Source organism: Hevea brasiliensis, chromosome 3, assembly GCF_030052815.1.
Source record: "Hevea brasiliensis isolate MT/VB/25A 57/8 chromosome 3, ASM3005281v1, whole genome shotgun sequence".
Taxonomy (NCBI): Eukaryota; Viridiplantae; Streptophyta; class Magnoliopsida; order Malpighiales; family Euphorbiaceae; genus Hevea; species Hevea brasiliensis.
In genome coordinates, this window is record NC_079495.1 from 111305012 (window position 1) to 111553916 (window position 248905).

The window sequence follows — 248905 nt, forward strand, 5'->3', positions numbered from 1 at the left end:
GACCGGCACTAGGACCTGGGCCAGCCTAAAGCCCCCGAGGCCCGTAGTAAGCCTTAACTATTCATTAACCCAACTCTAAGGCCCATTTGGGCCCAATATCAAGAAAACAAACGGACAGAGTCCGGCCATAAAATGGACTTTCCAACGGGGAGTTTTAGACTCACCCGACCTGTAAACTCAATAAACAATACATTGGGGAGCTCAGCTCACCCTCCTCATACTCATCAACATAAGAATAAATTGGATCTCATCTCCCTCATCCAATCCATCAAACAGACTTAAAATATTAAGTTCACAGGTCCAACATGAATATAATATTACAGACCAATTTCAAATAATTACTGCTAACACATGCGGAAATTCTAGGAGTAATTAAAATTACACAATATTGATAAACAACCTGCGAGGTAAAAAGGCAGGTTAACCCAGAACAAAATATCCTCCTGTGGCCTGTAAAAATTTTTGAACAGGAGTGAGCGTTCGACTCAGAGAGTAAAATATCAATCTTAACTATAATCTCTATAACTATCTGAAACTAATGCAACCTGTAGAGTGAAATGCAACATACACAACATTTTCACATCATAACATCAAAAAGGTAATTTGGAGCACTCACACACCCTGTAGTATCAATCATAACATATGGGAGCTGATCCCCTATACAGCTCTCTTAAATCCAACCTGGTGCCAGCGAATTACTCAAGCTCGGACTTCCACTTAATAACCAAATCGAGGGTCCCAGCGAATTACTCAAGCCGTGACTACCCCGTCCTATCCATAGTCCACACCACATCACACGCACGCCAACGCACGCACACTGCTCCAAATTACCACAACAACATCCATGGTACATCAACAGTTATGAATGCAACATAAATCGTGCCTAGAGTTTAACTACATAAATATATGCATATAAGTGATGCATGGGCATGCTGAACATATAATAATATCGAAATTATAATTAAAATTAATATTTTACTCACAGACTTGACGACAAATTACTGTGGCGGCTGGGCGGAGGAAGAAGGCTGTCCCGGCTCACCTGACAATCATATTACATTTATTTAATACAATCTGACTCAATACAAATAAAGAAAAAGACCAATTACGTCATAAGTCATGCCGAAAATTCGGCAGAGTCTCCCCTATACCTAGGACCTACCCAACCTGTAAAATGGCTCAAAACACACTTCTATATCCACAATCCATATATCCACAACTCAATCACATCACACAGCCCTCCCGCCCATCAAATCAATCATCCATCACAATATGTAAAATTTCAATTTAGTCCTTATAATTGATCATTTTTGCAAAAACTGCTCAAATAAGCTCTAAAAATTATAAAACTTTGCCCCGCGGTCCTTAGAAATATTACTAAGCTATTGCAAAAAGAATCGTAATTTTCTAAGCTACCACGAATATTTTATGGATTTTCAATCCTATTTAAGCACTAGAAAATTACGAAAAAGCAAGGTTCGGGTTTACCTTTGCCGATTCCGACTTCGGGAACGCGCTCGGGATGCCTGACAATGGTGGGGTAGCCAAAACCTCGATCCAATTCGGAGACTTTTCGGAAATTCACAGATCCGGACAACTGTCGAATTTCCGCGAATTGAGATACCTACACGAAGCCCAATAATAATATATAAAAAATCAGGGGTGTTACAATTTCTCTCTTTTTTTATTATCAAGTTAAAGAAAACAAACAGAGGGTTAAACAATGAGCTGAATTTGGGTTAGGCAATGACTAGGTCCAGTACTTTTTATTATTCTTACCATATATTTGTAGGGTTTATTTGGATCGAAGTTTTAAACTCAACGCCTCAAAGTTTCAATTCTTCCTATAAGCAGATAATACGTACTCATAACTTTTTAATATATGTTATATTAACTATAAATTTTTTAATATATTTCTATTTAATATAAATTATAAATTAAAAAATTTTCAAACCCATAAAAAATTGATCTTTCCAATAATTTATCTTTCTTAAAATTATTTTACCACTACATCCAATAATTAGTGATATAAAATTTATTATTTTAATTATATTAATTATTTTTTTTTTAAATTATGTGATAATAAAAGCATGCTTATTTTAGACATTGAGTCTTTTTTTAATCTTTATTCAACTTATTTTTTTATTAGGCAATTGAGCAATCCAATTCAAACATTTTATTTTTCATATTTTCGTTTATTATTAGAAGGACGAGGAAAAAAAAAAAAAAAAAGAGAAAGAAAATCTGCACGTGCTTTCTCTAAACGCACCGTCTAGGCAGCCAGAAAGATTCGGGAAAAAATTCAGAATGCACGCTCCTTAAACCCTAAAAATGAAAAATTGAGAATTTATCCATGATAGAAGAAAGGAAGTTCCAAAGAGGATTTTGATCGTTCCAAACTGTATATAAACTACCAACCCATCCGCATCCGGCTTCGACGAATAGAAGAGACCAGAAACAGAGGTTTTGAAACTGATTAGTGATAACCAACAAAATGCAGATTCTTTTCCGGAAGTTACTGCAGACCACAGCGTCATTCAAACAAGTAATTTGCTTTCTATCGAACACACTTCTCATCTCTCTCTCTCTCTCCCCCTCGCTTTTTCTTTTTTTGTGTTTCTATTTGTTCTTTTGGATCGAATTATCAGGTGTGTAGTTTTCAATTAAGTTTGTTCAGGCATCAGTTGTAAGCTGTAATGCTCACTTCTTTTTTGGTGAATTTTGTTTTCAGGGTATTGGTCGTTGCACTTATTCTACCCATAAAGTCCTCGATATTGGGCAGCCAACACCCTTAACTCATCCTCAGGTGATACTGCTTAACACACACACTGCACAAACATGATCTAGCAAGCTGTTTACATTATCTATGCCACCATATGAAGTCATTTTTGTTTACCTCTGCAGTTACTTAAGGATGGGCAGATCACGCCAGGTATTTATAGTGAGGAGTACATCTCAAGAAGAAAAAGGTTGTTGGAGCTTCTTCCAGAGAAGAGTTTGGCCATCATTGCAGCTGCCCCTATAAAGATGATGACCAGTGTTGTTCCTTACACATATCGACCAGATGCAGATTATTTATATATCACTGGTTGCCAACAACCGGGTGGTGTGGCAGTCTTGGGTCATGAGTGTGGCTTATGCATGTTCATGCCAGAAGCAACAAAGCATGTATGCCCTTTCTTGTATGATAGAATATTTGACATAGCCAACCGGTTGTAAATTTTGGCCCTTTACAGGCTTGTGATCCGTCAATAATTCTTTATTATTATTATTTTTTTCTGCTTAAATAAAATGGTTTCTAACTTCATGAAAAAAGTTTGCTATGTCAGTTTATGCATTATAAGCTCTAACTGTGGTGGTTACATATTGTGGACATATAATACAGTTACTTGAATGGTTACTTTTCAATTTATGTATTCAGGATGTTATGTGGCAAGGGCAAGTTGCAGGAGTTGATGCAGCACTAGAAAATTTCAAGGCTGAGAAAGCATATCCAATTAGCAAACTGTGTGATGTGAGTTTTAATAAATGTTGAAATCTAGATAAATGCATCAATATGACCGTTCTCATAAGTTTGCTGCAGTTTCAGTTTTGCTTTTAGAAGTTTGTAGGATATCATATAATTTTTGTTGTTCCTAAGGTAGTCTTTTGTGGGGGAGAAAGGATATGCAGGGATATTGAATCAACTTGTTATCTTTTGGATGTTGGATAATGTTATCCCACACGGTGTCAACTGGTTACATGACAGAAAAGCTATATTTGAATTGATGTTTAAAAAATGGCAATTCATAAATGCTAGGCTGCCAGCTAGATATTATTATAAGACATATTGGAAAGCCTATGTACTGTATATGTAATTGAAATTGTCTGTCACAGGAATTGTCTAATAGCTATGCAGAAACCCCCTTTTTTGGTTGCTTACTTTTGATTAATGGCTGCAGGTTCTGCCAGATATGATAAGGAGAAGCTCCAAGTTGTTTCACAACATGCAGACAGCCACACAAACATATACAGAATTGGAGGCATTTCAAAAGGCATCTCTTGTTGGCAAAGTGGAAGACATCTCCAGTTTCACCAATGAGTTAAGATGGATAAAATCATCAGCAGAACTTAAGTTGATGAGAGAATCTGCATCAATTGCTTGCCAGGTACTTCCAACCATAAATTATCTCTAGTTCCATTGAATTTAGTCAATGAACTGTTATGGGATTGTTGTCCTTTTGCAATTAAATGACTTATTATAATCCTTTAAGTCATTTTTTATTTGTAATAACTAAAAAGATATTTATTGTGGATGAAAAGAAATGAATGGACATACATGAATGGTGACTTCTCTACTCTTGTGCAATGGTTATATTTATTTGTTGGACCTGAATCATTTTTTGTGGTCTGGGCCCTTTCTTTTAGTTCTGCTTAAGTCGGTTTTCTTCCTGAAATGGTTGATTGGATACGTTATTTTGCAATTTTTACACATACCTGTTATATACAAAATGGATTCATGGAATCTTTGACACATTCTGAATCTTCTATTCTTGGAATTAGGAAGGCTTACCCTTATAGGGATATGCCCTTACTGATTGGAATTTCATCTTGTATGGGTGGCGTTTTGTTGACATCAATGGGGAAATTGCTCACATGGTACTAATAGTTAACTTTTTTGGTTATCGCATAGGCTCTTTTGCAGACAATGTTATATTCCAAGACATATCCCTATGAGAGTATGCTAGCAGCAAAGGTTGAATATGAGTGCAGAATGAGAGGTGCTCAGAGGATGGCGTGAGATTCTTCATATCTTATGATCTGATCCAATGAAATGAATTTTTGTTTGGGTGAATTCTATATTTATATTTGTTTTAATTATTGAGACATGTAGCATGGAATCAAGAACAATTATAACTTCATTCTTCTTTTAGTGTGCCTGTACCTCTATTAGTGATGATTTCTTTGTTATTGTATGCTTCACCAGATTCAATCCTGTGGTTGGTGGTGGGTCTAATGGGAGTGTCATACATTATTCCCGAAATGATCAAAAGGCAAGCTTTTCTATGGAAAGCTGATATGTAGCATTATGAAAAAATCTAATTAGTATTGTTTGATTCTGATCCTGAACTTCTATTTTGCAGATTAGAGATGGTGATCTTGTTTTGATGGATGTTGGATGTGAGTTGAATGGTTATGTTAGCGATCTTACTCGTACCTGGCCACCATGTGGTAGCTTTTCTTCAGCACAAGTATGCACTATTGATATCTGTTGGGAAAAAAAAAAAAGAATACTTATTTTATATTTGAATTTTGGAACTATTAGGAACTTTGTTTTGTTTGAATTTTTTTTAAAAAATAATTTCTGTAATGTTATATATTTATTTATTTTTGCATCTCAATCTAGAACAAATCAGATCATCCTGCAACATTGCAAGTGTACTTCTTTTACAGCCAAACCTCACTTTTCTCATCCCTGACCCCATTGTTTACGTTTCTTTGATCAATTGTTATTTTTCTTTTTCAAGCTGCAAGATTTTGAAAACTGTGGGTTGTCAAAACCATCATCCCAACTGCAAATTGATTTTCTTGAACTTGTTTAGTAATATTCTTTTTATGTTCACGGATGGAAAATATAATTGGTTTCAAACTTGTAAATTGTGGGTTTATTTAAGATGTGGTTAAAACTGATGCACATGTGTGCATGCAAATAAAGAGCAATAAAAATGTAAACATTTTGAGGGGTTTAGTGGTGGTTCAAAAGCTTGTCCTTTTAATGGGACACTATTTTGCAGCATGTGTATGACTGTATGTATTTACTTTCCAGTGTGTCCTTGTATAGTACACTTATTAATTGCAGTCACTAACATTTTCTTATAATAGGTGCATACTTTTGTTTATGTGCTTACATAGTAGCCAAATATTGTCTAGGATGATGACCAACAACTTCTGACCCTCTTATTTTTATGTTAAGTGTGTAGAGCTTTCGTCATATTCACTTGAAGTCTTACTTCAGCAGTTGTAATTTATGAGCTGTTAATTTTGTCTTTGTCATTCAAGTGACTTCAAACTTTTATTTTCCAGTACGAGCTCTATGATCTTATACTTCAAACAAACAAGTTATGCATAAATCTTTGCAAACCTGGTGCTAGCATTCGGCAAATACACAACTACTCGGTATGATTTCAGAATCTATATTTCTTTTGCATCAGCACTTTTATAGGAATGTTCTGGATGGCACCGCACCAGAAATATAATTTTTATTTTTGCATTGTATTGGTTAGGTATCTGAATGGAGTTGTAAGCTTAAATTTACTGTTTGGTTATAAATCCTCTTCAAGTTTATGATGTTCTGATCTAATTATGTGCTAAGGAATATCTTTAGTCTCTAATCCCATGATTTTGTTGTGCCATTAATTATTGCTTTTGCTGTTCTTATTGTTCTATGTTAACTTTTTTGCATTATTCTGGCACTAGCATGGTAATAGAAATGCTGACCATAAATTCAAGGGCTTTGAATTTTTCAAGATAAAAATTATATGAGTTTCTGAATAATTATTCTACATTTTTCAGCCTATAGCCTTGATTATGAATTATGATGGTAAAGGTTGAGATGGTCAGGTGGTTTCACCTCAAGGCATTCCCAAAATCATTGGAGTGCTTCATAGAAAATTACCTAAATTGGTCATTGTCTACCCTTGTGGGAGTATACGTGTGTCTGTTATCATTACATTATTGTTTTTCATTTTTCTTTCCTGGTGTGTATGCCCGTTGTGTTTTATTTTGTTTTCTTTGGTTGGGAAATCCTTTTATAGTTATATTTTCCACTCAAAGAAGCTCATAAGACAAACAATGTATCTATAAAGAAATATTTTAATTCTAATACAGTCATGTCACCATATGCTGGATAGGTTGAAATGTTGCGTAAGGGGCTTAAGGAGATTGGAATTTTGAGAGACAGTGGAAGCAGTTCCTATCATCTATTGAATCCAACTTCTATAGGTTTGTGCAACTTATCTTGTTTACATTTATTGTTGGCATTTTCCCAATTTTGCTGTTTCCTAAGATTATCACCAAAGCATGTTAACGTTTTAAGTTAGGATAATAGAGCTGATATCTAGCTTCAAATTGGTTTTGGGTAATTGCCCTTATTCTTTTACATTTGTTCTATAGGTCACTATCTAGGAATGGATGTCCATGATAGTTTTGCTGTGAGCTGTGATCGTCTTTTGAAGCCAGGTGTTGTAAGTTCTCCTAGATTGAACAATGATTTGACCTTTTCAACACTCTGTGATTTCGTCTTTAATATCTGTTTTTTTTCCTGTCTTTTGGTTAAAATTTTCTTTGCTTGATAACTTAAATGTGATTTATAAATGCATGCATGAATATTAACTTGTTATCTTTACAATCGAATTATTGAAGATGTTTGAGGAATTTTACATGTTAAAAGGTTTTTTCCTTTCCAATAAAAGATTTGTGAAATTGAAGCACTAATGTAGATTATTTAGATTTTTAATAGATGTTTACTGTATATGAGCAGGTGATAACAATTGAGCCTGGAGTGTACATTCCATCTATTTTTGATGGTCCAGAAAGGTAATTATCCTTCTCATGACAAAGTATTTCTTTGATATGATAGCCACTTGGACACCTTAAGGCACTTGTAAGCTACTTGCTTCATGCTACTTGTAGAGTACATGTATGACTCAGTTAAGCTTCCTGCTAGAAATTGCTTCTGTTGAAGGTATAAAAGCTGAGTAACGTTAAAAATACTCGCACAGACAACTCTGCAATGGGCAATAAAGTGCTTAAGCTGAACTTGATTAAGAACTTAAGATTAGAAAGTTGGAGCTGGCCCTAATACATCATAATTTTGTAGCTTACAAAAAGAGGACTCCTATAATGGAAGTCCTCTGCCAAGTATGCCTTCATGCAAGGACAAGCAGGATAACCTTATTGGGCTGATATTTGCACTATTTAGCTGCAGGATGCTAAGAATGATATGGGTTGCTTTTTGGCACAGCACTTGTTTGTATTTTGTTATGTCTGATTCACCACTCTTGAATTTTAAAAAAATTAGTCTCTCACATATGTTTCTTTAATTGTGATTCATAATTGGTTAATATCCCTCGAGTATTTAGAGCTCATTTTCTGATTATTTACTTTTTATCCTTTTTAATCCTTGGATCTCTATGTTACTCTATGCTATATTCCCCTAATGTAGATTTGAACACATCAAATTATATATACATCCATCTTAGCATCCATTGGACTCCTGTCATAAGTCCTAATTCAAGGATACCTATTGCAGATTCCAAGGCATTGGGATAAGAATCGAGGATGAGGTCCTAATTACAGAAACTGGTTATGAGGTAGAAACCAAAATTCATTTTCAAATGTTACTGCATTCTGACTGATATAATAGATGTGATTATTCTACAATGAACCTTTCTGCTTTAGTTTTAGTTATCATGGTCGTGCTTCAACTTGTAATAGTACAGATAGCTTATGTAATGATTGTTGTTATTTACAAGTTATAGAATCAGCTATTTTTCATCCCTTCGTTAGTCCCAAGTTTTTTTTTCTTCAGAAAGTCAATATCATTTATTGGAACTTTAAAATGTATGAACGACTAAATCAGAGACCATCTCTTTCACTCATCATTGTCCTTTACATACTTGTAGTAGCATTATCAGTGTTTTAAACAGTTGCATATTTTGAACATCCTTCACTGAGCTTTCTGGTGCTGGAATTAGGTACTTACTGGCTCAATGCCAAAAGAAGTAAAACACATCGAGTCCTTGCTAAACAATTACAGTCACGGAAGGGGAATGGAGACCCAGCATAATATGCAAGCTGCTTCCAGTTGACAATCCACCTAATACGTCAAAGAGCTAGACAGAGTCCTATTGGCCTGGGGTTTCACTGCGAAGGTACTTTGCGGTACACCACTTGTGTTGGAATTATAGAGCTTCATTGACATTTCATTCTTGGTATTTCTTTTTGCCTGCCCAATTCATGTTAAAAATGTTTGATCATGCGTGGTTACCATTTTGTTCTTGTTTCATTCAGTTGATCTTATAATTTCCAAGAAATGGCTTCAATACTTTTTTCTTGGGTTGCTGTCTTCCTATTGAGGTAGGTGGCACTCCTCCTCCTCCTCCTCCTCCTCCCTGGGACATGAGTGGAGCTGGCTTGTAATTATGATATTTATTATTTATTGTCATTGTTAAGCAAGGAAAGTTGAGATGGGGATTTATGTCTACCCATAAAGCTGGCAATGTAAATGGCTTCAAGAGTGTTCAATCTCAGCCTTTACGACGCTCTTTTATCTTTCCAACGACCCACCCGCTCTGAGTGCCAGTGTGAACTGTGAAGACGGATGGATGGTTAACAAGCAACAGATGGCTTTAGATCCAGTGATCCACAAAATATATATTGGAAATTCGTACGGATCCTATGTGTATTAAATAACGAAACTCACATGCGGGCAATCTTTCTTTCTTTCTTTCTTTCTTTAGGCTCTTTGGGTGTGTCGGTCATTGACCTCTTTACACTTGAGGCCTGCGGTTAGCAAATGACTTCTTCGATTTAATCTAACCCTATTTAATGATTGATCGTCGAACTTGAGATAGGTCTCAAGATATCGAGACGTGAACAATCTGCAGACAATCAACCGTTTACTCTTAAATTCTAATATGAAAGATTGATCTAGGGTTGGATACATTTAACACCAAAGGCCTATCACTAGGTCATCACACTTCAGTGTGATTAAAGGCATTAGTCATGCCGCCCCCAATATAATATTTTGAAAATTCTCATGCTTAGTTTTTATTCTAAAAAAAAAAGAAAAAATCAACCGTTGGTTTTTGCATATTTTTCCCCTTAAAAGAACAATCTATCTTATTATGTAAAGAAGGAAAGTGATATTTCTGAACTTAAAAAATTTTTTGGGTTTTCTTTATTATGTTACTGTTCTTTCTCTGTATGTTATAGAGTTCATGAACTTCGAAGCTTACAACTACAATGATATAACTATAAAGATGTTAACAATGATTCGAAAAAATATTTAATGATCATATTGACTTCTAACGCTAAAAATGGTTGAGGTTGGATCCAGTTTGAGCAAGTTGGGTTGGGGTATGTCAGTTGGGAGTTAATACTCATGCCAAACAGCTGCATTGATAAGTTGTGGTGATGAGCAAATCATAAATTGTTCTACAGATGATAAGATGCCATTATGGAAGGTGGTAATCTCATTCATGCCCTTCCCGTATTCCTATGGCCCAATCTTGAAGGGTCATTTCTTTATCTTTGAAGCCACTAAACCTTAATCTATAATACATAAAGAAAAAGTGTCTTATTTTGAATAATAAAATATTGTTTCAAATTCCTAAATAAAAAAAATAAAAATAAAAAATTAACTTAAATGTGCTAATATCATCACCATGCGCACTCAAGTCATGATGTAAATGAGACCGTTGGTTTGTCCGCATCAAAGAATTACTTTGAGACCACATGTCACCTTTTGCAATTAATCCATGCGCCATTGTCAAGCTCCCCACCCTCTGGTTCTGTGCTTCTCTGTACTCTTTGAACAATTATTTTAGGTGAGCTCTCAGATCTGCCATGCTACATGAATAGCATACAACCATTCTTGGGGTTCCGCAAATAAATTGGTTGCCTCTCCCAACCTCCCTGATTAGCAATTGTCTCCAACTTCCTCTTTCCCTTTAATTTTGCCATAAATTTCCAACTGTCTCATAAATACAGGTATAGGGTCCCTCAACCACCCTTCATTGTTCACCTAAATTACAATCTTTTCGCGAACCAATTTTTTAGCATAGCTGTTAAAATTATTATCGAGAAAATTATATTTTTAAATATATTAATTAAAAAATAATTAAAAATTAATTTTAATAAATTTTAATTATAAAAATATTAAAATATAAAATAATTTTTTTAAGATTATTTTTTTTAACATTTAAAATAATATTTTTATTTAAAAAAATAATTTTAATTTTTAGAACTCAATACTAAACAAACTGAAAAAAAAAGTTAGACTTAACCCATATCACCTTTGATTTTCTAGATGATCCATAAATCAAAATTTGACCATGGGTTTTCTGGCATTTTGGAGAATGTACCATGGCAAATGCACAGCTATACTGCTATATAAATGCTAGATCTTTCCCCGCAAGGTCACGACGTCCTTGCTTCTCTAGCAAGTTAAGGTCATTTAGAAGCAGCAACCAGAATCAAGTTCAAGAAAATGTCTCTTGTCACGGAAGAGATCAAGGCCAAAGCTGAGGTCTATTATGGAGATGAAATCTGCCAAGAGAAAACAAAGCTCTTGCTCAAGGAAATAGGGCTGCCAAATGGGCTCTTGCCCTTGCGTGACATTATAGAATGTGGGATCGTGATGGAGACAGGATTTGTGTGGCTGAAGCAGAAGAAGAGCATAACCCACAAGTTTGAGAAGATTGGAAAACTTGTGACCTATGCACCTGAGGTCACAGCTTTTGTGGACCGCGGCGGCAAGATCAAGAAGCTAACTGGGGTCAAGACCAAGGAGCTCTTGATTTGGGTCTCACTAAGTGACATCTATTTGAATGACCCACCAACTGGAAAGATCACTTTCCAGATACCTTCTGGGCTCAACAGATCTTTCCCTTGTTCAGCTTTTGAGGTTGAAGAAACTAAGAATGTTAAGCAAGAAAACAAGGAAGACGAGGAAGTGAAAGGAGCTGTGGGAGTAAAGGGAGTGTGAGCAGTTTAGTTCACTAGTTTGACTACTGATAAATCTTTTCATCTGCTGTGCTTTGCTACCCCTAATCCCTCTCCATTGTGATGTTTTAAGTTGTTTACTTGTTTATGTTGGTAATGAAATGCCTTTAGAATTCATAAAATAGTTTCATCATTTCATTGATTTTACAGAAAATATCATAGAGATCAACATAATTATAAGATAATCTTATGCTTAAAGTGATGATTTTGCATAAGTTAAATCATTTAGAAGAAATTTGTTCTCTTTATACACGAGAGCAAAATAAGACCTAAGCAAACTGTTTTAACTATTTTAAACAACAAAATATTAGAATTCAAATAATATCCAGGAATTCACATGAATAATTATACATTTAAAATGAAAATATATTTATATGATAGTAATGTCAATTTTAAATCCTAAAGTGGTACTAGCGTTCTTCAACTCTGGAGTTCAAATTTTAGTCGAAAACAAATAAACAATAAAAAAGTCTCGTGAGTCTGACCCATAAACTTCTGTAAGTAGATGAAATGTGTGAATGAGGTGAACTTAAAGAGGGAAGTTAGAAATTTTAATGGAGGTGATATAGCTTCCTTGTCAGTTGTCACCATCTAAAGTTTCCTTTATACTCTTGATATACATGCACTGGAAACATAAATAAATAAACAAGTTATAACCATCCTTAACATTCAAGGGATCGAAAATTTATGAAGATTAATCCATTCTCATGAGCTAAATCCATCATTAAAAAACTACCACTAACCTTCTTGATAAAGGGCATGTATAGAATGATAAAGATTCATCCTTGGTTGAGAAATCATTCAAAAAGTATTTAAGAAAACAAGGGAGACATATTTGATGCAGCTAAAGATGCATAATTAATCAATGGCATGCACTTAAGACTTCCAAGGAGCTAGTACATTTCGAAAACGACACAATAAGAACAAAGTGACAGATAATTCGCCTCCATGAGCAAAGAAACTTGAAATTTCATTCCGGTGACAATTTTACAATTTAACTAGAAGCACCGGACTAACAATTTTTTTTTTGTTTTTGGATTCAATGAAGCAGTTTGAGGCTGCACTAGAAGGCCCCCAGTCTAAAAGGAATCAACACAAGTCTAATACTAGATTAGCAGGCAATCAGACAAGGATGTGCAACTTGTCAGGCAACAAAGCTGGGAAAATTTGGTATCCACAACTACCAAAGAATGCAATGTGGAATTGGATGCTAATATCTGCACAGTCATGCTGCAGATTTTCATAGCAAATCCCTTGAAGTTTCTCCAGAAATCACAGCTTCACAGCCTGAGACAAATTCACATTACAAGCACATATTTACAATCAGAGAGAACTATAAGTTTTTACTCACTGTTAGTGTCCAGAATAAAAACTAAACTTCAGAAAGAATGGTGTGGTGTTAAAACTAAGTTACATCATGAAATTACATCACCAACCTGCCAATCACTAAGACATGTATGAACAAAAGTTATTATCATAGGTAGGGCTACAGAACAAAGAAGCATTATGTTAATAACCTAACCCACTAAACACTCACTGAGGCATACATTAATCTAGTTATTCTCATAGATTAAGGCTGTCAACCAAGTATGCAGTTTGGTATCTACCATGTATCAAACAGCAGTAATTTCATCTCCATAGACATGCATGGTTTTTTGAATACTTTTGAAACACCACCAGCAACCAACTGAAGAAGATAGCTTTCAGTGAACTCCAAATAGTTACCACTTATGTTGCATCATTTTAAATTCTTATGTTTGCACTATACCCCAGTTTTCAACTAGTCTGAATTGCAATTTGCGGCAAAACCTACAAGTTTAATAAAATAATCTGAGCCCTAGAATTTGTCATTATCTATAAAATTATTAAGTTCCAAAAATTCTCTGCTAACACCAGTCTAAACAATCGTCATCAACAACAAAATTTGTTAAAATATCCATGTCATACCAATGAAGGCAAGATCCATTCACCACCGATCCAATCCTGATGCAGCCTTAATTCAGAGTGTCGAAACATCATTTCCTCCTCGCTGTCCCTAAAGTAGACTATGTACTTTGAGTCAGCAAGAACCTTAGCAATAACACCCACCCACCAACCGTCATTGTATGAAGCATCAACTTCATCCAGCAATTTAAAACGATCAACAACTATGGTTTCTGGGGGACGGGGCCTTATGTGCAGAATGTCAACCTCCTCTCTTAGAAAATCACTATCATCTTCTGTTCTCAAGCTCTGGTACTCGATAAGGTACTTATCCTTTCCGACCACTTCAACAATAGTTGCAGCAAACCAAGCACCTTCAAAACCTTCTTCATCACTACTAACCTCAACTGGCATTCCCTTGCTAAACTTCTCGTCTGACATTGCTTCGATAGGCTTCACTTCTTTTAAAATCAGTGTTTCCTGCACAATTTAAGATTCAAGAAACTGACAATATAAGGATATAGTTTTCACATGCATTTGCATGCGTGCACAAGAGAGAGAGATAGAGAGAGAGGGACAAAGAGATTAACTAACACAGAATAGCAGAGAATAGAAAAATCATGTAGATAGATGTTACTAGAATCTGTTTATTTCAATAGTTGCAGCAAACCAAGCCCCTTCAAAACCTTCTTCGTGACTACTAACCTCAACCAGCATTCCCTTGCTAACCTTCTCCTCTGTCATTGCTTCAATAGGCTTCACTTCTTTGGTAATCATTGGTTCCTGCACAAACAGATTTCACAAAATAAACAGGCTTCACTTCTTTTGTAATCACTTCTTTAAGATTCAAGAAGCTGATAATGTAAGAATATAGTTTTCGCATGCATGCACAAGAGAGAGAGGGAGAAAGAGATTAACTAACACAGAATAGCAGATAACAGAAAAACAATGCAGATATATCTTCCTAAAATCTGTTTATTTTAATTTGGCATCTCAGTAGTCCCAAATTGTAAAATCCATAATCAAAACAAACATTAAAATGATCAGCTGCTAGCAATTGCAATGGAAATTTAGTCGACTATAGTATCATCGTCGTCAAGCAGTGCATCGCTACTTTACTTCCGAGTCCGGGCCATGCAAAGAATGGTGAATATTATCGGTTACCAGCATCAAAATACCAATCATCAATGGCAGATTACAAGAAATCTCACAGAATTACTTCAACAATGACAACCCTTTCAACATTTTTTTTTCTTTGTCAAGGAACACTCCCTTTGTTAAGGAACTCTCTCTCTCTCTCTCTCTCTCTCTCTCTCAGATAACAAGAAATCTCACAGAGTTACTTCAACAATAACAACCCCTTCAACATTTTCTTTTTCTTTGTCAAGGAACTCTCTCTCTGTCTCTCTCTACGAGAATTCGTAATCTAATCCGACAACAGAATCAAACGCATTAAACTATGAGCTATCATAAAAACAAGCAACAATATATTGAACAAAAGAAAACTCACCACTTCTTCCTTCAACTTGTCTTTCTTTTTTTCCTCTTTTACCTCGTCCTCTTCCTCATTCTCTTCCTGTTTCTCTTCTTGGACCCGTTCCAATGACGGTTGCCATTCCCCATTATCCCACTCCCTATGCAACCTCAAATCCTCCTCTCCAAACACAATCTGCTCTCTCGTCCCCCTAAAAAACACAGCAAACCTCCCATCCTCACACTCTTCAGTAATGGATCCTTCCCACCACCCATCATTATGGTATGCATCCACTTTCTCGCCGAACTTAAACTTCCTTTGTTTCTCCCTTGGCGCCACAGGCCTCAACTGCACTAAATCAAGAATTTCCCTTAAAGGTTTCTTGCCCGCTTTGTCATTGAATAGTTTCTCGTACTGGACAAGGTATTTATTAGGGTTCTTAGTGGAGGCACGGCGGATGATGGTGCCCACATACCAGGAGCCACGGAATCCATCGTCGTCGGAGCTGATCTCGACGATGGAGCCAGGCTTGAAGTGGAGGTCTTGCGGGGTTTTGCATTTGGAGTTGCTGGATTTGGGGGCCATTGTTAGTGTTAGGGTTTATGAGAGAAAAATGGAATCTGTGCAGCCGGTTTTAACAAGGATGGAAGAGGGAGAGTAGAGAGAGAGAAGTTGCAGAGACTGAGAAACGGAGTGAAGGAAGACAGACAATTGGCGAAAAGTGAGCCCACTCATATGGGGTGGGTAATTACAAAAAAGTCCTTAACCTTTCCCACAAAAATTCGTTTTAAATCCCTATTTCTTGGAAAAATTAGCAAGATTTTGATGTATTTGACACAAAAAGCGGTTTAGTCTCTGGTTTTTTCAAGTATTGATTCCGCTGTGTCTATGAATTTGTCCAAACGTCTAACACCCACCCTAAATCCAACCTTAACTCTCCCAATATTGGAGACTTGTTTGCTCCGATGCCGAAACCTCAAGCAATTCAGTCAAATCCTTTCTCAAATGATCCTCACTGGGTTCCTCCGAGACACGTTTGCAGCAAGCAGACTCCTCAAGTTCTCCACCGATTCACCCTTCATTTACATCAACCGCTCCCATCAAATCTTCACTTGCATTGAGAATCCAAATGGGTTCATTTATAACACCATGATGAGAGCTTATGTTCAAAGAAACGCTACACATAATTCTCTCGGTATATATAAATTGATGTTGCAAGAGACTGTTGAACCTGATAATTACACTTACCCTATTTTAGTTCAGTCTTGCTCTCTTAGACTAGCGGAGTTTGAAGGGAAACTGATTCACTGTCATGTTCTGAAAATGGGTTTTGATTCAGATGTTTATGTACAGAACACGTTGATAAACATGTATGCTGTTTGTGGGAACTTGAGCGACGCGCGTAAAGTGTTTGACCAAAGTCCTGTTGTGGACATAGTTTCTTGGAATTCAATCTTGGCTGGTTATGTTTCGATAGGGGATGTGGAGGAGGCTAAGTATATATACGATAGGATGCCGGAAAGGAACATCATTGCTTCAAATTCGATGATTGTGTTGTATGGTAAAAAAGGTAATGTTGCTGATGCGTATAGGTTATTCAGTGAAATGCATAAAAAAGATATGGTATCGTGGAGCGCTTTGATTTCTTGCTATGAGCAAAATCAAATGCATGAGCAGGCTTTAATTATGTTTCAGCAAATGAAAGCTGATGGAATTACGTTGGATGAGGTTGTGGTAATCAGTGTTCTTTCAGCATGTGCTCACTTGTTGGTAGTGAGGACAGGGAAATTGATTCACAGTTTGGCTGTCAAAATTGGAATTGAATCTTATGTTAACCTTCATAATGCTTTGATTCACATGTATGCAAGTTGTGGGGAAGTAGAGGCTGCCCAAAAGTTGTTTAACGGGGGTTGCTGCTTGGACCTGGTTTCTTGGAATTCTATGATCTCTGGGTACTTGAAATGTAGTGAGGTCGAAAAGGCCAAGGCTTTATTTGATTCAATGCCAGAGAAGGATATTGTGTCATGGAGTGCTATGATATCAGGTTATGCTCAACATGACAGATTTGCTGATACTTTGGCGTTGTTTCAGGAAATGCAGCTTGATGGAATTAAGCCTGATGAGACGACTTTGGTTAGTGTAATATCTGCTTGCACCCACTTGGCTGCACTTGACCAAGGAAAATGGATCCATGCTTATGTAAGGAAGAATGGCCTGAAGATTAATGTCATTCTGGGTACTACCCTTATAGATATGTACATGAAATTTGGGTGTGTTGAAAATGCTTTGGAAGTTTTCCATGGGATGCAGGAAAAAGGGGTTTCTACTTGGAATGCTCTCATTCTTGGTCTCGCAATGAATGGTTCAGTTGACAAGTCACTCGATGCATTTTCAGAGATGAAGGAATGTGGCGTGCTGCCTAATGAGATATCCTTTATGGCAGTTCTTGGAGCTTGTAGACACATGGGTTTAGTAGATGAGGGGCGCCAACATTTTAGTTCCATGATTCAGGAGCACAAGATAGAACCCAACGTTAAGCATTATGGATGCATGGTTGATCTTCTAGGACGGGCAGGTCTGCTAAAAGAAGCGGAGGAACTAATTGAGAATATGCCTATGGCACCAGATGTTTCCACTTGGGGAGCATTGCTTGGGGCTTGTAAGAAATATGGAGATAATGAAATGGGAGAGAGGGTTGGAAGGAAGCTTATTGAACTTCAGCCTGCCCATGAAGGGTTCCATGTACTACTATCTAATATATATGCTTCAAAAGGTAATTGGGATGGTGTTCTTGAGGTTAGGGGGATGATGGTACAACATGGGGTGGTGAAGACCCCAGGATGTAGCACAATCGAAGCAAATGGAACAGTTCATGAGTTCCTCGCAGGAGATAAGACACACCCTCAAATTAAAGATATTGAGAATATGCTGGATGAAATGGCTAAGAAATTAAAGATGGAAGGTTATGCTCCAGATACAAATGTGGTTTCTCTTGACATTGATGAGGAGGAGAAGGAAACTTCTCTGTTCAGACATAGCGAGAAACTTGCTATTGCCTTTGGGCTTATCACCATTAACTCACCAACACCAATAAGGATAATGAAGAATTTGCGAATATGTAATGATTGTCATACAGCAGCAAAGCTAATTTCTAGAGCTTTTAATCGTGAAATTGTGGTGAGGGATCGCCATCGTTTTCATCATTTCAAGCAGGGTTCATGTTCATGCCTGGATTATTGGTAGGAAAGTAGTAGAATGGGTAAATTGCATACAAATCTACATTCCTCATTGAGAGCTGTCTATTCCTACCAATTGTAGAAATGCATATGTTTCACAGCATGCTGTGTAGCTCTGTAGCCTACAAAAGCAAGCCTTGTAGCAGGAAGAAACCAATTGTTGAGTGATAATTTATATTGTCTTAAAAGGCAGTTTTTATGATTGTTTAAAGAAAAAGGCAATTATGAGGATAAGACCTAATCAATGGCGGGATTCTGTGATGGATATTACACTACAGATAGCAGTGAATTGGTTGATGAACTGCAATGGCATCATTCTCTGACTGATTCATTTTTATGCTTTTACAAGGTACTGACATCAGAATTATAGTCTCCACATATAAAGAAAATTTTAATATTGTTTTAGTTTTGCATTTCAATTTGGGTCTCTTCAGTGATATCTTATCTGCCAGCTAAAACACCTAATAATATATCACTATAACAGTCTGAAATTGCATCAGAAAATTCAAGCAGGGATTTCTATGAAACTTGAGAGGATTGAGCATGAGTTTCTGGAGAAAACTCTTTTCTTAGGGAACCTGAATATGGTATTGCAAAAAATTGCTGCAAAATGGAGGCCTTGACAGGATAACTTCTAGTCAAGAAATGTAAGATGCTATGTGTGATTCCTCAGTTTAGCTGTACTAATTCTCTTGCACATTTGGTGTTGCTAAGTTTAATTATGCCTCTGTTCCTGTTGTATTTTTGCAGATGGATTGAATAGCATGGAAAATAAAATTCATTGGTGGTCTTCTCATCTTCTTATGAAATGGCATTCAGAGGAAAGTTCTTCCCCTAAAATAGTGTTCTTTCCGTATTCTGCAATTGCAGTGAGGGGAGTTTAGCTCCATTCCTATGATTAAAAAATTTTATATGGAAACTTGCCTTGTTGCATATTAACTTCAGAATGCAATGGATAGGCTTCATCTTTTTATTTGGACTGAATTTATGGTATGTCTCGGGGTTTCTCATTGCCTGCTGCCTAGTTCATGCCTTCTCACTTTCCATTGGGAAAAGTCAACTCAGGTGAAAAGGGAGTATACTGCAGCATTAGTTCTATGCGAGTACATAATGTTCATTTTTGCAGTCTTATGTTGGCAGTACGCAGGAACTGAGTTATATGATTTTTTAAAGGACTAAAGTGTACGAGAATTATAAAGTCAAAAAATCATTTAATACGTTTTCTTAAAAAGTAAGAATTCAAGTGTAATTTTTATCAAATATCAAGAGGCCCTTTGTTATGTACCTATTAAGAATTAATTTATTGTATTTTAATCCGCAAAGTATTTGCGGACTATGGTCAGTTCGTAATCAAAGTGACAACATAGTAAAAAAAAAAAAAATGAAATTTCTTAATTGATAAGGGAAAGGTATTTGTGATGAAGTAAGTCTACCTAAGAATTTCCAGACGAAATAAGCATATATGATGTGCATTGCTATAAGATCTTCCAAGAGGATGGTTCATTCATGCAGGGGTGGGTGAAAAAATATCAGTCAAATTCACTACCACAGCTTAAAATCTTCGTGAATATTCAAAAATTAATGTCTTGATATGGTAAGTTCTTTTTTTTATAAAAATGCATCAGAAACGTAGAGCTGCAATCATCACTCCACATGAATCCCAGCTGGTGGGATTTGATAGGTGACGCCCACTGTGACTCTCGCATCTGGTCTCTCCTGCATCCTTCCTGTTACATCCTCTTCTTCCTCATCATCTTCATCATTTTCTGTTTCCTTCCTAGCCGACCAAGATGCTTCTTCATCGGAGAAACATATTCCATGGAATTTCTACTTTTAGAAGACTATATATTCTGCAGCGAAAAGGTGGAAATAGTGGAGGCACGTTCTTGATCTCTGTCCTCGTTGCAGTTCAAATTAATATATTCCTGGAAAAGAATGTGCTAAATTCACAAACAGTGCCCATTGCTGAAGTTCCCTTGCCAAACATCTTATTTATACCTGTAGAGGGGTAAACCATTTGTTCTTCTTGCTAGTATAACAATATAAGCTTCCCGAGAAAAAATTTCCCTTTATGAAAGTATCAAATTTGCATTCTTTTCACGTCATTCACAGATCTTGATCTTCCTGAAGATATATTTCTAAACCGCGTAGGATAGATAAAACAGATCCATATAGCCTATTCCAACCATTTTGGAATTAAGGCTTAGTTGAGTTGAGTTTACATTAATTTAATGGCACATACCGCAATCAGAAAATAAACTGGGAAGCTTCAAATACATTTTTGCTGTTCTCAACTTCAATTCATGTCCCATCTTCCAGGTCATGAGTTAAACAATCTAAAGGTGCATAACCTGCTTCATTCATATGCTGAATCAACCACTCCAAAACACCATATACCCACCCTATATGAGGACCCGCCTTATCTCTCACAGCAAAACTATAAACCTCGTTTCTTACCTCAATCCAACTCCTTCCAACCTCTTTTTTTATTTCCGTTCCCTTCATCAACTTTCTTACCCTTGCAAATTCCCCCCACTTCCCTTCAGCTGCATACAGATTTGATAGCATCACATAAGTCCCAACCAACTGTGGCCTCAAATCCAATACTTTCTGAGCTGCCAACTTGCCCAAATTTGGAAGGCAATGTGCTTTACAAGCACCAAGGAGTGCACCCCAAACAGATTCATTAGGTGTGAATGGCATACTCTGTATCAGTCGATAGGCCTCCTCAACTCTCCCAGCTCTGCCCAGCATATCCACAACACACCCATAAATCTCATGATCTGGTTTGATGTTATAATCATCCATCATAGAATTGAAATACCTCAAGCCTTGGTCTACTAGTCCAGCGTGACTACATGCACTCAAAACTGCCATAAACACTATCTGATCAGGTTTGATACCTGATTCAACCATATCATCAAACAACTCAATAACCTCTCTTCCATATCCATGAGCCCCATATCCAATCATCATAGAGGTCCAAGAAACCAAATTTTTACAAGACAATTCAGTAAAAACTTTGCACGAGTCTGCTATGCTACCACACTTGGCATACATATCAATCAAAGCATTAGCCAATGCCAAGTCCCCCTCAAGGCCTCTGCAAATAATGCCTCCATGAATCAGTTGTCCACAACTCAAAACTGCTAGATTAGCACAGGCTGCTATTACACTAGTAAAAGTGATGCAGTCTGGTCTAAAACCATTAGACTCCATTTGTGAAAATATAAAAAAAGACTCACTAGAATCAGATTTTTCATATCCTGCTATTAATGTATTCCACGTGATCAAATCCTTTTGAGTCATCTCATGGAAATACTGATTTGCCTCAGATAAACAACCACACCTACAATACATGTCTACTATAGAATTCATGACAGGAAGACTGGATTCACAACCGTGTTTAATTACTGCCGTATGAATTTGTTTGCCATAATTCTGACAACCAATTGAAGCACAAGCTCTAATGGCAATTGAAAAGCTATATGGATTGCTTTCTGCTTCCTCCTGCTTGCCACAAAATGTATCAAAATCATTAATTAATCTATTGATAATAATCAGTTCTTGAAAAATGAAACCCTGTTTCCCCCTTTCTCTTCCTAAAACCACCAAAAAAAGACATTCACATGAATCCTTTAGTTCTTTTATGCACCTACCAGTAACATTTGCCGGAAGACTTGAAGTCCATGATGGCCATTACCTCCATGAGTGTAACCAGCGATCAAGGTAGTCCACGACACAGGATTCTTCAACTCAATACCGCGAAAAACCATGCATGCGTCCCTCATGCTAGCGCAGCAAGTAGCATACATATCCATTAGTGCATTATCCACATAAATAAACCCTTGTATGCCGTGCTTAATAGCAAACCCATGAACCAAAACCCCACAAGAAAGACTTTTCATGCCTTTACAAGCCTTTAACACACTTGATACCGTAAATTCATCTGGGTTCATCTCACTCCTTACCATATTACAGAACATACCCCATGCATAGGCGTGCTCGTTGCAAGATGCGTACCCTGCAATCATGGTAGTCCACGCAACCACGTCTCTGTCAGGCATTTCGTCGAACAGGGAGCGTGCTTCTCTGATTAAGCCCTTTTCAAAGTAGGATTTTATGAGATCAGTGGCCAAAAAGGAAGATGCTTTTGGTGCGTAAGCTGTGTTTAACTGAATGGGAGTGTTTTGGGAACAGTCTAGATAGTTTTTGATCATGGGAGGGAATGGGCGGAAACGAGCGGTACTAGATAGTAACCTTTTTGAACTCATTTCTAGCGCGTAACGTGATCATGGCACCTTCCAGTGTTTCCGTACCTTGTTTCAAGTTTTAACCCTTAAAAAATAGGAAAAATTACCATTTTCCCCAATATTAACGAAATTAATGACATCATCATCGCATTTGGAGATCACATTAATTACTCCTCGAGTTTTAATTTCGACCATACATTTCTATTTCTCTATTTATCTTTTTTAACTTTTTTTTTTTCTAACTTTTGCCAACTTTTAGGGTTGCTGATATAATCATTTTCGTCATTATATTTTTTCTATTATTAGCACTTTTGTTACTCATTGTCACCTTTTGATTTCTTGATTAACAGTAAAATTAACAAAAATAATAAACTAACTAGCTGACAAAATTAATTGTGAGAAATTAAATTATATATTTTTAAAAATATATAATTTAAATTATTAATTTTAATATAATTGAAAAACTTAATAGTATAAGAAATTACTTAAGTGTGATAATAATGAGACATATAAACGGTACAAAATAGTAAAGAAAGAGGTAAAAAAGACAGTTAATCAAATAAGAGCGTAGGCTTTTGAAAAGTTATATGAGAAATTTGGAACTGAAGAAGGGGATAGAGATATTTATAGATTAGCAAGGAGAATAGGAAAGAAATGTCAAGATCTCAATCAAGTTAGGTGTATTAAGGATAAAGAAAGAAAAAATGTTAGTGAAATATGAGGATATTAAAGAAAGATGGAGAAATTATTTTGAGAATCTCTTTAATAATAGTCAAAATGATAATAGCATAAATATAAACTATAAAGTAATAGAAAAGAATATAAATTATACTAGAAGGATCAGATCTTTAGAAGTAAATGAAAAGTAGGTAAAACCTGTGGACCCGATTGAATACCAATTAAAGTGTGAAAGTGTTTGAGAGATATGGGAGTGGCATAGTTAATTAAATTATTTAATAAGATTCTAAACTCAAAGAAAATGCCTAATGAATAGAAGATGAGTATTTTAGCACCTATTTTTAAAATTAAGAGAGACATACAGAGTTGCTCAAACTATAGGAGAATTAAACTCATGAGCCATACTATGAAGTTGTGAGAGAGAGTTGTGAAACATCGACTGCATCATGATACTTGTATCTCTCACAATCAATTTAACTTCATGCCCTATCGTTCAACCATGGAAGCGATCTTTCTCATTAGAAGATTGATAGAGAAATATAGAGATATGAAGTAAGATCTACATATGATTTTTATCGATCTGGAGAAGGCTTATGATAGTATTCCAAGAGATGTCTTGTGAAGAGTGTTATAACAAAAGATGATATCTATTAGGTACATACAAGCGTTGAAAGATATGTATGAAGGAGTAACTACTATTATGCGCACAGTGAGAGAGACACAAGAGATTTCCCTATCTCAATTGGATTACACCAAGGTTCAGCTATAAGCCCTTACCTTTTTACATTTGTTTTAGATGAACTGACGAAACATATACAAGAAAGTATCCCTTGGTGCATGATGTTTGCGAATGATATAGTTCTGATAGATGAGACGCGAAAAGGAGTCAATAGAAAGCTAGATTTTTGGAAAAGTACTCTAGAGTCAAAGGTTTTTAAGTTAAGTAGAACGAAGACAGAATACATGAATTGCCAGTTCAGTGAATGCCGAATTGGTGATAGGGAATGAGTTAGTTTGGATGGAATGATACTATCCCAAAATAATCACTTTAAATATTTTGGCTCAGTCTTTCAAGTAAATAAGGGATGTGAGGAAGATGTTAGTCATAGGATTAAAGCCGAATGGTTGAAGTGAAGACATGCTATAGAAGTTTTATGTGATCGCAAGATTCTCAAAAAGTTGAAAGGAAAATTTTACCGTTGAAGTGGAGACATGCTATAGGAGTTTTATGTGATCGCAAGATTCTCAAAAAGTTGAAAGGAAAATTTTACCGTACAGCCATACGGTCAGCCATGTTATATGGTTGTGAGTGTTGGGCACTGAATAAGAAATATGTGTCTAAGATAAGAGTTGCGGAGATGAGAATGTTAAGGTGGATGAGCGGCCATACTATACTAGATAAAGTCCGTAATGAGAGCATTAGAGAAAAGGTAAAAGTAGTACGGAAGCTCTAGTTAGACAAGTAGAGCAGAATAGAAAGAAAAGAAGAGGTAGACTTAAACTGACTTGGAGGAGAGTACTACAACATGACCTAGAAGCATTACACATTTCTAAGAATTTAACTCAAAATCGTTTAGAATAGAGAAAGAGAATTCATATAGCCGACTCTAAATTTTTGGGATAAAGACTTAGTTGAATTGAGTTAATATAATTGAGAAACTAAATAATAATTTATCATAAAAAAAGGTTAAGGTAATTCAACTTAAAATAAAATTACAAATGTTGGATATTCAAAAAAAATAAAAAAAAGACAACTTCACCACATTTACATATTTATATATATAAAAAATGACATTTAATAATAAATAATTTAGTAATGTACAAAGTGGCTATGTAAGGAACCGCAATATAAACTTGTAAAGGTCCCTCAACTAAACCCTAGTACTTCAAAATTCTATGACCAATCAACTTAGCTAATTAATCGGATCAGTAGAACAAGACTTTCATACAGTGTTGTAAGAAATTGCTAGCATACGTTACAATAGAGAGGTTCAAAATTCCTCATTTATAGGACTCTTGTAAGCCTCTCCTAAACTCCAAGCTGTACAGAACTAACAGATTCATTCTTGCATTTGACAGAATGGCTGTCACCCTCTACACAAGAATCTGCGACTTAGCAGCAACTCGAGAGCACTTCTTCCGGCCAGTCTTGCTAAGTGCACAAACACAGATTTCAAGAAGCTCATAGTCTTCCTCCCATAATAACATTGATGCCATCTGTGGATTCTCTAAGAGAACTTTTGACGTCAGGAACCCAGCAATTGTCCATGTTTGACAAAGTCGAGATTGTTTTCCGATGAACTTTCCTGTACGTGTGTCATAATACTCAGGCCAGCGGTCAACTGCAAGTCTTTTTTCAGCCAAAGCTACTGCCTTCTGGGCTAGTTCTAGTCTGCCCATCTTGATGCATGCCAATGTGAACTGAAACCAATTCATAAAAGGGAAATTCAGAAGGTAGCAGTCAATAAAGATTCATGGGTGGAGGAACCTGCCACAGCATGTAAGACCTAAACTGCCATATAAAGATCCATCTTTGAACCAGCTTCACAGATGTTAGTTCTATTTCTAAAAATTAATTACGTCTCGTGTAGTTTTTTGAACAGTCACAACACGTCTGTCATTAGTGTCAAGAAACAAAAAAATGACACCTCAATGCCCAAAACTAGCAGCAAAGTGCATTAAGTATCAACTGACATCTTTTACTCTACAGATCCCAAATCCAAAACAGTTGGGCCTTTATCAGTTATCAACACATCAATGCAATAGAAGGCGAACATGCGCAAATAGTTAATAGATTATAGGGCTACTCTATTATAGATAATTTTGGGGTTCAAGTTCAAAATAAAGCTTACCTGCCAAAGAAGTGTTGGCCACGATCCACCATTATGATATGACCAAGGGCTGCAAAGGTCCATCAATAACAGGAATATAAGAGTTTATTAAAATCATAAATTGAACCACGCACCTGCATGCAAGGATAGGGAATAAGTAAAATCCCAAGGAAAAGAAAACTCACGTATTCTTTGGGTCACTGCCAGTGATTATACGCCAATCCTCATTCTCCAGTGCAGGGTAACATATTTTAAGAGGCATACGTCCAACAATATCATCCCATTTAGCTTCAATCAAATTTAGAATAGCTTTATTTTGTTTTGGGGTACCCAAAGACGAAATAATAGACCAAAGATTTCCGAGAGTGAAAAACCTAAAATCCATGTGTGCTGGCTGTAGGTTCCCAATAAGATACCCACCTTCCTCTGGTATCCAATCCATGAGCCAAGAAGGAATTTGTTCAGGATAGATATTGAACTTGTTGGTGGCATCCATGGAATACTCTTCCGTTTTATACCGGTAAATCTCATTGATCTTTTTGATATCCACCCAATAGTATTCTCTAATATGAAACGACAGTGCACTGAGTCTGTTGTTAATGGCCCTCACCAAATTCTTGGACCCATCATTTACAGTCAGCATCTCACGAGAGCAACGCAGAGCAGAGTAGAATAAGGCCTAAAGAACAAAACTTGCGATAAGTAAGGTAAGGTGAAACACAAGTGAATAAAAATACAAAAGGTTGGATTAAGAAGTTACAAATACAACCAAGCACCCGCCTAAACTAATGAAAAAGAATCAGAAAGAGGGAAGTATGAAATATGATCAATGACCAGAATACATATCAAAAAAACAAAGGGAATAACCAGGCTTTTAGAAAGAGATCTATAAATTTCCAAAGAGAAAATATCCATGCCATTATAATTTTACAGATAATAACACAGAAAGCAACTCATGAACTTACTTGGATCTCAAGGGGGTGACCATGAATACCCATTCGTCGATCTATCATGCAAGAGCCATCAGTGACCAACAGAGAAGGAAACATATCAAACCCATCAGTTAAGCACAAGTTTAAGATCAGTTTTATGCCCGTCTGAACATCCACCCTTTCTTGCAATGTGCAGTCACCAGTAATTTTCCCATATGCCCTCAGTAAAATAATCCACCACAACCCTATCAAAGAGAATAAGAATGCAAATTCAGATGCAATCACACAATAAGATATATTGGAAGAACAATTGCTTTCTCTTTTTTCTTTTATTTCTGGTGTTTGTGCAGAAGCATCCGAGAAACATTTCACTATTGAACACATGAACCACAACAACAGCATAAAGTAAGCATCCCTATCAGAATAACTACTATTAAAACATCTCACAAATTAGCATGACTAACAGATGTGCAAAATACAGACCAGAATCCACAGGTGCGACACGGCCAATAGCTGATTCGCCAAAATCTGGATCTAGAACTTCTTCAAATTTATTGCCATCAAGAGGCACAGTTCTGACTTTAAAACTAGCAGGCATCAACCCCTGTCCCGGACTATAGCAATCAACTGTTTTCTCCCAACTCTAAGATAAAAGCAAGAGCACACTTTTCAGTTGCAGGATAACAGATATTAATGCAGAACTGCATTCATAAAGCAAGTAGGAGTCAATGACAATGACTCAACAGATGCAAGATCATGCTCAACCACTTGCACACCATCTATGGCTGTATGACATTCAACTGTAAAAGTTAAAAACAAAATATCTCCTCTAGGAGGTTCGTGAATATGAAAAATTGTACCCACAAAATTATATCATCTCCACGACAAATTGGTGCATTTAAGAAACAAATCAAATTTAAATAAAACATCAAAATTTTATGTTGATAGCATTTGAATGCAGAGTTTGAATCAGAAAAATTTACAACAGTTACTAAAACAAACCTTATTCTGGAAACCGGAATTAATTGCTCAAAACGGAATATTTGTGTATCCGATAATGTGTAGATGAGAATATAAAACCATAAATGGTGTCTTCATCAATAATTAATCACATAGAGATCAAGCTATAGCTAAATATTACCAAAGTAGAACACATATATAAAGAGAAATAGATCAAACAACAGTCTATGAGTACGGATTAAATGAAAATATAAAGAGAAACGTAAAATATCATACCTGCAATTGCAAGGTATGAAGCAGGAAATTCCTCACAATCTCTCCTTCTCCTCTAAGCAAGAATGCAAGAGCTGAAGGCACAAAATCACGAATGAACACCTGATCATAATTCAATGGCTGCTTATCCCCTGGATCGTTTGCAGCCACCGTCCCTACAGGACTCCCACAATACATAACAATCGCATCATTCAACAACTTCCACGCCTCTTTTTCAATATCCGACTCCTCCCTCTTAGGACTCGTAATCTCAACTCCTTTGACACCCTCCAAATTCTCAGTGTTCACATTTTCACCTTCATCAGGAACAGCAATTCCAATCCTAGACGCTTCCTCTCCCACAACATTCTCGTCTTTATCAATCTTCTCAACTACCAAAGGCTTAACCCCAATTCCGTTTTGCACATAAATTCTCTCAAAATTCTTATCATTTACCCTGGTCTCGACTGACGTTGAATATCCCTTCACTTCTGATGCAAAACTAGCAATAACAGAAACGCCCCTGCTTGTTCTTCTTCTTGTACAATCATCATGAGCAAATGATATAAGCCCAGATTGGCCAAAATTGGTCTTGGGTATACAAAAAATTTTCTGGGTATTATTGATCGCGCTTCGAAATCCGCAGATTCGAAAAGGGTATGCGGAAAACTGTTTGTTATAATCAAAACAGACATGATTTCTTGATAAATTGCTGGTTAACGTATGAAGGTATTTTGCAGACCCGAAAATACCCGGACTCTTTCGAGTCATAAGGAATCTACAAGAAAGTTTCATGGAATGATTGCTAAGGAAACCGAGTGCAACCATAGCATCAAAAATCAAAAACAAAATGAGCAAAGATGTATTCCTCTATCTGCTAGCAAGCTAATTGTGGGATTTTCATGAACCAAGAAGAAGATTTTTGGGTAATGATCATATGAGAGATGATAAAATCGTGAGGGGAAAATGGAGTTTGGAGAAGAAAAGGACGGTTCAAATTAGGAACGATACCTTTTATATGGAGGAGGAGGTGGTGAAAGGGGCAAGCAAGCTTCTTTCTCTTGAGCCAGACGTTAACTTTGAAGATTTGCATAATGACTTTAATGCCCCCAACTTTTTTTTTTCCAATTTGTTGAAGTTAATGGATAAAATGTAAACCACTCCAATATTGGTAATGAAGGTTAATAATATTAAAGGGAAAAAAAAGAAAACTAAAAATTTGTAGAAAATTAATTAGTCAATTATTAGATTATCAAAATAAAGATTGAATTTTTTTTCTAATATATTAATGAATACGATTTAATCATAATTAAAGTAAATAATTAAACATTTATATATAAAAATATAATAAAATAATGATAAAAAAATAAATAAAATTTAAAATTTAAAAGATTTATTATAAATAGTAGTTAAGATTTAATTATTATTGTGGTAGTATGGGATAAGTGCCGGTGACGTGTCAAGGAAATGGTATCCACTATCCACTGTTTTTGGTGTCTTCATCCATCCACAACTTTGGACCATGTCAAATCATTTAAATTAAGCCATGTGACGTACGAGGATGAATTGGATTGCACTTTTGGTGAACCTTTTTGGGTAAATTTCCAAGTGTGAATCAATCTTAATCTAGGGAAAGGGACCAACATTATGTTGATTCATACCAATTGAAAGCCAATAGTATTTGATTTCAACGCCACCATTGTTTGGCGAGGAGAAACGGAGAATGACAAAATGGGCATGAGCAACTCAACCATTGCCAAGTATTGACAAAAATGGGTCCTCCACAAGACGCTGAAAGAAAGAGATTAAACAGTATTTGACAGAGTTCATGTCCACTAGACGCCAGTTAGGCGTGAATCAAATGTACTCTTCGCTTCCTCCAGAGTAGCTGATGATGGGAAGCTTTATTACCAAGTTGAGGTAAGGCAACAATGTAACAATGTAAAAGCTTATCTTTTGATCATACTAGTTGAGCTTGGAAATGGATTCAAAACTTAAAATGGTATGTGGTTTTTAGGTTGTTATGTTATCGGGTGAACATAAAAGTCTTATGCAAATAACAATTAAATGGCTGTCATGCCGCAAGATCGAGTAGTTCGTCTGGAATGGTAGGTGGTACCTGTCAGTTCTTGGAGTTGAAAATAACAGGTTATATGAGCTGAGATTACAAACACCAGAAGACGTATTTGCGGAAGAGAAAAACGATCTTCGTCAAGTAATGGATTCCTTCAGAGCGAACAAAGTGGCTGGTTGATTTGCTGGAGGTCTATTTTATTCACTCCTCGTTGTTTTGCTTTTTTTTTTTTTTAATTCCATCAATATTTTCTTCATTTTACCAGCCTCTTGTATGTTCTTGTCAAACATTGATGAGGTAGCCTGGAATAAGAACCATTATCAAGTGTTAATGCTCTTCAAGATTTTGTTTCACTACAATACACTTGAAATGAAAGGAGAGATGAAAGTAGTAAAAGGTGCACAGGAGCATAACATAATTACAAATTGCAATCATCTTAAAAATGCGTACAAGTCCAGTTTAGAAATCTGAATTCTGAAAATATCTATGGATGAAATTTTTGGAGCACTCAACTAACATCCATGTTGTAATACAAGAAAGCGAAATATTCATTACAAGCACCACAAACCCTTCGGAAATTTAAATCGATACAAAATTTCAACTATGACCTAACTTCATATAGTCCAGCTCGGGTTGAAGCTCGGAACCCTTTATAAAGACGATTAACTACAACCTTCAGCTCTAGTTTATCTATTTGCAGGCCTGAGAGGGCAACACCTTGAATCCTAAAACCCAGTTGAAATATGGGGAATACATGAAGACGCTCTAATCCTGTCTCAAGAACCATTGTTCCAGACAACGATGGAGTTCTATCTTTTGGTATTCGATCAATTGACCAAATGCACATCTACAAATATATGTTAGCAAAAGAACATTATCAAATTCTTGCAGGGAAAAAAATTAAAATCAGACTCATCCTCCACATCAAGAGTTTAATTAGCCACTAACTGCAAATTACCCGCATAACAATTGTCAAGCAGTAGTAAATTGAGCACAAGAAACTGGATTGACAGTCATAATGTCTCAAACAAAGAGAAATGAGATGGGAGACTTCTCTATATAAAGAAAGAAAAATAAATGCAAGGAATACCTTACAAGTCAAAACCAGATACTAAGGGCCGTTACAATAATTTCTTTTGGAGTACCTTATTAGATAGGATATTCACTACTCCATGATTTGAAGTCAGGTCAGCTGATAAAATGGAAGGAGGCAAATGAAACTGCACAGTTATTGAGTCAATCATCTTTCCAGGGTCATTTTTAATTCCAACCATCAGATTGATACGGCATGTCCCAGCATCAGATGTAAGTTGTGGCTTTACATATATGGGTATGCTTTTCAACATTTTAACCCTGCATGGAGGTAAAATGTTATGCATATGCATTCATAGCAAATATGGGAACCAATTAAGAGACTAGAAGTCAGAGAACTCGAAAAAGGTTTTCTTAAGCTTTCCTCAAACATGTTTATTTCTCCTACGTAATTTTACAACAGAAATACCCCTGATTAGACAGCTAAACTAAACTACTGCAAAATCAACAAACCTGTAACTCATGAGCTTAAACTGTCCATCAGGAGGCACAAATGACAGGATCTGATGGGACTCCCAAGGTCGAAACCGAACACACGGATGGAACCTCACGTCATCCAGTATAGATGGGTTTGTAAATGAAAGAGTCAAATCGGGAACACCAGTGATATGGGAGTTTACTTGAACTTCACCATATATTTCACACTTCACCAAGACCCCATCCCTGAACAATGTTTGCAATAAGAAAGAATTGCTCAGCCTTTGCAAAACCATTAAGTGTAAAAATATGAGCAATACATACTAAAGAGGCAATTTTCTTCACTATGAAAGTCATTATGTGATACCCACTGACATTCCTACATCAAGTTCAACCACTGATGCTATCGGTTAACGTAATTCAATCCCACTGCATATAATTTTATGGCTCTGTATAGACAATTATACACTTTAATCTTATTTTTGAATATTATTTTTCAGGTTAAGAGACATCAATCACAAACAAGAAATTGTTCAATCTTTGAACTTTCCACCCCAATAGAAACAGTATGTAGCGCAATCATCCATATTACATGTAATTTAGAGTTCCTAATGATATCAAATTTCTAGTATCTTCCAACATCCCTACATTTCCCTCAGGAGAGTTCACAATATTCTATTTAAATATTTGCTGCTGTCTCAACAGGTATTTATCAGACATGCTCGTAGGATTCACATCTAGAAATCTTCAATGAGAAATTATTCCATAATTTCCCTACACAGGCTCTTGGCTTATATATTTCAGCCCCATTCAAGCACTCCTTAATCCTTATTGAAACTAAGAGGCTTCCTTTCAATAGTTTTTGTGGCTGTAGAGCGAGAATACGGAAGTGATATCAAAGTTTTTCACAAAGCATGATCCCCCTTCTACCATGAACGCCCATTATATGTTTTCAGGCTCATCCCAAAATCCCCCTCATCCATTCTCCCCAACTTTTGAATTGCCTGGTTTTATATTTTGTAGTTTGCATTTCCCTTTTTTTTAAATAATGATAGTAAAATGAGCTCGTCTATCTTTGAAACCTTCCCCATGATGAATGCCTTGAACTAAAATTCTGTTGATGCCTGCTTTCCTTGTATTATAGCATAAATGACTCACACACTAATAATTTTTAGTACAAAACATTTCTTTTGATCAATGAAACATCAAAGGAATATAAGCAACACCAAAGAAACATTCAAAAAGGAACATCAATGAAACAGTAGTTAAACAATTAATGGCTATCTTATTTATGGTCCCACCTCCTATTTATCATGGACTAGTGGATGATCTACTTTAGTACTATGTACTGGAAACTATTCCTAACGTAAAATCACAGAGAAAATAAGTCCCACTAACTAGACTCAATCCAATTGAAAGATTTGAAATTAACCAAATTGAAATATAATGATGCAGATGGAGAAATCCAAATAAACAGTTTAAATATGAAGTTTGAAGCAGCTTTAGGAATATAGATTCATACCTGTTTATAATTGCATCCATCTCTTCAACAAGATCAACATAAACTTCATTGTTAGCATATTTTATGTCAGTTGTTCTCCATGGAACACAGGAAGCTGTTGCACCTGGAAGGGTGTCGCTCACATTTGAACTGTTTCCAGTCACAACACTCAGCATTTTACTAACAATATTTGGTGGAGAGATCATCTCTCTCAGTATGTTAGGTTCTGTGGTCAGAGGAAAACCATTGTCTATCATCTCATCCAAAAGCTGCATATTTGAATTAAATTATGCCAGTTGTATTCAATCCAAGCATAAACGGAAGAAGTATTTGAATTACACATTGTGAAAGCTGCAAATTTCAAAATTCTCTGTCCCTACCCCAAATTATCTCTATACCTTAAATGAAACAAGAATGAGCACAGAAAGATGAAGCAAGGAAAGTACCTCATACACAATAACAAAGTTATCCTTTATCAAATCTTCATTCAACCCTTCAAGGTAATCAGAGAGAACATCAGCCACTCTGCAAAGGAACTAAAATCAACTAGGTAAAAGTCAAGGATTTTAGGCTGTTCAAAGAACAAATAAGCACATCGAAAATGACAAGAACATAACTCAAAACTTCTACCTCAATGGCCATCAAAGGTGGCATTTCAACTTGGGTACAAGCTAAAAAAGTGATTCCCTCACGAACAATTTGGAACAGATAATGCGTTGGTGAAGCAATAACTGGTTGTTGCTATTGAAAGAAACATTAACGAGAACGTAAAATTTCACAACACAACAAGAATATACAATGAGCAGTAAACTGGAATAAGATCCAGAATTTAAAATGCCAAAGTGAACTAAAAATATAGTGTAAAAGCCATAGAGGTACCTTAAAGGAATCACCTTGAGAAATAACTTGATTCCAAAACCAATCACAAATCGATCTGTCCACGCGGTGCCAAGTTAGCTGCTTCTCTAGAATTATCTCCCTGTCAGAATTTTGCAAATATCCAATAATTTCAATTGAAGCAGATCAAATCGAAACATTATCTTGCAGTTTGCAGAGTATTTTCAATTGAAAAGAAGGAAGAGTATCTTACCCAGAATCGGAGAGAAGAAATATACACTGTAGCATCTCTCTTTAAGCAGATAATCTGTTAGCCGAAGATGGTTCTCGTGTGGGGAAGCCTAGATGCGATGTCTCTGGCGATAAGAGACGTTTGGATCGGCCCGAGTTGGCCAGCTTGAGTCGGTCCCTAACCAAAGGAAGGAGTCTTCTTACAGTACCGCAGAGCTCATCCTTTTTTTTCTTTAAACGGTGCGTTTATGAATTGGATTTCTTTAATTTTTAATTTTTAGTAACTTAAGACGAGGGTGAGAGAGTAGTAAATAAAGATAAGGAGAAGTAATAAATTTTTTTTAAATATGTGAGTTAATAGAGGATAAAGATAAATAAAAGTAAATCTTACTTCTCTTACTCTTTAAATTTCAATTTTTTTTACATTCTAATTTAGAGTGTAAAGAGAGATAAGGAGAAAGAGAGTATAGTCGTAAATATTTTCATTTTTATATCTTTTTAAATTTACTTCTCATTCATCTCTGTCCAAATATAAAAAATATACATTATCTCTCCTTACTGTTTCATTAATTCACTTCATCCCAAATATAAGATTTTTTTATTGTAACTTTCTTTACCTTTCTTCTTTTTTACTATTTTTTACTCTTCTATTACTTACCTTTCTCTTACTTCAGCCAAGCATATCTTAGATTATTTTAAAAATTAAAACCCTAATTTGGTAAAGAAGTAAAATTTTAAAATTTAAATTATTTTAAATTAAAAAATAATTAATAATCAAGGTACATAAAAATCCTGATTTGTTAAAGAAGTAAAATTTTAAAAATTTAATTATTTTAAATTGAAAAGTAATTAATAATCAAGTTAAATGGTATGAACTAATTGGTTAATAAAATTAAAATAGGATCAAGTGGTTAATAAAAAATATATCATAGATTAATTTATTAATTTTACCATACTTCAAAGATTTAATTGTTTAATTTTTTTAAATGATTTAAAAAATTTAAATCTTACTTAATTAGAAAAAAAAAATCTTTTAACCTCGATAACTTTATTGTAATTATAATTTTACTAAGCGATGATAAAAACTAAAATTAAAACTAGAATTCTATTATTAATTTGATAAAATAATAAAAGTAAATCGTAAATTGTTTTTGTTTTTTTTATCATGCTTGTAAGCGTATACATGCACGAAAAAGATTTTATTATTTTTCTTCTCTAAATTGCCTACAATGCTCTTACCTCATAATGAAAATTTTTAGAACATTTATTGCATAAATTTTTAATATTTCATATTTATTTTATCCTTTTAAACTGACTAACAACACAAGCATACACAACTAATATGAAATCTCGAAAGATCAACTCGTAAGTAGTTAGACACTCTTATTGAATATACTTAAATTTCATAAGCATACACAGGTAAAAGCATATTTTTTATAAAATTATCAATAAAAATATATTAAATCTTATATCTCACATATGCACATTCGCTCTCCACTACCAATATACGGCATTTTCATTAATCACTTCACAAGGTATTTTTACAATTTTATAATTAATAGTTTGTTTATTAATTTCCATATTTAATTAGTATATTTTACCACACTCTTATGAAAAATAAGAAAAAATAACTTTTTAATGCTTCATAATTTTTCCAAAGTACCGTTTCTTACGCTACACGTTCTGCAATCATCCTTTTCTTCTTAAAAGTTCTATAATAATAACAATAATAAGAAGAAGAAGAAATAACAAAATCGCGATTTATGAGATTTTAAATCATAAATATTAAAGCATTCTTACAATAACTATTGCTCATATCGTGTATCCGACACCAGTTCAAAGAATAAGCCAATTGTACAGAGCCAACACCACTTCTCAACTCTCTTACAAACCTGCACATCTTCCATTCTTCGACCCTTTTCCCTAGTGAATTCAAACAACACTGAATGCTGACTGAATAGTAGAAGAGACATGCGATGCGATAGTCTGTGATGCAAACTGCTGAATCTGGTTCCTGGCATCTGCACAGAACACCAGTTTTTTTTTTTTTTTTAATTGTTACTCAACCATTTTCCAAATCCCTGAACTTCGAAAAGAATAATAAAATTAACAGGAATTAATAGGAACGTACAAAAAAAGTCAGTTAAAAATTTGCTTTGTGAAGCTTAAATGAACAAATTAATCGGAGAATGTAAGAACAGAACTAGCAAGCTCCAACAAATGCCAAAAAGTGTACAGTCATCAAGTTATGCATTGGAATAGGATTATTTACTTTATTTAGTAGCCAAGCTTATGCAACTGAATTGCGAACCCAATAAAACGCTGCATTAGAAGTCAATGAACCATATCCTATTTCATCCAAATTCTATTTAAATTCACATCCAATGTTAAGTTCAATCCTGGTTTCTTTTCTCACTGCCTCAACATGGGTTTTTTCTTTTTTACTTTATATTTTTTATTTTTTAAGGATGGGGCTGATTTACTTGATATCAACACAAGTACTGCTATCAAATAATAAATATCTTCATAAACATTAAGAAGAATGATGCTGGAGAACAAGGCTAAAGGTCATATTCAAGCAAATAATACTATTTGAGAAAACAAACAGACTGCTTTCTCACCTTTGCGGCATTTAGTGAATCCAATGATGTTCGCTACACTGAGAGTCAAACAAACTCCAATAATGAGGCAGTAGTCTGCTTGAAACCTTATGAGGGAGAAAATTCCAAGCACAACCCACGCAACAGCCTACAAGGTTAATGAACAACATTAAATACAGAAAAAATTGGGAATAAAAGATCATTTATCTTAATTCTGGACACTAAAGAGTATAACAGAGTCGCAATCAAACGGGAATGACAAGTACCAAAATAATTACATCCACAGCTCAACATTCACTAATAGTTCCCTATGCGTTTTCAGTTTCCAGATGCTATAATTAGAACCTTGAACCAAAAAAGGGAATAGTTCACTTGGCATTCAATGGTGTTCCCTCTTACATTTCTTCAACTCCTCAAACTATTACACATCCAACTTTTTTGAAGTACCATATGCTAAGCATATGGTCAAGTCAGTAACATGCTATATAAAATTCCACTGGCTTACCGTTAGGTAAAGAGTCCACCAGAATAACCATGAATCCTTCTTGTTCAGCCGGGCCAACGTCTAATGCACAAACATTAATGATATGTGTGAGATAACGTAATATGAGTTTAAGCAAAGATCCTAAAGCAATTGAGCAGACACTTCAGAATCAATCTATGATTGATGGAGGAAGAATAAACAATTTCACTAACCTCTTGATCAAGGGATTCAAATTTCCACACGCTCTCACCAAAATCATTAATTTCATTCCACCACCTAAGACCAACTAAAATACGACCACTCACATTCTTGACCACCCAAAAATCAAGAGCAGCAAGAAGAACAGTCACCACAAAAATGATGACAAAATTATCAATAAACAGTGCAGAAAGTATGTAAAATGCCAAAGCTGTAGCCTGCCAAAAACAAGAAACACAAGAATGCTAATAAATTGTTCTTATAAAGCTAAAATTACAATGACAAATGGATATGAATCTGACGTACCTTGAAGAGAACATGAAATAAGCATACCTTCGGATTGGCATAATTCTCTCCAGGAGGCTGTCAAAAATATTAAAATATATTATTTGAGAAGCATAACTTATGATTATTCCTGATCAGGTTTTAACATCAACAACACTCCTATCTCATAAAAGTGAAAATTATTAAAAGAAAACGAGAAGTGCCAGAAGAAGCTCTTTAGCCCATTTCATTGGGAGCTTCATGCTAGTGTCTCATTATCATTACATTCCAAAAGGAATCTTAGAATTCCCAATCTCATGCAATACATATTCTATCAACTTTGAACATTCTGTTAGATGCCAGCTCTTAATCATTCTACCTACAGCATATGATACAAGATATCACAACCCTCATTATAATCAATAACTTATAAAACAATTAATTTGGTTGGTTTTTAACTATATGGATCTCTTTTTTCTTAAATTTCAAAGCACAAATTCTTCGAATTGTATACTAACACTATGCAAACTATAACTCATTTATTACATATTTCAAAAAGAAATTAAAATATATTTGAAATGCACAAATTTCATTAAGCCTTCTCAACATCACAAAATTGACACCACAATTCTCATAAGAATTCTCAATACTTCCTCACTAAGCAAAACGAACTGCAAAACCAATGCAAAATTTAATGGTTCGTACATCCTTGATTTCTTGTCTTTTTTTTTTTTTTTAAATTTTCTCGATTTTCCCGCGAACCAAACAGAGTAAAAGCTAAAAAAATTCCTCCAAAGCAGAGCAAATCGATTAAAAATGAGAAATATTTATTTTCATGTATACACAATAAGAATGCAAGACAAACCCTAAAATTCAACACCATATACCAATAAATATAACTTAGAAATTGAAATTGAAGACAGAGATGGATATGAGGCCGAGTCAACTCACCTGATTGAGATCCATTTTCTGAGAGATTTAGCAAATTATCAAGATTTTGAAGGCTAATTTTATTCGATAAATATGTGAATAAGCTAAATAAAGCTTTTCTCTTCTTCTGGTAATTCTGTTATGGGCAGAGACAGGTAGAAGCAGAGAGACTCTCTCTCAGGACCTGGCTTGTATACAGACTCAGCCACGGTCTGATTCGGAACCAAATCAGTTTGGTCTTAGATTAAAATCAAATCGAAGCTTTATGGGTTAGAGTTAAAATTGATATTTTTAATTACATTAAAATTAGTTTGATTTAATTTAAATTAATATTTTTCTATAAAATTTGTAAAAAAAAATTTATTATTAAATTAACTTAAAACAAAATTAAAATAAAAATTAAATATTTAAATCTAATTTTGTGATTTTTATACTGTGATTCAACTAATATATTTAATATAAATTCATTCGATAACAATTTAATAATTATTAATTTAAATATTTATAATAAAATTTATATAAAATTAATTAAAAAATATATAATAAATATATAAATTTAATTATAAATATTTGATTTAATAATTATTAAGCTTATTATTATATAAAATCGAGTTTATAAGTATAAAAAGATTAATTTTTGAGCTTTTTATATACCATTTTTAATTTTAATTTAAATGTACTATGGGTCTTGTGAATGAATGGCTTTGAGTCACTTATTAAGAAGCATTTTATTTTCTCATACATAACTATATATTTATTAATTTTCAATAAAATCTAAATTATTTATTTTAAATTTAATAATTAAAATTATACAAACATTGTAAATCATATTTACACAAATATAAAAAAATAAATTTTAATATAAAATAAAATCACACATCCATAAAATCAACTAAACTGGACTTGCTATGGGAGGCCTAGGCATCTTGAGTTTGGGCCATATTAGGAGCAAAAGCCATATCTAAATACAGCAAATGCAATGGATTGACAATTTGGGTTCACTTTTGGGTTTGGGCAGGAAAATGGAAGTAAATGTGGCTTGTCTTATGGAAAATGTTATTTTCCCTTTTTCTTTCCAGGCAAACAAAAAGGAGAGGTGGTAGTGCAGTTGATGAATGAGAGGTTGTGGATATAACCAAAGTGAGGGTGTGGTCATTGTCTTATCCTTAATTCTTGGAATTGAGAGGGAGCCAACAAAAAAGAGAGATTGGTAGAAACCGTAATCTTTCAAATTTCTGTTTTAACAAACCCACAAGGGGAGAGAGGGGGTAGCACTGAGACTTCCTCACCAATGGCAAGTTTAGTAGCAGTCCAGCAGCAAACTCAGCCCTCTTTATCTATCCTCCCTTCCTCTTTGTCTGACTTCAATGGCACCAGACTTCACACTCAACTCCAGGTTTGTCTATGATATGTTATTGAAAAACTTACTTGCTGCCAAAGAACTGCTCTTTGCTATTGGAGTGGTCTCCAAATATGTGAGGTCTCTATTTTAAGCCCCAGTTAGAATCAAATAAAAAAAATTGCTCTTTTTTAAACAATGGCCGTAGGTTCTTTCTACTCTATTAATTATCCATGTGCAGAAATGTTACTTATCCTAGTTGAACCATTGGAATCCTCCAAAAGGAAAAATCAATTAATATCCTTTTGTCTCTCTGTCTACTTAACCTATTATTGATTAAGCTATGTGACTATATCTATATTTTTACGTTTTTTGCAGTGTAAAAGAAAGGTATGGCAAACAAGGGGAGCACTGCAGGTAACAGCATCAAGTTCCAAGAATATTCTTATAATGGGAGGCACCCGATTCATTGGTGTGTTTTTATCTAGACTTCTTGTCAAAGAAGGTCATCAGGTAAGCCCATCTCTTTTGAGTTCAACTCTTTGGCTTCATTTGGTTTACTGAATGGAATAGTTATTACATGGTAATTCTTTATTTTGCATTGCACATTTAAAATTTCAAACAAAAAAATTGAGATGTGGAGGAGCTTTTCCATGAAATAATTACCCTACATTTAAAATTTGAACTAAAGCTAGGAATCACAATTGTATTCCTATCATATTCCATTAACAAAACCATGCCTTCATATTTTGCATTTCATCTACATTCTTGTCTCCAGTAATCTTCAACTTTTGGGATATGATTCAAATCATGTGAGAAACACCCACATAAGATTAGCGGTTCATTTGTAATCTTTGCAGGTGACATTGTTTACCAGAGGTAAGGCACCAATTACCCAACAATTGCCAGGTGAATCAGACCAGGATTTTGCTGATTTTTCTTCCAAGGTATTTTAACAAATGAATGAAAGTCATTGTCCCTGAAGACATGATGTAGTGAATTTCTCTTCTATTGTAGTTTTTTAATCAGATCAGGATTTTGCTATTGAACATGATTTGCTAGATCTTACATTTGAAAGGAGATAGGAAGGACTTTGATTTTGTGAAATCCAGTCTCTCAGCTAAAGGCTTTGATGTTGTTTATGATATAAATGGTATGCAATGTCTAATTCTGTGCTCTTTGCATACTTCACCCTGTTTAACTAGGATACAATTGTTTAGTTGTCTTTTCCAAATGCTGATTTTTTTTTTCTGCTTATTTCCAGGACGCGAGGCAGATGAAGTTGCACCTATATTGGATGCTCTACCAAAACTAGAACAGTAAGCTCTGAACATTCTGTTGATGATATTGCCTACATTTCATTCAGCTATTCATGCATATAACTTTTTCACAAGCAATTCTTATATCCTCTTGTCTTATTTCAGTCGATTTGAATTTCATTATCAGCGTGATTCTTGTTGTAGTCGGCTTCAATTCCTCCAATTTGGAAAATTTTCATACTTCTCTTACAAAAATATGTTTTTTTTTCTCACGTCCAATTAGTTGACACAGTTTATCATTACGGGAAATTATGTAGAGCAATTCATAATTGTAATGTTCTTCACAGCATTTGAGTTTCTCTACATAAAATCAGAGATTAAATTCATATGGAGTTATAAAATTGTAAAGAATGCATTTCCCCCTTTCTATTTGAAACTCATGCGTATGAAACTGTTGAAACCATAATTTACTAAGTTCAGAAATGAGGAGATGCCAGATGTCTCTGTTCAACCTTTTTATAAATTGATGAGAAGGTACTAATTTGAAGATCTATAGGCTAGAAGCCTAGAATATTGACTTGGTACATGGATAAGTGTAATTGAAAATTTTCAAAATACAATCAATTTTTGTGCTAAAGACTTAGTTTTGAGACTGAACTCCTCAGACAAAGTAGTACTTTGTGAGGAAATTCGGACAGATTGATTGAAATTCCAAAGAAGGAAGAAAATACTATGCTGTCAGTTTGGAATTCATCTTCTCTTGTTACATAGGAATCATTGTTAACCATAAGCTCTCTTGCCTTTCTTTACTGCCATCTTTGAAAATCTAAATATCTTCAAATTCTCAGGTATATATATTGCTCTTCGGCTGGAGTTTACCTCAAAACTGATCTTTTACCACACAGTGAGGTTGGCTTCATATCATTCTTTTGTAATGGGAATTGGATCCTCATGCAATATAATAATCAATACAGATGATGGCATGTATAACATCTCAAAAACATTAACCTCTTGTGATCAGAGGTATAAGAGAGATTCCAACACAATCCTTGTAAGTTTTTCAAAGATTGTACAAAGATGATTAAGGTTTCATTTGGTAAACTTGCTTCTCTCTCTCTCTCTCTATTGCAACAACGAAAAACAAAAGTGAGTGAGCAAATCAAATTTACCCAGTGAACCCTAAAGGGGCCTTGTCTAAATTATTAAAAAAATTATGGAACTTCAATTTTGTAAATTAGATTGGAATATGATCTGCGTCCTCTCTTTTATTGAACTGTTCCAGGAATATCATTGTTAAACAGTATGTTTTCCTTACTATTTTATAAAAAGCTTCAAATGGATGAGAATATCCATGGTTTATGACAAGTTTTAATCATGCAATAAATTATTAAACTTAGTTTGGATTTAGTAGCTTAATTTGCATGTTCCAAGGTCAAAGTTTTCTCTACTCATCTAAAACTTGGAAAGGATAAGTTCTGTTAAAATCTATCTTAAAGAGTAATTTTTGCTAAAATACTATCTCTTCTAGTTCTAATTTGTTGTTGTCTGTTTATAGACAGATGCAGTTGATCCGAAGAGCAGGCACAAGGGAAAGCTCGAGACAGAGAGTTTACTAGAATCAAGAGCTGTTAACTGGACTTCTTTAAGGCCCGTCTATATCTATGGGCCGTTAAACTACAATCCTGTTGAAGAGTGGTTCTTTCACCGGTTGAAAGCAGGTCGCCCAATTCCAATTCCCAATTCAGGAATGCAAATTACCCAACTTGGTCATGTAAAGGTGAGTAAATTTGTCATCCCATCAAACATTTGGACTGAAATCAAGTATAAAAGAAGTGACTTTTAATCATGTATGCGTACTTAGAATTGAGATCCTTTCAATTGTTAGGTTGTTTGCTTAAAACAATTTTCATTGAGTGATTATTTTTAGCAGGCAATACTTGCTTCATATAATGGCCACTTTTTTTAAGCATTCTATTTAGGTTTTATGTTAGAACAGAAGCATTTATGTGACGTTTTCCCTTATTATCTTCTCTCTCTATCTCTCTTTCTTTCCCCAATTTATGTGGTTAAACAGATGTTTTTCCAATTTGCTTCTAACACATTAATAATTAGCTCAAAAGGAGATGCTGCATTTGAGCTGTAAATGTGAGATCTGTGATAAGCAGTTTAATGATTTTTCATGTTTTACAATATGACAAAATGTTTCTGATGCAACACGGTTCAACAATTTCAGGATTTGGCAGCAGCTTTTGTTCAAGTTCTTGGTAATGAAAAAGCAACCAAGCAAGTATTTAACATATCAGGAGAAAAGTACGTCACCTTTGATGGATTAGCAAGGGCATGTGCAAAGGTAATTGTTGGTAATGTATTGCTAAATATATGTCAGAAAATAAAATTCAATGGGGTACTAATTTTCTTGAATCTACTCTTTTCCTCTTAGGCTGCTGGTTTTCCAGAACCTGATATCATTCACTACAACCCCAAGGAATTTGACTTTGGGAAAAAGAAGGCATTTCCATTCCGTGACCAGGTAAATGTTGACGAAATTGCTACAAAAGCAGTTGTTACGGTGAAAATTTGATAACTTAAGACAGACTCCAAATGTTGGGCATTGTTTCCATGCAATATGTGAAAGTAGTGAAATTTAATCCAAGTGTAGAAAATGACAACAAATTTGGCTTTATAAGATTATCCAGGCTAATCAAATTGTTCTTTTATTAATGGAATTATCCCTGTGCAATGTAATGCAGCATTTCTTTGCATCTGTTGACAAGGCAAAACATGTGCTTGGATGGAAACCTGAATTTGACCTGGTGAAGGGCCTAGCTGATTCTTACAATCTTGACTTTGGTAGAGGAACATACAGGAAAGAGGCTGATTTCTCCACTGATGACTTGATTCTTGGTAAGAGTCTTGTTCTCCAGGCCTAGACCATAAAGAGCCTTTTCTTTAGATTTTTCCCTCTTTTTTTCATTCAAGTATGGTAGTAATTTACCAAATTCAAAGCAATCACCACTTCAATAGAAATATTTGGTATCCAGATGTTGTGCACAGGCTTTTGTAAAAAGAATTTGCATAGGTGATCAACTAAACTGGAATTGTGCTTGAACAATTTGAACCTTGCCTTGTCTCATGTAATTAATATCCCAGCAGTCACTTTTCTTGCAGAATAGCATTAGCAGAGCATATTTAGTATTTCCCATGAAAACTTGAACTATAGTTACTATCATAACAAAATTGAAGAACATGCATGCATATGCCTAGCATAAAACCATGGCAGATATATGTGGACCAATTCCTATCCATTAAGCTGAGTCCAATTTAAAAAAAAAAAAAAAGTGTGAATGCAGAAGCCAATGAAGACCATTCTTTCCCCACATCTTAGGAAATTTCACATGACAGTAGCAGGTTCCAATAGAATACGGTTGCTGATCAATCAAGAAAGGTGCTATATTCAATTCCTGCAGGGATAAAAAAGGGCTAAAAGTTGAAACATCATCACTAGTAGTCGATCAAAACTGATGGATTAGTTTGACAGATGAAATCAGGAATTCATACCAACCAAACACATATAGCACAGAAGGCAGTTGCACAGTGGAAATGAAAGCTTTAATGGATAAGTTTGAGAGATGAAAGACTGGGTCCCTGGGAGAGAAGTAAACCCAAAGTATAAACTACAAGTCCAGATCATTCTGTTTTAAAGAAATTTCCAACCTTTGATGTCACTAGTACTCTTACCTGCTTTGTTGCTTTAGGAAAAGGGATTCGGACATCACCAGGTGCGGAGCCAGGATTTAAAGTCAATTTAAAAGAAAAAATATTATATATAATAATAAATTATTTATTGAGATAAAAATTATAATGCATATAAATTTTTAATATATAAGAAAAAATGAAATAATTTCATAAAAAAAAATTATAAATTTTCATTATAATTTACCCACAAGAAGATGAAAAATTTAGAATTGATATGCAGAAGTATTTGATTTTTATTCTTAATTATGATGGATTTTTGTGGATTTCATATTTTATTTTAATTATTAATTATAACAATCTCATATAAATTTTATTATAATAATTTATTAAAATTTATTTATCATATACATAAATATGACATAAAAAATTATTTGAAAAAAACTATGGGAAGAGATTAATAGACAATTTCTCAATAAATTATTCTTGTCCACAAAACCATGAGTACTTTTAGGATTATAGCTGGATTATAGAATATGGTTGAAATTTAATTTAAAAAAATATTTTACTTTTTAAAAAATTTTAAAATTAAAATAAATTAAATTTAAAATTTAAAAATTTTAATAAATATTTTAAAGATAATTCATCGTCACAAGTAAAGGCCTAATTTAGTTAAATTGCATCTATTAATAGTAATGAAGAGATATATTTGAATGAAACTCTTTATCTTATCAATTTTAGTATTAATCCTAAACATTATCTAAATTAAACGTCGGTCCATAACTACCATTCTTAAAAATAATTAATTAATTAATTAAATTCATTCATTATCCTTTCCAATTTTAATATTAAATAACAGTTGGGTCCCATTTTAGACCAACTAACATAACCATAAATTAGAAACTGACACCTTTCACATCCATGTGCCCATGCATAGCGACGCGCATTTGATACTTATGGACCCCATCCCCTCGAGAACGAGACCCCCAAATTCGGAACAAAAATTGACGTGTGTGATCGTTCCACGTGTACACGAGCTCTGTACGTGGCCTTTTATGTCCGGTGGATCCTACGTGATATAATTTTAGTCTCGTAAGTCTACTTTTATTAAAAAATGACAGGCACCTAGGTGAACGCCACATGGCAGTTGTTGCACACGTGGCTCCAAACGGTGTGACTTTCGGGTGTAGTTGCTAGAAGGTGCAGTGTTGTTACTACGCTCCCCAATTGGGGTCCTTTGGCGGTGGCTGTTAGGCAGAAAATAAATTATTTTATTAGCACTTTTACTTTTACTTTTACGTTTTTTATTTTTTTTAAATTATCTTCTAATTTTTCAACATTACCCTCAAATTGGCAGATAATAACAACTATACCCTCTAACCTAACCGTAACTAACTCAGATCTAAAGGGTATTTACATTAGAGTTTAGGTGGGACCAAAGGGATCTTTTTGGTATATTCTGTGGAAATGTTAACTTATTACTGTAGGAAATTTCGTGCACCGTCCAATTCCAGGATTTTTTCTTAACCGTCGGATCTGAACGTTCCGCCACGCGTAGAGTGATAATAATGGACATACAACGACATCGTATTATGATGAATAAATGCTTCTAAATGAAAGTGAATAAAACGACGTCGTAATGTAATAAATTTGTTTCCTTATTGGATAATTTAATTGCCATAAAAGATTTCTTTCAAGTATCTTTTGCCAAATCGCTATGGATCCCACCATTAATTAAATTAATCCGTGCAGAAATCCTATAAATACCCCCACAACCCATTAACCCAAATCCATCAGCAAACTCAAGCAGTCGAGCAACAAAGCAAATCTTTTAAATTTTCTCTCCTTCCATACACAATCGTTTCTTTTCCTTTGTGTGGCAAGAAAACACTTCATTTTCTTTCTTGAGACTCTTTTCTTTGTATCTAAATTTTCTTTTTTTTTTAAAGAAAAAATTCAGTGATCATGGCTCCTGATCTTACCACCTCCACAAAGACTACCTCCACTCTGGTCAAGCAAGCTAGCATATCTTCTTGTGCTTATATTACGTTCTTGGCTGGAAATGGAGACTATGTGAAAGGTGTTGTTGGGTTGGCCAAGGGGTTGAGGAAGGTTAATAGTAAGTACCCACTAGTAGTGGCGATTCTGCCTGATGTTCCAGAGGAGCACCGCAAGATTCTGGTCTCTCAAGGGTGTATAGTCAAGGAGATTGAACCTTTGTACCCGCCTGAGAACCAGACCCAATTTGCCATGGCTTATTATGTGATCAACTACTCCAAGCTTCGTATATGGGAGGTATGTGTGTTTGTTAAAGTACTTGAGGAAGATTAAATTCAATTCAATTGTGAGGTTATTTATGTGGATTTTTTGCTTGCAGTTCGTGGAGTATAGCAAGATGATATATTTGGATGGTGACATCCAAGTGTTTGAGAATATAGACCACCTCTTTGACTTGCAAGATGGCTACTTTTATGGTGTTATGGACTGTTTCTGTGAACAGACATGGAGTCACTCCCTGCAGCACAAGATTGGCTACTGCCAACAGTGCCCTGATAGGGTTCAGTGGCCTACTGAGATGGGTCCTAAACCTCCCCTTTACTTCAACGCTGGCATGTTTGTTTTTGAACCCAATCTGTCCACATACCATGATCTCTTGAGTACTGTCAAAGTTACCACTCCTACTCTCTTTGCTGAGCAGGTAAATATCAAGTTTTACTTGGATGTTTTGGTCTTTTTCACATTGATTAAGCCCATTTTCCACTAAATTGTTTATTAATTGTATTATCGGCAGGATTTCCTGAACATGTTCTTCAAGGACATTTTCAGGCCACTTCCTCCAATTTACAACCTCGTTTTGGCCTTGCTCTGGCGCCATCCTGAGAATATTGAACTTGACAAGCTCAAGGTTGTTCACTACTGTGCAGCTGTAAGTATCAAATATGTGTTCAAAATTATAACACAGCTTTTTCTATCTATATAACAAGTCTATGGTTCTAATGGTGTTCGTTTAAATGTTCTTCAGGGCTCCAAGCCATGGAGGTATACTGGGAAAGAAAAGAACATGGACAGAGAAGACATCAAGATGATGATCAAGAAATGGTGGGACATTTACAATGACGAGTCCTTGGACTACAAGAACACTCTGGCTGCTGCTGCTGGTAGAACTGAAAGTGGTGTACAACCACTCTTGGCTGCACTCTCGGAGACTGGTGTTGTTCACTACATGACCGCCCCATCTGCTGCCTAAGGCTATATCAGTAGTAGCAGTAATTTGTATAGGGATGGATCCATATAAGGCTTTGTTTAGGTGAAACATTTATATTTTTTGCGAACCCCCATGTATTAAATTGGGGTAGTTTTCTTCTGTGAGGACATTTTATCCCTCCTTTGTATTGTTGGTTTCTGACTGTTTTTCAATTAATATAAGATATAAACAGAGTGTTTTACTGTAATTCTCTTTCAATATTCACTTCTATCTGACTTTATCCATTTCTAGTTTTTGGTTAAACTTGTAAGTATTCCAACTAAGGTTTATTGTTCTAAAATGATAACCAGCCAATCAAACCTCTATTTTTAATCTCTTAATCCGTTCAAAATAAGAAAAATGATTTTTTAATTTTTTTTCATTTTGTTTAAATTAATTTTGGGAAAGAGCTAATTCCATGACAATTTAAAATATTCACATGTTGATCTCTAACTATTTAATGAATCTTATCCTCAACTCAAATAGCATGCAGCTAATAGTAGTCTTTTCAGATACAAACATCTCAGGGAATCCTATTAATATTGGTATACTATAATTAAGATAATTAAAGGAAAAATGATTTTTGATTTGCTTTGATTATGGCTTTCCATTAGTAGCAGAAAATTTGAGACCCTTGCCTGCAATACTCTCTAGAATCTCAACCATAACAATTCTATATTTCTTTTAAATACCCACCAATTTCTCATTAGCAACTGGCTCTTGATTTTGGAAAGCAAAATGAGTCTAGCTCATTGTTATTTTTCTGTCTCTGTTGCTCTGCTGGTCATCTTCCTCCTGATCAACCCTGCCTTTAGTGACAAAAAAACCCAAGAAATGATCGATAAAGTCTGTCGCCAAATGGAAGAATATGGCTTTTGCAACCAGACGTTCAACGAGAACCTGAAGACCAAATCAACAAACTATGTTGATCTGACCCAGATAACAATAGACCAAGTTACAAGAAATGCAACAAATACCTATGAATTTGTTTTGCAACTCCTGCAGAACACAAGCATTGAAGCATTGAAGAATGCACTTAGGGTATGTGAAAGTAGTTACCAGGTAGTGCTTGGGGCTTTCCAGGATGCCCTGAGGTCATTTAACCAGCAAGATTATGATAGTATGATTAAGTATGAAAGGGTGACTCCTAAAGCACAAGGCGGTTGTGATGCTTGTTTTAACACCCCACCAATCCCTGCAAATCCTCTGGCTGATAGGAATAGGCAAATAAGGATTCTCATTGCCATGGCTATTGTCACTGGCCATGAACTTGTCACTTTATAGGATCCAACTATTATTTACTTCACTGGCTATTTGGAGAATCCAACTGAGATTCAAATTCGAGGTTTCTGAAGATGACTATAGCAACCAAACTCAATGGCACTGCAAGTGAAGTTTTAGTTATGCCTGTCAATTTTGTATTGATGGAGTCGTACATTTGATAGATCATGGATCCTTTATTTTCTCTTCTATTTCCATTGATGAGCATTTGGAGTCTGCATTCATTTTCTCCAATAGTTCAATTACTCTAAACGTAGTGGTTAGAAGCATTTCAGAATTATAATTGAACCCATTTTACTTTTTGATTGAACGGAACAAGCAATGATGGAATTTCATTGCTTTATATGTGTATCGCAGGACAGTAGCTTGTTACTCGACGGTGATGGGATCCTAACAAGCCCATCCCAGCCCAATAACTTAGGCATTATCTACCTCAACCCACCACTAATTAAGAATCAGACGCCATTTACTCAGCCTGATTAACATTTGCTTTTCATTTTTTTTTTCAATCTTAATTCATAAAATAAAATTAGAAACACACAAAATTGCAATATTACAAATTCGAGCCATCAGTGACCAAGAGGCGGCACCGCAAGCAAAACAATGGACGTCTTTAACTGTACCGTTAAATTATAAAGGTTAGGATTTACATCCTCGAAAGTACGAGCATTTTAATTTTAATTCATATCCATTGTACAGGGTTGGGTCACTCAAGAGCGACGATCCTTAGCACTAACAGCAACGTGTTACTACAGGAGGAAATTTAAGAAGAAAGAGCAACGACCTCAGCTGCAATGTTCATCAGTAGCTAATCTGTAGCATTCGAGAGTCGAATGCACTCGATGATAGTTATGGATAGCTATGAGTAGTTGCAACAGAAGTGGAGAGTTAATAAAGTAGTTTAGAGGTAGTTTCAGTAGCTCAATATCCCTCAAAATGAACCATCAAGCACCTAATGCTCATTGAAAGAAACATAAACTCCCGTTTCATCAAAGAGGTATATCATGTTAACATATACGAACTGTGAATAATGAATTATTTAAAATCTACAGGAACAATTTGCCCATTTCTATTATAGTAAATATCTCACACATTCTCTCAACAATTACAGGATAAGAAATCCAGAGACACCAATTAACCAAATTTGAAGCAGGCTGCAACCTGAGAAGTGGCAGGAAACTGATCGCATCCCCTACGCCTGCACAACCATCAGAAAGTAAAATAACGTCAAACAAAGAGGACTGTTCAATATTATCAGGAACACAAGGCAAATTCCAACCAACTTACTGAGGCCCTACCTTGTTAGCAATGTTGTTGGAGAGCCAGTCCAGTCCTTCATAGAGGCCTTCACCTGAAGTGGCACATGTGCTCTGGATATACCTGCAAGAAACACAAATATTATCATTGAATGGTGGCTTTCCTATCCATCGAGGTTGATTCAAGTTCGCAACTATTTATCAAAAGGTTAAAAACGGAAACTTATACCAATGGCGCTGGCGAAGCGAGTGAAGGCCGAGCTTATCAGTAATCTCAGCAGCATTCATAGCATTTGGAAGATCTTGCTTGTTTGCAAATACAAGTAACACAGCATCTCTCAACTCATCCTACATACAAAATAGAACATTATTAAATGCCCATTGTTAAAGAAACATATTTAAGCACAAACAAAACCATTGATGAATTTGCTACTAAAAACTGAGAATTTGCCTCTGGGAAAATACCTTTGTGCAGATCAGTTTGCAAAATCCATTTCCATCAAATGGGAAAAAAAAAATTAGATTCAATTAATTCTACAAACCTCATTCAACATACGATGCAATTCATCCCGAGCCTCAACTACACGGTCACGGTCATTGCTATCAACCACAAATATAAGCCCTTGAGTGTTTTGGAAGTAATGTCTCCATAAAGGTCGAATCTGTTAAAAGACACAAAAGACTGTCCATTAACAGGGATTTCAAACTGTTTAGACGTCAATAAAACAACTGCAAACCACTAACATTCTCTATTTGAACACATTAGAGCCAACATTGCATGACTGAGGAATTTCTTAGTGATACCAGGATTACTCACCAGATTGTCTATGTTAAAAATATATCTCAAGCATCACAGTCTACGCACACAAGCGCATGCGCGCACACACACGCGCGCACACACACGCGTATAAAAGGAAAACAAAAAAGAACATGAACTTACCTGTTTACATGTGATTTATTAAGTATTATACAGATAGCCTTACTCAAACACTTAAAGATATGGTTGACATCAATTACACAACACAAAGAAGACAGTAAGTCACATTGCTAATAGGATACCAATGAGCCAGTAGAAGACCATACTTAAACATGTACGTCTTAGACTAACCATATGAAAACAAAGATTGCAGAAAATGAAATGTCTGCCACAGCATGGATAGCCTAAAGACATTGGTAAAGCACATTCAGCTTAGTTTTCTGTTGTGTGCTAACAAAAGAAAGGGGGAAAAAACAATAAGCACGCCTATAGCCCATAAGCATGTGCATAACCAATCATTGCAATCATGCAAAATTTATCAGACAATGAATTGTCTGCCATAGCATGGATAGCCTTTCCTCATGCAACCCAAGGAAAAACTTGAAAGACAACATGGCAAAAATTGATTTAGCTTATGTATTTGTTGTGTGCCGATAAAAATATCTAATCAGCACAAGACCGTCCATAAGCACATATATTAGAAATGTGTAATTAAAGAAGATAACATAAAATTTCTGCCATGCAATCTACAGCTTTCCCTCAAACAGACAAAGGAAAACCGAAACATTATGTGGCATCAGATGTAGCTTGTGATTATGTTACGTGCTGATAAAGCATATCTAATCAGCACAAGACCGTCCATAAGCACTGCAGAAGAGTTGTAATAGTCAAGTAAATACATCATTAAAGGCATGCTGCACCAAGTATTGTCAATGATTATGCAATGTCAAGATCATTGTCAGGAGCAAATACGTAAAACAAATAGCAGCCCAAAAAATAGTAACAACAAAAGCACTCTTTTCCCCAATTGCGAATACATTATCCAAGCTCTAGCCGCTATATGGAATATCATCACATACCTTGTCCTGACCACCAACATCCCAGACAGTAAAGCTGATGTTCTTATATTCCACAGTCTCCACATTAAATCCTGAGTGAAAATGCAAATAAACATCACTCACCCAACCAAAGTAATCTAATTATCTACAACAGCAAAATGGAAGAGCATCCTATACACTAAACACTTGTTAACAAGTTAGACACAAAACATACCAATTGTAGGAATGGTAGTCACAATCTCTCCCAGCTTGAGCTTGTATAAAATGGTGGTCTTACCCGCAGCATCAAGACCCACCATAAGAATTCGCATCTCTTTCTTAGCAAATAGCCGGCTGAAAAGCTTGGTGAATGAAAGCCCCATCTTTTCTATCTAGGCTGGATTCAAAATGCCAAGTCATAAATATGCCAAAAAACAAAAACACCTTTTGCCATGCACACATACAATCAAAATGCAGAAGATGCAAGTGAGATCTGGTAACCCATTTTGATAAAATTGCTAGCAAAAAAATCAAGGTGTAACGTAGCCTGAATATATACACATTCCCATTGCTTACTTTAATTCCATTTTTTCAACAATAAATGACATAAAAAAAAAAAGCACACACAATGACACATACAGATCCTAGATGCATCAGATCTACGGAAAACACGAATAAATCAATATAAATCCAAAGCTGAAACTTTGAAATGAACCCAACAGATGCCTCATAATAAAACAGGAACTAATGAGATCCAGATCTAAATCAGGATCTACAACAACATCCACAGGCAAATCCGTAAGGCATGAAAAGGAAAATAACACCATGGAAGCGGGGGGAGAGAGAGAGAGAGCTTACAGAAACGGAGCTCGGGAAGAGGAACGAAGAGAGGAGAGGAAGAAAAAAACCGGACGGCGAATGAAATGGAGGTCCATATCCTCCCTATTTAACGGCTGTCTGAGATAACGGCTGTTTCTAGACGTTAATGCTTTTAACGATTTTTGTTTCGAGTCATTGGCTGCTCGTTAATTGTTAGGGTAAGTGAGTGAGAATTTAGTGCGGCAGGGCTCATGGTAATGTACAAGAAATTTTGGACCGTACAGGTGAAATCATCATCACCCTTCAACTTTTTATTATTTGTGCTATTTTTTTTTTTTTTTAAATCTACTTGTTAATATTCTCTTTTTAAAGGGTAGAAATTAAGAAACAAATACTTGAGTTTTACATAATTATGCAATGAAATAAGAAATATTTATCTTTTTTTTTTAATCTTTATTTTCCATCTAATTTGACACAATTTTATATTCATTGTGAGCATTAACTGTACTCATAAGAAATTCCACAACAATCATGGAGATTTTTGTTCAGGCAACTTGTGGGCATAGATTCCACAAACAAAACTCAGAGCTAGCTCTGTATTTATATCACACAAAGTAATGATAATTAATTAATCAACTTCTTGATTAAGCAAAAACTAGCATTTAGAGATAATAGCTTCTTAAAATCGGGTAATTAAAGAAAATCACCCACATACACCTCAAAGTTAATTATGGATTGAAACAAAACTTAATTTGCTTTTGCTTCATTGTTTCTTTATCTCATCATTTAGCTTGCGGCAGGAGCATTTCTGCCGTTGGAATTTGCAGGCAGCTGCAATTCCAGGTCACCTTTCTCTTCTTTCCCACCTTCCTTCCAGGCTTCTATTGCTTCAATAGCCTTCAATTTCATCTCCTTTTCTTTCCCCCACAGAACAGCATAGAGTCCAGCAACAATCATGACAGATCCTACGGCACTGAATCAAACACATAAATTTTAGAATCCAGGGAAAATTTCTGAGATTTAAAGCTAAAACTATTACCAGAAAGAGCCATGTTCTTACGTTCCAACGTATAATTTCTCACGCAGCAAAGCCCAACTGAGAACAGCCACAATAACCAGCAACAGGGGGCTGAACACTGAGACGTAGAGAGCTCCTTTCTTTTGGATGCTCCATGAGGTGAGGGAAAATGCTAGAGCAGAACATACAACTCCCTGGAATTACATTATGATTTGTACGTTGGCAAGTGAAAGTTTCAAAGAACTCACAAGAAAGATCAACAAGGCATAGAATTTTGGAAACATACTGCATAAAGAGCTGCAACAAGCCTGCCTGGAGCGTGCAATGACCACTCGGACGGTTTGTGATTTGCAAACAAGCCAATGACCACGCACTCAATGCTACCCATGAAGCACATCAACAATGTGCTTGTATATGGAGCCGGAAATTTGTCACTTACGTTAGCCTGCAAATATTTGAAGCTGCATTAAACTGGGTTCGGACTTGACATCTCATCTCCCTGGAGATGATTTCAGGATCTCAGCTTTGTAATTATTACCTGAAGTGTAAACCAGATAGCCCAACAAACAGAGCTAAACATTATAAGCAAAGGGCCCAAAATGAAGTTTGATTTGGAAGCAGAATTGCTGCTTCCCATTTCATCTGCATATTTCCAGTGAATGCTGGATTCGCCTACATTAATGATTGCTCCATGATAAAACGACAACAACATGGCTCCTCCTACACATATTATTGTCCCTAACAGCTTAGCTTGCCCTGATATCTTCTTAAGTCCAACAGATTCTTGTCTGAAAAAAAAAATTACAATTAGTAATCAAATGTTACAAAATTCTTAAAGAAACAGAAAAAAAAAATTGAATCTAATTCATTACCTGAGGACAACTGCTAGAATAAAAGTGACAGCAGGGAGAATATTAGTCAGTGCACAACCAATTGTTGGGGTGGAATTTTCTAGCCCAATAAAATAAAAAACCTGGTTTCCAGTTACCCTGCAAGTTTGACAAACGTTAATTATTATTTAAACATTGATAATACACTAAATTAATCTCCTGGCATGAATGTTCAAAGCAGAGAAGGTAAATAAATAATAGGATTAATTGGTTAATTACCCAGTGAGGGAACATATGAAAATCTGCAACAGCAGAGCCTTGGTAATCTTGGGTCTTGTTTTCCTGCACCAAAATAAGAACAGAAATTCTTGAAATCAGAAAGTTGTGTCAAATCTAAAATTAAAATTGAAATAGAAATAAAACCCTTTTTTAAATATCCAATATTTTTAATTACAAATTAAAATCATTGAATTTTGATCTAAATTTAAATTAGAACTGATGTGTGACCAGAAGTAGCCCCATGTGGCAGCATTTTTAGAGCACATAAGTAATTAAAGGCAGCAGCAGGTACATTAATTTAGCATAGAAAAGGATGGACAAACGGCAACCATGCATATGGCTGCTTTGTGTATTAGGTTTATAAGTACTAAATCCAAATATGAATTCTTTCAGTGACTAATTAATCAACCAGCACACAGCTGCATAAAATAGTAGAGTCCCAAACTAAGCAGCACACTGGACTCTGAAGTCATTACAAAAGCTCAAAAAATGTGCAATTAATTAATTAATTAATTTTTATCCCTTTTCTTTTTTGAAATATTAATTAATTAATAATTGTTATAGTTTTTTTTTTCTTTTTCTGTCTTAAAAAACAAACTCAACTTTTAACACAGAAAATTGAAAAAAAAAAAGAGTTGAAGTCTCATATCAGAAATGGGACAAAACTAAAATATATTCTTGAATTTATAATGGGGAAGCAAGATAGAGTTTGCATGAACCAGCTAGCCATTTCAGAAATGGATTCAAGAAATCAAAATAACTCATTCTTTCTCTGGTACATATCCAGTGATAATAATTTCTTTAACGGTATATTTATACAGTGATAGGTAGCATGCACTACTAGGCATCAACTAAATCGAATAATGTATACATGCAAAACCATTATATGAAACAAGAAAAGAAAACAAGAGCTCTAGAAAATGGGATTTCAAGAACTCATGACTAAGCTAGGAGTTTCTTTCAAGAACTTACCACTCGAAGAAATAAGCAAAAGGGACCATCGCAATGGTGGCAAAGATTTGCCGGTAAGATACAAGAACGAGTGGCTTCATGCCGGAGTCCATTGCAAGCTTTGAAGTGATGTTCATCCCTGCAAAGCCAAACTGTACAAGAACCATAGCCAAGAATGGCAAAAGATCACCCACCACATCCATTAATTATGTCTCTCTCTTTCTCTTTTGATCTAAGTTTTCTTCAAGAAAAAGACTATATTAGTGTTACGAAGAGAGAGATATGAATGATTAGTTGCAGAGAAGGGGATGACAAATCAAGAAATGGAAAGCACATATATATGCATAAGAGCAAGAGCCAGAGGATTTTTATTTTTTTCTATCTCTTTTTCTTTTTCCCTTTCTCTTTTTCTTTTTTAAATTTTTATAACAGAAAGTAAGGGAAGGAAAATCTCTGCATTAAAAAGAGAGAAACCGTTCAAGATTTCTTGTAAACGTTTGTGCTTTTGCATGGACCAAATGGTTCCCATTTTAGCTGTATATATATAAAGCTGCTTTGAGCTTTGTCTCGTCCTGTCTTGGGCTATGCCACTTCTTGCTCCGATTCATCAACCTCCATTAACGACACTGCACTTTGACATGTAAGCAAAAAGAAGACTTTGTACGATACAAGTTAACCTGTTGATAAAGATAGAAGTCTCTCAGTATTTCATAATTATTTAAAAATTTTATATACATTAAGTCGATATAAAAAAAATTATCAATAAAAAATAATTTGATTAGGAGATGATTATCTTTTTCTATATTAATTCACTAGCCATTCCTAATTTTCACATAATAATAAATATTAATAATTTGAATTAATTATTACATACATCAAAAATATTAAAAAATAGTATTTTAATATATACAATAAAATAATTTTTATTTAATTACAAGTAAGCCTCAAACGTGAAAATGATATCCTGATTAATACACCTAAAAATATTAATAAAATAATAAAACTTTAGACCCATTATTTATCCCAAGTTTATCGACTCCCCATATGGTTTTAAGGGTTAGTGCCACATAACGAGCAATATGACATTGCGTTTTCCTTTAAATGTCATCAAATTGACACATTTGAAAGGAGGTGTTTTGGTGCTCTAAGAAGCAAAATCGATATAAATAACTATACCCAATAATGATATAATTTAGTAATGATAAGTTAAAATGATAATAATTGACAAATGTTCATAGTATTTTCGTGGGGCTAAGTGTACGTTTAAGGTATAATTTTATGGGGAAATGAAATTGCAAAATAAGCAAGTGGCTTGGTAGACGTAATTGGCAAGGCTTTGGTGCTAAGTGGCTTATGAGACATGCCCCTTTTCTTTCTCCTCCTTTTGAGCCTTGTTTTAGTGGGCTACTTTTTTTTCCGTTGAATCCCTTGCACTAAAGTGAGAGTGCTTCCCACGTGTGACGTTTCCCATAATTATTAAAGTTTTTTTTTTTAATATTTCATTACTAATTTTTTAAATAAATTATTTCAATTATTAACTTATAATTATGAATATTTATCAATAATAATAATAATAATAACTAAATTTTAATTTCGATGTGTTAAAGGAAAAATCAATTTTGTCTTTAAAAAGAAAGTGGTTACCTGGGGGTTGGGCTAATGGGCAGGGGCAGAAAAGGTGATGGGCCAAGATATATATGAGTTTGAAATAGCAGCGACGACCAGTCCACTAAGTGAGTGCATGGCTTCATTAGTGGATGCTTACGTACTCTTTCCAATAACGTGAAAATGACATGCACGTGACTACGTTAAAGTTTAAGCAACTAATAACTTTACCCTTTATCTTTTAATTAATTAATAATTACGCCCCAAATCATCGAGTCGATTCAACCTGATTTTAAATCAAAATTATTAATTTTGATTCTTAAATTAAATTTAAGATTCAAAATCAAATCGAAAAATTTTAAAATTTTATTTGATTTAAATCAACACAAAAATTAATTTTTATAAGAAGATTATCGTCTTAAATTAAATTTTTGATTTAAAAGTATCGAAAGAAATTTGATTTAATAATATAAAGAATTTTTTTTTTTTTAAAGTCCTCCTTTTTGGATGAGATGTTATAAATCCACTTTCATGGTCAAAAGATAACCCATAAAATAAATTGGGCTTGGTAGTTAATGTTTCGGGTCGGCCCATATCTCACATGACGAAGTCCAACCCTTCTTTTTGACTGTCGGTGGCAACTTTTCTTTTTATAAAATAATGATAAAAATTATTTTTTAAATAAATTTAATTATCACAATTATAGAGCATCCTGTTATTTCAATAAGGAAAAACTACACGGAATTGATGTGCGCGATGTTTCCATCATTTTATTAGTAGTTTTTTTTTTTAAGTAGTAGTATATTTATAATTATTATTTTTAAATGTTTAAAAATAATTGTTATTTATAAATTTAGAAAATGCACATGATTACTTGACTCTCATATTATTTATTTTATTTTTTAGAATTTTCTTTTATTTTTATAAAAAATGATAAAGTGGTATATTAAATTAGTTTTATTAATCTCATGTGAAAATAATTAAATACTTTAAAAATTTAAAAGGGGAAGAAAAAAAAATCAAGCATTAATTTATAACTAAAATAAAAAGAATTTACTTAAAATGCATTATACTTGTTACCTACATTAAATTGTATAAGAAAAAAGCAACTATAAATTCATGTAAAATTCATAAAATGAAAATAGAGAAAATATATGATCGTTATTTTGCTAGAAAGTAAGGAAAATAAGCAAACTTGAATAAAAGTAAGATAGAGATGGCAATTGATAACAGAGAATAATATCACATCATTCAGTGAACTATCCCTTGTTAGCAAAATAGATTTTGAAAATCTAAAAACCAATTATCCTTTCCTAAGATCACGGACTGCACCCATATCTCTTTTGTCAAATCCCATTTCCATTTTTAAATATAGTTTCACTTGTAGGCAATCAAACAAATTAAAATGGATTATGACTATGAATACGTATTAAATTATATAGTGTAAAGTATGCTCACCTTATTACATTAAGGAGAAGAGAGATGGTAAGAGAATTGTTCAAAAAGGACCTTGGTTTTAAAATTGAAAATTATGAAGTTAATCTAAAATTTCAAACTCGCATGAAAATAATTAAATGCTTTAGAAATTTAAAGGGAAGAAAAAAAAGTTACAAATTTTGAATTATATGCATTTTAAATGCTCTTATATGAAAATAATTAAATACTTTGAAAGTTTAAAAGGAGAAGAAAAAAAAAAAGGTATAAATATTGAATTATGATTATGAGATTATAATAGAAGGATATCAAAAGCTAAAATGGAAATGAATGAGCAATTTAAGGAGTTTCAAGTAATAAAAAATTCAATTTAATTAAAATTTACTTATTTTTTTTAATTAAAAATTAGTATATATGAGTGAGAAAATTGATACTATAGGATTGCAATGTTTATATAAAAAAGTAAAATGGGAAAGAGGAATGAGTGAATTGAAAAGTTGTCAAGTAAATAAATAAATTAATTTTAATTAAAAATAACTTATTTCTTTTAATTAAAAGTTGCTTAATAAGAATGAAAAAATTACTCTTATTTTTTTTATTTTTTTATGAAAATTGAAAATTTTATTTAAAATTTACAGAAATTACAAAGTAGGAAAGAGAAAATTAAATTTATCATTTGTTTTTATATATTTATATAGATAGATATATATATATATATTTATATATATTTATAAAAGCTACTAAGTAGAAAAAAGGAAATTACCATTATCATATTTGCTAAAATTAGAAAATATATTAAATTGCTCTTATTTTTCACGTTTTTAATTGTATAGAAGTTGCTAAGTATGAAAATTAAAAAATATATTGAAAATTAAAAAAATAGGAATAAATTGCTCTTGCTGCAAAATAGGAAAGCCTTTATGAAAGCTGTCAAATAGGAAAGAGAAAATTATTATTGTTTTTTACTGTTATAAAATTAGAAAATATATTTAAAATTTATAAAAGTTGCTAAAATTTGAAAATATATTTAAAATTTATAGAAGGAGAAATTAAAAAAGAGAAAATCATTATTATCTTTTACTTTTATAAAATTGAAAAATAAAATTAGAAAATATATCTAAAATTTATAAAAACTGTTAAGTAGAAAAAATAAAATTACTATTTTCTATTTATTAAAATTAAAAAATATATTTAAATTTTACAGAAATTGCCGAGCAATAAAAGGAAATTAAAAAAGAGAAAAATATTATTATCCTTTACTTTTAAAAAATTAAAATTTATAGAAATTATCAAGTAGAAAAGAAAAAAATTACTTTTGTTATTTATTTTTATATATTTATATAGATATAGAGAGATAGATAGATAGAGATTTAATTTTAAATTAATTTTTAATATATTTGATAAACACTTTCTAGTTTTCCAACTGGGCTTTTCATTTGGGCTTATAGTCTTATGGGCCCAGACACTTTTTCTACCCTTAAAAAAAAAAAAAATCACAATCATAGAGTCTTATGATCCACCTGATCAAGAGTCGGTCCAAATTGGTCCGGATTTGTCCACTTCTGATTCTCACTCACCAAATCACTGACTCGGCGCTCAGACTTCAGCTATATAAAACGCAAACAACAGAACAGTAAAACGCGCTTCCCCTTCCCTTCTGAATTCTTACTTTTCACTAATGGCGTCTTACTCTTTGCTATCTCACTCTCTTACCTTCATTCTTCTCCTTTTTTTTCTTCCATTATTTTTCACTTCTTTTGCTTCTCAGTGCAAGAACCCGCCTATCATCTTCAACTTTGGGGATTCTAACTCCGACACCGGTGGACTGGCCGCTGGCCTCGGCTTCCCTATAAATCTCCCCAATGGCCGCTTATTCTTCCACCGATCAACCGGTAGATTGTCTGACGGACGCCTCCTGATCGACTTCCTCTGTAAGTATGCTCTCCCACACACTCGCATTTTTTTTACGTGGACAACCATATCTCTCTTGTTCTTTATTTATACTACCAAATTTTGAATACCCATTTGACAAGGTGATGGGCTCATGGGATCTAATGTTACAGACATAATTATAGCATTATAAAATTTCTAAGGCATAGTGTTCTGTTATTTGATCCTGTGCAGGCCAAAGTTTGAACGCTAGTTTTCTAAGCCCATATCTGGATTCATTAGGAGGGTCCAAGTTCTCAAATGGTGCAAACTTTGCAGTTGTGGGGTCTTCTACTCTTCCAAAGTTTGTTCCCTTTTCATTGAATATTCAAATAATGCAGTTCCTTCATTTCAAAGCTCGTGTCCTTGAACTTGTTAATGCTGGTAATGTCTCGTTAATTTTCTTTTAACATGTGTGTGTGTGTGCGCGTGTGTGTGTGTGTGTTTAGCTATTGGATTAGTAAACGAGTGATCAAATATCTGTCTCATAGTTTAGGTTGTTTGAAATCAAACATGGGTGCCCGTTCTCTCCCCTGAACTAAAAGACTTGGAGGGGGTGTTTGGTTTACCTGTTGGGTTCAGTTGATAGCTGATAGACACCCAAACAGCTAAATTGTGGTGTTTGGCAAGCTTAAAAATACAGTGATAGGCGATGGGCGATATGATACGTCATTTGTATCATTCTATTTTTAAATTTCTCATCGGTGATAGTGATCGATTTTATTTTTATTTTGACCATATTATCCTTTTTTATTTAACTTAAAAATTAATATTATTAATATTTTTATTTTTTTATTTATAATTTTAATATTTTAATTAATGTATTTCAACTTTGTTAAAATATTTTTTATTAATAACATAAAATATAAAATATTTATTTATATCCAAAAACTTAAAATTAATTATAAATTTTTCTATTAACAATAATAATTATTTTATTATTTTATTTATATTTTTAAAATTATTTAATTATCTTTAAAAAATAATTATTTTCTTATTTCAATAATAAAATAAATGATATAATATAAAAGATTAATAATTATATATTTATTTAAATAATATAATATATTAATTTAATAATTATATATTTAATTTAATAATAAAATAAATAATATAATGTAATAAATTTATAATTTTATATTTATTTAAATAATAAAATAAATTATATGATATATACCCTTATTAGTCATTTCACATATTAACAGCAACAGCTAAATATAATTTACCAAACACTTAATATAAAATATTATTATCATTTATCGATTATCACTATCGATAACATTTATCACCGTATTCAACAGTTAATCCAAACAGACCCGGAGTCTAATTGGATGATATGTCAGTTAACTTTTAAAAATATTTATGCAACTCTGCTGCAAATATTGTAGATATTAGACAAGTAAACTGAGTATATGCAGAGTTTTCTTTTTTAGGTTTAGGAAATATAATCAATAATGAAGGTTTCCGGAATGCACTTTACATGATTGATATTGGACAAAATGACCTTGCTGATTCATTCTCTAAAAACCTATCCTATGTTCAAGTGATCAAAAGGATTCCATCCATCATTCAAGAAATCGAAAATGCTGTAAAGGTAAGTTTAGTAATCCAAAAGAGCTGGGTAAATGGTAATTGCACTTGTGGTGTTGTCAAATGTTCCCTGCTAAGAAGAATTTTGCCTTTTCATATCAAATAGACTTTATATGATCAAGGAGGCAGGAAATTCTGGATACATAACACTGGACCATTTGGTTGTCTCCCTCAAAAACTTGCATTAGTTCAGAAGATGGATCTTGATCAACATGGATGTATTTCAAGTTACAATAGTGCTGCAAATTTGTTCAATGAAGAACTGCACCGTTCATGCCAAAGGATAAGGCCTCAGTTGACAGGTGCAGCTATAGTTTATGTAGATATGTATTCGATCAAATATGATCTCATTGCCAACTCCTCCAAATATGGTAAGTTAAAGATTGTTCTTTTTCTCATTTTCTTCTTTGCTTGGAAAGTATTTTCTGCTGTTGTTGACTGTGAAGATGAAAGATCATGCACAAGACTCGCACATTCCTGACAAGTGATAACCATTTAATACCAATTACTTGATGTTTTGCATTCTAAATCCTGTTTGTAAATGTCTAAAATTCCTTTATAAGATAGACCAACAGTTGAATCATTTTCTAATTTCTCAATCATAGTGTAGTTCTGATGCTGTGCTATAATATGCAAATTCACACGACTTCTTTTCCAGAAAATCTAAATATGAATTGGGAAGTAAAAGAGTAGGTGTTCCTATCAAATAAGCAAACCTTATTTGAGATATCTTTGCAAGAACTGTTAACAGTTTTGAGTAAATGCATCACTTCATTTTTTTATTTTTTTGACCTTGCAGGTTTTTCAAGTCCGCTAATGGCATGTTGTGGTTATGGAGGACGTCCATACAATTACAATATCAAGGTAACATGTGGTCAGCCTGGCTATCAGGTCTGTGATGAAGGATCTCGATTTTTAAGCTGGGATGGGATCCATTATACTGAAGCAGCTAATGAAATTATGGCCTCCAAAGTACTTTCAACAGCTTATTCTTCACCCCCCACATTGTTTGATTTCTTTTGTCACAATTGATTTTCATTTGCGTTATGTTCAATTTCTTTTACAGAAATCTATTGAACTTTATAGTTGTGCTTTCTAAATGTCACAAACTGAAAAACGTGTAGTAGAGAAGATTAGAATTTGATTCTTGTAGAGGTAGTAATAAACTTGCCAAATGTATTCTGGTTCATTGCAATTTACAAGGTATTAACTTGCTTCTTTTATTCTTTTAGTACTTTTCTAATAAGTATGGATGGTATTTGTGGTTGTACTTTTACCCTCCAAGCCTTAGTTTGGGACAGAGGTTTATATTTTGTTTGGAAGGAGGTAGGGTAAAGTCAAAGTAAGGTTTTTCTTAATTTTCAAATCTTCATAATTTTTAAAAATTAAGAAGCATTTGGGAGGAAATGAGTTTTTTTTTTCAAATATTTGGAAGATTTAACGAAAAAACCTTGTTAACCCAACAATTTGGTGGGTTGGAAAGTAAAGTTTTTTGGAGGTTTTCAAAAACCTTCAAAAAACAATACTTTAAAAAGCATTCTATCCTCCTAAACACAAGTTCAAGGTTTTTAAACCTTGCAAAACTTTCCATCACTTTTAAAATTCTCCTTCCAAACAAAAGTTTAATTTGGAGGTTTATTGTCTAAAACCATTGTTTATTAATGCTCTCTGGCTATTTTCCTGTGAAGGATTTGTTTGATAAAATGCCTTAGAGATATATGGTTTCTTGTGATGGATTGATTTCACAAAAAGGTCTTTCAAATCAACTAAGATTTTGGGTCATAAATCTAATGAATTATTATGGGTCTCGCATAGAATGGTTTTATTAGATGTTTTCTTCATGCATTGCATGTAACAGTCGGGCTCTAACCACTAGAGGAATTGTCCGCAGTGGGCATAAGCCTCACGATTTTGTCTCATAGATAGAATGGAGAGGTCACTTATCCTAGAATTTCTCTCAAGCAAGCACGCTTAACTCTGGAGTTCTTTTAACTCTCCAAGTCATTCCACCAAAAGGCGCATCTAGTAATTAGTTCTACCATTTTATATATCATTACTTTTTGAACCCAAGACCATTTTCGTGCTTTGCCGATGTGGGATTTGTCTAAGGGACCTTTCTCCCTCCTTGCAGGACTCAGCGTCCTCGTTGAGGTTTGCTCCACCATCGTCTGAGAGGACACGCAAGCGACTCTGATACCAATTGTAACGGCCTGACCCATTGGCTAATATTGTCCGCTTTGGCCCAGCCCATACTAGACCTCATGGATTTGTCCCTTGGGCTTTTACACCCAAAAGCGCGCTAACCAGTGTTCTAAGACTACCCAATTTAAGTCCAGATCTCTTCCGTGCTTTGCCGACGTGTGATTTGCCTAAGGGACCTAGTGGAATGGCCTAGAAAGTTGAAAGAACTCCAGGGTTAAGCGTGCTCACTTGGTTAAGCGTGCTCACTTAAGAGAAATCCTAGGATGGCTGACCTCCTAGGAAGTTCTCCATTCCAGATATGGGACAAAACCGTGAGTCTTATGTTAAAGTGGACAATTCCTCTAGTGGTTGGAGCCCAACTGTTACAATTGGTATCAGAGCATTCCGCGTGGCCTGTGAGCGATGGTGGGGCAAACCTCAGCGAGGACGCTGAGTCCCGAAAACGGGAGAAAGGTTACTTAGGCAAATCCCACGTCGACAAAGCACGGGAGAGATCTTGGGTTAAAAAAGTAGTGATATATAAAATGGGGGAACTAATCACTAGAGACGCTTTTTGGTGGAATGGCTTGGAGCGTTGGAAGAACTCCAGTTAAGCGAGCTGGCTTTAGAGAAATCTTAGGATGGGTGACTTCCTGGAAAGTTTTCCATTCTACCTATGGGACAAAACCATGATGTTTATGGCCAAAGCGGACAAATCCTCTAGTGATTGGAGCCCGACCGTTACATTGCACCAGATGAAATTACCTATATTGGACTTCTGAGTTCTGAGCATGCAGTGATATTGAAAATATTGGAAAAATTAATTGGATTATTAAATCGGATAATGCCCTGATGATAACTTTGCACTGCCTGATGGGGTTGTGGTGGCTTCCACTTTGCTATTAAATTAATAGCTGAAGTGACAAGAAGGGAGATTGTTATGAAGGATGCTAATAGATTCCATCGTTTTAAGGATGGGTTGTGTTCTTGTGGGGACTACTGGTGATTGCTAATTACTTTACTGTTGTTCTCCAAGCAAATCTGGTCCTAAGATCACAGATAGATTTTGGTGCCGAAGATGAGGCAACACAATCATGAATTCATGATATGGTCTGGTCAGTGTTTTTGAATTTTGATGGCGTAACTGCAACTTGTAGAAGCCTGTTCCTACTTGCCCATTTTTGCAGTCTGCTATGTCTGCAGAAAAGTCCTCCACTTGGCATTTAATATGGTCTAGCAATTCAGAAAGCAAATCATCATGAAAGAATTGGGATACCTAATCATGTTGGATTGGAAAGCAAAAGCTTGGCAATCAATTTGGAGGGTGTCAATGCCGTTTTCTTCGCTCCCACTGCTCACAGGGCAGGTTGAATATGCGAAAAGAAGTGGCAAAATCACTGTTTTGATGAGCTGAGGATGAGAAGAGGTAGAGGGGAAAAAATATACTAGATGGTTGTATTCATTGAGTTGTGAAATTATCTTGAGTTGTACTTGGTACTGTACCAGTTTTTATCAAGAAATTATTGAGCTAGTTGTTTGTGCTCATATACAGAACACCCCATGAAATCTATAGAAGATTTTTCTTTCTTTCTTTCTTTTAAATGGTTCTTGGAAAGTATATTTTGATCCTCTTGTAGAAATTGGTGCAATTTAAAACAGACCTAAACAATTTTCTTGTTTCCCTGTGAGATTTATGTTTCTAATGCAGATAATTTCATAAGATGGTATGCATATTGACAAGTTTCCTCTGATTTCATTCTTGAATAACATTTAAACAGCAAGAACACGAACAAGGAGATCACCACTACCAACAAATTCATTCTGATATTGGATGTGGAAATTTTCCATAACAAATTAACAATCAGCCAGCAAAGGAAGGGGGAAAAAAAGTTCTTTTTACACATTTAAAAGATTCATAGCAGAATAGTACAAGTATGCATCAATTGTCTGGTTGTAAATCCAAACTTCTACACATATGAATCAATCTGTATTCTGTACTGCTTGGTGTGCATTTCCATTCTCCATAGCATCTGCAATGCAAATTTTATTGCTGAATGCATAATTTCATTGACTTGAGGAACACATAGGAAAGCTTCTGTTTTCTGAATTCTCATCAAATAAAACCAGTAATGATAATAATAATCACATGAACGAACAACCTTATAGGTGAATTTGCAAACCTGGAATAATCAAACCATTGGAATCCTATAATTTTTACAAGGTAAGATTGAGGTCTAGTTCTTTTTTCTTCTCCTTTTCTTGTTCCTTATTATTTGAAGAAGAACTTGGTTGAGTTGCATCAGCTAACTCCAGCGCAGAAAAATCTTCCAATTGAAAAGATGGAGTCCATATAGGCACATGCACCTGTTTTGCCTTCTTCATTCTCTTCCAAGCTTCCAATTCTCTCAAGCTATTTTTTGGCAAATTACGAGCATCTCTCAGCCTTCTAATTATTGCAAAGAATTTCTCAACCTTCTCATCTTCATCAACATATTTAATTCCTTGTTCTTCTGCAAAGATTCCCTGCTTCTTTTTCATCTCTTTTTCCATGGCTGGTGTAGTTCAATTTCAACCTAATCTCTATGACTTTTTATTGGCAATTTAGCCCTGCTCTGTTGCTGCAGGATGACTTCAGTTTCACACATAAAAAAGGTATGACCATAAAGAAATATGTCATATTAGTGGGGCCCTGCATAGGGTTAAGGCCTTTTAATTTGGTCCAGTGAAGGTGATTGAAGAGAATCAGCTATATAGGATGGTCTTTCTTTTTTTCAAAGTAGCTATGAATAATTGGTAGATTATATAGGTTAATGTTATTGTATAATTCAAGATCGTCCCTCTGACATTAATGGCCACTTTTATATAGTCCTGCTGCACCCCCACCTAATAACAATCCCTTTTTCTGCTGTATTTTGTTGTTTTTTTTTTTATCAAAATTTAAAGTATTTAAATAGAAATAAATTATAAAATTAAGAATTTAATTAAAAATTGAATATTGGATTAATTTGAATTTAATTTTAAAATTAAATGAATAACTTAAAAAAAAATAACATCATAATGAATTGATGAGACCTCTATAATTTTATATTGTTGCTGCTAATCATTATCTTTTGATTTTTTTTTTTTAATTTTATCTTTGATTATCAACATTATGAAATAATTACACTACCACTTCATCATAATCCCCCTAGTGTTGATATTTTATGAAATTAAGCTTAATGAGAAGCATGAGTTAAAACAATTCAAATCAATTAAAGTTGCAAATAATAGCAGTGATGATGAGACAAGTATCCAGCAACATAGGCCAGCACCAAGGTTACCCCCTCCCCCTCTTAAAAAAAGATGCTTTATGAAATTGTCATAAATTATTTGCGGTAGATGGTGCAGTGGGCCAAGCTGCTGATCTAAGACCAAAGATATGTTTCCTGCAACTTGCAATAGTTGTTCTAATTCTTCTGCATCTTCTTCATATTTTGCCCTCAAAGGCCCTATTCTGGATTAAGATCAGTGTACCATTTAGTGAAGATAATTTACCCACCAGGTCCCTAGCTACTAGAGCCTTGTTTAGGAGTGATAATACATTGGCACTTAAGCTATAACCAGATCATATATACTTGTGTTTAACTGTCCACATTTTTGGCTTTTCTCAATTTTTCTTTCTTTTTTCTGCTACTCTTCAACAAATTGTTTACTGGAAAATGGGTATTCTATTTTCCCTTCAATCACCCACTTGTGTCATTAATCTCATGTCTTGTAAATGATCACATATTGAAACTGGGAAGGGCAAAGAGATTAGTGACAGGCTATAAATGGAAAATGACACAGACAGAATATATTTACGATCTTAATAATCCTTGCTAACTGGCAAAATGGTCAATCCATTAATAATAATACTAATATTAACATTTATTTTGGGCATTTATTTTCTACCTGCAAATTGGAAAAGAAGCCATCTAGGCATCCCTACAAAGAAAGATTAAGGTCTAATTCATTGTTTCCTCCTTCCTCTTCTTTCTTCTGTTTTTTTTTTTCATCTTCTGCAGTCTTGGAAGGACCAGCAACTCCCTTACTATCCTTAACAATATCTTGTATAAAATCTTCTGGTTGGAATGATGGATTCCAAGCAGCAGCTGCTTGAGGTTTCTTCTTTTCTTTCTCTTTGGATCCATTATTGCCTCTTCTCATAAGATCTCTTGAGCTTCTTATCAAAGCAAAGAACTTCTCCATCTTCTCTTCATCATCTTCTTCCAACTCTGTCTCTTCTTTCTCTCTCTCTTGTTCTTGAACATTCTCAATCTTCCTCTTCCTCGTTGCCTCACTCTCCATGCAAGCTTTTCCTCAAACAGGAGTAAAGAAAATTAAAGATATAAAACACAAGAACAAGTAAACTGTAGAGAGACCGAGTCTTTTCTCATTGCCTATTATATGAAGAATCACAATCCATGCATATGCTTACATGTAATATAAGTACAAAACACTTGCCTAAGCTTAATTAGCCATATAGCCAGTGACTCACCAACTGCAAAAGCTGTGATAATATTTCACTACATATATAGAGTCATCAATGGGTGCGTTGTACTTGTATCACAGGAAAAGAAAGTCTTTGAAAGAGGAAAAAATTTATAGAAATTTTTATTATTATTGAGTTGGTACATATCTCGCGAGGAAAATATTTTTGGTTTTTACAGTAAAATTTTTTTTTGACATATTAAAATTAAATTACAGGGATTTTAAAGATGCGTTTTTTCATATTGGTCTAATACATTTAGCATAAATAAATTTTAAAATTATTTTTTTAATAAAGCTCTCATTTTTATTCATAGAATAGAGTAACTCTTTCCAAAGATAAAATCAGGACATTTAAATAAATATCTTCATTAATAAAAAAAAAATTGTTTAGTAAATTTTATATATTTATAAATAAAATTCTTTAATGGGTAGATAATGATGAGTCTGTTACCAACTAAATGGTGGGCATTTGGGGAAAATATAGCTGGCGGAGTGGGTGGGAAGGATAATTGCTGGCATCACACTGGCCCTTAAACGTAATCTCCATGATCTAACAGAGGTGACGCAGCACCCATGACATGGTGTTATCCGGCGGCTTCCGGAGTATTGCTTCTCTGAGGACATCTCTATGGGCCTACTCCTAACAATAGTCTTCTCCTCTTTTGTTTTTTTATTCCTCTTCCTCTTGGTTTCACACTTGATCGTAAATTACAAATATCTTCCACAGTACATAAATTATTTTCTTTTTATATTTAAGAAATTCGACCTAAAATATTACAGTTTTGAAGTCAACTCAACTCTAATCATACCGAGTTCATTGGTTATTATTTATTTTCTTTTTTTTTTTTTATATATTGAATTTTCTTTTTCAGAAAAGTAAGATGCGAAATTACTGCTAATGCTCTAAAGAGTCTCAGACGGTGAGAAGGGTTCCATTCCTGTATGACATTTTTGTGGAAAGCAGGGAGTTGGGAGTTCAAGTTGGGCCACGTGATCATGAAAGTTGGAAGGCAACCTGTTCTTTTCTAATATCTAATTTTGGTAGTTGCACTGTCAACCAAAAACACTTTTTCTTTTTCCTTTCCCAATCCATGATCCATATATTGATGAGTAAAGTGATCAAGAACAAAAACTTGCCATTCCTTTGCAAAAAGAAAATTGTCTGATGATCGTTTTCCTTTCCTCTCACAAATAGAAAGATTCCATCCTCCATACTTCTCTTTTGCTTTTGGAGTACCACCTTCAAAACTCTTCCTTGATTATACATCTTTTATGCTTTTTAATTACCACCTTCTAAACTCTTCTTGATTCAACCTTGGTGAAACCATTCCAATCAACCAAAACTTTAGTTTTGTTATCATAAGCCAGCCCCATGTTAATGTTCATATACTACGTAACGGGTGGCAATGAGTTTTAACTAAAAGTGTGAGATGTCAAGATCAAGCAATGAACCAGACCCATCTTCTAGAATCAATCAGATCTATCCAATCCTCAATCACGTGACATTACCAATTCAAAATGAATGATTGCTTATGTGGTGTAGGGTCTAATCCACACGATTCTCGCTGCATGTTGAGTACATCATAAAATTGATAGCCTGTTCTACCTTATTTCAATTATGGGACCAGCTAGGTTGGAAAATCTATCCAGAAATAAGAAATCACTGTCATCTAAAAGTGCAAGCCTGCAAGTAAAGACTATAAGAATGGTTTTATATCTTTAATATACACTTACATGCAAGTACACAATAAGTTTTTAAAGTATGAAGAAGTACAAACTCATTTTATCTTGTATTTAAATGTTTAATTAATAAAATGAGGCAGCCAGAATTGGAGAGACTATATCATGTTGTTTGCTCTTAAAGCAGGCACACGACAGCTAAAGCATGTAATGGAAATTTGTTGTGCTACCAGTTCCTGGAACAGGGAAATGAAATGGCAGAGAGAGAGAGAGAACGCCCTAGCTGTTTTGGATAATTCTATTGCAATCACAAGATGAACTGCCCCATTCAAATTTTACAGGATTTGTGTATTCAAAACATTCATTTATTGATGTAGGCAGCAACACGGTATTATTTACCACAAGTCATGCATCGGTTTCAGATGGCAGAACTTTGGGTAAAAACCTTTTTCAGTCGTCTGCCCACCGAACCCCATGCTTGGCCCAAAGATAGTATGCTCCAATTGGACCTCTACCTCCTAATTCATACAGCTCTGGTGCAATATTGTTCTTGTCTATCTCATGGAGAATGGGAGTTAGAATACTCCATGCAGCTGCAAGCTCATCACTTCTCATAAAGAGATGGTTATCTCCATCAATGACATCAAGAAGAAGATGCTCATATGAATCAGGCACTTCCACATTATACCTACGGCATTTACATAGTAAGTTACATGAAACATTGAAGAAAAGTGAGTATTGGCATCGCCTTGGAAATTTTAGTTCCTCTACAAGGTCTAGAACATGAAAGTGCTCACCTGTCCTTGTAGAGCAAATTAAGTTCGGAAGCATCCAAATGCAAGCCTAGTCCAGGAATCTTATTGTTAATTCTGACTAGGATGGCTTCATCAGGGACATCACGCAAAATCAGCTCATTGGTGGCCATACCAATGTTATGTCCAATGCACTCCCGATAAATATTTCCAGGGACACAATGGAACTGTATACGTATCTCCACTCTGCATTATATAGCTTGTGTTGGTGAGCAAATTCATTATGGTATAATTACAGTTCATGTACAAACAATAAGCTATTTGCTCCCTGGACTATGCAAAGCAAAAGGATACATGCATGCATACATCAGTTGACATCAAACTCTTGTCCCCTATCTTCCATCAAGATAGAATTCAAGAGTTTATCCATATACACCTTCATAGAATTTCATAGTTTGGCCTCCAAAATGTTTCATTGCTGAAAAAAATCTCCCAGTGCAAAGCAGAAGGAAAAACAGGTAATCTCATTGCAGTTTCATTTTTTTTTTATCATACCTGAGTCTGACATTATGTCTTCCAAACTTATTTCAAAAAGCCTTTCATTGTTTGCCATCTAAATGAATTTTCAGAAGACAATATCATAACGTCTGAAAATTGCATATCAATCAAAGTCGAGTGGAATACATTTATGCAGTCAGGCTGAGGATGCTAAGAAGTTCAACTTATATTACTTGAGTTATCTTACAACATTCCACAATTGGTCTTCACCTGTGTTTGATGAGTCCCATGCCAGTTTTGACAATAAAAGGCACACCATCCCAGCGTGCATTGTCAATGTATAATGCAGCAGCAAAAAACGTTGGTGTCATATCGTTCAACTTTACATCAACCTTGTCCCCAGAAATAGCTTTATATTGCCCAAGGATGACATCACTAGGATCCAATCTGCAAATTGATCTTAAAACCTTGACCTGAAAAGAAGCTTCTTGTTAACATGGCATAGATGAAATTTATTTAACAAGAATGCATTTTTGCCTAAAGATCAGGTACTTTTTCATTTCGAATATCTTCACCATCAAGACTTATAGGTGGCTCCATGGCAAGTAATGCTATTGTCTGAAATATATGACTATGCACTATGTCCCGAATGATCCCATACCCATCAAAATACCTGCATAAGATAATTAAAGTCATGACAAGATGCCATATTGAAATCTATAGGCCACCTAATTCACTTAATTTGCTTGAAGAATACATGAGAGATTAACAACTATATTAACCTTCCAGTCTGCACACTAAGATCTTCTGATAAAATGATCTGCAAAAATATACACCAGACTGAAGTGACTACACTATATATCCTAGAAGGCATTTTTGAGGTTTATTACATCTTTAATCATTATAAAACAAACAAATAAGCACAAAACTGAGCTCAACAAAAAAAAAAAAAATTCACCTGTACGTTGCGTATATAAGTTCGGCTCCACAATGGCTCAAAAACAAGATTTGAAAATCTTAATACTGTGAGGTTCTCAATAAGGTTTCTTCCTAAAAGATGATCTATCCTGAAATAGGATCAATTAAAATCATTAACTGTTCAACTAAAATGAATACTTATGAATTAAAATATACTAACTAAATGGTTGTGACGAAAAGAGTGAGATGAAACACATGCAGGGGCGCGCATACACAGAAAGAGCAGGTATTATTGATGTGAAATGACACCTGTATAATTGTTTCTCCTCAAACTTAGAAAGAAGAGACTTAGTCAATTGATGAGAAGATGGTGCATCAAATCCAAAGGGTTTCTCAATTATTATACGATTCCAGCCCCTTCGGGTTTGGGCATTGTCAGCAAGAGAAGATGCAACATCAAGGAGTGCCTCTTGTGGCACAGAAAGATAGAATATCCTATTTACTTCATGTCCACCCTGCATTTGGTATGCTGTTACAGAATCAGTTATCAAAAGAATTCAGCTTATTTGCTGCAAGGTCAAATAATAGACTGTCCAACCATTTAAAAAACTCCTAAATATAAGTAAGTGACCATGTCAAGTATACCTCAATATTCTCCATTCTGGCATTTAGCTTTGACATCCCTTCTCTGTTGTCGCAACCTCCATTAAGGTAGTATGTCCTACTAAGAAAAGCCTCCATTTTGTCTCCACAGTTCTGTCTGAAACATTTTTTTTTATTATTATTATTATGATATGAGCATGTATGAAGTAAGAATGACTACATGATAAAAGCAATTGTCTGTATTCTTATTGCCAAAACTCAATTTCATTCAAAGAATTTCCCAATCAGTACTGCCTTAGCTGATTTTTAGAATTCAGATTATGGGCCTGTAGAATAATAGCATTCAACAACTTAAAACTCTCATTAAGTAAAATCCTTTTAACCTGAAGCAGTTGAGAATGGCATTATGGAAAAGAACCCACTATGAGCTTGTTAAGGTGTAAACCCATTCTTGAGATTTGATTGAATCGGCTTTTAAGTTGAAAGATGCTTTTCACAAATTATAATCATGCCAACTAATTAATTTTCAGTGGATTTTGATAAAGTCCATCAACTAAGGAATTGTAAATAAAAGAATGCTAAGAGAACCATACTGATGATCAATGCGGCAAGTCAAATTAGAAGCTATAATGGATCTCAGATCCTCATCTGTCAAATTCTTCCTTGAATAACCAAAGACAGCTACATCCTGCAACAATGGACTACTGAGACTAGAAGAAGGATAAATTTGTAACTCCAGCTTGGAAAATGTTAGTGAAATATCTTGGAAGAAAACAACATTCAGCCATTGAGGGCTTCCCCATTATTCCTTAATAAAGAGAGCATAACAGGCAGTGTAAAAAAAAAGTGCAACAGAATAATGATATTAATCTGACCTCAGGTAAAAAGCCACTATAATACAGAGCAAATAACGCTGGAAAAATTTTCCCCCTAGCCAGCTCACCAGTAGCTCCTATAACAGCAATACAGAGAGAAGTTGCTCTACCACCCTCGATGGAGAAATTATAGGAATGTGCTTGCGTCAAAGATGAAGGAGACTCCACAGAAGCAGCTGCACTCGTGAAACCACCAAGATGAAAATCAGGTTGTTTTTATCCTTCCATCTATGATCATAGCACATATAATCTTTCCTCATGAATAAAACAAAAACATAGAGAATTTAACTAAACTTGATTGACTAAAGACACACAAGAAATGGAGTTATTACTAACCACTTGGCACATTTATCTTCGGGACTTCTTCAGAAACTTGTCCAGCATGTGTTGAAGTTGTTTCCAAATGATTTGTTAAGTGATCCTTCTCTTGATTTTTAATAATCTTCAACTCCTTTGCAGGTCTACATTCTCTACTGCGCTGTCGAAGGTTAAGGCTCTTACGTATCCATAGCTTTAAGCCACACAACCTTCGGCAGAAATTGGCAGTTCCTCCATAAAGCATAAGACGGCTACCTTCCACCGAATAAATGTTCCTTGTCACGGCCTGCATACACCAATACAAACACAAAATTTAATGATTCCTCAGTTATGAAGACCCATCAAAAGAGGGTCCTTGTAAATCAAAGGGTGTTCAATATTCATCACAACACAAACGACAGATTCAGTATTTCCCCGTAAAGCAAGAGGGCAAAAATAGAACTAACCTTATCTCTGTAATGGGACCATAATAGGGTTTTGTTTATTTGCAGAGGACACTATTTATATTATTCATAGCTGAAAGCACTCTACAAAACCCGTTTATGATCATTAGTTGAAGCTAGTAAATCTTAAAGCTTTATCATTTTCCATAAGACACCATCTTGATAGAAACCCAAAAGTCTAGTTTGATTCTCACTGAACTACATAAAAACAGCAAAAGGTCACAGCTTTACTCTGTTTATGTATTCCTCACTTACCGGAAAGCCACAACTCCGAGCACAGATTTTTCCAGCACTGGGGCAAAGTGGGATCCGCCTAGTAACCGAAGAATCCGAGAAGGGCACCGATAAATATGAAATTGACATCGACATCTATTCAGCAGTTGGGTACTATCAAAGGGATTTAAGAGCTACTAGCTGAAGTTTCTATGGAGCCAACCATGTAAAAGAAGAATTTTCACAATTGTGATCTGTTTTGTTGATTTTGAGCAGCGGCAGATTGGCGTAGAAAGGGAAGAAAATTCCACTGAGTGGTTGCTCCGGCGGAGAATTTGGGTCCCACTTCACTGCATTGCTTTTGGGTTTTGTGGGTTTTGAGCGGCAGTTGATGGTTTTGGAGTAAGTAATATCAACGGCGGTAAAGGATTGACAAGTGGGTAGCGGACAAGACGTCACATCCAGATGCGTAACATTTTGCCTTTTTTCTCGCTGTCCTGTCTGCTAGCGCCGGCGGGCGAGCACTTGGTTTTCCTTTTTTACTTTTTAAACCAACAAGCACTCGGTTTAACAAATCAAATCCAACTGAAATTACAATTAATTGAATTTTTTTTATTTTTTTAAAAGATAATTAAAAATATTCAATTGGTGATAGATTATAAATTTATAATTGAATTAATTGAAATTTATAATACATTATTTATATTATTAACTAATAAAATATTAAAAATATTTATAATTATATTTATTTAAAAAAATTATGAGTTTAAGTATGATATATTTTTAAAAATAATTTTAAATAATACATTATCCATAAAATATATCATTTATATATTTATTAATAAATTTACTTATTAAATTGAGTGTAAAAGAAAATTAAAATTTTAAAAATTACTAATTAAATCAAATAAAAAATTAAATGCCATTTTATTAAAATAATTAAATTTTATTAATTCAATTTAATTATTTACTTAAAACTAAATAATATGATTTGACACTATTTTTTTAGAGGCTAAAATTGAAAGAGTAAAAATGAAAATATTAAATATTAATGTTTTAAATATTAAAATTAAAAAAATTAATCTCCTTCTTAATAAGAATGAAAATTAATAATAATATGATATAAATTATATTTAGATTGTCATCAGTTACTCCTAATGATTTTTTAAGGCATTTTAATAATATTTTTTTATTAATTATAGATATTATGATATTATTTTTATAGAAATTAATTAATTTGTTTATTGATTAATACGCCTTCTAAAAATAACTTTAATAGAAGAAGACATTATTAATTAGTGGTTTCAATTAAATTAAGTAAAAATTTTAAATATATAAATTATATATATATAATAACTTTATTATAGTGAATTTCATATGAATTTTATTATAATCGATTATGAATTATAACATGTTAATGCTTTGATTTTCAATTATTAATACAATGATTTTCATATCATACTCAATATGTATGCTTATTTTATTTATTTATCATGCTAATTATCTTTATTTATATGCAATCACATTTAAATTGTTAAAGAAGTGGCATTTAGCATATTTTTCTTTCAATTAATCCTAGAGTGAATTTCAAGCTCTAGCTCAATGAATTAATAATTTAGGAAATTGGATCACCAAAGAAATATTTTTTATTTATAAATTTTTAATTTTAATTTGATTTTTAAAATAAATTTAATACGACGAATGAATGGATATTTATCATAACAAAATATAAGTCCATCTTCATCCTTCAGGGCCCCATCTACCGCTGGATTAAGATGGATAAAGGCGTAAACATATGTTAAAATCTGAAAAATAATATAGAAGTACAGATAGCTTGCAATATTTTATTATTATTTTGGTATGAAAATGACACCTCTGGCTTCAACATCTGCAAGATTACAAAAAAGGCCGCATTTTTTTAGTAGTAATTTTTATTTTATTTATTTATTTTTCTGCTTTATTGCCCATTTCTATATTAATCTGATTGGAATCTTTACCAGTTCATTGAGGAGTTTTATCATTAAGGTTGGTGGTTGAGTCATTTGCTTTTCTATCGTCTTCTTTTTCTTTTCACTTGAAGATTACAGGTGAGAAAATTTCAAAAGCTCTTATCTTTTCTTCCTCAAATTTGAACACATGCTTTAATTTCATGTATTTTTTTTTTATTTTTTGTGGCAGATTGATCATCTGGGTCTTTGATCAACGATATTGGCTTGAATTTTGGGTTCAGGTGGATTAATAGCGATTCATTTCTTTTTTGCGTTGTTTGTTTTTGTCATGTCCTGTGACCTTTGAAGTTTGTTATCTATTTTAGCTGTGTATATCTTTGGTTGTGAATTGGATTTTAAGATTTGTATAATCTTCTCACGGTGTTAGAAAATGGGTTATTGTCTGCAGATTTTCAATTTGTTACCTTGTTTTCAATTCCACAGATAGACTAAGTTTGTGTTGTTTTGTCTTCAATTTGAGGCTAGTTCCTTTGTAATCGCCTTTCGATTTTCCAGAATGAAACGGAGACTTGCACTTCCAAACTCTCTATGCAAAGTTTCTCAGTGTTCAATATTTTGTTTCAAGTGGAATAGAATTTTTCTGGGTTTAGTCTTTTGTATTTTGTTATTCAAAATGTTGTCAGATTAGAGCTTAGTCATTATTAAACAATACATAGTTTATTCCATGAGGGAATACAAGGAAGAGCATTACAACTTGATTAAGAACAAAAATTATCTAATGGGCATTCGTTTAACTGGAGATATGCATATGTTTGTCTTGATTAATTGCTTCTAATAGTGTGACTGATGAGCTTAATTTTACTTTTTATTTTTCATGCAGGTCCTTGGATTTTAGTTTCAGATTTCATGCTATAACATTCAATCTAAATACTGAGGTACGAATGGGGTCTGAAGGGCCTCCTGCTGTGACAATCCACGTAACTGGATTTAAGAAATTCCATGGAGTTTCAGAGAATCCAACTGAGACTATTGTAAGTAATCTCAATGAGTACATGAAGAAGAAGGGTTTGCCAAAAGGTTTGATATTGGGGAGCTGTAGTGTTCTAGAAACTGCTGGACAAGGAGCAGTCATACCCCTGTACCAAACATTTCAATCTGCCATAAACACAAAGGATTCTGAATCTTCAACTTCTGGGAGAATTATTTGGGTTAGTTGCTCACATGTTTCCTTGATCATTTATTAGTCTGCTGCATGTTTCATGATGATTCTTTCTGAAGTTTTCAGTTTGTTAAAATTTGCTTGATTACTTTGTGCCACACTTTTTTCTTCAGCTACACTTTGGGGTTAATAGTGGAGCGGCAAGATTTGCCATTGAGCACCAAGCTGTCAATGAAGCTACTTTTCGGTGTCCTGATGAGATGGGATGGAAACCACAGGTTAGATTATCCCTTTTCTCTGGTATTTTGATGTGGTTTTCTTTCTCTATTTTTCCTAAGGAGGATTCCATTTTATGGAGTTTATATTATGTTGTGCAGAAAGTACCCATTATTCTTTCTGACGGTGGAATTTCACGAGTACGAGAGGTATATGGGTTTCATGATACCTTTATTTGTTCCTTTATTCCCTGAAAGTGGATCTTCTGTTTTCTGACAAACAGAATAATCGATTGATGATCATGAGTGCAGAATGCTGATGAACTTTAATTATGATATAGAAAGGTTTTACCCAGTTGTTACTTGTTAGACTATATTTATGGTATTTGAGGCTGCTTTTCTAGCACATCTTTTCTTTTTCATGTCAGAAAAGTTACAGAATATGCTATGGCAAGTTTCTCCTGCGTGGTTTTAGTTTAAAAGGAAGTGCATGAAGTCTATGAGGGGCATGTGTAATTGGCAGCAAAAAGGAAGCTGCCTGCAATTTTTGTTTTGGGATGATGTGCTGTTTCAGCTTGAAAGTACCATGAGTGTCCTGGCTTGTCTTTTCCATTTTTTTTTCCTGCTTGCGTATCATAGTATCATTACACTTGCAGTATTGAACTTTGCTGTCCATTAGTTTTTTCCTTGTGCACCTTTTTCAGTTTCTATGTCTCTTTTTATGTTTAATGTGTCCCTGTTGTAGGTTTTAGGAGTTACCATCACAACTTTTAACTTTCTCATTCTTCATATTTTGTCCAATTGTAAATAGAAGGAAATGACTCGAAAACTTTCATGTCATAGCAGTTTGGACTGAATGGCTGATGTGTGATGACATATTTGAAGATTTCCTCTCTTTATGGCCTCTCTATCATCAATTGGATTAGGCGGAACTTTCATGTCAGGGGATCTAATTCCTTTCATTGGCATCTCTCTTTCCCTTTTTGTTCTGACCTTTAGTGGTTTATTAAGTGTTTCTTTCACTTGCAATCTAAAGCAACAGGCTTTAGGTGGCTTGAAATAAAAGCACTATCAATCATGATTCCTTTTATCTTCCATAATTCAGAGGGGTCTAAAATTTTTCTTTCGGCATCAAATTTTTCTCCTGTCGCAATTCGGGATTCTCGAAATTTTGAAGTTCCATGAGAAGATATCAATCTATTTTGGAGAAAATTTCACATACATTGGATCATTTCAGGATCTTAGTGTTTTTACGTACATTAGAAAATAGTGGCCTCATCTGGATGCATTTCATTTATCATGTGGAGGTATTGTAGTCTTTGAATGCATCAAGTAGATATGCTGCTCATGCCTTCACAAGACAATGTTATTGTTTAGTGTGGTGACAATTATGTGTGCTACTCCATTCTTACATCTGTTTCATTGTCCTATATGGATTTATTATTCTCACTGCCTACAGACAACTCTTCCTGTTGATGATATTACAAAGGCCTTGGTAAAGAAAGGTTATGACGTGACGACCTCTGATGATGCTGGTCGGTTCGTCTGCAATTATGTTTACTACCACTCACTCCGCTTTGCAGAGCAAAATGGGATACAGTCACTCTTTGTTCATGTACCTCTCTTCTTGACCATAAATGAGGAGACCCAAATGCAATTTGCTGCTTCCTTGTTGGAGGTACTTGCTTCTTTATACTAGTACTCCATTGGCATCCATTTACGTATTTATGTCGCAGAGCTTATAAACTTGTACTGTTGTCGACCATGTTTGCGAAAGTGGATGGATGCTTGTATCGAAATGCTTCAATAAACAGATGAGTGTATTTGAATGAAAGAAAAATGTGCTTGTGGTGGATATTGCTTCTTCTGGACCTCCCTTGGCCATTTATCAGAAGGTTTTGGCCAACCATTAAAAGGTTCTTGAAAGCTTCTGTTAATATGTGAATAAGATATCAGTTTGCTATGGCCTTTACTGCATATGTATCAGTCACTTCTTTTTCATTTGTTCTTTTCTTCACTGAATCATACCTTTCCTTGCAGCAGTGGCTTAGCTATATAGGGGCTTGTGATTGAATTTAACCCCTTTTTAACTTATCAAATTCTTTTTTATTAATTTATTGAAAAAATAAAAGAAAATTCTAATTTTAATTCAAAATTGAACCAATTGATTTTAATTTGATTTAATTACAATTTTGATTGAGTTAAATTTAATTTTAAATTAAATTAATGTCAATTGTATTTTAATTTTGAACTGGACAATGACTGACAAACCCATTATTCATTTTTTATGAATCAACAGAAAGCAATATTTTATACTTTACAGAAACTCAACTTAATTAACCAATAGCTTTTGAGTTGGTGTAATCATTCTTTGGCCTAGTTTATTGAAACCCATTGCCTTTCATGCCCACTTTACCTTGCTTTCTGTCATGATTAAGGACAAGGTGGTTGATTATTAACAATTCTTAAAAAATTAAGGTTTCAGCATTTTTAATAACCATTAAAAAAATTAAAATAAAAGGGGATGTTTTCTGTAATAGGAGACAATGGAGAGTTTTGGTTGAAGAAAATGGATAAATGATGTGATTTCAATGAACACTCTACAGATGATGTGAAAATTCAAGGTGGTCTCTATGACAAAGGGTTGCAAATATGAAAATATGTGTGCATAGTGTTGTAAGGATTATAAAATTTAAATGAGTTAATGAAAATGTGATTACAGAAAATGGATGAATAGAATATAATTAAATAGATTAAAAATAAAACGCCTTCTCTTACATTAAATCAATCTTAAGAAATTGTGCTAAGCCAACTATGGTAATAAATTGTGTTTGTCAAGATTGGAATGGATGATATCAAAATTGGTATTTATAATTTAAAAGCTAAAAGAAATCATTGATATAATTGCAAATTAAAGGTTTAGATTTTCTTTAGCATAAACCCTTTTTAATTTGACCTTCCAAAAATGTAATAAATTTCTGCCACAAGGGATAAGATAGCCACAACCAACTGCATATTCAGCCTAAATTTTCTTCATGAAAAAAAAAAAAAATACCCAATTGAATTTTAGTCAATATTGAAGCTGCAGCTAATTGAAATATTCCTTATGAAACTATGGAGTTGTGTACTTTAACTAAAATCCAAAAATCTCATATTACATGCAAGGTAGAAGGTATCCAACTGGTTTTTTATTGCCTTAGTTCAAACTAAGAAACCTTGAAATGGTAAGATTTTTAGTAATTAAATAAGACTTCAATCAAAATCAATAATTTTTTTAATGAAAATTTTATTTATTTCTTTAAATATTCAAAGAATGCCAAGTCAATTTATTTTTAATTAAACTTTAATTGAAATTTGAAATTCATAATCTTATATTTCTTAATACAACTTAAATATAATTGAATCAAAATTCAAGTGAAAACAAATAATATGTTAATTTTTAAGAATTTTTTAAAAAGAAGATTACTAATATTTAAATCACTATAATCTTATATAAAGCAGGCAGTCCACCTGTAGCAGAGAAATGGAAAACCCCAGATTTGATTTTCTACCAGTACAACAGTAGTTGTTCCATCCCCATCTCTTTGTCATCTTTCATGCTCCATCTTCCACTTGGCACTTTACCAGAAGTCTTTCATGATAGAACTATTAATTTCCACTTACAGTTTACCATTCACATATATACTACCTCTCCCTCTCCCTCTCCCTCTCCCTCTCTCTATATATATCTGGCTTCTGCAAGCCTTATTAATTGAGGCAATCAAAATCTTCTTAATTAAAGATCAAAAAATGGCAAATACTTCATCAAATTCTCCTCCAAATAACTTCATGTGGTTGGTTAGGGATGATATTGAGCTAACTAGCGAAGCTCCATCAAGAAGACCTTCATTTTGTAGTGAAGATATTTCTGTGACAAGTGAAAGTGTTATAACATTGCCTGCAGGCAACATTACACCAATGACCCCATTGACACCCACAGCAATGCCTACTGTATTCTCGGGTGGGGCTTCCGCTGAAATTCGATATGAGATAGAGAAAGCCTCGCCAGAGAGAGCTAGGAATTTTGCTCTGAGGATGTATGAGAGCATGAAGAAGCATGGATTGAGGGAAGAGGCTGAAAAGGCCATTGGTAGAGAGGAGATAAAAGAAGAGGGAGGAGAAGTTGGAAGGAAGAGTGAAGAGCTTCTTGGAATGGAGTATTTGTTGAAAGATGGTTTTGTTAGTTATCTACGTGATATGGCTAAAATTACTCCCCCTATTCCTCAACAGGTAAATTCTTGTCTTTCTTGCTTGCATTCATAACTTTTACATAAAATTTTTTATCTTTTTATTTGCATAATTTTTATCTTATTTAATTATAAGTTAAAAAAATATTTTTTATCATAACAAGATAATATTATATATCAACTTTCGCATATCAATAAAAAATAAACCATTAATTCACTCGAGACTAAAAAATTCACAGAAAAAAAAAAAAAACCTCATGGTTTTTTCATTGAAAGAATTTTCTTTTCATTGCACTCCGAAGTCCAAATGTAAAATCAAATTACTTTCCATTGCACAAAAAGGGTATAATAGGGAACAACAAAATATTATTTTTATTATTATAAATTTTTATGTTATTGTTGTCCTATCAGCATCACATCATGAATGCCTGCATCATAAATAAGATATAAACAGGAATAGCAGGAATCTTAAGTTTTGGCCTCCATGTAGCTTCTAGTCTCCTTTTTACTTCATGATGTGATAGTTTTTGTTAGCATGCCTACAATATCTTTATATATATATATGATCAATCCTCATGAATTGACCTTGTCCATGAAAAAAAATCTATAAATATTTCACAGGTAGTTCGGTTTTCCAGCATAAAGTACTCAAGGAAATTTGAGATTTCTGATAATGGATATGAAACGTTTGGGAATAAGGTAGTGGGATGCTTTTTTGGTCCCTTGAGGACTCTTCTTCGGGAAAAGAACTCAATATGGCTGCAGGTTCTAAAGGGGGTGGATGGGTATATTATGCCTGGATCAATGACCCTACTACTTGGTCCACCAGGTAAGAACAAACTTCATAATGAAAAAAAAAAAAAAAAAAATTCAAAATGAGAAGTGACTTGAACTTGAGATTCTTTAATGAAATTAAGCGAGACATTTACTATCATGCTAAGTTAGCAAGTTGCTGTAAATGAAATTTAATGTCGAAAGAGTCTCATGCGTCACTGGCAATATCAAGAACTTCTACGCTAGATTTCTAATGGTTAAAATGAATGACAAACATGGTTAGAAATTTCTTAGCCAATTAAATCTTACAGGAAGTGGAAAGAGCACTCTTCTTGAAGTTCTAGCAGGGAGGGTAAAAATGACCAAGGACTTGATAATGGAAGGAATGGTAATGTACAACGACAAAAATGCCTCTGAGGTTCGTCTTAGTAGACTGATCGCATACATTAGTGGTCAACTAAACAAGTAAGTTCTTTATCACCTGGCAATCAAAGCAGGCATACATCAATACATGCAATGGGCATATGTACTGAGCACTGAAGAAAACACCTTTCCTGAATAGTTCTTATCTAATGTTAACGATAGATTTAATAGGCATATCAGATAAAAATCATGATATGAACAGGTGAAAATGCAATCAACTAAAAGATTATTATGTAGTACAACTCACAAGGATTATTAGATATTCATGTATGAGAAGTTTAGTTCAATTACTTGTACAATTGCAGGCACATTCCACTTCTTTCAGTTCGAGAGACTCTTGAATTTGCAAGGGACTGTACTCAAGGGCTTCGACCGGAGAATTTTACTCCTCAGATGAGGAAATTCTTTGCTCATGCTCTTGTGGAGGGGCAAGATCCATTTCTAGAATATATTTTGGAAATTTTAAACTTGAAGGAGATACAGCACAAACTCACTGGAGATGCAATCTCTGACACTGACCGCCAGAGGCTGACAACCGCGGAATTAGCTCTTGGAACATATTCTGTCATGCTTTATGATCAACCTTTCTCTGGGTCTGATTTACCAGCTACATATAGCCTGGTGGACACCATCCGAACCATTAGCAGGATTCAACAATCTTCTGCAATCATGTCATTGACCCAACTTTCCCAGGATATTTTCGATCTTTTTGATAGGATCATATTACTCGGTGATGGCCATGTTTTATTCCAAGGCCCTCGTCAAGATGCTGTCCCTTACTTTGCCAAGCTTGGGTTAGTATGGAAACTATAACATTATTTGAAGCCAAAAGCTTTTTATATGCACATATGCTTTATATGATAGCAATAACTTCAGCTTAATGTTAAAATCCATTACCAACCATCTGATAGGTACACTAAGCCCTCACACATTGAGTCCAATGAATTTCTGGAAGACATTGCAGCAGGAAATGGTTCCCAGTACATGGCACCAGGAGCTACACCCTGCACCCTAGATGAACTTGTGGAGTGCTACAGGGCTTCAGATCACTACAAAGATGTGACAAGAATCATTGACCGAGATGATGTGAAGCACACCTATTGGGTGGAAAGTGAACCTGGGCTTGGATTGTCTCTTAAGACACCATCCAAGTACCAATTCTCAGCAGATACTCAGCTGAGACGAGAAACCGGTAAGCAAGTCATTCCACAACACAACAAGATCTGATTCCTGAATCCTGAGTGTAAGCTCTATTTTTTTCCAATGTGACAAGATATACATTTTGCAACAAGAAGATTGAAACAAGTCTGCAGTGCTCTAATTTCTAAACAATCAAGACATTTTTCATGAAATTGATAATTCATGGATATCACATTTATGATTTGCTTGGTTGCAGAATTGGTGGTTGCCAAGCTCTCAAAAAAAGTAGGACACTCGGGGGGAATTGAGAGTAGTGGAAGAGTAGAGGTTGGAGATGTAGTCACAGCGATATCGATGAACAAAGAAGAAATGCAATATCTTTCTGTGGGTCCCCAAAAGATCCAGCATCAACGTGCCTCACAAGTATACTCTGTACTAAAGCAGGCAAGAGGCAATATTCGTCTCCAAGTAGAGCGCTACAAAAATGAGGTAACTACAACCCACTAGACACCAATAGATAAGCAATTTGAGGAAGAGCTAATGCTTAGCACATTAGTTTCCAAATGTAACAGAAAATTCAAGGATCATATGGTAAATGGGGATTTTCTGTTATATAGGAAGAGGAGTACCATGCCCAATGGGAACAGTTCCAAAGGCCCTTTGTTCAAACATGGTGGAAATCCACCAAGACTCTCATCAACAGGCAAATCAAAATCACCAAAAGACTTCATGCTTTAATAAAATTAAGGCTCTTCCAGGTTAGTACTGCCATATGCTCCATAGCTTTCCCTGCTCATTCAAATTACAGTACTCATAAATCATCAGTATCCACAAAGATCTCGAGTTGGATCTGCAAACAGATAGAAAAACTCCAGCATAGCTACATGTATCTTAGAAACTCAACCATCCTTGAACTTTGCAGGCCATCGTACTAGGCACGTTCACTGGAACACTCTTCTACAAACTCGGGGGTCAATATGACCAACAAAAAATGAACTCTGTAAGGGCTCTAGGGTTTGTATCTACCATGAGCATAATGCTAATAAATCTGGTTCAGCTTCCTTTATACATGCTCCAGAGACCAATTTTTTACAAGCATAGGGCGCAGAGATTTTTCAGAGGTTCTTCATACATAGTTGCTCATTGCATAGTGAATCTCCCACAGACCCTCGTAGAAGTACTCTACCAAACCCTTTTTCCTTATTGAAGTAATCATGGCTCCCAAAGAACTCAACGCTATATTTTCAATCTTTGCAGGCACTGGCATATACTGTCTGCGTTTATTTTCTAGCTGGGCTATCATTTTCAGGAAACGGGGCACCATTATTTGCTTATATGGTTCTCTTATGCTTAGTAGCATACTTTGGTTCATCAGTCTTCTTCCTTCTAAGTTCCGTCTCTTCAATTCCGGAAGTTGGGAATGCTTTGGCAGGTACTATTTTTCTTAACAAAATTTGGTTTCCTGCACAGGCGACACATAAGACCCGAATGAGCATGAAAGAATGCATGCAAGAACAGAACTTAAAACATAATAATTTAGTTAACAATATTTTCGAGTTTCATTTCCCAGGTATCAAGATTCAATTGAAGAATTGAGATAAAAATTCCTAATATTCACATAATGCATGCCTTTTGCAGCCATTCTTAACCTAGTAAAAAATAAGCCGCTGCACAGAGTATTGATGTAGTCCTAATATAGTTCTTTACGTATAGCCTCAGTTATCATGAAAAAGTCCATATCAGAGGCAATCTCTATGACAATAGACACAAGGCACTACAATATTTAAAATCATTGGAAGCCAATGTAACTCGTGGTTGACCCACTTTTTTCTTTACATCTTGCAGGTCTAGTTGTCTCAATCTTCCTACTCTTCAGTGGCTTTGTAATCTATCCATCTAATATTCCAATTTACTGGAAATGGCTCATGTATGTGAATCCTATTCACTGGGCCAATGTCTCATTTTGTTGGTTTCAATTCAGTAAGAGCTATGTAGACCCTTGCTCGATCTACCTTGGTCAACTCCCTTTTTGCGACCAGTTCCCAACAATGACAGTTGGAAAAGCATATCTAAAATTTTATGAGCTTTCTGAATATGCCAGGAGACCCTGGCTACCTTATGTCATTATCCTAGGATGGACAGTCATTGCTAATTTCTTGGCATTGTTGGGGCTAAAGAATATAGAATTTGCGGAGATGAGCCAATCATTGCCCTACCTGAGAAAAACCCCAATGATTAGCAACTACAGAGAAGATGCAGAGAATGAATCTCGGTCATACAACAGTTACAGTGAGAATTTGGGGCATTCTGATGCTTCCAGATTCTCTAGTTCAAAAAATTCATGGATGGACTATGGAAAAATGAAGCAAAATGGTGGAATGGAAAGATGGGTAGAGGAATTCCATGTTGACCTTGAGAGGAATGGATTAGACATTCCCTTGCAGCCAGTGACTCTCCTATTTGAGAATGTGTCATTCACAAGGTACTTTAATCTTCCATTTTGAAAACAAAAACCTTTATTATCTCACCTCTAAATCCTCATTTTAGGAGCTCCCCGCCCGAAAGCACCCCACTCCAAGAGCCTTGGACTTGGATTGCACATTCAGCATTCGATCATCAAAAAAATAATACTACCATGCTAAATCACATGAACAAGGGAATAAAAAAGCAAATTTTCAACAATATTGATATATATATACATATACACACTCACATATTTAACATTATATTATCCACGGATCAGGTACAACGAAGAAACTAAAGAAAATGTGGCAGTATTCAGCAATATCACAGGCTATGCTAAACCACAGCATATGGTAGCTATATTGGGTGGTACAAGGACAAGCAAGGCCACACTGCTCAAATGCCTAGCTGGTAGGGCACCTTCCATGGCTAACCTCAGTGGCAATATACAAGTGAATGGCTCTAGAACAGGTGCTGCCTTTTCACGATTAATAGGGTATGTCGAGAAGCTTGATGCTCATCAACCTTACCTCTCTATACGTGAATCCCTTCAATTCAGTGCTGCACTTCGTCTTGGACAGGCAGTTAACACATTAGGCTGTCGCATCCATGTTGAGCTGGTCCTTAACCAACTCGGTTTACTTCCCTACTCCAACCAACTGGTTGGTTCCCTCCGTGATGCCACTGGAAAAACATTTGAGATAGCCAAAAAGATAACAATTGCAGTAGAGCTGGCAGCAAATCCAAGTATTCTCTTTCTTGAAGAGCCACTATCCGGCCTTGATGCTGCAGGAACTTTAAACATTCTCAATATTCTCTCTCGATTGTCAAAATCAGGTCGAATTATTATTGCTTCTCTTACACATCCCAATACACGTACATTGTCATCCTTTGATCTGGCTCTGATTCTAACACATAAAGGGCATCAAGCATACTTTGGCCCAGTAGGAGGTAACTGTACAGTGTTGCTAGAATATTTCAAATCAATACCAAAAGCTCCTCATTACTCCAAAAGACAAAGTCCAGTTAGCTATGTCATGGGGACTCTTGGCTTAGGTATACAAAAAAGGGAAACTCCTTCATTAAATTATGCAGAGATTTATGCAGCTAGCTCTTTACAAGAAGCTAATTATAATGAAGTTTGCAATGTAAGGAAAATGATGAAGGGAAAAACAGCAAGGGATCTGACTTCTACTTACCCAGCTCCATATTCATGGCAAGCCCTTTTGGTACTACAAAGAACACAAAGATTTCTATGGAGGAATGTGCAATATACATATGGTAGACTTACAGGCTGTATAATGATTGGTCTCTTAATGGGCTCCTTATACTATCAGATTGAGTACAAGGACATATATGGTGTGACTTCACGTACACTTTACATATACATGCAAGTTATACTCATAGGAGTGATCTCAGCCAACAACATCATTCCTCAGATTGGCACAGACAGGTTGGTTTATTTCCGAGAGAAAAGGGCTGGAATGTATCTTCCAATTTTTTATCCAGTATCATGGGCTGTGGGTGAGATACCATATTTTTTCATTGCTACACTTGCAGTTGTAGGGATTGGAAATGGCATGGCCGGAATTGGAACTGGATCAATTGCAGAGTTCCTAAAGTATTGGTTAGTGCTCTTCATATTCACTCTGTGTGTAACATATTTTGGGATGATGATCACTTTCCTAGCACCACTGCCAACACTAGCAGCATTTGCAGTGTCAATTGTGACATCAATGTGGGTGTCAGCTTCTGGTGTAGTTGTTGTCCTTTCTGACATAAGATTCTATCGATGGATGTATTGGAGCAACCCTTTTCAGTTTGCCCTGAATGTGATGACTTCTATCAGTTTCTACTGCAACACAAAGGAGTGTGCATCAAATTGCAGTTGCCCCAAGTTGCCGGATGATTCTTATGTGTGGGATAGAGTGGCATCAATAAGAAGCTTGAACCAAGAGAGGGGTAATACAGATACACTCATATTGTCTGCAATGTGTCTGCTGTTTGCCAGCCTTGCCTTCATATTCTTCATTGTGCTAAAGCACAACTCACCTCCACAGTCATAGTTTGATAGTCACAATCACAAAGATTAAGAAAAGAAGAAAGACAACAATGGAGCAAATTGCACGGACAGGAAGACAGTGGAGCATCTCTAGGGGTATTTAGAGTGAAGAGGCAAAAGGAAGCTATCGATAACGAGAACAAAGCTAAGATTCTCAACCCACATTCATTTTTCAATACAAAATTCATTTGGCCAGGATGTATAAATACTTCATTATTAATTAAAAAATTCACGAATGGTTGCCTCTTTGTTTTAGATTTCATTTCTGAACTGTGGATAAACCTTGTCCCTCTACTTAGCCTTATCCCTCTCTCAGGCTATTTTACTGATAGGTTATTTGGGAACCAGAAGATCCTATCTTGTCCATTTTAGAGCATAATCTCCAATAGGACCTGATTAGCAAGGATGCGTATCCTAAAAGCACAGCCAAAACCAAACACAACTACTGGATTCATTCGTGTAATAGTGTTACATGGAAAAACAGGAAATCAATGATACAACAAGAAGTTAGCAAGAAGACAATCTTATTGAAATCTGGTAACAAACACAAGAGAGAAGACAAAATCATCTGCCCTTTCTAGTTATTGTGACATACACGTGCAAGCAAAAAGCATTTGTCCATGACAAGTTGACAACCAACCAAGATCTTGAGACAATATATTTAAGTATTAAGCAACAATCTGCATAACAGGCATAATAAAAACATGGCACGACAGACCTAACCACAATCCACAAAAGGATAAACTAGACATCCACCCTCTCGAGGAGACTTAAGCACTGGAGGCAGATTGCCCCATGGCATTCCCATGCTATCTCTCACCACATCACTGTGATTGTGAGCCATGATAAGATAACGTGAATTGGTAAAATTAATAACAGATAAAAGGAAATTAAAGAGAATAAATATATGAAAACCATATTATGATATAAATGTTCAAGTGGTCCAAAATAGTTAGCCATGTCAATCATAGTGTAACATCTAATATAAGACAAGTGCATGCTTGCGTCATTACTAATTAATGATATTCAATATATACAATCCTTACGCATGCTTTTAGTACAAAATTTTGAGGATAACAATGAGAAAATAAGGAAATTTAACAGCAAAATCATCAATCAACAGTCCTTTAAAAATTCAGCAATGAATGAAGTTGAATTTACCCAGAAAAGAGCTTCCTCCAACTAATTGATTTCCTGGAATAATCGGTGACTGAACATTATTCATAAGGACTATAGCTGAATATCAAAATTGCATTAGATATATATATTAAAAAAATAAATAAAACAATCATCTTCACTTAAATAATAATAATAATAATAATAAACAACTTCCATAGGCTATATCACACATTAATTACTTGAGAACAAAAAAATAAAAAGAAAAACTTTACCTTGAGAAATACTGACATGATCAGGTTAGCTTGTTTCTGTCGGTGGGATGAAAGTGCTTGCAAGAATCCCCACAAGGATAAAATCCCTTCAAAACGTACCAAAGAAATACACAAATTTGACAACTAGAAGCAACAGATAAACCAAACCAAAAAGTTATCACAGAAAAAGATAACATTTTGGCGAATCAATTGCAGAATCTTTTACTAAAGCGACCGCTGCCATTGATTTAAGCTTGATTCGGGTCTGAAATTCAATATCAACCAAAGCAAACCGTTATTTCCGTAATATGCATTACAGGTGCTTATGAGTGGATGATGGAAATACCTGGGGATCTGAGGAACTAGTACCAGAGGGATTTAGCGCGTATATGAACGAAAAGAATCGAGCCTAAATCAAGTACCTGAACAATTATAAATAATATAAAATAATTTAATTAATTTAATTTATAGATACACGATAGATTGAATGTATTTAACAGTTTCTATACATTTTAGTGTCAGTTTTCTAAATAATTAGATTACTAATTTTGATAACAAAATTATCCCTTTCTCCACAAAAAGTAGTAAAAATATTAATTAAACTGGATTATTTTCTTACCTAAACCACTTACAAGAACTAAAAATCATTTTTTTTTCTATTAATTATTTATTATTGTGAGATTAAAAATAAAGAAATCAAATTGAAGAGAAATTTATGATTCAAAAGTCTCTTCTAAAAATTCTAAAATACCTATATATGTGATTTTAAAAGATTTACAAGGCCATTTGGTATCCATAATATCTTCTATTTTTTTATTGTTATCCAATTATTTAATCTAATATCAAATATGCATAGATACTAAAATTTCATGACATTGGGAGAAAGGAGAGTTCTCACAATTGAAAATCAATGAGAAACCAACTAAAACTGAAAGACCATTGAACCCTGAACTCGCTACAATTGAGTGAGAGAGAGCAAGAAATTGGCCACCAAAGGCATGTTCAAATTGCAGGTATTCAATCACCAGCAGTCCAGCACAAAAAGGAAGGTAGAGCTGCCCTAATAAGGCTCAGGCTTCAATTAAAAAAAAACTGTTGAGCCTGAGCCTAAGCACCCTCCATCATCAACATAACAATAATTAAAACACAAAATACATGTCTTCTAGTAGTAGAAATATAAATAAGACACTTGATCTTTGTCAGCTTTTGTAATGTTACAATATGTTGTGATACAGGAACAGGGTAAATCAGACCACCCATGGAGGCTTGGGCAAACATCAATAACCATGTCTCTAAATCTGCTTTTACATAATAACAAGGTGATACAACAAAATCACGTAGAAAAGAAAGATAACCCAAACAGCATAGATAGAGGGAACAAACGCCATAGCTTCCATATCTGGGATAATGCAGACATCTACATTTCACGTTCAATCATGAGCCAACAAAAGGACATTGCTTCCGTGCATGCTCTGGTATCAACTTCGTCAAAGTCTCAGCTGTGACACCCTTCAATTCTACATGATCAAGCAAGAGTAACATCGTTAAGAAGCACCATGAAAATAGGGATAGTAACTTGCTACAAAGTGACTAGTTTGACAACAACTTCCTACCATGAGATTTAAAGTTAAACAACGGTGGAAGGAAACGTCCATTTGGCAGGCGTGTGTTCAGGTCACGTAACTCATCAAAAAAGGGATGAGTCAGGGCATCCAACTGCAATGGAAGTAAAAAAATAAAATAAAATAAAATAATAATAATAATAATAAATAAATAAATAAATAAATATTGAAAGCACAAGGATCCAATCCTAGCAAACCAAGACAGCATTAAATCAAACAAAGCATAATATACAAAACTGACACTATGATCATAAAAGAACATCTAGCATGTTCAGTTTATGTAATCAAAATTAGATCACAACACAGCAACAACAAACTAAGCTCTATGTATTAATTCTGCTGACTCCTAAGTCTGAATTAAATGACTGCATAGCTAATCAAAAGACTAGCAAAATATAACAGCAAAAAAGCAACATGAATGAATGGGGGAGACACATTCATTAATGTATTCCTTAGAAACTATTACACACACACAGCATGACCTAGGAAAAATTAAAAAGGAAAAAAAAAAAAAAACTCACAGCAGTGCACCGGAGGTTAGGAGAGTATTGCAGTAGCCTTGAAACAAGATCAACAGCTTCAGGAGGCATGCGCTTGTGGAATATCTAGAAATGAGGAAACAAACAAGAAATAATGAACAATAATGCTGTTTTTAACCAAAAATGCAATCCATCTGCCTAGAATTCTAAATACCTTGTGCCATGGGTGAGCTTTAATCTGAGGAAATTTATATTCTGTGTAATTTGGGTTCATGCATTTAATTTCCTCTCTTGTTGGAGTGCCCAAAACCTGCAATAAATGAAGCGCTTACTTATAAAAGCAATGTTAACCAAACCTGGAAGAGTTTCCATTTTGCACCATACTCGCAACTAACAAATTACACTAACCAAAGGTGGATTTAATGTAAAACAAATGTCACTTGATAATTAAAAAGTTAAAAGATGCAAAATTACCTTGATAATCTCAACAAGCTGGTCAACTCCACTTTCACCAGGAAATAGAGGCTGAGAGAAATGATACACTTGTTAAGATTTTCCGGAGATTACATACACAAATAGCCAAACAATGAACCTTGTATACAAAACTTCCTACCTGTCCAAGAAGTAGTTCAGCAAGAACACAGCCAGCAGACCAGATGTCAATAGCTGTTGTGTACTCGGTTGCCCCAAATATTAGCTCTGGTGCTCTATAATATCTAGAACATATATATGATATATTTGGCTCCCCTTTTACCTGTCAAAAGAAATTACCATACAGACTCAATCCCAATTCAAAGATAGAACTTAAAGAAATTACCATACAGACTCAATCCCAATTCAAAGATAGAACTTTAATAAGAAAATAACAAAGAACAAACAAACATACCAAGACTTTTGCACTTCCAAAATCACACAATTTAACCTGGTGAGTATGAGGATTTACCTGCACCATGAAAATATTTTTCAGCTAACTTGAAAAAGGTGCTGAGTGATTTAAAATAAAAGAGCATGTGGACATAACAAATTGCCCATCATGCAGTCCAAGTCTCTAAGAAGTTAAGCAGTTATTTCATGTGAAGTTACATAGAACCATACTTAGAATACATATAATATAATATTATCATCCTCCTTGTATAATAAGATTATTGAAACAGAGATTTGTGCTGCAAGCATAACAAATACCATTTTGATCATATGATTAATGAGCACCAGTGGCTTCAGCACAATTGCATATTTGTATATAAGCTTTCTTACTTCAATAACACAGCTGTATATAAAACTTATAAATGCCCAAGTGAACATACCAAAAGGTTTTGAGGTTTAATGTCCCGATGGCATACTCCAATTGCACGATGGATGTATGACAGTGCCCTGAAGATCTGTCAAATTATCAACAATATATCAATATATTGCCAAAGTCAATCCCAATGAACTATTGTTTCAAGAAGACACCATTTCCAGCATCAAATGAAAATTAGCTAACATTGCCCAAAGGCAAAGATGAAAAATAACATGACAGAAATGGACAAAAAAGGTAACAAAAAGAAATGGCAAATACGGCAACCATATCAGCTTGTCCCGTTCTCTAGTAAAAACCATCCTAATACCAAATTAAAGTGACCCACTCAATACCTGGTATGCATAAAGTTTCACATATATCAGTGGCATCCTTTGATTCAACTTGTTGTAGTGTTTAATCACCCGGTGAACAGTTTCAGGGACATACTCAAGAACCAAATTAAGGTACAGCTCATCCTTTTCAGTTGTTGAAAAGAAGCAATGCTTTAACAAGACAACATTTGGGTGGTCAAGAAGACGCATGGTTTGCAGTTCACGATTCTTATACCTCTTATCTTGAAGAACTTTCTTTATAGCAACAGTTTCACCAGTTTCCAAACATTTTGCCTGAATTGAAAATCCCGACTATATTAATCCTTACAAGTTAGTTCCAACCTGGAAAAGGCATACCAATACATATTACCCAATCACTCAAAACAAATGCAATAATGTCATACCTGGAAAACAACCCCGAATGATCCATGCCCAACAACACGCTCAGCCATGTAGCTTATTGTCTGGAATTGGTGATGGAGAACATTACATATGAATGAAATGAGCAATATGATACAAATCAGGGGCAAAAGAATAGAGAATTCATTTTGGAAGCATCCCCACCATATCTAATGGGGCTTGAGAGTTGGGACCAAATAGGATTCAGCAACTCTTGATAAGGGAAACAAAACAAGCATACCTGCTTTGGCTGGCCATTTCTACCACCAATTGTTGTAACTATAATATGACCTGTCTCTGTACCATTGCCATCAACTACTGTTGCTTCCATTTCCTACAAAGTGAGGAGAATTAGCTAGTAAACTATATTAAAAAACCAGTGAAGCAAAAGCAATGGAGGCAAATAATAGGCGGATTCACAGAATGCCATACTTTGTCATCCCTAATTTTCATATCATTCATTTCCTCAGGTAATTTATCCACACCAGCATTATGGCCACTAGCTTCTCTCATACCAGTAGGTGCCACACCCACAGAAGCCATTCGTTGGACAAGTTTAAAATGTTTCTTATCCTTGCACTGTGATAGAACTAAACATTACCTGTGAGTGACAATCAGAAAACATTAGCAAAATCACAAAACATAAATTATATTTCTCAGCTCACTCCTACCGTAAAAGCATTACAGATTTTTTTAATGAACTAAAACAAGCACATAGAGTCATATATATATTTAAAAATAAATAAATAAATAAACGAATCCTAATTCCAAACCCAATTAGAACCAGAAAACTACTATTTATATATCTAAGCACAAACTTCATAACTGATGACTGAAAGTACTAAAAAAATTTCAGACTCTTCTACCTAGGTTCAAAACCAAGAAATTCAATCCTTTAACCAATTTCTTCTGCAAAACACAATAATATTGAAGAATTTATTTTTGATTTTTTTTTTAATAATTTAAATTAGTATACAATATCTCCTAGCGAAGTTTAGGCTCAATTAGCAAGAGAACTGACTATGAAATCAAATAATAACCATATGTCCATGCACAAGGCAATCATCAAAATATAAATAACAAATGCATTCCAGTTTTGGGAAAGCCTACATAAATTTATGAATCAACTTCAACAGATTTCCATACAATAAAATTTATGCAATTCTATTTAATGTCATATACTACCATATAAATCGCTTGACCACAATGAACCCAAATTTTCTATACACATTAAGATACATGATAATCAAAAGGAAAGCCCAAAGGAGATTCTGAACATCCACAAACAGAGGGAAAAATATATATTGAAGCAATTAAGTCACAACCTTACATCCTTCCAAACACACAAAAAAAAAAGTACAATATGAAATATACGACAAAAAAAAAAATCGAACACCAAATTTCCCCAAAATACAGAGGATCAACGAAATTCAAAATTTAAAAACATCAAGGAGATTATTAGTCAAAAGAAAAAAAAAAAAAAAAAACTACAGTCCCTAAATAACAGAACAAGCGAATCCACATGGCCAAATCAAAACGCCGACGAGATCCAACCCAACACAAACCGATCCAAACCGACAAATACCATAAACAAAAACCGAAAATTTATTTCAAAAAAGGCACCAAAATTTAGAAAAAAGAAAATACGAACTTCAGCCAAAACAGAGAATCAGAGAAAGCCTACCGAAATACCCAGAAAAAATCCTGGGTATGAAGAAGAAGCAACCAAAACGATATCGTATTCAGGAAGCTGGGGATCAGACAATAGAGAGAGAAAGTGGTAACGATAGGTCCATTTTTTGTAGGTTTATGTGTGTATAAGGGCCTTCAGCTTTCTCTTTTGGTTTTTTGTTGTGTGCCTTTTATATATATATATATATATATATATAATGCGCTGGTGCAGTCAAAGAGAATAATTAAAAAAAAATAATTATAGAAAAAAAAGTAAAATATATAAAATTTGGAAAATAATTATAGAAAATGTAAATTATTAGAAGTAGAAACTTGCTTGGCTTTTCCTCTTCGACCCTCCAAACTTTGCCTTTTTTTATTTATTTGTTTTTCTGAAATGTAAATAGAAATTAAGAGCGTTAAAATTTTAATTTAAATCTATCAGTAAATAATATATTTTTAATTACTATATAAATAGGTATTAAAATGTCTTATTTCTTTATTTATTTTATTTTTTAATTATCTCTCATATTTTATAAGTTTTTATTAAATAAAATAAAATAAAATAATAAAAAATAAGGAATTAAAATTATTTAACTCGTTAATTTGAGACTCGAAAAACTTCCCATATTTCCTCCAAATGTTCAATCTAGTGTCCGTCAAATTCACACATCAGTATCGTAATTGGGTCCTTGCGGTGGTGGGTCTTGAACCTCGCTCACCTCGACATTTTATCCAGTGTCATGCATGCACTCACTGGCCGCCGGTATGGACATTTGGGTTTTCCGCAATTCGACTGCAACGGATTGAGACGCCTTCACTGTAGCTTCAAGATAGTTCTCCGAGAAAAATTTATTGAATTTTTGTTGAAATATTTTTTAAAATTTATATATTTATTGTTTGAATTTGTTATTATAATATGTTAATGAGTTTGTGCAATGATGAATGGAACTTAAAACTTATAATATTATCAAAATTTAAAAATATTTAGCTGATTGAGCTATCATCGATAGGGGTGTGCAGTTTTCGATTTAAATCGAAAAATCGAATTGAATTAAATCAATTAATTTGATTCAATCGGTTTGATTTTAAAATTTAATCGGTTCGGTTTTAAAATTTAATCAGTTCGGTTTATAATTTTGATAATTTTCGGTTAATCGGTTCGGTTCGGTTATTTTCATAAAAAAAATCAAAAAAATCGAACCGAACCGAAATTATTAATATATATAGGAAATCAAAAAAATCGAATTAAATTGAATCAAACCGAATTGAAATCAAAGAAAATCGAACCGAACCTAAAGATTTTTCAGTTTTGATTTCTAATTTTTTTTGTTTTTATGTTTTTATTATTTAGATTTAATGTTAAAAATATGAAATTTTATAAATTTCGGTTTGATCGGTTTAAAACCGAACCGAACCGAAATTTATTGATTCGATTCGATTCGATTTTCTCTTATCAATCGGTTCGGTTCGATTTTTAAAATTTTCGATTTTCGATTTTCGGTTTTATCGGTTCGGTTCGGTTCGAAACCGAACCGACCGTTTGCACACCCCTAATCATCGATGTTAGAGTTTGTTATTTTTATGTTCCCCCTTATTTTTATTTTATTATTATAAAATCCCTAAACTTAAAAAATATTTCATAAAAATTTCTAATATCAAAATTTCATCACATATTTAATTAATTTGATACATGGCAATATTACAATGTAAAATAAAAATGTCAAATTATATTTGACATTATTATTTAAATTGTAATTGAGAAAAATATTTTTTAAAATATATTGGTCATAGAGTATTAAAATATAATTTAAAAATAAATTTGATATATTTTGATATAAAATTATGTTTTAGTAAAAATCAGGTTGAGTCTATATTTTTCAATTTAGACATAATAACTAATTGATTAACATTTTAAATCATTAAGGATCAAATCTTCACATTTCCAAACAATAAGGACTAATGTTTAATTTGACAACTATATATATATAATTTCAAAAAGAAAAAGGTTTTAAACAGTAAATTATCACTAAATTATGCAATAATTAGCATTTGAATTCTTATATTTTGATAGATAAATGAAAATACATATAAATTTAGATTTTATTATTCCAACTCATCACTCCATTCATTTTCTCAATTTATATCATTAGTGATAAATAAAAATACCTTAATAACCTCAAAATAATTATTATTTGACTATAAATTTTGCAATTATAAATACTTTTATTATTACTAATATTTTTATCTCTCGTTGACCTCATTTTAATATGCGCTAACGGTTAAATTGATAAAAATTTAAGTAATCAAGCTTTAGAGATATTTTCACTTATTTTTACAGATACAGGGCTTCAAGTGTTAATTATCGAATAATACAGGGATGAAAAAGTAATTTATTATTTTTAAATTTTTTTAATAGGAACCCAAGGAAAACTGGCAAGACCACTAACATATAAGTAGCCATTTCCATGGATCCAACGACCCACCCTTCTGGGATTTTTTTTGTTCCCGGCCTTTGCTTTTGTATTATTCTTCAACCTTTTCTCATTGTAAGTGTAAATTTCAAAAATTTCCAAGGATGCTCTGTTTTCAAGTCTTTCACAAATTTCACACATTTAGGGTTAGTTTTTTCATATTGCATATTAATCGAATGATCGCATGTCTATGTTTGTAGCCTTTGGATTTCAACTTATTTTTTGCACGGATTTTGTTTATTTCCTTGTAATTCGAAGGATTCCAGCACCAAATGTAACTTCAAGCCTTTTTCTTTTCTGGGTCTTTGCAGCTGGTTCGTAAGATTGAGTATTTAACTGCAGAAGCTGAAAAAATCGATTTGTGATTCTCTTTTTTTTTTGTTAGTTTATGATTCTTCGATACGGAAGTGAGATTTTTCTGAGATTTCCCATTTTACATAGGTAATTAATCTAGCTTTTTCTTTAAAAAAAAAAAATCACTTGAATGATTGATGGGTGGGAGTCATGAACAGCTATTTTTTTATCATTTATTTGTGGGTGCAGAGATGCTGTGTTTTTTGATACAAGCGACATGGGAAATTGTAAGTTTATCTTCTGTTTGGTTTATGAGAAAAATGAATATAAGTAAAAGCAAACTATTGAAATGATATTTTAGTGTTGTTTTGTCTGGGAACTTGAAGTTGGAACTATGAACTTAATTTTGGTGGAGGAAAGTGCTTTTGCTGATTTGAACAAAGCAAGACACTCAAGATGCCTCCTATTTCTAATAATTTTTTACCCTTCTGTGCAATAATAGGGGTTGCTCTTTTATCTTAGGATCAAAGATTATAAACAACTAAAAGTTCATTGTCTAATAAATGTGAGAAGCACTGACCCTCATATATTTCTTGTCACATTGCAGTTAGTTAGTCCTGATTTTTTGCACTCCAGGAAAAATGAGAAAGAAAAAAATATCTTCTTTTTAAATTTTTATTTTAGCCATGGAAGTCTATTTAGGTCAACCTTTTGTCAAATGGTGAGGGGGAAGAAGTAAACTGATAGTTGTTTGCGATTTATAGCTGTTTGCAGGTCAGCATGCTTATCTAGCGGAGTTGATGAGAAATAAAAATCTGTATTTGCATTACATTCAATGGGCAATTGCAATGCTAATGCCTGGCCTTTGAATGGCAAGGCTTCAGGAGCCACCAATCCTTATTCTATAAAATAAACTTGGACTTCCAGAACTTGTTAAACTGGGCGAATGATGTTTGGGGCCAACCTCAATTTAGAGCACTTTATCTCGAGTTTGATCAACCCTTGAGAGAGCTTGGGTTTCATGGGGTGCCACACAAAGCCTCAGGTTTTATTATCCCGACGTCAACCTGCCTGGTTGAATTGATAGAGACACCTTTTGTTGTGATCACACTGAGTGAGATCGAGATAGTTAATCTGGAGATAGTTGGTCTCGGGCAGAAGAATTTTGATATGATTATTGTATTTAAAGACTTCAAAGGTGACATCATGTCCTTCGTATAGAGTTTATTCCTTCCACATTGAAAGATAAGATAAGAAGTGGCTTAACACGAATGAGGAAGACTCGGATGAGGACAAGGGAAAGACATGGGAAGAGTTGGAGAGAAGCAAGCTATGTAGACAGGTAGAAGGGGGATGACTCAGACAGTGAAGAGGAGAGAAAAATTAGGAAGATGAAGGCCTTTGGTAAGGTTCAAGCACCTTATAGAAGGAATGCTGGGATTAGTCTTCCCAAAAGGCCCAAGTTAAGATGAATGAAGGTACCTGTCTTGTTTTATTGCTTTGTTGAAGGTAACCCAGCAGGTGCTACACTGATAGCTGGTAGTTGCCTAATCTAGCCAATAAGATATCTCTCGTAAGAAAACATTTACTGAAAATGTTTTTGTTATAGTGCTGCTCTGTTTGGATCTGGAACAAACTTGTTAAATTATATAGTCTGTGCTTGTAAAATAGTAGGTTAATTTTAGCTGATCAGTTGCTTGTAAAACACTGGGAATCAAAATTTTCACAGAGGTTTGCATATTTTTCTTTCTGTATCTTGATTTTGTTTTTTTTCCTTGGTTGCCTTATATTTTCTTAGAGAATTAGCAGTTGGATCATTCCCTTCTCATATGGTCGGATGAGACAGCTTGAAGTGTGGGTTCCATTGATTATTTCTGCACAATCCATATCCAGGGATGGTGCCATGTTGAGGTTTTAGTTGCCCGAGTCATTGATTGGACTCGATGGAGACAATATATAAACTAGTGGTTGAAAGTTGAAACAGTTGAGGAACACAAGTTGAATTGAAATTGAGAAGATGTTGCATTTAAATCATTCAACATCATCAAGAAAACTGAAAACTACATGTGGGTTCAAAGTTTCATAACCGAAAACAGTTAGTATAATTGTAATGAAAAATTATACGTAGATGATACTACCAATAGCCTACTTTTACTATCAAATTTTTGAAAATCAAAACAAAAAATAGACATTGATAAAATGTTAGCTAAGAGTCATCTTTCCTCATGCATCGTCCCACAAAGCACATGCTTAACTGATTTCTTTCAATCACCTAACCTCTAATACCATTACCAACAATACCATTTTTCTTTCCCTTCAATACATATTTTCAAAAATTCCAAACTCAAAAGGTTGCCATATGCATAAAAGCTATGTTCACAACTAATTGAGGTTAACTTAGTTAATGAATGTGAAATACAATCTTAAATAAACATAATGCAAGCCAAAAAGAAGAATAATTCTTGTACAAACAAGATAAAGGTTGGTATTTTACTAATCCACCTATTTGATATGGCAGTTGAGAGTTAGTTGTTATCGATTAAACATTAAAAAATAATACTTAAAAAGTTAAATTTTTTCTAATATAATTATAATTGAAATCACTCATTTTTATTATGCTAAATTTACCTAAAAAACCATACATATTTATGCATAAAACGAAGCACCACAAAGCAACTTGCAAAGTGTAGTTGGTGCATTTGGGGCATTAAATTGACAAATTATTGGCCCACACTTGGGTTTGGTCATTATAAAAATTGGCACCAATTCCTCCCTGCCCAAATCGCCCACCAACCAAGCGCATCCTCTGGCTCTCCTGACAGTCTTCTCTTCTCCTAGTAGTTGCGTTTGGTGAGTTCTGAAAATCTTATCTTTGAAGCAAAAACTTCCATTTCTCTCTCAATTTCTCAGCTTTTAATAGCCCCTTCTTCTCCTACCTCAACAGAGTATACTTATAAACCCGATTATCCTTAGTTACTCTACGTGCTTGTGTTATTGCAGATCCTGAATTGAATTTGATAATGGCTCGAAAGAAGATTAGAGAGTATGATTCCAAGAGACTTCTCAAGGAGCACTTGAAACGCCTTGCTAATATCGATCTCCATATCTGCTCTGCTCAGGTTTCTATCATACTTACTATGTGCATGCATCACTTTGTATTTGCGATTTTAGTGATTAAAGAAATTGATAGTCCAACAATGGTGTGGAAGTTGAATTGTTTAACAGTGGGTGGATTCGATTTTAGCAAATTTTGGTGAAATTATAGTGGGTTTTACTTTGATCTGTCGATAATGTGGTGTAGGTGACTGAGTCTACGGACTTCACTGAGTTAACAAATCAAGAACCATGGCTTTCTTCTTCAAAATTGGTGGTGAAGCCCGATATGCTATTTGGGAAACGTGGGAAGAGCGGTTTGGTAGCTTTGAATTTAGATCTAGCTCAAGTTGCTGAATTTGTGAAAGGACGCCTTGGTGTTGAGGTGATCATTCAATCAAGCTAAGTGGGAAGTTTTTGTTTCCCTTTTATTTTTGTTTAGTGATTTAGATCATTGATATGCGAATTTAATTTTATTTAGGTTGAAATGGGCGGCTGCAAGGCACCAATAACTACATTCATTGTTGAACCATTTGTTCCACATGACCAAGAATTCTACCTCTCAATAGTTTCTGAAAGACTTGGCTCCACCATTAGCTTTTCAGAATGCGGGGGTATTGAAATTGAAGAGAACTGGGATAAGGTATACTTTTCTGTTAATTCTGATTCACGTTCTTTATTTCTCCCCTATTTTTCTATTTTATGTTGCTACAGGTGGAATTTACAGCGAAAATTCTTACATGATTTTTTTTTAAAATTTTTTTTATTAACAGGTTAAGACCATATTCCTTCCTACTGAGAAACCTATGACCTTGGAGGCATGTGCTCCATTGATTGCTACACTTCCTTTGGAGGTTAGTGTCAGCATATTATCATTTTCCTGAATAGCGTTCATATCAAAGTTACTTTAGATACAATTTTCCTCTAAAAGAGTAAGAAAGAGTTTCTTTAGACATAAAAAAGGCTTTTATATTCTTGATGGATGCCATCAAAATTATCGGCTTTTCTCATAGTGTTAATTTTATATATGTTATTGACTACTGTATAAAGTTATCCTGGGCAGTCTCTGTCACCAGCAGCGGTAGAAATGTTCATCTAGGATCACTGGATCAGTATGAGATGAGCAGGAATAGAATATATGTCAATAATAAGAGTAAAAGAACATCGTTGCTTCCTGATGGAAGAAGAGCATTATAACTTGTTGACACTGTTAATATAATTTTTCTGGTCAGAAATCTGAGAATAGCTGACTTGCCAAAATAAACAAATGGATACACAACTGATTTTATTGATCATGTTGTGCATTGCGAAAACATGTAAATTGTAAATAAATAAAGCAAACGTACAAAACACTAATATTTACGTGGTTTCCCCTTTCAACATAGGGTTACATCCACGGGCATGCCATCTTCCACCGTTAATAATAATAAATCATCATTATAAGCTCAAAGTTATACTATCCACAAACCTAATTACACATAAGAGAACCCATACTGCATAACTGCTGATAGTAAATATATTAGTTAGTCCCTCTCAGTCTCCTTTGGATATAACCTAATATATTTACTATTACAATGCTGCACCACAAAGGGTGCCTTCAACTATATGGGCAAGAGTCCTCTCACCAATGGACAAGAATCCATTCCTCTTAAATTTTATATCCTTACTCCACCTTGGACCAAAGCCTCTCTTCATTGCGATAAGCAAATGCCACTTATCAATGGGCAGAGGCAAATCTTCAGCAATTGGCAAAGCACCTCTCTACAATGGGTGATAGCCTCATTCCATGAGCTGAAAGCCAAATAACCTTTTCTACCATTCTCCTATTTATTGTGTTAATTCTCTCAATCCTAATCTGATTAGGATTTCCACTCAATTTAGAAATAACACTAAAATAAGAGTTTTACTTTATATAATAAATATTCTTCTATCCTATTAAGAAATATTTCTCTCACTCAAATTAGAAAAATGTCTCTCCAAATCCTACTGGAATTTTGAGTCATAATTCTAACAATCTCCACCTTGACTCAAAATTCATAAACTATTGCATACCTCAAATTCTTGAGTGCCTTCAATCATCACATCTTCATACTTAAGTTTGAACCCTTCAAATCATCGATCTCTCCAATATTCATCTTGGGTGTAACTTGTTTTTTTCTTCCAAAAATTTTTGCGTCATCTTCTTGATTTTGCATTAAGAGCTTCACCTTAATTTCAACTCTCCACCACTACTATTGTTGCACGTGCAAATTTCTATGTGTCGCAATAGCTCCACCTTCAACCAAACTCACCAAGATCATCCCTATGCTCTGATACTATTTATTGTGCACTGCGAAAACGTGTAAACTGTAAAGAAATAAAGCAAACACATAAAATACTAATATTTACGTCGTTAACCCTCTCAACATAGGACTACATCCACAGGTATGACATCTTCGACTATCAACAATAATAAATCATCATTATAAGTTCAAAACTATACTACCCATGAATCCAATTACACGCAAGAGAGCCCATACTGCATAACTTCTCATAGTAAATATATTAGTTAGTTCCTCTCAGTCTCCCCTAGACATAACCTAATATATTTACTATTACAATACTACACCACAAAGGGTGCCTTTAACTATATGGACAAGAGCTCTCTCATCAATGGACAAGAATTCCTTCCTCTTGAATTCTATGTCCTTACTCCACTTTAGGCCAAAGGCTCTTTCCACTGCAATAGGCAAATGCCCCTCATCAATGGGCAGAGCCAAATCCTCAGCAATTGGCAAAGTCACTCTCTACAATAGGTGACAGTATTACTTCATGAGCTGAAAGCCAAATAACCTTTTCTACCATTTTCCTATTTATATTGTTAATTCCCTTAATCCTAATCTAATTAGGAGTCTTGCATAATTTAGAAATAATACTAAAATAAGAGTTCTAATTTATATAGAAAATATTCCTCTATGCTATTGAGGAATATTTCTCCCAATCAAATTAGGAAAAAAACTTTCCAAATCTTACTAGGATTTTAAGTCATAATTCTAACATATCAAGCTATAGCCAGTGGTGGGGTCATCAAATGATGGGCATGGTCAATGTTATTAGATGCATGTAGCTTTCTAATGCATTTCAACTTTCTCAAGATTGACAATTCTTGTAGTCTTGCATTTTTGTTGTGTCTCTGTTGCTCTATGAATTCCAAGGTATTTAGTATTTGCTAATTCTAGTTCTAAACCATTGTAGATTCGAGGTAAAATTGGTGGCTTCATAATGGGCGTCTTTGCTGTCTTTCAAGGTAAGTCATAAGTGTGGTTTAAGGTTTCATAATTGAATTATCCTTGCCATATTCATTCCAAAGAGGAAATTATTTAACTTGTGGAGAAGATTTAGATTGCCTTTATCTGAAAAATTAAGTGAAATAAGCATTAAAAAAACATAAAGTTAGTTAACTTTAGGACCTATGATGTTTTGAAAATAATCTCATGTTTGCTCTCTCTGTTTTAGAATAGAAGAGATCCTCTTTTTATGAAAGCTCTTGTTCATCACTACTAATTATGTCAAGTTCTTCATGTTGGGAGCATTCACTTCTAACTGTTTTTCTTATTCTCACAGATTTGGACTTCAGTTTTCTAGAGATGAATCCGTTTACCCTGGTAAATGGAGAGCCATATCCATTGGATATGCGAGGAGAGCTGGATGACACTGCTGCCTTCAAGAACTTCAAGAAGTACATATTTGTTGACATTTGTTTTTTTTGTAAAAAAAGCTGCTTATTTGACATTGAAGTTGTGTAGTTGAATATGTTACATGATGTGGCTGTCTCATCCAAATGTTTCTATGCCATAGGTGGGGTAACATAGAGTTTCCTCTCCCTTTTGGACGAGTTCTGAGCTCTACTGAAAGCTTCATTCATTCACTGGATGAAAAGGTAATTCCACAAATGTCCTAAGCACTACTTTTTTGTATTTTTTTGCCTTTGATTTATCCTATCTAGTTTATCTAAGCCTGCGTATTATAATGAAGCTGGAACTGCCCCCTTCTAACCATAAATCATGTAGACTGATGACATTCTTGTGTCTACAGACAAGTGCGTCTTTGAAATTCACTGTTTTAAACCCAAAAGGTCGTATCTGGACGATGGTAGCTGGAGGTGGTGCAAGTGTTATATATGCCGATACTGTAAGTTCTTCATATCACATCTTTGGCGTTCTTCCAATGGTCATTGCAGGGTCTATATATCTGTTGTTTTAATTGTATGGCATTTTCTTTTCATTTAACTAGGTCGGCGATTTAGGTTATGCATCAGAGCTTGGCAACTATGCAGAATATAGTGGAGCTCCTAATGAGGAGGAAGTCTTGCAATATGCAAGAGTTGTAATTGATGTAAGAGAACAACCATATTCTTCGTTAATTCTTTTGTTTGCAAAAAATGTGGGCTCCCATGTATTGAGGAAAAATGTACCTGAAATTGGTGCAGTGTGCTACTGCTAATCCTGATGGTCGTAAAAGGGCCCTTCTTATTGGAGGTGGCATTGCTAACTTCACAGATGTTGCAGCTACTTTCAATGGTATCATTCAAGCCCTCAGAGAAAAGGTATTTTTTCTATTTGAATTGACTCAAAATTCAGTTCAAATGTTTAATTTACCTTATTCTTGAATTTATCTATTCTTTTCTCCTCTCAACAGGAATCCAAGTTAAAAGCAGCAAGAATGCACATCTATGTTCGAAGAGGTGGTCCAAACTATCAGATTGGTTTGGCAAAGATGCGCTCTTTGGGAGAAGAGTTGGGGGTGCCTCTTGAGGTATGAAATGACATGATGCACATTTTTAATTGGGCCAGGTGATCCTTAATTCCACACTTAAACAAAACTTATAATTAGTAGCTGAATTGCATACTACCTGTTGGAAAAACAGGGATTCTTTTTTGCATTAAAAAAAACATAAATTTCATTCTACCTTTGAAGACAGTGAAGTAGAAAAATCCAATGGGCCATACTTGTGATTAGAAAATATATATTTCTGCTTTCCATTTTCCATAATCTGGAAGTCATTTTACATTTACATTAACAGAGTCAATTCATTTTCTCTGCAGGTTTATGGGCCTGAGGCTACAATGACAGGAATTTGCAAGCAGGCCATTGATTGCATCATGTCCACGGCATAGTTTTGCAACCCATCTTTTTATGGATGTGTATGGAGAAAAATAATTTGGAGCATTGTGTGTTTGAGAAGATAATTTTGTGTTGGGACAATTATTTTGTGTACAAGGCATGAACACAATTGAAAATTTCCTCTTTTTAATGAAAAACTTGATTGAATTGTTTTGGTATTGTGCTTCTGGCATTGATTTTCCTTGTCACATGAAACAATTTTGTATGGAAAATTATAAAATGCCAAGTTGAGACGAGAAAGAGTGCTAATATTTCCTTTATCCTATGAGCTTCCTTAATGGTTAAAATAAAGGATTTGTGCATAATTAATTACTTCATCTTCTTATTTTAAAAAATATATTAGTGTCTGTTTTTTTGTTTTGACTATTTTTTAATTTTTATCTAAATTTAAATTAAAATTTTTATTAATTAATATATTCAAAGGAAAGAAAAATTATTATTATTATAAGAACTAAATAATTTCATAATTAAAATATATATATATACTATATAATTATTTTTTTTTAAATATTAGGACTAAATAAAATTTAAGTTTAAATAAAATATAAATATAAATTAATTAATGTGCTTCTCAAAATAAAAAGATTAAATAATTAATTTTATAAAAATAAAATATTAAATAGTAATTCTTCATAAAACTAAATGGTGTGAAGCTCTGGCAATTAGCCCAGATTGAGTAGCCACCTCTCAAGCCCAAAAAAAAAAGGGTACGCCGTTGCCGGGGATCGAACCCGGGTCGCCCGCGTGACAGGCGGGAATACTCACCACTATACTACAACGACGGAGTTAAGCTATAAATCACATATTGACTTCTTTATAATTAAATTCTTAGATTAATTAATTACATAAAACATCATATTATATATATATATATATAATAGAATATTCCTAAAAATCTAACACATGACTATTTTTTTTTTAGTATTAAAACATGGTTAACAAGTGGCGTTATCTTTTATAATATTTTTATATAATATTTTTTATTATATATAAATTATAAATTATTTAATAATTATTTTATTAATATTATAATAAATAGTTATTATTATAAGATAATTTATAATATATTAATATATATTAATTATATATATTTATATTGATAGATTTTAATTATTTTAATTATAAAATTTTTATAAAAAGTTTGAAAGATAAAAGTAATAAAATGATTTTAAAAATAATTATAAAAGAATTTAAAATATTATATTAATTTTAATATGATATATAAAAAAATATCTATAAATTAAAACTATTAACAAATATGGACAATTCCTTAATTTTTAATAAAATAGCATATTAAATAGATAATATACGAAAACATGAGACTCTTCCCTATGTAGCAATGGCAATGGGGCGGGTCAAGTGTGGGAATCACTTCTCTCGTCCCCAAGCTCACAAGAGTTTTAGGTCGGGTTGAGACATTTCTCGGTGGGGTGCAAGGTGGAATAGAAAGAGGCGGGCAATTTTGCCTACAGAGAATTTTTTTTATTATTTTTTATATTTTAATTTATTAATATATAATATAAATTTATTTATTAAAAATAAAGAATAGCGGGAAAAAGGCCTTTCTATCCCACCCATTGCAAATTGGGGTAAGAATGAAGTTGGGAAAAATTAATCGGACGGGTCGGATTGGATTTAGAAACTTTTGCCGTCCTTATGTCCATTTTTTATGTCATGAGCAAACGACATGTCGTCACAATAAACGGGCCAGCGTTTTGCAAATTTTGTAATTCCGTTTGCAAACTCAGGCCCAATTGCCCGGTTAGGCGAGTTAATGTGCTTCTCTGCGCGCCAGTCATCGTCCCCCGCCACAGCGCCTTTATTTCCCAATATTTCTGTTTGGTTCCTGAGAAGAAGACGCAGCGAAAGGCAGAAATCAGCAAATCGCTATTACAACGGTGAAAAAGGAAAAAAAAATAAGAATAAGAATAAAAGAACCCCTCATTTTGTCGGTTTGCTTTTAATTACTTTATAGCACGAAATTCAAAGAAAGAAAGCTTTCTTCACTTCACGAGTATCACACGATCGCATTTTCATTTCTCTCTGGCAAACCCTAATCTACACGTTAATTCAGTTTGCTTCACAGATCTGCTCTTATTCGGTGTTGTGATCCTTCTCACCGACAAACTTACTCTCTTTTCAGGTTCTCGTTCTTTTTATTTTTTTTTTCATGGGTTTTTCGTGTGAGAATGATCAGTTTCAGTGGATGCAATTTAGTGATGTAAATACATTCATGGTTTTGTGGGATGCCTGGGTTTTGGATGGAATCTGGTTTGTACTTAGTTTTAATCATTAGTCAACTGTTTTATGATTTAGTAAATTTTAAGTTATAAATTGTCAACTGTTTAGTCCTTAGTCAAATTTGTTTGAGAAGAGATCAAAAAGTTGTAGTTTTTCATAACAAAGTATGCTGCTTTAATGGCGCTGCAACATAGTATGAAAATACTAACAGTTTTGCTTTTTGTTTCTATAATGAAGTTGAAGCTCATGTCATGTCTTCTCGAGTTTCATAAATTTTAACCTAATAATCTCTTTTTCTAAATTTACATTCATTAGAAGTCTATGACCTCTTCTCTTGCGGCTTCATTTACCTAAAGATAAATCTCCCAAGTCCTATGCATAAGTCTTCTTACTGAGAAAATAAATTTCTTGGAAGATTTGTCCATATAATTAGGAGTGGGAACTGAGAATGTTGTCTTCTTCATTTATTTATGATCTTTTGCTTTCATTGGTGTTCATTCCCTCTCTCTCTCTCTCTCTCTCTCTCTCTCTCTCTCTCTATATATATATATATATATATATATGTAAAAGAGCAGAACTCAGAAGCTATGGATGATAGTTGTGCTGTCTGTGCTGAGACACTCAAGTGGGTTGCTTATGGACCATGTGGCCATCGGGAGGTCTGCTCAACTTGCACAATCCGTCTCCGTTTCATCTGCAACGATCAATGTTGCTGCATCTGCAAATCTGAATCCAGTATCATCTTTGTCACCAAGGTTGGGCATTTTTATTTCAACCTCAGTTATAATTCGAATTTGGGATCTATGATTTTTATGTTTATATATGACACCTAAATTTCTTTTCTTTTTTTTTTTTTTGATAATTAATTTCATAGATGTGATTTCAGTGTGTTATACCACTTATTTGAGGATGAATATAATTTTTTCCCCTCATTCTGGCCCTTTTTTAGGCTCTCGGTGATTACACAAGGATGGTAAATGATTTCTCTGCTTTCCCAGCCAATCCAATTGAAGGCCAAGTTGGGCAGTACTGGTTTCATGAAGGTGCACGAGCATATTTTGATGATCTGGATCACTACAAAATGATAAAGGCCATGTGCAGGCTATCATGCAATGTTTGTGACAGAAAGAATGAACCAAAAAGCAGAAGATCAAAAAGAACAGGAGATTTTAATTGCATTGAGCAGCTGAAGATTCATTTGTTCCACCAGCATAGACTGTTTATGTGCAGTCTTTGTTTAGAAGGCAGGAAGGTAAGATGTGTGTACTTGGCAGGTAGCATAATGGCTTTTGTAACTAAATAATTGTCCTTAAGCATTCTGTTTTCGGAAGAAGAATCAAGTAGTGTTACAATATGACATTCAAAACAGCTTCATTTAGCACTATCACTTCGGTTCACAACCAGCTAAATTTGTGATATGGAAACTAACAAAACAGAGTTTGATTTCTGAAGTTCTCTCATGTTTAAATGCAAAACCTTAGAATTCTTTTTTTATATATATTTACATTTTTTTAGCTGGGGTTTGGATGGAGAACATGAAATTTCTCAGTTTCGATATCTTCTTTCTGTTTCTTTTCATCCTAGAAGGATGGACTCTGACTTTGAGATGAACTTTGAACCAGATATTTATAAGTGAGCAAAAGTTATACAATAGAGCACAGTTGAATCAACATGTGAAGACTGGTGACTCGGTGGTTGATGGCAGTGAAAGTGAAAGAGGTGGATTTATGGGCCATCCTATGTGTGAATTCTGTCAGAACCCATCCTATGGGGATAATGAGCTTTACTTGCACATGTCCACTGAGCATTTTACGTGCCATATATGCCAAAAGTAAACCCCTGCCCTCTTCTTCCCGCTTGTTTCAGAAATTTAATTTGTGTTTTGTTGTTTGAGTTATCAAATGAAAGCATTCAGCTATCTTGTTCAATGCAGGCAGCATCCAGGACGATATGAGTACTTTAATGATTACGATGATTTGGAGGTTAGTTATATTTAGTTTTCATGCTGGTTAAATTATATGCTTGTCATTGTACTTTCATGAGAAATATTCCTGTTTAACTGACAAAGTTTGTCTCAGATACACTTTCGCCAAGGACATTTTTTATGTGAAGATGAAGCCTGTCTTGCGAAAAAGTTCATTGTTTTTGCAGCTGAATCCGAAATGAAGGTGTTATCTAGCACACTTTATATGATGTACATTTTTCTTTTTCTTAAGCATTTTTCAAAGTTTTTTTTTTTTTCATGGGTGTACTATATAATTCAGACTTGTTATGTACTTCCATAGAGGCATGATGCCATGGAACATGGAGGGCGCATGTCTCGTGCTAAGCGTAATGCTGCACTGCTGGTGTGTATAGACTTTTTTCCCTCTTAGTTTTTGCAATGTTGGAGATATTTTGGCTTATCCGCTGCATTTGAGCTCTTTATAATATTTTAATGTCAGCATATTCATGCATTGATTTGCATTATTTTTTCTGGTGGATATAGTAGTGTTCTACTCTTTCTTTCCCTGTATCCAGATACCAACAAGTTTCCAGTATCGGCAAAGTTGTGAACATGATGATGGAAATCATCCCCGCTCATCAGACATTCAACTTTCCATGGCAGAAGATAGTCGTGAGACATTTAATGCTGTTAGGTTTCATGACATTTCCTTGAATGCCCAAACAAGTCACAGAGAAACAAGTGAAATTAAGTCAACTGTTAACCCATTTGAGCCATTAGCTGGTACCGACTCTGAGCCATCTTCAAGTTATTGTCTGGTTTTAGGGCATAACTCTACAAGGACCCTGCTGGAAGAATCATCCTTTCCCCCACTTCCAATGGCTCCAAGAATCAGTGTGCAAAGATCAAGAAATGCTATGAATGGGTTAAGTGGGAACACAATGGCTGCTCACCTGCGTCACCAGAACACTGTAGAAGTTCTTAATTGTTCTCGGGCTTCACCAGCAGCAAGTCATTACCCTAGCTCTTCAGGTAGCATTTCTTACCACTCGAGGCCTGTGTTGGATTCTGGGCTTTTATCATCATCTAGTTCTCAAAGTTCTTCCCAGAGTAAACCGGCAGCTACTAATGAATACGCACTATCTGGTCATGAAAGCTCTATTCAGTCTGGACCATCAGCTGCCAATGACCTAGTTTTGTCTTCAAGTTTTGCAAGTTCGTCAAGGACTCAAAGTAGCACTAGCAAGGTCTATTGTTCTTCTTCAGCTCAAAACCTTGTAGACAGAGAAACTCATGACAAATCCTTTTCCGACCCTCAAGTTGACAAATTGACCACAAGTAGCAAGCTCCTGCTGAAAGCTGAAAATGTTGAATCTGCTAATAAGGCTCTGGTGGAAAAAATTCGTGCTGCATTAGATTTTGATCGGGACAAATACGCTGCATTTAAAGTAATATCTGTGGAGTATCGACAGGATTTAATTGATACTGGGGAATATCTTGCCTATGTGCATCAATTTGGCTTGTCACATTTGGTTCTGGAGCTAGCTATGCTTTGTCCCAATGCTCAGAAACAAAGAGAGCTTGTTGAGATTTACAAGTATAATACAAGGAGGAATGGTTCTAATGAAAATGGTTTAAGCATTGTCAATGATCATTCCAAAAGTAAGAAAAGTTCAAAGAAAGGTAAAGAGAAATGTGAAGATAATGGGATCTATCTTCCAGAAAATGCTCTGGCAGAAAATGGTACTAGTGCTAGTGAGATGATGAACTTGCAGTTAAACCATAAACCTTCATTGGATGAAGCAAAGATCTCATCAAAGGTTGTATGTCACTCTGGGAAAGGCAAATCAAAGATTTTGGTTGAGGAACAACAGAGCCTAAATTCTTTAATAGAGCCGAGGAACAATAATGATACTCAGTCAGGTAGTGGTTGCCCAGAGAAGAATGTGGGGGCTCGGGGAGGGAACAAATCCCATAAAAAAATGTCAAAGTTCCTTAAAAACCGACTTGGTGATATATCAGCTGCTCAACTTCTAGATAAAGACAATCCTGGTGCTGGACCTGACGGGAATGATGAAAAAACATGTTGGAAGAAGAACCCACCTGAAATGTTGCCAATTCACGGAGTTTGGCACAATGGTGGAGGCCGGAGACTTGTGGTGATGACCCAGAGAAGACCAAAAAAGGTGATGACGTAGAGAGGCTGCAAGGAAGTGCCAGTTTGTAGGAACAGAACACCTGTTGGCAAACTTGATTATAGTATCTTTTTGTACTTTTTTCGACATATGTTGTAGGTATGCATTATATGACGCTTCCTACTTAAGACTGACAAGGAACTAGGTTGTTATTGTATATATTTTTAAATGTAAGTGGAGATCGATGACAATTTCACATTTACATTTCTTGACTTCATGTTTCTTTTGCTTAATGTAAAATTGCCTCATCTGTGTAATGTAAAATTTTTTAATAATTTTATACAATTAACCTCTTATTTCTTTTGAAGTGAAGATGATGAACATTTTCTTTTCAAATTCCATTTCATTTCATTCCTTTGACTTCATTTTTGTCCAAATGTGGTAGAGTAAGGGAACCATGATTTTAAGTAGAGTAACTAGCTTTACTTTAGGTTTTGCCATCAGGTCTCAACAGAGGGCAGGTGCCATTCTTGTTGATTCAGTGAGGCGGACACCAAGCTTGGTTGCAAGAACATGGCAAAGGGGCATAAGCTCGGGGTTTCATCAGTGAATGCCCGAGTAGCATAGCCAAACGTGTGGCCTTGATCACCGGCACCGATCTCCTTGAGGGGCTTGGTGAGATGGCCATGAACGTCTTGGGCAGTATCAGGACTTAGCTGCTCAATGTAAACTAGAACGTTTCACTTGTCAGCATCAAGACCCACATGGCCACATCAATGACATCATCAGAAACGAATCCAATTGAACGGAAGGTGTCACGAACAATCTTCTCATAGTCTATATTTGCTTAGGAATCTTCAACACCAGAAGCAATATCCACTTGTGAAAGCGGCTTAAAATCGATCAACTTCAAATTGGGTGAATTTCCACTTTTACTGATCTGACTCAATGAATCAAAACAAAATTTGCCGCCTCTATTAATCACCATTGATAATGTTCACTTTCTTCAACCGAGTCTTTCTTGGATAATGCAAACAATATGGCCCTTCAAGATGGAGGAAAGGAATCTCCGTATCTTTAAAATTGTTATCGAGAAAATTACTTTTTTAAATATACTAGTTAAAGTATTAAAAATTAATTAAAAATTAAATTTAATCAATTTTAATCATAAAACACTAAAATAACAAATCAATTTTTTCAAATTACTTTTCTCAACAACATTTAAAATTGTACTTTTATTCAGAAATACAATTTCAGGCTCTAAAATTCAATACCGACTCAATACCAAACAGGACTTTAGTCTATATTTCCATCATTTTGTTATATTTATCTTCAACTCTGAACAACGGAATTAGAGGTGGCCTATTTTCTCAAATCAATTTGTTATCATGCTCACCAAGTAAATATAACAAAGGGCAAAAGAAGATCTAGGTATCATGTGATAGGTTATGTCAAAGTGAAAGTGACTCCATGGTGCAAAGATTTAGAGATGCTAAGAAAGAGCACTAAACTTTGCAGCAGTCTCAATTGCTAGCCCAATCACCAAACAATCCTGAGAAAGCTAATCAAATTCTGTACACATGGATAGACCTAAATGACATGTACCACAACACCAATCTCATATATAAACAAATCATTTCTCCATCTACATTGAAAAAAAAAAAAAAGGAAAAGGAAAAGAAAGAAAGTGAGAAAGGGGATTAAAGTAAAAGATAAAAAAAGGAGGGGGAAAAGAGGAAAAAGATATCCCTTTCTACCCCATCCCACGTCCTAGATATCAACAGCTTACATGGAAGCAACCCAAGAATTTAAACAGTCGAAAAATTTGTAAGAATTATCCCTCCCCTCAGGTTACAAGCCCTTCAAATCCCACTAAAAGCCATTTTTCATTACGTTTGCCGGCTCTCTGATCTTGAACCTGGATAATCACTGCGATCAGTGTCAGAATTCTCTTTCTGAGACTCTATCTCCATGCTACCTCCTTGTGTTCTTCGATGCCTTCGGTCCTGAAAGAATCAAAGATTAAGTTCAACTTAGGCGTTCAGTCAAAAGTTTAAAGTTGTGTAATTGACAAAATCCATGTGAAAGAAATAAACTTAAATCTGGCCAGTGAAAAATCTGGCCAGTTAAAGAAAGCAATCTTGGATTTATGAAACAACTAAATTAAATGCTCTCATGAGAAAGCGAAGAGATCATAGCATCATCGAGGATCATATTTTGACAATGTGGTGCATCACAATAAACCATGCATTGAAAAAATGAAGGATGGAGCCAAGTCACATACAAGTTTCAGTCCATTTTTACCCCCATAAATGAATTTTAAGTTAAAAATATATCAGATGCATCTTTTTAGTTTAGTACAAGATTGACAACGTAAACTAACCTCTCTTGGAATAGGATACTCCTCAGATTCAAGCATCCGTACAACTTGGCCCATCTTAGGCCTTTTTTCAGAATCTGGATCAACACACCTCAAAGCAGTCAAGAGGGCTCGTTTTAGAGCTCTTGTTGATGGCCTTACCTCAATGTTTGGATCTACAACTTCTTCAGACCGCCTGCTTCCAACCATCATTTTCAGCCAATCAACAAGATTTACCTGAAAGTATGACGATTTTACAATTAATACAATTTTAGAATCTGCTTATGGAGAAATAAGCAATGCCAGAGTGACTATGATCAAATGCCTGGGACTTCAGCTAATGAAGTTATGGAGTCTTTCATAATTATATGAGCAGCCAGATGGAACACAACTGCAATCCTAACAGAGCCTATAAATAAATTCAAAAAGACACTGATTAGAATGGAGAACGAATAGCTAACTTGGAAACCTAGCGAACCACTAAAACATTAATATCCTCAGAAAATCAAATTGTTCACATTGTTGCCAAGAGCATTTGGTGGGACGAGTAATATCATAAACAACTAGGCACATGCCAAACTAAATGCATCTCTAAAGGAAAATTAGTTATCATTGCGGTAGATATGTAATACAAACACAATCCTCCTGTTGTCTCACTGGTGCTTAATTGCACCAATTGAAAATGGGAACAGTAGAATTTGTTGAAGTGCTCTGGTGAACAAAATCATGCAGATTAAAATAAGGAAATGGATTTTTTGAAACATGAAATGCACATATGTTGAATTTAAAGGGTACATTCCACTAACAGATTACAAATTAAAGGGGGAAAAAAAAAAGGGAGCAACTCTGTAGTTTCTGCAACAGGAAAATTCAAAAGAAGTTGATCAATATGATTTAACAAATTATTCCAAGAAAGCACCAGAAATTATGAGCCAATAGTCAAAACTTGAGATCCAGTCAAAGGTTCAAAAAATTAAGGCTGGGTTTACAGGGCAGAGAGCATGATAGTTCATTATGCAGTCGTGATCATTGCAAAGAAGAGAAGATGGAATAAAAAGAGTAATATCAAATGATCCAAGTCCATAAGGTTGCATGTTAGTTATAACTATTTTGTTTTTGACATTGGACATAATTTATTTCAATCAATTAAAGGTTTCAAAAAGCCTCAAAATCAATTATCAAGTATGAGAATTAAATTTAGGAAAATGTACAGTTAGCTCCAAAAAGACAAGTCTTAACCTTCCTTTGGCTTGTCCAAGCACCAACTAATGCTATTAAGTTTCAAATGCTTTTGTTTTAGAATTGTTGAAGATTAAACTATGAGATATGAAAATAATTATAAGGTCTTTCTTCTGGTAATTTTAACCCATCTACCAAGAAAAGCACAAGAGCTGCTCGGTCTACTTGTTAGCGAATTCAAAACCCATCCACTAACCTTATGGAAGAGAATGCAATCAAGAAAAGCAAGTTAATTAGGTTATCTTGAACAAACTCCAGCCCCAATAATTTCTAGGAGATCCAAAGTCCAAACCACTGTGAATTAAAGTAGTTTATTGATAATTGTTGATGCTTACAATTTAGTAATTGCATTTTTGGCATTTTAACAAATTTTATTAAAAAAAAAAAATCTTCTGTACCTCATGGGCAGGACGACCATAGTCTACAGGATCTCTTCCAGTAATAGCTTCCAAAAGCAAAACACCAAAGCTATAAACATCACTCTTTTCATTCAAAAGACCAGTATTTGCGTATTCGGGGGCTACATATCTGCAAGACATTATTTGTGAGAAAAAAGATGAATGGGATGCATTTCAAATGTGATTATTCCTCTACTATCAAAGAATAAGAAATAAAGTGAACAAAGAGCAATAGACTGATGCATATCATGTATCCAGGGGCCACGTATCTGCAAGATATCATTTGTGAGAAAAAAGAAGAGTGGGATGCATTTTAAATGTGATTATTCCTCTACCATCAAAGAATAACAAATACAGTGAACAAAGAGCAATAGACTGGTGCATCATCTATCTAGGCAGTAGGCACTGTCATGAATTTGGAGGGAAAACAATATTGCTTACCCAAAGGTTCCCATAACTCGAGTAGTGACATGGCTTTTACCAGCTCCAAGCAACTTGGCCAAGCCAAAATCAGAAACCTTGGCATTAAAGTCATCATCAATTAATATATTGCTTGATTTAATGTCTCGATGCACTACTTTTGGCTCAATGGCCTCATGCAAATAGGCAAGGCTGCAAAAAAATACCAAGTCAACTTGGAGGCAGAATTCTGAAAAGATATGAAAGTAAAATGACTTACGCCTTAGCTGTGCCAAGGAGAACCTTCATGCGGGCTTCCCAAGTAAGATATCCATGCTGACGCATAGCTCCATGAAGCCATTGTTCCAAATTTCCATTGTTGACATATTCATAAACCAACATTCTGTAATCATTGTCAAAAATAGGACTATATAATTAGAACAATAGGAACATATGCACTATGGTGAAGCAGGCTATCACTCCAATACTTAACCTCAGCTCATTTTCACAAGCAATCAACCTCAACTCTAATCCAGATCACAATTATATTAAAAAAAAGGCACCTGTGAATTCCTTCTATGCAATATCCCAGAAGGCGAACCAAATTCTTGTGGCGCACGTGACCAATGGCTTCAACTTCCACTCTAAACTCTTTTTCCGCTTGGCCCCTAAAGATAGGAATTAAAGAGTTCAATTGAACAAGAACTTGATAGAACAAGAAGAGCAATTGACAAAACTAATCTCACACTCACACATTATTCAGAATCTTTTTCACCGCCACTGGAGTGCCATTGATCAATTGTCCCCGATAAACAACTCCATATCCACCCTCCCCAAGGACATTGTCCTTCGAAAACCGTTTTGTTGCCAGCTCAAGATCCCTCAATGTGAACCAGTGACCCCAACCCAAGTGCGAGAACTCTGGCAGGCCACTTAGAGGAGAAGGAGCAGTAATAGGATATGAAGAAGAAGGCTTGTATACCGTTACTGTGCCTGAACTCCCTTCTTCGCCAGATTGTGATCCACAATCTTTATCTAAATGATGAAAAGACCCTGATTGACTGCTATGGTCTCCATTTTTTGTTTTCCCCATACCCAGATGGACCATGACCTTGTCTGATTCTTTGTCACTGGTCTTATCATGAATTGTAAGGAGAATCCCGTCACGAGGTACAAATTCATTTGCTGATACTTGTTCCACTCGAACTTCCTTAATTTCCTTGGAAACAGTGGGGATTTGGCTAAGGGGAAACTTGTTTCCATCTCTTCTTGACTTCTTCCGCGAAGTTAAACAAAATGACAATACAGATAGTATAATAATGATAAATAATGCCACAGAAATCCCAATTAGTTCCCAAACCTTCAGACCCAAAATGGCAGTTTTCTTTGAAAGTTCTGTGTTAAGATCATTGGCCATTTTGGGTTTTTGGAAGTCCAAAAGCCTGCATGATTGACATAAGAGATACAAAAATTTAGATTTCATTAAAGTAGAGCGCAACATTAAAAATGGTATCACTGCATCATTTAGATGAATAAAATAAAATATTTTTCCAATTCCTGTAGACTTTTAGAAACTCAAATATTTCCAGTTTCCTCAGTGAGAACAAAATTTGTCAGAAAAAATGCTAAAAACTGCATTTACTTCACAAATGAAAATGAAGAACATACACACGAACATAGAGTATAGATAGAAGCATCTCAATGTACAAAAAACAACAGATCAAATAACACAATGTAATTAGAACATCCCAAAAACAGAGAAACTAACTGCCACTTATCACAAAATTGTATTTTTCCCATATGATCAAATCACTGATAAAATAGAATCACCGATAAGAAAATAAGTTAAGGAAAAAGAAACCGCACGAAAGAAAGAGAAACAGAGCCAGAGCTTCATTCTCTTACCTCACTACAGTGAACTTCACCAAAGCGGCCTGCAAAGTCTAGATCTTTGAGGCCTCTTAACCATACCCGCTTCTGAGAATCCAGATCTCAGACTAGAAAACCCCAGAAAACCAATGTCAGAAGCTACCCATGTCGGAGGAGACCCAGATCGACCGAGCTGTCAAAAATTAAAGCTATATAGCCAAAGATAGCAGATTTCTTTTCCAATAGGCTCAAATGTGAGCGTGAATCTAAGATGGGGTGGAGCTTTCTGTGTACCCAAAGCCAAAAATGACAAGAAGAAAAGGTCTTTATTGTTGTTGAGGCAATTGTCCTTGTTGATGTTGGCTGTGGAAGAGAGAAGAAGATGATGGACATGGAAATTGTGAAGAAAAAGGTGGTGAAAGGAGTAATCTTTTTTTTTCCCTTCTTGTGGAGTAGTGGGGAAGAGATATGAGAAGAAGGGATGGAGTTATCAGTGGTAGGTGATGAGTTTAGATCCCTTGCATTACACATCCATTACCATTTTCATCTAGTAAAAGAGAAGCCAAAGCCGAAGCCAAAGACGCTAATGGAAATGTGCAAGGTCTCCACGGGAAGGTGTGGTTCCTCATGAAATGACCCATAATCAATTTGGTAAATTATTATTAGGTCATATAATTTATTAAATTTAATTATTTAGTGCCTTTTTATCTAATCCAATTACTTTTTTTTTACAATAAACCCAATTAAAATCTTATACTTTAAAAAATCAAACATTTTATAAAAAAATTAAACATTCTATTAAAAAAAATATTCAATTTATTTTAACCTTAATCATAAGAATTAAGTAATCTGGATAACTAAAATTATGTCAACTAAATAATATAAATATTTAATATTAAAATAAGTTTATTAATGTTTTCTTTAATAAAAAAACCTAAAAAATTTAATTTTATAAAATATAAAAACAATTTAATTAGGTTTTTAAAAAATATAATCTAAATAATTAAATTTAACAAATTATAAAGGCCTTATAACAATGTACTCTTATCAATTTTTATTATTTTTATTTTCAAATTGATTTTTTATTAAAATCAATACATTTTTAATCACATTTCCTTTTTAAAAAATAGAAATAAAAATAAATTAATGTTTTTTAATTATTTAATTATACATATTTTGTTTTTTATTATTTATATTCAAATTTATATAAAATTAATTAAATTATATATAATAAACATATGCATTTAAATATTATTATATTATTCTATTAAGATTTATCTTATAATAGTATATCTTAATTATTTACCATGTTAATAGGATTAGATTTTTTTTTTATTAATTATTGGTTAAGATTTGAATTTACTCAACATTTTGAAATTATTTTTAAAATTTAATTATAAATAGATGTGGGGAAATATATATATATATATATATATATTTTTTTTTTTTTTTTTAATTAAAAAAAGCCTAGCTCCGCACTCAAGTTCATAGGCTTAGCTGCTAATAACATGGCAAATTGCTTGGCCTTAATTCTTAATGAACAGGCTAATGATGATTATAGTAAACTAATTTCTAATTAGATATATATGCGAGACTACAACCAATAAGCCCCTGACACGTAGAGGTCTCATGTGGATCTATGAAACTATCCTTTTTATTTTTTCCATTTTGGATTGAAAAAGAAAATCCATATTATACTATTTTAATAAAACAAATTAAAATCATATAAAAAAATATAAACTTTAACCCGATAATTCTAGTCGGTCGAAGCTTAGTCTAATGGCCAAGACATCACTCATCTTGGGCAATCCCCCCAATAAAATGTACCTCTGACAAAAAAAAAAAAAACTCGTTAATTTTATAGTTATTTGTAAAACTGTTTCGAAATTGAGTCCTGATAAAGTAAATGTACCAAATAAATATATAAAATAGATAGCAAGAAGACAAATTATCATTTTGATTAAAATTAATAATTATTGATTTAAAAGTATAATAATATTATTAAAAATAAAATTTTGAGCTTTAATTATTTGCTAATAATTGATTACAATTATTGAATTAAGTAAACACAACATAAAATTAATTAGTATGATTAATGATATGTCATTCCATGTGCTAGACTTAAAATTTAGCTTGTTAAGGTTCCTAAACCTATTTAGGGTATACTAGTAGTATAGGGCTTAGGATAGTTCATAAAGGGCAAAATCTTGTTTTATTTTATAATTAGTAAATAAATAAAGATAAATAAATCTAACTAATCTTGCCACTATGAGAATTAAATTTCTCATTCATTCCCTCCAAGGAATTACATGTGAATTTGCAAGAAACTCAAGCAATTATTTTCCTTTATTATTATTATTTTTTATAATGCCTTTCTTTAAAATAAATTATTTTTAAAAAATCAATTAAATTATCACTTTTTTATTTTAATATTTAAATTATCTTACTCCAAGCAGAACTGATATAGAAAAAAAATCAATTAAATTAAATTATTATAAAATTTAAAATTTGAAATTATGAAGTAGAAATATCAATATTTCAAATTTGTATACAAATTAAATTGTTAGGACTAAGTTTTTAATTTTTTATACTAAAATAAATGAAAATTTGATTATTAAATTATTAATTATATATGCAATTATTAGGGATTAAAAATAATTAAAAATTTAAATAATCAATGATTTCATAAATTATATAAAGACTACAACTGTGATATATATAAGCTGTCCTTTAACTAGTTTTGGTATGCATTTTATAAGCATAATTGGAATATTTTGTGTCCCTTTATCTCAGTTTCAATGGAATAATCCCCAACACCATTGATTAAATCACAGACTCAGCAGTTAATTATATATAAATGATCATATCAATTGGATGGTTTGTCAATGTGGACAAATAAACCCCAACAACCCCATGATTTGAACTGGAAAAAATAATTAAATTTAAAAGACTTTTATAAGAATTATTTATTTACAAAATAACAAAATGTACATTAAATGGATCCATATTAAATTGAAGATGCTGCTTCTCTTTTAATTCTTCTCAAAGACTACCATATTATCAATCCAACTAACTTGCTTGCCTTATTTTTTTTGGTATTTATGACCTTACAATTTGAAAGTCATTAATGTATTAGTGTTTAATTTGATTTATAAGTTAAAAAAAATATACTTAAATAAATTATAAATTAAGATTATATTATATTAATAATTTTTTAAAATATCATAATTTTAACAAGTATAACATTTAATTATATATAATTTTTTATAATTTAATTAATTAAATTACTTTTTTATCTTTTAATCAACCATTTAAACTATTTAAAAATTATGTTTAAATAATTTCATCAAATAATTAATTATTTATTTTTAATTTGACTCAAAAATAAAAAAAAATTAAGTCAAAAAATAAAAATAAATAGCTGAATCAAATATCCTCTAAAATTAAACTCATCAATAACTAGCATGAATTATTTCATTTATCTTGTAATTATTATTTAATATATCTCCCAAAGTTACAAACTAGTATTTTATATAACACCTTTATTTTCTTTTTTTATAATAAAATGTCTATTTTGCAAAGCAAAAGATTAAAATTTCAAATTTATTCATATATATATATATATATTAAATTTATATAGAGTAAGTATGATATTTAATTGATTTAATATTTTGGTAAATTGGTACAATGGAAACCATGTGCAATTATGCAAGCAAATAAATAGTGGCATTACTCTAACATATGCTTGTACTTTTGTCATATTTTCTATTGGATGTTGAGGTCCAATAGGAGCAGTTCACAAGGTGAAGTTGAACTACTTCCAACTTCCAATCAATAAATTCTCATTCTTTTCTATTCCAATCTGCACAAACCTAAAAGATTAAATTTTTAATCATTAGATTGTCCTTCATAGACTACATAAAAGTAAAACCCTTGTTTTGTCATCCCATTCCCATTTGTAAAAATTAATTTTTTAAAAATTATGAGTTAAAATTCAATTAAAATCTAATAAAAATATAAAAATTATTCAAAAAATTAATAAAATAAAAAAGCTTATTATATGACATTGATTTGGAATGAAATGTTTATATTAAGTTACTCACTGATATATTTATTTTTAAATTTTATATTATAAATATTCATATTTAAATATAAAAAAGATGTGTTTTCCTATAATTTGAGATAAAGTGTTACACTTTATATAATACTTATTTTAAATTTATTTATTTTTATAATAAAAAATAATTAATTATATATTTAATTAATTATTATTCGATTTATGGTGACTTTGGTAAATAATAAAAACAATTATCTTCAGGTAAACCAATGTCTGGGAGCAGCCCATCAGATGAGACCGCGCTGTTTTTTTTTTCATGTTCTTTTTCTTACTTGCTTGCAGCTTTATTATAAATTTTATATCCTTAAAAAATATAATATATTTTAAATTTATAATAAATTAAATCTAATCAAAAATTTTAAAATATTTATATTTTATCTTATATTAAATTGAAATATTTAAATATATTATTTTTAAAGTATATGTATCAAAATTTAACTCAAATTAATAATTAAAAATTATTAATTAAATTAATTTTATTGGATGTTATTATTGTTATTTAATCTTTCATAAAAAGAGATACATCATCGCTCACTATCTCATATCAACAAATAATTTCTATAAAAGGAAATTAAATTTCGGGTTAAACTATTTTTCATCAAATATTAAATAAAATGAATTTTCAACAAAATTTTCATGAATTTAGAGAGAATGGAGGGTTGGTTAATTAGTCTAATCTAATGAAAATTATTGAAAATGAAAAGGTAACAAATGATGATTTTGAAAGATATATCCCACCAAAATTAATTACGGAATATAAAAACACAGATTTTACAAAATATATTTTTTTTAAAAAAATATTTTTTTAACATTTTACACTTAAAAAAATATGCCAAAAATTATTTATTAATTAAAGAGAAAATTAAATAATTTTTAAGAAAAATAATTTTTTCCTGTATGAAGTTATTTTTTATTTTTTAAAATTAATAATTATATTAAAATTTGAAAATACCTATATATGCATGATATAAATATATATTATTAGTTTAATGTTGTAATTAAATAATAAAAAATATTTTTTTATATATAAATTATTTTTTATAAAACAAATAAGAATATTTAATTTGTTATTGTTTTAATTTATGACATTTACGTAGTGGAATTGCTTGAATAACTTGCAAGGTAGGTGTGGCTTCGAGAGAGAGTTAATTAGCTATTACGTCCTCTCCCTCAAGTCTCAATCAATTTCTAAAAACTTCCATTATATTAGTATTCCTTGATTCTTCTAATTACATTATTATTATGATAATAATAATAATAATAATAATAATAATAATAATAATTAAATTTATTTTTAAACAATTTAAAAAATACATTCTCCTATGTTCATTTAATTCATTCATTAAAAAAAAATTTATGATGTGTGGTCTAAAAATTAAATATATGACAAATTAAGCGGAGAAAATAAAATTAATTTTTTAATGTATAATTTTATTTACATTTTTAGATAAAATATATGATGAATGTCCACTTGTGAGATGATGATGATGTACCCCTAATCAAAGGCAGAGGCACTATAAGCGGCCCAAACATTGTACAAAATCCATGCAAACCATAGAGAAGATGTGGTTGCGTCAAAGTGTCACATTGAAGTGACGAGTGATGTGCCCGCCAGGCTTTGTTCTAGTGACAAGACAAGAGCACAATAAACCAGGTCCCCGATCCGATGCCTCCTCTCTTCACGTATCTATCGATTAAAATAATAATAATAATATAATGAAAATTGAGTGCCATTAAAAAAAATTTAAATTTATATAGAAATAAATTTAATAATTATTTGAGTAAATATTTATATATAAATTTATAATTTTTTATATATATTTAAATTAATTATATAAAAATTTAATTTAATAATTATTTAATAAAATAATTTTATCATCATTAAATAATTTAATAATTATTTTGTCAAATTTTGTCAAATCATTCATTTTTCTTTATTTATCAGAAAATTTTAAAGTGAAATGGGAATGTGGGGATAATAATTTTAAAGTGTTGGTGAGGTTAAATTATTAATTTACAAATCATAATGAAATTATTATTATGAGAATTAGATAAAATAGGCAAAATTGGGTTGGGCTTTGTTCATTGGTGGGTTAGAAGGATGGGAGCCCTAAAAATTATAACTTTATAAAATTTTAAAAAATCAGAGTAATTTTAAACGCCCGCCGATGCGTCTCCCGCCTACGAACTCGTTTTGAACTCTGGTTCTCTCTCAGTCTGACCCTCTCTCTCTCTCGTGTCAAGAGAATTAACTTCAAATTTCATTCTAAATACCGTTAAAGCTACATGGGTTCGAGAGCAGGTATCCAGAGAAAACCCTAATTTCACTACTTCTTCATTTCTGACCAAAGCATGATAATCTCTGCATGTATTGTATGCGGGTCATGTGCATGTCTCAGGTGCAAATGGAGTTGATTTATGGTCAGAAATCATTGCTGAAGAGACGGGATACATCGATCAACTACAACAACCGAAGATTGAAGTGATTTACCGAAGGAGACGACCCCAGAAGACTCCTCCAGATGCCAATTTGTAAGCCCATGGGCACCTTAATTACCTATTTTTAACTTGATTTCCCTTCTATTGTTTGCGTTTTGAAAATTTTTTTACACCCTTCTTGAATGCTTCATTTATTCCTAGGGAGCAGTTGGAATCAAATAAAGAGAATAGGGTGAGTTTGGCTGCTGCCGCCAAGCGGGTCAGTTGGAATCGTTCCCTTTCCATCAGGTCAGGTTCAATTTAACCCTATTGCCCCCCCACTATTCTTTATGAAAGTTTATTTAAAAATTTAGTTCCTCTTTTGCATCATATAATTTTGGGTATTTGGTATTTTGTATGTGTGTGTTGCACTTATCATTCATTCTGGTGAATAATAACTTGTGCAAGTCTACATTGGAACTTTGGATGGTCAGAGCAGCTCTATTTGTAGCCTATGTGATTCATTCCCATAATCCAAAACTTCTTCTCAAAAATTAAATGAATGTTATCTTTTAAATTCGTTTTGTATTGCTGTTATTCATGTTCTTATGATTTAAAGTGGTGCTTGATGCAGAGGAAGAGTAAGTATTGCTATTGCTGCTTGTGTGGACAATCGACCTCAGCAAAAGCAGGCCAAAAGGAAGGGCAAGCCACCTGTTCCAAAAGTATGTATTTATCGCCGTTAGTTTTTCCCGCTTCCCCAGTGGTGTGATGCTATTGCTACATTTTTGTTCCTTTTGGGTTCTCAAGCTCGGTATTTTCATTTGTTATTTTTATAGGGAAAGGCTGAACAGCTTCCAAGCTTTGACAAAGAAAGGGAATACTTTCAAGAAGTTGATGCTTTTGAATTGCTGGAGGAGAGTCCCTCACCCAAACACTTTGGTACATGGGCCACTGACAATCAAACTGATACTTCTTCTATACCATATTTGTCTTCAAGATTAGAGAAGTGGTTAATTTCGAAGAAGCTCAACTCCTGTTCTGCACCTTCTACTACGCTATCAAAGTTATTAGAAACTCCAGCCATGCCGTTGGAAACCATTTGCGATAATGATTTCAGCGCTGCAAATTTGAAAACACCTGAAAAGTCTTCTTTAAAAATCAATTCAAGTCTGCATTCTGTCCAGAGCAGAATTAATGCATACTTACTCAGTAAATATGTGTCTGAAAGGAAATCTGATTCACAAACGATCAGGACTATGTTGACAATTACTGATGATGAGGGTTGCAAGGACATTGAAGCTGCAGTTAAGAAACTCTCTTTAGCGTCAACATCTACTTCACTGGATCATGACTATGTAGATCCATTTTCTTCGCTTTTGGCAATCTGTGGTCAGTCGGTTCCATCTACTTTGCTGGATGTGTTCTCCAAATATTGGTTTGTCCTTATTCCTATCATGTGATACTTCTTTTCTCCTTAATTTTTTGAAAAATTTTAGAACTTGCATTTTCAATCTTATTCAGTCATGTATTTCAAGTTTGTGTGAAATGCTGTTTGAGTGAGAACAACATTTATAGTTTCTACAGTGTGTTTTCCCAGATGAATCTTGTATTTATGGTACCTTGTGGTCCCTTTTTTTCTTATTAGAAAAAACTTTATATTGAGTTCCCTTCTTATCATAAAACCCAAATTACGTTTGTGTTCATCTTTGTTGGCTTCGCGATTATCTGACTATTTTAGCTGTTGGAAAGTTAAACAATGAAACCTTTCTTTAATTTTTCCCCAGCAATTCAATAATTGACTTGCATGCATTAGAAAAAGTTTTGTGTGCATTCAAAAGATAAGAATATGGCTCAGAGGAAAGAAAGGGAGACATCTATCAGAGTTGTCAAAATTGGTTTTCTATATTAGGCAGTTTCCTCAATGGATTATTTACTGTTTGTTGTCAGTACAATTTTGGTGATTGATTGACTTTTAATAGCTGCATTACAGAATTCAGTAATACACAAGCTGCATTCCAGAATTCAGTAATGCACAAATCTTTAGGTCCCAGGTTTTCAATCATACAAAATTTTCAGGAATTAGCACATTTTCAATTCAAAAGTTATCTTAACAATAGTATAATTGTTGCTTTAGTTTTCCTGATTTTTTGCATTTTATTTCTACTTTGCAATGTTTGTTGTTTGAAAATTCAATGCTGCTCCCGGGTTGTTAAGTTAATGAGAATGGAACTTTGTTGACCTAGTGACTCGGAAAGTATTACCAAAGTGGGGGAAGGTACATATGGAGAAGCCTTTAAAGCTGGAAATACTGTTTGTAAAATAGTTCCAATTGACGGAGATTTGAAAGTAAATGGGGAAGTACAAAAGGTATCAGTCATAATCACATTTCCAGTTTGAATTTTCTCTTGGACGAGCTTTGTTTTATTGCTGAATCATTTACTTGATGTACTTCAGAAATCAGAAGAACTTCTTGAGGAGGTTGTGCTTTCTCAAACCCTTAATCTTCTAAGAGGGCATGATGGTGATGCCCACAATGCAAGCACCACATTCATCAAGACCTTAGAGTATGTGTTCTGTGTACTACTCCAGAGTTCTGTAGTTCTGCAACTGCTTAGCATTTTTGGAAACAAAAATATGCAATAATTCTGACTTTGTATTTAGTGTATTCACTAGGCTTACATTCTAGACTTCAAGGAAGCCTCATTCATGTATGTGCACAGGTTCTACATGTTGGGAATGATGACAATGTCATCTGGCATAGTCTGACTTCCCTACTCAAACCAATTTCATCTGCATATTGAACTAAGTTTAATATAAGATAGGTATTAGTATAGTATCAATGCTTATCAGATGTATTGACAGTGAGTAATCTCTAATGATCTTTTCATTCCACAGTCTAAGGGTATGCGAGGGTCCTTATGATAATGCATTGATTAGAGCATGGGAAGATTGGGATGACAAAAATGGTTCAGAAAATGATCATCCTGGAGAGTTTCCAGAGAAACAGGTTTAACTTTCACCGTGTCATTGGAATTGATTGACATCACTAGCCGTATCTTTCACTTCTGGCTTGCATAAAATGCATCCACTTCCAGTATACACAATAAACATGCATCTTTTTTGTCATGGGAATGAATTGGCTGAAAAGGTGCCAATTATGAGAACACGTGTGGGGCTACAAATTTAAATTCTGTTCCCTTCTATCCCTCCTCCCCTCTCTATCATTTGTTGGTCCCAAATATTGCTCTATACATCTTAACAATTAAGATGAGCTTTCTTAGGTTTACTTACCATACTAACAAATTTTTGCAGCGCTATGTTGTTTTTGTACTACAACATGGTGGTAAGGACCTTGAAAGCTTTGTTCTATTGAACTTCGATGAGGCACTGAGTTTATTGGTTCAGGTAAATGAAATTCTTCAAGGCAATTTACTTTACTGGGCTTTGTTTCTTCTATTAATTTGTGTGCCCATTTCACATTGCAGGTTACAGCTGCCTTAGCCGTTGCAGAAGCTGCATTTGAATTTGAACACCGGGACCTGCACTGGTCTGGCTATTTATACAGTAAATGTTATCGTATGTTATCCTGTATGAATGCTAATGTAGAATTATTTCTGTTAAAGGGGAAACATTTTGTTAAGTCGAAGTGACTCTGCAACAGTGAGGTTTATCCTTGAGGGGAAGCATATGTTTGTCAAAACATATGGATTATTGATATCAATAATTGATTTCACTCTGTCGAGAATCAATACTGGTAAAATTTCTTCTGTTTTAACATTATGTTTGTGCATGAAAGGTTAAAACTTGTCCTTAATTGCCAACAAAATTTTATGAGCACAGGTGAAGATATACTCTTTCTGGATCTATCCTCGGATCCTTACCTCTTTAAAGGCCCAAAGGGTGATAAACAAGTAATAAATGCAATTTGTGCATAATCCTTTTTCCTTGTTCATTGTCAGAATATGGCTAATTGATTCTTAATATCACCTGTAGGCAGAAACATATAGAAAGATGAGGGAGGTAACTGAAGATTTCTGGGAAGGAAGGTAATATTCTTGCGCCACTTACATCATGATGCATCTTTATGTCTTGAGTAAAATGAAGTGGAACCACAATAACATGTGCCTCTTATGCACCACTTACATCACCCTTGTAAAAATGCTTCACATGCAAGAAGCCTTTATGTCTTGACTGAACTCTAACTGCGGCAGTGATGCCTCTTTTACTCATGATGCATCTTCCAGTTTGACTGAATTGTTGATTATTTACAGAATGTTATAAATGTTAAACCCCATTGATTTTCACATTCTGCAGTTTTCCTAGAACAAATGTGTTATGGCTGCTGTACTTGGTGGATATATTACTTCTGAAGAAATCATTTGTAAGTCTTTTTACTAGTTACTCCAGATTTGGAAAGAATGAGAATTAATATAACCATGTTTACTGCTGCTTAAGCTCCACCACCACGTTCTATGCACTCCATAAATCATAACAATGTGAAGAGCAAATATATTTACTCCTTGAACAAATATCAGAAAACTGATGTGATGTATGAAAACCTCCTACTTCAGAAGAGATGGGAGGTAATAATATCAGAAGAGTTGGGGGGTAATAATATCTTTAATGCACTTATTGCTCGTTGATTGACACTGGGAGGATTATAACCGTTGACTGATTTTGTTGTGTCAGGAGCGTTCCTCTAAAAATGAAAGAGAGTTGCGCTCTTTGAAGAAGCGCTTGGACAAGTACAATTCAGCCAAAGAAGCTATTTTTGATCCTTTCTTCAGCGACTTGCTTGTTGAGTCATGTGAATGAAAAGAAGAGAAGAGAGTTGGCAATTAAGAAAAGAAAACAGCTTGTTTCTTTTACATATCTAGGGCTTAGTGTGGATAATTATGCTCATTTTACAGTTTTGTGATCTCGGGCATACATGGGCATGACTGTAAATGGATACTAACTTATTTTACACACTCTGGGTCTCTGCCTACCAGTAATTTTAATCTGCCATGAATGTTATGGAGACTAACTTACGTTACAGGCGCATAGAATGGACTTTGGTTACCAACAATTGGATTCACAAGTTCAATTGTAAAACTCATTTGGATCCTACAAATCCTAAAGATAAGGTGATTCCTTTTTCACATGAATTCATGAAAAATATTATTTTCCTTTCCAGAACCACACGTAGTTGCTATATGTGAATTTCCTTTTCTTGTTGCATTTTATATTAAGTAGTTTACAGGTGTACACTAACAAACATGAAATGCAGCAAGTGATATCAGCCATATGCAGAAAGTTGCTCTAACAAAGTTCTCTTTAGTTTCATACAATTTAATCTTTCTCATACTTTACCATCAGAAAATACGTTTGCTAAAGAATGAAAGTAACACTTGGAGGGTAGTAGAAAAAAAAAAGTTAAGAATCAGCATACTACTTTCTATCTTCTGCCCAGAAAATCTGCATGATATGTTCCAAAAGTTGTGGACAAGTGTTACGTGATGAATGTTATTTGCAAATTTTCTTTATTTCCTTGATTCTGTCTTGACCCACAAAACAAAAAAGTTATAAAATATCTTTGATTCCTTAATAAACAATTGATTTTGTAGCAGCTTCGACATCTTCAACTCCTGCTAAATGACTTGATCCATGAGAATCAATGAAAGGAAATACTGTCTTACTAGAGAAGAAGCTGATATATCACACTGATTCAACCCTTTGTTTTGCCAAATACACCAAAACAACACCTAAAGCAAATATGGCATAAATTTGAAGCACCCATGTCTCTGTTAAGGCTATTTTATCCGCTTTCATCATCTTCTTAAAAATATCAACCTTATCAGCAGTAGTATGAGTATGACCATTGATCACCAATCCTCTCTCTATACAATGGGCCTGGTTGCTTTCGGCTGTGACCTAGTCAGACAAGATGCTTTTGACATCAAGTTGAAAGAAGAGAAGCACAATAGATTATTCCACATGGGGGGTGTCCCCCACTCTACAGAATTTACCTTATATATTTATATCCAGATAAAGAAAGTGGCATTAATAATGCAGGCTGGTAGAAGATAAATGCACCACTTACATCACCCTTATTATAAATCCAAAAACTTACCCTTGGCAACCCATATAGTTGTCTACCTTACCTCAAACTTCAAATCAGATTTAGACCTAATCCAAATCCTGTTTTCTTTCCTGGCCTTTTTAGGTAACAATAATTACATTTGATCATGGTTTTTGATGAGGTTAGCTAATATGACTTCAATATCTTCTTTTATATTGTCCAACCAACTTTAAAATCTTAATGGTTTAAACTTGGAATAGTTAATGTATGCTGAAACAAGCTTTGTTTTTGGATTAGTCTCAAACTAAACTATAGGTAGTCTAATGAATCCCCTTAATGATTGTACTTTCCCCTTTTATGCTTGGATCTTTTGCAAGTTGCAAACATCATTTTATTACATCCATGTGCCCTCTTAATTTTATTACATCATTTTAGGTAACACCCTCTTAATCTTTTTTAATAGTGGATTATTACCCATGTGCCCTTCAATTTCTATGGTTTCATTAATGAGTTAATGAATAAGATTACAAGGCATGCATACTTAAAGAAAAAAGGGTGTGTAAACTTAAATAATATAAATTAAATACATAAATCCAAGTTAATTAAATTTCAAAGAAAAAAAATATAATTATAATATTTAATTCAAATTTTAATTAAATTAAATAAATAAAAATCCCCCCCCCCCCCCTAGTGATGATAAACAGATGGAGGAACCTTCCTTACCCCAAGACAAATGACAATCATTAATTGTTATTATAAAGAATTGTGCAGAGTATTATGTGCCAAAATATGTAATAGAATAAATCAAACCACATATCAAGGTAAATTATTTGGTTAAACCACTTGGCTCACCACCATGTTAATCTGCAAAGACATGTCTTAACATAAGGAATTTTTCTAACTCTTTAGAAATAGGAAATTCAAGTGCAAACCTGATTCATTATAAATTTAATATATAAAATATAAAATTTATATAAATATATAAAACCCATTTATTTAATAAATAAATCTTATTATATATTTTTATATTTTAGATTCATAAATTTAAGTAAAAAAAAAAAAGTTAAAAAATGTGCTCTAAGCAAGCCATTTTCTTTGCTCTATTTACAAATGTGCACATAGAACATGCATTTGAACAAGTAGGTTGCAACCTTTTTTTAAAGTAAAAAAAAAAAAAAATTCCATTAAGTATATTAATCATTGTTCCATTTTAAATTATGTGTTTGTTATCTTTAATTTAAGCCACTTTTGTAAAATGTATCTATCATTATTGAAAAATATGAATCTCTTTTTGTATAAGGACATAATGAAATATATGTTTAGACATCACAACATGATAAAAAAGGAGGATCAAATCTATAATAAGAAGCTGGATAGATTTATCTTTACCAAAAGATCACCTCTTGAGATGCTAAGTAGATTGCAGCTTGTCCTACATTGATAGTGATTATAATTATACACTGAAAGTTCATTCCATGTATAATATCCCACACTCAATAGTAAATAAATATATATGTATTAATGGGTCTCATGTACATATGGAATTGGTCCAAAAAATTTATAATTAACTTGTTTTTTTTTAATATATTTTTATATATGTGTTTAATTATTATTAAGTTGTCATTTCATTTCAAATATTGATATAAAATAACTAATTTATTATATAATTTCTTCGAGACTGTTTTGCTTTTTATCTTGAGCCTAATTGTCTTTGGGAAGATAAAAGAAAATTTAAAAAAAAAAGCAATGGACGATTCTTCTTATTGAGACTGTTGAATCAGCTCTTTGGCCAAGTGTACATATGAGTGAATATGTCTTTACCATCTGATTGCAACTTGTCTTAGAGAGACTGTTTTGCTTTACATCCTAAGCCCATTGCCTTTGGGAAAAAGATAAACGAGGAAAAAAGGCAATGGATGATTCTTTATACAGTGGAGAAGCAAGCAGAACATTACCAACCCCATCCTTCATCACAAAGCAAACATCTTTTCTTTTTCATTAAATGTAATAATATAGTTTTCTTTTTTTTACTTTATTTTTCCTTGCCTTTTTTTCTTGTCACCTTTTATCTGTAACACTTTCTCTCTCTAAATTCTCAAGTATCCTTTTATTCCAATTCCATGTGCATTGTCTTTTAAGCAGCGCCACTGTATGAATCTCATCAAAAATCCATTTGAGTCCTCTTCCTAAAACCCAGAAAACGTCTCCCATTAAAATGGCTGAAGCAGCTTCTAAGTACCTGTTCTTGTTCTTCTTTTCGCTTCTCGCTCTCTGCTCTTCTGGTAAGCAACTACCCTTTTCTTGATCATGTTTCTTTACCCTTTTCTTGTAAAAGTGAAAGGAACTGAAAAATTCATTTTGTTTGTATGATTATATTTGTGGAACTAATTAACTTATTACTATCTTTCTAATTATCTTGATCCTGTTACAGTGTTAGGAAGTGGTGGCTGGTTAAATTCATAAATGAAATTGTGTTGTTTTTTGCAGGAACTCAGATGGGTTTCTCTTATAATGCCAGAGGGATCATTGCAGCTTCATCACTTAGCAGAACACTATCATTCCTTAAGCTGAACAAGGTTTCTGGATCCCTCATTCGAGTTTTCGTTGCAGATCATAGGGTTTTAAGCACACTTTCCAATTCTGGTGTGTCTGTTGATTTTTCCTTGAATGAAAGTCTAGTCGAGGATTTTGCAAATTCTAGATCATCTGCTATTTTGTGGCTGAAAACCCATGTAATGAGCTTTCTGCCTCAAGTTAACATTAGAAGTGTCACTGTAAGCAGCAGTAATGACTTGTCCAAGCTTTCATCTTCCTTGAAATTGATACATTCAGTTCTTAGTAGTTCTCAATTTAATAGTGAAGTTAACGTCTCAGTAGCATTTTCATTGTCATTCTTGGAGAATTTGAATGGAACACAAGAAAATGACCTGCTTAGGGTTTTAGGATTTATCAAGAGAACTAGGTCCTTTATGATTGTAGAAGGAAGTACTGATAATGGTTTAGAATTGAGCATGGGAGATCTTTTCCTGAAATCAATGATCCAGAAAGCAAAGCTTATTACTTCTATACTTCCTTGTAATGATGTTACTATAGTCATGACCGTTAAGAGCCTTATAGATCCTAGTGCAAGAGAATTAGCTGAATTTGCAGCTAAGTCCTCAAATTCATTACAGAAAACTAAGATTTCAGGTCAGATAACTGAGATATATGCAGAAGTATCTTCCGTCGAAGATTTTGTGGAAAAAGAGCTTAAGAGAGAACATGAACAAATCTTTCTTTTGTCTCGCCGAGAACTCTTGAAAGCTACTTCACATGACGCAATCAATCCACCAGTGACTGTTCCCCAAGATAAGCCCACACCAATTGTCACTGTCCCTGCTACTAATCCTGTCACTATAACACCAGCTAATTCTGCATCCACTCCAGTACCAATCCCTTCCACCACACCTGTTATGGTTCCCCCTACAAATCCTTCTGTTAATACCCCACCACCAATCACCAATCCGGTCACAACACCAGCACCTGTCACAGTTCCTGGGGTGCAACCAATAACTAATCCTGTGACAACATATCCTGCCCCACCAGGAAACGTTCCGGTCACAACTCCAGTCACGAATCCTGTGTCGCCTCCTGCAACAACAAATGCTCCAGCAATTCCAGGACAGAGCTGGTGTGTGGCCAAGCCTGGATCATCGGAAACTGCACTTCAATCAGCATTGGATTATGCATGTGGAATGGGAGGTGCTGATTGTTCGCAGATCCAGCAAGGTGGGGGCTGCTATAATCCTAACACCCTACAAAACCATGCCTCATATGCATTTAACAGCTATTATCAGAAGAATCCTGTAGCAACCAGCTGTGATTTTGGAGGGACAGCCACTGTAGTCAACAATAATCCAAGTAAGAAAACTTCTTAACTTAGTGATGCTTTCGTTTCTTGTGCTTAAAATTTCTTCATCTTCCAAATATGCAAAACTGTTTCTAAGAGTCTCATAACATATTAACAGGCACTGGTTCGTGTGTTTTTCCATCATCATCATCATTGCCAACTCCAACTCAAACACCATCAACTTCAACTACAAATCCAGCAACAACACCATCGTCTCCAGGGGTTGGAACATCAGGGTAACGTTGTCCATTCTCATAGGTGTTCGTTTTTCCTTTTTAGTGCCAAACTACTAAGTCAAGAACTTAATGACATGAATCTGAGCTCTTTCTGCAGAACTGTTACTCCACCATCAGTGTTAAACTCTAGCAGCTCAGGTACCGCAACAGGTTTTGGGTCGGAAACCCCTCCTGGTTTCAACACTTCCACATCCAAGTCAGCTACTATGCAACCATCAATCAGGAGCATCATTCTGATAACGTTCTTCATTGTCAGAATAATTATTCTGGACATGTAGAATGAAGCATTTCTCAGTGTACATTCATTAGTTGGAAGTTCATGCTTGCACAGCAGATTAGAGTTGCAGATACTCCCATCTTTAAAGAAAGAGAAACAGAAGATGAAATCCTCAAGGTTGAATTATAACACGTAAATCCTTCTAAAGATTAACCAGCTGCTTCAGCTTGCACAGGATGTAAAGATGTTTATTGCTCAAGGTACAATTTAATTTTCCACATGAAACATAATCACATGTTTAATGCTAGGCTGCTGTTACCAGTAAAAGTAATGAGGTTGGATAGTAGTGTAAAAGGGCAATTTTGCTCCTGTAAATCTTTTAAATGTAGCAGAGTTTCTACTTTAACTTATGTATCACGTTTGCTTAATCCAGTTAAATGAACTTGCATTAGACACTGATGAGTGGGTATTGGAATCATCTTCAAGACTTGGTGATTTCAAGTTCAAATCCATGTTGAAGCCAAGTGAACCAAAATAAAAAAGTTTTATCCATTCAGTTATTAGACCATTACATTACCATGCGACTGCTAGCAAATTAGGTTCCTGAGCCTTGGCATGTGAGAAAAGAGGCAAGTCCAAATGTACCAGGTTCTTACTTTTAATGGTATGAATATTTCACAATTCACATGTTGGATACAGATTTCACTTTTATATCAAACCAGTTTACACATGCATCCATGCAAACTTGTTTGTCAAGATGCTATAATTATTTAGGGAAGAAAATGCTGGCCCAGCAGGAAAATTAGTCAAAAGCAAATCCCATATTTCCAAGACACAAAGAACTAGACCCCATAACAGTAAGGGCACCCGCCAACTACTACTAAAAAATGAAAGCCACCCATCACATGAACCCTAGGAAAATTTAGTTTGCCTACACCAAGATTAATCAATGAACAGTACTTTAAGCTAATAAATAATTTCTACGTGCTTCAATTGTTCACTCGTATTTGGCGTTCATTTATCATCTTAATGCAGACAAGAATATTCCTGAACAATTTGTGCTTTGAATAACAATTGTACTAGAAAATCATTGAATTTAAATCATGCACCGTACACCAAACATTTGAGCAATGATGACTCAGCAATAGCAAACCTGTATTAGAAAACTACTGCACATTATTGTCCTTGACTAGGTTCACAAGTAACATTAAGAATACAGGAGAAATGGTTCATTTCTATCATTACATTGCGTCATGCAGCTAATGAAACCATCAACACTGAAGATCCTATAATTTATATACTCTACTCCAAGGTTTCTTTTTGCACACTTTGACCCTCTAATTTTCTAATATTCTAAAATATTGTAGCCGAATTGCCAGCACAATTCAAAACATTTGAGGATTCTAGTAACAAGAGCACAAAAAAAGGCACTTCTGACAACGGCTACATACAAAATAGAATATCTACTGTGCATTTCTATAAGCAAAATGACCTCTACAACTCCCCTAAACTATCAAGACATTTATACATAAGGATCGGACAATCATTTCATCGCTTTGAAAATACTACCAGGATCAAAATTGACATGGAAACTACAATCTTGAAACCAGAAGATTCAAAGAAATTTTGCTTTTCATTATTAACCGCAGCTACAGACTGTTGTTTTGTGGCCAACTGTTCTCTCAGTTCTTTCAGAGCTTTGTCCCTTCGCTCTCCCATCTGTTGCAAGAAACAGAGATCTAAGAAAAATCACCTTTGAATAGTTTAAGGAACACCACCCCCACAAAACTAGCATTAAGAGAGATCAACTAGAATGTCACAGCATTCCATGAGCCACCAGCAGACAGCATAATAATGTGGACCATTCAATTGATTACAACCACACCGTCTCAGTGAATCAAAATGCATCCCCTTGCACACCACAAGGATGTGGTCCACCAAGTCAATTATAGCTACTTGTGGGGCAGGCATCTGCACATTGGCATGTATGATGCTCTTATTGTATGTAAAATAGTGTGTGGGTGGAAATCTTATCCGTGGTAATCAATGTATTTATTCTGTCCTTGGAAGAAGAGTGAAGACGTCAAAAAACTTACCCTCTGCAGCTTTCGTGTCTGAGCACGAGCTTCCTGAAGACAGAATTCCAACTTCAGCACCCTCTTTTTCAGCTCCTGATCAGCTCGTCGCTGCTTTTCCAACTGTCAATGAACAGGTTAAATCTCATAAATATGCAGGTCCATGCACCTTAAAGAAAAGAGCACACTAAAATGAAGATACGAGCTAAAAGAGGAGGTTATAAAGGTAGGAAGATGGAAGTACCTGTGTTTCAAATTCCTTGGTTTTGAGCTTCCAGTGGGCAGACATGATTCTTATTTCATCTTTCAGTTTAGATATTTCTTCATCTTTAACAACCAAAAGTTTATTGATCTTCTCAAAATTTTTCGGCGATATCTCATCTAGCAATTTCCTAAGTTCACAATCTTTGCCAGCTCCAGCCTTGGCAATAGATTGCATAATGTCTTGCTCAATTCTAAGAACTTCATCTTTCAGTTGTTTTTGGGAAGATTCCCTTGCCTCTAGATCCTTTTGTAAATTGTCTAATTGCTCTCCTAGCCTCATCACATGATCCTCATGCTCTTTTAATGAACTATTCTTCATATCTAATTCTTTTCTCAGTGCTAAACACTGAAGCTGAGCTGATTGAGCTGATGCAGCGCTTGCATCTGCAGTTGCTTGAGTGGCTGCAAGCTGTGATCTAAGAAAATCCAGCTCCTTAAGGTACTGTTCCCATTAAAGAAATTGAATTAGAATAACCCAAGTGACAGACAGTGAGAAACTCGCAAATGAAAAGTTATAACATGAGTAATCTAAAAATGGGTATATTGCAATTGCAATACAGGTATATTCTTAAGCAAGAACCTTATGAATAGAGGCCCTTGGAGGGCAAGAAGCACAAAATAACAAGTATCAACACCTTGACTTACACTTCTACTTCTTTCAATTCCTCATCAACTCGTCAATTCTATATAAACTCTTTTTTTCTTAGCATGCAGCAGAAATAGTAAGAACTGCAGGTAGGACATGTTAGTTACCCTGAGAACACAAAATTGTGCAAATTCTTGCCAGTAAAATTCTCTATTGAAATAGACCCCTCAAGAATAATATATGGTGAATGCCATATAAATATGATACTGTACACATATTTGATTATAGAAAGCATGCTTAAAAAGCTATGTGGTTTACATTTATTCCATTCACAGCAATCAATATCTTTCACTTCCGCATTATCCTCCATGCATTTCATTCGATGCCCTACCTTTAAATTCCACTTGCCCTTTTAAATAGAGTTACTGAATATGAAAGGCTAAATGGAACTCCTTTTTAAAGGCATTTGCTCTTACAAAATACTAAAAGCATAGATGCAGTAATGTATGATCTGTCCTCATGAAAATGTAACTATTTTTTTTTCTTTTTATTGTTGGTTTTATCTCTAATATTTGCTTTCAACCATTGTTGTTGTTGCACAAGAGAGAGTTTAGTTTCTCAGGAAGAGTGTGCCAAAATATCAGGTTTGGCACAATGAAGTTGATAAACAGGGGACCTCAAGGTTATTTAGTTGATGCCAATATATTTGGTGTCAAGTCACCTATCAATATATTCATAATCATTCAACTAACTTAATCTGATACCACAGTCACCAAAAGAATTAATTCATATTTCTTAGAGGTAAATTGACTTCTATCCTGCAATAGTATAATTATTCCAAAATTCACAATTAAATGATTCCAAAAGTGCACGAGAAAAATTGATTACTATCCAGTTACATTTCCAATAACCAGAGACAAAATCCACATGAACAATACAAAAGCAGTGGCTCCAATTTGTTAATAATAGTAGCAGAATTATAAAGGGAATGGTAGAAGTTGTTTTGACCACTTTTCTTATACAAGCCATAATGGTTACCATGCAACATATAACCTATGAATCTGTGCAGCCACATTTAATTAGAAACGTATCAAGCATAAGATTTTATTTAAAGATAAAATTATCACTTTTCTCCGCTTGGTCTTTGTATGCAAGGACAAGACTTTCTTGTATGATTGAACCTTTTCTCATGTAAGCACACCAAAGAATACAATAATAAAAGCCAAAAGATTGGAGGAATGAGATATCTAGACCATACGATGAAATGCACTAAAAACAACATTGCCGGATCAACCATGTCTTTATGGCAACCGACTCCATTAGTGAATCATGTTTGAATTTGAAATTATAATGAAAAGCATGATTTAAATCAGGAAATCCATGAAGGCAACCAGACAAACATTAGAAGGTGAGATTTGAATGGGACCTTGTCAGCAGTAGAAGCTGAAGCCTGAAGTTGACCATTTCTCTCCTCCAATCTCTTCTGCAATGTACATATATCTTCTTCCATGGTTTTAGCCTTATTTTCAGCTTCCTGTAGAAATCAAAGCCCATAAATCAAATATCAATTCTAATAAACTAAACCCACAAGACTCCTCTATCAAAAGGACCCAAAAAAGAGAACAATGATTAAATCCAAGAACTCGAAACCTATACAAAAAGAAGCCAATCCCAAAAGTTTCACACCTGTCTTATTAGTGTCTCTTTAGCAAATGATTGCTCTTGAGACGCAAGGCGGCTACGAACTTCCTTTAACTCTGCAGCTAAAGAAACTACGTTCCGTCTAAAACTTTGTTTCTTCTCATTCAAATCCTTCAACAATGGATCAATATCCCTGACTGAAACTGATGGTGAAGAAGAAACCGAAGAACTTGATGATGCTTTGTCCAAAACCGACATCAGAATTTGATGAATTTGAAAACTGGGAACTATGAGCCTTCCTGAAGATCTAAAACAGATAGATACAATGAACCCAACCTAAAACATGGACACCCTTTCGGGTATACAGTGCTTCCAGTGAGTGACAGCTATAGTCTTTGATCAATGCATGTTAAATGGTTGTTGTGCATTTGATACAAGAATTCTAAAAGTACTGGAAGAGGGGGGGAAAAGGTAACTTTAAAACTACTACACGGAAGAAGGTCTTTGAGGATTTGAAATTTGAGGGATTTGAAATCCAAGTCAAACTTTACGCAATCGATATCATGTAATACATATTTTTCTAGGGAAAATCTGATCCGAAGAAAAAACTCAAATTATTTTATATGGCACAAAACGCATCTTCCCTCAACCTCAAGCATTTTAGAGGGAGGGAGAGGGAGAGAGAGACACGTAAAGGGTATGCCACTTTCAGCCAATAAATAAAAGCGACGAGTTCAGGGAGAGAGAGAATACAAGAGCTTTTAGAGAGAGAAACAAGCAATAATCAATGTGTCTACTAAAAAAAATTCAAACTTTCACCCTGCAGATTCGAAGCAAACAAAATTTTATCAGAAAAAATTAAATTCCCAGAAAGGAAAAAACACCAAAAACATCACACACATGAAAGATAAAAACTTTTAAAATCAATACTCAAAAGGGTCTGCAAAAGCGAGTTTCAAAAGCAAATCTAACTCAAAATCAGCTGTTTCTGATCACACAAAACAACTTCCTCAGCAAAACCAAGCAGCTTCTTAAGCTTTCAACTACAGGCCAAAATAAAGAGAAAAGAAAAACGAAACTACAGAGAGAGACGTCACTTTGTCATCAGCAGAAATATCCTAGCTCAAGCTGAGCATAAATGAAGAAACTGCAACTCACGACGTATCAACTTCTGTGTATATGCGGCGGTGATTTGGCCTCTGAAGATATCAAGCGGCCGGAAATGGAAATGAGATGAAAAACGGAGAGCATGAATTAAGGCGTTTGTTTGGATTTATTTGTTGGGTTTTTTTGTCTTATATGGAATAGTGAGCAGTGAGAATCGCTGTTGTAAGCAAAACAGGTTCGGAAACTCCGAACCTTGGGTTCGTGAAGTGACAAAATTCGAAGCTACCGTTCTTGTTCGATTTCCGGTTTGACTTGCAGCGCGGCAAATCCGAAATTTTTTAGCTGGGTCGCACAGATTTGCCACGTGGAATTTTGGACACCGTAAGATGATTTAGTTCGTTGATGATGGGCTTAGCCCTAGCTCTTAATGTTTATGGGCCTTTTGGTTGCTTTCATGGGCTTTTTTTTAATTGGTGACAAAAAAAAATTTGGAAATAATATCATTTTCATCTAATAATTTTTTATTCTACTTAAAAAATATATTATTTTATTAAATTTAAATTTTAGGATAAATCATTTATTTTATTTTGAGCAAATTACAAAATAATTTCTTCAGTTGGATATGTATTTTAAAAACTATACAAAAAAATCCATATAGTTAAATTTTTGTGAACATATTGATTCATTCATAAAATATTAATTTTGTAAATACATTATAATAACAATAATTTTTTAATATAATTTTTAAAATATAAAAATCAAGTAGTAAATTATAATAAATTACAAAAATTATTTCATAATTTATTTTTTTGTTTTAGTGAATCTTCTAATTTTGATTTATATAATATTTTTTAGAAATTTTACCATCATTTTTTTTTGTTGATTCATATAAATTTTGCTAAATTAATAGAATTCACGTGAACCAACAATTCAAATGGCATTGACACAACTCTTCGCTTTTAATTAAAAAAAAATTAATATAATTGGCAAAAGTAAATTCTTTGAATTTTATATTAAGGACTAGTTTAATATTATTATTGAAATTACTATTTAAAAATATTTTTTAACATATTATTTAAAAATATTAAAAATTATTTAAAATTAAATTTAATAAATTTTAGTCAATATTAAAATAATAAAATATTTTTTCAATTTATTTTTTTAAACAATTTTTAAATTGTTATTTTTTTATTAAAATTAATCTTGATTCTCCAACCTTAATATTGAATACCTATGCTTATCCTGGTTTAGAATAATTGCTAAAACCATATTAATTCATTCAACTAGTAAATTTAGATTTGAGCTCTGCACTCTCAATTATAAACTCTGCACTCTCAATCATCTACTTAAAAAAACTATGCGGCCCTAAAATGAATCTTCTTGTATAAAGAAATAGGGCTGAGCAGAATTTAGTTTAAATTGAAAAATTAAATCGAATCGAGTCAATTCGGTTCAATTAGTTTGATTTTAAAATTTAATCGATTCGGTTCGATTTTATATTATAAAAATTTCAGTTATTTTGGTTCGGTTCGGTTTTGAAGAGAAAAAAATCGGTTAAACCGAACCAAATTAAATAGTAATTTATATATTCAAATCGAACTGAATAGATTTTTGAATTGATTTATTTTTATGAAAAATTTATGAATTATATTTAATTTTATATATATTAATTGTTTAATTTCATTGATTAATGGTTATTAGGTTCAAACTAAAGTCAAAATTAGATCAAATAACTTGAAAATTAAGTCTAAATTAAAAAATTAATCAAAAATCAAATCGATCGATTTAAATCGAATCGAATCGAAATAGAGCGATTCGATTCGATTTGATTTTTCACTCATTTCGATTCGATTTGATTTCTAAAATTTAAAATTCAATTTTTATAATTTAATTCGATTTGATTCGGTTCGATTCGGTTAGATTCGAATCGAATGCTCACCTCTATAAAGAAATAAAATAAAATTTAATATTTTCCATTAAATGACCCTCCCTTTTCTATTAAATAAATTATAATTTATTATTATATATTTGTATTTCATATTAATTTAAAATAAAATATTTAACTATATATAAAATTTAAATAAATCTCTCCATCTTAAACTAATTTATATATTAGAGTTAAACATGATTCATTATTATAATTTATTTTGTTTTAATATTAAATTACTTATAATTATATTTATTTATATTTTACACTTTAAATATTTATATTAAGCCGTGAGTATATATATATATATAATTTCTTTAAACTTTTAAATTAAAATGCTTTGAGCGATTATGAACGCCCATTTTAAGTCAATGGTACGACTAAGAAGTACTTGTAAGTATTGAGAAGTATGGTCAATGTGTCAACCCATATCTAATTTGTAAAGAATTGTAAATATATATTCTGAAGAAAAATGAATAGGGAAGCGCACGGTAGCATGGAAAAATAAAAAGGACAGTAAAAAGTGACAGACAGGGAGGGCAGTTTAGTAAATTAAGGAGGAATAAAGTTACTCTTTAGTGAATGGGTTTAAGGCGTTGTTAATGTGCTTACTTAACATTGCAACAAAGTCAAGTTCCATAGTTTCCATGCCCAAACGTGGGGGCATTGGGGTAGAGGACGAAGCAACCTTATGCATCTTTTTCTTTTTTAAAGACTCTTTCTTTCCTCTCATAACTTTCTTTGATTCTTTCTCCAATCAATTTTCTCACTCAAAAAAATTAAAAATATATATATATATCAAGAATAAGATTTTAAAGTAGAAATTGCTTGCTTCTTATGATTGGAATAACATTTTAATATGAATAATTGTAATAAAAATTTTATTATTATTATTATTATTCTTTTTATATTTTGATGTAATTGCTTTAAATGAGAGTAAAATTTTTAATATTTCTATTAGTTGAATTTAACTAATCATCAAATCAATTTTAAAATTAATACTCTCGAGGAAATTGTCTTGAGGCTTGACATTCAAAGTCTATCAATTTAATAATTATTCTGTTTGAGATAAAAAATTTTTAGAATTTTTTAATTGTCCACTTACATGATCACAGATATATCGTTTTCCTTCTCTCTCTTAGAAAAGAATAACCTCCTAATATTTATTACTATCATTATATCATAATAATTAAAATATATCTAATATAAAATTAAACTCGTATTATAATAAATTTAATAATTATTAAATTAAATATTTATATAAAATTATATGTAAAATTAATTAAAATATAAATATTTAATATAATAATTAATAAATTTATTTTTGCATGAATTCAAATTTTTAATAATATTATATTTGATAACTATTTAAAAAATATAAAATATAGAATAATTTTGATTTGTCGATAGAAAAGACAGTCCTCCCTGGACGGCTACACAAATTGGAAAGTACAAGAGATCACTATTTCTGATGTTGACGTGGCTTAAGATGATTGGCAGTTGTCACATGGCGCAATGTTATTGGCCAACGAGAAGAGCCTTTAGGTAGTACTAGCGCCACTAAAAACTTAACGTTTACGGAAGCTCAATCAATGAGAAACCACCGACACGCATATATTACCGGACAAATATAAAATTAATATTTAATATAATTAATATTTCTTAAAATTAAATTTTATATTTTAAAATTAAAATTTTAAGAGATCATCTTAATTTATATTAAATATGAATTAATAAGTATAATAAAATTATTTTATGTAAAAAAAATAAAGTTATTGTATTAAAATGTCCTTTAAATTATTTTTATGGAAGAACATAGGGATTTGAAATTTAAATTTTAAATTATATATGTTATATTTATTATAATTACAAATTTTTATACTAATTATTTCTCTCTCTCCTTTTTTCTTAAATTAAGTTTACACATTTAAAAAATATATATATTAATGTAAATTAAAAAGACTTAAAAATAAATAATATATTTTTATTTTAATGTTTAAATTAATATTAAAAAATATAATATATATTACTTTATTATATTTGAACAGATGATCAATCTAAATTTAAATTTGTTAAGTTAATCCAATTAAATTAACAATATAAATCGATTAAATTAACTCAATTAATGTATATATGATGATAAATAATTAATTAATATTATAATTTCTAATAAATTCAATTGATTTAATTAAAAATATATTTTATATGAATAAATTATATATTTTTACTCAGTCAATTAAATGCTTAATTCACTAAAATATATTATCAAACTAATATTTCACATACTTAATTGATTTAATTAATTAAAATATATATTTAATTAAATTATTTAAATAATAATGATTATATTTGATCCAAATACATATGAACAATATAACATATTATATACTCAATTGATTTAGTTAATTATTATATTTAATTGAATAATTTAAATAATAATTATCATGATTGATCCAAAATGTATATGGTTTATGTGATATTGTATAAAATCAATTGATCCAATTTATTTAATTAAAGGTCTAATTGACTAAAATATATGATCAATATGACATATCATATACTCAATTGATTCAATTCATTAAAAAATATATTCAATTGAATCATTTAAATGATAGTTGTCACAATTGACTCAAAATATATATGATTAATGTGACATTATATGTAATTAGTTGATTCAATTTACTCAATTAAATGTTCAATTAACTAAAATATATGATGAATGTAATATGTCACATACTCAAAATGATTCAATTGACTCAAATATATATTAATTTGAATCAATTAAATGATAATTGTTATAATTTGCTTAAATATATATAATCAATATGATATTACACATAACCGATTGATTTAATTAATTCAATTAAAAGTTTAATTAGCTAAAATAAATGATTGAATTGACATATTACATGCTCAAAATTGGTTTAAATACGTATTCAATTGAATCAGTTAAATAATAATTTTCGTCATTAACTCAAATATATATGATCAATGTGACATGTCACATATTTAAATTGATTCAATTTGCTTAAGTATATATTCAATTAAATAATAATTTTCGCAATTGACTTAAATATATATGATTAGTGTGACATTGCACATAATAAATTTGATTCAATTTACTCAATTAAAAACTCAATTGACTAAAATATATGGTTACTGTGACATGTCATATACTCAAATGAATCCAGTTAACTTAAATATATACATTCATTTGAATAAATTGAATTATAATTTTTGTAATTGACTCAAATATATATGATTATTGTAACATTACACATAATCAATTGATTCAATTGACAGATTTAGAAGTTCAATTGACTGAAATATGTAATTAATATGACATGTCAATGCTCAAATTGATTTAATTAACTTAAATAGATATTCAATTGAATCAATTAAATGACAATTCCTGCAATTGATACAATCAATGTGACAGTCACATATTTATTCGATTGACTAAAATATACATTGAATTAAATTCATATAGATTCATCTTATTTACTCAAACCAAACTAGCATTGTAACACTCCTATTTGCACAGCCTGATAAATTATACTGCTCCAGTGATCGGTGTCGGTCTGGACAATTAAGAGGACTAGAACTATGTTTAAGACATATAAAAAAGCCCTGAATGAAAATAAATAGTGATTACTAGATGGAAAAGTAAAAATAAGAAAAACAAATAATAAAAAGTTAAATGAGCCGAGGGTCATAGCGATTGGTGACCTTACCGGGAAGTGACTGCGAAATCAGTCATAACCAAAAATTTGAACGAAAAAATGTGATGCCGCTGTCCTTATGACTATTGCAAACATAGTGTAGAAGAAAATCACAAAAAAAAATTGTTAAGTAGGTCAAATAATTAGGTCAGGGATTCAGAATAAATATTGAATAACTTGCAAACTGGATTGAACCAGCGAGGGGTAATTTAGTTAATTCACCCCTAGAGTTGATTCCTGACCTAACAGTTCAATAAAATAGGAGAAATAAAAATTTCGAGATCAATAATTAAATTAAAGAACTAATGAAAAAGGAAAAATAAATGAAAAAAGAAAAGAAAAGAAAAGCTTTTATTACATCACCTTACATCATATTATGACATCATAAGTCCAATTTAATTTTCCTATAAATTTTGACAAAGTCAATATCTATTATTAAAGACATAAAAAAAAAAGAAAAAACTCATTGTTGTCTTTTTCAAGCATTTCGGCAGCCCACTCCTCTCTCTCTCCACCATTGTTTCACCTCCATGAAAGCTTGATACAAGCTTGATTCCATCCACTTAACCTTACTTTGTCCCCAAATTAATCCATAAAAACTTGTTAACTTTACTTGGGGAAGCATTTGAAGAAGAAAAGAAAAGGAAAAAGGGAGTGAAATTGAAAAATTGGAATTCAAGTGAAGGTAAGTAATTTACTTTGAAATTTTTAGTTTTGATGCACATGTATTAAGTTAATTTAACTTAGATTTTGACCTAAAAATCAAAGAAAATAATTATTGGGGGACTTTTAGTGAATTCGGCCAGCCATAGGTGGGGTTTGAATTTAATGAATTTGATATATTTGAATGGTTGTTTAGGTTAAATTATGTATGTAAACCATTGATATATACTTTGATTTCATTAGATTTTAAGTTTGTGTAATTAGGGTTCTTGAACATTTTGAAATTAGGAAAAATTGGAGAAATTGGTCAATTGATGCAAATGACCTTAATTGAGTTGAGAAATGGTTAATTGGAATCATTTGTGGTGTGTAAAAATTGGTAGAACCAAATTGTAATTAGGATTGGTTAGTGTACAGATTCTGGCAGCTTGACCTAAGTCCATTTCAGGGACCAAAACTGAAAATTTACTAACCCAATTGGTGTGAGCCTAATTGGAGATGAAAACAGACACAATGACACATTTTTCATTTAGGAATCATGCCCATAAAATGACCATAACATAGTGAATAATTAGGTTAAATCCGGGTGTAGTGCACTGTCACTATACCAAAATGACCAAATGAATAATGAACAATATTTATTCATTTGGCCATAATTTAGGCTATACAGGTCCAAATGACATGATTTTTGTGGCATGGGAAAGGTATGACATAGAACTACAACTTTCATGAAGAACACCAATCAAAATTCTGCCCATAACTAAGTCATTTGGCCACCCAAAGTTAGTGATCCAAAACTGCCAGAACCAAATTAGGTGCCCATAAATTATGGGTTGACTAATCCTGCCAGCCATGTTCAAATTGTCATATCTTAAGCTACAAAATTCCAAATGGAATGATTAAAAAAAATGAATTGAAGTTAAGACAATAAAGAACAAGTTTTATGAATAATATTTTGCCAAATTCCCACAGCAACATGACCAATGGAACAGTACAAAACAGGACATCAAATCTGAAAATTTTGAAATTGTACCTAAGAGACTTAAAATTTGAAGAAATAATCAAAACCAACAAATTTGGCACCCAAAATGTGGTATGTGGGTATAATTAGATTTTTCATACCTATTGAGCATAAGAAAGTCAACTTAGTGACATGAATAGTAACTCCAAAATGAAAATTTTCAAGAATGTTAGTTTAAGCATATTGGGGCTAGAATTGAGTGTATATAAATAAATTATTGGATTTGTTATGAGATAAGATACTGAAACACTTTAAATTGCGTGTTTCAGCTGAAAAATACTTGAAAAATGATAGGGCAAACTGAGTTAAGGCCTAGAGGCGACTCACATCAGGTTCGTGCACAATAAATTTTCACTTTCGATTTGCTATTAGAAATTTTATTTGAATACATTTTGGAGCAATTTATGCTAAACAATACTTTAAAAAATATTGTGTTGCCTTCTTTGTAAATGGAAATTTGAAATGAAAATTGATTAATTTTTGCATGAAATGTTGAATAATATGATTTTAAAATTTATTTTTGATTCACACTTGGCATGGCAGTCCCTTACTATGTTCCTCATCCACTTGTGGGGTTGAGTTTGATATTTGATCACTTTCCTCCCTCTCTGGCTTGCCAGTTTGAGGTGAGTTTGGATGAGTACTCATTAGCTAGCTAGCCACCTCCCTTATTGATTTCGATTAGTGGGGTGAGTTTGCCTTATCATGGTGTACAACACGGTATGTTTAAAAATTTTGTGTCATGACCTAAGTTGTATTATTGATTGGCAACACTGTGTTTATTAAATTGTTTGATTAAATTTGTGTTATATTAAGTTTTAAAAATTGTGATTTGTTATAAATATGATTTGAAAAATTGTGAAATGTGATTGCGAGATTTTTGAATTGTGAATTGTTCATAAATATTTTATATTATGCATTTTACATATTATTGTGCACTACTGAGTATTTTTATACTCAGCGATAGCTCATTTTGCTGTCGCATATAGAGGCAAGGAAAAAGCAACAGAGTGAGTTACTGGTTGTGGGGACTACCCATAGACTTTTATACGGGTATTTGATTATACCCTTATAATTTCTTGATGTAAATAATTTTGTAGTTATATGTACTTTTGTAACTGAGCAGTTGTACAGTTAATATGTAATACTATTGTCTTTTGAATTTTTATGTCTGTAAATCTAACTGCAAATGTAAATTTCTTATTTTGAATGCATTGTGCATAGGTTAATTTGAACTATTTGAGATAAAATTTTATTTTGAATTGTGAAGAAGGATGAGAATTATGTTGATTTGAGTTTTTGTAGTTGAATTGGTGAAGTGTATTATTATTGGGAGTGTTTTCCTACAGGTAAAATTTTTTGTTTTTCTAAATTACTGCAGGCACTCTACCGAAAATTTTTCAGAATTTGTAAAAAAATAAAATGGACAATAATTTTAACTAGCTTTTAATCTTCAATTAAATATTTTTAGTTTCTACAAAAAATGCTCACCACTTCCAAAAAGTAAGAAAATGGTTTTAAAATCCATTGTAGTGTACTTAATGGGTTATCGGTAGGTGAAATTCGGTAGTTCATTAAGTATACTACTGGATCATGTTATGCCTTACAGAAGGGTAAGGTGTGACAAGCATATTAATTTACCTATCACTATCTATTTCAATTTCATATCATAGATAAATTTTAAATTAATTATAAATTGAATAATAATTAATTAATTTAATTAAAATTAAAATTATTTTTGTTTAAAAAATAAAATAATTAAATGTAATTAAAGTAAAAAATTAAAATTAAAAGTGAAATGAATAATTTGATTTAAGTAATCTAACATTAACTGGCCATTTTTTTAAAAACTAAACCTGCCAAATTAAAGGGTAAAAAATTTAGTATATCGTATCTTACACGTTTTATATAATACATATGATTTTTTGTTAATTGGTGCAGAGTTCCAGAAAAAAATAAAAAAACCTCAAATAATAAATATTAGTTAAGAAAAAATTATTTCATCATAAATATTGACAAAAAAAAGTACGAGTGGATTATACTATTTAAAGCTTAAGTAAAGTAAAATTAAAATAAATATTTAAAATTAAAATTTAAATATTATATATGCTATTAAAATTTAAATAATTATATATATATGTTTTATTTAATGTGTGAAGGGAAGATAAGGGAGAGAGAAAAAGTTTTGAGTTTTTTTTTATAAATAAAAGCATAATTTATTATTGTTTATTAAAAAAGAGAATGCAATTGAAGAAAAATTATTGAAGAAAGAAAAATTATAGAATGGAGAAAAAATTATACTTTAAAAAATATAAAAAATAAAAAAATATTTTATATTATTAAAAACCTTTTATCTACATTAATTGTAAATTTACTTCATTCCTTGATTACGATCTAATTTTAAATAATCAATTTAAAATTAAACTATTTAAATAAAATTATAAATTAACGCTAACACTACCAACCATCAAAATTGACTGGAGAGAGAACCATAACCACACGCACAACGGCGACCAAAGAGCAGACCCGAACCGACCCATGGTCCAATACGATGATTACATCATCAGCGCTGGAAATCACCGCGCACGTTAGCAACTGCCCATCAAGGGACACAATCGTAATCTTATCCCGTGAATCGGCTTTCTTAAAGTCGCCAAACGGCATCTTCCTACCTAGCGTTTTAATCTTGTGCTAAGTTGTTAGCCTTTGGTTTTTGTGGAAGCCAAAGCGATCCCCCTCTGTACCACCGCAGTTGGTAGAATAACCAGTGCCTGGGTTGATCGATACCCAATTACCGGATTGATCAAAGAAATTATGGGTGGTGGAAGAGCGGAGGCGCAGTATGTTACGGCGAAGACCTCGGTGTGGTGGGATATAGAGAATTGCCAGGTACCCAGAGAATGCGACCCACATGCCATAGCTCAGAACATAAGCTCTGCTTTGGCGAAGATGAATTATTGTGGGCCGGTTTCTATTTCTGCCTATGGGGATACCAATCGGATTAACTCAGCTGTCCAGCAGGCTCTGTCTAGTACCGGCATCGCACTCAATCACGTTCCCGCTGGTACTTGAATTTTGGTTTTCATCTCTTGTTTTGGTGATCTATGTGTTGGGTTGTTGGATTTTTATGTTCTATAGTGATTTTGCGTAGAAAGGTTGGATCTTGACTTTTGGGATTCCAGAAGTGGAACATGGATTGATTTCATTTTGTTATGGTTTTGTGATCGCTGATTTGTCTTGTTCTTCTTCTTTTTTTTTTTATTTTTATTTTTTTTAAATAAGTTTAAAAACTATCTACTCTATTAGGAGTAGCGTGGTTCTGTTTCAGCAGTACTTGTAGTTTTGCAGTGTCAGTTTGGGTGTTGGAAAGGGAGCTCAGTTCCTAGAGTATGCAATTGGTTCTTGGGCTGAGAGAGAAAAAAGAAGAGGCACCAAATAATGAGGTGGATGCTGGATAGAGGATTATTTCCCTTTATCAATATAGCAAAATTATGGCATATGTATGAGAAAGGGGAAAATTGTTTTCCTCACCTCATAACGGAGGTCTCAAAACGCCTTATATTTCTATACAAATACAAGAAATAATTTCTTGAGGAAAAACAAACAAATATAACAAAAAATAAACATGATTATAATTGCTTTACCACACCTCCTGCATCTACTTAGCCTTCTAGAGGATTAGGCATGGAGCTAACAGTGTAACTTATTTTGTTCATTTGGTGTTCTTCTATCTTATAGTTCTACTTGACCTTGGTTCTTTTAGTCTATATTGGTTTGTTTCCCTACTTTTTAGAAGAACTTAATGTTTTAGATATTGTTTTCTTATAATTTTACAATTTTTATGCAAACAGGCGTTAAAGATGCCAGTGACAAGAAGATTCTCGTGGATATGTTGTTCTGGGCAGTGGACAATCCTGCTCCTGCTAATTATTTGTTAATTTCTGGTGATCGGGATTTTTCTAATGCTCTCCATCAGTTGCGGATGAGGAGATACAATATTCTTCTAGCACAGCCACAAAGAGCATCCGCACCCCTCATTGCAGCAGCTAGGAATGTATGGCTTTGGACAAGTCTTCTCGCCGGTGGACCGCCACTATCAGATGGTGAATCACAACAACTTGGTAATAATATTTTTACATCTGGCTTAGACACTTTACAGATTCCAGTTTCGGATGCCATTCACATAAAGCAACCAGTGGATATGTATCCTGAAAATTCCACTATGGGAAATCAGAGAACTCCTTACACAACTAAACAGAAAGGGAAAACCACCCGAAGAAATTTGAACCAATCAAATGGATCAAAAACATCAAATATGCCTGTCTGGACCCAAGAAGATCCGCATAATTCAAACTCTTACCAACCTGGTCCTACTGTCCCAAAAGGTCCCCTAAATATACCTCCTCCAGATTTTTTTCATGGAAATCCTAACTTTACTCGGAATGAGCTCACTCATGTTCATGGCAACCATCAAAATCAATATCCGCAACCATTAAGGCCAAATGTTCCAGCTATGCAACTTGATTTTACAGCAGGTAGTTTGTACCCACCTAATATTCAAACCCATGCTCCTCCTCTGATGCCTGCTAGGCCAAATGGGACTACCTTTACCTCATCGCCAAATACAAATGTGCCTGATATTGGTAATTTGAACATTTCTGCATACTCAACCAGCTTTCACAACCCTCCAACTCCTCAAAGACGAGGTGGAGAGCCAAAGCATGATCCAAAGAAAAAAGCTTCAAAGTCTGTTAACTTAAGTAACTCACAAAATGGATATGTGCCACAGAACATGCCATCAGGATACCACGAGACACCAAAAAGGTACCCTGTTTACCCAGAATATCCACCATCTTCATCAGCGACAGAAACAGCAGCTACTGATGTTGCTTCTGCTAATATTATATGGGGGAGTCTAGGATGCCCCAAACCTCCAATATATGTTCAAGGCCTTATAGGAGTTATGTTACTTGCTTTGAACACCCTTAAAAGTGAGAAGCTAATGCCAACTGAAGCTAATATAGTTGATTGCATTCGATATGGAGATCCCAAGCATCGCAATACTGACATTAAGAAGGCTCTTGAGAGTGCTATTGAGCAGCAGATGATTGTGAAGCAGAACTTAGGAGCTGTGCAGTTGTATGTTGGTAAGAATGAGAAACTCTGGAAATGTGTGAACCCTATAGGTGGCAATCCTAATTCATATCGAAAAGCAACGTGGGATGAAATTCAGAAATATCTGGCATCTCCTGCTGGGCGATCTGCAATTCTATCTTCTCAGTGCAGGTAAAAATCATCACTGTTTTTTTGAATCATTTTGGCTTCCCATGGTTCTTCTCTGACTGAAAATGCTGTCCTGCATTCCCTCTCAATTATTATATAGGTATGAAGCTGCTACTATTTTAAAGAGCATGTGCTTGAAAGATTTTGCTTTGGGTAATGTACTTCAGATCTTAAACATGGTAATAGACATAAAGAAATGGATTATACACCATCATTCTGGGTGGCAACCACTTACTATTACTCTTGCAGAGGCCAATACTGATTCAGGGTCTGACATTAGAGAATGCTCTTCTTCCTTACAATCTGATAGTTGGTGGTAATGGTGTGAGTTGATTTCTGGTGGAAGAACAAGTGTGTAGGAATAGTTATTTTAATTTCTTATTCATGGGAAAGGTCTTAACTTTTTCCTCTAGGACAATATTTAAAGAAGTGCTCGGACAATCTTAAATGCGACGTTATGCCTTACAATTTTCAGAGGTTGCACAGCCCAATTTACTGGCCTTTTGCATCTTGGGAACCCTTCAATGTGTAGTTATTTCAACAGTGGTCTTCATTGAGATTTTGGTGCTGTGGGGGGGTCTGGATGCACAAACTCATAGGTCCCAAAATGTAGCTGGGGAAAGAAGGTGCTTGCTTGCCCCAGCTGCATTTTGGGTTTGTGCGCCCTGCAGTGCCAAACGGGCTGTAGAAGGGTTTTGCTGGGGTTTGCTTTTATTAGGATAGAATTGTTACATGCTTTCAGAACAAGCCATCCAAACATTGGAAGAAAGATATATCACAATGTGGATTTTTAGCTAGCTATTTGGCCACCCGCTAGCATCTTTATGTGTTGCACTAAGAGGGATTAATTCCATATTTTTTACCTCAAGCCAGCAATGGAGTTGGTGCACAAAATGTATCCAAGCTGTATGTGATGGAAAGTCTGAAATTGGTTATATGCTTAAAGATGAGGCTGGAAACATATTGGTTTTATGCCCAAAGATGAGGCTGGAAACATAACAGCATGTCTGAAACAGAAGAAGCAAGTTATTGATGGAAAAAGAATCAATTTATTCCAAATCTAAGAAATTGTTTGTAGTTGGGAACTTTCTGCAGGAAGACTATATGTCCCCAACCTCAATGATGATATCCAATGAAAGAAGTAAAACGAGAATGAGAAAACTGAACAGCAAATGATGGCTTGCGCTGTGGAGTTAAGATGCTTGGATCATGTTTGTCTAAGTGTGGATTAATTTGGCCATTGAGAAGGTGATGTTCTTGTAACTTCTTTGGTAATCAGAACTTTTATTTTTGGGAATAATTATATGTTAAACCGCTATTGTCTGAGCCAAGAATGTGAATTGAGGAGTTGTAACGTAATTTTGTGTTAAACCGCTATCATACGAGCCAAGCATGTGAACTGAGGAGTTGTAACAAAATTTAGTGTGTCTGCGACACTACTAGTTTTGTATGGAATATGTTGTGTATGCTTGCTGTATTCTATAAGCTTGTTTTATACCAGAAATGGATTCTCTCTCTTTTCTCCTGATATCACCGCAACTTTTACAAGTTGCCATGTTTGATGCAGCTATTGAAATGTTTACAACTTTCCAGCTATACTCGTCTTAGCTGGAAAGAGCCAGCTGAAAAATTTTGTCATCTTTAGGTTTCTCAATGCTTGTAGCTAGGGTTGTATGCAGGTCAGTTTGGGTGGATTTAATATATTTTGCTAAATTAAATTGAAAAAGTTAGTTTTGATAATATTCAAATTAAAATTAATAAATTAAATTATAAAATTATGTATATTTAATTTTTATATTAGTCGGGGTGGATTGGGTTTGAATTGTTTTTATTTGTTTTAATACTTTTTAGGCTTTTATAATTTATCTCTTATTAAATCTTTTTCATATGCATTGAAAATTAAAAGATTAATTTTTGAATCATAATTAATATTTAAATATATAAAATCACTAATAGCAGCATTTAACAGAATGCAAGAATTGTGGAGTTCAGAAAGTCCTTGAACTTCTCCTATTGTGGTTACCTGCCTTCGTTGAATGAAACCTTCGAAAGTGGGGAAGTTATAATGCACACTCGGAGCAGCGTTTCTTTGCTCACTTCTTTCAAAGGCTTTTTATTTGAGCACAATCTCATAAATAATATTTTACCATTCTAATCAAATTCAAAGAAAACAAATGATATTGCCATGAGTTGTCTTCTCGTGTGTTTTTAATTAATTAAAAAAAAAATAAATAGAAAATTTAGCAAAATTGATTTAGAAAAAAAAAAGTTTTGGGCTTAAATTCTGTTTTCTGTGAAATTTTTTCTGGGGTTTATTTCCCCATATTTTTTTGGTAAGAAGAAAAATTATCTAAAGTAAATTTAAATTAATAAAATATTAAATCATAAAAAATAAATAAAAATAATTTTATAAATGTGCTTTCTAATTTAACTTTTTAATATCTAAAATTTTTACAGTAAATGAAATGCTGACGTCATAATACTCTTAAAATTAGGTGAATCCAGCCTCTTCCGGCATTGGCAAACTCCTCAGAGAAGCTAAGCAGAGGAAGATCCTTCATCGGCACAAACAGTCTCATAATTCCATAACTTCAAGGATTTTGGCTAACATAATATTTTTTGATGCTTTACTTCTCAGGTTAGTCATCAATCTTATCTTCTTTTTGCTCTGCTTTTGCGCGATTTATATGAGCGATAACTGCGATGCTCCGTCCTTCACTTTCGAAGAGAATTCCCAGATGGGTCAATCTAAAAGTATCCCTTTCTTCAGTTTCTTGCACTAATAGCATTCAAATCAACCCAGAAATTGATCAAAACTTACATAACACAAATTTAGAAGAAAAGATTCAATTTTTGAGGAATAAGCTGTACCCGGATAGCTTAATCAAGGTCTTGCGGAGCACTAATGATATAAACTCTGCTGTTAACTTATTCAAATGGGCTTCCCTTCAGAAACGTTTTCATCACACTGCAGATACATTTTATTGGATAATTTTGAAGCTGGGTATGGCCGGCAATGTCGAGGAAATGGACGGTTTTTGTCAAATTTTGGTAAAAGATGGGTTCCCAGGTGTAGAACATGCTCTTGTTTCATTGATTGAATCATTTGTTAGACATGGCAGGCTAAATGAAGCTATATGCGTTCTTGTTAACATGAGTTTGGGTGGTTATAAGCCTTCCATTAATGTATATAATATTATTTTGGGAGATCTTGTAAAGGAGAGGAGAGGATTTCAAGATGTGGTGTTCGTTTACAAGGAGATGGTGAAGGCAGGAGTGGTACCTACTGTTGATACTTTGAATTATTTGTTGGAGGTTTTGTTTGAGAGCAAAAGGATTGATTCTGCTTTGGATCAATATAGGAGGATGGGTAAGAAAGGATGTAGTCCTAATAGTAGGACTTTTGAGGTAGTTATAAAAGGTCTTATTGTTAATAAACAAGTTGATGATTCCATTATCATTTTGGATGAGATGCTAAAAAACAATTGCTTGCCGGAATTGAGTTTTTATATATGTATAATACCTTTGTTTTGCAGGGAAAATAAATTGGAAGAGGCAATTAGGTTGTTTAGGATGATGCAGACCGCCAACTTTGTTCCAAGTTCATTTATTTATGAGGCTCTGATGCACTGTTTGTGCAAAAACCTTCAGTTACATGATGCAGTAAGCCTTATTGAAGAGATGATGGAAAGTTGTTTGACACCAGGTAATAACGTTCTTGTGGATGTTGTAAATGGGTTTTGTAAATTAGGAAAGATAAATGAGGCTGTGAAGTTCTTGGAAGACAAACATGTTCTTGAAACTTCTCCATATAATGCATTGCTTGGAGGTTGTTGTGATGCTTCTAAATTCTCTGTGGCTAAGGGTCTGCTGGAGAAAATGTTCATGAAAGGTATAGCTGATTGTGATTCTTGGAATATTCTAATCAGATGGCTTTGTGAGAAGGCAGAAATCAGGAAGGCACATGAACTTCTTGGGAGAATGATTATGTCTTCATTGGTTCCTAATTTTGCCACATACTCAGCTCTTGTTCTTGGTCACTGTAGGTTAAACAAGTTTGAAGATGCTCTACAACTATTCCTGCAATTCCATGCCAAATGTTGGGTTTTAGATTGTATTTCTTACTCGGAGCTAATTGAAGGCCTCTGTAGGGCAGGAAAGCTTCTAGAGGCTACTGAAGTGTTTCGCTACATGTTTGCTAGTGGATGTTCCCTTCAGCCTTCCTTCCTTAGTATGCTGATCAAGGATGTATGTGAAAAGGGAATGGTTAATGAAGCTGTCAGGCTACAGCAGATGGCTTATGATTCTGTCATCTCTTGTGCTAATGCCACTTACAATTATATTCTGCTTGGCTTGTCTAAATCAGACAAGGGAAGAAATCTTCTAGAATTTCTCTCACAAATGCTGGTTAAGGGCTGCAATGTAGATGCAGGAGCATATTGCATTCTGATACAAAGCATGATTGAGCAGAATCGAATAAAGGACTCTGCTTTATTTTTCAATACCATGGTTAAAGAGGGTTTAATACCTGATGCAGACGTACTGCATAATCTATTATTATGCTTAGCCAATCATTCACAGCTGTATCTGATTTTAACAACAATTGACAATCTTGTTCCTGATTCACAAGTTCTTGATTCAGCAATGTACAACATACTGGTTACTGGTCTCTGGAAAGAGGGCCATAGGAACGAGGCACGTCGATTATTGGATTTGATGTTGGAGAAGGGTTGGGTCCCAGATGCTTCTACTCATAGATTGTTGATTGGATCTGTTAGTGGCGTGGAAAGTGAACAGAAAATGTCAACATATGAAAACTTTGCAATCAAAGATAATGTTCTTGACATACTTGTTGAGGGCTTGGGGAAAACATGAGTATGTCCATTTCCAAGATACATTTTGATTAACAGATCTCTTGATTTCTTATGGCAATTTCTGCTGCTGAGCTTAAAGATGTAAGATCTTGTCTCAACTTTTCCATCTCAGGAGGATCTGGAATTGTTTCATTAAATTCATATTTGTGGCTGTCATGAGCGGTATGTACACAGATAGATGTATTAATTAGTCCTTTTGGATTGAGTGTTAACATGCCCAATTAATCAAAATCTGTATTATGAACAACGATCTTGGTGCAGTCCAAAGCTGACGTGACTAAACTTAACCTTCATAATACATTTTCAATCAACAAATCAAATCTTCTTTAAATAAAAAGTTTCTACTTTTTCAGTAATGGTTGCTTCCTTTCCATTAGGCTATTTTCTGTTAAATGAGTGGAATTAGGATTGGAATCATCAATAATGATTTCCGCTCTTCATTCAAGATGAATGGATGAGATTTTCATTATACGTTGAAAAGTGTTTGTCATCCACAGAAGTGAGGGGAAAACAAAGGGGGATGATTATGAGGCTTGAGTTGAAGTGGATTAGCATAACAACTAATGAAATTGCTGATTTGTGGATTTCGTCGATCAAATCCTTACAACTTTTATGCATCAAAAAAGAAGATTGCAACTTTTGGTGGAAGACAGTATTAATCTGGATGAGCTAATCATGCACAGAATAAAATATTTATATCATAAAATATTTAATATAAGTTCAATTTTATATAATAACAAATTTAATAGCTCTTAAATAAAATATTAATTAAAATAAATTAATTTTATAAAATTAATTAAAATATATATACAATTAAGTATATAAATCTTTTATGTAAATATTTAAAATAATGACTACTAAACTCATTCTCATGCAAACTCGTTGAAATTATAAATAAAATCCACTTGTTGGAAATATATACTCCTGGGTTGAATTGCGGAATTTGGAGCATCAATAGGCTTTTTCCCAAAGGATCCTGCTGCTCACTTGGTTAGATTAATAGGTTTTCAACCTCTGGTTTTTATGTTGTTTATACATACCAATTTCTTTTTTCCTTCTCACTTTGTTTATGTTGTTTCTCTGGTGCGGACCTTTGAAGTGGATTTCAAATCCCCGATTTGGCATCATGATCTACTGATAGCATTCAAGGATGTCAAGAGTTTGATGAATCTTTCTTATAAATATTACTCATTTGGATAAATTTTATATAACCCTTTAGGGTTCAATGGTCGGAGAGAGTATATCTTAAAAAGATTAATTATTGAAATGAAAATGATTTGGTGTGAACTTGCAGGCTATGAAATTAGTGATTCCATTAATTCGCTCTATATCTTTTGCTGGAATTTTTCAAGATCTCTGCCTTTAAGTTCTTAATTCTTTGTAAAGGGTTGATAATTTGCTTCATTTTACTCAATTTAGTGGATGTATGAAATGTATGGTTGGTCAGAATAGTAATCAAAAGGGAATTGGGTACTGGGAAAAATAAAATAAAATCTACATTTAACAACCTCAATAGCATTTATCTAAAATTTAGCATAAAATGCGTCTTTTGTTGAGTCTTCAATAATGTAACCACAAAGTTCTTCCAGAATGGAGAAAGACGGGATCATCCCATAAAAAAAAAGGATCCCTGGTTGGCATTTCTGTTGTTGATCACCAACTGTTCACTACTAACAGCAATAAATCTACGTATTATTTGTTGCATTTTTCTTTCCTAAATAAGACAAACTAAAATATATACAAACAAGATTCAAAGAAACCTCTGTTTTGGTTATTGATAGATTCAAAGGCACACCTGGGCGAAATTTCATTCTATGCTTGAGGTAAATTGGTAATCATGGTGGAAAAACCAAAGTCCCCAGATGATAGATTAAAAATGATCAAAACAAGGTATGAATTTGAACCTGAGCTTAATGTATACCTGCTCAAAACAAAAGCTTCAATAGATCCTAATATTTAGAGGAAGGGCATATATGTTATGCATTAAATCATTAACCATCGATAGAAAGTACCCGCAAAACCAGAACTGTATTCCAAATCCCAGCCTTAATCCCTAGTGTTTCAATATAAACATAAAGTGAAGAAAAGAATTTCGCAAAGTTTCAAACAATTTCCTCTTCTGTATGCATGAATCATGATGTTGAAACATCAATGTAATAAGAATTACCCACCTATAAAAATAAAACCCTGTTTAGCTAAAAGCTAACTTCATTTACCAACAAACAGGAAATGCAATTATGCAAATGCCCATGAATCCAAGTAAAATACAAGCACGGAGAACAGTATCACTGCACTAGAAAATGTTGTGTTAAGGCTCAGGATTCTGGTGGCTTAACCAAGGTGTTTGGGCAGTGAGAAAGAGAAGGGAAAGTGAAGGAAAGTGGGAGAGAAAGAAGAGAAAATGAAATTTGTTGGAAAGAAAGGGGAAAGAATTTAAAGAGAGAATGAAATTATTTGTTAATTGATTCAATAATGGTTTCAATACAATTCAGGCGCTTTATACAATCACTGTTAACTTACTAAGCAGAATCAACTAAGCAATTGACTAGTAACTAAACTCCAGCTCAGCAATTGATCCTTCCCCTTCCTCATGTGTACCTACTTCCGGATAGACTATCTTCACTCATGACAGTATGCAAAGGAAAAGGGAAGTTCCAATAATATATTTTATTACCACTGGATGTGTAATCACACTAGGTAAAAAGGGACAAAAGGAAGCTAGTAAAGAATTAAACTTGGCTAACCAGAGTCTAATCAGAATACATGAACATGCACCCTAATCGATTATACACAACAACAGGCATTATATATGTGTAGAAACAACACAATGCGCTGAGAGAAATTTATACTTATTTGGCAAAATCATCTCACAGAAGCTTTCCTTTGTATCACAGAGAATTTCAATATTTTCGCGACCTATGAATCTGCAAATCAAAGCATACATAATCAGGAAGAGCATTTTCTAGATACAAGAAAATGAAAAAAAATTCATCTTTGATCATTGAAAACCAGCACAGTGGAATCTGTACCTAGGATATTAGCTTTGGCTATTGGGTGGACCAGTGAAGAATATTTACGAGCTCTTATGAACAAGTGAATCGAAATTCTCTTCTTTAACACTAACGTTACCATGATTAGTGTTCAAGTTCTGCTTCTTCTCTGCATTACTTCCATTATCAAGACCCTTTTCAAAATGACCTGAATTATTGTGGGAATTTCCATTGTTCTTGGCAATTTCAACAGAAGTAATTCGCTCCACATTCATAGGTGACGTTCCATCGACGCGCTCTCTCTCCCGTTTCCCGAAATTCCCAGATCCAGAAACCTCCACGGATTCTACGTCCTTCCTCTTCGCCACCAACGCCACGTGCTCCAACGCCTCCCTAGCTCTCTTCCTACAAACAGCCGCTTCCCGTACCCTCCTTTCAGCCTCCGCCCTCGCCACAATCACCGCCTTCGCCATGGAGGAAGCGGCAATCCTCGCTGCGCAAAGAAGGACCGTGGCCATTTTCTTATCAATGGTTCGATTATTGGTTTTATCGAGGTGAAAAAAGGAGAAATTGGGGTCAGCGCAAGGCGGGCAGAGGAAGGGCAAGGAGGAAGGAGGGTGGGGGGGCACGCAGTGGGAGTGGGTGAAGGAGGAGCAATTGGAGCAAGAGAGGCGCTTGGAAGGAGGAGGAGGGGAAGAGTCGTAGAATGTGAAGCAGGAAGGGCAGAAAGAGGAAGGGTGGAGGCGGAGGACACAGGAGGTGCAGAGTCGGCGATAGATACCTCGAAGGCGGACGTGGTGGAGAAGCCAGGTGTCTTTGAAGCCACAGTTGCCGCATTCTCCGGCGGATGGATTGGTGGCTTCGCTGTTGATGCTAGTTGTATTGGGTTTTGCTGTTATTGGGATATTCATTTTGGGAAATTCTAAAGAAGAGAAGGATACGATTGAGAAAAGAGACTTCCGGCTTTCACTAGGAGGTGGCGGCAGTGCTGGCGGTTGAGGAGCGCTGAGGAGGGGGGAGGGGTTTATGAGAGAATTTTCCACTTGAAGCTCTCAGAGAAATTTGAGAGAGCGACCAAAGAGGGAGACAAATTTTCTTTAGAAACCAGCGGTTGTCCTGAACGGCAACGTTTTAACCAGAGGATCTGTTATCCCTTATAGAACGATGCCGTATATATTTTGGTGACAAGGCTGGAGCATCATTTTTTCCTTTTTGTAAAAGACAAAGCCATGAGGAATTTTGAAGTAACAATTGCCGTAAGATGATGCTAAAAGAAATCCACATAATTGAAAGCCACTTTCACAGAAAAAGACCCTTTTATAATCTTGTCGGACTGTGCAAATTCCCAGTTGCTTGAGGTTACGGATTCTTATCTAACTCCATTACTATTAAAATTATTATTGAAAAAATTATATATTAAAATATATTAATTAAAAAATATTAAAAAACAATTAAAAATTAAATTTAATTATTTTTAATTATAAAAATATTAAAATAATAAAATAAATTTTTTTAAACTATTTTTTTCAATGACATATAAAATAATATTTTTATTTAAAAAAAATTTTAAAATCTAAAACTTAATGCTAAATAAGACTTCAGTCTCTAATCAAATTAATCTATGTGCTTGTTCCATCTATCCCATCTCTCTCGTTTTGCTAAATAATCCATATGCACACATATATATATATATATATATATTAAAATTCTTATTGAGCTTCAAATGTGGGCTCTAGAGTCTTATACCAACTCAAGTTTTAGCACTACCATTAAAGAACATATAAATGCATTGACAAGTGAAAAAGCCTTTCCTCATATCACCGGCAAATATTGAGAACCAGTACTCTTATGTTTACATCAAGCTAGAACATGCTTCCCTAGCATTATTGCCATGGTCATCGCTTGTTATTCGAGCTATAGCATGAATTCAAGTAAAAAATAAATACCAAAGAACACTGGCTACACAAAAACTACCCTAAAATGCTAAAGATTGATTCCCATGGCTCAGGTTTATTGTCATAACATTGCAGGTTTTTGTGTATCCTTCAGTTTCAGCCTGATGCCTCCGGTCCTTGATGAGATATGAGAGCGTTAACGTTGCATTTACAGATTCTGACAAACATGAGAACATTTGATTAGCTGAATACATCAATAGCATCTACAGATTGCATCTCAGGAACTCCAAAGCAAAGACTCATCTAAAAACGTACAAGTGCGTGTTTATATAGAAAAGAAGCTGTCTTGGCCATTTTGTTGACCAATATTTTTGAAGCAGCAAGTAGCTGGATATATATGGCTGTATACGGACTTCAGTATAGGTATATTGAAAGCAAAACCTAGAAATGCAAATCAATTTCTGTTCATATAGGATTCAAAAATGGAAGTAGTCAATAAAGAAAACCAATAGTTCCAGTGTCATGAAAGAGATATTATAAAGTGCACTATGTGCAAATAACTGATACTTACAGCGCCTTAAACTTTACAAAGCTCTTCTAACACTCTACAAAAGCTCTTTGCAGGTGGATTTGTTGTGTCCAAGACCCTTGCACCTACTGCACTGGAGCTGACGTTTAGCTACATCTTGTGGTCCACATCTCTTTGTAGTGGGTCGTCCTGGAGGGCGTCGGGTTGGAGGAGGGGTTACAGTTACTGTAAGTTGAGAAGAATCTTTCGGGACAGGCCAGTCCACAGTTGGTATAGGATGAACTGATTCTGAATAAGTTAATCTGTAGCTCTCAGTTGTGAAATATCTTGAACAATATTCATATGGGCTCCTTCCAATACAACTAATGACTGCAACAGCATGGCAGCAAGGTAAACCAGTTAGCTGCCACCCTTTGCAACTACAATCCCATCGATCAATGTCAACCACTTCAACTGATTCACCACGAACCTCAAATGTGCTACCAGCAGACAGTAGCACTTGAAGGGAGGGGGCCTTTAAGCTCTCCTTTTCAAGTTTTTCCTCCATGGATGGTGTTAACCTTGTCATCCACAGATCAGATTCTGCCCGCTGTGTGTAAATCAACTCCATAACCTTACCCCGTATTGCATCAACCATCTGTGTTATCGGCAATTCATGAGCATCTGATGCCCAACTATAGAACATCTCTCCAAAGTTAGACATCATATGGTTATATCTAGCACCCTGAAAGAATGCATTAGCCCAATTTTGAGGCTCACTTTGTATGATCCAAGTATAAGCATCTAGTGAAATGCTTTTAATGCTTTCTATGCACCTCTGAAATACTTCAGGCCTAGGTGCATAAGCAGCAGAATACAAATCCTCAACCATGAGTCGCTTCACCTCGTGAGAAAACTGTCCCTTCAAGTCCCGAATAAGTTGCTCAGTCAAGTACCGAAGGCAATAGCCATGGTATGATTCCTTAAATATATCAACAATTGATTCCTTTAAACCCTTCAGTCTGTCTGCCACAAATGTTATGGGACAAGAGGTTGATAGTGCAGTTTTCAGTTGCAATAAAAACCAATGCCAATTATCATCAGTTTCTGCATCTACTACAGCAAATGCCACAGGAAATACACCATCATCCCCATCTGCAGCTGTTGCAGCTAATAATGTGCCTTGATATTTTGACTTCAATGGTATACTATCAAGGAAAAGGAGAGGCCTACAACCTTGAAGAAAACCATATAATGATGCATGGAATGAGACAAACAGGCGCTGGAAACTCGAGTCTTCCTTAGTAGTGAAAGTAGCAAGACTGCCTGGATTAGTCTCTGTTATCTTTTCACAGAACAAGGGTAACTGATTATATGCCTCTTTATATGAACCTTGAAGTTGTTCCTTTGCAATCTCTTTTCCACGCCATGCCTGAAAATAATTTAGCTGGATCCCATACTCTTGTTTGATGTCATTTACAATATCCTTAGGCTTGTAATTTGGAAAAACTTTCAACTTTTCCTTGATGATGCTAGCCACCCAGCTTCGAGTTGCCTGATGCCCTGTTGTCACTACAGACCCTTCACATGTATGCGTTGGATTCATCTTCTTAATACAGATTAGTTGAGTGGTTGACAATCTTGATGCATGAATTCTCCAAGGACAACCTTCTGCTTTGCATTTAACAGTCACACGGTGACTATCATTCTTCTTATACCTAAAAGCAAACTGATGTGCAATGGCATATTTACGCAATGATTCACGAAATTCATGAACACTGGTGAATCTTTGACCCACTCCAGTAATAGTATTTTGCCACTGTTGTGCACCTTTACCATGCCTATCGTCAGTGGAACCAACAAGAGGAAGAATAGGGGAAATGTCAAGTGGTTGATCAATCTGTGCATCATCAACATGAACATCAACATGATTGGTATCAACTACAACATCAAGAGGTCCAGCGAGTTGGATAGCAGATTGCATGGTATCATCCACAATAGCCAGAGGCGCATCAACAGGAGGAACTGCTTCTGACAAAGTTGTTCTGCTTGATCTATAAAACAAAAGAATAAACAAAGTTACACCAATCCATCCAAAAACAATTATTTATTTTAGCTTAGACATGGAGAAGACTACCTACTGGCGGGCAAGTTTGAGACATCAGGCAGAACAATATCTTCCAATATTACATAAATGTCAGTGGTGACAGAATCCCCATGAAACTTTATCATCCTCTTTAGGTCCTTATCATTGGAGATAGTAATGAGAGTCTTCCTATTGCCAGGGAGAAAGTACTTGAGAGAAATAGTATTGATGCTACAGTTAAACATTTCAGCAACTTCCATCTTAAAGTCATTAAACTTCATTTGGTCGTCAATGTCTATAGCATGAGCATTACCACCTCTATAAGATAATGAACCATCCTTATCAGTCTCAAATTCGCCCCCCAACTGGCAAATTGCTATTAGTTTAGGCTCTGCCATGACCTACCAAATCAAATTCGTGATGAAGAAGTCGGTTCAAATAATTCAGAGCAAAACCAAGTGTGGCTGCACATTGATAATAAAATTCCATATGAGTCCTAAATCTCATCTACCACAAGCAACCACAAATTCTCCACAAGTAAATGTTTACACATAAATTGTCATGACATCCACATCACCGCATCAGGATAACAACAAACTTGTACTTAAAACTTCACCGAGCTGAAGTACAAGAAAGAATTTATATTTTGAGAATCATCGAGCTAAAAGTAAACTCAACCAACCCGAATTGTGTAATTTAAGAAAACCTGTCAAATTTCAAAAATGCCAAAACAATAATGAGCTAAAGAAAAAATTTCTCAGCTTTAACTATACAGAGAACGAATTAACCGACCCTGCAATTCAATTGCTTATACCCACATACTAAAAAAGTGAAAAAATTTACAAATGAAGCACATAAACCATCAAAAATTCCGGTTCATATTCCAAGGGCTAATCCTCTAATAATTTACACCCAAAAATATGACGCCAAAATTCCACCAAGAGCATCTAAAAACAGACAAAACGTAAAATTAACAAAACCAAGAATACAGAAACCCTAGAGGTAGAAGAGAAACAAATAACAACACCATACGGCAAATAAAGAAGGAAAATGTCACCTTTAGTTCCAAATCAGGAACAGAGGAGCAGGAAAGCTTAAAGTTAAAAGTACCCAGAAATCCCAATTGACGTAAAATACCTGCAATTTCGTATTTGGTTCGAAACTGGGGTTGCACCACGCCTAATTATCTGCAGAGAGGTTATCTGACTACGTTAGCAGGGAGGGGACGCTCATGAATTTCTCTGCCAATAGTTTTTGTTACAGTTCGTGCTTTTAGCCTATCTGAATGGCGGTTCAGCTGCCACGTAAACATTAGTACGGCTTTTTTTAGTGGGTCCCTTCCTCATGATTTGATTGTTTGATGACATCAGATTTTTTCTCATCCACTCCGGTCCATGTAGCTTCCTATTTTTGCCTTTTGCATTTTAACTTTTTTTTTTTTTTAATTTTGTAATTTTTTTTTTATATAAACCAAATCTTGCAACTACTTATCAGAATAAAAAATGTAAATTAAAAATTATCTTACAAATAATTTTGTAGCATAAAAAATTGAAATTCAAAATTTAATATTATTATAAATTAAAAAAATTACTCATCTCTAGAAAATTTAATAAAAAACTATTTATATTTAATTATAATTTATCTAGATAATTTTGCTATTATAAAATTCTACTATCATTTGCAATACTAAGAGAATTTAATCACTCGTAAGGATAACATTTAATAATAGATATTTCCTATTATTACTTAGTTCTATATAAAGTAAAATTTATTTATTATGAAAAATGAAGTTGTTTAACATAAGTTTTTAATAATAAGTATCTTTTATGATTATTTACTTTAAAATTAATTTATTACGAAAATCAAATTTATTTAACATAAAACTAATTTCATGATATTTTTATAAAATGATTTTTTTTCGTAGGGTAATAAATTTTTTCATAAATTTGTTACCTTAAAAGAAAAAAAAAATTCTTCACATAAAAAAACACATAATATTTTTTTAAAAAAACCTAATACGTAATATTTAATAAATCTTAAATCTCTTCCTACAATTTTTTAATAAAATTTGTCAAAAGTTTTTTTAAAAATTATTATATATTTTTTAAATAAAGAAATTTTACTTTCTTCATTGTGTTAATAAATTTTACATAATTAATTATTTTATAAAAAAAATCTGTTTAAAAAAAAAATCTCTTAAGATAAATTGTAAAAAAAAAAACCCATGTGCCTCTATAGGCAAAACAAAACACCAAGTTTGTGGACATATTTATAGCAAGGATAGAGAGCTATTTGGAGAAAGTAACCTTTTCAAGTATACAAGAAAATTTACACCACAAGACTAGACTAGAAAATCCAGTTTGATAGGGACAGTTTACAGACAAATTGATAATCTTAAATCTCAAATGATTCCAACTTCCATTTCAAATTTTTGCAAGCTTTGGTGAAAGGGTTTATTCATACTTTATAGAAAGTTCAGTGATTGCTAATCTTCTAATCAATTGTGGTCTCTAAACTTAATTATTAAATTAAGCTACTGATAACCAATAATGATTTAATTTGTTGCTAAATCAAAGCCTACTCTCTTTGGATTTCATTATTTGAGTTAAAAGATAAAGAAAAATGATATTGCAGCCCACAAGTAGCAATCGGCTTTTATGTTGCAGAAATTGGAGGTGGTTGTCTTTGTCATACCACTTCAGATAGTTTACTTGGGGAAGGAAAATGCCCACTTTACATTGTTATATCAGTTATCAGAGCATATTCCATGGAGTATCTTTCAGGTCCCGACACTCTTAAATCATACAATATTTTCTTAATGGACTCTTAATCACAAAGATCACAACAAACAAAAAGGACGAGAAGAATCAAATCATCCTTTGAGAATCGCAACCAGCTTTCTGAAACAGAACAGCACTAACCTTTATAAGGGCATTTCTAAAAGCAGCAAGTTTCTTCAGTGGAATTAGAATGTTGATGAGCTTCTGCAGGCTGCACAAGCTCTACATACTGATATGCATCACCATTTTCAATTTCATTTTCATGTATATAACCTGATTGAGGATCCACAGGATAAGAATAAAATTTAAAATCAAAGACTTGTAGTGAAATACAATGAAAATTGTAGAATAAAATTTCAATAATTTGTGATGCTATTAGTTTGGTCCATAGATGAAAATATAGACATGGTCTAGGTCAGAAAAATCTGACAAAAATACACCTTGACCTCGCATGAAAATTTTAAAATCCAGAACTCAGCTACCATAATCCCACAACAATGGTGAATGGGGCATACATGCAAAGTCATAGTTATGAATGACTGTCCAGTCTATGTGAAGTCATGCTTATTTAAGTGGGTGAAGAGTTGAAGCATGCAAAATCTAAAGTTGTCATCAAAACATTTACAAAAAGATCGCTTATGATTACAACTGACAAGTTTATTACACTTAAAACAAATGCTGCAGCTTTGATTCATTAGTCCATCTGCAGTAGGGAGTGACGGAGGTTGAGGGTTCATGCTACCAAAACCATGATCACTGGCCATGTATAATGACTGTTATACATTGGAATACTTCTAGTGTGCCGCATTTCACTACAAACAAACAGAAAAGGACATGTTAAAAGAAACTTAAAAATAGGCAAATAAAATTCAGACATTGTCACATAGGTTTCATCGCCGTAGAAAAACTCAAACTGTATATTGAAATACACAAAGATGGTTGATTTGTTCAGCGGTTCAAAAGCTGGCCAAGAGGCTTTCTTCCTTGCATGCACCAACTGGAACTGGAAGCATACGTTGGAGGCCTCAATGATAATGAAAATTTGCAACAAAATGATTGATGCTATAATACCTTCTTTCAAAGAATTCAACTGCATAGAGCAATATTGCCAATTATACTGCCACACTCTAATAACAAAGCAAGAAATTCTACCTCACTTTAATCAGACCTTAGATAGGTTTTTGGTTCTCATTAGACCACTTAAGTGAAATCCCATCGGTAATCAACATGAGTAAGAAAAGGGTTCCTAAAAAGGGTAATCAACTCATAAATTATTGCATGAAAATGTTTCTCACAAAGATTTAGTACTTGACTGCAGATCTTAGTATGGAATTGTCAATGCAAATTTCACATTTCATCCAAGGTGTTGCAGTTATATCATATGGTCATAGAAGCTTTCCTGCAGTCTGGACTTCTATAGAGATAGTTTTGGACTGACCTTGCTAGTGATAGGCTAGAAATGCTGCAGAAAAGTGTAATGATGGGAATGAAAAATATACAATCAAAATTATCAACAGAAAAAGTTTTGGACAAGGCATTTGTTCTCAGCAATATCTTGAGTGGATGATATAGGAAGGAGGAGAATAGTTCATTTAACTTCCAGATCTGGCACGTAACAAATGATTGAGTCCACTCACAAGGGGCAATGAGGTCATTTGGGAATGTGAATAATTAAGATTAAACTTAAGCTAACCAGAGGCATCATTAACATCAATATAAACACCATTTGTAAAGCAATAAGCAAGAAAATCACTTAAATTTCAATTAACAGCTGAAAATTTTTCCGTCAATATTTCAAGAACAAGCTCCTAAGCTCATTCTGGGTAAACGCTTTTGCGTAATTGGTACAGTCAAACCATAAATTAACAAAAGGTCCATCAAACAACATAGGAAACACAGACTTTGTTAAGCCACAATTTTACTTAATTATCATATTACTAGTTCTATATGAGCATCTAGTGTGCCACCACTTGCTCAAACTATATTCTTGCCACAAAGTTCAAACCACAAAGTTCAAAAAGTTGTAAAAGTTGGATTTTAATTAATTATCATATTACTAGTTCTATATGAGCATCTAGAGTGCCACCACTTGCTCTAATTATACGCTTGCCGCAAAGTTCTAAAAGTCGGACATTTTTCAAGAATAATGTCACAACAGACAAATTGAATAAGGAACATACTTGGCATATTCATTATTCTGAATCTTTTTAGATTAAAGCACGCATAATCGAATCAGCTCTAAAATCAATCCCAATTGATAAACCTTCCCCTTTTCAGAATCAACATATTACTACTTAAGAAAACAGATTTTGCAATAATAGATTATGATTTAAATTTGTGCTTATTTGATAGAACGATGGAGTATTAACAGGCATGAAAAAGAAAACTGAAATTCATAATCAAAATCAAACATCTACAGACCATCACTATAGAAAGAAAGGCATACCTCTTCTTCAATTAGGGAGACATGCACAAGTTGTACCATCACTGACAATTTTGTTGATGGCATCCCTAAATTTGTAGTAATCATCAACCTTGTTGTAGACTTGATGAGAAATCCGAGCATACCCAGTAACAGGATCAACCTCTCCATCTTTTGGAGCCCTAAAATATATTGGGACTTCAACCCCAAAATTATTCCTCAAATGAGTTCTCAACTTCAAAGCATCCGACTCACTGTAAATCCCCAAACAAACAGGTAATCCAACCATGACCATGCTCCCACACATCTCCGGCGGGCATCCAAGATGAGTTCCCCATTCCTTAACCAACATCTCCCCCATCTCCACCACAGCCTCATGATTCCTCTTCTTAATTCCTTCAATTCCACCTGGAAATTTATTGATGAATTCCAAAACCGAAGGAACTACTAATTGAGCACTGTAGTCCCTATTTCCAATCCAAGAACTTTCCACAGCCAACCCATTACCATACTCATGGGACACTACAGGGTGATGCAAATCATCATTATTATCTTGACCACTCGATTTTCTTGAATACAGAAAGGCAACAGAAGGGGGGCAAAAAAACCATTTATACAAATTGCTGGTATAGAAATCAGGCCCAATTTCTTTCATATCAACGTCAACACACCCAATCCCATGAGCTGCATCAACAAACACCTGGTCTACACCTTCCTCTCTGCAAATTTTAACCAATTCTTTAATAGGAATCACCACACTAGGCATGGAAGTGACGTGGTCAATCACAGCAAGCCTCACTTTCTTCCCATTCTCTTTTCCTTTTTCCAAAGCCTTACGGAATTTGGCAATAATTTCCTCCTTAGATTTCACCGGAAACGGCAACTGAACTTCGATCACACGTCCACCAGCACGGGTGACATAAGCTTCAACGGACTTCTTCACAGATCCGTAGGCATAATGAAGCATTACAGCAACATCCCCTTTATCATATCTGCCTTCGTAGAAGGACCGTGCCGATTTCTGCAAGACGATAGCAGCAGCAGTGGTGGCGTTGTCTACGAGGGAAACCTCGTCGACGTGGTCAGCATTAATTAAAGATTTAACAATGGATCGAGAGTGGAGGATACCAGGCTTAAGCTGGTTGTAGTAGAAGTGGTCAGGCTGACAGAGGAACTGAAGCTGCCACTGTTTCTGGGCGGAGATGACAGATTGAGGACAACTGCCGAAGCTTCCGTTGTTGATGCGGGCGATGGATAGGTCGTGGTGGGAGAATTCAGATTGGATTTGGCTGTGGGAGATAATGGTGGTGGTGGTGGTGGCAGGGGAAGAAAGTTTGGGCTTTTTTGAACTGGGGACGGTGGAATCACAGTGGTCACCGTTGAGGGTATGGTTTTGGAGGTTGTGGGTAGCCATAAGAGTGGTGATTAGGGGGCGGAGAAGAGAGGAAAGGGCATACAGCAGCAGAAGGAAGGTAGTGGTGGTGGTGGTGGTGGAGGAGGAGGAAAGGATGAAGATGCTTTTGAACAAAAATAATGGGCAAATTGGCGCACTATAAAATAAAATAGTATCAAAAAAAAAATTTATATCTTGAATTTAAGCAAGTAAAATTTATATCTTTGTTAGTAATTTACCAAAACAGAATGGCTTGAGGAGAAAACATATGGACATGTGTGTCACTCCCGCCATTTCCTCTTCTTATTATGGTTTTTCTCCTTCTTTAATGGAAAATAATTTTTTGAGAAACAAAAATTTTGTTATTAAGAAAATGGCGGAATGTAATTTTCTTTTTTTTTTTTTTAAATCTTTGTTAATTTTTTTTTTTTTACATATCTTAAATAATAAGAGGTATGAAAATCTGTTGTTTAAATAATTTAATATTATATTATTTATTGATAATAGATTATCAGTGAAAAACATATTCATGCGTACTTGCGCATGAATTGACAACTACCTAATTCAGTAAATACATTTAATCAAATGATTACTATCTGTAATTATACAAATTTGGTGCATTAATGTCGCTTGTGGAAGCTGAGAGGGCAAAAACAATGGTGGAAGAGGAAGAGGTCCCATTTGCTATTATATTATTGTAAACATTGAAATATTCAATGCTTGAATTGTTAGAGCAATGGCTTTTATATTTTTGCCTTATGTCGCCCCATCATCCTCGTCATCATCATCACCATCTTAATTTTGCATGGTATTCCGTTGCTTCTATCATTCCAATGTTGATTGTTGCCCCCATTTTTTTTTTTTTTTAATTAGGTCCACTAATTATTGATAAGGACAATTTCAATTTCAATTTAATTTCTTCATTTCTCTCACCCTTTCTAGGGTTTTAATATTATTTATATTTATATTTTCATTTCAATATCTCTTTTAAAAATAAATTAAAAATATTAAAATAATAAAACCTTCTTTTTTGGATAGCATCTAAAATATTTGATGGTATCAAGAGGGAATGGGATTCATCAAGCATTTGGTTTAACAAATAATCTGACTGGAGACTTGCTCCATTGGAGCAGCATCCACTCTGATCAATTTAATTCTCACAATGAGCATCAATTAATAATCAAAACTATATGGTGAGATATAGTGTTGCTAGTTGCTACAGATTAATGATGGAAGCCAACTCATGAGAAGCATGCTAAATATTCACGGCTATTGATAAATTAAGGACTACAAATCCTCAGACAATGCTAACTTTTCCACAAAGCCTTCTCAGGACGAAGTACACATCAAGTTATACACAAACAGCCACTATATCAAATAGTTTTGACGGTCAACAAAGGAAATCTATAATAGGATAAAGGATAGATGGGCGCATTTTGAACATTATAGTTTCAACCTTATTAGTGATGTATCACTGTTTTATTTTGTCATAAGCAGCTATATTCTGGGGTTCACATTCAGGGCTGAAAAGACGGACCAGGAGAGCAGAGGTTGAACCCACAGAAATAGCACCACAAATAGCCCAGCGAAGGCTCTTAGGAACTGTAATTCTAGGACCTGCATGAGAATGCAAACATGAATGTTGCAGGTTTAATCAAAATATTAAAAATCATTGAACTATTGCTAATCACAGGCCTATATTCAAAATTAAATAGGCAAACGAAAAACAAAAGTGGATTAAACAATTACTTCTGACACATTAAATAACTTAGCCACATCGTATTAAACAATGAAAGGCAGAAAATAGCTCAAAAGTATCACATAAAATATTCTTCAAAGCAGTACATTCTAGTGCATTTCCTTCAATTTTTTTTTCAATTTTAGAATACGATGCTCCATTTTACCTTCCTTTCTGTTTTTCCCTTGAACTTTCATAGCTCCAGAATTTTGTTTTTCCCAGTAACAGGAAATCCTAAACAAGTACTGACTAAGCAATATGATTCCGATAGGCATACCAGGCAGGTGAAGCCAGAAATTGAACCTCGGAGATGCATAAGGAGGACTCTTACCTTTGCCAGCAGACCCAACTGTCAACCTCTAATTGCCTGTAGCTCCAGGTCCATACCATTTGGACCAACATATTTATCTCTATTGAGTCTATTGTTGCCACAGTAAACTTGAGTTACTAGGACTCAATTATCAGATATTTTAACTTGGATCCTCCTTGCCAATCACTATCCTACCATTTCCTTCCCCACCCATTTCTTTTAAGATGCATACGCTTCATCTTTGAATTGTCGATTACTTTATGGAAAAATCTTCCATGCCTATGGAGATGATTACCTATAAGACCTTTCTAGAACCAACTTTTTCTCTCTTATTTGCAAGATTTCATATGTGAGCATACTGATTAGTAACACAAACACATCCAAAACCAAGATGTTGCATATGCACAATACCAGCTAATTAAAATAGACAGGTTCCGTCATGAACAACCTTGAAAGCAATCTATTAAAATTGAGAAATTGTAAAGGTTAACAGAAATGTAATAGGGATAGCAGAACATACCATAATGCAACCTACAGAGAATCCAGAATCCTAATGCTCCTCCAAAAGAAAAAATTCCAGCTGTCTGCCTCATTAGTCTGGAACAAGGTTTAGCATCTGCCCTCATCAGCTCAACATCTGAGAATCCCAAAAAACGCCTCAAAGCCATCTATCAATCTGCTAATTTAATTCGGAAAAACTTCAGAGCTTGAATCTGTCACAAGCATTTACCATGGTTCAATGTTAAAGGCCTAATCCTATTAATACAAGTGTTGAGAAGAAACTCAGTTTGGAACCCAACAAACATCAGATACGTAATCTCTCATATGCAATCAAATATATTAAAAATACAATTCGCCATGCATAGGACGATACTATTTCTCAGTGTCATTTTGTCGAACAATTGTTAAAAAGCCACTAGAAAACAGGATGAGGGGAAAAAAAATCCACTAGCATTGACAAAGGTAAAGGTGGAAGCCACCTCCAAAAACTGAGTAAATGGGAATATAAGGTTCAGTGAGGAATCTAAGAGATTTGAGTTTTCCAACTTGTTGATGGAGATGGGAGATTCCCGTAGTTTGCAGTGTCTCCAATGGTAGCAAGAGTAACCACAAGCACTTTGATTTTCAAAATGGGCATGAGAGATTTTGGCGTGTGATCAAAACCCTTCGAGTTTCATAGCCCACTCAATGGCCTACGCTACGCTGTTTACAAATGGGCAAAACCCATATCCTCGAAAGCTTCACCACCTCTCTCTGCCTGGTTGTTCATACAATTGAAGAATTATGGCTCTAAATTGACAAAATTTGGAAAAAAGGATTTTATGTGGTTTAAACAAATTACATACCTAGAAGATTACATATCTCATTTATTTGATATCTAATGTGTAAAAGTAAGTGCAATGATAATAACTTTTAAAATTACAAAATTTTGATTTTAAATTTTAATATATAATAATAATAACAATAATTAAACCTTAATTTTAAACTTAAATATAGAGAATGTTTAATATTATTTTTGAAATTATTATTGATAAAATATATTTTTTAAATACATTAATTAAAAAGTATTGAAAAAGTAATTTAAAATTAAATTTAATAATTTTAATCATAATAATATTAATATAATAATTTTTTTTAAATTACTTTTTCAACAGTTTAAAAATGATTTTAGAAAAAATAATTTTCATCCTTTAGCTCAATGTCAATTGGGGACATAATCTTGTTATATATATATATATATATCTTTGAGACACATGCTTTGCACATGAATCAAATAATTTGTAATTTATAATTATTTTATTTATATATAAAATTTAATTATTTAAATAAAACATTAAAATTTTATCATAATTAATATTAAAATTTAAATACTGTAATATAATATATATAAATATTAAAAAATTTTTATACCTCTTATTTTATTATTCTTAGCAAATTCTTCCATAAGATAAATTTTTTTGAAATATGATCTTTGACAATTATATTTCATGAGAGTAATAACACAAAATTTTGGTGTATATTAATATATTTAGATTCAAATAATTTAACTATATGCATCATCAGTGATGATATAGGTCTTTAAAAAATTATTATATAAGTAAATATTATAGCTAGTATTTTTGTCACGGCCCAACCTATGGGCCGGACCGGCACTAGGACCTGGGCCAGCCTAAAGCCCCCGAGGCCCGTAGTAAGCCTAACTATTCACTTAACCCAACTCCTCAAAGGCCCACTGTTTCTGATCTCTGAAGCTTTCTGGCACAAACCGATTGATGAACAGTTCCACAAACTGAGTCCACGACAAACCCTCCATCCGAGGTAGTATGTAGTCATTCATCCACTGTCTAGGCATAGGCCCCATGACATGCTGCATACACTCTATTAGTCTTCTATCAGTCAACTGCAACTCTGTTCCTGCCTGTCTACAGGAATCCAAAAATCGATATGCATCGTCTGACACATCATAAGTACCAGGCACAAACTTCTTGAAATTTATGATCTGTTTGTAAGGTTCTCCTCTTGGTACGGTGGACTGCTGCTGCTGTGGAGGGTGGACCATATACTGCGCCATCATGTCGATGGTTCTCTGCAACCCAGCTAGAGTAGCTGCCATGGGGTCCATGGGACCCTGTGCCATGAAAGACTGTTCTGAGCGTGGCGGTGCTCTTCTACTTGAGTAGCTCTAGGCCTCCTACCCCGCCTTCTCGGGGCAGGCGCCTCATCCTGTGCTGACACCTCGTCAAGCACATCTGGTTCTCAGTGCGATGCGGCTCTCCTGCTTCTACGCATTTTTCCTGAAATTCAGCAGCATTAGCCCACTAAATTCAAAACTGCACATTACACAGCTCTATAGACTCATATTTATACACAATATATGGAGCAGAAACTAGAAGCAAAGATGACAATGCAAGACGAATGTGGACCCTATTTTTCCACATGTGACTCCTAGTAGACTCTTCCCAACACTTTAGACAAACATCCCCTAAGAATCTAGAGCCTAAGCTCTGATACCACATTTGTCACGGCCCAACCTATGGGCCGGACCGGCACTAGGACCTGGGCCAGCCTAAAGCCCTCGAGGCCCGTAGTAAGCCTAACTATTCACTTAACCCAACTCTAAGGCCCATTTGGGCCCAATTTCAAGAAATCAACCGGACGGAGTCCGGCCATAAAGTGGACCTTTCAACGGGGAGTTTTTGACTCACCCGACCTATAAACAAAATATAACATCAATTGGGGAGCTCAGCTCACCCTCCACATATTCATCATCATAAAAATAAATGGGAGCTCAGCTCCCTCATCCAATCCATCAATCATGCATAGAATATTTTTACAGGTCCACATAACAATTATATTACAGACCCGAATCATTTAAATATTTCTAACACATGCGGAAAATATAGGAGTAAATAAAATTACACAAATATTGAATAACAACCTGCGAAGAAGAAAAGCATATTAACCACAATAAAATCCTCCTGTAGCCTGAAAAAATATTGAACATGAGTGAGCGTTCGACTCAGAGAGTAAAATATCAATTTTAACCATAATCTTTATAACTATCTAGAACTAGTGCACCCTGTAGAGTGAAATGCAGCATTAGCAATAAATTCACATCATAACATCAAAAAGGTAAATTTGGAGCACTCACGCACCCTGTAACATCAATCATAATATATGGGAGCTGATCCCCTATACAGCTCTCTTAAATCCAATCTGGTGCCAGCGAAGAACTCAGCTCGGACTTCCACTTAATAACCAAATCGGGGTCCCAGCGAAGAACTCAAGCCGTGTCTACCCCGAAGGACCGGGTCCCAGCGAAGATCTCAAGCCGTGTCTACCCGTCCTATCCATAGTCCACACCACATCACACGCATGCCAACGCACGCACACTGCTCCAAATTACCACAACAACATCCATGGCACGCTAACAGTTATGAATGCAACATAAATCGTGCCTAGAGTTTAACTACATAAATATATGCATATAAGTGATGCATGGGCATGCTTGAACATATAATAATATCGAAATTACAATTAAAATTAATATTTTACTCACAGACTTGACGATGGTCACTGAGGCGGGCGGAGGAAGAAGGTCATCGGCTCACCTGACAATTTTATTACAATCATTTAATAAATTTGACTCAATACAAACAAAGAAAAAAACCAATACGTCCTAAGTCGTGCCGAAAATCCAGCAGAGTCTCCCCTATATCTAGGACCTACTCAACCTGCAAAATGGCTCAAAACACACTTCTATATTTACAATCCACATATCCACAGCTCAATCATATCACACAGCCCCTCCTGGGCCCATCAAATCAATCATCCATCACAGTATGTAATATTTCAATTTAATCCTTATAATTGACCATTTTTGCAAAAACTGCCCAAATAAGCTCTAAAAATTCTAAAACTTTACCCCGCGGTCCTTGGCAATATTACTAAGCTATTGCAAAAAGAATCATAATTTTCTGAGCTATCACAAATATTTTATGGATTTTTAATTCTATTTAAGCACTAGAAAATTACGAAAAAGCAAGGTTCGGGTTTACCTTTGCCAATTCCGACTTCGGGAACGCGCTCGGGACGTCTGACAATGGGGGGGTAGCCAAAACCTCGGTGCAATTCGGAGACTTTTCCTGTAACGGGTCTGTCTGGCCGGAATTTCGCAGACCCGGTCAACTGTCGAATTTCCGCGAATTGAGGATACCTACACGAAGCCCATAACACGGGGGTTAGTACATAAATTTTTCAGAATTTTCTAAGCTCATTTAATGCTCGAAAAGACACTGCGAAGTTCCGTGGGACCCACCGAAAAACGGTGTCGGAAAAATTTGAAATTTATGTCGCCGCGAAGCTCTCGACGAGTGGAGCGTGCTGGTACCCTCGGTTTTCTCGTGGGATTCACGGTTTTCGAGAAATCTAGCCCAAAAGTTGAAATGGGCTAAAAACTTCCCGAGCAAAAATTGGACAAACCGCTCGATGGATTTCGGCGTTCTTGGTGTTTATGGAAAGCTCTCGCCGAGTAAATGATTTTAGACACAAGACCCGGTCCAATTGGTGGCCGGATCGGCCGGATTTTGGCCGGGGAAGGCGAAACGTCGCGCGGGCGAGGGAGGGAGATCGCGCTCGTTTTTCGGCCGTTTAGCGGCTACCGGCCGGGAGGTCGGGTGGCGACGGCCTACCGGGGTGGCAGGAGGTGGTCGTGGCCAGAGGGGAGGGAGGAGAGAGAAAAGAGAGAGAAAAGGAAGAGGGAACGACGCGCGCGGGAGGAAGAAAAAGAGAAGGGAGCCGGTCCGATTCGACCGTTCGATCCGGTCAGGTTCGATTCGGCCGGTTCGATTCGAAATATAAAATTTTGAATTTTTACTCTGCCTTGGGACTGAAAACGAGGTCCAAAAATTCCGAAAAAATTTCAGAAAACTCAGAAAAATACGTAGACTCCAAATATATTTTTAGTTTTGCCACGTGGTCTTTAAATTAATTTTTAAAAATCATCAAAGTTTATATTTTCGGAAAATCGAACCCGATTTTTAAAATCCGAAAAATCTCAAAAAAATTCCTAAAATTTAAATAAAATTAAAATACCAAAAATGCTCATGAAATTTAAAATTTTGGGGTGTTACAATTTTGATTTCCCAGATATAAAAAATGATAATAAAATATAATTAAGAAAGAAATTATTATAATATTTATTTATTTATTTTCTCTTTATCAATAATTTTTTTTACTTACTATTGTTGGTATAATGTTTTATACATTTTTTTTTTAAATATCATGATTTTAGTCCTTCATTCTCTTTAATATTTTAAGGGAAAAAATTATTTTTATTATGGTGGATCTGATTTCAATATAGAATAATCGTTTTTCATATATGAAATTAAAGACTTGATATCAAATCATAAGATTTATTAGTCTCGATTTCAATTACTTTTTCTAACATTAAAATTTATTTTAATTTTCATTTTAAAAAAATCAATTTAATCTTAAATTGGATAATTCAATTTCAATTTATAAAGAAAAATAAATATTTTCATTTCAACTGATCCAATGATATTTAAATCTCAAATTAAAATGATTAATTTTAGTATGAATTTGAATTCTAAACATATTATGAACATGTCCAATCCAAATTTGCAAGTGGCCATAAGCTATAAGAATATGTGGTTTTAATTGCAGTTTAGAAAATGTCTAAGAATTTGAATCACATTAAAACTTTGATATGATTTCAGCTTGATTTTTTAATTTTTTAATTTTAATTTAGTTCTATTCTTGGTATTTTAATTATAATTCAATTTGATTAGGTTTCAATTCAAATTTTCATTACAATTTTATGCAATTGTTATCACTAAATTTATACCTAATTACGATTAAATTTTAAAGTTAATTATTCATACATAATTTATCATTTAATATACTTTTAACTATATTTAATTATATAAATTTTAAATATTGTGAGATGTATATAATTAAGTAATATGTATATATATAATTAAAAATTGTAATGTAATTTAATGTATTTATAATTAAAATTATGAAGAAAAGACAAAAAAAAAATGAAATTTAATATTGATTTTTATATGGTCCATAATTTAATATATATATATATATATAAAATCTTAATTATAAATAAATATAATTATATTATAAGTGCGTAATATGTTTAAAAAATATAGAAAAATGTAAACATAAAATCATTTTTTATTTTAGTCAATAAAATTATTAAATAATTTTTTTATTTGGGCTAATTTATATTGATTAAAAATTAAGATGGTGTGATTTTGAATATTAAAAAATTCGGTTATATTTTAATTTTGTTAACAAAATTTTGAATTTAATATTACCCAAGAAAAATATGTAACGTTATAAATGTGAAATAGAATAATAAGTTAAAATTATATTATATATACCATTATGAAGTGGAATCTCAAATTCTAATAATTATCATTAATAATTAATTATATAAAATTATTTCTATCTCAAACAAATTAATTATATCTAATAAATTTTATATTGATTAATTAATTAAATTAATGCTTATTTTAAAAGAACTCAAATGGATAGGAAAGTTAAAAAAATTTTTAATTATTAAGAATTTTAATTTAATTATAATTTTTATGGTATTCTAATTTTAATATTTTAGGATTTAATTATTTATTTATTTATTTAAATAGTAATAGCATTTTATAAATAGTAATTTTATAAATGTATACATTTATCCATTTAAAAGTTTGAACGTGTAATAGAATTGAATAATAAAAAATTAATTCATAGTGCTGATTTTAACTAATTTGATCACCATGGGTGATTCTGAATCGAGCAAACACTGCAAGTACTATAAATCTAAGGATGGCCTATATTTTCTTGCAAAGTATTTTAGAATCATGTGTAGTTATGTACTCTTGTCTGGGTATTTTTGAAAGTTCCAAGTAATTTCTACAGCAAGACAAACAAATTGGAGAACAGAAGAAGCATCCTTTTCAACAAGCACTGGAAACTTCCTTGTACAGATATTTATTAGAGAGAGTATATGCAGTAATGGAAATTAATGTATGCTCAGTACATTATTGCTTGTAGTTATCAAAATCAACTTACCACGCGCTTGAAATATGCGTGAAAACAATTTTTCTTTTTTGATTTTTTGGATAATTTCTGTGGATGTTAAATAACGAAAACCAGGAATACCCTCTTCCAAGCTTTGAGAAAAAGTCATCTTTCTTCGCTCTATTAAGCTAAGCACCATCTGTTCTCTTTGCTTCTGTTAAATCCCAGCTCAGGTTTTTCTGGTGATAGAATTTTTTTTTTTCTCTATTTATATTGGTTTTGATGATTAAGAAGTTGTAATAATAACCCTTATCTTTAATTCTTCAAACTGTGATTGATACTGTTTATTTTGTTACTTTAATCAGAAGATACTTGTAGGCTCTCAGTTTCTGCTCGTGATTAAATGCCTCTGTCCTTCTGTTGTTGAATTCCCATGAATTCCATGGATGCTCATGTGGGTGTGTTTGCGGGCATGCGTGTGTTTATAAAATTAAAAATGCATAATCCAAATTGGAAAAGGGACACAGGCTATCAGTGTTTTTGTGGGTATTGCTGATTTATTTTTCTAATTTGCTGTTTTGGATCAACAAGTGTTATTAGGTGAATTCCAGCTTCAAATATAGTTTTCTAATAATTCTTTTTATTCTTTTTGTACTATTGTCTCCCAGTGAAATATCCCGATGCTTTATATCTTGATTCATTTCCTTGCAATTTATTATTGAATACCCTCATATGAGAAATATGACAGTGTTCACAATCATATAATCATCAAAGATTACCCTGAACTAATCTTTTTCCTTACAGAACATTAATTCATTTACTCGTCTGATATATTTGTGATTATCTACAACTCCTGTTGTTGATTTGATTTGTCCAGCTGAATCTTTCTGTCATATTTTCTGGCAGGAGTTTACCTAATTATGGGGAACCAAATACTCTGGTTGGCATTTTGTTTCTGGGTTTTGACATGCCTACTTCTTCCTGCTACCTCTGATGGCCTAGTGAGAATAAGTTTGAAGAAGCGTCCTCTGGATCTCGATAGCATTAATGCTGCTAGACTTGCAAGGCAGGAAGGAAAATCAGGAGTTGGTAGACACAGCGAGCTTCATAATTCAGATATAGATATAGTACCTCTTAAAAACTATTTGGATGCTCAGTACCTGGGAGAAATTGGTATTGGCTCGCCCCCACAGAAGTTCACTGTCATATTTGATACTGGCAGTTCCAATCTTTGGATTCCATCATCAAAATGCCACTTGTCTGTGAGTTATACTCATTGATATTAGCTTTCTTATTGTCCTGAAATTCAGAAAAGAAAATCAGCCATTGACTCATAATTCGTTGCAGCTTGCCTGCTATTTCCATTCTAGGTACAAGTCAAGTCGATCCAGTACATATGCCAGGAATGGTAATAATATACATGGTCTTCTGAGATTTATATTACCAGAGTATTGCTAACTATGAGGAGTATTTCTGCTGTACAATTAGAGCTAAAATGATTCTTTTCCAAATATTTTTCAGGAACAACTTGTGAAATACAGTATGGATCTGGATCAATTGTTGGTTTCTTTAGTCAAGATAATGTTGAAGTTGGAAATCTCATTGTCAAGGATCAAGTAGGTTTTAATTCCATGTGTGTATATTATGAAAATCATTTGTCTTCGGCCAACAACAAAGTGGATGTAACTGTTTTTAGTCCAGGTTTTCATTGAGGCTACACGAGAAGGAAGTCTCACATTTGTCTTGGCAAAGTTTGATGGAATTCTTGGGCTTGGGTTTCAGGAAATCTCAGTTGGGAATGCTGTTCCTGTGTGGTAAATTATTCTGTCCATACTTTAGTTACTTATATTCCTAAACTTTATTTTTTTCCCTCAAAGGTCTCATTATGCTAGCTTTCATATTTCTGCAATTTGTAAATACAACTAGCACATTGGACACATTGATTCATCATAAGAATGCAGGTATAATATGATGCAGCAGCAACTTGTAGGCGATGATGTCTTCTCATTCTGGCTCAACAAGGATCCAGATGCTGTAGAGGGTGGTGAGATTGTTTTTGGTGGTGTTGATGAAAAACACTATAAGGGGAAACATACATATGTTCCAATTACCCAAAAAGGTTACTGGCAGGTCAGAAACGATGTTTTTTTTTTTTCAGATCAATTTCTATTTCTCTTCTTAGATGCCATTCCATGTGAAAAAATAAGGTGGAGAGCTAACTCTCAGTGCTCTTTTCCATTTTCAGTTCAGTATGGGAGATTTTCTAATTGGAGACCATTCAACAGGTGAATCATTCAATCTAAACATCTGCATATTTACATTCTTTCATCAAAAGAACTCTCAAGTTGATAATCCCCAACATTGGAACTCTAGAACACCTAAGTCCAAATAATTTAGATCTACTTAGAAAATGCAGTTAACTTAATATCTAATTTTTCACATGAAAATTCTCAGTTGGCTCTCAAAGTTTCAAAACTAGAGATTCAGCTTGATAACAAATTTTGTTTAAAAAAGTGAATGGAAATTCCGTATCTGTAAAAATCATCTTACAATAAAGTCTATTGATATTTCAAGAATATTATTGTTTTACCCAGGTGTCTGCCAAGGGGGTTGTGCTGCAATTGTGGATTCAGGAACATCCTTGCTTGCTGGTCCAACAGTAAGTTAATTATTTCATCTTTTCATCAATCAGCTTCCTTCAAAAGAATCCAATCTTCACCAATCATCTTCATTTCATCCTTCACATATTTATTATTTCAATGATAAAGAAATTAATAAGCTGTGATTTTTTAGGCTATTGTGACTGAAATCAATCATGCCATTGGAGCAGAAGGGATTGTGAGTGCTGAGTGCAAGGAAGTGATTACACAGTATGGAGAGTTAATATGGGATCTACTGATATCAGGGGTGGGCTGACACTTATTTTGCTTATCCTTTTCTTATGTTTTTCAATCTTTATCGCATTTCCTGTAGTAGATAGACTGAAATTTGTATTGTTCTCTTCAGGTACAACCTGGTAAAGTATGCTCACAGCTTGGTTTATGCATTTTCAATGGGGCTCAGTATAAGAGGTAAGGGAATTTAACGTTCTCAGATCAATTTTTTTGGCTGCAACTTCATATTACATGCCAGAGACTTTGGCAGTCATTGATTATGTACAGACTAGAAATCTAGAGTTATCTTGACTAGTCCACAACTTCTTTCGGTCTGCATAGCTGATTTATTATCTCTTTGACCACTTTAATGCCTTTGATTCTTGACTATATTGTTCCTTTTCAGTAAGGTCTAGTAATAATAGTTCTTTCTTAATGACCTCACCCGTTGTCATTCTTGGTCTAGTTTGTCTTAACCGATGTCAGTGCTTAAAACTTTGTCCAAAGAATATCTTGGATTTATGTGAAACATTATTACATGCAGCACTGTGATTGAATCAGTGGTTGAGAAGGAAAACAAGGAGGAATCGTCTATTGGGGATGATCTTCTATGCACAGCCTGTGAGATGCTTGTCATTTGGGTCCAGAATCAACTAAAACAAAAGAAGACAAAGGAGGCAGCACTCAACTATGTGAATAAGGTGACTTATTTCTGAAACTCCACTTCTGTTCAGAAGCCAGTTTCTGCATGTGGTGTTAATTTCTGGGAATGATCCTTGACCCAGTTATGTGATAGCCTGCCAAGTCCAATGGGAGAGTCGGTGATCGATTGTGACAGCGTTTTAAGCATGCCAAACATCACTTTTACCATAGGAGATAAACCTTTCAATCTCACTCCAGAGCAGGTTTGTTTCATTTCATGATGCCTTCTCATTTGTGACATCTTCTGGAATTTGGTGCATGATGAGCAGTTCATGATCCATTTGAAATTCACCAAAACAAGTTGATCTTCTGTTCATGTAGTCTTAGTTGCTCATTTATATGGAGAAATCATCCTTATTTGTCCTATTGAAAACCACTTGTTTACCTGCAGTATATTCTGAAAACTGGAGATGGCATTGCAGCAGTTTGCATCAGTGGGTTCATGGCTTTTGACGTACCTCCTCCAAGAGGTCCTCTCTGGTATGCAATATTTTTCTGGATTCATGGCCATAGAAAACTGCTCTTTGAAATTCAAGATCAATTACAAATGACTTCTATCTTCATTTCCCCCTTATTTGTTTGGTTTTGTCCTGAAACTGTTTGCTCACAGGATTCTTGGAGATGTGTTCATGAGAGTGTATCATACTGTGTTCGACTTTGGTGAACTTCAACTTGGTTTTGCTGAGGCTGTTTAGTCAGCAAACCTTTTGTTAGGTTACATATTATGATCAGATGCTCTGATGGCAGATAGTTATGGTATAGATATAATGGATTGTAGAGAGGTTTGTGCTTATTGCTTGTTTATGTCTACTGTGACAACAAATGGATTAACGTATGCTGATCTGATGTTAAAAACTTCTAGTCTTAGTTGACACTATGTATGGGAGGAGGCTTTTGAAGATGAAGTTTGAAGGTAATTGTAATTAGTTAATAAGTTTGGAAGTAAAGCTATTTTAATTAGTCAAGATTTTGGACGGTTTTCAAAATCTCCAAAAAATCTTACTTTTTTTTCACTACTGAAGGTTTTAATAAATAATAATTTTATCCTCTTTATTTTTTTAAATTAAATATTTTATATTAACGCTATTTTACGTTAACCATGTTATCCTCTAATAGTGCTGATGTTGGTATGTTTAAAAAATATATATATATATATATGCGCGCTGTTACATTTATTAGATTATATTGATTTTTCTATATTTATTTCTTAAATTTTATTTGAAATAAGGTTTGAAATTTTTTGCTCTATTTATTTTTTCATTTATTTATTTTTAAATTTTATTTAAAAAATTATATTTATTTTAATTTAAATATAAAAAAATATCTCCTTACATAATAAAGATATTTTTATATTCTCATACTTTATTTTACCTTTTCCATATCTTCCTTTAAAACGATATAAGTTATTAAATCATCGTCCATCTAAACAAAATAAATACTTTACATTAAAAAAAATTCTAAATATAGTGTCAAATTCAACTGACAAGCACTCAAATAATTTAATATTTGTAATTAAGCTATTATTTCAATCAAACACTATCCAAAAATTAAAATATTCCGCACATTTATTAAACAAGAAACTGTTGGCTAATAATTACAAGGATAAATTATTTTTTGTGTGTGTTATATCATAGTTAATCTTCACTTTAATCTTTAATTTTGTTATTAATAAAAATTAAAAATACATTTCAAGATTAAATTATTATTTTTATCTCTTAATTTTATTTGTCCACCACTCTAATTCTTCATGACCATCTTTTAAAACCTCGACTTACAACTAGATTGAGAACAATTAAAAGGTTCTAATGAGCTGGCAGCGGAGTTTGAAGTGGTCGAGAGCAGCTGTGCTAGTCTTCTTCACAGAAGAAGAAGAAGAAAATTTTCCGTTTCATCTAAACGGCAAAGAAATTTCTACTTCTTTATTCTCCTGAGGGTTTTCATGGGTAAATTTTTCCTTTCCATACGAACCAAGTCCATGAAGACACATAAAAGAAAGTGCTCAAATAAACTCTTATGAAAATCAATATCTGCATTTACAACTTATCATGCATGCCAAAGCTTAAAAACACAGACATATCCTTACATTAGATAAAGTTTCTACATCGTTCTGTATCATCCTACAAATTATGTTTTGCAATAAAATTATCTATGCTCGTCTCAGTCTATTCAAGATAAAGTATTAAAAACTTTTAAATAGGATCTTCAGACCCATTAACCATGAAGCTTCTTGAAATTACAGGCGCTGGCCACAGAAAATACAAATCATCAACCAAATAACATCAGAACCTTACACTTGGTGTAGTGCTAACTTCCAGCCGCAGCAATTTATTGTTCCTCATCGCTATCATTGCTGAAGACTGGGGCTATAGCAACTTTTGGCTTCTTTGCAGCACCACCAGTTGGCTTCTATAAAGTCAGTGACAGGGCAACAAATTAACAGCCTTAAAAAAATGGTGATAAAAGTAACTTCTATTTATTTTTAGGTCCCAAGAGGCCCTTCTGTATACTTTTCATAAGCGACACACAAAAAGCAAGAAAGACTATTTTGGGATGGTAAACTAGGTGAACGAGTATCAAGATGTTCAGGTTTGGTTCACTTAGTTTTTATTGACCTCCAGCTTTAACTGAGTTCAAATTTTATTGTTCAAGCTAGGTGATCTACTAGAAGTCAATGAGAAACTATACAAAAAATTTTACCAATATTTAAAAAATCTGTTTACAATTTCGACATTAAGTAACCCAAGTAAACTCTCATATAAATGGAACCACCCTCAAAAGTCATATGGCTGCAATTTGCAAATAATGAAAGGCCACCAAAGTCATACCTTAGAAGTGCCACTCTTAGAAGAAAACCCAAATTTTAAAGCCTTCCACTGATCGTGATCAGCAAGTGCAGTTGCATTTCTCAGTGGATTGGAAACCTGACCAGATCCAGATTCTTCCACTTGCTTTTGTCGTTGCTGCTGCTGTTTATGAGCGTCCACCCTACATTGCATTAAAGAAAGCGAAAATAGATATGAAGAAAATCAGGTCTAAAGATGATCAAACATGCTAAAAGGCTTAGGTTAAAATATATAAAAGAAACAAAGTATGTAAATTACATCTGAGCGAACTTAGCCATCTCTCTCTCTCTCGTCGTTGCAATTCTCGTTTTTGCCGATCATCACAGCTGCTAGAACCATGAATCTCTTTCATTTCTTTAAAACGCTACAAGTCTCATCCAAGAATGTCAAAATTTTAGCCAAAATAAGGTCATACTATGGATAAAAAGAAAATTCAGCACTATGCCATGACAAGTAAAAAAACCTTTCTGTGATTGTGATCATATGAACTTAGGTTTGTTGCAGAGATCACAATAAAACACCTTCCTTATTTCTTTTCACCTCAGTTTGAATTTTCTGCTCCCGTTCTGCTAACACCTGAATTTTCATAATGCGCACGAAGCAGGCAGTAGAAGCCACCAGGTATTAAAAACTACAAGAAATTGTCAACAGCTTCCAAAGTTGATGTTCCCGTAGGATATACCATTCCTGTCAAAAGACATGCATATCAGCTATATGCTGCCTTCTCTACAGATGTGGGTTTCAGAAAAAGTAAAGCATCAACCTCAATATATTTTCTACTAGTCAAAATATTTGTGGTGATCTCTATGAGTTTATAGGCATACCTCCTGTTTCTTCACTTGTTCCTCTGTTTCCTCAATCTCAACATCCAGTTTTTTCCTCTAATATTTTCTTCAGAAGTGAAAAATCATCTTCTTCTTGTTTTCCAATCCCTAACTTCGAATCTCTAATCCCAGATTTTATTGGCTCCACTATTCCTAAACAAAAAAACCCAAAGAGATTGGGAAATTCATAATAAGATAGGTCAAAGAAGTCATCAATTGAAAAGCCTCCAATATCATTAAAATGAGAAAATCCCACTCTTCATCAGAAGAGAATACATCCCTTCAGAGTGATCTTCATGTGTTTATCCAAGAGGCAAAAAAAGGACAGTAGTTTCCAGAACAAGGAAATATAGATTGCAGAGAAGTCACATAACACAACCATTTTAACATAAAATCACACAACAAAGCATACAAATATGTTGAGGGAACATCCAGATTCCAAGCATACCCTGCTCGTCTTTTCCAAGACCTTTCCCTTTCTATCCCATTTTCTGAAGAAGCCTGAACCCAATTTTAGATGCTGTCAACTTTGTGTCCCGAGATGCCTGCTCAACATTATCCAGATCGACATTTTCTGTGGGTTTGTGACTAATTGGCAAGCGAAAATCTTCCACCAAATCCTCGATTAGAGAATCCTGGTAATCACACTGGAGAAAATGCACACATGGCACATCAGTGAGCTGGTATTCATGAATCTCTTAATGCATGAGTGGATAGATACACTGATGCAAAAATTCTTTTTAGCACAGAGAAATAACCAAATATTATATTAGGTGCTCTTCCTAATAGGGCAATTCACAAGCAAAACATTTATGCAGCCAACCCAAAAAAAAACATACATGTAAAGATATGCAAAAAGAGAATAAAACTGTATAAACCTTTTGCTTAGCTGCTCCTTATCTTGTTGACTTTTGTATTGGCCATTTCTTTCCAGTTCATCGTCGTACCATCTGTTGTCCATTTTGTATTGTACCACCTAAATGGCTAACCGAGAAACTAACAAAATTAGAGAGGTTTACTTAAGAAAGATCAGAACAGAGGAAAAAGAACAAAATACATCCTAATTACGGTTTCAACATAGAAAATTTATCGAGACAATACAATTTTGAAAAAGTTAATATAAGAGCTGAAATATCAGCTATAAGTCATTTACTTCTCAAATCAGGGAAAAAGAACAATAGGCCTAACAAGAACAAATGAGAAATCTTGAGGTGATTAAACCTTGGTTTGATTTCTAAAGAGAAAATAAGAAAAAGTTGTATTCTAACCCATCCTAACTTTTACCGGCAAAAATAGAAAACACCCACAAATCCCAACCTTGTCTACATCTCTCTAAGTTTTAAACCGATTCCTCAATTGGGTTACCTTGAAATTACAAAAGAAAAAAAAAACCCTAGGTAAGAAAAAAAAAATTCTCTGATCAAATTCCTATAATGCTCCGCTCCATGGCATGATCCACATAGCTAAAAAAAATTCTTAACCGTGCCAATTAATCCGTGGCTGAATAGGATTTACAAAGCAAAACAGATTTAGAAGCCAAGCCATGCAAAGATTAGCAAAACAAATTGAGATTAAACACAGTAATAGCGAAAAAAAAAATTATAAAATATGAACAAAGGCATAGAATTAATTTTGATTGAACTGATATTGAATCTTATGGAGGAAGAGCGACGACTAACCTCCAAGCATCTAACTCCTGAGTTCTGATCTGCGTTTATCGCGCTATGATAACGAATATGATTCTGTGCGTTCGGTCAGTCAACTTTTCTTACTTTATAAAGGCCTATTTCAAGAAAAGGCTGAGTTGGGCTGGACCGAGCCACTCTGATTTTTTGGGTCTAACTTGGAATTCTTGTACTGGCTTGCGAAGATTTTGAAAGGGACAATTCTTGAAAGAAAAAGAGAAGCATCTTTTGTTGTTCAAAGGGGAGAAAAAGGATTAAATCCTAAACCTATGTCTATGTGCATGAACCATATCTTCTTACCATTTCTCTACATTCTTTTTTTTTTTTTTAATTTTAAAAACCCTTTTTCCAGAGCTTTTTAATTAAGTAATTAATATCATTTTAGAGAACCTTAATTAATTGTAAGGTTAACTAATCACCCAATTCCACTATTGTCAATGGCCGTTCTCCAATTAAAAGAAGACGGCCACCAATACAAATGCTTGTTAAGGTCAGTGAAAAAGTTGCGACCACAAGTCATTTGCCTTTGACGTGCAAATTAAGATTTTTTTTTTTTTTTGGCTATTGAACTCGAAGTGGGGTGTTTCATAGCCTTCAATATATATCTTTATGCCATCTCTTCTATTTTACCTGCGCAGTACTTAATTTCATGGCCTTCACCTTGACATGTCACCCTCACCATTCAAAAAAATTCTCTCTTCTCCACCTAAACATCAAATTCAAATGCTACCCTCCTATAAATCAATAGCTTTGCTTGCTTCCCATACTCAACAAACCATTAAGAGAAAGAGCTCTTTGCGTAATAGCTAGAGCTTTCAAGTGCAAGAACTTTGCAGTATCATGGGTGGCAATAGCAGACAAACCAAGAAGTGTACTTCTTTCTTTGCCTTCTTCAAGCCCAGGAAGCCAACTCGGAGGGTTGATGATGCTTGTGAAGATGCATCTGATACAAGAAGGGCGTTTTCTAGTGATGAAGATGGTAAACATCCATGGAAGTATGGTGATCCTAATGTCGACCAAAAAGCTTCTGATTTCATTACTAATTTCCATGCAACTCGCACATGAGAATCCATCTCCAAATCCAACTGCTAAATTTATCAGCCTGGAAAGGCCTGATCATAAATTTCTCAAAACAACTTCTTCTTCTTCTTTCTTCTAGTATATATGTCTATATATTATTTTTTGATGATGTTGTGTCCTTCTTTCTTCTAGTGTATCCAGATATATTATTTGTTTAATTATGTTGTAAAAGTTTGTAAATCCTAATGAATAAATATAGTAACGTCAAGATTTGTATTAAGTTGTCTTCATTGAGTCTTTTCACCAAGTTTCATATTCTTGACTATATCAGTTTTATTTTTCATAAATATATTTATATGCTCTAGTATTTATCGCAAGATGTTTTGTAGTCGCTTGGATGAACACTTACCGAAGTGGAAAAGAGTGAGGAGTCGCCATTTTAATTTTGAGGGAAAGTAAAGAAAACCATTTGTGAAAATAAATTAAAATGAAACCACTTCAAAAACAGAGATTCTAAGTTCGGGGTCCGTAAACGGGTGGGGAAGGTGTTAGGCACCCCACCTCGTCCCTCAATGAGGGTGAGCAGATTTATCCTTACGCTTTTTAGAAATTAAAATCGATAGTTAGGGGGGTTCGAATGGAGATGTTAATCCCTTTGAATAAAGGAAATATTTGATTTTTCACTAATTCGAGTTACCCAGATACACAAATAAATGAGATGACCCTTAGTGAGTTGATGTCGCGTAGCGGTTTTCATTTATGGGATTACTTTGCATTTTTGTTAAAATTTGATTTGAGAATCGGATAAGAACTCTCCTCCAATCTTTTTCAAATATTTATTAAAATTTCAATTGAAGATCGGATAAGAACTCTCCTCTGATCTCCTGTTTGGTTCGAGAATCGAATAAGAACTCTCCTCCGATCTCTTTATATTTATTAAAATTTTGATTGAGAATCGGATAAGAACTCTCCTCCGATCTCTTTTAAATATGCATTAAAATTTTTGATTGAGAATCGAATAAGAACTCTCCTTTGATCTCTAGTAAATATGTATGAAAATTTTTGATTGAGAATCGGATAAGAACTCTCCTCCGATCTCTTTTAGATGTTTATTAGAATTTTAATTGAGAATCGGATACGAACTCTCCTCCGATCTCTTGTAAATATGTATGAAAATTTTTGATTGAGAATCGGATAAGAACTCTCCTCCGATATCTTGTAAATATGTATGAAAATTTTTGATTGAGAATCGGATAAGAACTCTCCTCCGATCTCTTTTAGATATTTATTAGAATTTTGATTGAGAATCGGATAAGAACTCTCCTCCGATCTCCTATTTGGTTCAGATGAGGATCAGGTAAGAACTCTCCCCCCCGACCTTTTGAAATTTAATTACAATCGTATCGCGCAAGGACCTTAGGCTAAGGGTTCTGGCATCCGAAGACACTGGAAACCCGGATTAGACCCTTTTTACTCATTGGCTCCTTGTGACTAGATAGGGGATACCAGACTGAATTTTAACCGGTCTCCTATGTGATCGCCTTACCAATACCTTTCGGCAAACAATATTTGCTCTATTTCATTTGCTAGTCTGAATTTCAATTTTACTCTGACTCCCCACCTTGCCCGGTCATCTTCTTGAGCTAGTTTAGTGGCTCGTCTTCATAATTTCATCTAATTTGTTATCCGAACTTTTATTTAAAGAAAACTCTTATGTTAAGATACAGCTACCAACATTTTATCATACTACCTATATGTTATCCGTAACCAGAACACCTACATTGGGAGATAAATAAAGACCAAGAACAAATAAATAACATGAAATGTTGTATCAAAAATAAACTCAAGAGAATAACCACCTATGTGGGACCTTCTGACATAAGACTAACTTTAACGAAAATTACGAGCATAAAAAAAAGGCAAACACTGGATAGGGCATCGGTTCAGACACTCACCTGTAGGAAGTTGAACCTATTGAACTAGCTATGGAGCCACGAATGTTGTAGAGTTGCACACTAACAGTCCGGGGACTAATGTTTGTCTTAGAATGAGGAATACCAAGTTAGAATGTAATCGAGCCAGAATGACAATGAATGAGATTGAGCTTGGAAAATAAAAGTGGATATAAAAGTGATGAAAACAGAACTGAAACAAAGAAAGGGTATCACAGAGCAATAAACAAACTGAAAATCAAGAGTTCTAGTATCCAACACTTTTTCAAAGAAAATACTTTAGAAAACTGGTTTCTGAAGTTCTTCTAACTTAAAAATAGCGGAGTAGCAAAACTGAATTAAGTTTCAGAGCCTTTCCACTATAGTCACCACCCTTTTTTTTGTCCTCTCCATCAACAGTTTTCATGCAGGTATTTATAGGGAATATGTGCTCCCAATGAAGGGTCAAGATTCTCCTTGAGGGAGATGGAAGGTTTGGATTTTAAAGGACATGATCTAATGTTTGGGAATCAAAGAGAATCAAAATGAACGGCTAAGAACCTTTTCAGAATATTTGTCCTTTCTCTCTTCTAATCTGACGGCCCAAAATTTTTGTCAAGGGCGATTCGAGGGCTGGGAATGAAAGGCGCCGGTCTTGTCGTCTTCTTCTTTAATCCAAGGGCTCCGGACTTGTCCTTACAAGTAAGATCAACGGTAGAGATTGGGATGTACAGGACTGTCATGACATACTCTGGCACCTGTCAGCAATGTGGGCGATTCTGCATGCGGAGGAGATTTGATCTCGTCTGCAATGCTTTAACTACCTCGGCTCTGATTATGACGACAGTCATGAGAAGTTGTCTTATTCTCTTTACATTCCGATCTCCCCTCCCTTCCGATCTTTCCAATATGCTCTTTTTTCGATCTCTCATGTCGAGCCCCTCTCCCGATCTCTCTCATTCCAAAGTCTTCTCCTTTGTCCGGGTCAGTTCAGTCAAGGCATTTATTCTTTCAATTTCCAAGGCGTCCGCTTCATTTTCTGCTAGCAATAAATGCTTATACCTTCTCTAGATATACCTCCGACAGGAAATCCTCCCGCATTTCATCTTCTCCTCTTTCTTTCTCACTTTTCCTATTCTAACTGCTCCGGTAATAATCCCGGCCATGATAGCTACTTTTGATCTTTTTCTGGCTATTCACCTTGTTCACCGACTGAAAATTTTCGACCCCGGTGATCAGAAAATTACTATGGCCATATTTGATGACAGTGAGAGGATCGGACTAATTTACCGATCCAGATCGAGAATATCGATCGTGTCAATCTCGAGTCGGTCGACCGATATGATCGACAAACTGATTTTGGGTGAGAAGACTGCTAATTTACCTCCTATTATTGGTGACTGCCCTTCGAAGTACATTCGGCCCCTCACCACATTGGATGTCCCGACAGCGGCTCGATTCCGAGCGGTAATATTGATGATGACCTCTCTCATCCTCATGAGAGTCATAATCCCCCCATCTGAGCTGTACATCTGTCCGATGTCAATGGCTGGTCTCCTGAACTAACACATCTTTTGATTCATCCACGAGACTAGACTTTGACATAGGTCTTTGTTAGATGGGATGTACTGCCGATCCCTAGAGATCGCCCAAATGATGTAATCTGACCTTTAATGTAATCCGATCTCTTGAGATCGCCCAAATGATGTAATCCGACCTTTTGGAAATGAAATTTTATTTTGATAATTATCATTTTATTATTATTGCATTTGTTATTTTTCGATCTCTGATGTGTTTATCCGATCCGACTCCTAATTGAATAGTCCTTAACCGATCTGTAGTTCTAAACAACCACCTTAATCTGCTGGTCTTTAACCAGCCGATCTCTCCTTGTTTAATTATGGAATTTTAGGAATATTCGTGAGACGTGTCAGAAAAAGCTGGCGAATCCCGCTAACCGATGCACCGCTTAGGACACCGTGAGCATTAAATGCTCAGACGGGTATAAATAGGGGATGGGTCAACCAGTTGCTCCCTTATGTCATTTTCAGCCTCTCGCGAGTGATTCCAAAATCCTCTCGTTTTTTCAAGTTCTTCCGACACCGATCACACTCTGGTAAGGGTTTTGATCTTTCTTTTAGTTTAAATTTTCTCTTTTCTTTGAAAATGAGAGGCGCCGAGGGTCAGAGAGCGATGAGCCCCCCTTCCGTTCATGTCTCGTGGTCGTCAGATGAAGTTGAGGTGGTCGGACCGAGGCCTTTCAGACACCAAGGCACGATCTGGGGGAGACACAGGGAGGCTCATCCCGACCCTCGGGACCGCCCATCCCTGACATAGAAGTGGTTCGGTCTCCTCCTCGTCAAGAAGAGCCACCACCACCTCCTCCAGTTGCTTCGAGTGCGGAAGGGGGTCCTTCCCAACCTCCTGTGAGGACCCTTTCCCGCGGCGCTCAAGTCCTGATCCATTCGCTGGAGAAGAACCGCACGGTTCGGGAGAATCCAGGCTTGGCTAAGGTCTTGGGGGCCTCGATCTGCCTTCAGGAGGATCAGGATAGGCTGTCCCCGAACAGTCTCGATGATATCCTGACCCGGACTATGAACCTGAACGTGGAGAGTTTGGTGAACCAACACATTGTCCGGGAGAAGGCTCACCGTATGAGACAGGAGATCGAGAAGGTGGGTCAGGAAGTCGCTTCCCTTCGATCCCAACTTTCATCAGTCAAAACTACATAGCTGAAATTGAGGGGCGGATGAAATTCTACGAGGATAAACTGGTCGAGCAAGCTCATGTTCTTGAAGAGGTTCGGGCGCTTCGAGCAGCTGATGTCGCTCGCCTTACTGAGGAACTCAAAGCAAAAGAGGAAGAGGCAGTGACAAGGGAGGCCGGCGCCTATGTGAACGCCCATGGGGATCTCTTAGTCGAGCTCAAGAAACGTTATCCCGAGGAGGACTTTTCCTGGATGGTGGACCTGGCTCCCCAAGAAGAAGAGGATAGCGAGGAGGAGGCTGAGGGTGATAGAGAGGGTGAACGAGATGTAGAACAGGCTGGGGGTGATCCTCCAGCCGAATGACTTGTATTTTTATTTTGAAATGAAATGAAGTTCTTTTTTATGTTCAATGACTGGATGAGATCGGAAAGTATCTAAGTTGCATAAGCGCCTGATTGTTTGAACATATTAGAATAACTTGAAAGTAATTATTAATCTATGTATGAGAGATCGGTAAAACATTGTAAACATGAGATCGGCCTAAACCGAGAACAAAAACTGAACGGAACTTTAGATTATTAAAATTGGAAACCTAATCTGAACACTTAAGATCAGAAGTACCATTAAGCCGGATTAAAACTTTAACTTTATTGAACAACTATCTGTAATATTTATGAAAGGGGGATCGGATGGTATGAAAATCTAATGTTAGTTCAATTTCGTTGGACAAGAGATCGGATGTGTGATTGACTGGCCAAGAAATTTGGTAATTGATTTGAGAGATCGGTAAGGAAGGAGATCTGGTACTGGTTTTGATTTCTTATAAGGAGTGATCGGAAATGTGATTAGTTGGCAAAGAGACTTGACTTTGGTTTGATCCCAAGGAAGAGAGATCGAAAATGAATTGAATGGCGAGGAGGCTCGGTGCTAGGGGTCGATTTCAAGGTCTATTGATTTCGGGAATCGGCCAAAATATGGTGTCGACAGCTGCCCCTCTTTACATAATTTCTATTGAAGGGAAAAATTTTCCCGTGTAGGAATTATGTAAAGATTCAGACCCATATTTTGGGCGATTGGGTATTGAAATGTTGAGACTCAAAATCAAGGTTAGAAAACTAAAACGAACTTAGGTCAGCGACCCCAGGGCTGGTAACAGGAATTCAAATGCTAAAAAACTAAAATCAACCCAGATCAAAGAACCAGAAATTAAAAAAAATAAAATCAACTTGGATCTGGGAACCAGAGGTTGATAACAGAAAATTAAATGCGGAAAATTAAAAATCAACTTAAATTAAGGAACCAGAGGTTAATAACAGAAATTTAAATGCTTGAAAAATTAAAAATTAACTTAGATCAAGGAACCAGAGGTTGATAACAGAAATTTAAATGCTTGAAAAATTAAAAATCAACTTAGATCAAGGAACCAGAGGTTGATAACAGAAATTTAAATGCTGGAAATTAAAAATCAACTTAGATCAAGGAACTAGAGGTTGATAACAGAAATTTAAATGCGAGAAATTAAAAATCAACTTAGATCAAGGAACCAGAGGTTGATAACGGAAATTTAAATGCGAGAAATTAAAAATCAACTTAGATCAAGGAATCAGAAGTTGATAACAGAAATTTAAATGCTTGAAAAATTAAAATCAACTTAGATCAAGGATCCAGAGGTTGATAACAGAAATTTAAATGCTGAAATTAAAAATCAACTTAGATCAAGGAACCAGAGGTTGATAACAGAAATTTAAATGCGAAAAATTAAAAATCAACTTAGATCAAGGAACCAGAGGTTGATAACAGGAATTTAAAAATACTTGAAAATTAAAATCAACTTAGATCAAGGAACCAGAGGTTGATTAACAGGAATTTTAAATGCTTGAAAATTAAAATCAACTTAGATCAAGGAACTAGAGGTTGATGACAGGAATTTAAAAATGCTTGAAAATTAAAATCAACTTAGATCAAGGAACCATAGGTTGATAACAGGAATTTAAAAATGCTTGAAAATTAAAATCAACTTAGATCAAGGAACCAGAGGTTGATAACAGGAATTTAAAATGCTTGAAAATTAAAATCAACTTAGATCAAGGAACCAGAGGTTGATAACAGGAATTTAAAAATGCTTGAAAATTAAAATCAACTTAGATCAAGAAACCAGAGGTTGATAACAGGAATTTTAATATGCTTGAAAATTAAAATTAACTTGGATCAAGGAACCAGAGGTTGATAACATGAATTTTAAAATGCTTGAAAATTAAAATCAACTTGGATCAAAAAACCAGAGGTTGATAACAGGAATTAAAAATGCTTGAAAATTAAAATCAACTTAGATCAAGGAACTAGAGGTTGATAACAGGAATTTAAAAATGCTTGAAAATTAAAATCAACTTAGATCAAGGAACCAGAGGTTGATAACAGAAAATTAAATGCTTGAAAAATTAAAATCAACTTAGATCAAGGAACCAGAGGTTGATAACAGAAATTTAAATGCTTGAAAAATTAAAATCAACTTAGATCAAGGATCCAGAGGTTGATAACAGAAATTTAAATGCTGAAAATTAAAAATCATATAAAGCAAGTCTAACTTGACACAAGAAGTTCTTCCGCGACGAAGTGTACTTAAAAGGGTCCCAAAGGTCAACGATTAATGGATGACGAGTTACAAGATTTGATCTAAAACTTCCCCAGATGACCCTTTTTCTGTTCTCGATTTTCTTCTTGTTTTGCGGAAAGCGCCCTTACAGGTTTTCACTTTCCCTTCCGCCCATTCAGCTAGAAGCGCCCTTCCGGGTTTTCACCCCTAGTTTTTTTTTTTCACCCATTCCCTGCAAGTTTCTTAGCAAAGTACGTGAGGTTATCAACATCCAAATCCTAATCTTATAATAAAATTTTAACAAATTAATAGCGCATAGGAAACAGCATTATAGTGTGAGTGTGTGAGAAAGATAAAGCAAAAAGATAAATTAAAATGTGAAGAAGATAGATTAAAGTGAAATGATGACTTTATTAGGGCTTTATTATGGCTAAGGAATAAAAGGCGCAGTTTCAAAGAAAAATAGGATACAAGGGTATATCTCACAAATTTCTTGTAGTTAACTTTGAAGTCTCTTAAATGCCAATATTTCAAGTATTCTACTGACGGGGATTCATGTCGCGATGATTTATTTTCCTTCCCTGGTCCCATATCTTCTTCCTTATTTGCTCATTTTCTGGTTCTAAGGGGGCCTTTCGGGTTTTCACCCTTAGATTTTTTTTTTTTTTTACTCGCTCTTTCAGGGTGCCCTTTCGGGTTTTCACCTTTCACTCATTTTACAGAAAGCGCCCTTTCGGGTTTTCGTCTTCTTTCGCACATTTTGCTAGAGGCGCCCTTTTGGGTTTTCACCCCTACCCCTTTTTTTTTTTTTTTTGCTAGGCATAATATCTTCGGACAGCGTTGGCATTCACGGGTTTTGGGAATTCTTCACCATCCATATGGGTCAGGATCAGGGCCCCACCAGAAAACGCCTTTTTAACCACGTAGGGTCCCTCATATATTGGTGTCCATTTCCCTCGGGCATCATTTTGATTCAGAAGCACCTTTTTCAGGACTAGATCCCCGGGTTGAAATTCACGTGGGTGAATGCCTTTATTAAATGCCCTGGCCATCCTACTCTGGTATAACTGCCCATGACATACTACCGCTAGCCTCTTCTCGTCCAGCAAATTTAATTGGTCCAACCTCGACTGGATCCACTCCGACTCATCAATCCCTGATTCCTTCAGAATTATTAGGGAAGGAATTTCCACTTTGATAGGCAGTATAGCTTCCATCCCGTAAACCAGCGAGTATGGGGTTGCCCCAGTTAATGTCCTTACGGAAGTCCGGTATGCGTGAAGGGTGTAGGGAAGCATATCATGCAATCCCTATAGGTGACTGTCATTTTTCGGATTATCTTTTTGAGATTTTTATTTGCGGCTTCCACTGCTCCATTCATCTGAGGACGGTATGGTGAGGAGTTGAGATGTCGGATCTTGTAATGATCACATAACCTCTGGATCTTCGGACCATTCAAATTCTTAGCATTGTCAGTAACGATTTCACTGGGGAGGCCATATCGGCAAATGATATTATTTCTGAGGAACTTGAGAAATGTGTTCTGCGTGATGTGGGCATATGATGTTGCTTCGACCCATTTAGAAAAATAGTCAATAGCTACCAAGATAAATCTATGTCCATTGGATGCCTTGGGGTTGATGGGACCAATCACGTCGATGCCCCACATTGCTAAAGGCCATGGTGAGAAAAGGTTGAACAGTTGGTGAGGCGGGACGTTTATCGGATCTGCGTAGATCTGACATTTGTGACACTTCCGAAAGTATTCAATGCAATCCTTCTCCATAGTAGTCCAGAAGTATCCTCGTCGCAAGATTTGCTTAGCCATCATATGCCCATTAGCATGGGTAGCACAGTTCCCCTCATGAGTTTTGAAAAGGATCTTCTTTGCTTCTTTTGCATCCACACATCTCAACAATTCGCCGTTTGAGCTCCTTTTGTATAGGATTTCTCCACTGGGGAAATATCCCAAAGCTAATCTTCGGATCATTCTTCTTTCATTTCTACTTGCCCCTGGAGGGAATTCTCTGGTTTTGATGTAGACCTGGATGTCATGATACCAAGGTTTACCATCTTTTCCTTTTTTAATCATAAGACAGTATGCTGGTTCACTCCTTGTTTTGATCTGCAATTCTTGAGTCATCTGCCCTTCTTCTATCTGAGCCATGACAGCCAGGGTGGCTAAGGCATCCGTGAATTGGTTTTTGTCCCGGCTGAGGTGAGTGAAAGAAATTTCTTCAAATTTCTTAATCAACTCCAGTAGGTATTTCTGATACGAGATTAACTTCGGATCCTTGGTTTGCCATTCACCCTTGACTTGATAGATGATCAAGGCTAAATCCCCATATACTTCCAACTTCCCGACTTTCATTTCAATGGCAGCCTGTAAACCCAGCACACAGGCTTCATATTCTGTGATGTCGCAATGGGATTTTGCGGTCGCCCGGACGATCACTCACCGAAGTGGGAAAAAGTGAGGAGTCGCCACCTTAGTTTTGAGGGTAACTAAAGAAAACCCATTTGAGAAGATAAATAAAGAATGAAACCACTTCAAGACAGAGATTCTAAGTTCGGGGTCCGTAAACGGGTGGGAAGGTGTTAGGCACCCCACCTCGTCCCTTAATAAGGGTAAGTAGGTTTAATTTTACGTCCTTTATAAATTAGTTAGAAGGGATTGGACGGGAATGTTAATCCTTTTGGTAAGAGGAATATTTGGTTTTTCACTAATTAGGATTACCCAGATACACAAGTGAATGAGACAACCTTAGTGAGCGAGTGTGAGAGTCGGATAGGAACTCTCCTCCGACCTCTTTTAAGTTATTTATTAAAGTTTTGAGGGGAGACCGGATAAGAACTCTCCTCCGATCCCCTTTAAGTTATTTATTTTTAGGATGAGACCGGATAAGAACTCTCCTCCGATCCCTTTTAGACGTTTATTAAAATTTTGAGGGGAGACCAGATAAGAACCCTCCTCCGATCTCCTTTAGAGTTATTTATTGATGTTTTGAGTTGAGACCGGATAAGAACTCTCCTCCAATCTCTATTTAATGTTTATTAAAATTTTGAAGGGAGACCGGATAAGAACTCTCCTCCGATCTCTTTTAGACGTTTATTAAAATTTTGGGGGGGAGACCGGATAAGAACTCTCCTCCGATCTCTTTCGGATTAGCAAGAGCCTGGAAGGGGGTTTGCCGATCTCCCGAATTTCAATTTCAGCTACATGTCACAAGAACCTAAAACTAAGGTTTCTGGCATTCAAAAATGCTGGAGATAAGGTTTCTTGATACCCTATGACTAAATGGGTAATACTAAACTTGATTTACCGACCTTCCATGTAGTCATTTTACGCATACCTATTAATGTCCGATCTGTTTTGTCTAGTTTATTTTGGTTTTATTCCTCTTCATGGTATCTTGCGAATTCGTTCACGTCGACCTAATAGTTTGGCCATTTTCTGACGTGTTATTCAAGCTTTCTCTTTTAAAGAGACCCTTAAGTTCAGATACCTATATTTTGCACGACCACTTACACGCTACTAGGAGCTAAAAACTCGTATTGAAATGACGAAAATTGATGAAATGATGGACCGATCACTAAAGAGAATTCGAGTAACGTTCTTTGAGATTTTTGCTTAGAATAAACTTAGAAAACCGCGTGCGTAAAGAGAACAAAGAAAGTCTGCGAAAAGTAAACGCAAATACTTAATAAAGCGATAATATGAACTCTTACCGTGAGGAGCCAAATATATTGAAATAAGCGTGAGGTGGTAAATAGTGATGAAGATGGCGGATTGATCGGCTGAGAGTTGATGTCCATCGTGAAACCGAGAGATGCTTTAGCTAAAAGGTAGCAGGGTAAGAACCGGTGGAAGGAAGTTGAGCTTTGAGCAGAGGAAGGAAAGCGAGAGATGATGAGAGTATGACGGATAATGAACAAGCTGGAAATGTAGAGTTCCAGATTCAAAATCTTTTTCAGAAAACACTCACGAAAACTAGTTTCAAAAGTCTTTTAATCACTACAAAGCAGAGTAACAAAGAATGAAGTTTCAGAGTTCCTCCACGATAATAGCGACCTCTTGTCTATATTTTGGTCCGTCCTTGAAGCAGTTTTCATGCGGTATTTATAGGAATCGGTGCTCCCCATGAAGGGTCGGGATTTATTTTGAGGAGATGGAGGGTCAAGATTTTGAAGTACATGATCGGATGTTCAGAATTAAAGAGAATCAAAGCGAATGGTGAGATCGCTTCTCGTAATATTTGTCCTTTTCCTCTTTTAATCGGCGGTCTTGAATCCTCTTGTCGGAACAATCGAGGGCTAAGAGTGAAAAAGCTGGTATTGTCGTCTTCTCTTTTGATCCAAGGGTTCGGATTCATCCTTACAAGTGAGATCAACGGTGGAGATTGGGATGTCTGGGTGTCATGACATACCACGGCACTGTCGGCGTGCGGGCGATTCTTAGGCGTGCGGTGGAGATCTCGTCTGCCCACGCTTTAACTACCTCGGCTCACGATTCGGCGACGGTTATTGGGATTTGTCTTATTCTTTGTCTTCCGATCCCTCCCCTAGCTCCTATTCCGATCTCTCATGCTGATCTCCTATCTCCCGATCTCTTTTATCCCTTGATTAGTCTGGATTCGGTCCAAGCATTAATTGCATCTCGATTCTCGAAGCGTCCGCCGTTTTCCGCTCGACATTAAATGCCCATTTCCCCTATATATACCCACATCGCGGAGACATTTTCTTCATCGACTTTCCTCTCTTCTTTTCTTACTTTCCTGTTCATTGCTCGGTGGAAGTTACGGCTATAATCGTGGCTTTGATCTTTTCCGATGAACTTCTTTACTTACCGATGAAAATTCACGATCCGGTGATCGAATGACCTTTCTTGATGATGGTGAGAGGTGGATTTGACCGTCTGTATTGCGGACTTTGGTTGTACCGATCTCGAGTCGCTCAACCGAGTTCATTCGACTTCTCATCGCATTGGGTGTTCCGGCGTCTTTCCTCCACATTGGGTGTTCCAAAGCGGTCGGTTTCGAGTGGTAACATCGGTGACGATGTCTCTCATCTTCATGGGAGTCATAGTCACCCCATCTGAAGCACATCTATCCGATGCCAACAAGGTCTCTGGTCAAACACATCTTTTGATTCACCACAAGACTAGGCTTTGACATAGGCCTTTTAGATAGGATGTTCCCAGGTATCTAGAGATCGCCCAAATGATGTAATCCTGAAATGTAATCAGATCTCTAGAGATTGCCCAAATGATGTAGTTAGACCTTTATTGTAGTCCGATCCCTAGAGATCGCCCAAATGATGTATTTTATTTTCAATGCAATCCGATCTCTAGAGATCACAGAAATGATGTGATCCAATGTTAGTGTAATCCGATCCCTAGAGATCGCCCAAATGATGTAATCCGATCTTTTGAAAATAAAGACTTTATTTTGTCGGTTATCATCTTATTATTTTCGCATTGATTATTTTTCCGATCTCTAATGTGGTTATCCGATCTGGTTCTTTACCTGAATGACACTTAACTGATCCTTTATTCAAAATATTTAACTTATTATGCCGATCTCCAATTAACCGATCTCTGAACATTCGGATATTTGAAAGAAGTGTCAGAACAGCTGTCGAGTCCCACCAATTGATGCGCTGCCTAGAACCTCGCGAGCATTAAATGCTCGGACTAGTATAAATAGGGGTGGGAGGGTTAGCCAGTTGTTCTCTCATTCCATTTTCAATCCCCTGCTCACAACTTCGAAGTTCTCTCATTTTCTCAAGTCACTACGACGCCGATCAGACTCCGGTAAGGACTTTGATCTTCTTTCTTGTTTAAGTTCTTTGTTTCTTTTAAAAATGAGCGGTGCCGAAGGTCAGAGAGCGGCGAGCCCTCCTTCCATTCAGTTCTCATGGTCATCGTCTGACGAAGAAGAGGCAGTCGGGCCCAGTGCAACCTAAACCCCTAGGGTCTCGCTCCAGTCGGGTCGGGTCATACCAACAAGTCTTTCACCACCTTCTATGATAGAGACACTTCCTTTAGACGAGATTCCGTCGTTTCTTCGAGAATCCGATCTACAATCGTTTGTTCAAGAATACAATATTTGTTCTGATTCATATGAGCTGATCAAGTGCCATGGCGATCTTCGTGTCGATCATTCTTTTGAAGAGGATGACATGGTCATGGTGTACGAAGAACAGTTAAAGGCGATCCGAGGTTCCCTCTAGCCGATTTCTATAAGGAGGTCCTAAAATTTCACCGAATATCCATTGTTCAAATCCACCCCAACTCGTGGCGGATCTTGGTTGCTTTCCGAGGTCTATGCCGAGCTAAGGGAATCGGACCTACGGCTAAGGTGTTCGCGAGCTACACAGACTAACTCGCCAAAGGATGACGAACACTGGTTCTTTCAGGTAAGCCTCATTGCGGACTCTTTTCCGATCTGCCCTCATCCCTTAAGAATTGGAAGAACCGGTTCTTCATTACGAGGAGTAAAGATCCGAAATGCTTTGAGGACTTTCCTCGTAGCTGGTGGTACCAGGGGCCTCGCCAAGCACATTACCTTGAGTCAAGAGGAAAGCTCAATAGTGATGGAGCTGAAAAGTCGCCGCCACTCTAAAATATTCTGTCCAAATGGTGGATCGCCGAATCGCACCATTGGACCATGCAATCGATCACCGCCGAGATCGCGAACTTCCGCTCTCGACCTCGGCATTGGTATTTTCTATATCTCGGTTCTCGGGACCTTAGCGATCTCACTAACCTCTTTTACGTGCGGTATGGCGGGTGGTGAGGGTTCTAGGAAGCGGAAGAAGGAAAGAGAGATCTCGGAAGGTAAAGGAGATGAAGCGTTGAACGTCTTCAAACACCGATCCACGAACACGAGGAGATACAAAGAGACCCTCCTCAACCTTCGGTCCGCGACCATTAAGGCTGTCGGATCTCCTCCTAGATCGGAAGAGCGACCCGCCTCTCTCATCATTCCAAGCACGGAAAGGGAGCCTTCTCAATCTTCTAGGAGGACCTCTTCTCGTGGCGCTCGACATCGATCGATCGCTTGAAGAATAACCGGTGTTAGGGAGAACTCCGATTTTGCCAAAGTCACGGATCTACCATCTTCTTTCAAGAGGATCGGACAGGCTATCCTGAATGGTCTCGATGATATCTTGACTCGAACCATGAGCCTAAACGTGGAGTGCAGTGAACGGACCATGATTCGGGAAAAGATTCGTGCAGGTAAGGAGGTTGGGAAGAAAAATCAGGAATTGACTTCCTCCGATCCCAACTCTCATCCGCTCGGATTATATATCTCAAGTCGAGGGACGGGCAAAGTACCATGAAGACCACCGGTGCCGAAGGTCTCGTGACTTGGTGAAAGTGAACGGGCTCTCGGAGAAGTCCGGGCACTTCGTGCCAACAAAGCGCTCAGTCGCTCAACTCGTAGAGGAGCTTAACGCGAAGGATAAGGAGCTTTCGGAGAAAGACAAAGAGCTTAAGGAAAAGGATGAAGAGATGGTGTCGGGAATAGCCGGAGCCTATGTGAATGCGCATAAGGATCTCTTGACCGAACTTCAAAAGCGCTATCCTGAAGAGGACTTCTCTTGGATGGACGACCTGGCTCCCGGGGGCGATGGTGAAGATAGTGAGGAGGAGGGCGAGGAAGAGAGAGAGAGTGAGCAGAATGTAAATCAGGCTGGGGGCGATCCCCCAGCCGAATAACTTGTACAAATTATGAAATGAAATGGAATATCTCTTTTGTTCAATGAATGGATGTGATTGGAAAATCTTTGAATTGCCTAAGTATTTGATTGTATGATCATAGCGAAACATGAACTAAATGCCATTATTAATCTAAGTATAAAAGATCGGAAAGCACAATAAGCATGAGATCGGTGGGGGAGAAATGCTGAACGGGACTTGATTAAAATTGAAAATTTAACTTGAACACTTAAGATCGGAACCCTCATTAAACCGAACCCAAACTTTAGCTGTTAAACTTTCGGAAAGGAGGTCGGCAATAAAACCGGTAGGAAAAGATCTAGTGCCAGTTCATTTTATTTATCAACAGAGATCAGGAATATACTTGACAGGTCCGGAAATTCGACAATGGGTTTGAGAGGTCGGTAAATGATTTGAGAGATCGGCGAGGCCTTAATGAATATGAGGACTCAGCATTAATTCAATTCTTTGTGAGGAGAGATCGGAAATGTGACCGCCTATCAAAGAGGGATCGGAAACGTGATTAGCTGTTCAATTTTATTGATTCTAGGGATCGGCCAAAATATGGTGTCGACATGTGACATTGTTGGTACATTCAAACCTTAATTTGATGGCTATTGGGAAGTGTTTCCCATCGGGTGATACCAGTACTGCCCTAATTCCATTACCAGACAAATTAATAGCTCCGTCGAAATACATTTCCCACACATCAGCTGGCCCTTTTTCTTCACTGTCGACTTCATTAACATGCTCATCAGGGAATTCAAAATCCAAGGCTTCATAATCCTGGATTGAGTTTTCTGCTAGGAGATCAGCGATTACGCTACCCTTTACTGCCTTCTGGGTCATATAGACAATGTCATATTGAGAGAGTATGACTTACCACTTGGCTATCCTTTCCGGTACAAATGGGCTTTCGAACACATACTTAATAGGATCCATCCTAGAGATGAGCCATGTCTTATGATTAAACATGTAGTGTTTAAGTCGATTTGCTGTCCAGGCTAATGCACAACAAGTTTTCTCTAGGAAAGAGTACCTTGACTCACAATCATTGAACTTCTTACTCAAATAGTAGATAGCTCTTTTCTTTCGACCAGTGTCATCATGCTGCCCCAAAACACATCCCATTGAATTCTGTTGGACAGCCATGTACAGAATCAGCGGCCTTCCCACCACCGAAGGAACCAATACTGGTGGGTTTGATAGGTACTGCTTAATTTTCTCGAAAGCCTCTTGACAAACAGGATCCCATTGAGTGGTGTTGTTCTTTCGAAGTAGTCTAAAAATAGGCTCAGCTTTAGCAGTGAGGTTGGAAATAAATCTCGAGATGTAGTTCAACTTTCCCAGGAAACTGCGCACCTCCCTTTCTGTTTTTGGGGATGGCATTTCTTGAATAGCTCGAACTTTGTCTGGATCTACCTCTATTCCCTTCTCACTCACTATGAATCCCAACAACTTCCCAGATCTAGTTCCGAATATGCATTTGGCAGGGTTCAGTTTCAGCTGATATTTCCTGAGTCTCTCGAATACTTTCCTCAGCAACTGCACATGGCTTTCTCCTCCCCTGGACTTGATGATCATATCATCCACATACACCTCCACTTCTCTATGCATCATATCGTGGAATAATATGACCATAGCACGCTGGTAGGTGGCGCCAGCATTCTTTAACCCAAAAGGCATGACCCGATAACAGAATACCCCCCACTGAGTGACAAAAGCGGTTTTCTCCTTATCCTGTTCATCCATGAGGATTTGATTGTACCCGGATGCTCCATTGATACATGAACATCTGTCCAATCCTGCGGCATTGTCTACTAACACATCTATGTGTGGAAGAGGGAAATCATCTTTCAAGCTTGCTTTATTAAGATCCCTGTAATCAACGCACACCATGACTCTTCCGTCCTTCTTCATTACTGGGACGACGTTAGCTATCTATTGAGGATATTTGACTACTTCGAGAAACCCAACATCATATTGCTTTTTGACTTCGTCCCTAACTTTGAGCAGCGTGTTAGGGTTCATTCTTCTCAGTTTCTGCTTTACCGGGACTGTCCCCGAAATTAGGGGAATTTTGTGCGTCACAATCTGGGGGTCTAAGCAGGTCATATCATCATAACTCCATGAAAATACATTAAAAAATTCTTTGAGCAAACTGACCATATCTTTAAATTCTCCACTCTCCACAACCTTAAGTTCCCTTTTTATTTCTTCTGTGCCTAAATTCACGGTGTGTGTTTCATCCCCGCAAGGAACTAGGGAAGGTTCATCTCTTTCATCCCTTTCTTCTACGAGTTCTCCCTCAGAATCACTTGAAGTAATGGGTAGTTACGGGGATTTCAAAATTAACCGGAGGAATTTCTGAGTCTACTGAGTTATTAGGTGTTAATTGATGAATGGTCCTGAAGAAACGAAAGCAGAATATATGATAAGAATGGATTTCAAAAGAAAAGGAAAAGAGAATTGGATATAAAATGCGCTATTAATTCATTAATATTTATATCATAAGAAAAGGGTCCATTTACAGTATTACACTTGCCACCATGGACAAAATGATCAAGTGTAGATAACTAAAGGTACTTTACTTGAAATTGAGTACAGGGATGTCCTCTGCTGTCCAGTTGTCTAGTTCTTGCCCTTCAGCCATTGGCGAGACTAGAGTTTCATACAAGGAATCGAGATGGATGACATCAATGGATGGTTCATCGGGTGATTCTTCAGTTTCCGCCGGGTTTTCAATAACCGACTTGGTGAAGACCTTTGTGATTTTCGGGACTACTTTCATTTTCCCGATTTTCTGATCAAACCTTTGATCCCAAAGCATACTCCTCATCCATAATCGTCCATCCATGAGGGCGTCTTCCTCATAACCCAAGCCGCAACGACCAACCTTCTGGATAGCTGGTATAGGTTCGGCAATCCCTTGCAATGTGGCGCCTAACCCCTTGCCCTTTTCATAATCGCTCTTGAGCATCACCTTGGCGACCATAGCCATAGCCCCTTCATTTCTTGAGATGGTTTCTTTTAATTCAAGAGCCTGGAAAGAGCTTTCCAATGACTCCTCAGCTGCTTCCACATAAGGAAGTGATTGCGGCTTGGTGACCAGCATGGCTTCCTCCCCTTTCACGGTAATAATTTTACCGTCCATAATGTATTTGATCTTTTGGTGCAAAGTCGAAGGAACGGCATTCGTTGAATGGATCCAAGGTCTCCCCAGCAACATAGTATATGCAGGCTCAATGTTCATCACTTGGAACGTGACGTTGAAAGTACATACACCAATTTGGAGTGGCAAGTCAATATCTCCCAGCACCTCCCTCCTTGTACCGTCAAAAGCTCTTACCACCATAGCACTTTGACGTATGTTTGACCGATCGATCAGTAGCCTAGCCAAGGTGGCATTAGGCAGTACGTTGAGCACAGATCCATTATCAATGAGGACCTTGGCAACTATGCAACCTTTACATTTCACTGTCACATGCAGAGCCTTAGTGTGCGTTAAGCCTGCAGGATCTATTTCTTCTTCTGAGAAAGTGACAAAACTGGATGCCTGAATTTGTCCCACTATTTTCTCGAACTGTCCCGGTGTGATGTCGGGGTTCACGAAGGCCTTTCCTAGAATCTTTTGCAAGGGTTGGCGATGTACCTCTGAGCTCAAAATCAAGGATAGTAATGAAATTCGAGCAGGCGTCTTTCTTAATTGCTCAACAACATCATACTCACTTTGCTTCATTATTTGAAGCAACAGCTCCTCCTCTTCTCTTGATCCGGTAGGTTCTTCTCCCTCCGTTTTCTCAACCTCCTCTTCCGTATTCTCCTGTGACTCTCCTATTTTTACTTTCCCTCTCTTCTTTTCTTTCTCTTTGCTCCCGTAACATCTCCCACTTCGGGTTATAAACTTAACTTCTTGCTCAAGTGGGGAAGATTTTGTGGCAGTGATGGGCTGAGGGTTAGCTTGGGGAGTAGCACTGCCTGAAGGTCCGGCATAAGTCATCTTGAAGTGCTCATGAAGAGTGAAGCACCGTTTAGGAGGTGCCAGGGGTGAAGCAAGGCTAGGAGCCGGTGTACTGCTTAATGCTCCTTGGGTGAAGACTTGGAAATTATAATTCCAAGGTACGGCATGGGTGTTTGTGACAGGGAGCTGAGGCGGGGTTCGGATGATTATTACCGGTGGTAAGGATGCTGGGGCAGAGAAGGTCATTCTGTGATTAGAGGCATTTTGGCAGAATCGGGCTGCATTTACTCCACCCTCCATCTTCGACCTTGTTTGGTATCTTAAGACTTTGAGGGACAGTAAGTTCTGAACCTCTTGCTTGAACTCTTTACAATTTTGCAGCTCGTGGTTAGTTGCCCTTCCATGATAGGGGCATCCCGCCTTATCTTCAGGTTCTGGTGCTTGAGGGTAGAGGTAACCTTCCCTCACTACCATTCTAAAAATTTCCTCAAAGTGAGGAATCAGCTCATCTACCTCCAGGGTTGACCCTTCTCCTTCAGAATCTATCATATTCACGCCATTGCCCGTACTATGGTTGGGCAATGGGTTTGAGGTAACGTTGGGGAGGGAACCATTCCCTTTGATTTTCAACCACCCATTCCTGATTAGGGCGTGCACCCTCCCCCTGAGTGCCCCACAATTATGAGTAGAATGCCCTTGTACCCCTCCATGATACTCACACCGGGCACTGGCATCATACCACCTGGGGTATGGCAGCTGAATTGAGTCAAAGGGAATCAGCACTATTTGGTTTATACCGACGAGGTATCGATATATTTCGCTAAGTGGTAGGGGAAGAGGTGAATCAGGATTTCTTGGTGGTCTGGGGTTATTTTGAGGTGGTCTGGGTTGAGTAGGTTGAGGAGGTGGTCTGGGCTGGTAGTTTATCAGTGGTGGATACTGTGGGCGTGGATGAGGATAATTTGGGAAAGGGGGTGGAATGTTTGCAATGGTTTGGCCATGAGGAGGAGGATATGGCCGATAGTTATTCTGAGGAAGTGGGGAGTGATTGTTCTGCCGGGCGATAGAATGCACATCACCCTCCTTCTTTTTGCCAAAGCTGGCATTTTTCTTTGCAGGGTTCTCAGTCAACTCCTGTAGTCGTCCCATCCTTAAGTTGGCTTCTATCCTCTCACCAGCTTGGATGATGTCTGAGAAGCTATTGGAGGTGTTCCCGATCATCAGATTGAAGTAAGGAGCCTTTAATGTCTCAATGAACAAGGAGCATAGTTCATTGTCAGTCACTGGAGGATATACTTCTGCAGCCTTCTCTCTCCATCTCTGGGCATATTCTTTGAAGCTTTCCCTGTCTCTCTGCACCAGGTTTTGGAGGTCTCTCCTTGTGGGGGCCACGTCGCAGTTGAACTTGTATTGTTTTAGGAAAGAGTCAACTAAATCTTTCCAGGAGCGCAATTTGCTCCTGTCCAACTGAATGCACCATCTCAGGACTGCCCCGGAAAGGCTCTCATGGAAGAAGTGGACTAGAAGTCTGTCGTCTTCTGTCAAGACAGACATTTTGGCAATGTAGGTGGCCAGGTGAATGCGGGGGTCTAAGTTCCCGGTGTATTTGTCGAAGTCCGGGACCTTGAACTTAGGCGGCACCACCACATCTGGCACCAATCTCAGTGACGCCACATCAACTGAACCATACATGTTCAGTCCCTCTATTGCTCTTAGTCTCTCTTCTAGAGCAGATAGCTTCTCATTTTCTCTCGTCTTATCTCCCCCCCTACTGCATGAAATCCTCCCCCAGCTGAGAAATGAGGGGCGGAATGAACCGGAGGGATTAGGATTGAAGGATATGGCTCTGCATTTGGGACAGTCGGGTAATGGGAGAAAGGTGGATCATTATTCAGGGGAGTCAAATTGACGGTGATTGTCGGATCTGGGATAGGTGATTGAAAAGTAAAAGAGGTTGAAGCATGATGAGAATCAACCGTTGTAGGAGGTGGGGGAGGTAGTGGTAAATTAGGCTCTGAAGTAGGCTTATTATGGGACATCTCTCTCATTAGTCTCATGAGCTTTGAGACCTGGTCTTTCAGTTCGGACACTTGTCCCTGTAGGTTCTAGACTTGTTCCTAGTCTTCCATTAGCCTTTTTGTTCGTGACCTTGTTAAGTACACTCGTCTGGGTTGAACTGTGTGTCTGGTCAGGCTTACTTTGTTTGAAGCAATGTTGATTTTCTGTAGGAAGTAAAAAAAAGGAAATTTTTCAATGAATTTCGATTTAAAAATTAAAAGGATCCCAGTGTGGACAAAGGATACGGTGGCATCTGGGAGCCAAGATGGAATCTGCAAAAGGATAATTGCATTAATTCTATCATGGCATCGTTCGATAGTCCGACGGTGAATGACTGGATTGAATGCGCGTTTATGATACCTGTCCATATAGCGCATCCAATTTTTCGCATAACCCTACCGAGGGGGTTCCTACGGGAGTCATACTATCCATTCACAATTTGCTAAACAATGGCCCAAAGTTGTTCCATTAATTGAATAATTCATACATGGCATTCTTTACATCGGTCTAGGTTCAGGGAGGTTCTTTATAATGTAATGGCATTTCCTGAGATATTCATAAAGCCTTTCTTCTTGTCTGGCGGGGTTGAATATCCTCAGGGCATATTTGGATTCAGGTAATAGTTCTTGTTTCCCTTGTGCTACCATTCTCTCCAGCTGGTCAACATTTTCTTTTAGCTCTTGATAGAGAGTGGCTTGTCTTTCTTTTTCTTTCCTTTCTTTAGCACATTCTCTCAGGATATCATCGATAAGCTGTGCTTGCCCCTTCAGTTCAAGCTTTTTCTTTTTGCTTTCTTATTTATACTCCTCTATGAGTATCTCCTGGTATTTCATTTCTTCCTGAAGCTTGCCATTCTGTACTTCTGCTTCTTTCATTGTAGCTTGGAGAGAGCTCTTTTTCCTTTCCCATCGTGTTTCTTGTTCTTCAAACCCTATCTTTTCGGTCCTTGCCTCTTCCCTGAGCCTTCTTACTTTTGTTTTGAGGATCTGCTGTTGGTCCTCTAACTGTTTTATTCGTTCTTGTAATTGCGAGTTTTCGGTATTCGCCTTTTGTAGAGAGTCGGCCATGCGAGCACTAGCCTCTTCTGAAAGGATGTTTTGACAGGGGTCGCTGCCTTTGAATTTGGTTGGACCTGTAGTTAGGTGTCCTTGTTCTCTGCCCGCCCTCCATTTAAGGTAATCGCTAGTGGCACTTGGACCTTTAGGCGACCTTTCCATTATAGTGATGTTTTCCCAGGATCTGCGAGCTATCTTCAATTCTTCCTTATCATTGAGCTCATGGTAGAAATGACCTCGGTGGTATTCTTCAATGTTGATTCTGAACTGGGTTGAGCCGAACTGTCTCATTACTAATGCTGGAGTGCAACTTGTATATCCAGTCACTCCGATTAGGGATACTGATTGATTACCCCCCGTGCTAACCAAAATGGATTGATCCGACATCCATAATTTCTTCCAATAGTAGTCGTGGCTGTTGAAGCTCAGAATCCGTTCTTGCCATTGCAGCTCATCCTTTGGGCTAATTACTAATCTGGTCATCTTCTCGATAAGAGGCTGATCAAGATACCATGTTAACCCCTTCGTCTCCACAGGACACATATGACTGATGATCCAGAGGTGCAACAATTGAGAACAGCACTTAATGGATCCCTTGCCTTGTTGCCTGCAGTAAATAAGGGTTAATAAAGTCTCGGCAAGAATTGTCAGTACTGGATTGACCTTCTGTTTTTCTACTGCCCAGAATATCTCTGCAACGCCGCCGGTTATGATTCCCGAAGGTCCAGGGAACAAGATCAGGCCATAAATCCCCAAGGCGAGTGCCAATGAAGCTTGATCTCACTGTTCATTTTGGATGTATTGATCCAACCACTTCTTGAGATAAGTCCAATACCATCCATGCGTGTTGCCTTTGATAGTTTCCCTTGCCTTTGCTTCTTCCTGGGGAATCCCCATCATATGTGCGAACCGTTTCCAGGTCTGCCTATGCTCAAGGTGTAGGTAGATCCGATTCTGCGCCGCATAAGGAATTTCTAGCAATGTCTGATATTCTTCCATAGTGGGAGCAGTATCGATATCGTTAAAAGAGAACACCCCATACTTAGGATTCCAAACTGATAGCATGGCCTTTAATGCCGGGATTTGGACTTTGACTCATATCAAGGTTGCAATCCTCTCATATTTCTCCTCAAATTGTGCCTTGACCTGATCGGGAAATGACCTCCAACCATTAGATAAACCCTCGAGACTGTTCATTCTGACCTCAACTTTGCTCAGGTCCAATGGAGGTAATAAGCTAGTATGTCCCCTGGTGATATCACTTCGTGGGGGCACTGAATTATGAGGCGGTTCGGGTCATGGTTTAGCATTCTGTTCTGGTCTAAGAACTTCTTCTGCCGACTGACTCGAGGATGCCATGTTTAAAAAAAAATGCTTATCCTTTTACAGACCTTAATTTGGTGATGCCTGCGGGAAAAACTTGTTAGCAGGGTAAATTCAGGTAATTTTGAATTATACTGTTGGTAGAGTGACACCTACACATTTATCAAAGTAGGAAAGTGTGTAGGTTTTCCTAACAGTATGATTCAAGATTACCCTAAAAAATAAGAATAAAATAAAACACAAGCAGAATAGGGTAAGAGTAAGTATGCCCCTTTTATCCTAAAATAGGGAGAGTCCAAGTACCGGCTAGGTGCTACCTAATTGGATAGCTCTATCTTATAAGGTAGTTTGCTACGGCTTTCAACTATCGTGATAGTTTAGCTCAAGGTCTAATTTTCTAAAAGCTACAGGTTCCCAAATTGCCCCTACTGTAAACAGTAGAGCCCCATTTTATCACCATGATACTAACGGGAGAGTTCCACGGGTTTCACAGTAAATAGAACGAGTTTCAATCTGAGCAGAAGCCTTCACGGATACTAACAGGGTAAAACCCACGGGTACCGCTACATGACTCCCTCCTATTTTCCTAAAAGGGTAAGAAAGCCCGGGTATAGGGTTGGAGTGTGTGAGGACATTGCGTGAGTGTTCAGTGTGTGAAGGGACACTTTTACCTCTTCCCAGTATGGGGGAGTTTTTCCTTTTTTTTTTTTAGACGAAGAGCACTGTAGGAGATAAGACAATCAAGACAAGCAAAACAATTAGTAAAAATAACAATAATTAGCATATGGAATTTGTAAATTAAGCCCACCTAACTATGGTTTGAGCATAAAATTAAATCTACTTTTGGACCTCTGAACCGGAGTTAAGGTGGAAACAAATCTCCCCAGTGGAGTCGCCAAGCTGTCGCAAGGTGTTTTGCGGTCGCCTGGACGAACACTCACCGAAGTGGAAAAGAGTGAGGAGTCGCCACTTTAATTTTGAGGGAAATTAAAGAAAACCATTTGTGAAAATAAATTAAAATGAAATCACTTCAAAAACAGAGATTCTAGGTTCGGAGTCCGTAAACGGGTGGGGAAGGTGTTAGGCACCCCACCTCGTCCCTCAATGAGGGTGAGCAGATTTATCCTTACGCTCTTTAGAAATTAAAATCGATAGTTAGGGGGGTTCGAATGGAGATGTTAATCCCTTTGAATAAAGGGAATATTTGATTTTTCACTAATTCGGGTTACCCAGATACACAAATAAATGAGATGAGCCTTAGTGAGTTGATGTCGCATAGCGGTTTTCATTTATGGGATTACTATGTGTTTTTGTTAAAATTTAATTTGAGAATCAGATAAGAACTCTCCTCCGATCTCTTTCAAATATTTATTAAAATTTCGATTGAAGATAGGATAAGAACTCTCCTCTGATCTCCTATTTGGTTCGAGAATCGGATAAGAACTCTCCTCCGATCTCTTTATATTTATTAAAATTTTGATTGAGAATCAGATAAGAACTCTCCTCCGATCTCTTTTAAATATGCATTAAAATTTTTGATTGAGAATCGGATAAGAACTCTCCTCCGATCTCTTGTAAATATGTATGAAAATTTTTGATTGAGAATCGGATAAGAACTCTCCTCCGATATCTTATAAATATGTATGAAAATTTTTGATTGAGAATCGGATAAGAACTCTCCTCCGATCTCTTTTAGATGTTTATTAGAATTTTGATTGAGAATAGGATAAGAACTCTCCTCCGATCTCTTTTAGATGCTTATTAGAATTTTGATTGAGAATCGAATAAGAACTCTCCTCCGATCTCCTATTTGGTTCGGATGAGGATCAGGTAAGAACTATCCCCCCCCCCCCCCCACCCCCCCGCGGACCTTTTGAAATTTAATTACGATCGTATCGCGCAAGGACCTTAGGCTAGGGGTTCTGGCATCCGAAGACACTGGAAACCCGGATTAGGCCCTTTTTACTCATTGGCTCCTTGTGACTAGATAGGGGATACCAGACTGAATACCAGACTGAATTTTAACCGGTCTCCTATGTGATCGCTTTACCAGTACCTTTCGGCAAACAATATTTTCTCTATTTCATTTGCTAGTCTGAATTTCGATTTTACTCTGACTCCCCACCTTACCCGGTCATCTTCTTGAGCTAGTCTAGCGGCTCTTCTTCATAATTTCATCTAATTTATTATCCGAACTTTTATTTAAAGAAAACTCTTATGTTAAGATACAGCTACCAACATTTTATCATACTACCTATATGTTACCCGTAACCAGAACACCTACATTGGGAGATAAATAAAGACCAAGAACAAATAAATAACATGAAATGTTGTATCAAAAATAAACGCAAGAGAATAACCACCTACGTGGGACCTTCTGACATAAGACTAGCTTTAACGAAAATTACGAGCATAAAAAAAAGGCAAACACTGGATAAGGCATCGGTTCAGACACTCACCTGTAGGAAGTTGAACCTATTGAACTAGCTATGGAGCCACGAATGTTGCAGAGTTGCACACTAACAGTCCGGGGACTAATGTTTGTCTTGGAATGAGGAATACCAAGTTAGAATGTAATCGAGCCGGAATGACAATGAATGTGATTGAGCTTGGAAAATAAAAGTGGATATAAAAGTGATGAAAATAGAACTAAAACAAAGAAAGGGTATCGCAAAGTAATGAACAAACTGAAAATCAAGAGTTCTAGTATCCAACACTCTTTCAAAGAAAATACTTTAGAAAACTGGTTTCTGAAGTTCTTCTAACTTAAAAATAGTAGAGTAGCAAAACTGAATTAAGTTTCAGAGCCTTTCCACTATAGTTACCACCTTTTTTTTCGTCCTCTCCATCAACAGTTTTCATGCAGGTATTTATAGGGAACGTGTGCTCCCAATGAAGGGTCAGGATTCTCCTTGAGGGAGATGGAAGGTTTGGATTTTAAAGGACATGATCTAATGTTTGGGAATCAAAGAGAATCAAAATGAATAGCTAAGATCCTTTTAAGAATATTTGTCCTTTCTCTCTTCTAATCTGACGGCCCAAAATTTTTGTCAAGGGCGATCCGAGGGCTGGGAATGAAAGGCGCCGGTCTTGTCGTCTTCTTCTTTGATCCAAGGGCTCCGGACTTGTCCTTACAAGTAAGATCAATGGTGGAGATTGGGATGTACAGGACTGTCATGACATACTCTGGCAACTGTCAGTAATGTGGGCGATTCTGCGTGCGAAGGAGATTTGATCTCGTCTGCAACGCTTTAACTACCTCGGCTCTGATTATGACGACAGTCATGGGAAGTTGTCTTATTCTCTTTGCATTCCGATCTCCCCTCCCTTCTGATCTTTCCAATATGCTCTTTTTCCAATCTCTCATGCTGGGCCCCTCTCCCGATCTCTCTCATTCCAAAGTCTTCTCCTTTGTCCGGGTCAGTTCAATCAAGGCATTTATTCTTTCAATTTCCGAGGCATCCGCTTCGTTTTCTGCTAGCAATAAATGCTCATACCTTCTATATATATACCTTTGACAGGAAATCCTCTCGCATTTCATCTTCTCCTCTTTCTTTCTCACTTTTCCTGTTCTAACTGCTCCGGTAACAATCCTGGCCATGATAGCTGCTTTTGAACTTTTTCTGGCTATTCACCTTGTTCATTGACTAAAAATTTTTGACCTAGTGATCAAAAAATTACTATGGCCATATTTGATGACAGTGAGAGGACCGGACTAATTTATCGATCCAGATCGAGAATATCGATCGTGTCAATCTCGAGTCGGTCGACCGATATGATCGGCGAACTGATTTCGGGCGAGAAGACTGCTAATTTCCCTCCTATTATTGGTGACTGCCCTTCGAAGTACATTCGGCCCCTCACCACATTGGATGTCCCAACAGCGGCTCGGTTCTGAGTGGTAATATTGATGATGACCTCTTTCATCCTCATGAGAGTCATAATCCCCCCATCTGAGCTGTACATCTGTCCGATGTCGATGGTTGGTCTCCTGATCCAACACATCTTTTGATTCAGCCACGAGACTAGGCTTTGATATAGGTTTTTGTTAGATGGGATGTACTGCCAATCTCTAGAGATCGCCCAAATGATGTAATCTGACCTTTAGGGCTGAGCAGAATTCGGTTCAAACTGAAAAACCGAACCGAACCGAGTCAATTCGGTTCAATTAGTTTGATTTTAAAATTTAATCGGTTTTGTTCGGTTTTAATTTATAAAAATTTTCGTTATTTCGGTTCGGTTCGGTTTTGAAGAGAAAAAAATCGGTTAAATCGAATCGAACCGAATAGTGATTTATATAGTCAAATCGAACCGAATCGATTTTTGAATTAATTTATTTTTATTGAAAATTTATGAATTATATTTAATTTTATATTTATTAATTGTTTAATTTCATTGACTAATGGTTATTAGGTACAAACCAAAGTTAAAATTAAACCAAATAACTTGAAAATCAAGTCTAAATTAAAAAATAATAAAAATCAAACCGATCGGTTTAAACCGAACCGAACCGAAATAAAACGGTTCGGTTTGATTCGATTTTTCACCAATTTTGGTTTGGTTCGGTTTCTAAAATTGACGGTTCGGTTTTTATAATTTAATTCGGTTCGGTTCGGTTTGAACCGATTGCTCACCCCTACTGACCTTTAATGTAATCCGATCTCTTGAGATCACTCAAATGTTGTAACCTGACCTTTAATGTAATCCGATCTCTTGAGATCGCCCAAATGATGTAATCCGACCTTTTGGAAATGAAATTTTATTTTGATAATTATCATTTTATTATTATTGCATTTGTTATTTTCCGATCTCTGATGTGTTTATCCGATCTGACTCCTAATTGAATAGTCCTTAACCGATCTGTAATTCTAAACAACCACCTTAATCTGTCGGTCTTTAACTAGCCGATCTCTCCTTGTTTAATTATGGAATTTCTGAAATATTCGTGAGACGTGTCAGAAAAAGCTGGCGAATCCCGCTAACCGATGCGCTGCTTGGGACACCATGAGCATTAAATGCTCAGACGGGTATAAATAGGGGATGGGTCAACCAGTTGCTCCCTTATGTCATTTTCAGCCTCTCGCGAGTGATTCCAAAATCCTCTCATTTTTTCAAGTTCTTCCGACACCGATCACACTCCGGTAAGGGTTTTGATCTTTCTTTTAGTTTAAATTTTCTCTTTTCTTTGAAAATGAGTGGCGCCGAGGGTCAGAGAGCAACGAGCCCCCCTTCCAATCATGTCTCGTGGTCGTCAGATGAAGTTGATGTGGTCGGACCGAGCGGGCGATCTGAACCTCCTACATCCTCCGTTCCAGCCCGTGGTCAAGCGGCACCTTCAAGACGAACGCATTCTTTAGGGAGAGAAAACCTTCCTGTGGATGAGCTACCGTCAATCCTTCAAGAAACCTATCTGCAAACGTTTAGCCCAGAATATAACCTTCGGGCTGACTCATACGAACTCATCAGATGCCATGGCGATCTCTGAGCTGATCACTTCTTCGAAGAAAATGATATGATCATGGTATACGAAGAGCAATTAAAAGCCGGACTGCGGTTTCCTCTTGATGACTTCTTCAAGGAAGTCCTAAAATTTCACCAAGTATGCATAGCCCAAGTACATCCGAACTCATGGCAGATCCTAGTAGCCTTCAGAGGCCTCTGCCGAGCTAAGGGGCTCAGACCAATGGCGAAGGTATTCGCCGAGCTACATAGGCTAACTCGCCGAAAGGACGACGAGTATTGGTTCTTTTAGGCGAAGCCACATTGTGGGCTTTTTACCGACCTGCCCTCCTCCCTGAAGAATTGAAAGAATCGCTTTTTCATTTTGAGGAGCAAGGTTCCGAGCGATTTTGAGGGTTTCCCGTGTAGCTGGCTGCATCAGGGCCCATTACTTTCAAATCGCATCACCCTGAATAGGGAAGAGGGCATAATGGTGATGGAACTGAAAGATCAGGCGGCCACACAGAAGTTCTCTTGTTTAGATGCAGTGACGGCTGAACTGCATCATTGGACAATGTAGCTGATTACCGATGAAGAACGCGGGCTTCAGCTCTCTGACCTCGGCTTCGGTACTTTCTATATCCCTGATCTTTGGGCCTTAGCGAACTCATTGACCTTTTCTTTGTGCAGGCATGGCGGGCAGCGAGGCTTCCAAGGACAGCCGAAAGCGGAAGAGAGAGGTCTCCAGGAAGGTGCGGGAGATGAAGTATGCCGAGGCCTCTCAGACACCAAGGCACGATCCGGGGGAGACACAGGGAGGCTCGTCCCGACCCTCGGGACCGCCGATCCCTGACATAGAAGTGGTTCGGTCTCCTCCTCGTCAAGAAGAGCCGTCGCCACCTCCTTCAGTTGCTTCGAGTGCGGAAGGGGGTCCTTCCCAACCTCCTGTGAGGACCCTTTCCCGTGGCGCTCAAGTCCTGATCCATTCGCTGGAGAAGAACCGTACGGTTTGGGAGAATCCGGGCTTGGCTAAGGTCTTAGGGGCCTCGATCTGCCTTCAGGAGGATCAGGATAGGCTGTCCCCGAACAGTCTCGATGATATCCTGACCCGGACTATGAGCCTGAACATGGAGAGTTTGGTGAACCAACACATTGTCCAGGAGAAGGCTCACCTTATGAGACAGGAGATCGAGAAGGTGGGTCAGGAAGCCACTTCCCTCCAATCCCAACTTTCATCCGCCCAAAACTACATAGCTGAAATTGAGGGGCGGATGAAATTCTACGAGGATAAACTGGCCGAGCAAGCTCATGTTCTTGAAGAGGTTCGGGCGCTCTGAGCCGCTGATGTCGCTCGCCTCACTGAGGAACTCAAAGCAAAAGAGGAAGAGGCAGTGACAAGGGAGGTCGGCGCCTATGTGAATGCCCATGGGAATCTCTTAGCCGAGCTCAAGAAACATTATCATAAGGAGGACTTTTCCTGGATGGTGGACCTGGCTCCCCAAGAAGAAGAGGATAGCGAGGAGGAGGCTGAGGGTGATAGAGAGGGTGAACGAAATGTAGAACAGGCTGGGGGTGATCCTCTAGCCGAATGACTTGTATTTTTATTTTGAAATGAAATGAGGTTCTTTTTTATGTTCAATGACTGAATGAGATCGGAAAGTATCTAAGTTGCATAAGCGCCTGATTGTTTGAACATATTAGAATAACTTGAAAGCAATTATTAATCTATGTATGAGAGATCGGTAAAACATTATAAACATGAGATCGGCCTAAACCGAGAACAAACACTGAATGGAACTTTAGATTATTAAAATTGGAAACCTAATCTGAACACTTAAGATTGGAAGCACCATTAAGCCGGATTAAAACTTTAACTTTATTGAACAACTATCTGCAATATTTATGAAAGGGGGATCGGATGGCATGAAGATCTAATGTTAGTTCAATTTCGTTTGACAAGAGATCGGATGTGTGATTGACTGGCCAGGAAACTTGGTAATTGATTTGAGAGATCGGTAAGGAAGGAGATCTGGTATTGGTTTTGATAAAAAATGATCGGAAATGTGATTAGTTGGCAAAGAGACTTGACTTTGGTTTGATCCCAAGGAAGAGAGATCGGAAATGAATTGAATGGCAAGGAGGCTCGATGCTAGGGGTCGATTTCAAGATCTATTGATTTCGGGGATCGGCCAAAATATGGTATCGACAGTATTCATTTGATCTTTGAAGGTATTATTATTTTCACTCTCATGAGTACCTAAAGAAGCAAGAGCAGGTGATTAAACACGTGCAATGTAGGAAGAATCTTGTATAAATATAAAACCAGAGCGGCACTGATATTGTTATTGTTATTGCTTTAATCTTATTAGAAATAGAAACAGTAAACCAATGAGTTTTAGCTTAGTGAAACTTTAGTGACATTCGAGGTCTAGAGTTCTAGTTCTTGTAATAGCCAAATTAAGAAAAAAGAAACAAAAGCATCAAGAAACCTAATTTTATGGTCAAAATTAAAGTGCAGAATGTGAGAAACTTCAATTGATGGCATATGTTCATGATTCCCCTGAATTTGGTTGTCTTGCCAAAAAAGCTCTTGGAATTCTGATAATGATCGATGAGAACTTGGTATTCTGCTGGATCTGTTAAGATCATCATCAAGCCCTTTAAAATTTCCTCCCTGTCTCTGAGATGGAGTACCTAAAGGAGAGTCTTGTTCATTGCCACAGGATCTGCATACTAAAAAGCAGCAACATCTGTACCATCTGATTCATAGTCAATAAAGTTAAAATTCCAAGTCTCAGAAACTGGAAATAATACATTGTATGTATCAGGAAGATACCTGGAATGTAAAAATTTTCAAGAAGAGGGGTTCTGGTACATGGTACCTCTCTTGTTTCTCAATCTTTCAGTACCTTTTTGGTACATGGTAGCTCCGTCAATTTGCAGAACTAGCTTTTTGCAGTATATATCTTTGGATCAGTTCTCTCTTATTTTTCACAAATACAGTACTTAATTTCTTGACCCTTCTTGCCACGACATTTCATCCTCACCATTCGTATCAACCTTCAAAATAATTCTAAACATCAAATTCAAACGCTACCCTCCACTGTAAATTCAAGGGTAAATTACAAAAAAAAATACATTGTGGGTTGGCCTATTTTCAAGTAAGATTCTATAGTTTGATTTGTGACAAAAAGGATCCTGTGATTTTCTACTCTACTGTCAGCAAAGTGCATGTTTTCTAACGCCATATACTAAAGTTGATGTAGAATTAAATATTCAAATAAAATGTATTTTTAAATTATAAATGTGGTTACACTTGAAATAAGATTTAACAAATAAAAAAATAAATTGTCTTCCAATTTTCTCCAGCATTTCTCAGAGACCACACAGAGTAGAACCAGCCAAAATCCAAATCCCAAACATCTATGTGTATACAACCAAAATCCAATGTCAATCAGAAGTTGAAGACAATTCATTAAAATTATCATCATCTGATACAAATGAAACTTCTTCAGTGTTGCTCTTTATCATAAATGGGTTTTTAGTAATCTTAACTGAAATATCGTCAGGCACCATTGTGTTTTCTCTTCTTCCATGAATTTCTTGTGGTAAAATAAGTTTCTGAAGTGCTAGAGCTTCATTAATATACTTCCTTTCACTTACAACTGAATCCTGTTTGATATTATATAAAATTATTTTTTAATTAAATATTTAATGCTACAGAAGCATTAATAGACGATGTAAAGGAAAAAGATGCACTTTGATAACAGCAGAACATCATAGGCTCTTTTTGTCACAAATCAAAGTAAAAGACGCGACTTGAAAAAGGCATCGAACTACAAGGTACTTGTTTTTGTAATTTCCCTCAAAATTCAACAGCTTGCTTGCTTCCCATTTCATACCCAACAAAGAATACTCAACAAAACCTTATGAGAAAGAGCTCTTTGTGGGCTAGCTAGAGCTTTCAAGTGCAAGAAATTTTTGTATCTATCCATATATCATGGTTGGCAATAACAGGCAAACCAAGAAGTGTTTTTTTTTCTCTGCCTTTAAAATCTTCCAAGTCCTGGAGGCCTTGCGACGATAGTTATGGAGATGCATCTGATGAACCAAGGGCGTATCCTAGTGAGGAAGATGGCAGAGGTCAATGGAAGATTGCGGATCCTCATATTGACACAACCTTCTGCTTTCATTGCTTATGTCCATGCAACTTGTAACTCAGAATCTGACCGCTAAATTTATCAGCCCGCAAAGGTCTGATCATAGATTTCTCAAACTACTTTTATCTGTTGAATGAAGTTGCAAAAGTTAGTGAATACTAATGAATAAAGATTGCAACATCGATATTTATTTATGTTCTTTTCTTTGAATCTCTTCGTCTTCATATTCTTAACTCTTTCGCCTTTTATATATATATATATATATAATACATGCTTACTATTCATTTGATCTTTGAAAGTAGTGTTATTTTCACTCTCATGAGTAACTAAGAAAGCAAGAGCAAAGTGATTAAACATATATGATTGAGGAAGAATCTTGCATAAATATAAAATCAGAGCAGCACTGATATTGGTATTGCTTTAATCTTATTAGAAACAGTAACAACAAACTAATGAGATTTAGTTTAATGGTACTGTAATCATGTCCAAGGTCTAAAATTCTTGTTCTGATAAGAGCCAAATAAAGAAAAAGCAGAAGCAGCGGGAAAAATTTTATGGTCAAATTAAATTGCAGAATGTGAGAACTTCAATTGATGGCATATACTTATAATCCCCCTGAGCATATGTATAATGTAGCGTAATTTACCATTTAGTCCGTATGTTTTACCATTATTAACACTTTGATCTCAGTATTTTAAAAAACAAATTATTTAGTCAATCAGTTTTGCTTTTGTCATACGCTTAGGTCTTTATGTCCATAAAAACGAAGGAAATCATTCCTAAAGATGATGAAACATGCTAAAGAGCTTAGGGTAAAATATATCAAGGAAACAAAGTACGTAAATTACATCTGAACAAACTTAGCCATCTCTCTCTCTCTCTCTCTCTTGTCGTTGCAGTTCTCTCTTTTGCCAAACATCACAACCGCTAGAATCATGTTTCCCTTTCATCTCTTTAAAATGCTACAAATCTCATAAAAAATGTCAAAATTTTAGCAAAAATACGATGGTCATACTAGGGATAAAAAGAAAATTCAGTAATATGCCAGGATAAGTAAAATACCCATTTGTTGTTCGTTTTGTACCGCCTAAATTGAAAAGGAGAAACTAACGAAATTAGAGGGGTTTACTTCAGAAAAAATAAGAACAGAAAAAGAATAAATACAACCTAATAACGGTTTCAACATAGTAAATTTATTGAGACTATACAATTTCAAAAAGTTAAAAATTACATTAAACAGACTATACACTCCACCATCCACATAGCTAAAAAAAATTCTTAAATTAATCCGTGAATCAAATTGAGATTAAACAGAGTAATTTCCAAAAAAAAAAAAATCTAAATATGAATCAAGGCATAGAATTAGATTTGATTGAACTGATATTGAAGCTGTGGATGAAGAGAGAAAACTAACCTCCTTCTGAGTTTTGACTACTGAGGTCTGATCTGTGTCTCTTGCGTCTATGATTCTGTGCAACTTTTCTTTGGCTTTAAACGTCAATTGTCTGCCACATGTACATCTAGTGACTAATCACTAATCACACATTAGTAACTAAACCATAGCTAAAACGCGCGTGTTAAAGGCTTCTAATGTCAAAATCATATGTAAAATCTTGTTATTAAATTAGATATACTTCGTGAATTATACGCTAATCCAAAAATTAACCTAAATTTAAATATTTCAATATGTAGTTTCAATTTTTATTCCTCAAGGAATTGAATTCTAATTCCATCCATGTTTAATTAATTTTTTACCATTGAATGAGTAATTTTTTTAAAAAAAAAAAGAAAAGAAAAAAAAGCAATAGTGAAACCAAAAGAAGGAATAATGGGTGGGTAAAGCAAAGGAAGGATCCCACAAGGCAACTCCCATGAAAAGATACTGAAAATCCCAATTCTCAATTCCAATAGCAAAGGTCATTAAAAGGTCTCCAAGAATAAGAAAACCTAGAGAGATATGGACAGCCACCAAACCCTTCATAGGGTCAATGACCAAATTAAAGCTGTGAACCACAAACAATAGTGGAATTCAAAATTGCATAATTTGAAAATAATTTCTTTCACTATACTAATATCTTTTGGTTTTTCTTTTTTACCAATACAGTAATCAATTTCTTGGACTTGCCTTGATGTTTCATCCTCACCATTCACATCCACCTTCAAAATAATTCTAAACGCCAACTTCAAATGGTACCCTCCAGAGCCTCCACTATAAATTGAATAGCTTGCTTGCTTCCCATCTCATATACCCAACAAAGAAGACACAACAAACCCCTTAAGAGAAAGAGCTCTTTGTGTGCTGGCTAAAGCTTTCATTGCAAGAAATTTTCTATATCATGGGTGGCAATAGCAGGCAAACCAGGAAGTCTGTTTCTTTCTTTGGCTTTAATATGTTCAAGCCCAAGAGGCCAACTCGAAGGGTTGATGATAGTTATGAAGATGCATCTAATACAAGAAGGGTGTTTCCTAGTGATGAAGACGGTAAAGGTCCATGGAAGTTTGCTGATCCTCATATTGACACCAAAATTTCTGCTTTCATTGCTAATTTCCATGCAACTCGCATCTCAGAATCTAACTGCCAAATTTATCAGCCTGCAAAGGCCTGATCATAAATTTCTCAAAACAACTTCTTCTTCTTCTTTCTTCTGGTGTGTATCTTCTATCGTGTCCATATACATAGTATTCGTTTAATGATGTGGTAGAAGTTTTTGAATCCTAATGAATAAAGATAGTAACATCAAGATTTGTTTATGTTCTTTTCTTTGAGTCTCTTCATCAAGTTTCATATTCTTGATTGTTTCAATTTTATTTTTCATATATATACGTATATGCTCTAGCATTGATTTGATCTTCGAAGTGTTATAAATAGTTTGTATGTTAGATAGTACAGAGAGAAAGAATTCCTATATTATTAAAATATAAGAAAGTGAATGAATGATAAGAGTGAAATGTGTATAGAATTATATATATATAAATAAATATATATTATTTTATTATGATACTTGGCACGTATATGTGTGAAAATAAAATAAATAAGATAATTTTCGTAAATAAATTACGAACAGATGTATTTATTAATAAGTAGATATGTTTATCAATAAACAGACATGTCAATTCTATATAAACAGTCACAACTGTTTGTATAAGTGTCTGTTAATAAACAGAAATGTCTATTGTACAAACAGTTGTATCTATTAAAGATAGACAGATGTGTCTATTTAGTAAATGTACCATGACTTTTCATTATTTATAAATATGGATGAATTTTTCAATCCAAATATATACTACTTCTATTTCTTCTTCTTCTTCTTCTCTTCTAGTCTCTCTAAATTCGATTCGTATAAAGAGTTCTTAAGGGAAATCTTCAAGAGCTGCTGTCTGCAGATTTCAGGCTTTATTGTATCCTGGAGGTATATTGCCATAACCTTACAGCAATCTAGTAGGGACAATTAATACCTTAAATACCTTAAAAATAGTGATTCATCACGCCTGAACATGAAGCTATTTTCTCATGAGTTCCTAAAGAAGCAAGAGCCAGTGTTTATTAAATGCACAAAATTGAGGAAGAATCTTGTATAAATATAAAACCAGAGCCGCACTGCATTAATCTCATTAGAAATAGAAACAGCAAACTAGTAAGCTTAAACTTAGTGACACTGTAATTGTGTCCGAGGTCTAAAATTCAAGTTCTGATAAGAGCTGGGAAAAAAAAAAAAAAAGCAGCAAGAAACATAATTTTATGGTCCAATAAAAGTGCAAAAAATGAGAACTTCAATTGATGGCATATGCTCATCATCCCTTATGAATTTCTTCAACAGGTTATCATGCTGAGAAAGCTCTTGGAAATCTGATAATGATGAGCCGTTAGAATTATGCTGGTTCTCTCTATTTATTCCCTCCTCTTGCCCTTATTTTCTCTCTCTCTCCCTGTTTTTGTCTCTATCCTTTGTTTCTCTCTCTCTTGTTCTCCCATTCTTTGTCTCTCTGCTATAGGATAGAAAGAGGGAGAGAGAGACAAAAGGCAGAGGTAAAACACGAGCTAGAGAGAAGTGAGAGAGATAGAAATGGAAAAGGATAGAGAGCAAGACGTAAATGGGAGAGAGAGAGAGACAAACAAAAATAAGGGAGAGTGACAAAGATAAACCGTAAATAACTTTAAAATTAAGAGATAAAAATTGTTTTGCCATTTCCAAAAACTATTTTAAGCAACTCTAAACTCAACACAAAGATCCATATCAATAGAGGATAGTTGTTCGTACTCTTTAGATCAAAGTAAAAAAATTATAAAATTAAGAGAGAAAAAAAAACAAGTATGCGACGGAAGCAAAATTAAGAGGCTAAATAATTTATTTTTTAAAATATAAAAATAAAAAAGTTAATAATAATAAAATACATAAATCAAATAGTAAATTACCCTATAATGTATTATGTATGCCAGTTAGCTTTACTGAACTATTGGTGGAATCCCAGGGCATTTCGTTTCCTGAAGCTAACCCCTGGAACTTTCATTCATGTCATTTTTCCCACGTACCGTTCAATTCTTCTTTTGTATCAGGGAAGATGCCTGGAATCTAACACTTTTCCAAGAAGAGGGGTTGTGGTACATGGTACCTCTCTTGTTTCTCAATCTTTCAGTACCTTTCTAGCTTTAATTTCTGACAATACTCACTTTGTGATGTTTCTTTCTTCTATCTTTCTCTTTTTTTTTTTAATTTTTTTGTAGGTATGCATTATTGGCCTGAAACACCCTGAAATAAAAATCTCGAAGGACTGATAATGACCAAGCAACAGATCAAGTGCGTGCATCAGGCATCTATATGCGTATATACACTGCAGAATCTTAAACTTTATAATGAAGTTCACACACACACACACAGCGAGAGACCTCTGCTGCAAGTTTTAATAAATATTCTTTACAAAGTACTTAATAGCTGTAATTTCTGATAATGTATATATTGGTTCAAATTCAAGATTCTTCATTAGCCTACTTGTTTCGATGTGGTGCATATCACTAACTACCCAAAAGAATTCAAAATTTCCCTTTCATTCTTTTTTCTGAAAAAGAAAAAGAGTTATTTTGGATCAACATTTATGTTTAAGCTAATTTGAAATAAAAGAATTTTCACACAATCATGCATAAATTGTATTTCTTTTAAAATAATTTTTTAAATTAAAAAAATGAATTTTTTTCATTATAAATATAAAAAATAGTTAAAAAAAATCAATTAAATTAAATTCTTACAAAATTTTTTATTCCAAACAATGGGATAGTGGCCCAACGTAGCAATGTTGTCAAAGAAGAGATCAAATTCACAGTCAACTAGAATTAGGAATATTTGGACATTCTATACCTTAGCAATCAAGTTTTTTTTTTTTTATAAATTTTTATTAATTAAAAATAAGGAAACACTTAACATAAATGGTCAAATTAAATTATTGATCAACAGATCATCCCATAACACCCAAATCTACGATGAATCATGTTAAGTGAAATTATCAATCAAGTATTTACCTCATAAAATAAAAAATGTTAGGAATTTAAGTATCCAGTCGTTATAATCCAATTTTTAATTTTTAAACTTTCAATTGTTTACCTGCTATATTTAATAAATATAATTTTAAAATTAATTTTTTAAAATTACTGATTAAAATTATAATTATATAGTTGAAATTTTAAATTTTTAACTGGTAAATTTTAGCAATTTAATTACTTACTAATAATCGTCAAACTAATAATTAATTATAGAGTGATGCTATTTGACCTAATAGTATCGTGTCTCGTCCCAACAATTATATATACATATAATCTAAACCCAAAAATTTTAAACTCTAAATCGTATATTCTAAACCCTAAACCCTAAATTCTAAAACTGAATCCTGAAAATCTAAATCTTATATCCTAAACTTCTAAAATTAGGTTTGGATTTAGATTTTTAAATTTTAGGGTTTAGAATTTTAGAATTTAAATTTTAAAATTTTAGGATTTTAGAGTTTTAAAGTTTAAGATTTAAATTTTTAAAATTAATTGAGATAGTTAAAATATATAATTAATTGAGATAGTTAAAATATATTATTGTTGGGTAAGTGGCATTACTTTTAATTATAATTGTTAAATCAAACAAGCTTTAATTTCAAATGTAGGAATAGAAATGAAGGCTAAAAGACAATTTAAAACAAAGTGAAAAAGATGCCAGGCTTAAAAACTAGTAATGAAATGGTTTGGCTTTTATGCATAGCTGTAAGTAATGGTGACCATCTAAATTAGTAAAAGATGCAGACCTTTTAAGAACCCTTATGAGTTCCCCTTTTGATGATTCCACCATGTGCCTCCTCAAATATCTGATGCTTATAAACCTTCAAATTCTTTCTTTCTATTCCACCATGTATGGTTCTCTTCTCATCTTTTTCTTCCCCTTTCTCTCAGGTTACAGTTAATTTCACTTGCTTTCCATTGTAATATGATGACCAGTTTAATGCCAATTTCCCTTTAAAAATTAAATAAAATTCTAGTTATAATAGGCATACAAATTTAAAACATACACGACACACATAATATATATATAAAAAAATAGATACATCAATGAATAAAAAACGAGAAAAAGTTTTACATTACAATAACTCAAAATTTTTGAACTCTAATTTCAATATATTTACCTTACAAAATGTTTTATTTAATCGCAGCACAAACTATTTACGTTGAGCCATAATTCAAATCCAATAAAAAATATCTAAAATACAATCTAAAAACTTTTCATTCATTGGGAATCTTTACTTGTTCAGTTTTAGAAATTTAAAAGGATTAATTTTTATTAGCAAACTGAATTATTTATGAAGCAAAATCATCGGATTCTTGCACTTTTAACATCTTGAATGAATATATATATATATATATATATATATATATATATATATATATATATATATATATATATATCTTTGCTTACTAGCTAATCAACTCTTGCCTTTTATTGCTGACACCTACATAAAAAATTAATGGTCTAATTACTTAAAAATTTATTAATTTAATCATTATTATTGGCTTATGCTAAGCTAATCTTTAAGTCTTTGTACTTAGTGCTTTGCAAAAGCACATACTTGATTACATTAATAATAGGTAAAAACTTAATTAGATTTAGTATACTATAAATTTAAGATATAAATATATAAAATTTATTTATTTTATATATAAATTTTATAATATATTTATTTTAAATTTATGATAAATTAAATTTAGGTAAAAATTTTATTAATATTAATGAAAAGTCACATCCATCTATATATCAAGAGTAGCATCTGTACTAAAGTTCCACTAATTAAATTCTTGTAATATATAAACATATACTTGATTGTCTACTTGCACATCTTAGGAGTATTTCAATATTTATTTTATTTATCAGAGTATTTACCTTATAGAATAAAAAGTTTATAAGTTTAAAATAATCTCCGATTTTAATTTCATTTTTAAATAAATTAAAATTAAAATTTATTTAAAATGAATTCTATTCTTGCACTTTGTAATTGATTTGAACCGTGTGTAAATGAAAGAATGCTTTCTACATTTTGACACTTTATTGGAAAGAAATGTTCGATAATATTAACTGTTCTAATAGGTGTTAGTTTTTCTAACCAGTGTTAACTCTTTTAATAACTGTTAACTAGTTATTAGCAGTTAATAGTTAATTGTTTATATAGTGATTTAAAATAAAAGTGTTTGATAAAAATAATTATTAAATTAATTATTAAATATAAAAATAATTATTAAATTAAGTATTAACATTAGTTAAAATATTTTTTTAATATCTAAATATTAATATAATATTATATTATTAAATAATATAAATAAAAAAATAATATTTTAATTTTACGTTAACTTAAAAGTCTTACTCAACAGAGCTTAAAACTATTAAGTCTTGAATTTGAATCTATCAAAAGAGAAAAAAAAGAAAGCAATGATGAGGCAACGTGTCAATCATTTGTTGGAAGGAAGACATTAAAAATGGCAAAGGAAGGTCCCACAAGGCAACAACTAGGCACCTCCCAGAAAAGATATTGAATACCGCAATTCCCAATTCCAATGCCAAAGGTCATTCAATGGTCTCCAAGAAAAAGAAAAGCTTGGAGAGATACGGACAGCCACCAAATGCTTCATAGGGGCAATGACCAAATTAAAGCTGTGATCCACAATTGTGGAATTCAAAATTTCAGAATTTTGAAAATAATTTCAGTATCTTTTGATTTTTCTTTTTTACCAATACAGTTATCAATTTCTTGGACTTGCCTTGATATTTCATCCTGATCACCATTCACATCAACCTTCAAAATAATTCTAAACATGCTACCCTCCACTACTATAAATTGAATAGCTTGCTTGCTTCTTAGTTCATACCCAACATAGAACACACAACAAACCCTTTAGAGAAAGAGCTCCTTGTGTGCTAGCTAGAGCAAGAAATTTTCGATATCATGAGTGGCAACAGCAGGCAAACCAAGAAGTCTGTTTCTCTCTTCGGCTTTAATATATTCAAGCCCAGGAAGCCGACTCGAAGGGTTGATGATAGTCATGAAGATATACATAATACGGGAAGGGTGTATCCTAGTGATGAAGATGGTAAAGGTCCATTTAAGGTTGCTGATCCTGCAATTGACATAAAAACTTCTGCTTTCATTGCTCATTTCCATGCAACTCGCGTCTCAGAATCTAACTGTCAAATTACTCGCATCTCAGAATCTAACTGCCAAGTTTATCAGTCTGCAAAGGCCTGATCATAAATTTCTCAAAACAACTTCTTCTTCTTCTTTCTTCTAGTGTATATGTCCATGTATTATTTGTTTAATGATGTTGTATTCTTTTTTTTTTTTTTTTAATTTCTAGTGTCTCCAGAGTATATTGTAAAAGTTTGTGAATCCCACTGAATAAAGACAATAACATCAAGATTTGTATATGTTGTTTTCTTTGATTCTCTTCATCAAGTTTCATATTCTTGACTGTTTCAGTTTTATTTTTCATTTATATGCTCTAGTATTCATTTAATCTTTGAAGGTCTCATCGGTTATCAGTATCAAAAGAAGCAAGAGCAAGTGATTAAATATATATAATTGAGGAAGAATCTTGTATAAATATAAAACCAGAGCGCGCCGCACTGATATTGTTATTGCATTAATCTTATTAGAATCAGAAACAGCAAACCAAGGGGCATTAACTTAGTAATACTGTAATCGTGTTCGAGGTCTAGAATTTGAGCTCTGATAGTAGCCAAATGAAGAAAAAAGAAACATAAGCATCAAGAAACATAATTTTATAGTTAAAATTAATGTGCAGAATGTAAGAACTTCGTTTGAGGCATATGTTCAAGATTCCCCTGAATTTTTTCAGCAGGTTGTCTTGCCAAAAAAGCTCTTGGAATTCTGATAATGATAAGCCCCGGAATTCTGCTGGTTCTGTTAAGATCATCATCAAGCTCTCAAAAATTAATTTTCTCCCTGAGATGAAGTACCTAAAGGAAAGTCTTCATTCATGGCTGCAGGATCTGCACACTCAAAAGCAGCAACATCTGCACCATTTGATTCATTGTCATCAAAGTCAAAATTCTAGGCACTAGATATTGTAAATAAGTAGTCTTTTTCGACATTCTACAGTACTTCAACCATCAAGTATTTGCCTTGCAGCAGAAGATGTAAGGAATTTAAGGCTTATTTATTTTACAGAAAATAATTATATGTGGAAAATATTTTTTTAAAAAAGTAAATTTTTTTTTTGGGTATTATATTAAAAATTAATTAAATTAATTGTAAAAACTAAGTGAAAAGAAAAAAAAAAAATCTAAAAACACTAATTATTGGTCACTAGTCCTGATGATTCAAAAGTTAAAGTGAGCCTACAACAAGCATGAAGAATCAACGACAACAAAGTAAGCATCGGAGAAAATGGCTTTCCAATCTTAAAACAGAAAGTCATTTTCCCAAATTTTAGTCATTTACTAACTGACTATTGATCAACAGCATTTTACCATTGAACATCAATAATTACTGTAATGTGAAATCAAACAAGACTTAAATTCTAATCATCTTATTCCCTTTAATAATTTCGAATGTACGAATAAAAATGGAGACCAGAAGACAATTTAAAACAAAGTGAAAAAGATGCCAGGCTAAAAAAGTAGTAACGAAATGGTTCTTGCTTGGCTTTATGTATAGCTCCAAGAAATGGTGACCATCTAAATTAGTAAAACATGCTTAAGATCCCTTATGAATTCCCCTTGATGTTTCCACTATGTGCCATCCTAAAACAACTGATGATTATAAACCTTCCAAATTCTTTCTTTCTACTCCACCATGTATGGTTCTTTTGTTTGCTTTCAATGAAGAAAAAATTTCATTATAATGATGGAATAAATTACAATCAATCAGAACTCTTTAAACCCTAATCTCAATGCATTTACCTTACAAAATATCTTATTTGATCACTCCACGAACTTTTTGAAATGAAGTACAATTCAGACCCAACAAAAAATTATCCAAAACAATTACTTTTCATCCATTAGGAATCTTTACATGTCCAGTCTTTGTTTAGGCAAACTCAATTATATATTTATGAAGCAAAATGATGAGATTCTTGCACTTTTAACGTCTAGAATGAAAAAATATCTTTGCTCAGCAGCCAGCCTGTTATTGTTGATACCTACATATATAATCAATGGTCCTAATTACTTAAAAAAAGTTATTAGTATAATCATTATTATTGGCTTATGCTAAAGCAAATCTTCAAGTCTTTGTAGTGCTTTGCAAAAGCATATACTTTTATGATATTTTATATTGTGATTCTGTATCTTAAATTTATGTGCATGCTATAATACGACATATTTGTGCAATTTTTGTGTGGATTATCAACATATCATGAGATACAATCCTTGAGATAACTCAAAATAATTATGACTATATTGCACAGATACAGAGAGTTATCTCAAAATAACTATGACTATATTATACAGATAGAGAGTTATGTAGTTGGATATAAAATATTTTCATTTAGTATGTGTTTTTTTTTTTTTTTTGCAAACAACTACCTTAATTTATAAAAGTCTTTTTCACATCCACTGCATCTGCAGTAATCAAGCCTAAAGATTAAAGGGTTTTCAATGGGAATATGGGATGGCTAATATTGTTTCTTTCCATGATCAAGAACAAAGAAGGAAATAAATTTATACATACATATATATATATATATATATATATATATGTGGAAAAATCAAAAGAATCTTTGGATTTACAAATCATACATATGAAAATTAATATGCAATATAATGAAATTAAGTGAACATTTATTTCAATTAATAAAATTCCGTTTAATTCAAATTAATCATATATAGCAAATTATAATTTCATGAATATAGTCTCAGTCTTATAATGAAAATATCTTCCAAATTGTTGAGAGTAAAGATATGTAAATAAAATAATATTGTTTCTTTCCATGATCAAGAACAAAGAAGGAAATAAATTTATTATATATATATGGAAAAATCAAAAGAATCTTTGGATTTACAAATCATACATATGAAAATTAATATGCAATATAATGAAATTAAGTGAACATTTATTTCAATTAATAAAATTCCGTTTAATTCAAATTAATCATATATAGAAAATTATAATTTCATGAATATAGTCTCAGTCTTATAATGAAAATATCTTCCAAATTGTTGAGAGTAAAGATATGTAAATAAAACATACATGACAAGGAAATATTTGAAAATATATAAAATACATTTTATGAAAATGATGAACAATTTTTACTTAGTCCGTCAAGGATAAAGATATAAGATGTGGTGAAACTCATATTTTATATTCGAATCTCTTATATTTATGTCTTAAACTCACAATAAAAATTACATCATCAAATGCTCCAACCCCAAATCACTTAGAAGACTTCAGTAATATAAACCCTAATTAATTAAATATTCCTCAAGGGAAAAATGCACTAGACCAAAGATCATTATGATTATTATCCCAAAAAGGAAGAATCACCTCATCCCCACCAAATCCTATGTGTTCTTGTGGATTGATCCAATTGATGTGCCATTCCTGCTTCTGCATAGCTTCCATGTTCACCTCAGAAGCTTGTCTATCTGCCTCCTGCCGTGTTGCAATATCATTAACCTCCCCACTAGGTCCAGCCCCAGAAGCCAATGCTACACCAACTTGGGAATTAGCCTCTTTGTTAAGTGTCTCAACCCTCTTATGAATCTCCTTCAAGTTTTGATCTATTAACCAGTTTAGATCATTCAAATCCACCATGTTAAGGCTGTTTAGGCTCTTTCCAATCAAGCACTGGAACATAAGCTGTGTCATCTCCTTTTCTCGGTTGTCCTTTCGCTGTTTCTTGAGGTGCTCATTGGCTTTGCAGATCCTTTCTCTGAGGAAACTGTCTTGGTTCACCATTTTCTTGCTTTGCTCCATCTGAGGTATGTTCTCGAACTGAGCCAGCATGCTTTGGACTCCCACAAGAGATGGCCAAACCTCAGGTTGAGAATCATGGGGACTATAAATGATCGCACAAGCGTCAATTCCACAAAGGGTGCTTAACTCGCTCACCTTCTTCATTAGCCCCTTCTTCCTTCTCTTCAAGGTTTCTTTTCTTGCAGAATCATTAGTTATATATGCAAGCTTCACCTTCTTCCTAGTCATGGCGGCAGCAGATCAAGAAAGCAAAGAAAAAACAAAAATATTATGGAAGTTTGGAACCTATTGGTAGGTATCTTGCCCCTTACATTCTATACTATTTGTAGGGCTAGAGGATACCTACATTAGTAATATAGGATTATGGAATTGTTAATTATTGGTTGGTGATATTAATGAGTGATTTTGAAAGTATCATTTAATTACAAATATAATCTTTGAAAATTTCTAACACAGGCGAGCAAATACAATCATTTAATTAAGTTTATCTTTTTGATTCGTTTAAATACAAATTTTATATAAAAATTAAAAAATTTACAAAAAAAGAAAAACATCTCATTTGTGATGTGATGAGAAAAATTGCATATATAATCATTTAAAAGGTTAATATGGTAATCAATAAGTGGTTGGATTAATAAGATGGTACTAATTTTCAGGCGAATTTCACCTATAAAATCGATAGTTCGAGTTTTAAAGTTTTCATTGTTATGTTTAAGTCAACGGTACTGATTTTTAGGCGAACTTCACTTGTAAAGTTAATAGTCAAATTTTAGAGTTCCCGCTCTTATGTTTAAAGCATGTGTCTTTCATTTGTATAGATGTGGAATCTATTTTTTATAATTTACAAAGAAGTCTGTCCATTTAGAAAAAAAAAAAAAAAAATTGTGAGTTGGTAAGAGTTCATTTAATCATTTCTTATTTGATGTTGATTAGGTTTTATTTGAAGAATAGATAATCCAAAAGTGGATCTTAACCGTTAGTTTTTACAAAAATCCTTCACTTGTTGCTTATATTTCTTTTTAGCTATTTTTGCCAAATCAATAGTAATTAATGTTGTTTTAAAAAAAATATTTTATTAAATATATTATTTAAATAATATTAAAAGTTAATTTAAATTAAATTTAAAATATTTCAATAAAAAATTAAAAAAATTAAATAAATTATTTAATCAATATCTAATTTTTTTTTTTTCAAAAAAAATTGTTTTATAATCTAAACTCAAATAGAATCTTAAAGGTAAATTATCTAATTTAGCCCCTATAATTATTGAAAAAGTTCATGTCACGACCCAACCTATGGGCCGGACCGGCACTAGGGCCTGGGCCAGCCTAAAGCCCCCGAGGCCCGTAGTAAGCCTAACTGTTCATTAACCCAACTCTAAGGCCCATCTGGGCCCAATATCAAGAAAACAAAGGACAGAGTCCGGCCATAAAATGGACTTACCAACGGGGAGTTTTCGACTCACCCGACCTGTAAACACAATATATAGTCAATTGGGGAGCTCAGCTCACCCTCCACATACTCATCAACATAATAATAAATGGGAGCTCAGCTCCCTCATCCAATCCATCAAACATGCATAGCATATTAAGTTTACAGGTCCCAAAATAATAATTTAGTTTACAGACCCAAATCAAATAACATTTCTAACACATGCGGAAATTCTAAGATTTAACAAGTTTATACAAACATTAATAATTGACCTGCGAGAGAGAAAAGCAGGTTAACCAAAATAAAATCCTCCTGTAGCCTGAAAAAATATTGAACAGGAGTGAGCGTTCGACTCAGAGAGTAAAATATCAATTTTAACCATAATCTCTATAACTATCTAGAACTAATGCACCCTGTAGAGTGAAATGCAACATCAACAACATTTTCACATCATAACATCAAAAAGGTAATTTGGAGCACTCACACACCTGTAGTATCAATCATAACATATGGGAGTGATCCCTATCTGACTCTCTTAAATCCAACTGGTGCCGTGAATTACTCAAGCTCGGACTTCCACTTAATAACCAAATCGAGGGTCCCAGAATTACTCAAGCGTGACTACCCCTCGAAGGATCGGGTCCCAATGAATTACTCAAGCGTGATCGCCGTCCTATCCATAGTCCACACCACATCACCGCATGCGCCAACGCACGCTGCTGCTCCAAATTACCACAACAACATCCATGGCACATTGACAGTTATCAATGCAACATAAATCGTGCCTAGAGTTTAACTACATAAATATATGCATATAAGTGATGCATGGGCATGCTGAACATATAATAATACCGAAATTACAATTAAAATTAATATTTTACTCACAGACTTGGCGACAATCCTTTGTGGCGGTGGGCGGAGGAAGAAGGTCATTCCTCACGACAATTATATTACAATTATTTAATACAATCGACTCAATACAAACAAAGAAAAAGACCAATACGTCCTAAGTCGTGAAAATCCGTAGTCTCCCTATACCTAGGACCTACCCAACTGCAAAGGGTTCAAAACACACTTCTATACTCACAATCCATATATCCACAACTCAATCATATCACACAGCCCCTCCAGGCCCATCAAATCAATCATCCATCACGATGTAATATTTCAATTTAGTCCCTATAATTGACCATTTTTGCAAAAAGCGCCCAAACAAGCTCTAAAAATTATAAAACTTTGCCCATGGTCCTTAGCAATATTACACAAAAGTTCCTATCTTATTGGGAAGACCCTTTTTGGCAACAGCTGGTGCATTAATTGATGTGAAGGGTGAGAAATTGACACTTAGAGTGGGAGATGATCAAATGATATTCAACATCAATCCTGCCATGAAAAGGAATCATGAAGAAGTTGAGTCTTGTTTGCGGGTAGATATTATTGATGAGATTGTTCAAGAGCATTTCAGAAAAAGCTATCCGCAAGACCCACTTGAAAATTGCTTAGTCCATGGTGGGAACATTGATGATGATAATCACAACATAGCTGCTTTTGCACAACATTTGGAGAGTTCTCCACCACATCCTGAAGCCACAATTTTTCAACTTGAAGAAGTGCAGAATTTGGAGATCAAACCACCATCATTAAAGGTAGAGGATGCCCCAAAGGTAGATCTTAAACCTCTTCCTTCCAACCTCAGGTATGCTTTTCTTGGACCCAATGGAACATATCCTGTTATAATTAATGCATCATTGACTGATATTAAGAATGAAAAATTGTTGAGAGTTTTGAGAGAATATAGAAGAGTTTTGGGGTATGCAATTGATGATATAAAGGGAATTAGTCCAACAGTTTGTATGCATAGGATTTTCCTTGAGCCAAATAGTAAACCTTCCATTGAACATCAAAGAAGATTGAATCCTACAATGAAGGATGTTGTGAAAAAGGAAATCCTAAAATTACTAGCTGCTGGAATTATTTATCCCATTTCTGACAGTGAGTGGGTGAGTCCTGTGCATGTTGTACCAAAAAAAGGTGGGGTGACAATTGTTAAAAATGAGAATAATGAATTGATACCCACTAGAACTGTTACAGGTTGGAGAATGTGCATAGACTATAGAAAGTTGAACAATGCTACAAGAAAAGACCATTTTCCCCTTCCTTTTATGGATCAAATGTTAGAAAGATTAGCCAAGCATTCATTCTTTTGTTATTTAGATGGATATTCTGGTTTCTTTCAAATTCCAATCCATCCTGATGACCAAGAAAAAACTACCTTTACCTGTCCCTATGGCACCTTTGCCTATCGAAGGATGCCATTTGGATTGTGTAATGCGCCTGGCACATTTCAAAGGTGCATGATGGCCATTTTTTCTGATTTTATTGAAGAAATTATGGAGGTCTTCATGGATGACTTTTCAGTATATGGCACTAATTTTGATTCATGCTTGACTAATTTGTCTAAAATCTTGCAGAGGTGTGCTGATAATGATTTGGTGTTAAATTGGGAGAAATGCCACCTTATGGTCCAAGAGGGAATCGTTTTAGGGCATTTGATCTCAAATAGGGGAATTGAAGTGGATAGAGCTAAAATAGAAATTATTGAAAAAATGCCCCCTCCAACTACTGTCAAAGGAGTGCGGAGTTTTCTTGGACATGCCGGGTTTTACCGGCGATTTATTCAGGATTTTTCTAAACTTGCTAAACCCTTAACAAATCTTTTGAATCATGATGTTAAATTTGATTTTAATCAAGATTGTATGGTTGCTTTTTGCAGGTTAAAGACGGTAGGGGTGGCCACGGTTCAGGAACCGCCGATTCATTCTGAGCCGTTCGAGTTCAATAAAATTATGAACCTGAACCAAACCGTCATGGGACGGTTTGGTAGACGGTTCTTGAACCGCCGGTTCCGGTTCGAGCCCCGGTTTAAAACGGTTTAAAGGACGGTTCGAAAAATGACGGTTCGAGACGGTTTGAAAGCGGTTTAGGGGCGGTTTAAGAACAACTTAAAGGAAAAAATTAGAGGAAAATTTTATTGATTTAGAATTTAAGTTATATTTGTAAAAATATTTTAATTTTTCTTAGAAATCTTTCAATCAAAATAAAATAAGAAAAATAAGAATAAAAATAACTTATTTTTAAGAAAAATTTAATAAGCAAAAACTTGAACTTATTAAAAAATTAGAGATAAAATTAATTTAAAAAAAATTAGAAAAATGTGTATGAACTTAATTTTGCCTATGTATCCCTTTAGGATTTAGAGGAATCAAAATTTTCAGTTATAAGTTGAGAGAAAGGAGATTGAGGTGGTTTGGTCATGTGAAGCATAGACATAGGAAAGCTCCAATTAGACAAGTAGAGCATATTGGGTTGAGGATAGAAAGAAAATAATAGGTAGACCTAAACTAAGTTGGAGGAGAATATTACAACATGACCTAGAAGCATTACATATTTCTGAGGATTTAACCAAAAATCGTTTAAAGTGAAGAAAGAGAATCCATATAGCCGACCCCAATAAGTTTTTGGGATAAAAGTTTAGTTAAATTGAGTATTACTTGCCATCTTTAAAAAAAATTATATGATAATTGATAATTAAAAAAATATAAAGAAAAAAAATCAAAATAGAGGGTATTAAAAATTTTATTGAAGATATAAAATAATAATAGAGTAATTGAGATAGTATTAAAAATTTCAGTGAGTATAAAAATAATAAAGTAGGGGAATTGTGAAAGTACTGAGAATTAAAAGGAGTGTAGAAAATAATTATTTAGAAAATTTGAGAGAAATTGAAAGAGTATTAAGAATTAAAGAGAGTGTAGAGAATAATTGTGTAGAAAATTAATGATATATATATATATATATATATATATATATATATATATATATATATATATATATATATATATATATATAAATGAATTAGGAGTAGAGTGAAATATTTATTGAATTTTTTTGTATTTAAATCGCCGGTTTGGTCCGGTTCGGAATCATCGGTTCAATCCGGTTCGGAACCGCTGGTTCACGGTTTCTAAAAATTATGAACCTGAACCAAACCGTAGAAGGACGGTTTGATCGGTTTGAAGCGATTCGGTTTGACCGGTTTGGTCGGTTTGACCGAACGGTTCGGTTGATTCGGTTCAAACCGAACGTAGCCACCCCTAAAGACGGCATTAACAACGGCTCCTATCATGCAACCCCGGATTGGACTTTGCCATTCGAAATCATGTGTGATGCAAGCGAGTTTCTTTGTTGGAGTATCCTTGGCGTGAAAGATAGAAAACCTTATGCCATTTACTATGCAAGCCGAACCCTTGATGAAGCTCAAGTTAATTATGCTACAACTGAAAAGGAGTTCCTTGCGGTAGTATTTGCACTCAATAAATTTCGTTCTTATTTGGTCAACTCAAAGGTAATAGTTTTCACTGATCATGCAGCAATAAGGTATTTAATGAGCAAGAAAGAAGCTAAATCTAGGTTGATTAGATGGATTTTGTTACTTCAAGAATTTGATTTGGAAATAAGAGATAAAAAAGGTGTTGAGAATGTGGTGGCTGATCACCTTTCTAGGATAAAAACTGAAAATAAAGATGATGAAATTGTGCCAATTGATGAGTTTTTTATGAATGAGCAGTTGTATGTGTTGAAATCTGCACTTCCATGGTTTGCTGATATTGTGAATTTCTTGTCTTGTGGTGTCTTGCCACCTGATTTATCTTGGCAGCAAAAGAAAAGATTCTTGCATGATGTTAAATTTTATTCTTGGGAAGAACCTCTTTTGTTTAGAAGATGTAATGATGGAATAATTAGGAGATGTATACCAGAGGAAGAAATAAATGATGTTATTTACCATTGTCATTCCTCTGAATATGGTGGTCATTTTAGTGTCTCAAAAACTGTTGAAAAAGTCTTGACATCAGGTTTCTATTGGCCTAATATGTTTAAACATGTGAGAGACCTTGTAAGCAAGTGTGATAGGTGCCAAAGGGTAGGCAACATTTCCAAGAGAGATGAGATGCCCCAACAGTCCATATTAGAAGTTGAATTATTTGATGTGTGGGGAATTGATTTCATGAGGCCATTTCCATCTTCTTATGGAAATAAATATATCTTGGTAGGGGTGGACTATGTATCTAAATGGGTAGAAGCTATTGCTACACCTACCAATGATGCAAAAGTTGTGGTGAAATTTCTAAAAAAATTTGTTTTGACCAGGTTTGGTGCCCCACGTGCCATAATCAGTGATGGTGGTAGCCATTTTTGCAACCACCAATTTGAAATATTGATGAGAAAATATGGGGTAAAGCATAGGATTGCCACACCATATCACCCTCAAACAAATGGCCAAGTAGAAATCACAAATAGAGAAATCAAGCAAATCTTGGAGAAAACTGTCAATAAGTCCAGAAAATATTGGTCCCTTAAATTAGATGACACTCTTTGGGCATATAGAACAGCATTTAAAACACCTATAGGAACTACACCTTATAGGTTAGTTTTTAGGAAATCATGCCATTTGCCCGTAGAGTTAGAACATAAAGCTTATTGGGCCATTAGAGCAATCAATTTTGATTTACAAGCTGCTGGACACAAAAGACTTTTGCAACTTGATGAATTAGAAGAATTGAGACTTGATGCTTATGAAAATGCTAGGATCTATAAAGAAAGAACTAAAAAATGGCATGATAAGCATATTAAGAAAAAGGACTTTAAAGAAGGAGATTTGGTTCTCTTATTCAATTCAAGGTTAAAATTTTTTCCAGGAAAATTAAAATCAAGGTGGTCCGGTCCATTTAAAGTTGTGAAAGTTTTACCTCATGGTGCTGTGGAAATTTTTGGTGAAAAATCTGGTAATTTCAAGGTAAATGGGCAAAGGTTGAGGCACTATTTAGTTGGTGAGCCAATTGAGAAGATAGCAACTTGCTATCTCTCTCATTCTCCATAACATCTTGAGTGAGTATGGTCAAGCTAAAGACCTAAACTTAGCACTTTTGTGCATAACTCATAATTTTTCATTGATTCTTTATTTCTTTCATATATATTTATTTTAAGTTTTTCTATACTCCTTATTCAGAGTTTAACATTGTTCTAATTTCCTTGTGCAGATGGGATGCAATGCATTGCAAGCAAATGAGCATAAAAAATTTTATTTTAGTGTTAGCTTTAAATTTTAGCTTTAAAATTCTTAGTTTTAAATTTGTTCACCTACCATTTTCATCTTTCTATTGTTGAGTATTTGCTGGTGCATATTGCTGGATTCATTGCCCTTTTTGTTTATTTTAAGAGAAAATTTTCCCAAACCTTGTCATCTTGGTTTAACAAGAAAATTATTTGAATATGGATGTGTAAATTGGTGTTTTGAAAAAATTATTTTTAATGAGTATTTGATGAACATAACAAGTTGAACAATTAGAATTTATGTTATGAAGGTTTAATCATCTGAAATCTAATTTGTTTCAATTTTTTTTAGGTGCTATGAAATTTGGTCAAATTGGGCAGCAGATTACACAACCTGCGACATAACCGGATTTGCTTGTGTCGTCGCTTGTGTCCGCTGGACACACTTTTGGGCAGATTGTTACACAACCTGCGACATAACCGGGTTTTGCTTATTATCTAACTTGTGTCGTCTGTTTGTTTTGCAGGATAAAAACTTCCTTCACCAGAATGGGCCAACATACCCCACAAGCCCAAGCCCGAAACCAAACCTAAACCCATAACCCAACCAACTAAACCCCATACCCCAAGCCCACAACCCGTAAACCCATAACCCTTTCTTCCTCTCGACATCGCCCCCGACACAACCCTCCCCTCCCGTCGTAACCTTCATCTTCACCGTCGCCTCCACCACCCACCATCCCTCCTCAACTTCTTCCCATATTTCTTCCTTTTCCGATCACGCCCCTCCATTTCGACATGCCCGACTCCCCACTATCCT

The 248905-nt window shown here is 34.7% G+C and overlaps 33 protein-coding genes, 2 long non-coding RNA genes, 1 other non-coding gene and 1 pseudogene across 76 annotated transcripts; 16 read left to right on the plus strand and 21 right to left on the minus strand.

The window, feature by feature from the left end:
* The first annotated feature begins 2282 nt into the window (after positions 1-2282).
* On the plus strand, positions 2283-9285 carry LOC110671026 (intermediate cleaving peptidase 55, mitochondrial). Of its 5 annotated transcripts, XR_009147779.1 has the most exons (16): positions 2284-2545; positions 2732-2806; positions 2905-3168; positions 3422-3514; positions 3942-4148; positions 4673-4776; positions 4967-5033; positions 5124-5231; positions 6064-6156; positions 6891-6981; positions 7153-7223; positions 7520-7575; positions 8291-8351; positions 8736-8912; positions 9052-9117; positions 9214-9285. XR_009147779.1 is itself a non-coding variant. In XM_058144586.1 (14 exons), the coding sequence occupies exons 1-14, from the start codon at positions 2495-2497 to the stop codon at positions 8847-8849; spliced, it is 1455 nt and encodes a 484-aa protein (XP_058000569.1). In that variant the 5' UTR covers positions 2284-2494; the 3' UTR covers positions 8850-9285. The 5 variants fall into 5 exon arrangements, 2 of the variants coding, with proteins under 2 accessions (XP_058000570.1, XP_058000569.1); XR_009147778.1 differs by having other exon boundaries at positions 8736-9117; XR_009147777.1 differs by having other exon boundaries at positions 9052-9285.
* Positions 9286-11165: 1880 nt separating this feature from the next.
* Positions 11166-11888, plus strand: LOC110671507 (uncharacterized). The gene has a single exon (XM_021834020.2). It carries the CDS (start codon positions 11252-11254, stop codon positions 11747-11749), a length of 498 nt encoding a protein of 165 aa, XP_021689712.1. The 5' UTR covers positions 11166-11251; the 3' UTR covers positions 11750-11888.
* Positions 11889-12715: 827 nt separating this feature from the next.
* Positions 12716-15748, minus strand: LOC110671669 (protein AGENET DOMAIN (AGD)-CONTAINING P1). Its single transcript, XM_021834239.2, has 4 exons — positions 15200-15748; positions 14395-14472; positions 13714-14169; positions 12716-13053 (listed from the first exon to the last, which is right to left on the minus strand). The coding sequence occupies exons 1-4, from the start codon at positions 15746-15748 to the stop codon at positions 13039-13041; spliced, it is 1098 nt and encodes a 365-aa protein (XP_021689931.1). The 3' UTR covers positions 12716-13038.
* Positions 15749-16051: 303 nt separating this feature from the next.
* On the plus strand, positions 16052-19683 carry LOC110636096 (putative pentatricopeptide repeat-containing protein At5g40405). Of its 3 annotated transcripts, none has more exons than XM_058144588.1 (3): positions 16052-18748; positions 18884-19046; positions 19150-19683. In XM_058144588.1, exon 1 carries the CDS (start codon positions 16052-16054, stop codon positions 18404-18406), a length of 2355 nt encoding a protein of 784 aa, XP_058000571.1. In that variant the 3' UTR covers positions 18407-18748; positions 18884-19046; positions 19150-19683. The 3 variants fall into 3 exon arrangements, with proteins under 3 accessions (XP_058000571.1, XP_058000572.1, XP_058000573.1); XM_058144589.1 differs by having other exon boundaries at positions 18900-19046; XM_058144590.1 differs by having other exon boundaries at positions 18913-19046.
* A 184-nt stretch (positions 19684-19867) lies between these two features.
* LOC110671745 (putative pentatricopeptide repeat-containing protein At1g56570) lies at positions 19868-22829 on the minus strand. Its single transcript, XM_021834339.2, has 2 exons — positions 22059-22829; positions 19868-21909 (listed from the first exon to the last, which is right to left on the minus strand). Exons 1-2 carry the CDS (start codon positions 22671-22673, stop codon positions 20701-20703), a joined length of 1824 nt encoding a protein of 607 aa, XP_021690031.2. The 5' UTR covers positions 22674-22829; the 3' UTR covers positions 19868-20700.
* Positions 22830-25102: 2273 nt separating this feature from the next.
* Positions 25103-29409, minus strand: LOC110671894 (alkaline/neutral invertase A, mitochondrial). The gene is made up of 6 exons (XM_021834546.2): positions 28330-29409; positions 27577-27736; positions 27127-27338; positions 26347-26840; positions 26183-26231; positions 25103-25751 (listed from the first exon to the last, which is right to left on the minus strand). The coding sequence occupies exons 1-6, from the start codon at positions 29131-29133 to the stop codon at positions 25425-25427; spliced, it is 2046 nt and encodes a 681-aa protein (XP_021690238.1). The 5' UTR covers positions 29134-29409; the 3' UTR covers positions 25103-25424.
* Positions 29410-30239: 830 nt separating this feature from the next.
* LOC110671972 (AP-3 complex subunit mu) lies at positions 30240-34697 on the minus strand. 3 transcript variants are annotated; one of them, XM_021834902.2, is made up of 8 exons: positions 34480-34697; positions 34269-34368; positions 34020-34130; positions 33836-33925; positions 33411-33658; positions 31925-32134; positions 31525-31732; positions 30240-30681 (listed from the first exon to the last, which is right to left on the minus strand). In XM_021834902.2, the coding sequence occupies exons 1-8, from the start codon at positions 34512-34514 to the stop codon at positions 30577-30579; spliced, it is 1107 nt and encodes a 368-aa protein (XP_021690594.2). In that variant the 5' UTR covers positions 34515-34697; the 3' UTR covers positions 30240-30576. The 3 variants fall into 3 exon arrangements, with proteins under 3 accessions (XP_021690594.2, XP_021690530.2, XP_021690729.2); XM_021834838.2 differs by lacking the exon at positions 30240-30681 and adding an exon at positions 30790-31226 and having other exon boundaries at positions 34480-34695; XM_021835037.2 differs by lacking the exon at positions 30240-30681 and adding an exon at positions 30790-31226 and having other exon boundaries at positions 34283-34368; positions 34480-34538.
* A 1506-nt stretch (positions 34698-36203) lies between these two features.
* LOC110672880 (Golgi apparatus membrane protein-like protein ECHIDNA) lies at positions 36204-39147 on the minus strand. Of its 2 annotated transcripts, none has more exons than XM_021835905.2 (6): positions 38955-39147; positions 38073-38102; positions 37754-37957; positions 37563-37622; positions 37079-37205; positions 36204-36478 (listed from the first exon to the last, which is right to left on the minus strand). In XM_021835905.2, exons 1-6 carry the CDS (start codon positions 38967-38969, stop codon positions 36390-36392), a joined length of 525 nt encoding a protein of 174 aa, XP_021691597.1. In that variant the 5' UTR covers positions 38970-39147; the 3' UTR covers positions 36204-36389. The 2 variants fall into 2 exon arrangements, with proteins under 2 accessions (XP_021691597.1, XP_021690927.2); XM_021835235.2 differs by having other exon boundaries at positions 38046-38102; positions 38955-39146.
* Positions 39148-40023: 876 nt separating this feature from the next.
* On the plus strand, positions 40024-44701 carry LOC110672348 (chloroplast stem-loop binding protein of 41 kDa b, chloroplastic). 2 transcript variants are annotated; one of them, XM_058144592.1, is made up of 10 exons: positions 40024-40329; positions 40651-40785; positions 41133-41219; positions 41335-41425; positions 41537-41591; positions 42380-42440; positions 43087-43308; positions 43765-43881; positions 43972-44061; positions 44282-44701. In XM_058144592.1, exons 1-10 carry the CDS (start codon positions 40225-40227, stop codon positions 44459-44461), a joined length of 1143 nt encoding a protein of 380 aa, XP_058000575.1. In that variant the 5' UTR covers positions 40024-40224; the 3' UTR covers positions 44462-44701. The 2 variants fall into 2 exon arrangements, with proteins under 2 accessions (XP_058000575.1, XP_058000574.1); XM_058144591.1 differs by having other exon boundaries at positions 40060-40329; positions 41335-41591.
* LOC110673280 (uncharacterized) lies at positions 44230-45465 on the minus strand. The gene is made up of 2 exons (XR_002498479.2): positions 45090-45465; positions 44230-44992 (listed from the first exon to the last, which is right to left on the minus strand). It is a non-coding gene; the product is annotated as an uncharacterized LOC110673280 (long non-coding RNA).
* A 1538-nt stretch (positions 45466-47003) lies between these two features.
* Positions 47004-48676, plus strand: LOC110672648 (galactinol synthase 2). Its single transcript, XM_021835510.2, has 4 exons — positions 47004-47519; positions 47602-47922; positions 48016-48150; positions 48247-48676. The coding sequence occupies exons 1-4, from the start codon at positions 47190-47192 to the stop codon at positions 48469-48471; spliced, it is 1011 nt and encodes a 336-aa protein (XP_021691202.2). The 5' UTR covers positions 47004-47189; the 3' UTR covers positions 48472-48676.
* A 432-nt stretch (positions 48677-49108) lies between these two features.
* On the plus strand, positions 49109-50357 carry LOC110636205 (uncharacterized). The gene has a single exon (XM_021785832.2). It carries the CDS (start codon positions 49207-49209, stop codon positions 49750-49752), a length of 546 nt encoding a protein of 181 aa, XP_021641524.2. The 5' UTR covers positions 49109-49206; the 3' UTR covers positions 49753-50357.
* Positions 50358-50686: 329 nt separating this feature from the next.
* Positions 50687-53810, minus strand: LOC110673017 (ADP-ribosylation factor). Its single transcript, XM_021836017.2, has 7 exons — positions 53658-53810; positions 53035-53196; positions 52842-52912; positions 51548-51667; positions 51235-51353; positions 51048-51129; positions 50687-50947 (listed from the first exon to the last, which is right to left on the minus strand). The coding sequence occupies exons 2-7, from the start codon at positions 53180-53182 to the stop codon at positions 50942-50944; spliced, it is 546 nt and encodes a 181-aa protein (XP_021691709.1). The 5' UTR covers positions 53183-53196; positions 53658-53810; the 3' UTR covers positions 50687-50941.
* Positions 53811-54236: 426 nt separating this feature from the next.
* Positions 54237-57212, minus strand: LOC110672802 (WAT1-related protein At1g09380). Its single transcript, XM_021835722.2, has 7 exons — positions 56718-57212; positions 55746-55808; positions 55509-55625; positions 55175-55424; positions 54923-55081; positions 54679-54830; positions 54237-54591 (listed from the first exon to the last, which is right to left on the minus strand). Exons 1-7 carry the CDS (start codon positions 56897-56899, stop codon positions 54405-54407), a joined length of 1110 nt encoding a protein of 369 aa, XP_021691414.2. The 5' UTR covers positions 56900-57212; the 3' UTR covers positions 54237-54404.
* Positions 57213-61374: 4162 nt separating this feature from the next.
* Positions 61375-64477, plus strand: LOC110652902 (GDSL esterase/lipase At1g09390). 3 transcript variants are annotated; one of them, XM_021808517.2, is made up of 5 exons: positions 61375-61666; positions 61860-62048; positions 63098-63258; positions 63361-63625; positions 64054-64477. In XM_021808517.2, exons 1-5 carry the CDS (start codon positions 61414-61416, stop codon positions 64284-64286), a joined length of 1101 nt encoding a protein of 366 aa, XP_021664209.2. In that variant the 5' UTR covers positions 61375-61413; the 3' UTR covers positions 64287-64477. The 3 variants fall into 3 exon arrangements, with proteins under 3 accessions (XP_021664209.2, XP_021664211.2, XP_058000576.1); XM_021808519.2 differs by having other exon boundaries at positions 63104-63258; XM_058144593.1 differs by having other exon boundaries at positions 63209-63258.
* A 4816-nt stretch (positions 64478-69293) lies between these two features.
* On the minus strand, positions 69294-70007 carry LOC131178766 (uncharacterized). Its single transcript, XM_058144594.1, has one exon. The coding sequence runs from the start codon at positions 69759-69761 to the stop codon at positions 69399-69401; it is 363 nt and encodes a 120-aa protein (XP_058000577.1). The 5' UTR covers positions 69762-70007; the 3' UTR covers positions 69294-69398.
* A 1883-nt stretch (positions 70008-71890) lies between these two features.
* Positions 71891-76643, minus strand: LOC110673328 (inactive glucose-6-phosphate 1-dehydrogenase 4, chloroplastic). The gene is made up of 12 exons (XM_021836470.2): positions 76287-76643; positions 75607-75874; positions 75271-75446; positions 74989-75083; positions 74438-74552; positions 74102-74307; positions 73833-73941; positions 73657-73694; positions 73427-73547; positions 73145-73347; positions 72422-72622; positions 71891-72312 (listed from the first exon to the last, which is right to left on the minus strand). The coding sequence occupies exons 1-12, from the start codon at positions 76398-76400 to the stop codon at positions 72075-72077; spliced, it is 1884 nt and encodes a 627-aa protein (XP_021692162.2). The 5' UTR covers positions 76401-76643; the 3' UTR covers positions 71891-72074.
* A 1312-nt stretch (positions 76644-77955) lies between these two features.
* On the plus strand, positions 77956-81544 carry LOC110673408 (uncharacterized). Of its 4 annotated transcripts, XM_021836642.2 has the most exons (7): positions 77958-78102; positions 78245-78331; positions 78423-78474; positions 79074-79401; positions 79526-79630; positions 79730-79777; positions 81027-81544. In XM_021836642.2, exons 4-7 carry the CDS (start codon positions 79135-79137, stop codon positions 81264-81266), a joined length of 660 nt encoding a protein of 219 aa, XP_021692334.2. In that variant the 5' UTR covers positions 77958-78102; positions 78245-78331; positions 78423-78474; positions 79074-79134; the 3' UTR covers positions 81267-81544. The 4 variants fall into 4 exon arrangements, with proteins under 4 accessions (XP_058000579.1, XP_021692334.2, XP_021692389.2 ...); XM_058144596.1 differs by lacking the exon at positions 78423-78474 and having other exon boundaries at positions 77956-78102; XM_058144595.1 differs by lacking the exon at positions 77958-78102 and having other exon boundaries at positions 78157-78331.
* A 1299-nt stretch (positions 81545-82843) lies between these two features.
* On the plus strand, positions 82844-91620 carry LOC110673625 (ABC transporter G family member 37). The gene is made up of 11 exons (XM_021836790.2): positions 82844-83836; positions 84415-84622; positions 84879-85032; positions 85296-85784; positions 85902-86182; positions 86387-86619; positions 86748-86888; positions 87053-87307; positions 87388-87562; positions 87976-88612; positions 88874-91620. The coding sequence occupies exons 1-11, from the start codon at positions 83204-83206 to the stop codon at positions 90657-90659; spliced, it is 4992 nt and encodes a 1663-aa protein (XP_021692482.2). The 5' UTR covers positions 82844-83203; the 3' UTR covers positions 90660-91620.
* Positions 91621-93164: 1544 nt separating this feature from the next.
* On the minus strand, positions 93165-97987 carry LOC110673782 (shaggy-related protein kinase alpha). The gene is made up of 13 exons (XM_021837014.2): positions 97821-97987; positions 96569-96737; positions 96378-96470; positions 96142-96201; positions 95759-96031; positions 95431-95505; positions 95013-95069; positions 94740-94880; positions 94601-94651; positions 94341-94436; positions 94169-94252; positions 93639-93741; positions 93165-93542 (listed from the first exon to the last, which is right to left on the minus strand). Exons 2-13 carry the CDS (start codon positions 96677-96679, stop codon positions 93460-93462), a joined length of 1227 nt encoding a protein of 408 aa, XP_021692706.1. The 5' UTR covers positions 96680-96737; positions 97821-97987; the 3' UTR covers positions 93165-93459.
* Positions 97988-103268: 5281 nt separating this feature from the next.
* Positions 103269-108987, plus strand: LOC110631423 (ATP-citrate synthase alpha chain protein 2). Of its 2 annotated transcripts, XM_021779281.2 has the most exons (13): positions 103269-103425; positions 103576-103694; positions 103877-104053; positions 104150-104311; positions 104442-104522; positions 106903-106954; positions 107272-107386; positions 107506-107587; positions 107743-107838; positions 107941-108042; positions 108137-108253; positions 108346-108462; positions 108753-108987. In XM_021779281.2, the coding sequence occupies exons 2-13, from the start codon at positions 103596-103598 to the stop codon at positions 108822-108824; spliced, it is 1272 nt and encodes a 423-aa protein (XP_021634973.2). In that variant the 5' UTR covers positions 103269-103425; positions 103576-103595; the 3' UTR covers positions 108825-108987. The 2 variants fall into 2 exon arrangements, with proteins under 2 accessions (XP_021634973.2, XP_021635042.2); XM_021779350.2 differs by lacking the exon at positions 103269-103425 and having other exon boundaries at positions 103445-103694.
* A 554-nt stretch (positions 108988-109541) lies between these two features.
* Positions 109542-109613, minus strand: TRNAD-GUC (transfer RNA aspartic acid (anticodon GUC)). The gene has a single exon. It is a non-coding gene; the product is annotated as a tRNA-Asp (tRNA).
* Positions 109614-110574: 961 nt separating this feature from the next.
* LOC110631555 (E3 ubiquitin-protein ligase HEL2) lies at positions 110575-115497 on the plus strand. 5 transcript variants are annotated; one of them, XR_009147780.1, is made up of 10 exons: positions 110575-110729; positions 110918-110974; positions 111643-111827; positions 112022-112324; positions 112695-112903; positions 112988-113054; positions 113151-113240; positions 113358-113420; positions 113593-115311; positions 115351-115497. XR_009147780.1 is itself a non-coding variant. In XM_021779602.2 (9 exons), exons 1-9 carry the CDS (start codon positions 110606-110608, stop codon positions 115213-115215), a joined length of 2721 nt encoding a protein of 906 aa, XP_021635294.2. In that variant the 5' UTR covers positions 110575-110605; the 3' UTR covers positions 115216-115497. The 5 variants fall into 5 exon arrangements, 4 of the variants coding, with proteins under 4 accessions (XP_021635294.2, XP_058000580.1, XP_058000581.1 ...); XM_021779602.2 differs by having other exon boundaries at positions 113593-115497; XM_058144597.1 differs by having other exon boundaries at positions 110576-110729; positions 113006-113054; positions 113593-115497.
* A 1257-nt stretch (positions 115498-116754) lies between these two features.
* Positions 116755-122034, minus strand: LOC110631818 (probable receptor-like protein kinase At2g42960). The gene is made up of 8 exons (XM_021779819.2): positions 121453-122034; positions 120300-120989; positions 120111-120215; positions 119828-119950; positions 119590-119760; positions 119149-119278; positions 117536-117748; positions 116755-117158 (listed from the first exon to the last, which is right to left on the minus strand). The coding sequence occupies exons 2-8, from the start codon at positions 120962-120964 to the stop codon at positions 117042-117044; spliced, it is 1524 nt and encodes a 507-aa protein (XP_021635511.2). The 5' UTR covers positions 120965-120989; positions 121453-122034; the 3' UTR covers positions 116755-117041.
* A 5661-nt stretch (positions 122035-127695) lies between these two features.
* On the plus strand, positions 127696-133132 carry LOC110631881 (serine/threonine-protein kinase haspin homolog). Its single transcript, XM_058144599.1, has 15 exons — positions 127696-127835; positions 127933-128065; positions 128174-128260; positions 128586-128676; positions 128791-129389; positions 130198-130321; positions 130409-130518; positions 130850-130961; positions 131267-131359; positions 131440-131501; positions 131578-131708; positions 131795-131865; positions 131948-132000; positions 132269-132335; positions 132644-133132. Exons 1-15 carry the CDS (start codon positions 127820-127822, stop codon positions 132767-132769), a joined length of 1875 nt encoding a protein of 624 aa, XP_058000582.1. The 5' UTR covers positions 127696-127819; the 3' UTR covers positions 132770-133132.
* Positions 133133-135932: 2800 nt separating this feature from the next.
* LOC110631954 (uncharacterized protein PB18E9.04c) lies at positions 135933-138812 on the plus strand. Its single transcript, XM_021780044.2, has 4 exons — positions 135933-136297; positions 136503-137915; positions 138023-138140; positions 138238-138812. The coding sequence occupies exons 1-4, from the start codon at positions 136231-136233 to the stop codon at positions 138416-138418; spliced, it is 1779 nt and encodes a 592-aa protein (XP_021635736.2). The 5' UTR covers positions 135933-136230; the 3' UTR covers positions 138419-138812.
* A 679-nt stretch (positions 138813-139491) lies between these two features.
* LOC110632023 (nuclear envelope-associated protein 2) lies at positions 139492-144224 on the minus strand. Of its 5 annotated transcripts, none has more exons than XM_021780209.2 (6): positions 144021-144203; positions 142969-143230; positions 142709-142816; positions 140677-141138; positions 140454-140555; positions 139492-140076 (listed from the first exon to the last, which is right to left on the minus strand). In XM_021780209.2, the coding sequence occupies exons 1-6, from the start codon at positions 144026-144028 to the stop codon at positions 139906-139908; spliced, it is 1113 nt and encodes a 370-aa protein (XP_021635901.2). In that variant the 5' UTR covers positions 144029-144203; the 3' UTR covers positions 139492-139905. The 5 variants fall into 5 exon arrangements, with proteins under 5 accessions (XP_021635901.2, XP_021636111.2, XP_021635838.2 ...); XM_021780419.2 differs by lacking the exon at positions 139492-140076 and adding an exon at positions 140094-140328 and having other exon boundaries at positions 142969-143222; positions 144082-144220; XM_021780146.2 differs by lacking the exon at positions 139492-140076 and adding an exon at positions 140094-140328 and having other exon boundaries at positions 144021-144211.
* A 9806-nt stretch (positions 144225-154030) lies between these two features.
* Positions 154031-158174, plus strand: LOC110632311 (uncharacterized). Its single transcript, XM_058144600.1, has 3 exons — positions 154031-154427; positions 155215-156649; positions 156747-158174. The coding sequence occupies exons 1-3, from the start codon at positions 154178-154180 to the stop codon at positions 156964-156966; spliced, it is 1905 nt and encodes a 634-aa protein (XP_058000583.1). The 5' UTR covers positions 154031-154177; the 3' UTR covers positions 156967-158174.
* Positions 158175-159083: 909 nt separating this feature from the next.
* Positions 159084-161767, plus strand: LOC110632389 (pentatricopeptide repeat-containing protein At1g63330). Of its 2 annotated transcripts, XM_021780708.2 has the most exons (2): positions 159087-159284; positions 159599-161767. In XM_021780708.2, exon 2 carries the CDS (start codon positions 159653-159655, stop codon positions 161519-161521), a length of 1869 nt encoding a protein of 622 aa, XP_021636400.2. In that variant the 5' UTR covers positions 159087-159284; positions 159599-159652; the 3' UTR covers positions 161522-161767. The 2 variants fall into 2 exon arrangements, with proteins under 2 accessions (XP_021636329.2, XP_021636400.2); XM_021780637.2 differs by having other exon boundaries at positions 159084-161767.
* A 2185-nt stretch (positions 161768-163952) lies between these two features.
* LOC110632521 (uncharacterized) lies at positions 163953-165634 on the minus strand. The gene is made up of 2 exons (XM_021780814.2): positions 164550-165634; positions 163953-164444 (listed from the first exon to the last, which is right to left on the minus strand). The coding sequence occupies exon 1, from the start codon at positions 165419-165421 to the stop codon at positions 164594-164596; it is 828 nt and encodes a 275-aa protein (XP_021636506.2). The 5' UTR covers positions 165422-165634; the 3' UTR covers positions 163953-164444; positions 164550-164593.
* Positions 165635-166299: 665 nt separating this feature from the next.
* On the minus strand, positions 166300-170279 carry LOC110632612 (uncharacterized). 9 transcript variants are annotated; one of them, XR_009147782.1, is made up of 5 exons: positions 170137-170279; positions 169051-169463; positions 166977-168967; positions 166721-166846; positions 166300-166622 (listed from the first exon to the last, which is right to left on the minus strand). XR_009147782.1 is itself a non-coding variant. In XM_058144601.1 (4 exons), the coding sequence occupies exons 2-3, from the start codon at positions 169395-169397 to the stop codon at positions 167011-167013; spliced, it is 2304 nt and encodes a 767-aa protein (XP_058000584.1). In that variant the 5' UTR covers positions 169398-169400; positions 170137-170278; the 3' UTR covers positions 166300-166622; positions 166977-167010. The 9 variants fall into 9 exon arrangements, 2 of the variants coding, with proteins under 2 accessions (XP_058000584.1, XP_058000585.1); XR_009147781.1 differs by having other exon boundaries at positions 170057-170255; XR_009147783.1 differs by having other exon boundaries at positions 166721-166866; positions 170057-170255.
* Positions 170280-172226: 1947 nt separating this feature from the next.
* Positions 172227-175935, minus strand: LOC110633045 (probable L-cysteine desulfhydrase, chloroplastic). The gene is made up of 2 exons (XM_021781527.2): positions 174226-175935; positions 172227-172591 (listed from the first exon to the last, which is right to left on the minus strand). The coding sequence occupies exon 1, from the start codon at positions 175613-175615 to the stop codon at positions 174233-174235; it is 1383 nt and encodes a 460-aa protein (XP_021637219.2). The 5' UTR covers positions 175616-175935; the 3' UTR covers positions 172227-172591; positions 174226-174232.
* Positions 175936-176847: 912 nt separating this feature from the next.
* On the minus strand, positions 176848-178968 carry LOC110633124 (uncharacterized). 4 transcript variants are annotated; one of them, XM_021781850.2, is made up of 3 exons: positions 178690-178968; positions 178163-178318; positions 176848-177211 (listed from the first exon to the last, which is right to left on the minus strand). In XM_021781850.2, exons 2-3 carry the CDS (start codon positions 178308-178310, stop codon positions 177066-177068), a joined length of 294 nt encoding a protein of 97 aa, XP_021637542.2. In that variant the 5' UTR covers positions 178311-178318; positions 178690-178968; the 3' UTR covers positions 176848-177065. The 4 variants fall into 4 exon arrangements, with proteins under 4 accessions (XP_021637542.2, XP_021637462.2, XP_021637398.2 ...); XM_021781770.2 differs by having other exon boundaries at positions 178163-178355; positions 178690-178967; XM_021781706.2 differs by having other exon boundaries at positions 178623-178967.
* Positions 178969-185053: 6085 nt separating this feature from the next.
* On the plus strand, positions 185054-189733 carry LOC110633350 (aspartic proteinase). 5 transcript variants are annotated; one of them, XM_021782227.2, is made up of 14 exons: positions 185054-185199; positions 186100-186455; positions 186541-186601; positions 186715-186809; positions 186895-187007; positions 187155-187323; positions 187439-187478; positions 187788-187852; positions 187987-188100; positions 188200-188264; positions 188611-188767; positions 188852-188971; positions 189160-189248; positions 189379-189733. In XM_021782227.2, exons 2-14 carry the CDS (start codon positions 186114-186116, stop codon positions 189461-189463), a joined length of 1515 nt encoding a protein of 504 aa, XP_021637919.2. In that variant the 5' UTR covers positions 185054-185199; positions 186100-186113; the 3' UTR covers positions 189464-189733. The 5 variants fall into 5 exon arrangements, with proteins under 5 accessions (XP_021637919.2, XP_021637643.2, XP_021637777.2 ...); XM_021781951.2 differs by lacking the exon at positions 185054-185199 and adding an exon at positions 185238-185380; XM_021782085.2 differs by lacking the exon at positions 185054-185199 and adding an exon at positions 185272-185426.
* Positions 189734-190779: 1046 nt separating this feature from the next.
* LOC110637823 (uncharacterized) lies at positions 190780-193396 on the minus strand (annotated as a pseudogene).
* A 34275-nt stretch (positions 193397-227671) lies between these two features.
* On the minus strand, positions 227672-229645 carry LOC110636267 (uncharacterized). Its single transcript, XR_009147788.1, has 2 exons — positions 229505-229645; positions 227672-228216 (listed from the first exon to the last, which is right to left on the minus strand). It is a non-coding gene; the product is annotated as an uncharacterized LOC110636267 (long non-coding RNA).
* A 10403-nt stretch (positions 229646-240048) lies between these two features.
* LOC110636326 (agamous-like MADS-box protein AGL80) lies at positions 240049-240774 on the minus strand. Its single transcript, XM_021786013.2, has one exon. The coding sequence runs from the start codon at positions 240769-240771 to the stop codon at positions 240049-240051; it is 723 nt and encodes a 240-aa protein (XP_021641705.2). The 5' UTR covers positions 240772-240774.
* Between the last annotated feature and the right edge of the window lie 8131 nt (positions 240775-248905).

Bases quoted from the DNA above. Each gene is read 5' to 3' on its own strand.
- LOC110671507 (XM_021834020.2), top strand. From the start codon at position 11,252: ATGTCTCTTGTCACGGAAGAGATCAAGGCCAAAGCTGAGGTCTATTAT.
- LOC110636096 (XM_058144588.1), top strand. From the start codon at position 16,052: ATGAATTTGTCCAAACGTCTAACACCCACCCTAAATCCAACCTTAACT.
- LOC110671972 (XM_021834838.2), bottom strand. From the start codon at position 34,514: ATGCTACAGTGTATATTTCTTCTCTCCGATTCTGG. The intron at 34,131-34,268 runs GTACCTCTATGG...TTCTTTCAATAG, and splicing joins CTCAAGGTGATTCCTTTAAG to CAACAACCAGTTATTGCTTC. The intron at 33,659-33,835 runs GTACTTTCCTTG...TCAAATATGCAG, and splicing joins ACTTTGTTATTGTGTATGAG to CTTTTGGATGAGATGATAGA.
- LOC110671745 (XM_021834339.2), bottom strand. From the start codon at position 22,673: ATGAGTTCAAAAAGGTTACTATCTAGTACCGCTCGTTTCCGCCCATTC. The intron at 21,910-22,058 runs GTAGGTGCATAA...TGTGGCAAGCAG, and splicing joins TCTTCCGGCAAATGTTACTG to GAGGAAGCAGAAAGCAATCC.
- LOC110631818 (XM_021779819.2), bottom strand. From the start codon at position 120,964: ATGGCCAATGATCTTAACACAGAACTTTCAAAGAAAACTGCCATTTTG. The intron at 120,216-120,299 runs GTGAGTGTGAGA...TCCTATCTTTAG, and splicing joins AAAAAGATTCTGAATAATGT to GGGCCAAGCGGAAAAAGAGT. The intron at 119,951-120,110 runs GTGCCTTTTTTT...CAATGATTACAG, and splicing joins TGCATAGAAGGAATTCACAG to AATGTTGGTTTATGAATATG.
- LOC110673017 (XM_021836017.2), bottom strand. From the start codon at position 53,182: ATGGGGCTTTCATTCACCAAGCTTTTCAGCCGGCTATTTGCTAAGAAA. The intron at 51,668-52,841 runs GTATGTGATGAT...GTCTTTTAACAG, and splicing joins ATGTTGGTGGTCAGGACAAG to ATTCGACCTTTATGGAGACA. The intron at 51,354-51,547 runs GTTTGTAGAATT...TTTTGTATGTAG, and splicing joins TGCATCGTATGTTGAATGAG to GATGAGTTGAGAGATGCTGT.
- LOC110633350 (XM_021781951.2), top strand. From the start codon at position 185,308: ATGTTAAATAACGAAAACCAGGAATACCCTCTTCCAAGCTTTGAGAAA. The intron at 186,456-186,540 runs GTGAGTTATACT...AATTCGTTGCAG, and splicing joins CATCAAAATGCCACTTGTCT to CTTGCCTGCTATTTCCATTC. The intron at 186,810-186,894 runs GTAGGTTTTAAT...TTTTTAGTCCAG, and splicing joins ATCTCATTGTCAAGGATCAA to GTTTTCATTGAGGCTACACG.
- LOC110672802 (XM_021835722.2), bottom strand. From the start codon at position 56,899: ATGGATGTGGTGGGTGATCTTTTGCCATTCTTGGCTATGGTTCTTGTA. The intron at 55,809-56,717 runs GTAAGTTCTTGA...ATTTTGGTGCAG, and splicing joins TTTGCTTATTTCTTCGAGTG to GAAAACAAGACCCAAGATTA. The intron at 54,592-54,678 runs GTAAGAACATGG...TGTTTGATTCAG, and splicing joins GAGAAATTATACGTTGGAAC to TGCCGTAGGATCTGTCATGA.
- LOC110631423 (XM_021779281.2), top strand. From the start codon at position 103,596: ATGGCTCGAAAGAAGATTAGAGAGTATGATTCCAAGAGACTTCTCAAG. The intron at 104,054-104,149 runs GTGATCATTCAA...AATTTTATTTAG, and splicing joins AAGGACGCCTTGGTGTTGAG to GTTGAAATGGGCGGCTGCAA. The intron at 107,588-107,742 runs GTAATTCCACAA...TTGTGTCTACAG, and splicing joins TTCATTCACTGGATGAAAAG to ACAAGTGCGTCTTTGAAATT.
- LOC110632521 (XM_021780814.2), bottom strand. From the start codon at position 165,421: ATGAATATCCCAATAACAGCAAAACCCAATACAACTAGCATCAACAGC.
- LOC110632389 (XM_021780637.2), top strand. From the start codon at position 159,350: ATGCTCCGTCCTTCACTTTCGAAGAGAATTCCCAGATGGGTCAATCTA.
- LOC110632311 (XM_058144600.1), top strand. From the start codon at position 154,178: ATGGGTGGTGGAAGAGCGGAGGCGCAGTATGTTACGGCGAAGACCTCG. The intron at 154,428-155,214 runs GTACTTGAATTT...TTATGCAAACAG, and splicing joins ACTCAATCACGTTCCCGCTG to GCGTTAAAGATGCCAGTGAC. The intron at 156,650-156,746 runs GTAAAAATCATC...ATTATTATATAG, and splicing joins ATTCTATCTTCTCAGTGCAG to GTATGAAGCTGCTACTATTT.
- LOC110673328 (XM_021836470.2), bottom strand. From the start codon at position 76,400: ATGTCGATGTCAATTTCATATTTATCGGTGCCCTTCTCGGATTCTTCG. The intron at 75,875-76,286 runs GTAAGTGAGGAA...TGGTGTATGCAG, and splicing joins CTCGGAGTTGTGGCTTTCCG to GCCGTGACAAGGAACATTTA. The intron at 74,553-74,988 runs GTATGGTTCTCT...AAAATGTTTCAG, and splicing joins ACTTGCCGCATTGATCATCA to ACAGAACTGTGGAGACAAAA.
- LOC110672348 (XM_058144591.1), top strand. From the start codon at position 40,225: ATGGCAAGTTTAGTAGCAGTCCAGCAGCAAACTCAGCCCTCTTTATCT. The intron at 43,309-43,764 runs GTGAGTAAATTT...CAACAATTTCAG, and splicing joins CCCAACTTGGTCATGTAAAG to GATTTGGCAGCAGCTTTTGT. The intron at 43,882-43,971 runs GTAATTGTTGGT...TTTTCCTCTTAG, and splicing joins TAGCAAGGGCATGTGCAAAG to GCTGCTGGTTTTCCAGAACC.
- LOC110632023 (XM_021780146.2), bottom strand. The intron at 141,139-142,708 runs GTCCCATTCAAA...TAATGGGAACAG, and splicing joins CAGCTTCTACTGCTGACAAG to TACCTTAAGGAGCTGGATTT. The intron at 140,329-140,453 runs GTAAGTTTTTTG...GCCAATGTGCAG, and splicing joins AGACACGAAAGCTGCAGAGG to ATGCCTGCCCCACAAGTAGC.
- LOC110673782 (XM_021837014.2), bottom strand. From the start codon at position 96,679: ATGGCTTCTGTGGGTGTGGCACCTACTGGTATGAGAGAAGCTAGTGGC. The intron at 96,202-96,377 runs GTATGCTTGTTT...CACCAATTCCAG, and splicing joins GAAATGGCCAGCCAAAGCAG to ACAATAAGCTACATGGCTGA. The intron at 95,506-95,758 runs GTATTGAGTGGG...ATAATTTGACAG, and splicing joins TGAAACTTTATGCATACCAG to ATCTTCAGGGCACTGTCATA.
- LOC110636205 (XM_021785832.2), top strand. From the start codon at position 49,207: ATGAGTCTAGCTCATTGTTATTTTTCTGTCTCTGTTGCTCTGCTGGTC.
- LOC110633124 (XM_021781850.2), bottom strand. From the start codon at position 178,310: ATGGCTTTGAGGCGTTTTTTGGGATTCTCAGATGTTGAGCTGATGAGG. The intron at 177,212-178,162 runs GTATGTTCTGCT...ATTCTCATGCAG, and splicing joins TCTCTGTAGGTTGCATTATG to GTCCTAGAATTACAGTTCCT.
- LOC110636326 (XM_021786013.2), bottom strand. From the start codon at position 240,771: ATGACTAGGAAGAAGGTGAAGCTTGCATATATAACTAATGATTCTGCA.
- LOC110632612 (XM_058144601.1), bottom strand. From the start codon at position 169,397: ATGGCAGAGCCTAAACTAATAGCAATTTGCCAGTTGGGGGGCGAATTT. The intron at 168,968-169,050 runs GTAGTCTTCTCC...TTTGTTTTATAG, and splicing joins TCAAACTTGCCCGCCAGTAG to ATCAAGCAGAACAACTTTGT.
- LOC110673625 (XM_021836790.2), top strand. From the start codon at position 83,204: ATGATAGAACTATTAATTTCCACTTACAGTTTACCATTCACATATATA. The intron at 87,308-87,387 runs GTACTCTACCAA...CAATCTTTGCAG, and splicing joins TCCCACAGACCCTCGTAGAA to GCACTGGCATATACTGTCTG. The intron at 88,613-88,873 runs GTACTTTAATCT...TCCACGGATCAG, and splicing joins GAGAATGTGTCATTCACAAG to GTACAACGAAGAAACTAAAG.
- LOC110671894 (XM_021834546.2), bottom strand. From the start codon at position 29,133: ATGGTTGCACTCGGTTTCCTTAGCAATCATTCCATGAAACTTTCTTGT. The intron at 26,841-27,126 runs GTAAGTTCATGA...TTTGTTCTTTAG, and splicing joins GTCACCCCCTTGAGATCCAA to GCCTTATTCTACTCTGCTCT. The intron at 25,752-26,182 runs GTAAGCTTTATT...AATTGGTTTCAG, and splicing joins GGCCAACACTTCTTTGGCAG to TTCACATTGGCATGCATCAA.
- LOC110671026 (XM_058144586.1), top strand. From the start codon at position 2,495: ATGCAGATTCTTTTCCGGAAGTTACTGCAGACCACAGCGTCATTCAAA. The intron at 3,515-3,941 runs GTGAGTTTTAAT...TAATGGCTGCAG, and splicing joins CAATTAGCAAACTGTGTGAT to GTTCTGCCAGATATGATAAG. The intron at 4,149-4,672 runs GTACTTCCAACC...GTTATCGCATAG, and splicing joins CTGCATCAATTGCTTGCCAG to GCTCTTTTGCAGACAATGTT.
- LOC131178766 (XM_058144594.1), bottom strand. From the start codon at position 69,761: ATGGAGAGTGAGGCAACGAGGAAGAGGAAGATTGAGAATGTTCAAGAA.
- LOC110672648 (XM_021835510.2), top strand. From the start codon at position 47,190: ATGGCTCCTGATCTTACCACCTCCACAAAGACTACCTCCACTCTGGTC. The intron at 47,520-47,601 runs GTATGTGTGTTT...TTTTGCTTGCAG, and splicing joins CCAAGCTTCGTATATGGGAG to TTCGTGGAGTATAGCAAGAT. The intron at 47,923-48,015 runs GTAAATATCAAG...TATTATCGGCAG, and splicing joins CTACTCTCTTTGCTGAGCAG to GATTTCCTGAACATGTTCTT.
- LOC110671669 (XM_021834239.2), bottom strand. From the start codon at position 15,748: ATGGCCCCCAAATCCAGCAACTCCAAATGCAAAACCCCGCAAGACCTC. The intron at 14,473-15,199 runs GTGAGTTTTCTT...CTGTTTGTGCAG, and splicing joins ACAAGTTGAAGGAAGAAGTG to GAACCAATGATTACCAAAGA. The intron at 14,170-14,394 runs GTTAGTAGTCAC...TAAATTGTGCAG, and splicing joins GCAAGGGAATGCTGGTTGAG to GAAACACTGATTTTAAAAGA.
- LOC110633045 (XM_021781527.2), bottom strand. From the start codon at position 175,615: ATGGCTACCCACAACCTCCAAAACCATACCCTCAACGGTGACCACTGT.
- LOC110672880 (XM_021835235.2), bottom strand. The intron at 37,958-38,045 runs GTACGTCAGATT...TGTTTTTGGCAG, and splicing joins TATTTCATGTTCTCTTCAAG to GCTACAGCTTTGGCATTTTA. The intron at 37,206-37,562 runs GTAAGCCAGTGG...TTAACCTTGTAG, and splicing joins GGTGGACTCTTTACCTAACG to GCTGTTGCGTGGGTTGTGCT.
- LOC110673408 (XM_058144596.1), top strand. From the start codon at position 79,135: ATGGGGTCTGAAGGGCCTCCTGCTGTGACAATCCACGTAACTGGATTT. The intron at 79,402-79,525 runs GTTAGTTGCTCA...TTTTTTCTTCAG, and splicing joins CTTCTGGGAGAATTATTTGG to CTACACTTTGGGGTTAATAG. The intron at 79,778-81,026 runs GTATATGGGTTT...CACTGCCTACAG, and splicing joins GAATTTCACGAGTACGAGAG to ACAACTCTTCCTGTTGATGA.
- LOC110652902 (XM_021808517.2), top strand. From the start codon at position 61,414: ATGGCGTCTTACTCTTTGCTATCTCACTCTCTTACCTTCATTCTTCTC. The intron at 61,667-61,859 runs GTAAGTATGCTC...GATCCTGTGCAG, and splicing joins CCTCCTGATCGACTTCCTCT to GCCAAAGTTTGAACGCTAGT. The intron at 63,626-64,053 runs GTAAGTTAAAGA...TTGACCTTGCAG, and splicing joins TGCCAACTCCTCCAAATATG to GTTTTTCAAGTCCGCTAATG.
- LOC110631555 (XM_021779602.2), top strand. From the start codon at position 110,606: ATGTGCTTCTCTGCGCGCCAGTCATCGTCCCCCGCCACAGCGCCTTTA. The intron at 110,975-111,642 runs GTTCTCGTTCTT...TATATGTAAAAG, and splicing joins CAAACTTACTCTCTTTTCAG to AGCAGAACTCAGAAGCTATG. The intron at 112,904-112,987 runs GTAAACCCCTGC...GAAAGCATTCAG, and splicing joins ACGTGCCATATATGCCAAAA to CTATCTTGTTCAATGCAGGC.
- LOC110631954 (XM_021780044.2), top strand. From the start codon at position 136,231: ATGGCTGAAGCAGCTTCTAAGTACCTGTTCTTGTTCTTCTTTTCGCTT. The intron at 136,298-136,502 runs GTAAGCAACTAC...TGTTTTTTGCAG, and splicing joins TCTCGCTCTCTGCTCTTCTG to GAACTCAGATGGGTTTCTCT. The intron at 138,141-138,237 runs GTAACGTTGTCC...CTCTTTCTGCAG, and splicing joins CCAGGGGTTGGAACATCAGG to AACTGTTACTCCACCATCAG.
- LOC110631881 (XM_058144599.1), top strand. The intron at 130,962-131,266 runs GTTTAACTTTCA...AAATTTTTGCAG, and splicing joins GAGAGTTTCCAGAGAAACAG to CGCTATGTTGTTTTTGTACT. The intron at 131,502-131,577 runs GTCTGGCTATTT...TTTCTGTTAAAG, and splicing joins GAACACCGGGACCTGCACTG to GGGAAACATTTTGTTAAGTC.